Here is a 288,358-nt window from a genome sequence, read left to right as displayed (position 1 = left end):
ACTAAGACCCAGTGCAACCAAATAAATAAATATTATTAAAAATAATAATAATAAATAAATAAACAGAGGAACAAAGGTAAGAATTACAGCAGGCGTCTCATCAGAGACCATGCCAGCCAGAAGAGAAAAGAGTGACATGTTTTAAATGCTGAAAGGAAAAACAAACAAAAGAAATCTGTCATCCCAGAAACCTATACACAGTGAAATAGTTTTCAAAAAGGAAGAAGAGGGCTTCCCAGGTGGCGCAGTGGTTGAGAGTCTGCCTGCAGATGCAGGGGACACGGGTTTGTGCCCCGGTCCAGGAAGATCCCACATGCCGCGGAGCGGCTGGGCCCGTGAGCCATGGCCTCTGAGCCTGCGCGTCCGGAGCCTGTGCTCCGCAACGGGAGAGGCCACAACAGTGAGAGGCCCGCGTACCGCAAAAAAACAAAAACAAAAACAAAAGCAGGCAGAAAAAGAGGAAAAATTGAACAAATAACAGATAAATAGAAAACAACTAGCAAGATGTTAGATCTTGATTCATGTGAATGGTCTAAACAACCAGATTTAAAGACAGAGATTGTCATATAGGATAAAATAGCAAGGTCTAATTATATGCTGTCTACAAGAAATCCATTTTCAACAAAAAGATATAAATAGGTTAAAGGAAAAAGGATGGTAAAAGATACACCGTGCAAACACTAATCAAAAAATATATAGTGGCTGCATTAATACCAGGCAAAGTAAATTTCAATACAATAAATATTACCAAGTATAACGAAGGATGTTACTTAAAGATAAAAGGATCAATTCACCAAGAAGACATAATAATCCTAAATTTTTAAGCCTCTAACAAATATTAATACATAAGAGCTTCTAAATGCATGACTAAAAACTGATAGAACTGAAAGGAGAAATAGGTAAATCCACAATTATAGTTGGAGGCTATAATTAAGTTATAAAAAAGGTAGAAAATTATTAAGAATATAAAAGACCTAAGCATCACCATCAATGAACTTGACCTAGTGGAATGTATAGAACATTCCACCCAGCAACGGCAGAATTCACTTTTTTTTCAAGTGTTTGTGAAACATTCACCAAGTCAGACCATTTGTGGGGAACAGAAAGCAAATCTCAACAAATTTTAAAGACTTGAAATCACACAAAGGATGCTCTCTGACCAAAATGGAGTTAAACTGGAAACTAATAACAAAAAGACACCTGGAAAATCCCCAAATATTTGAAAATTTAATGTCTGATACAAGTATTACTAGGTTGTTGCTGTTTGGTGTGAGATACAACTCTCTTCTCAACTGCCGCACAAAAATCCTTGGTAAAAACAGTGTGGCTTACTAATGCTTTAGCCCCGGGGTGGGGCAAACTAGGGTCCACAGGACAAACCTGGCCTTTGGCCAGTTTCTCTCTGGCCTGAAAGCTAAGAATGGCTTTTACAATTTTAAAGATTGTGAAGATGAAGGAGGAGGATTGGGGGGAGGAGGAACAGCAGTAGCCACCCAGAACAGCCTAAAACACTTGCAAAGCCCTCCTTTAATAAAATGAGTTGGGGGACTTCCCTGGTGGTCAAGAATCCGCCTTCCAGTGCAGGGGACACGGGTTCGATCCTTTGTTGGTCAACTAAGCCCACGCGCCACAACTACTGAGCCTGCGCACTCTGGAGCCTGCGCACCACAACTAGAGAGAAGTCTACACGCCGCAAGGAAGAGCCCTCACACCACAATGAAAGATCCCGCGTGCCGCAACAAAGATGCAATGCAGCCAAATAATAAAAAAATAATAAAATAAAAATGAGTTGGAACGTGTTTCTTCCTCCATTTTCTGAAAAAGTTTGTGACATTGTTTTTGTTTGTTTGTTTTCGTAAATGTTCACCAGGGAAGCTGGTGTTTTGGAATTTCCTTTGGGGAAGGGTTTCTAATTGTATATGCAATTTCTTTAATAGCTATAGAGCTATTCAGATTTTTTTTTTCTTCTTTTGTCAGCTTTGGTAATTCACCCCTTTGTGTTAATCAGCATTTCCTTCTGGTATCATTTTCCTTCAATTTGAAGGATTTCCTTTAACATTTCATGTAGTGCATTTTGCCAGTGTTAAGTTTCTTCAGCTTCTGTTTTTTTGAAAATGCCTTTATTTCACTTTCATTTTGGAGGATATCTTTGGCTGGGTATAGAATTCTATGTTGACATTCTTTTCTTATAGACTTTTAAAAATATCATTCTCCTGTCTTCTGGGTTTTGTTGTTTCTGAGGGGAATTCACTGTTTATTCTTACCTTTGTTCTCTGTACTGTGTCCTTTTCTTCCGGCTGCTTTTATGATTTTTCTCTTTATTATTAGAGTCTAACAATTTGATATGCAGTGCCTTGGTGTGGTTTTCTTTGTACTTATCCAGTTTGGGGTTTGTTGAGATTCTTGGATATTTGAATTTATAACTTTATGAAATTTGGAAAGTTTTTAGACATTTTTTTTTTTCCAGTTCTGCCGTATTCCATCTTTTCTCTCTTTCTGGAACTCTGATTACATGCTTATTGGACAGCTGATGCTGTCACACGTGTCACTGAGTCTCTAAGGAGCTCCAGTTTGCATAGTTGCTATGTTTGCACATTCATAGATATTTTCTTCCACCATGTCTAATCAATGTGCTATTGTTTACGGTTCTGGTTTTTATGATTGATTTTCTCCTGGTTATGGGTCATCTTTTCCTACATCTTAGTATGCCTAATAATTTTGGATTGGATGCTGCTGGACATTGTAAATGTTACGTTGTTGGGTGTCTGAATTTTGTTGTCTTTCTTTGAAGAATGTTGAGATGGGGCCGGGGAGGTCAGATAGTTGAGTTACTTACAGATATGCTAAATGCTTTCTAGTCTTGTATTTGTGTTTATTAGGGTGGGTCTAAAGCAGTGGTTCTAAATCAGATACAACTTTTGCCCAACCCCCAACCCAGGATATCAGCAGTGTCTGAAAACATTTTTGGTTGCTACAACCCGGAAGGTCATCTAATGATTAGAGATCAGGAATGCTCTTCAGTATCCTGCAATGCACAGGAAAGCCCCCCAAAACAAAGAATTATCCTCCCCCCAAAATATCAACAGTACCAAAGATGAAAAAACCCTTCTAGAGTACTTATAACCTGGGACCAGTGTTACCCTACTGTTGGGATAGCTACTCGATGCCCACGTATTCAAGAATGTTTCTCTGCTCTCCAGTCTGGCTAGTTGCAACTCTAACATCTCCCGACCTGATGTTAGCTCTGGAAAACTGTTCAGCTTACAGCTTCCTGGTAATTATAGGAAGAGCCTGGTGGGAGTCTTACCCTACACATGCACGGTTTAATATTTAGCCAAAACTCAACGGAACCCATGGAAATTGCTGGAGCGCTTTCTCTGCATAGCTTCCTCCTTTCCAGTATTCTGTGCCACAAATTCCAGTGGCCTGAGGCTTCCTGACCTCTAATAGCTGACATTTCAACTAAATGAGACCTCCAGGCTCTGTTGCGGTTGCCCCTTCTCTGTGCTTGGTCTGTAAAGAGCCTCTGGGCAGAAAGCCTGGGTGATCAAAGGGTTTTCCGTGTGTCTCTCCCATTTCTGCAGGTCTTGCAAGAGAAGGCACTAGCTCCCTTTGCTTCTGACTCTCTTTTCAAAGATGCTGGCATAGTAAAGAACCTTGAAAGATAGACAGTGTTTCCCCCTGGAGCAAAGAGCAGGTGTACCGTCCAGTGTTACGAAGGTGAAGTAGGTATACTCCCCACTGAAAATGATCCTGGTTCCCTAAGCTCAGGGTTCCTCTTCTGCAATGCAACCCACTACATGTGCATGTGTCACCTGGACCTCTTCACATCGCCCCACGGGAATTGGGACTCGAGGAAGCAGTGCAAATGCTGATACTCTAGCCACTGCTATTGCTTTGAGTAATAACATCCTTTGTCCCTGTCCTGGGAGTCTGTGTCTTCTGCCAGCATCCATGAAACAGTATGAAGCTAACTTGTTAACTTGTAAGGAGGGTAAATTCTCAGATTCCTTCACAGTTCTTGACACACCTGTCATATACTAGGCACTGCGCTAGGCTCCGAATACAGGAAGTGAACCACACCAGAAAGGCCATAAACTGCCCTTCTGCAATCTTCAGTCTAGCGGGAGAGACAAAGACAAACAAATATATAGTTTTTAAATGGCAGCAATTATTAAGAGAGAAATAAGGAAATTACAACAAGAGAATGACAAGGGGGAGAGTAGACTGGATTAGAGAAGGTCAGTAGCGGGAGCAAGGAGATAAACTGGGAAGTTATTGAAAGTGTCTAAGCAAGAAATGATGGAGGCTTGGGCTAGGGTGTGACCATGAAAAGAATATTGGGAATACTGGGAATCAAGGCTGGATGATAAAGCAGGGCCAGATCATGAATGCTCTCCCACAGGACCCTTGTAGATGCTGCTACTTCCGCTTGGAAAACTTTCCCTTGTTTGTCCTATGTCTGCTTTTTCTTGTCCTTCAGGCTCAGTTTTTAAAATACTGGGTTAAGGGGGAAAAAAAAAAAAAAAAACTAGGTTAAGGAAGTTAGAGAAAGGGAGATATTCATGAATCTTGAGTTAGGATTATGTCCTAACAAAAAAACATGACTTGCAGTGGCTTAAACAAACAGAGGTTTATTTCTCTCATATAAACAAGGAATCTAGAAGCAGTAGCATTTGTTTAGCTGCTCGGTGAGGTCAGGAACGACACCTTGGCCTTTCCTTCATGGTTGCAAAGTGGCTGCTGCTGCTCCTTTGTAACCACATTCAAGGCAGTATGGAAGGAGAACAGGTGGCACCAGCCGAGACTGTCCTTTTTAACAGGCCATGACAAACTTTCCCAGAAAGAAACCGCTTCTATTTATTTTTCACTGGTTATAACTGTGAGTCCTTTCCCTTTAGAAAATAAAGTATTTAGCTTTTTCCAGACTTTATCATGCAAGAACTTCTGGAATTCTTGAGCTAAGGAATAATATCATCAAAGAGGTGCTTTAGGAAGGTACAGGCTGAGGGCAATGGAAAAGTAGAAAGGGAAAAACTAGGAACAGAGATGAGTTAAGAGGCTATTGCTGTCAGTCAGTGGGAAGAAGGTCTGGATCAGAATAAAAACAGAAATAAGAAAGTGCTTAACTTAAGAGATGTGTCTCCTCACAGCTTTAGTCATAGATATGCGCGTTTCTATGCTTTCATGTAAATGTGTATCATTTTTGCAAGAAGAGAGAAATGTATGTAGATAGATGTGCATTTCTGTGCATTATCTTTGTTTTTCTCTGTGTCTGTGACTGTATCATTTATTCATTCATTCAGCAAATACTTACTGAGCCCCAACTTTGTGCAAGGCAATGTGCCAGGTACTATGGGGGAACACGGACATGAATCAAACACAAACCCTACCCTTGAGGAGCTTACAGACTAGAAAGGGAGAAAACACATATCCTCAAATAGCTAAAATGCAAATTAGTAAAATGATAAATATCATAAAGTTATGAAAGTTCAGAAGAGGAAGTCATTATCTTAGCTGGAGAGATAAGGGAGAAGATGGCATTTGAATTTGGTTTTAATGAATTAATAGGATGATAGAGTTACCATATGATCTAGCAATCCCACCCCCGGGCATATAGCCGGAGAAATATATATACACACACAATGGAATATTACTCAGCCGTAAAAAGGAATGAAAGAATGCCATTTGCAGCAACATGGATGGGCCTAGAGATTATCATACTAAGTGAAGTAAATCAGAAAGAAAAAGGCAAATATCGTATGATATCACTTATATGTGGAATCTAAAAAAATGATACAAATGAACTTATTTACAAAACAGAACTAGACTCACAGAAATAGAAAACAAACTTAAGGTTACCAAAGTGGAAAGGGGGAGAGGGATAAATTTGCAGTTTGGGGTTAATAGATACAGACTATCATACATAAAATAAATAAACAACAAGGACCTGCTGTATAGCACAGGGAACTATATTCAATATCTTGTAATAATCTATAATGGAAAAGAATCTGAAAAGGAATAGATATATATGTATAACCAAATCATTTCGCTGTACACCTGAAACATTATAAATCAACTATACTTCAATAAAAAATATTTTAAAAAAGAAAGAATAGGATGGAGGGAAGGAATGTGGGCAGGGAGCAAGTGACCGTGGAGCGTTCTTACCTTACTGGTTAGAAAAGGTGGTGAAAAATAAGCCTGAAAGAAAACTGATCTAAAGAATTTGGTGGGGTTTTTTTACACACTAGCAAATATTTATTGGACTCCTACCAGAGATACGGTACTATGCTAGATCTTGAATTCCTGTAAGTGATTATATGTCTGTGTTTCCATGTATGTGTGCCTGTTTGCGAACATGCGTATGTTTCACAGTGTGTACATACTTTTGTGTGTCTCCCTTTGTTTTAATAGTCAATTTCTTTGTGCGTACACTTTTACACGTAACTGTGTCCATGTGTTTACATACGGCCAGCAGGTGGCGCCACAAAATCATAACTAGCAAGGACAATTCTGCCTGTTCCAGCCAAGTAGCCATCTCAGACCCTATGAGGCCATGGAGAGATCCTCAGGCCTTTGTAGGGGCTGGGGATTCGTTTAGCTGTTTCCATCATTAGCATTATTCACCACTGTATTCTCATGCCTGGCACAAAACCTGACAAAGTGAAATCCTCCTTAAATGTGTATTCATGAAAGGCTAACATGCCCCATGGGAGAAGTGGGAGATGGGGGGGGGAGCCAGGGAAAGAAGTACAGAGAAGGTGGACCCCCAGTAAAGACCCCACAGGAAGTGGGATTTCAGTCACACTCATAGAAGTCATAGAAGATCTGGAGGGGGATGTGTGACAAAACAGCAAACTCAGCCATTGCTCTCACCCATGGGGCTTCCCCTCCTTATAATGTGGCATCTGATCCCGATCCTTTACCTTCGGCTTTTATTTAGTGCCTATTAAGTACTAAGGCCTGTGGGAAACAGCACCTCTGCTCTCTAGGACCTTCCAATCCAGGAAGAGAAATAACGTTTATTTTTCACAAATTTATTATACGCACGATCTGGATTTGGATCCTGGCCTAGAAAGGAAAAGGAGACATTGGACAGTGGGCAAAATTTGAATGGGATCTGGAAATCTGAATGAGTTGCACACAGGTTACAGAACAGTGTACTTGCTTTTGAAGAAATATACTCAGTGAAATATTTAGGGGTGGAATGGCATCATGTCTGCAGCTTGCTCTCAGATTGAACAGAAAAGAAATAACGATAATGGCCGGGAAGGAAGGAAATGGTAAATGTTAATGATTATAGAATCTGATTTAAGGAGCTAAGAGAGTTGTTTATACTCTTCTTGCAACTTTTCTTGAAATTATTTCAAAATAAATTTCGTTTTTAAATTTTTAAATAATAATAATAATTACACCCCATAAACCCTCTCTGCCTATTGCTGAGAAAGTTCCTTCCTGCCCCACGTGAGAAGTGCTCTGTGAGGGACAGAGGCACAGAGCTGGAAGAGGGTCCAGCTGGGTCTATTCAGAGACCTTCTGGATCCTGGAACTTCCTCCCCAACCCCTTCCCACCCTGGCTGCCTCAGGAGACTGGCTCTCTCTCTCCCCTATCTGGGCTACCCCAAGGTCTCACCCTTTTCAGAGCCCACATCTGTGATTTCTCCCACTCACGCTCTCCATGCCGGCGCAGGTACCCCACTCCCCCATCAGCCTGTTTAGGAGAGGAAGGTCTCTGATTGCCCACAGGGACTACCACTCTGGTCATTCCACACAAGAACACAGGTACCACCTTCACTTTGCTCCCATAGGAGAACTGAGGCTCAGAGTTTTGCAGCAAAAACCTTGAACAAACAAAGATCTGCTCAGTGGGACCAATTTCAGGTCAGCTGCACATAGCAGGGGCCTGGACTATAAAACACTTTAATGGTCTGGCTGAGTTATCACAGATGGGTCTGGCTGCTTCCCCATCTCTCCGCCGTCCTCCCCATTGCCTCACTCCTTTCTCTGAGCTGCCAGCAGCACGTGGTGCTGCATTTGTCAGGCCATTGCCAGTCAAGGCTGCCTCATGGCCCTCTGAGGAATCCCACATACCTCAGCCTGGCACTCAGGACCGTCTGCAAAGTGGACCAGTTCCTGCTCCAGCTGTTTCTCCCATTATTCCTTTGCACCCGCTTTTGCCCTACATTCTTAGTGTCCTGGATGTGCTCACACTTTCCCTCCCCCGCACCTATGCTGATGCACTTCCTCTGCCCTGGAAGGGCCTCCTTCCCCATCTCCACCTGGCAAATGCCCAGCTACCTCTCAAGGCCCACTTCAAATGTGACCTCTTCCTAAGGCCTTTCATATTCCACCCCAACCTGATCTGGCCTCTTTCTCCTCTCTTGGCAATTATTTTCAGCTCCATTACCTTCATGCTTTATTTTTGGAATGCCAATTCCTTCTATTCAACTCTAAGCTCTGCAAGGGAGAAATCTGTCTCTTATCCACTCAGTACCTAGCAACCTGTGGACATGCAGTAGGTGTTCAATAAATGCATAGGAGGTAATATGGCTAAGTGTGTTTGCCGTACTTCACTATGAGGCACAGGTCCACAGAACCGTGAACTCTGAGGGACACAGAATACGGGCGCTCTTTCCAGGAGGAGATGGAAATAACAGCTACACTGAGCTCCCGTTAAGTGCCCTCTGGCCCCGACCCCATCCCCATCTGGCTCCCGGCCTCCTCAATCCTCAAGGACACAGTTTAAAAATATCTCCCCTCCTTGCCTCCCTCCTCTCTGCTATGCCTTTCTCCTTTCCCTTCCTTTCTCTCCCCTAAAACCCTCGGGCTCCTACCCACAGAACACTGGGGAGAAAACAGAAGAGCTGAGGGATTCCCCACCAGCTTCTGAGCCCTGAGATGAGGAAGTGATTATCAGAGGCCACTGTCTTGGTCAGTTCCTGTTTCTGGAGCAAAGATGCCAAAATCTGTTCCTTTTTCTGTGAAAAATGTACGAGTTTTCATTTCCAAAATTCCCAGAAGCAAGACTGTCACTGTGAGCCGTCTGTGTTTCTGTCTGCCTGCATCTGTATGGAAGGTCCGCCAAGGCCTCCTGGGCCTGCTCCTCGTGGGCCAGCGTCCAGGGGCAGTCTTGACAATGACACCTCACTCCCTGCCCCTCCCCATCGCCCCCCCCCCCCACCTTGACCTGGCCGAGGAGAGACAAGTGCATTAGGACAGGCCTGCCTCTGGCCTCCTAATGCTTCCTGGGGCCTTGCAGGAGAAGTCCCTCCCCAGGGTTGGTCTGCTGCTCAGAAGCCCCTAGAGAGGGTAGAAATTTAAACTGATAACCTGGTCTCAGATGTGGATTAATTTGGGAAACCCTGTCCCTGCCCTGCTCCCAGGCTTGAAACCATCGGGATGGCAGCTGGGGGGGGCGGGTGCAGACATAGCCACGCCATCCCCGCCCCCAGCCTTGGCCTGGGGCCCCACCTTCTGCGCCCCAGTCCCATCTGGAATGGGAGGAGAGCCCCACTTCATGTGGAATCAGACCCTCCTGAGCCCTCTGTGAAGAAAGGAAGAGGGCCAGCCAGGGAAGTATTGGAGGTGGAGCCGGGGAAGGGTGGGATATGCAAAAAGACACCAGAGCCTAAAGCCGGGGTAAGAGAGTTGAGTGTGGGCCTTGAGATTAAGATTAGGCTCAAGGTGTGAAGGTCAAAGTCGTCTTGGTGCCAGGCCCTCTGGGCTGTGCTTGCCTTGGGTTGGCAGGTGAGAGAGAGCAGGACAGGCCTAGGTAGCAGGTTCTTTGCCGAAGCAGGAAGCGAAGATGAACGCTTTCTAGCAGGATCTACATTTGGCCTGCTTTTCCTTTGGTCTCTGCTTCCGTTTGTACCGTGCCTACCCAATTCTCATGCATTCATTTAACAAACATTTAAATAGCCTAGAACATTTGCAGATATCAGTGGCCAGGGCTTTCCAAAAGCGTAGGCTGGGACTTGCAGAGTCCTCACTGCCCGGAGCTTCAGCGTCGCGCTCAGCTAGGCCCCTCGCACGCTGTGCGCTTTGTGCACCATCCCGGTTGCTGGGGCCTGAGGCCTGATCAGCAGGGGATTGAGTAGGGGTGCAGGACCCGCTCCCCAGATGGCCGGCCCAGACAATCTGAGCCCGAGACAGGTTAAGGGGGCAGGAGACTGGGCAGGGCCGGGGAGTCTCTGCGGGGGCCGACCTTGTGCCCTTTCGCAGTGAGTGGTGGCGGCCCTCCCAGGGAAGGGGTCCCCTTCCGTGCCCGGAGCTGGGAGCCGGGGCAGCCCTCGCCAGCGCCGCGCCCTCCCCGAGGCCCGAGGGAGGCGCCGCGGGAGGAATTCCAGCCATTTCCTCTGCGCCGCGCGGTATGTGGCCTGCTCGCTGCCCGACCGCAGCGCGGCCCGGAGGTGGGGGCCACCTGGGCTAAGGGATTCAGACACAAAAATTATTCCCAGGAAACTCGGACATCTGATGGCTCCAGGAGAGGGTGGCAAAGAGCAAGGCAGGTTTGGAGATAATGAGTGAAACAGATCTGAACCACCAGTTTCCAAATGTGTCTGTAAAAATAAGCTTTAACTAAATGCTAAATAAAGCCCTGGTTTAAAAAATGAAGTCACACTCCTCTTCCAATGTGGGCGCTTACTCTCGAGTTGCTGTGCTAAGGAAGCACTTGGTCAGCTCATCCTGCTTAGAATGTACTATTAATTCCCCATTTTACAGATGAGAAAACTGAGGTCAGAGAGGCTGATTAACTAGCAGAGAAGAGTTTCGAACTCAGGGATCTGACTCCAGTGGTCACCTGTAGAACCTCTGCTGTAGGCTAATCAGCTCTGATGGTCTCTCAGACCAGAGATTGGCATGACTCCACTTCAGCCTTCAGCTGTCTTTAACAGTGAGGAAGACATTGCTGTAACACCTGCCTGCCTCTAGTAGACCCAAGTGATTGCAGCCTCATTGAACTTGATGGCATTCCTGAGGGGGCCAGGCAACCTACCCTAAGACCCCAGTGTATAGAGGAACAAACTCTCCGTAAGAGGAGGACTCTGAATGGACTGGATGCAGTCACCAAGGTCAGCCCTTCCTGTGTGATTTCAGGACCACAGGGAGCCCCAAGTGGCCTCCTTACTAAAAATCAACCATAAAAGAACCATTGTGCTTAACACAGAACCAGATGTGTGCTTAAATTTACACAGGTCACTGCTATCTCACCTTGGGCCATGGGCCAAGGCGACCCAAAGATATATTTTGTCTGGCTTTCCTAGCATTTTTTAAAAGTTGAGTTAATTACCAAACGTTTAAAATTGGAAGATTGTGCAGAAATATCTGGATTTTTTTTAGCTTCTCCCCCCCAATCTTTAAGAGCTGGCCACACTGACATGTACTCTGTGGTCCACCCCAGTCCCAGCCATCCCATCCCGTTTTTTATTCCCACCCTCCTGCTTGGCGCATTGACATTTGAATTTGCTGACCCCCATCTTCCTCACTAAAATGCAATTATTCACTAAAGAGGTAACTGTTGAGTCTAACTGGTCACATTCCAGTTTGGCTATCTTTTCTGGAGAGCTGGTTAAGGTAGAATAGTTGAGGTAAGTTAAAGTGAGGGTAGGAGAGAAAGTGGGGTTCCCCCAAACAAAGCATCAGGCCATACCAGAACAGAGCAGATTTCTGAGTTCCCAGAAGACCACAAGATGAGAAATTGGTGTTCGAACAGCTGACATGGATGTCAGAACCTCACCTGTTTCCCAGGAGCTCATCCTTTCATTTAACTTAGCAAACACCACTCTTTTATTAGCATCCTGGGCTGCCTTTCCCAAACCTGCTTCTGGAAGTGCCTTGGGGAGTGTCCAGAAGCAAACCCTGGAGGTGATTAGAGGGCTGCCGACTCAGGCTATGAGCGAGCCCAAAGGAATGGGGCTGAGCTTTCAACCAGGACAGAGCTGAGCCCGGAGGAGGAGCTGAATGAAGACGAGGGGTTTGAGCAGCCAGGAACTGAAGCACGACCTCATTCACCAAGAGGGTGAGCAGCTGTGTTCTCTGAAACGTGGACCACATGAGGGAAAACCATCTTCCCCGAACTTGGAAGCTTTTCTGCCAAAGCAGTTTATCGTGCACGCAGAGAGGTGAAAAGGTTTTGTATGGAGACGTAAGAAGGGATGAGATGGGCTTTGACGGACTGTATGATAGTCCTCGGGGCAACCTCAGCCTTCCCCAAATGCTCATCTGGGAGAGTTTCAGACCTGTGAATATTTGAACTCAGACCTTTTTGGCAGTAGTCCATGGGACAAGTGTGTCAACAGAGCCCCAGATGTGTACTCTGGGGTGTGGAGGGCGTGAATGTGATAAAGTACTTTTAGGGCTTTTAGAGAAACAGGAAATACAGTTATCAGAGACAGGAAAATCTATTCAACTTCTTTCAAAACCAGTGAGTGGATAACATGGCCATCAGAATTGTCACAACTGCTAGGTGAAGCCTTTGGAAAAGAAGAAATTAGCAGCAAAGGGGTAGGAGAGGCCCCTTCGGGGAGTTGCCAGGCTGGGGCAGGGACACACTCTATTCAGAGAGCCTCCTCTCCCCTGCTGCGTCATCAGGAGCCCCTGAAATCCCAGCACTCAGTCTTGCCGCCATCATCTGTGCGTTGTGTCCTCGTTCCTGTTCATGTCAGTCCTAAAATCTCCCTGGCTCCCAGAGGCCCTGTCTTTCCCCTATTTTGTGGCCTCTCCCACCCTCCCCAAGTCCTGAAACTCTTCCTCCGTGACCTCTGGAGTTCATAATCCGTGATTAGCAAACTCTCCTTTATCCTCAACCTGTTGTCTGAGCATCCTCTTCACTTCTGTCCCTACGGGACACCCAGCTCTCCCCTGAGTTCACTGCTGCCCTCACAGCCTTCTCCAGCAGGGCCTGATTTTGTTCTCTCACAGCCCCCTTCCCTAGACCTGGAGGTGAGATAGGTGTCCTCCTTACTGGTCATCGCCACCTTTAGAAGTATTCCCTTGCACACCACGTTGAATTTCGTGTTATCAAATTATATCAATCACTGCTGTCTTCTCCTGACCCCCAGGCGTTATTTTGCAAATATTCTAGGTCTTGGTTCACTGTCACTCTCACCAACACTGTCTTAACTCTTGGCGATTCAGTACAGAGTAGATGACCCTTCCAATACCCCAGCCTCTCAGTCTCTTGAATTTCTCTCCTCCAGTGATTTTCCCTCCCCTCAACCCATAGTTGTGATTATACACAACTGCAGTCCCTCCATGATCTCAATTTCGGGCCTCCTCCTATCTTTCCAGCTCACCTCCTTGCTTGATCCCAGCTATCCTCTGACCCCACCAGAGCCTCCAATATGTTGATCCCACTATACCCTTCACTGTTACCCACCCCTTTGATGTTCTTAATCCCCTCCTGACCCAGTGTAAATTTCATGGCCATACCTAGCCAGAGAAATACACACAGCCCCGCTGCTTGACCTCATTTGAAGTTCATGCTGATGAAACTTAAGTGGGCCCTTAATGCTGCCCAACAGTCATACTATGTTTCCCTGATCCGTTCACTCACCTATGCTCCTGGGTGACAGTTTTGTACCTTCTTTTCTCTTCTCAAACCCTTAATATTCCCTTCCCATTCTCACTCTCAGCTGAATTCTAAAAGAAGCTAATTGGATTCTTTTTTCACTGGGAAAGTAGAAGCAACAAGAGGAGAAATCTGCAGATTCCCACCATCACATTTATCCCCTGTCCAGCAGTTGCGTCTTCACACTCTGCCTTTCCACCTACTATCAGAGGTGACCCATCCATCAAAAGCAAATTCCTCCACTTGCGCAGGCAGCCCAGTTCCTCTCACCTACTCGCGGATATTACTCAGCAATTCTTCCTACACCAAATTATTACTCTCTGCTGGATTCTTTCCATGAGCACACAAACATGCTATTATTTCCCACATCTTAAAAAAAAAAAAAAAGCCTTTTAATGACTGTACTTCCCTTGGCAGCCTCTCTCCCATTTGTTTGCTCCCCTTTAGAGCAAATTCCTCAGAAGAATCATCTGTACTTGCTATGTCCGGTTCCTCTCCTCCAGTCCTTTTTAAACCAACCCCAAATCAGGCCTCTATCCCTCAGTGCTCCACAGAAATTATTCTGGTCCAAGTTACCATGGCTTAATAAATCCAGTGGTCAGTTCTCGTCTTACTGATTAATAACATCTGATATAATCAACCACATCCTCCTCCTTGATACACATTCTTCCCTGGACTTCCAGAACACCTCACTCTCTTGGTTTTCCTCCTCTCTCACTGCTCCCACCTTCTTGGTCTCTTTTCCTGGCTCCGCCTCTTTTCCCTGACCTCTAAGTGTTGACGTGCGCAGGGCTCAGACCTCAGTCCTCTACTCTTCCTTATCTACCTCTTTTGATGATCTCATCTAGATATGTGGTTTTAAATACAATCTATGCACCCATGACCCACATTTATACCTCGTCCAGACCTCTGCCCTGAACTCTAGACTCATATATCCGACAGTCCGCCCCACATCTCCAAACTCAAGATGTCCAAAACTAGACTCTTGAGATGCTCCCCAAACTTGATCTACCTGCAGCCTTTCCTATCACAGTTGATGGCAACTCTATTCTTCCAGTGGTTCAGGCCCAAACATTGAGTTATCCTTGACTCTTGTCTTCCTCTTACATGCACGTCAGATCTGACAGGAATTAACTCTACCAACAGAATGCATCTGGAATCCACCCACTTCTCACCTCCTTTATGGCTGCTGTCCTAGTCAAAGCCACCGTCATCTCTCACCTGGATTACTGCTGTGTCCTCCTATCAAAAGTCTCCCTGCTTCTACCCTGGCCTTCAACACAGAAGCCAGAGTGATCTTTTTTTTTTTTTTTTGGGCGCACCTTGGGGCTTGTAGGATCTTAGTACCCCGACCAGGGATCAAACCCACACCCCCTGCAATGGAAGTGCGGAGTCCTAACCTCTGGACCTCCAGGGAATCCCCAAGAGTGATCCTTTTAAAACATACTTTAGACCACATCACTCTCTAATCAAAACTTCAAAAGCCCCCTCTGCCCCGTTTCTTTTAGGGTTACGCTTTAATAACTCCCCATTTCTCTCAGTGTAAAAATGGAAGTCTTTACAATGGCCAAAGAGTTCCTCCATTATCTGCCCACTCTTCCCACCACTCACCTCCCTGGGTCCCTCTTTGGATTATTTTCTTTTATTTATTTATTTATTTTTTAAATTTTGGCCGCGCCACGTGACTTGCGGGATCTTAGTTCCCTGACCAGGGATCGAACTCGGGCCCCCAGCAGTGGAAGCACAGAGTCCTAATCACTGCACCGCCAGGGAATTCCCTGTCTTCCTCTTTGGATACTCCCTTCCTCACTCATTCTGGGAGTCCAGCCTCCTTGATGTTATTCAAACACACTAGGCGTGTTCCCACAGTGAGGTCTCTGCTCTAGCTCTACCCTCTACCTGAACGCTCTTGCCCCAGAAATCTACTTGCCAACCTTCTCACTCCTTCAGTCTTTAGATTCTCACCTTTTCAATGAGACCCATTTGACCACCCTGTTTAATACTGAAACTTGCCCTTTCCCTACACCCTGACACTCTTGATCACCCTTAACCTGCACAACCTTGTCCGTTTTTGTCCCCATAGCATTTACTATCTCCTAACATACTATGTAATTTATATATTTATGTTTATTGCTTATTATCTATCTTCCCCTGACCCCACCCCCACAGGGATCTTTCTCTATGTTGTTCACAAATGTATCCTAAATGCCTAGAACAGTGCCTGACACATGGTAGGGAAACAATATGTATTTTTTGGGAATGAATGAAAATAATCCAGGCAGAGAGGGACTTACTCCCTCGCCCATCGGAAATGTCTGGGCCAAGAGCAAAAGGGAAAATGGAACCAGAAAGAACAGTTGGAGCTGACCATAAACACATGGTTTACGGGCAAAGTCAGGTCAAGTTGGAATGAACAAACTGTGTGCTCATAGTCACTAGATAGATAGATAGATAGATAGATAGATAGATAGATAGATAGATAGATGATAGAATCTCCCACGTGGTAGGTAATAAAGCGACTTTATTTACCACATATAGAATAAATAAAAGCCTGGGCCAATGACACCGACTTATCCGATTCTCGTCATTGTCAGTTGCTTTTTAGCTGTTCTCCCAGCCCTAAGTGATCCAGTTACAGTTGACCCTTGAACAGCGTGGAGTTTAAACTGCCTGGGTCCAATTATACACGGATTCTTTTCAACAAATGTACAGTCGGCGCTCCCTTTTCACGGGCTTTGCATTAGGGGATTCAACCAACCATGGACAGCAGATTAAATTTTGATCTGGGGTTTGTTGAATCCGAGAACGCGGAGGGTCAACTGTATTCAGTGGACTATGCCATGTTATACAAAGGACTTGAGCATCCACGGATTTTGGTATTTGCAGGGACCCCTGGAATCAGTGCCCCGTGGATACCGAGGGACAACGGTACAGTTTGTCAGAGGCACCACAGAGAGTAAAGGCAAAAGGACAGGGTCCTACAAGTAAGGACTTTGAAAAAGAAACTCCTCTCTCTTCACCTCTTCCCCTAAGTGCCTTCTCAGTAGAGGATAGTGCAGTACCAGATGTTTGGGGCAGTACCCAAGCCATTTCCTCAGAATTCTGCAATCATTGGATGCAGATGGTTAATAGTTCTGCTTGCCTGGCCCCCACATGTCCACTGCTAACAGAGGCCTTCTGGAGTCCATGCCTTCCTTTCCCATAGGGATTGCAGCTTCCAGGCTGACTGCCAATGTATTCCTTCTCGAAAGATGCCAGTGTTATGCGAGGAGCCTCTGCACTAAGGATAAACAAGTTAAATGAGGCTCCTGAGGCCCTCCAGACATTTTAGTTAGAGACCCTGGGGTATCAGCCTTGTGGCTGCACCAGGGGCTTGAGGCCACAGTAGGCTCTGGGGCAGGAGGCTTTACCTGTCCTGAGGAGGAATAGAATCTCAGAGCCTTTACAGAGTTGAGACTTCAGCTCACAACACGCCTAAATAACTGCAGGCCAAGCTTCCAGAGGGGTCTGGGCAGAAGATCCCCCTTGGCCAGACATGAAGACAAGACCCCAATTCCCAGGACAGACTCGAACCAAATTGCCTTCCTGCAAAACAGGGGCATCCTCAGCTATGCCTTTCATCATAAGGAACGTGTGTGCGTTGATGGAGCTCACCTAGTGCCAAGAGAGCGGCAAAAGGCATTGAAATAAGGTAAGCCTACGTCATTTCTCCACAGAAAACATTCATTCGTAAGGAAGGCATTCATCTTTGACACGAATAGGGATGCCCTATGAGGTTCAGAGTGAGCACAAAACACAGCAGAAGAAGCCGCACTCCTGTATAAAAATATAATTTAGGGAATTCCCTGGCGGTCCAGTGGTTAAGACTCGGCAGTGTCACTGCAGTGGGCCCGGGTTTGACCCCTGGTCAGGGAATTAAGATCCCACAAGCCACGTGACGCAGCCAAAAGAAAAAAAACAAAAAATATATATATATATGTGTGTGTGTATATATATATATGTATTATATATAATACATATGTATATATATAATCATGTATTATATATATGCATTATATATATATTTTAAATCAGTTAAAATATTTACCCAGTCCCATGAGAAAAAGGTCAAAGGGCTTAAGTATATTCTCAACACTCAATCTAACTTCTCTTTCTTCCGCTCAGTTGCCCCTTTTTTGTTCCTCTTCACTCTTCCAAAACTCAGCTCACAATCCTCCCCCACCCTGTGTACCTCCATCACACACACACACACACACACACACACACACACACAGAGGCCCTTGATGCCCTTCCTCTCGCCCTGCCTCCCTGGACCTTTCCTTTTCTGTATTTCCGATGTAACAATTCCTGGAGGCTCAGGCTCCTTCCAAGCCTTAGTCCTTCCTGGTTCTTACTCTGATCAGCACAGTAGCAGACCAGCTGAGCTAGAATCTTTCTTAGGCAGTTGTCAGGTAAAGCTATACATATTCATGGGGAGATATTGTGTAATCCTATGCCTTTCCTCCACATCTCTTTAAAGGATGTCATTTTAATACCCACATCCATCATCATTTTCTTCTTAGGAGAAAAGAGAGCAAGAGAGGAAAGACAGAGTAAGAGAAGTCAGAACATGTCTGGGGAAGGAAAGACATCTTTTGATCTGCTCCTTATACATAGCTCAGATGCCTACACTGGACAGTGCCCAGATTATCAGTGGATTCTGAGACATTCCTATGTTAGCCTGATTAAAAAAGAAAGCTGAACACAACCAACAAGAGGTTAAGGCACAAAGTCAAAATGGAGAGGATTCTGTAGGCCTCTGAACTTGAAGCATTCAGTGTGCAGGCAGGAGCTGGGAGAAGAGAGAAAACAGAGAATTGTGTTTTTGATTATTTTTTTTCTGATTACAAAAGTAACATATGTTCAATGTAGAAAACCAGGAAAATACAGAAAAGTACAAGAAAGGATTGAAAAAAAAAAAGAAGCAACACTTGTGATCCCACCACCCAGATATAATCAATGTTAACATGTTTGTTTACCTTTCCAATGTTGTTTCCACGCATATTCTTTTTTTAATCAAATTATAAACATAGTATATATGCTCTTTTAGAAATTTTTTCTCACTTAACCGTGTATCCTAATTTTTTCCCAAGTCATTAAATACTCTTCTACAATATGATTTGTTAAAGCTATTTATGATTTTGTGCTATAGGTATGCTATCATAGATTTATCAACCAATTTTATGTGGCAGAGTATTTAGGCTTTTTCCAAGCATGAGATCTTAACTGTGGCAGGGTTGTCTGCACCACCCTTGTTTTCAACTAACAAGCTAACTTTGTTAGGTAAGCAAGGTAACCTTCTTCCCTTACAAGCAGATAAGGATCCCTTCAAAGGCCTATACCCAAGAGAACCCTGCCTTGACAGAAGTAACTCCTCACAAGCATTCAGCTGTCCTTGTGTTCTTCAGGGAAAGCCTGGCATTAGGCCTTGAGCAACCTTAGGTCTACTGGCCAGGCCATTCTTGAGCAGACAGAGAGAAAATATTTGTCATTCTAAGTCATGGAGTTGGCCCAATTTATTCAATACATCATTCTCAAAAATATTTTTTTGTGCTAGACCTGAGCTGGATATTATAGAAGAAAAGATATGGTTTCTGTGTTTCATAAACTTTTACTCTTCATGGGTTGACAAACATATAGGTGTGAAAGAGTTAGGTAGAAACAGATTATGTGTGAATGACTAAATGCTAATCTGTGGTTCAAATCGCAAGGGCTTTAGGAGGTGAGAAAAGTATAAGCACAAGGTAGAATTGAGTGGTTTGAGAAGACTTCATGGAACAGGTGGAGCTTGGAGGCAGGGTAGGCAAGGAATATTCCATGTGGAGGGGACACAGAGGCCAGGAAGCACAGGAAGCAAGAAGGAGGTTCCTGTGGCTGCAGCTTTGGGAGAGATGGTCAGTCAGACCAGATAAGTCATATATGGGGTAGAGGGCCAAAAAGAAGTTTGACCCTAATTCTGTAGATGTTTCCCCTTGTCCTGGAGGTGTCACACCAAGAAAGGAAGTGTCAAGTCAAGTTCAGGATGAGTTGTTTTTGTTTTTTGGTGTGTGTAGGGCCAGGGGCGGTGGAGGATGGTTTATAAACAGAACTTCTCAAATCCTTTAATATTGCTCATTTATGTGGCAAGGTCAAGAGAGGGGGAAATTGGACTTCCTAAGAGTCTTTGACCACAGAACTCTTTTTATCATGGACCATTTCCTTTGGTGTTCCATGAGACACAATTAGGAGCTAGTGAGCCACCGAAGATGTTAGAGCTGGAAAGTAATGCTTGAGGGAAAACAAAGTTTTGGAAGATTAATCTCATGGTAGAATGTAAGGTGAGCAAGAGGGAAGAGAGCCTGGATTCAGGCCATACAGTTAGATGATTGAATAAAGCCTCCAGATAAGTGGGCAGGGTTGAAGCACACTGAAGCAGAGAATGGAGAACAAAGCATTGATTGAACACAGAGTCTGCTGTTGGGCTCTGGGGAAGGTACAAAAGTGTCAGAGTTCCTGGGTCTTGCAGGAGCTCGAATAAGCATTAATTAGGATTTTGATTGCAAGGGACAGAAATCAACTTGAAGCAGCTTAAGCAAAAAGAGTGTTTTTTGTTTTTTGTTTTTTTAATGGACCGAATTATTTAATTAGGTTCTTTGTAAGAAGTTTAGAACACGACTTTGTGAGGATAAATTCCGTTTGTAAGAGCGAACACAGAGCGGAGGTAGCCCTGGAGTTGAGGAACGGCTTTGATTCTTCGCAGAATTTGTGAGTCCACAGCTTTCTGATCAACCTTCCGCTGCTCTGTAACCTCGTATTTCTCTCTCTCTGTGTCGAAGATCTCACCTTCCTGGGCTTACGCAGTTTCTTCTTCTTGAAGTAAGCATCAGTGAGATGTTCTGGGATTTTCACACCACTGATATCAATTTTGGTGGAAGCAGCAAAGACAAATTTCTGGTGTGTTCTCCGCAGAGGAACTCGATTGAGGGACAGAGACCCAGTCACAAGTAGCACGCCACTGCTCAGCTGCTTCAGGAAAATGACCCTCTTGCCTCTGTGGCGCCCAGTGAGGATAAGCAGAATGGTCGCAGGAGTGATGCTAGCGCGCAGTTTTCTCACATGCTCACTGAGGGGTTTTTTGCCGTGACTCAACTGCTTTCGAGGCACGTCTTCAGTAGGATGATACCTAGGCATTTTGCGAAGTTTAACCACCCGGGTACCGCCATTCTTGTCACCACCAACTGGTTTTGTGACAGGAGCAAGAACCTTCACCTTCTTTTTCTTTTCAACCTTGGATTTAGCAGCTGAATACTTCCTCTTGTACAAGGCCTTTCTGGAATACATAGCCGATCGGGAATATCTGCCTGTTCCTCTGACCAGGACAGGGTTTCGGCGGCGGTGGGGCTTCCCCTTCTTAACTTGCTTCACCTGTTGTTTTTTTTTCAGTTCATGTCTTTTATTAACCAATATACAATCACTTGTCTTCTGGTTTGTTGAAACAATAGGTCAGACAACATTTGCCACCATAATGTCTGTCAAAGTGGCTGGCCATAAAAACTCCAGCACCACGTTCATCTGAAGGGCACTCCCGACGAAGGCGACTGATTTTGCCATTCTCCTCCACCTTATAGTATTTCAGGACAGCCAGCTTAACCTTCTTTCTCTTACGCTTGTTCTTCTTGGGAGTGGTGTAAGACTTCTTCCTTTTCTTAGCGCCACCACAAAGTCTCAACACAAGATGAAGGATGGACTCCTTTTCAGTGTTGTGTTCAGACAAAGTACGTCCATCTTCCAGTTGCTTGCCAGCAAAACTCAGTCTTTGCTGGGCAGGAGGAATTCCTTCCTCATCCTGGATCTTGGCCTTTACGTTTTCTATCGTATCCGAGGGTTCGACCTCGAGAGTGACGGTCTTCCCCGTCAGGGTCTTCACGAAAATCTGCATATTGGCGGCTCGTGCCACCGCAGATGGAGGATCCGAAAAGAAGTGCTTCACCTTTTTAACCTTGCCACCAGCATCAGCCTTCTTGGCTTCAGGTTTTTTCTCCTTAGTATCTGGCTTCTCAGCCTTTTCACCCGCCATCTTGCGAGATGGGAAAAAGCAAAAAAAAAAAAAGAGTGTTTTTAAGGAAATAGGGATACTTCATGAAGAACTGAAGCCATGTACTGGGAAGTTGGCAAAAAGTCCTGTGTCTATCTGGTCTCAGCTACTGTGTGTGTTTGCCTCATCTTCTTCATAGTCTCTCTCTCTCCTCTCCTGTCCTCTAACATCCCCTCACCTTCCTTTCCCCGCTCCCCTCTCCCTGTTCTCCTTTGTGGAGGAAAATGGCTTCCCTACAGTTCCTGAGTTTGCATGTTGCACTAAGTTTGCATGACACAGTTCCGGCTATATCAGAAGCTACCTCTCCATGTCTTCTTCCCAGTTTCAGATTTCCAGTAGAAAGAGTCTTCTTGACCCAGCATAGGACTCATTCTGTTCTGACTAGGGGGACAGGTTTTAAAATAGAAACATGGTTGCAGAAGACTTACCCTGTGAATTAGTGTGAGGACCACTGCCAGGAAAAAGTGTCTGCTATAGAGTGATGTGATGACCTTTAACTGAAAGCATGCTTCTGGAAGAGTTGAGCGGGAGAACACTATTGGTTTTTATTGTTTTAATTTTTTTTGAATTTTATTTTATTTTATTTTATATAGAGCAGGTTCTTATTAGTTACCTACTTTATACTTATCAGTGTATACATGTCAATCCCAATCTCCCACTTCATCCCACCACCGCCACCCCACCCTGCCACTTTCTCCCCTTGGTGTCCGTACGTTTGTTCTCTCCATCTGAGGAGCACACTATTGTTGAATGAGTAGATGACTATGAAGCTTTAAGGCAGCTTCATTAGAATCCATATTCTTGTCCCTTTCCCAAACTGCTTTAGTTCCCAAGTTCTGTAAAAATCTACAGATGAAGGAAGCAGGATACACTGTGGTTAAGAGCATATGTCTGGGGTTTAAGTTGTCTGTGTTTTGGATCCTGGCCTTGAGGACTTCAGCAAGTTATGGAACCTGCCTGAGCCTCAGGTTTCTCATCTATAAAATGGGTATCACCAGGATTAACTAAGATAATATGTGTAAAGTGCTTAGCACAATGCACCTAATAATGTTAGCAACTTAATTTTTAAACAAAAATTAACTGATGGGGCTGAAGTTGACATTAGCAGATCCAAATATCTTTCATAAACTGGACAAAAGAAAGATGCACTGGGAGGCGGGCAAGTGGTCAGCTTGGTTCTCCAGACATCCCCACGAACGTGGCCTCTAGAATAGGGGGTTTGGGTAGAAAAATAAGCCACAAAGATCTTGAGGCGCCAACGGTGACTTTAGAGATCACAGGTCATATGGGCCAGTCACACTCCCTTTTGTTCCTAGAGATTTAATATCTACCAGCCTATTAAATGGTCATGATTTGGAGAAGACAAGAAGAGGAATTACTTTCAGCTGGCCCTGGTCTTTAAATAACCCGGGGTACAACATCTTTCAAAACACAAAGGAGACCATGTGTAAAACATTAGTTAAATTCAGATATAAATCTAGTCTTTGACCAGTCCAAAACTAATCAATATGCTTTTTTTCTCTCTTTGAACTTTGAGTTTTCTGGCAACAACAAAAACCCCAAACCCCATCCAAAACCATCGTCCAGACAGCCCAGCTCCTATGCTCCCCTCCCTAGTGTCACATATTGTTGACAGACCTACTCTTGTTACCACATTCATTCCAGTGGTGATTCAAATTCTTCTGCAGAAATTGACTTGAAAGACAGAAAATTGCTCTTGTAATCACTTAATAAGGAATCCTGGACAAGGAATACAGCGCTACGAATATAGATTTACTCTTAGCTTTTATGGATGCATTTTTCTCAGTTATTTTCATTGAAAATCATGACGAACTAATTTAAATAGCAAAGTAAACTGAGATGGAAAATTACCCATAATAAGAAATTTGATGAAAATATAGACTGGCCTGGTTTTAAGCATATCAAGGACTCTTGGTTTAAATTGCAAATTCGGAGAGATTTGAAATGTGTTTGTTTGAATGTGTCAGCTTTAGGCAAAACTAAACTACTATGTTCGTTTCCAAAAATCAAGAATCTGCTCTGGAAAAAAATCATGCAGTGTGATGTACAAAGCAGAGGGGAAGGAAAGTAAGTAATGGGTGAGAAAGACCCACCCAAGGACTGCAGCCAGCTTCCCCAGGAAGATTCATGACCATGCCTCAATACTGTCCTGCAATTCTTTCCAAGCGATTTTACTATAACTCTAAATCATTTGAAGCAACTGCTGCTGTTACCAAAGCTATCTTTGCCTCAAAAAGAAGAAAATTCAGGACATGCAATATAATCCTCTCACTATCTAAGAGAGAAACCAGCCCATTTGTCATAAGAACTGAAAACATCAGCTACGTAGTAAATTAAACATTAGAGTTTCATACTTCAATATTATGTATCTTTTGTAAAAAGAAGAAAAGCGGGGCACACACAGGACATGGTTGGATGCAACAGTGATAAAGTGACTTAAATTTGGTTGACTAACTATAACCTACAAAAACCATTCTATTACAAATCCTTTTCAGTAAAAGGTAAGAAAATTCCATCAACATTTTTTTAAACATTCTGAGCTATTCACAACAAATGAATCCTTACCCTTACCAGATGTATAAGCATTTGTGTAATGCAGGGGGTTCATAACTTGGAAAGCGTCATGGAAGGCAGTGCTAACACAATGTTCCTCCCTTTGACTTGAATGCCCTCTTCTTCCCTATTAGGGTGATTATTGTTTCACAGTGTCCCAGGCATGAAAGGACTTTGAAGGGTCACTTTGCAACCCAGCTAGCAGCATTGGCATTACCAAAGAGCAGCTGGTTAGAAATGCAGAATCTTGGGGTCCACCCCAGCCTTACTGACTCAGATCCTGCATTTTGACAGGATCCCCAGGTGATTCATATGCACATTGAAGATGAAACTATGCCACTCTAAGTCATCCCCCTGCCTTTGAGCAAAACTGTGCACAACGCATACACTGGTCTCATTCATCTAGTTTCAGGTCCTTTATAGTTTGTCCCGTTTGAGTCATTGAGAGGAAAGGGGAAATATACTCATTTAAGGAAGTCTTGCATAGCCTAACAGAGTTAGCAACTTCTTCAATATGTTCAAGTACCTATTCTTAGAAGCACTGCAGATTAGGTCAAAGGAAAGAGAAGCAGAAAATGGAGTGGGTTCAAATACCAAACTCTAATAAAGTAAGGGTAGTACAGAAGCTGAGTCTATGAGGGATGGGAAGAGCAATTTCACCAAATTACCAGTTCCAAAATTGTCTCTGCACTGTGGCTGATTTATAGTCCTGGAAGCTTAAAGCCTTGAAACTTCTTGCTCTGTTTCATTTCAGATTAGTAATTTTTATCTAGTACTTCCCTGCAGCTTAAAATGAAGGCCCTGGAACTATGAAAATGAATTTATGTGGTGGACTGCATGCTCATTCTGTAGCTATCCTATAGGTTTTAGATTTGTAACAAGTTTGGAATCTGGACAATAGAAAACTCTCTGTGGGTTAATGGCAGCCAACTTCTAAGCCAAAACTGAAGGACATAAGATAGCTTTGTATGTGTTTCAGGGTCCTCAAACTTAGCTGCGCATTAGAGTCGCCTAGATAACATTTTTTTACACAGCTTTCTTGAGATATAATTGACATATAATAAGCTGCACATATTTAAAGTGTATAGTAAGAAAGGGACTTCCCTGGTGGTCCAGTGGTTAAGACTCCGTGTGCTTCCACTGCAGGGGGCGCAGGTTGAATCCCTGGGCGGGGAACTAGGATCCCACATGGTGCCGTCAAAAAATTAATAATAAAAAAAAATAAAGTATATGGTAGGATGAATTTTGATATATGTTATATGGCTGTGAAACTATCACCATGATCAAGCTAATTACCGCTAAAGTTTCCTCGTGCCCCTTGGTAATCCCTGCCCCCATTCTGCAATAGCTTATCTGCTTTCTGCCACTATAGATTAGTTTTCATTTTCTAGAGTTTTACATAAATGGAACCATACTCTTTTTTTTTTTTTTTTTTTGGTCTGACATCTTTCGCTCAGCATAATTTTTCTGAGGCTCATCCAGGTTGTTGCCTGTATTAATAGTTTGCCCTTTTTATTGCTGAGTAATATTCCATTGTATGAATATACCACAGTTTATCTAACTGTTCCCCAGTGAAGGACATTTGGGTTGTTTCCAGTTTTAAGCAATTATGAATAACACTGCTAAAAATCTTCATGAACAAGTATGAGCATATAAGTTTTCATTTCTCTAGGTGAACACCTAGAAGTGGGTATGGTAAGTATACATTTAACTTTAAAAGAAACTGCCAAACTGGTTCCCAAAGTGGTTCTACCATTTTGCTTGCTCACCAGAAATGTATAAGAGTTCCAGTTGCTCCACCTCCTCTCCAGGAATAGGTGTTATCAGTATTTTTTATTTTAGCTATTTTGATAGATGTATAATAATATCTCCATTGTAGTATTAATTTACATCCTAATGACTGCTGATGTTGAGAATCTTTTCATGTGTATATTTGCCATCCTTATATCTTCTTTGGTGAGAGTCTTTCAAATCTTTTGCTTATTTTTTAAATTGGGTTTTGTTTTCTTAATTGTTGAGTTTTGAGTTCATTATATATTCTGTATACAAGTCCTTTGTCAGATATATGATTGACAAATACTTCTTCCCAATCTTTTTATTCTCTTAACAATGTTTTTCAAAGGGCAGAAGTTCTTAATTTTGATAAAGTCTCATTTATTAATTTTTTTATGGTTCCTACTTTCTGTGGTATAACTGACCCAAGGTCACAAAGATTTTCTTCTATGTTTTCTTCCAGAAATTATATAATTTTAAGTTTTATATTTAGGTCTATAATCCATTTTGAGTTAATTTTTATGTATGAGGCAAGGTTTGGAACGATGTTTACTTTTTTGCATGTGGATATGCAATAGTTCCAGCACCATTTATTGAAATGACTGGCCTTTCTCTACTGAATTGCCCTTGCACCTTTGTGCAAAAGCCAGTTGGCCATATATTTGTGGGTATATTCTAAATTCTCCATCTGTTCCATTGATCTATCTTTATACTAATGTCACATTGTCTTGATTACTATAGCTTTATTGTTAGCCTTGAAATCCAACTCTATTCTTTTTCTAAGAAAGATAAGAACTTTAGAATGAACTTAAGTTTTACAGTGTTTATCAATTTCTGGGTTTTAAAAGTCTAGTAGTGTGCTTTTGATTGGGATTGCATTGATTTTATAGATCTATTTGGGGAGAACTGACATCTTAACAATTTTGAGTCTCCTGATCCATGAACACAGTATATCTCTCCATATATGTAGGTCTCTCTCAGCAATGTTTTTTCAGCATACACGTCTTAGACTCCTTTTGTGAGGTTTAATTTTAAGTAGTTGATATTCTTATGCACTTGTAAATGCTGATGTTTATATAAGTTCAGTTTCCAGTTGTTTGTTGAAATTATTTAGAAATACAGTTGATTATTAATATTGATCTTGTATCCTGCAGCCTCGCTAAAGTCCGTTATTAGTTTTGCAGCTTTTTGGTAGATTCCATAGAATTTTCTATATGGATAATTATGTTGTCTGAGAATAAAGACAGCTTTACTTCTTGTCCAGTCTGACTTCCTCTTATATTTTTTTCTTGCCTTATTGTGCTGGCTAGAAGCAATACGTAGCTGAATAAAAATAGTGAAAATGGACAACCTTGCTTTGTACTTGGTCTTAGAGGAAAGACAGTCAGTCTTTCCCATTAAGTATGATGTTAGCTTTAAGTTTTTCATAGATGCCTTTTCTCAAGTTGAGAAGTTCCCTACTTTGCTGAGAGTTGCTTTTTTAAAAATCAGAAATGGATTTTGAATTCTGTCAAATTATTTTTCTACATCTACTGAGATATTCATATGGTTTTTCTTTTAAGTCTGTTAATATGGTGAATTACATTGATTGATTTTCAAATATCAAACTAACCTTGCATTCTTGGGGTAAACCGACTTGCTCATTATTTATTATCTTTTATAAATATTGTTAAATATTATCTTTTATAAATATTGTTAAATAAATATTGTTAGATTCTATTTGCTAAAATTTGCTTAAGAATTTTTGCATCTATACTCATGAGAGATATTGATCTCTAGTTTTCTTTTCTTGTAATATTTTTGTCTAGTTCTGGTATCAGAGTAATGCTGGTCTCATGGAATGAGTTGGGATATAGTCCATCCTTTTCAATTTACTTGAAGTGTTCGTGTGTAGAATTGGTATTATTTCTTCCTTAAATATTTGATAGAATTCACCATCTTGGATTGAAATTTTCTTTGTGGGAAGATTTTTAACCACTAATTCAATTTATTTAATAGATGTAGAGTTATACAGGTTATCTATTTTTTTTATTAAATGGTAAATTGCATCAAAGAATCTTTCCATTTCCTCTAACTTGGTCATATTTATTGGCACAAAGTTGTTCTTGATATTCCCTTATAATACTTTTATTCCATAATATCTATGGAATCTGTAGTGATATCACCTCTCTCAATCCTGATATTAGTAATGTGTGTCTTCTTTCTCTTCTTTTCCTGATCAGTCTGGCTAGAGGTTTATCAATTTTATTGAACTTCTCAAAGAACCAGCTTTTAATTTCATTGATATTTCTCCATTGTTTTTCTGTTTTCTATTTCACTAATTTCTTCTCTAATCTTTATAATTTACACTTTTCTGCTTAGTTTAGGTTTAATTTGCTGTTTTTTCTAGTTGCTTAAGGTGGTATCTAAAGCCATTGGTTTGAGACCTTTCTTCTTCTATACTCTAAGTGTTTAGTGGTATAAATTTCCCTATAAATATATTTTGGCTGAATTTCACAAATTTTGATATGTTGTGTTTTCATTTAGTTCCAAATATTTCCTAATTGCCCTAATTCTCCTTAGACCTGTAGGTTATTTGGAAGTATGCAAATTTGTTCCCAAATAATTGGCTATTTCCCAGATATCTTTGTTACTAACATCTAGCTTAATTCCACTGTGATCAAATTACACCCTCTTCTGATTTGGATATTTTTTAATTTCTTAAGGCTTATCTTATAGCTAGAATATGGTCTATTTTGGAAAATTTTCTGTGTGCTCTTGAAAAGAATATATACTCTGACATTGTTAAGTGGAATGTCAATTAAGTCTAATCGGCTGATAGCATTGCTCAAGTCTTCTATATCCTCACTGATTTTTCTATCTTACTTGTTCCGTCAATTATTGAGAGAAGGGTTTTGAAATCTCCAACTATAATTATAGGTTTGTTTCTTTCTCTTCTACAATTCTAAATATCCCACTGCCAAGGCTACACCTGATACCAATTAATTCAGAATCTCTGGGGGCGTGACCCAGGCATCAGTATTTTTTTTAACTTCCCGAGTGATTCCAATGTGTAGTCAAGTTTGAGAACCACTGCCTTATGCAGTCCACATTGCGGATTCAACAGATTCTCAAGTGCATTATCTTATTTAATCTTCATGCCTGCCTTTGAGGTAGACGTTATTCGTTCCTATTTTACAGGAAATGAAATTGAGTCATAGACAGTTGTCCAACATCACACAGTTGATCAGAGGGCCTAGCTGGGACTTAAACCCAGGTTACCTAACTCAAAGTTTTTTACTTTGAGGTACTTATATTTTGTTCTGTGAGATGCGTTTATTGACTCGAATTCTGTCTGTATTTCCATCCTGCTCCCCTAACACACTCTTTTGGGTTGTGGGCAGAGTCGTGTCTAACCCTAAACTTATAATTTTCACTGGACCTGCCACAGTGTCTGTACCCTGGAGATGATTTTAAGGCTTTTTGTTTTCTCTTGAAAGATCTAAGTATCTGGGTTCATCTGACCACATAGTAGTCATCAATCTGCCTTTTTCATGGTCCATCCACAATCTAAGGTTTAAATCAACTGTAATTAACACTGGCACTTAACACAGACTCTTCTCCTAAAACTTTCTCAGGTTGCAGACTGTCAGCCTGCTTCACTCCATCAATATACGACATTGGCAGCCTGGGACCAGAATTTGTCCTGAGCTGCCCATGCAAGTTTGGGGCAAGATTATAAGGGAAGAGCAGCTTGGGGTGGATGCATCTCCTGTGGGTAAAGGGTGTTTTGTTTGAGTGCTTCCAAGTGCTGGTACGCTATGATTAGTTAAGTTGGCCAAGGGTTAATATTTAAAAATCAGGAATGATTTGAACCATTCCTCCAGGTGAGTTGCTCAGCTGCCTTCAGGGAAGGCACCCAAAATGGACCATTAATGTTAGAGAAAGGCTAATATAGGATGCCTCTTTGGCTCTCTCTTTTTGTTCACAGGTATCATCAGACTCAATATAGACTAATGAATGGATGTGAGTTTGTTCCTTTTTGTAAATATTCAACTATGCAAATCCTTTCCCCCACTGCCTCTTGGACCTATTTCCTGTATCTGTTATCTTTAGATTCTCTCATCTGACTCCTACTATTGTCAATTAGTCACATTCTGAGCTCAAAATTTGATAGTTGCTGATGTGACTTCCTTTAGTTTTTGAATATTTTTTTCACTTACTGCCCAAAGTTTAAACAACCACAACAAGTTAAGGAGCTTGAGTATTTTTTTTTTTAAAGAATTATTTATGGGCTTCCCCAGTGGCGCAGTGGCTGAGAGTCTGCCTGCCGATGCAGGGGACACAGGTTCGTGCCCCGGTCCGGGAAGATGCCACATGACGTGGAGCGGCTGGGTCCGTGAGCCATGGCCGCTGACCCTGCGCGTCCGGAGCCTGTGCTCTGCAACGGGAGAGGCCACAACAGTGAGAGGCCCGCGTACTGCAAAAAAAAAAGAAAAAAAAAAAGAATTACTTATTCCTAAAATAAGTCTACAACAACACTAAAGGTATTTAAAAAGAAAAACATCACTCATTTTTTCCACCATTTAACACAACCACTTTCCCTTCTCCCAAATTTCCTTTCAGTCTTCAGTCAGATATAGAAATTACATTATTATAATATAATTACATAATTTTAATGTTCATATAATTTTTGTGTTCCACTTTTTTAGCATCACTTAATAAACACTTTCCTTGTATAGTCTTCCTAATCATCATTTTTTGTGGCTACATGGTTTTCCACAGATATATCATAATTTTTTTAACCATTCCTCTGCTATGTTTCCAGTTTTCACTATTACAAGTGATTCTCCCATAAATATCTATATACGTATAAAGATTTCCTCCCCCCTTCTTCTTTTGAATTATTTCCTTTGTAGAAATTTCCAGGAGTGCTATTACCATACTGAAGGATTTGAATGATTTTCAGGGATTATGAGCTCTTAAAAAGGCAGCACCAAAGAGTTCATAGCCCACGTCATCTCTTGATTTGTTGAATTGATTATGATATGGAAGAGCCAAGTTACTTCCTAAAGCACCATTCATTGTCCAATCTTATCCCACAGAGCAGCTTGAGCAATACAAATAAAGGCATCTCCATCACCTTATTCTTTAGTCCACTGAAACCCACTTAAAAAAAAAAAATTCCTCACACATTTTAAGTGATGAGATGAGCTTTTGGAATAAGTTTTAAGAAACTCCAGAACAAAATCATAGGCAAATCAAGGATGCACCTCCTGAGATAAATCCTGTCTTAGCAACGAAATGAGGACACACTATGTGCATGGCAGGGGTACAGTAGGAAGAAGTTGCAGGTCAGTTATGACTGGAACGTCTGTGTCACAGTTGTCCGCTGCAAACTGGTTTCTGGGAGCTGGGTCAAAGCAGCCTGAATTGAAAGCCAAACACAGACAGCAGCTGTTGAGGATGTAAAGTCTCTGGTTGGGGTGGATAGGGAGCTGGGTGTGGTCACCCATAGGCCAATTTCCACCCCACCCTGCAAGCCCAGGGACGGGGGTTGAGAAGAGGGAACTTCCTGTGTTGCATTCCGGTGCTCCTTTCTGGGCTTAGTGGGAATCTGCGAGAATGCTGGAGACTGGCTGCCAGGCCTGACTGCCCTACACACACTCCCTCAACCGTGTTCCGCTGCAAGACACCGAGGCTTCTGAGAATGCCACATCCAGGGAGCCAGGATGCACGACTGACCTGGACGGCTGCACTGTCCTGGCCATAGCCCTGGATATAAAGTACAAGTAAATCCCACTACCATTCTCGAGGGACTGAGGGAAACTGCAGGGAGCACGTGGATCTTTCCTGCCCTGCACAAGTAAGCGCTAAGCCGCCAGGTCGATGCCAGCCCCTTCCGCGATTTCCCAGAACGTCTGACAAGAGCCCGCAGGCTGCATCACTGAGCAAGGAATCTTCATTATTCATTTCAACATCACTCTTCTTGGAAACCCTGACTGTTCCACTCTCCAGAAATAATCCATCAAACTTTTCCCTTTGTTGAAGTCACACTGCAAAAACTCCCATAATCAAATTCCCCACGTTCGGATCCCTGCTGACGTTATGTAATAACAGAGTCCAGAGAGAAAAGAGTGGGTCAGACTATTTTTTTCTTTCTTTCTCTCTCTGTCTTTTAACTTTGTATCATGAAACGTTTCAAACACACACAAAGTGAGACAAAATGGAATAGTGAACCCCCATGTTCCTACCACCCAGTTTGAACAATCTCTACAGGTGCCAATCTTGTTGCAACTAGCACCCTACTTCTATCTCCTTCCCCCACAAATATGCACATTTTTTTAACTGGAATTTTTAAAAGCAAGCTCCAGACACAATGTCATTTTACTCATAAATACTTCAGTATGCATCTCTATCTAAAAAGGACTTTCTTTTTCAACATAACCTCTATAGGCACTAGTATTTAGCAACTACTGGTATTTGTATGGTATTGATATTTAGTGCAAGGTGTGACAATAAGCCCTTTTACACAATTTAGTTAATGAAATCTCAGCTTAGCAGAGAAGCACCTTGGAAATTCACAACCTCCCTGGGAGAAAGAAATGCTCTGGCCTTGAGAACATTGCTATTTGCATTTTACTCATGAAGAAATCTGCTCAGCCAACTCAGGGTAAGCTGTGGAGAGGCTGCAGTCCAAGAGACGGCAGAGCTTGGAACAAGAGGCGTGTCAGAGCCTGACTGGCTCCATCCACCCTGGATATTCAAGGTATTAAAAGGACAAAGCTTCCTCATCGGAAAACTTCCTTTAAAAAAAAGACAAAAACAAAAATCCTTCCTCACACCCATAAATTACATTTTCAAGATAGAAGCACGCAGGCTTCTTAAAAAAGTAGTGCCTTAAAAAAACAAACAAACAAACCCCACCATTCATAAAAAGAGTTTTGAAAATCCAAATTATGTTTCTACTTATCAAGTGCGTGTGCATAGGGAGCATTAGAGGAATGTTGCTTCAAGCCTAAGCAATCTCAGTGTAAGTATTTCTGTTTGCTGTGTGCTCTTCCTTTGCAATCTCTGCACCTAATCTATGTACCTGCACTCAGGAGATACCTGCAGAGGAGCAGGACTCACCCTAGGAAAGGTTCGACTGCACAGCATAGCCTTGGGGTGTGTCTCTGCCTCAAGAACATGTTGATAAACCCACTCTCAGTCACACAGGCTTTGGCCTTCTAACTCCAGCCTCCTAGACTCAAAACCCCAGGTGAGCCTCGAGAGACAGTCGCCGCGTACTGCTGATTTTCCCTGATGATTGATTGCCCTTACTTTATGCAAGATTGCTCAGTTTGGATGGATGCCCTCCCTCCTCAGGTCCAGTTCACCGTGGCTGGAGATTGGGATGTGTGACACAAAGGAGCTGCCACCCACCATTGTGGGTGAGGACTCTGCATGAGGAGGGAGACAGATATTGTAACCCTGTCAGCACTGTACATAGTGCCCACTGAAAACTGAGCTACTTTCATAGGCTTCAATAGATGTTCCCTCCACGTGGCCCACTCTTGCGATGTCTGTGTGACTTGCCCCTTTGCCACCTTCACGTCTTTCAAGTCTCTGCACAACTACCCCATTATCAGAGGGGCCTTCCTCCCACTCCCCACATCAAATGCTGCTCTTCAACCCTTTCTTCTGCCTTGTCTGTCTCTAGACCACTTATCACAACCAGATACATGGTTATCATTTGTTGTCTGTTTTGGTCGTTGTAATATCCCTTGAACCTAGATCAGTGCCTAGAACGTCCAGCAAGGGTTCACCACATTTGTACAGAATGAATGACCTCCTTAAGAGCAAGACTGAGACAGCAGAAGCAAGAAGAACTACAGTCCTGCAGCCTGTGGAACAAAAACCACATTCACAGAAAGATAGACAAGATGAAAAGGCAGAGGGCTATGTACCAGATGAAGGAACAAGATAAAATGCCAGAAAAACAACTAAATGAAATGGAGATAGGCAACGTTCCAGAAAAAGAATTCAGAATAATGATAGTGAAGATGATCCAGGACCTTGGAAAAAGAATGGAGGCAAAGATCAAGAAGATGCAAGAAATGTTTAACAAAGACCTAGAAGAATTAAAGAACAAACAAACAGAGATGAACAACACAATAACTGAAATGAAAAATACACTAAAAGGAATCAATAGCAGAATAACTGAGGCAGAAGAATGGATAAGTGACCTGGAAGACAGAATGGTGGAATTCACTGCTGCGGAAGAGAATAAAGAAAAAAGAATGAAAAGAAATGAAGACAGCCTAAGAGACCTCTGGGACAACATTAAATGCACCAACATTCGCATTATAGGGGTCCCAGAAGGAGACGAGAGAGAGAAAGGACCAGACAAAATATTTGAAGAGATTATAGTCAAAAACTTCCCTAACATGGGAAAGGAAATAGCCACCCAAGTGCAGGAAGTGCAGAGAGTCCCATACAGGATAAACCCAAGGAGAAACATGCTGAGATGCATAGTAATCAAATTGGCAAAAATTAAAGACAAAGAAAAATTATCGAAAGCAGCAAGGGAAAAATGACAACATACAAGGGAACTCCCATAAGGTTAACAGCTGATTTCTCAGCAGAAACTCTACAAGCTAGAAGGAAGTGACATGATATACTTAAAAGTGATGAAAGGGAAGAACCTACAACCAAGATTATTCTACCTGGCAAGGATCTCATTCAGATTCAATGGAGAAATCAAAACCTTTACAGACAAGCAAAAGCTAAGAGAATTCAGCACCACCAAACCAGCTCTACAACAAATGCTAAAGGAACTTCTCTAAGTGGGAAACACAAGAGAAGAAAAGGACCTACAAAAACAAACCCCCCAAAATTAAGAAAACGGTAATAGGAATATACATAATGAATATTAACTTAAAGGTGAATGGATTAAATACTCCAACCAAAAGACACAGGCTTGCTGAATGGATACAAAAACAAGACCCATATATATGCTGTCTTCAAGAGACCCACTTCAGACCTAGGGATACATACACACTGAAAGTGAGGGAATGGAAAAGATATTCCATGCAAATGGAAATCAAAAGAAAGCTGGAGTAACAATACTCATATCAGATAAAATAGACTTTAAAATAAAGAATGTTACAAGAGACAGGGAAGGACACTACGTAATGATCAAGGGCTCAATCCAATAAGAAGATATAATAATTATAAATATATATGCACCCAACTTAGGAGCACCTCAATACATAAGGCAACTGCTAACAGTTCTAAAAGAGGAAATCGACAGTAACACAATAATAGTGGGGGACTTTAACACCTCACTTACACCAATGGACAGATCATCATCCCAACAGAAAATTAATAAGGAAACACAAGCTTTAAATGACACAATAGACCAGATAGATTTAATTGATATTGATAGGACATTCCATCCAAAAACAGCAGATTACACTTTCTTCTCAAGTGCACACGGAACATTCTCCAGGATAGATCACATCTTGGGTCACAAATCAAGCCTCAGTAAACTTAAGAAAATTGAAATCATATCAAGCATCCTTTTTGACCACAATGCTATGAGATTAGAAATCAATTACAGGGGAAAAAATGTAAAAAACACAAACACATGGAGGCTAAACAATACATTACTAAATAACCAAGAGATCACTGAAGAAATCAAAGAGGAAGTCAGAAAATACCTAGAGACAAATAACAATGAAAACATGACGATCCAAAACCTATGGGATGCAGCAAAAGCAGTTCTAAGTTGGAAGTTTATAGCTATACAAGCCTACCTCAAGAAATAAGAAACATCTCAAATAAACAATCTAACGTTACACCTAAAGGAACTAGAGAAAGAAGAACAAGCAAAACCCAAAGTTAGCAGAAGGAAAGAAATCATAAAGATTAGAGCAGAAATAAATGAAATAGAAACAAAGAAAACAATAACAAAGATCAAAACTAAAAGCTGGTTCTTTGAGAAGATTAACAAAATTGATAAACCATTAACCAGACTCATCAAGAAAAAGAAGGAGAGGACTAAAATCAATAAAATTAGAAATGAAAAAGGAGAAGTTACAACAGACACTGCAGAAATACAAAGCCTCCTAAGACATTACTACAAGCAACTCTATGCCAATAAAATGGACAACCTGGAAGAATTGGACAAATTCTTAGAAAGGTATAACCTTCAAAGACTAAACCAGGAAGAAATAGAAAATATGAACAGACCAATCACAAGTAATGAAATTAAAACTGTGATTCAAACTCTTCCAACAGGGCTTCCCTGGTGGTGCAGTGGTTGAGAGTTTGCCTGCCGATGCAGGGGACACGGGTTTGTGCCCCGGTCCGGGAAGATCCCACATGCCGTGGAGCGGCTGGGCCTGTGAGCCATGGCCGCTGAGCCTGCGCGTCTGGAGCCTGTGCTCCGCAACGGGAGAGGCCACAACAGTGAGAGGCCCGCGTACCGGAAAAAAAAAAAAAACTTCCAACAAACAGAAGTCCAGGACCAGATGGCTTCACAGGTGAATTTTATGAAACATTTAGAGAAGAGCTAACACCCATCCTTCTCAAACTCTTCCAAAAAATTGCAGAGGAAGGAGAACTCCCAAACTCATTCTATGAGGCCACCATCACCCTGATACCAAAACCACACAAAGATACTACAAAAAAAGAAAATTACAGACAAATATCACTGATGAATACAGATGCAAAAATCCTAAACAAAATACTAGCAAACAGAATCTAACAACACATTAAAAGGATCATACACCATGATCAAGTGGGATTTATCCCAGAGATGCAAGGATTCTTCAATATATGCAAATCAATCAGTGTGATACACCATATTAACAAAATGAAGAAGAAAAACCATATGATCATCTCAATAGAGGCAGAAAAAGCTTTTGACAAAATTCAACACCAATTTATGATAAAAACTCTCCAGAAAGTGGGCATAGAGGGAACCTACCTCAACATAATAAAGGCCATGTACAACAAAGCCACAGCAAACATCATTCTCAATGGTGAAAAACTGAAAGCATTTCCTCTAAGATCAGGAACAAGACAAGGATGTCCACTCTCACCACTGTTATTCAACATAGTTTTGGAAGTCCTAGCCACGGCAATCAGAGAAGAAAAAGAAATAAAAGGAATACAAATTGGAAAAGAAGAAGTAAAACTGTCACTGTTTGCAGATGACATGATACTATACATAGAGAATCCTAAAGATGCCACCAGAAGACTACTAGAGCTAATCAATGAGTTTGGTAAAGTTGCAAGATACAACATTAATGCACAGAAATCTCTTGCATTCCTATACACTAATGATGAAAAATCTGAAAGAGAAATTAAGGAAACACTCCCATTTACCATTGCAACAAAAAGAATAAAATACCTAGGAATAAACTTACCTAGGGAGACAAAAGACCTGTAATGCAGAAAACTATAAGACACTGATGAAAGAAATTAAAGATGATACCAATAGATGGAGAGATATACCATGTTCTTGGATTGGAAGAATCAATATTGTGAAAATGACTATACTACCAAAAGCAATCTACAGATTCAATGCAATCCCTATCAAATTACCAATGGCATTTTTTATGGAACTAGAACAAAAAAATCTTAAAATTTGTATGGAAACATAAAAGACCCCGAATAGCCAAAGCAGTCTTGAGGGTAAAAAACAGAGCTGGAGGAATCAGACTCCCTGACTTCAGACTATACTACAAAGCTACAGTAATCAAGACAATATGGTACTGGCACAAAAACAGAAATATAGATCAATGGAACAGGATAGAAAGCCCAGAGATAAACCCACGCACCTATGGTCAACTAATCTATGACAAAGGAGGTGAGGATATACAATGGAGGAAAGATAGTCTCTTCAATAAGTGGTGCTGGGAAAACTGGACAGCTACATGTAAAAGAATGAAATTAGAACACTCCCTAACACCATACATAAAAATAAACTCAAAATGGATTAGAGACCTAAATGTAAGACTGGGCACTATAAAACTCTTAGAGGAAATCATAGAAAGAACACCCTTTGACATAAACCACAGCAAGATATTTTTTGATCCACCTCCTAGAGTAATGGAAATAAAAACAAAAATAAACAAATGGGACCTAATGAAACTTAAAAGCTTTTGCACAGCAAAGGAAACCATAAACAAGACAAAAAGACAACCCTCAGAATGAGAGAAAATATTTGCAAATGAATCATTGGACAAAGGATTAATCTCCAAAATATAACAAACAGCTCATGCAGCTCAATATTAAAAAAACAAACAACCCAATCCAAGAATGGGCAGAAGACCTAAATAAACATTTCTCCAAAGAAGATATACAGATTGCTGGGGGTGGGGGGTTGTGTTGGGATGAATTGGGAGATTGGGATTGACGTGTGTACACTGATGTGTGTAAAATGGATGACTAATAAGAAAATCAATAAATAAACATTAAAAAAATTTTTTTTTAATTTTTAAGTGGAAAAAAAAAAAAGAGCAAAACCTTGTCCTCTTCTCCTACCACATCCGACTGATAAGAGCAGGCCAACTGAAAACAGATGCTCCTTGCTGATCAGGGGCTCTGTAAGAAATCCATGGGGAGATACAGATGAGCTTTCCAGAGCCAACACTCACCGCAAAAACCTAGCTGTTCTAGTAGGAATTTCAATTTCTTAAATCTGTATCTACTGTGACTACCTTTGAGCTTGGGACCACCAGCTCATCCTTTGTTCTTACCCTTCAGGGTCTACGTGAAGCTTCCCAGTGGCCTGAGTAATAAACTTTCAGGCACGTATGCTTTAATAATAATACATCCCTCTCAGAGCTACACAACTGAAAGGTGTTCCTTCAACAACAGAAAAATTTATTGCTTTCTTCCCCCACAGAAAAACCACAAAAATATTTTCTTCTTGCCTTCAGCAGTGAGTTCCAAGTTTCATTAGAGAACCGGCCAGATGCTTCCTCCTAGCTTGTATGGGAAGAAATTAAGATAAAGGGCATTTGAAACTCTACCTCTGCACACCTGCCTCATACCTTATTCCCTCATGACAGGTCTTCTTCCTGTTTTCCCGGGGTTGGGGATGTAGAGCTGTGTATGACCTGCTTCCTCCGGCAGCTGGGGCTCTGGAGCCCCCCTGCCCCCTTTCCTTCTGGTTTTAATAATAGATGGCTCTTATTGAATTGTGCACCTGCCATAAACCAGACACTGCACTGTACAAATTGTTTCAAATTCTTAACCCCCAAACTGGAAAAGGGCTGTAACCTGAGTGTCTGCTGCCTAGACAGCCCCTCTATCCATAAAAGCAGACTCTATCTTTCTGTCTCTGTCACTAAGAATCACTTTGCTCCAGTATATTTGCAGAAAGGGATGGGTCTCTCATCTCCAAAGCCAGTCCAGGCTGCTGCCTATGCCTCTGCTTTCACCTGCCCTTAAACTCCACACTCAGCCAGGGTCTCTGCTCGCTAGAGTGTGGGTCTTGGCCTGTGTTCCGGGGCTGCCATCTTCCCTGGACATGACACCAATGGTGCCTCGGGGATGTGGTAGGCAGGACAATGGCCCCCAAGAATGTCCACATTCTGGAATCTGTGAATATGTTACCTTACGTGGCAAAAGGACTTTGCAGATGTGATTAAGTTAAGGACCTTGAGTTGGGGAGATTGTCCTGGAATATCTGGGTGAACACGATGTAACCACAAGGGTCCTTATAAGAGAAAGAGAGTAAGAGTCAGAGAGGGAGATGTGACAGTGTAAGCAGAGGTCAGAGGGATGTGAGGAAAAGGCCAAGGAATGCGGACTGTGCTTAGAAGCTGAAAAGGGCAAGAAAACAGATTCTTGCCTGGTGCCTTCAGAAGGAATGCAGCCCTGCAGAAGCCTTGATTTTAGGTCTTCTAACCTGCAGACCAGTAAGATAATACATTTGTGGCATTGGTGACAGTGTGTTATACCAGCCATGGGAAACTAATACAAGGGACAATGCAGGGAAGCCACATTTGCCTTTGTTGTGTTGTCACCTAATTCTACACCTCTAACGTGTATGTGTAAGCCACTTCATTGAAAATTTGGGGATATGTAGAAGGGGAAAAAATCTGAATATTAAATATGATTGTTCCCAGAGGCCAAGGGAAGAAGGAAAAAACCTTAGCAGGGTGTCTTCATAGGCATGGCCCATTTCCTATCTTAATGACCAGCCCCAAGGCCCAACCTCTGTTTCTTCTTTTCCTCTGTGAGCCTACTTTTCTCCATGGCAAAATTCATTCATTCAATAAATGTTTACTAAATACCAACGATGTCCCAGGCACTGTTCTAGGTGCTGGGATTAAAGCACACAAAAGACAAAGAATACAAGCTATCACTATGTTTACATTTTAATGCAACCCCCCAACCCGGCCCATGAAATCCCCACTCAATAAGATCCAACCCAACCTCACCTCTTACCACAAATAGGATCATCTGTAAGGTAAAGATACTCCACAGCCATACATTTCTCAAAGTCTGAGTTACTCAGTTAGAAGTAATGCCATGTAGTTAGATGAGGCCCAGAACAGTCCAAGGGAGGCTTCATTTCTCCAGTTCTTGTTCTCTTCAGGGTCCCTCTGCCAGCGTGTAGTCAGGATACCCCTCCTCATTCTTCCTGTGGTCTTCTGATTGCTTGTAACTCTCAGATATCTCTCTCTCTCTCACACACACACACACACACCCCAAAGACAAACCATTAGTCTCAGTCCAAATCCATATTAAGGAAGGGAGGGGAGAATCTTCCAACACGTATTCCAATCTTCCAACATATTCTCCCCAACTAAATCTAAATGGGGGCATGCCTTATTTTTGTTATGCAAAGCATCTCCAATTCCCCTTTTCTCAGCTCCCACCTGTAGACTATGCCCAGGGCCTACCCGTGCACTAGAAATGCTGCCCATCACGGTACCTTTCTAAACAGAAAGACCTCTACTCCTTACATCATCCCCTGCTACGCAGAAACTCGGTAGATGTGCCTTTCTGATACATTGAGCCACATCACATTCCTACCTATGATTTCCTCCACTCACAGATTCCATTAGGATGTGAATCTGCACCCTCTGTCCCCCATCCATAGCAAGCCCTCAAGAGTTGAGACTTTCCTTCTAGTTATAGAAAGGAACCCCCAAGGGAAAATACCTTCTTTTCATAACTGATACACAATCCTCTCTTCCTTCTCCTCTCCTATGGTCTTTTCCTAACGAAGGATGCACAGGCACCATCAAGCAAATACTTTTGATTAAAGCAAATGTCAGCTCTCTGGGCGCTGAGGAATTTCAGAAGGAAGAAATGTTATTGGTAAAATCCAATTAAGCTTACCACCATTAGCTGTGTAATGCTGGTTGCAGAGTAATTACTGTAATAGAAATAATAATGCATTGATTATGTGTTTACTGGGTGCCAGGGACTTTACTGAATGTTTTTCTTGCCTTAGCTCATTTAGTCCTCATCAATGAGTTTAGGGTGATTTTTTTTTTTTCTTTTGCGGTACGTGGGCCTCTCACTGCTGTGGCCTCTCCCGTTGTGGAGCCCAGGCTCTGGACGCACAGCCTCAGCGGCCATGGCTCACAGGCCCAGCCACTCCGCGGCATGTGGGATCTTCCCGGACCGGGGCACGAACCCGTGTCCCCTGCATTGGCAGGTGGACTCTCAACCACTGCGCCACCAGGGAAGCCCCAGTTCAGGGTGATTTTTATCCACATTTTACAGCTGAGGAATTTGAGACTGTGAGGGGTTAAGAAAATTGCTCCAAGGTCACATTGGGAATTGGTGGCCGAGCTGGAGTTCACAGAGGTTCACCTAACAGTCACTGCTGTGCTGTGCTTTAGTGACTGGAATCCTACCCAGGGTAGTACCTTCTATCTCCATTTGCATTTTTAAGTGAAAATAATAAAGGAGGAAAGGAAGGAAAGGACAGGTTTCATGAGCAAATTTGAGCACCCTGAGAATTATAGATAGGTGAAAAGAAACCTGAAGCCAGGAATCAGAAATACTTTTTAAATTACAGCTAATTGAGCAATGGTAAGTTTGGAAATTTGTGGTTTAGAGTCAAGAGTGGTGTAAGGACCAGTGGCAACATTTATTTTGAAAGTGTCAAGAACTGCCACCTCCATTTAGAAGCTTTTAATAAATGAGAGTCTAAAATACTCTAAAGAGAATCCCAGCAGACACTACAAGCCAAGAATCCTTGGCTCACAAAATAATGGGGGCTGCTTCTTCCCAAGTTACCATGCACAGAAGCAAAACTTGGCAGAATTGGAGACAAAGGATTTTGATCTCGTTCCTACCATTGCAAAACAAACCACTGGGTTACCTCTACTGCCACTCCTTAGTACCAAGACTCTGCTAGGCACTATTTGGAAGAGAATCCCATTTAGCTCTCTGCCCAGGGAAATCAGCCCCTCTGGCGGCAGCCCCCCAAAGACCTAAGTGCAGAATATCTTCTACCCCTATTCATTTTCTGCAGACTTCTGTTTCTTGAGGAAATCTTCCACGTGTAATTGAGCCGCTACTCTGACACCATTTTCATTGAGTAACTCGTGGTGATGTCACACCAGCTAGGCACTAGGGGAAGCCCTGCTTTTATGGATTGGCTCTTAATTTAGGAATTTTTATTTTCTGACCTCCCTCCCTTTTTTGCTGGACTCCACTGCATTAGAGCAGGATGCCTGAGTGATGAAGTGTTGCCTGCTTTTGAGAAAAGGAATTCCTGCTCGTTGAGAGGCAAATGGTTGAGTGAAGGCAAGATGTGAGTCCTGTAATAGTACATCTTAATTGGAGAGTTGGCAAGAGAGGAAGGATGTGTAGGCCTGGTGTGGGCTCCGTTGCTCCTAATGGGGTTCGTGGAGCTGAGCTGAGAAGATGGGTGGGGGACGGTGGGACTCACAACCACCCCCTGCTGCCACTGTCCTGTGTAGCTGGGGAGCCAACCGCCTCCCCCCCGGCACCTGGGCAACCACCTCTAACCCGCAACCCACCTTCCTCCCTCGCCTCTCTGCTGCTCTGTGCAGCGAGCCGGCAGAGGCAAGCTTGGCAAGCCTCGCCTGTAAAAGCCTAATCCAAACAGCATGTCCGCTGAGCTCAGCGGGGTGACTCATGTGCAGTGATGTGTGAGGCCAACAAGTGGAGATTAGGATCTGGCCCGCCCGCCAGCCTACCCTGCACTTCCTTTGATCAACTCTGATGGTTTTTAATTCTGCAGAAGCAGCTTCCTGCCAACGGCAAGTACCTCTTGGTGGAGGTTGGAGCCATGTCGATGCTGCCCTACTTGTCGAGGCCGGCGTGTGCTGACGGCACAGGGACTGACACTCTGGGCTCACAGCCCACATGGAGCCAAGGGGGGAGGCTCTTTCGCTGAGGTGCCCATGGTGACATCAGAAGCTTGCTCCTCAGCTAACACCAGGAAGGCCACGCGTGTGAGCAGCCCGGCTTCTGAACCTGATCCTGGCGTTGGTTAGACTCACCGGATAATAAAGAAAAATGGGACTCTCTCTAGGGGACTCTTTTTTTTTTTTTGGTAAGCTGGGGCATCTCTAAGGACAGTGTTTGGCACAAAATGAAACACTCTCTGGGCTTTTCAGAAGTGCTTTTTCACATCTGTTTTGCTCTAAATGGAACGCATTCGAAGTATATTACTTTCTTGAACATTTTTTCCCCCTGCTCGAGTGGAATGTGTCTGCCTCTTGATTCTTCCAAATCCCCTCGATGACCAGTGCCAGGCAGAGCCCCTGAAATCAGGTCTCATTCTCTCTCTTCCCCTCTCGACCTTTATCTTGCTCTCTCCTTTCTCTCGCTTTTCTCAGGAAGTGGAGGAGTGATTCTCAACCTCGGCTGTAAATTAGGGAGACCCTGGGTAGGGGTGGGGGAGGTTAGGGCTTTAAAAAATCCCCAATGCCAGGCTCCGTCCCAGAATAATTCACTCAGAGTCTCTGAGGGTAGGACTAGACACCAACAGTGTTTAAAGCTCCCCATTGTGCAGGCAAAATTGAGACTCATTGGAATTTAGGGTCACATAGCATAAGCTGTTAGCCCCAGGAATGCTTCCTGTTTCCGTCTGTCCTCCCCACCACCGTTCAATCTGAGAGACTTCCGGAGACTGGTGTATACTTTAACCAGGTTAATGGAAGGTGCTACCTAGATGGGGTAAGTAGCCTACCTATTAGGAAGAATCTGTTCATCTGATTAAAAGTATTTACCATCGCACTGAGACTTATCCCACAGTGATGGAACACCAGGAACTGAAATACAGAACAGACAGATCTTACAGGGAAGAAGTAGGGGATGGCTCAGCACACACCACAGTGACCAGCCCAAGGGAATTTCTGGGAGACGGGTTTGTAGGTGGTGGTGATGGGCTGTGGGTAGGGCTTCCGGATAAAATAAAGGCCACTAGTTAAATTTGCATTTTTTGATAAACAACGAGTAGTGCAATATTGGGGACATACTTAACACTAAAAAATTATGCATTGTTTATTTAAAATTCAAATTTAATTGGGTGTTCTATATTTTTTTTTTTGCTAAATCTGGAAATCCTAGTTGTGGATGGCAGACCAGAGAGGAGAATCTTGGGTATTTGAGGGAGTGGTAGGTCTCACCTGGGTGGTTACTGCCCTCCCGGGGGCGTTGGGGAAAATGTGTAGGAATTTGGGGCTGTCCCAATGACTGGGGATTGCTATGAGCATCTAGTGGGTGTGAACCAGGATGCTAAATATACTGCAGTATGTAGAATAGTTCCAATGAAGAATTATCCCATCTAAAATGCCAATATAGTGGCTAGACCAGTCCCACCCTTTACTGAGGACTCACCTGATGGCCTTCACATAGTTTCTCCTAGAAAGCAATGCACTGGCCTCTCAGAGAAGTTCAGAAACTGTCCCCAGGAAAGAGCCAATTAGACAAATTCCCAGGTACTTGCCCCAATGCTTCCTGTAATTCAACCAAACCATACAGCTGGTCCAATGAAATGAACCCCTGAAACTAACTCCCAAGCCTTCAAAGCTTCCAATAAGTAGTGCCTCCTTCGGGAAGCCTTCCTTGACTGTCCCAGTCTTCACTGATCTGTCTCCTCAGTCCCGAAAACCCTTATTCTTCTCATTTAATACTTGAACATATTCTTCTAATGGTTGCATGTGTCTAGCCTGTGAGTCTCTCCAAGGGGACATCAGGGAAGTGAGATCAAGTTCTAGGTGACCTTGGTCACATTACTGATTTGGTGGTTAGTTTTGCCATTTGTTACACTTTGCCTGTTCTTTAAAAACTGTGGGGCTTCCCTGGTGGTGCAGCGGTTGAGAGTCCGCCTGCCGATGCCGGAGGCATGGGTTTGTGCCCCGGTCCGGGAAGATCCCACATGCCGCAGAGCGGCTGGGCCCGTGAGCCATGGCCACTGAGCCTGTGCGTCCAGAGCCTGTGCTCCGCCAACGGGAGAGGCCACAATAGTGAGAGGCCTGCGTACCACAAAAAAAATTAAAAAAAAAACTGTGATGTAGCTGAAATTAAATGTACAAATAGGTGAGGCAGTTCAAGTAAAGATGAAAGGGGAGATGAGAGACCACACAGAAGGGAAAGACCGGGAGCTGGAGATAGATAATTTTGTAAATGGGTATTAAATTTAAGTCCAGGTTCCCTGACAGTCAAAGCAAAAAGGGAAACACAATTGGTTATGTCACTCCTATTGTCTGAAGAAAAGGAAGCAATATTAGCTCATGAGGAAACAATCTTTTTCCTCATGATAAATTCTAAATGAAATTTATCACATAGATCCTAAAAGGCAGGACACTGAGAAACGTAATGGAAAATGTCTTTAACTGAGTTTTCAGAAGATACCAAAAATGTGGGTGGTTTGTGTTTTTTTTCTATTTCTTATGTTTACTTTGTAAGAAATTTGGGACTCTAGTGTTGGACTTTGGCTCAGTGAAGGCATTTTTATAAAGAGTTAAGCCAATATATCCTATTTTTTTCCTAATGATCTGATTAATAAGGGGGAACTCAGACGTTTTCAGCGGCCCAGAGCTTTCATAAAGGCTTCATGCACGGCTCCCCCAGGAGCTCTAACAGCCTTAAGGAGAAGGTGGGGATGCTGTAAGAATCTAAGTTTGTGGTGAGAGGTAGAGGAAGCATGGCTGGGAAAAGCTACATTCCACTGCCTACCCAACCTTCCTCTCCCCAGGCTAGAAGCAGATGGTTGGAAGTACCCACCCTACCCAGGAGGCACCTCCCAGCCACATCCCCAGGAAAGCGATAAAGGAAAACAGTGTGTCACCAAGGGCCCACCCCAGGGGCCTGAGAATGGCTTGAGGGACTGCCTGACCCCGTATATCATCCTTCAATAAGTGCTACACTTTGGGGTTAGTTTGCCTCTCTTCTAAAGGCAGGGAACAAATAATCAGATGACTCAAAAAAGAGTTTCCTTTTTTGGTTTTATTTGGGGCTTTTTTGTTTTTAAACCAACTTGCTAAATGCGTGGTGGGTTAAAACAAACAAATGGAAAATAAGCCACAGATTAACCCCCCCACCCTGGGCTGGGCAACATCAGTAAGAGGAAACTGTGGCCTGGGGCTTTGAGGGGTTGCTGATGAGCACACGTGTCCCCTCTCCCTAGCCACCCACCCCCATCTCGGATGCCAGCCCTTGTGCTTGGCGACTAACAGTGACAAAACCAAGATGAATCACCACATGTCAGGATCCATAAATTCTCAAAAGTCTAAGCAGCAGGTCTGAGATGAGAGATCAAGGCCAAAAGTAAATATCTTTGACACATGCTTTTGTTTTCAGATGGCGGCAGCTTGGATTTCCTTCCTGCTGCTGAGAAAAGCATGGCTGGAGTAGGCGGAGCCGATCCAGGTGCACGTGGAGAGGCTGCTAGAGCGGGAGGGACTGTTCTTCTCACTCCCAGGGAGCCTCTCCACCGCTCCCTCTCCCCTTCTCACTGAGGCTGGGGGGAGGGGGCAGCCAGGGAGAAGTGTTTCCCTTCTTCTCTTAGGGAAATTCAGTCTGGTTGTGCTGGCCTTGCTTGCCTAGGGTGCTTGCTTCTAGGTCGGTGGGTACTGGCCTTAGTGCTGGAATGTGTATACTGAACGCATTTCTAACCCTCTGGCAGGCCGGTGTTGACTCAGGCTCTCCCCTTCACATAGGATTATAGGAAGGGAGGGAGCTTAGGATCATTTTTGGCTACTCAGCATCTGAACGCCCTTCCCATGTTTGGGACATTTATCACTTCATGAATCTCAGTGCCCTAAGAAAGAGCTTTCTATTCTTCTAGAAGTCTCTACAAGAGACTAGTCTCCTTTGCAGCTAGGACACGGACACACAACCAAGACTTGGTCAATCAGCTGCACTTGCTCCAGATAGTATCAGAAGTTACTGGCACCAAAAAACAGGGACGTTGTAGAATCCTTTCTGGGGGAGGCTGCAGGGCAAAAAAATATCCAGGCTCCCTGTGCCCATGGTGGTATCTAGTGTCCAGGGCTGAAGATGGTGGCAGTGCAAGCGGAGGTGCAGCCCCAGGCAGTGGCTGCAGGGGTACCCTCATCTCACCTTTTCTAGGCTGTGACTGTACCTGTGGCCTTGGATAGGATCTTGAGTTCCCAGCTCTTGTGTGTTCTGAGCCTGTTTTCCAAGCTTCTCAGTGATTATGAGTTACTCCATAGCTTTTCAACAAATTCCTTTTCTGCTTAAATCAGTTTCTGTTGCTTGCAACTGAGAACCCTGACTCTGTCCAGCTACAACTGGTTTCAGTCAATCATCTGCAGATGCTCTTTTTTTTTTTTTCTTCACTGCCTGCATTCTTCAAGCCTCTGTCCTCCTGGCAATTCCACAAGTAATCCAGAAAAGGAGGAATGAGCATGCAGAGAATTTGACCACAGCTGGGAAGTGAGCCAAGAGAACTCTGAAGTACTTGAATATTAGATCCTTTACTTTGTTAGGTGGGGTAGATGCGGGATTAATGAGACAGAAGAAGGCTGTGGGTTGTTCATCTTATTTTGTTTTTTTCATCTCTAACTTGGTTATACAGTGATTCCCTGTGGCACTTACAGATCTCATGAGGGCATGGATCAAGTCACCTTGTTTTCCCTAGCATGAAGGTCATACAGGATACTCAGTAAATAGTAGTAAAAAGTGACAATGGAAGTTTGAGAAAGAGATTTCAGGAAAAAGAAGCTACATATATCCTTCATGTCTCTTTAAAAAAAGAACTGTCTCAACTACGTGGGAGCTGAAGATTAAGGCTGGTGAGTAGAGCTAACACTGCAGACATTTGGTGGTGCTGATTGAAGAGCAAGAACCTGTAGCTTTAGCCATCAGACTGTCAGAGAGGGAGACAACACACTCCTAGGCAGGCGGAGCCTAACTTGGATCTAGCCCAGGCAGAATGCTGGTCCATTCCTTCTTGGAAGGGGACCCCAAGAGTTCCTGCAAGTTCAACTGAGATGGCTCTCCAAAAAGCATTTTGAATCAATTTCAAATGTGTTGACAGTACTTGGTTGAAACCCCAGAAGAAGGTTGAGGGTGGGTGGAGCTAGTTTGAATCTAGAAAACCTAGGGCAGGTTCCCCATCAGCTACCTTAACCATAAAAGAACCTCAGTATATCTATGGTAGCCTGGTTTTGAGTAACACTCACATTCAGATTTGAGTCCACAAGGATGCATTTGTTACAAACTGACTCTCGTTCTAAATCTTGTTTGTGGGATTAACCAAAGAAACCTTTACCTTAAGCAGGTCTCTTAACTAACTTGTCTAAGTTTTCACTTCCCAATTTTAAATTCTCTAGTTATAGAGCGTTTGGGCTATCTTGCTCACTAATTTCCTAGCTAAATTTTGATGTTTCTGTTAATTTTCTTAAGGACAAGAATCGTGTGCTCTTTTTCAAATGCCCTTCCATCCAAGTACAAAGCTGGACACCACAGGCACAGACAGCCCACGGTGTAGCCACATTCCAGAAGAGCCTAGGCCAGCCTCCTCTAAGAACTTTCTCGAGCCAGGACCTAGGGGAAAGTTAGAAGGGGGAGAATGCTGTAACTGGGATCTGTAATCAGTTACAGAACCTTCTAAACTGCTGGTAGTGCTTAGGGTTGCTGCCAGAGCTGTATTTCCAAGGCATCTACTTCTAGCCTATGATTATCTTTAAATTCACATCGAACAGTAGAAAATGGTTAAAGCTCACACTTCCAGTACTATCTGGGGCTAGTGCAGGAGAGAACTGTGAAACATCATACACATGCATATATATTTTAAACCTGTGCTGTGCAACTTGTTTTTTTTTTTAACATCTTTATTGGAGTATAATTGCTTTACAGTGGTGTGTTAGTTTCTGCTTTATAACAAAGTGAATCAGTTATACATATACATATGTTCCCATATCTCTTCCCTCTTGCGTCTCCCTCCCTCCCACCCTCCCTATCCCACCCCTCTAGGTGGTCACAAAGCACCGAGCTGATCTCCCTGTGCTATGTGGCTGTTTCCCACTAGCTATCTATTTTACGTTTGGTAGTGTATATATGTCCATGCCACTCTCTCGCTTTGTCACAGCTTACCCTTCCCCCTCCCCATATCCTCAAGTCCATTCTCTAGTAGGTCTGTATCTTTATTCCCCTATTACCCCTAGGTTCTTCCTGACATTTTTTTTTCTCTTAGATTCCATATATAGGTGTTAGCATACAGTATTTGTCTTTCTCTTTCTGACTTACTTCACTCTGTATGACAGACTCTAGGTCCATCCAGAGAAGATATACAGATTGCCAACAAACACATGAAAGAATGCTCAATATCATTAATCATTACAGAAATGCAAATCAAAACTACAATGAGATATCATCTCACACCGGTCAGAATGGCCATCATCAAAAAATCTACAAACAATAAATGCTGGAGAGGGTGTGGAGAAAAGGAAACACTCTTGCACTGTTGGTGGGAATGTGAATTGATACAGCCACTATGGAGAACAGTATGGAGGTTCCTTAAAAAACTACAAATAGAACTACCATAGGACCCAGCAATCCCACTACTGGGCGTATACCCTGAGAAAACCATAAGGCAACTTGGTTTTAACATATGGCATCTGTAGTGACTGTTTTTGCTCCACGAAGGTGCTGCCTCTTTCCGCCCTGGGCTTAGAATAATAAGCAGATTTGAAGGTCATGAGTGACAGCCGACAGGATGGTCCTCTTATTTCCTCTGCTTCCTCTCGGGGGAGAGGTGGGAGGACTCCAGAGAAAAAAGAGGTGGGAAGCAAAACAAGTCAATCCCAGCATGGGGAGCAGAAAGGAGAGAGAATGGTGACAGACAGTGGGAGCTGCCAGCAAACATCTGATGCCCTGCATTGCTCGGGAGGAGAGGAGACAAGTCTTCCCAAATCCAGGCGCCCCAACATGATTGCAAAAGCCACACCCGTCGGCACACAGACAGCCAACACTGCTGCAGAACCAGTGAGACACCTTGGGAAGCTGCCCGAGTTTCTGGGCACATCCCTGTAAAAGCTGCCTTTAGCCCTGGTGGATCCCGGAACCCCCCAAGCACGGTGTGACCCAGAGCTGCCTTTTGTTCAAGGCAAAGTTAATTTCAGAAATGTTCTCGATGTTGTTCTCGGGCTAATAGCCAATTCTTTCTCCCACCGGCGGCCGCAGGGCTGACTGAGCACGCGCGCAGATGTGCTTTGCGAGCTTTGATGTCAACAGAGGTAGGCAGGGCAGGCCCTGGTGGAAAACTGTGAAGTCAGCAGAGTTATCGCCGGCACGCCTCCCTTCCCCCTTGCTTCCCCTTTCTCCACCCATTTCCCCCCTGTCAGCTTCCAGCTTCTCATTTCCCATGGGACCCTGCAATAGAAGAAAAGCTGCCGCACTGAGATATGAGGGGGCCCGCTCAGGGCTCCCGCTATCAAAGTATGCTTCCCCCACCCCCCACCCCGCCCCACGTCTAAAACAAACAAAGGAACGCGTTCCATACACTTGCGAAGACAAGCGTGCACGCAGAAACCTTGTCCTTTGTGCTCTCCCTTAAGCCCCAAGGGTTTGGGGCCTGGAGTTTGAATCTGTCTTCTGGCCTCCTGGGGTTTTAGAAAGATTCAAAAGTGCCTGAAACCAATACAGCTGCTTGGTTTATGGCTCACATTGAAACCACAAATTATAAAATGATAAATCGCTGCTCAAAGCTCTTCCAGGAAAGGCTATGTTGTCAAGATTAAGTTACAACCTCACGGACCCGAGCTGCTGACTAACTCTCACACTTCTTTTCCTGCCGAAGATGTTTTTCCTTCGTGAATTTTCACTGTTTCTGAATACTTTAAACAAAGAAAATGACTGAAGGCAGGGAAAGCATCGGGGACTTCTTAACCCAAGGAGCTTTTTACAGGCTTTATTACGTAACGGCTGCTTTCGTTTTGTGAGACCCAAAGGAAGTTTAAGAAATCTCTTTCTTCTTGAGCACTTAATTGCCAGAGATCAGTGAGAAATGGCTTCACGTGGGCAGCTCCACTCCAAACTCTAGTTGGAAAGTGTAGCGTGTGGTAAATCAATGCTGATTTTAAGGAATTTGGGTCTTAAAGTATCTGTTCAGTGATTTGGGCAGGATTGCAACACAAATTACAGTATTTTGTACCCGTGAAATGAATTTTTTGGAATTCTCTTACAGGGTCTGGTCTAGTGACAGAGTATGACAAATAATTAGGCCACATGCATGCTTTCCTGTAATAATGCTCTTCTCTGCCAGGGTTTTGGCAGGCAGAAGGAAGCGGGATGAAATGCTTGTTTGAGGCCCCTATCTTGCCTCACTGCAGGGTCTGGCACACTGACCTCATTTTGATCACCTGGGGCTGCAGGAAGAAACTCAATCATCCATCCATCATGTTTCTCCAGCACAGCGCCTTGGTTACACAACTCTGATCCAGTTTCCCCAAAGTCACTCAAGTCTTGAGGACCATCAGACCATGAGTCATAATCACTTTAGCATTTACTCCTAAATTCCCTCTCGTTGATTTCACACCTCAGGCCCTTCAGTTTCTCTCTTTCTTGGGTTTCTTGGGTCCTGCGTGGCAGTTCTTGTTTTCTGATGTCATTTCTTGTTATTGCCCACACCAGCCACTGCAGGACCTGCCACGGCGACTCTTGTCTCTGCTTTTCTTGAAGTCAGGCCTGCTGTCATTACTGCTGCTTTTTCTGGGATACCTCAAGTTGCGGAGAAAGTCCTTTTCCTGTGATTATAGCTCTTTCTTCCAATTTTGGCTAGCCTGGCGTCTCTATGATTATAGTCATTAGGACTCCTAAGGCTAGGAGGCACTTTTTATTTTTTTATGCTGCCTTGTTTTTATTTTTTTAAATAACATGTATCATAATTTATTTTTGCAGGGAAGAATAAAGATGAAAACAATAACGATCATTAATCCCACAGTCCTGATAACCCTAACAGCATTTTAAACAATGAAAGTAATATACACACGGGAAGAAAATTAAAGCAATAAAAAGGGTATAAAAGAAAAATAAGGGCTTCCCTGGTGGCGCAGTGGTTAATAATCCACCTGCCATTGCAGGGGACAAGGGTTCGAGCCCTGGTCCGGGAAGATCCCACATGCCGCGGAGCAACCAAGCCCGTGCACCACAACTACTGAGCCTGTGCTCTAGAGCCCGCGAACCAGAACTACTGAGCCCACGCACACCTAGAGCCCGTACTCCGCGACGAGAAGCCGCCGCCAAGGAGAAACCTGCGCACCGCAACGAGGAGTAGCCCCCGCTCGCCGCAACTAGAGAAAGCCCGCGTGCAGCAACGAAAACCCAACGCAGCCAAAAATAAATAAATAAATTAATTAATTAAAAACACACAACAATCTTCCTATACTTACCATTCAACATTTTGCTTTTTTCACCTAAAATGCTATCTCAGAGATCTTTCCACCTGTGCGCTACAGGTATACTCCCTACTTTTTTAAAAATTAATTTATTTTTGGCAATTTATTAGATGTGCCCCCATTGGGGTTGTTTCTAGCATTCAGCCCTTTCTCATCTGAGGATACAGAGTTCTGGAGTCAATCAGCATAAGCTTCACCTGCCATAGGTATATTTCACTTTATCTATTTAACAAACATATATATCGTTTACTACCTGTCACACACATGTCCTAATCACCTTTAAAATGTTAACTCATTAATACTCATAATGATGCTTTTGAAGTAGGAGCTATTTAATCCCCATATTACAGATTGGGAAACTGAGGCACAGAGAGGTTAAGTAACTTACCTGAGATCACATGCCTGGGAAAAGGAGTGCTGGGATTCGAACCCAGGCAGTCTGGCTCCCAAGTCCATTTTCTTGACCTCCCTGTCCACATTGTGTACCTCTCTTTGATCTAAAATCTGTGGCATCACTTCAATAAGACCCTGAGTCTCATCTTGTCACATTTCACACCCCTACTGTGGATGGGAATTCAGCCTTTTTGGAATATACTTAGGAATATACAGGTAATTTAAAAGAGAACGTAACTGCTGAATCAACCCGACTCCTTAAACTACCAAGAGCCAGCTTTTCTAAGGACTGTTCTGCCAATAGCCAGCCAAAGTCAAGAAAGCCCTTCAAGTGATGATACCAGCATTGTCTTCAGAGGCCCCAGGTCTGGGCTCTCAACTCTGCCTCTCTGTGCCATGCTGGCCCGCTGAGCAAACTCACAATGCAGGTCAGCAGACAGCCTTAAAATAAACAAACATGTTTGTGTTGTACCCGGTTATGGAACAGTGTGTATCCAATTAGGTAGTGCAAAACTCATGCAAATAATCTTTCCTTTTTCCGATTCTTGTGGTGTATGAGTCTTTAACTGACTCGGCCAACTCAAATTCCTAAAATACTAATGTTCAGAAAGTCTGGTCAAAGTTTGCTAGTTAAATATGAAACCCTGCCTTCATCACTGCCCCCATTCCTACCCTCAAGCTACTTTAGCTTTTAGACATGTGTACACTAAATGCCTTTTTCTTTAAAGATATGGGTGAGATATTTCTTTTGGAGTATGTCCAGACAATCTGGCAAATCCACACTTGACATTAGCCACAGGGAAGAATATTTATTTTAAAAAAACCCAGAGGAACAAAAAATAAAATTAGGGCAGACTATGGACTTACCCTCTTTAGAAATCAGGATATCTTTCCACATGGAAGACCTTATCAAACTGAAGGGTTTTAATTTTTTTTGCTTTGTTAATGGAAAAAATATGTATACATACATAATTTAATATTCTGTAAAGTTCTTATTAATGATTAGAGTTTAATTTTTCATTTCAAAAGTTATTGCTTATTCTAACATACTAAAACCTGTGTTTTTTCCTTTTATAAATAAACTTCTATCTCTGGGTTCTGTCTTTTAGAAAGAAAGTACTTAAGGCCAGTTTTCTACCCCATCCTGAAGCTTAAATTTTGGCTCAAGGAGCTTCCTGTCCTGTTCCAGCTGTGACATGTTGAAAATAAACCTGGCAACAAGAGACAACTTGCTATACTTTCTGAGCCTTTGCTATGGCTCTAGTGCTTTATGTCTTAGGAAATAGGGTGGGAGATAGGGAGAGAATGAGGTGGGGGATCTCTGATGGGAACAGGAAATAGGGTCTTCCAGTCTTCCTAGGGCCTTCTTTCTACTCCTTTCGTCTCTGCATCATCCAAAGGGATGAATTGCCTCTATACATACAGACACACCTCACTTTACTGTGCTTCACTTTTTTGTGCTTTGCAGATACTGTGCTTTATATAAATTGAAGGTTTATGGCAACCCTGCATCAAGGAAGTCTATCAGCGCCATTTTTCCAACAGCATTTCTCATTTCATATCTCTATGTCACATTTTGGTAATTCTAGCAATATTTCACACTTTTTCATTATTATTGTACTTGTTATGGTGACATGATCAATGATATTTCATGTTACTACTACTACTCACTGAAGGCTCAGATGATGGTTAGCGTTTTTTTTAGCAATAAAGTATATTTAAATTAAGGTATGTACTTTGTTTTTTTAGATGTAATGTTATTGCACACTTAATGGGCTACAGTATAATATAAACATAACTTTTATATGCACTGGGAAACCAAAAAATTCATGTGACTTGCTTTACTGCAATCTTCACTTTATTGCTGTGGTCTGGAACCAAACCCACAATATTTCTGAGGTATGCCTGTATGTCTAATCCAACTCTTCTCACAAGGAGGTAGTTGAGCAAGAAGGCATTGCGTTTGGATGGGACTGTGAGCTTGTCTTACTTAATTACAGTGCATAATGCTGGAGATTGAACACAGGAAACTAGATCCTGGCAGAATGGCTAAGCCAAAGACAGAAACTGATTGAAAAAGAAGTGATCCATTTTTCATTAAAAATATCAACCACACACACACAAAATTAATCACCATACCCTCCCGCTCCAGTTTCATCTAATGGAAACTGCTGTAAACCCTGGTCCCTGCTGAAGAAGTAGGTCCAACAGCCATATTTTGTACCATGTAATCCAGCTGTCTGTTCTCATGGCTGATTGGACAAGAGGTGGATACCTGATTCAAGGGCAGTCAATCCATAAATCCACTAGATTCCCATGACCTGTAGCCAGCTATGAAAAGAGATGCTGGGCCAATCAGAGTCTCTCTCTTTCTCTCTCAGAGAGGTGACATGAAAGCAAAGAGATAAAGTACCAGTTATTAGCAGGGCAGATAGGTGGAAGGCTGAACTATATTTATAATGATGAAATCCCACAAACACCTATGAATTTCTATTAGTGAAATCTTTCCAGCCACCTCAAATTGAGAACTAGCTTTTAGCACTAGTTTCTCTGAGGCCAGCCCATTGTGGTTTCTGTTCTTGGGTTTCTGAAAGCTTCCATTATCTTATCATGTATTTTTCTTAAAATTCTTATACTTGAGCTAGCTGGAATGAGTGCCTGATACTTGTAGCCAAAAAAGCCAAAGTAAAGCATTATCAAACAGGCAGGCAAAAATAGAGCCAAAATAAAGGGGACTGAGAAATCAGGAAAGTCTAAGCCAAAAGCAGTGGGAGTAGGTGACTTTGTTAAGGCTCTTGAGGTTGCAAATACTGTTGCTGAAACTAACTCATACTGATTAAAGAAGAAAAAGGAAAAGGAATTCACATGTTTATGTGAAGGATGCTAAAGTAGCGGGAGGGCAGCCAGGACTCATAAAAACTAGTGTCAGTTCCTCAAAATGTTAATCATAGTGATGTTGCCATATGACCCAGTGATTCTACTCCTATGCAAACATATGTGCACACAAAAGTTGTGCACCAATATTCATAGCAGCATTATTCATAATAGGCAGAGTGGAAACAACTCCAATGTCCATCAACTGATGAATGGATAAAAAAAATTAATATACTCCTACAATGGAATATCATTTTGTTATAAAAGAAATGAAGTGCTGATACATACTACAACATGAATGAACCTTGAATAAGTAAAAGAAACTAGACACAAAAGGTCACTTATAGTATGATCCCAGTTTGTTGCTAGGGCCTGGGCAGAGTTGGGAATGGAGAGTGACAGCTAATGGGCCCAGAGTTTCTTCTGAGGGAGATTAAAATGGTCTGGAATTAGATAGTGATGGTTGTTGCACTATTCTGATTATACTGAAAACAACTCAATTGTATGCTTTAAAAGGTTGAATTTTATCGCATGTAAATTATATCTCAAGCTGTTATTACAAAAATTATATATATACGAAAGCAGAACAAAGCAAAACAAGAAAAAAATTGTGTCCCAAAGTGGAAAGCCAGGAAGAGAAAACCATACAATTCTCTTCTGCCCCCCTCCAAGCTCCCCCTCTCCCACTGCCAGGCTCTCATCTCTGCTCCCCTGTGGACATCTGTTTCATTCTTGTCTCTGCATTGCAATTTTAAAGAGTTTTTTCTTGAATGTTCTAAAGGTGGAAGGTGGACTATGTCTTTAGTGGCAACTCTTTTTATGTTCTTAAGGATCCAAAGAAATGACAATCAGTTGTTATTGGGGATGCCCTGGACTGGTGGAGTAATCCAAATGCAGACGTTTTAGATGGAGATACTGAGGTTTTTGTTTAATAACACAAAGAGCCATTCTTACTGGGGGCAGGTGTACCTCTGTCCAGATTATTGTAATGTCTCATTTCCTCTGTTGATGGTCTGAATTAAGCAGTTGGGGTCTCAGGACTTGGATCAAGAGGACTACAGGAGACTCTCATCCAGGAGGTGCCGCAAGCTCCCACACCACAGTGGTGGCTGAGAGCTAAGGAAGGGGACCACCAGGAGGGAGCCCCTAGAAAGAGCCTTACAGGGGAACTTTAGGAGCAGTGATATCCAATATCCACTTTTACGTTTTCTTTTTCTGCACTGTAATTCCCTTCCGTGATCCTTCAGACTTCATGAAGTTTGTTAAAATTGCAGCCTTACGTTAATGGCGTCATGGGAAATAGAAAGAAGGTTTTCATATTTCATGGTAAGGTAGATATTAGAGAGTGACAGCCAGCTGGAAAAGCTGTTATAAGATGGCCAGAGGTGACTGGGGAAGAATTCTAGAGCAGAGCTACTGAGTATAAGGTGACCAGTGGAAACCAGCATGGATTGCGGAATATGTAAATACCTGGAAAGAGGAAAGGAAGGTAATCCAATAAAGCTGGAAAATCTGGATAATCTCTTTCTCTCTCTCCATATGTATATAAATGTGTGTTGTGTGCGTGCGTGCATACGTGTATCACGTATTTATATCAACATTGGATTTATGTCATATACTTTTTCCCGTTATATCACGAGTTTTCTTAGTATCTTTAAATATTATTCAAGTATATAACAAGTATATAATGAATAATGACCTCTTGGTACCCTATGGTATGATTATGCTCTGATTTACTTAGCTAATTCCAATTGTTGGACTTTTTTTTCATTTTTTCACTTTTGTAAATAACACTGCAGTGACATATTCTCCTTGGTGTATTAAAAAAATTATTTCTCAAGATAAGTTCTCAGAAGTCCATTTTCTGTGCCAAATGGTATGAACGGTTTTAGCCTTTTGATATAGATTGACAAATTGCCCGTTGGAAAGATCATACCCAGAAGGACTCCATAACCATTACGCCCCCATCTTCACAGGGTAACTTGCACATTTGGGGGATGAGCTGTGCTCATTTAAAGAGGCTAAATGTGACAGACACAGGAAGGCATTTGCTTGTTACCAAGAGATTTCACAGAGAAATATGTCTCAATTTCCTTGTCAAAAGAATTGCCTTTCTTTACTTCCACAATGGTCTTTCTTTAGCAGATTTGGCTGTGAGGAAACACTGATATTCCTTACAGAGAGAACTCTCTAGCTTCCCTTAAAGGAAGCTTATTCTTAATTCTCCTCTCTCTACTTTGAAAGCAAGGTAAAATAATCTATCTTCTGGTGGCATGACTGAGGGAAAACCTTGTCTCCGACTCTCTCAAGTTTATCCCCACGAGTAGGTATCTTGCCTCTAGGTAAATGCCTGCTAGGTCTTACATAACATTCTTGGAGTGATCGTGACTTTACATATCATTATGGGGAATATTGATGGCAAAGTGTAATGCGGGCGTGGAGACCACTTACAGGACCAGACTGACGTATGTAACGTTGTCCACTAGAACATGATGAGTTTCAGGGCTGAATTGATGACGTAGCCATGAGAGGAACATTACAAGTGATGTGCTCACACTAGCTGTCCTGGCTCTCCCTTAAGGGCGTCCCTCAGTCCAAGGATAACCATGGGCAGCTCTGAGGCCCCAGCACCCCAAGTGTGCAGGAACATGTAGGGCACAGTCCACTCAGAAACATCTACCATGTTGTTGAGCCTGCTTCCAAACAGGAGCAAACTGTTCTCTGTAAACCGTTCAATTTCTCTGACTTCATTAATTCATGGGAAGTAGTCCTCTAGAATTCACTAGAGCTCCATTCTGCACTTTCAACACTTGACGTCACAAATCCTCCACTGAGAAGATGTGAAAACTAAGCAAGAGGTTTAGTTGCATCTCCTGAATCGTAACTAAATCATGAAAGAACCTGGACTGGTGTTTTACATTTCCTTTTATTTGTTTTATTTGTTCTCAACAATACTGTTGCTGACTACCAAAGTAATGCATGTGCATGGGAGAGATAGACAGAAGTACAAAGAATAAAATAAAAATCACCCATACTTCCAGAACCCAGAGATTGCCACTATTAACATTTTGGTAGATGTTTTTTCCCACTCTTTTATCCATAGATCTATAGACATACAGTCATCTCTTTTGTAATCCTGAGATCATACAGTATTAGCCTGCAATCTCCTTTTTCTCTGTCGTAGGTTGTTTTTGTGTTTACACCATTAAAAGTAATATTATGAGGAGACTTGGTAGATAAAGCTTTGTATGTAGCTCTGATTATTTCCTTTGGGCTTATTCCTCAAAGTGAAGTTGCCGAGTTAAAGGTAGTCACATTTTAGGGCTTTTGATAAATAGTACTAACATACCCTCCAGAAATATGGACCATTTTCCACACCTATTAGCAATATGTGAGACTACCTGTTTACCTGCCTCCTCATCTACACTAAACAGAATTCTTTTAAAGAGAACATTTCCAAACTGATTTCTGGCAAATGGTATCTCACCTTAATTTTATTGCTTTTTCGATTCTTCTTCTTAAACAGAATTATTGGTGATCTGTATTGCTTCCTTAGTGAAATGCTTGTTCGTGCCCTTTGCCATTCCTACATTTCTTGACCTGCCAACGGGCCACTTGGTGAGCCTGGTTTTGTGCAGAATCCTGGATGACTGAGACTGGCACTGATGAGAAGATGCCTTTCTCTCACCTTGTCCCTGGGAGGCCCCTGAGGCTCTTCCACAGAAATGGCTTCTCACTCTTGGATGAGAATGGTCCATCTCACACCATGGTACCTGGGTCATATCTCACTGCACAGGCTGGTGCCAAAATGCCACCATTTTGGAAAGAAGGTTTCAGGTCTGAGGTAATCTCATACCCATTTTAGTTTGTAGACTAACAGATTAATAGATCTTCCCAAAACTTCAGCTGTCACGGTTTCAATGGAAGGAAAGTGGCCAGGGAGGCCTTATCTGGAAATGACCATTCAGCTGAGTGCAAATTCCCAAGACCCAAGAATGAAACACCCCTATTGTGACTGGAAGGACTTTGATGATGAGCACCACTGGCCTGTGCAACTGGAAATGTTCTGCGTTAGACCATTTCCACCTCAATCAAGCACTCAGTGTGGGCAAAACCAAGTTTTAGATTAGGATGAGGGTGAGGAATGATATAAAAATTTCTTGACCACCTATCTGGAGACACACATACTCATGTGCCCACAAATGCATTCTGTTTGCATGTATTGTTTACATAAAATTACTAACAAAAGAAACTAAACGGAATGACATGATCAAAAGCAAATTATTCATTTTATATTTCTTTCTATCTTTTTCCAAAAATAATTTCTAAAGGCAAATTAATACAGTAACACCCATACAGCTTACTGCTCTGACGAATCTATGATAGGCACTCAGACTACCTCCCTTAAGTTTGCAGACAAAAAGGAAATTGCTTCTTAAACTCATTGGAAAAGCTTTACGTGCTTTAATTACATCCATGAAGAATCATAAACCAGGGATGGGAAATCTCCAGGTCTTTAGTCTTATTATTATAGTGCAAGTGTTTCATTGAGCTTAAGAACCACTCATGACTTCTTACTTTTCTAGTTACAATTTATCTTTTAAATGCCGGTTCTTTACTCATAGACTTCTGACATTTGGAGAAAGATTGATAATAAAATAAATCTTACATTTTATGGTTTTTGTTATTTAAATCAGAGGCCATTTTAACTTTATGCTTTTATAAGATTTCTTTACAAGGTTTTGATCATGTATTTGGTCATTTAGCTATTGGATTTAAAATGTGGTGTTTCAGGGCTTCCCTGGTGGTGCAGTGGTTAAGAATCTGCCTGCCAATGCAGGGGACGTGGGTTCAAGCCCTGGTCCGGGAAGATCCCACATGCTGCAGAGCAACTAAGCCCATGCGCCACAACTACTGAGTCTGCTCTCTAGAGGCTGCAAGCCACAACTACTGAGCCTGCGTGCCACAACTACTGAAGCCTACAAGCCTAGAACCTGAGCTCCATAGCAAGAGAAGCCACTCCAATGAGAAGCCTGTGCACTGCAACGAAGAGTAGCTCCCACTCGCCACAACTAGAGAAACCCAAAGCAGCCAAAAATAAATAAATAAAATAAGTAAATTTATTTTTAAAAATTGGGGGCTTCCCTGGTGGCGCAGTGGTTGAGAATCCGCCTGCCAATGCAGGGGACATGGGTTCAAGCCCTGGTCCAGGAAGATCCCACATGCCGCGGAGCAATTAAGCCCGTGCGCCACAACTACTGAGCCTGCGCTCTAGAGCCCGCGAGCCACAACTACTGAAGCCCACGCGCCTAGAGCCCGTGCTCTGCAACAAGAGAAGCCACTACGACGAGAAGCCCGCACACCACAACGAAGAGTAGTCCCCGCTCACCACAACTAGAGAAAAGCCCACACGCAGCAATGAAGACCCAACGCAGCCGAAAATAAATTAATTTTTTTAAAAAAATTGGTGTTTCAAAGCACCACAGAGTAGTGAACTTCTAGAAATGTGCAATCAAGATATCACCTAATGGTATAGCTGAAATTAAGTTTCTAGTTAATCAAACTTGGTTTTTATCAGATTATCCACAATATGGGACAAAATAAACATGGATAAGGAATATTTGACTTAGCTCTGTATGGGATATAAATTAGTAGAGGAAAGAATTTTCTGAGGAAATTAAGAAATTAATAAGGATAAGAAATTGTAATTTAGGGAATGGCTGTTATATTAGCTTATAGTACAAACAAACTGAAAAGTGGAGTAAGGAGGAGAGTAGTATGGGGCGGGGAAAAAGCATCTACTAGGTAACTAGTGAGAGTCTAGGAAATCAGGTTCTCCAGCCCAAGGAGGAAGCGGGAGAGAGGATTGGTAACCCTGGCTTGCAAGCATACTCAGGTACCCCAATTCTAAAAATTTGTGTCTTTATCATGCTTCAGCTCCAGTTAATTCTCTGCTTCTGCACTTCTTCATTCATTAAGCAAACATTTATTGAGCACTTGCCATATGCCAGGTGCTTGTCTAGTGAACAAAACAAAGTCTTGCCAAAATTCTTTAAACTCTAGCCTACATTTTCTTCTTTGACTTTCACACCAGCCTCTCAGTCTCCACCCCGCCCCCCAACCTGATTTCTTTCCCACTATCATGATAAAACAGCTCTCTAAAGACCAGTGACCTCCTAATCACTACATGGAGTGCCCCTTTCTCAGTTCCCATCTTCCTTGGATTCTGTAGCATTTAATAGCATCTGATTTCCATCAGTTTTTAAAACTCTTGTCTCTTTTGGGTTCTGTAATATGACACTAGCGTGATTTGCCTTCTATGACTGTTACTGCTTTTTCCCTGACTCGTTCTCTTGCCTCTTAAATTTTAGTGGTCCTTCCATTTCTACACATTGTTCACTTCCATTTTCTCTCTCTCAAATCTTTTCCCTTGGTAATTTCTCATGGCTTAAATCATTGGCTCTATTTAGAAGTATCCTAAATCTATATTCCCAGACCTAGCCCTTTCCCAAACTTGAATCTCACGTTTCGAACTGTGTGCTGGAGGCTTCCATCTGGGCATCTGCTCATGGTGCCAGTGCAATCTGTTTAAAACTAAAGGTAGTATTTTGTACCACACAAGGTTTTCAACTGCAAACAACAGAAATCCACTCTGGCTAACTCAAGCAGAAAACGAATTCACTGGGAAGATATCAGGTGGCTCACTGGGTCTACAGGGAAGCCAGAGGACCAAGCATGGAAAATGGGCAGGGACCCAGGCAGTCTAGGGCACAGAGAGCACGGCCAAGTTCACTCCATAGGAGGAATCTGTTGAGGACGCTGCCCTCGAGCTGGCTTTCTCCGCACACCATCAAAGCTGGTCTTCAATATCTCAGCCACCTTCCAGCGTGGTCCCTAACTGCTAGTTTTTGTGTTATTCCCCCCAGACTCAAAGACCTGGGCTGGGGCTTCCAATTGGTCCAGGTCATGTGCCTGGGCCCCAGCTGCCAAAGATGATTACTGATTCCCTTCAGTTTCCCACAGAGGGAAAGGGGATCCGACACAGGCCAACCAAAAAATGGCCATCGGGGCTTCCCTGGTGCTGCGGCGGTTGAGAGTCCGCCTGCCGATGCAGCGGACACGGGTTCGTGCCCCGGTCCGGGAAGATCCCACACGTCGCAGAGCGGCTGGGCCCGTGAGCCATGGCCGCTGAGCCTGCGCGTCCGGAGCCTGTGCTCCGCAACGGGAGAGGCCACAACAGTGAGAGGCCCGCGTACCAAAAAAAAAAAAAAAAAAAAGGCCATCAACCACTATATTTTCTTTTCCCTAATCACTTCATTTCCTTAAGTCCCCATTTGCATTTAATGCCACCACCATTCTTTCCATTACTGGGAGCTGAATCTAGATGATTTCTTTTACTCCTTTCTCTCCCTCAGCTTTTGAGGCAATCAGTCATCCAGGTTTGCAAAGATTTGTTTGTTGTTCTCATTTGTTCTTTTCCTTTACACTATTTTCTTCTTGGACCTTTCTGCAGCTCCTCCTCCCTCGTTACAGGCTTCAGATTGCATTCTCCACTTTCAGTGCCTCCTCCAATTTATCCCCCTGCAGGTTAATTTTTTCTATAGCAACACTTTGATCTTATCACTTGCTGCTGAAACTACATTGTAGACCTCTCAGCCTGGCATTCAACGATCTCCACAATAGAATTCTAATGAGACAGAGAGGCAGACTGGTGCAGTGGAAAGTTCTTGACCTTCAGATGCGGATTGATATGGGTTCAAACCCCCATTTTCCCACTTTCTAGTTGTATATTTTTGAGGCTCATTTTCCTGGTCCAAAAAACGGGAAAAATAAAACCTACCTCCTAGGGCATTTATAAGTCAGTTCTTTGAAGGTTGGAATGGTGTTATGAGCTGTATTTAGGTTAAAACATCAACTCACAGATGCTTATAATGAACAATATTCAACTACAGACCTGTCTATTTCAAAACTTTAAGTAAGGTTGTCATCAATGTGGTTTTAAGGAAGGCACGTTAGGATCAGTATGCTACATGTTTTGGGAGTTAAGTGGAAATCTAACCAACATTTATAGCATTGTTCCTAATTTCAAACAGCTGACTTGCAAGTGACCTTTTGGAAATATTTTATTTGCAAGTGGAGAACATCCTGTGTTATTAATTTTGGGAGTTGAATTTCCCTGACTGGCTGCTTTCCACTATAACATTGCTATTTTGAAGTATTTCCCTGCAGAATTTCAATTTTGTGAGAGGCTGCTATGAATTCCTTAAGGGGAAAAAGTATATAGTTAGGGTGGACAGATGAAAATTATTAGCTATTATTTCTAAGGCTCACCCAGCATTCTGTAAATGTGGTGAAGCTCTAGCACATAAAAAGAAACTTTAAAATTTGTTCCACAAACTCAACCAGCCCCACTTCATAGCATAAATTCTGGGTCAGCACTGGGAAAATCCAGCTCTGCAGCCCAGGCTGGGTCTTCTCTCTGCTAGTCATGAATGGCACCATCAGAGTGACCAAATTAACCTCAGTCAGCATTCGTTCACTCACTCATGTATCCACGCAGCAAATCCCCCTCAGTCAGGTGTGTTTGCTGAACCCCAGAGCGTAGATTTCAGTCTCATAAACTCTTGCCAAGAATTTACAGCACTGCTAATTGCTTGATTTTTTTCCCCTGAGGTCAGTAAGACTTTAGGTTGAAGATAACAATTGTACCAAGATTGGTAAAAGTTATTTAATAAGCATGATATTTTAAACCAGTCTCTGCAGATACAGTTTGTGGGTATGTGAGTTAATATGCATTGCAATGCATTTTTTGGTCTCTCTAATGTTTTTAAAAATGAACACATGTTAATTATATGATTAAAATAATACTTATGATTATTAAGTATTATTTTATGATTAATAGTATGATATGATATACTTAAAAGTGAAATCCCCTGTAACTCTCCCTACATTTTCCTTCCCCCACTCAATTTCACTTCCAGCGGCAACTACTTATTAACACTTTGGGGTATATCCTACCACACTTTTTTTCTTTTGAAATAAGTTTAAAGTTATCCCTAAGCATTCCTTATGGTTAGAAGCTAGAACAACATTGCCATTTAGCCTCTGACAGACCTTGGAACTCTTCCATACACTGCTTATGTTAAACATATTATAAAAACAAAGAACTAAAAGAACCCTTTTCCCCCCACTTAGATATTGTTAATTTCTGATTCTGAAGGCCAAAGAAAAACATTTAAGTTTTTTTCTCTACCATATTTATGCTTATGTGGACTATAGATTTATATAATCTACACAATTCCATGACCATAGGGTTTAGTTTTAAAAATAACATTAAGACAATGAAATAAAAGTGGAAAGCCCAGCATACTTAAAAAAAAAAAACAAACCCAAACTTAATTGCTCTTGATGTCACTTTAAAAATGTCTTAGGGAGAGAATGTCAAGAAACCAAAAAGAGTTTCTAGTTACCTTTCAAGGTCATCTAGCTAAGGAGAGCAAAACAAAGAAACAGTTATAGGAATTTTTATTTTTCTTCAAATCTTAGGTCAAGGCTTTGACAACAGGTGTTGTGTGTCTTCACAAGTATTCTGAAACCCCTCCCACAATAATCCTATTTTGACGTAGAGGGGAAGGTAGCTAAACACGGAGTCAAGATTCTGTGTATGAAGAAACTTTTTAATTTTTATTATTTGAGAGCTATATTTAGCCCTTTGCAATAACTGAGCTCCTAAAAACTGGTGCATATTTTTACACTTGAATTAAATTGTACTTAAAGGGTTCAAAGTAAGGGGTAAGGAGAGCTCTGTATTGAAAATAATCTAAAGATAAATCTTTTGTTAGAGTGAAAGCTCCAAATAACCACCCAGTAATTGGTAACTGTTTAGTACATTTGGATTTTTAGGTGTGTTTCATGATAATGTGAAACTATATTTTCATTTTGAGGGATTTATGTTAAATCTTTCACTTTATTATAGTAGTATTAGTTTACAAGATCTAATTTGATAAATATAATACAAAAAAATTAATACTGGCTGCTTTAAAGCAATTGGGCATTGGTTGTTGAAATAATGTTTTCAGATTGACTAGTTTTCAGAGTTCTACGTTTGTTTGATATTCACTAAATATCAAACAGCTACTCTGTAATAGGCACTCAGTATATAATGGTGAGTAAAAACAGACCCAATGCAAGCCTACTTTTAATAATATCAGCAGCTAATACTTACTGAGTACTTACAACATATGGGACCCTATTCTAAGGGCTTTTCATGTATTATCTCATTGCAGCCCCCCAACATTCTAGAAGTAGAAATAGTATTATCCTCATTTTACGGATGAAAAAACTGAGGCACAGAGAGATTTGGTAATTTGTCCAATGTTACATAGCTAGTAAGTGGTGGAGCTGGGATTTCAATCTAGGCAGTGTGACTCCGGAGTCTGCACTCTTAAGCACTGGGATGTACTACCTCTCCCATTTTCTAAAAGCTCTTCTTGTAGTGTACAACCTAATGGGTATGATACTAATTGAATAATCATTTAAGTAAATGAAAGATTATAACTCAGATAAATGCTATGAAAAGGAATATGGGAGAAACTATTTGGGTCATTGTTACCAAAATGTTTCTCTTTTCCTTCTGGTTACACAGACTATATTTCCTAGCCTCCCTTGCAGTTCAGTGTGGTGATGCAACTACTTCCAGATCATGGAATGTGGATGAAAGTGAGGTTCATACTTCCCTGTCTGAACCATAAACTTCCTGACTGACTCTCCCTGTTCTTCTACCACCACCCCTATCTGCTGGCTGAAAAGTGTGGACTAACACAGAAGAAGCCTTGAACAACTCCATGGAGCAGAGTCCCTGATGATATGCACTGGATAGTGATAAGAGTAAAAAACAAATTTATTGTATTAAGCCAACTGAAATTTTGGGATTTTTTAAATAGCAGTCAGCCTATCTTGAATGCAGAATATGAAAACTTGAAGTTGAATGCTGCTGTAAAGAAAAAAACCTAAAACATATTGCTTTGAATTTGAGGTTGGGTCAGGGATGGTATGGAAACAGATATTAGAGGTTGGAATACTCGAAAGTCTGTTATGTCGTGGCAAAAGATTTGCTACAACTGTTGCTTGTGACAATTAGAAGATGGCACACTACTTGCCTAGCAGGCCTAAAGCTCTAGAGGAAGTTTTTGGAAAGAGAGAGGTAGTGTGTGTTAGCTACTATTTCCTAACTTTAGTAAGGCATTACAACAAAGAGAAAAGCTCAAGCAAGAATTGGCTGGTTTGTAAGCTGGAGTAAAAGAGTTAGAGGAAGTCCAGAAATTTGGGGAATAAAAGATTAGAAAGCTGACTACTTCTAGACACCGAGATAAGAAACAAAATATTAAAAACCTTTGAGTAGCAAAGGTCCAGTTAGACCCAGACTCACTGCAAAGACCTGATTAAGATTGTGGTCTTCTCATCCAAGTTTAATGGCGTGAAGATAGCCCCCATTAAATTGAGAGAGAGAGAGAGAAACTGGGGAAGAAAAGCAAAGACATAAATCATGCTTGAGAGTTACGTATAGTAGAGAACTTTGGGTGTGGCACACGTTGCTGACTGGAAGCAAACAGATAAAAAGTCTACCAAGTTTTTGAGTGAATCATGTTCTCAAAGAAATCGTTTGATTATTTGAGTTGAAAGTAATCTTTGGATTTCATATTTGCACCAATAGGAAGTGAGCTGAGCAGCCTATGAGGAAGGTATATTCCCCAACACCCTCTTTTTGTAGAATAGCAAAGCTAGGGGCCCTGGAGTACAGTGGATAAGGGAGCTCCTTGGAAAGAAGAGTAAGATTTAAGCAAAGAACTTTCCTTACACTTCATAATATCTATCCCAGCAGAATTCTGTAATTGCTGTGGATGAGTGACTGCCGTATTTCTCCTCCCATTTGTCCTTTTTCTGAGTGAGGATTTATTTCATTTTTCCTGTCCTTTCCTGTATGTTTGTTTGTTTGTTTTAAATAAACTTTTGGTTGACTTTATTAGTTAGGATGAGCATGGATTATTTTTGTAAAAATAAAAGTAACTAAAACAGAGGCATACTTATCATGAAATTAATGAAATTTAAGCTCTAAGGGATTTCTTTCAAGGCTCCAGGAAAGTGTCTTTCCACTACAACCTCCACTTTATCACATTTCCCTTGATGTCAGGTGTTGTTGGAGTGACCCTGGATATTTTGGGTATCTGGCTAAGGGAAAGTTGAGTTGGGGATACATTTAATTTCAGCCTTAATGAAACATAATTACATGGGTTACAGTCACATTTAATTAAGTTATTGCTGGCCGTCTTTATTTAGCAACAGATTCCAGGAATATTCCGATGGCCCCCTGCACTGATTCACCTGGCATCCTGTCATGGAGGTTACAGGGCTAGAGGTTATAATGTGATATGAACACATGGCTGGCACTGGAAGTATGTGGGTAGTGTGGGAGAAACAAGGTTTGAAACATAAAGAGCCAGAAGCTAAGTCTAGGGAAAATCCTTCTAAATCCTTTTTAAATTCACCATACACTTTCTTTCTTTTCTTTTTTTAAAACGGGAATCACATGAAATGATATTAACCAGAATTCCTGCGGCAATATTACGAACAGCCTATATGATATGTGTGAAGTGGTTTTTTAGGCATCCCAACTGTCAAAAATAAAGACAAATTTGATCAACCATCAACTAGAGGAAAAACTAAAGTTCTTTTGTCCTCTCTATTAAAAACTCACTATCATATTCATAACACTGATCTCATAGGCTTGCTGTGACATTGAAATGGGGTTAGACATACAAAGTACCTGGATACAAAACCTTTCATATAGCTGGATCCCAGTACATAACATCTATTAAAAAAAGTTTTGCATGCAGACACAGAAGAGCAGCTGTCAGAACTGAGGTTGTCTCAAATATTAAAAAAGTAAAAAAGTATTGGAGATATGTTGGGCATTTAATTAAATGTCACATTTCTCAATTTTGTAATGTTTATAGTAGTTACAGTCTTCTTAAAATGTGTAATGTATTGTGATTTCTTTTCTTAGTCTAAAGAAATACTCCATTTAACCTAATTTTGTATCTGTACATTTTGTATTAGTTTTTCTTAAAAGGGCCCCGCAAATAGTAAATGCTTCAGGCGCCACAAAACATGGATCTTTCTCCGAATTAAAAATATACATACATGTGCTGTATGTCAATTATATCTCAATAAAACTGGAAGAAAAAATAAAACTGGATCCTATTCTTCTTTAAAAAATTTGGCAGTTTCTTAAAAAACTGAATGTACAGCTACCATACAACCAAATAACCCAATTCCAGGGTATTTATCCCAGAGAAATGAAAAGTATGTTCACAAAAAATACTTGTACATGAACATTTATAGCAAACCTATACATAATAGCCCTGAATTAGAAACATCCCAAATGTCCTTCAGCAGGTGAACGGTCAAACAGTGATAATCCACACCATGGAATTCTCAACAATAAAAGAACAAACTCTTAGTGCTCACAGTGACCTGGATGAATCTCCAGAGAATTACGCTGAGTCAAAAAAGCCAATCCCAAACTGGTACATATTATATGATTCCATTGAAATGACATATTTATAGAAATGGATTACAGGTTAGTGGTTGCCAGGAGTGAAGGAGGGGGTGGTATCAGGAGAAAAAAAGGCGTGTTTATAAAGGAAAACTTGAGAGATCCTTGTGCTCATGGAAATGATGGAAATGTTTTGTATCTTGATTGTATTAGTATCAATATCCTGGTTGTGATATTGACTGTAGTTTTGTAAGCTATTACCATTGGGAGGAACCTGGGTAAAGGGTATTCTAACACATACATGTGAATCAACAATTATTTCAAAATAAAAAGTTTAACTAAAAAATGTGTATATATGTATGTATACCAATATAACAATGCAAGTTCTTATTCTTTTAATTGATGTAAGGCACAAAGTTTTGCATGCAGACACAGAAGAGCAGCTGTCAGAACTGAGGATGTCTCAAATATTAAGCGATTAGACTTGGTAGCATCATACAGATATGAAAATGTCCATAGCAAAGGAAACACTGGGTAAATAATTTTGAAGAAACAGAAAACTTTAGACACCATTTTGTCTGTAATCTGAATTTATCTTGGCTGCCTTATGGCCATTCTCCACATAGTATGGTATTCAGAAGACACACAGGTCTGATATCCAAAAAAGAAATTTAAAGTAATTTAGATTTTTGGGGGAAGATTTTTAAAGAGGCACCAAAGGGAAGAAGTATACTGCAAGACAACAAAAAAATGTTTAACAATCCTTTCAACCATCTAATTCCTCTAAGTCCCTCTCATGACAGTTGCTACTTCATTGTTCTCATCTCCTTTTAGTACCTCCCTCTCTCCTGGAACTCTGTCTACAATGACTCTTATTCTCTTCTAACTCAGCTCTTTATTATTGTATAGATCAATTTAGTTCCTGGGCACCTTACATTTCTTCTCAGTAACTAGTACTCTGATCCACAAAACCTAGTCCCAAGAGGGACTTGGGAAATCACTAGAAGGTCTTTAGAAGGATGGAGAATGTGGGTTGGGGAGGGAGGAGGAAGAAGAACGCTGTGTATACTTAAAAGGTTTTGGTTACAAGTCCAGTCCTCCCTTTTGCAAATGAATAAAGTGAGGTCCAAATAAGTTTAGTGACTTGACAGTCACCTACTGAGTCACATGGAGTTGGGCCTGGAATTCAGGCTTACTTCATTTCAACCCTTTGTTATAGTTCCCTAGTAGGCAATCCTATGATATCCCCGATAAGGGGTGGCTTTGCATCCCTGGTGGAAAAAACACCAGGGGGATTAGGAAGCCTAGGTTCTAACTTTGCTTCTACCAGGCTCCATGAGCTTGCGCAGTTCATGTCTTTTCCAAGGCTCAGTGTCCTCCCTGAAGGGGAGGCAAGATGAACTCTTGGGTCCTGTCCAGTACTAACATTCCTTGCTTCTGGTATGTCTTAGGCTCTGCTGTGTGCCTTGGGTTGTGGCATGGTGGCCTTGAGCTAGTCAAGAAGACTCGCCCTCATTTGTCCCTCATCCTACTGGGGCAAAGGGAGAACCCGGGAAATTTGGACCCCTCCCCGCACTTGGTTGCCTCTTTAGTGTTCTTGGACACACGGGGTGACCATCTCCTGTTAGAGGGGCTCCAAACGTAAGCTCCAATGGGTCTCCGCGGACTCCCCAGGGGCTGCGAGGAAAAGGAATCCCTAGAAGCTCCTGAGGATCCCATGCCGGAGGTCTCCCCTTATCCCCACCCATTCGGAAGCAGTTTCAAGCTCCAAGTCCCAGGCCCTCAGCAGGCCCATCGCGCAAGCGTAGCCACCCCTCCCGCGCGCGGGGGGCGGAACCCGAGGCCGAGGCAAGGTGAGAGGGAAGGGTCGGCAAGACCCCGCCTCCGGGTCGTCACGTGGGAGGCGGAGTCGGAAGCGTGACGGCGTACGCGGGGGTGGAGCTACCGCTGCGCGCGGGCGCGGGGGCGGGGCGCGGCGGGGCGCTCGCGGCTGCTGTCTGGGAGGGAGGCCGGGCAGGCGGCGGAGCGGCGCGGCGCGGCTCTCAACCTGACGGGGAAGTGGTCCGGGCGTCTGCGGCTGACTGCCCCGTGGTGGACGAACGGACGACGGAGGCGGGAGGTGGGAGCCGAGCCGGGCGCCCGAGAAAGCTAGCGGGTCAGGCTCAGCGTCGGCGACCCTAGTCGGTCCGCTGAATGAAGTGCCCGCCCCGCTGAGCCTGGAGCCCGGCGCTTTCCCCGCAAGATGGACGGTTTCGCCGGCAGCCTCGGTGAGTACGGCCGGGAGTCTTCCCTCTCCTGCGCAGGGTGGGAACCTTGTTCCCTCCACACGCAGCCCGGGCCTGCTCTCCACCCTGCCCCTCGGGATGGCGGCACTGCCACTGCACATGTTACCTCGAGCCTGCTGCCCCTCTCCGGGCTCCGGTGGACTCAGAACCCCTCCCCCCATGCCAGCCCTCCTCAGCAAGACCCTCCTTTCCTCCCAGCGTCCTCTTCAGTGCGGGGCCCTTCTTCACCGTAGTGGGAACCCCTTCCCTCAGCGCGGCCCCCCAAAGCTGGTACAGCCCTCCCCATACACTCACGGCTCCCCCCACCTTCAGGGTTAGGACACCTTTCTCAAACCCTGACCCCTTTTCTGGGTACAACATTCCTCCCCCTTCCCACATACCGAGCTCTCTTTCAGGTTGGGGACACCCCTTACCCAGGCAGAGGCTCCCTTTTAGGGAAGGGACCCCCATTCCCTCTTCAGGAGGGGGGGCACTCCCCCCCGCCCCACCAAGTATTCACTTTAAATTTGGAGTCTTCTTTTAGGTATTTCTCAGAGTAACTGACAACTTCCCTTCACTCCCTCCACTTCTCTGAACATTTTGCAGTGGTGGAGAGAACCAGAAGCACTGAAGCATCATTTGCCTAATACAGGAAAGGAAGAGGTGCATCTGTGTTGGGGGACCCTCTTTATTTTTATTTATTTTAACATAAGTGGGGTTTTTAAAATTTATTTATTTTATTTATTTATTTTTGGCTGTGTTGGGTCTTCGTTGCTGCGTGCGGGCTTTCTCTAGTTGCAGCGAGCGGGGGCTACTCTTCGTTGCGGTTCATGGGCTTCTCATTGCGGTGACTTCTCTTGTTGCAGAGCACGGGCGCTAGGCACGCGGGCTTCAGTAGTTGTGGCTTGCGGGCTCAGCAGTTGTGGCTCGCGGGCTCTAGAGCACAGGCTCAGTAGTTGTGGTTCACGGGCTTAGTTGCTCCGCAGCATGTGGGATCTTCCTGGACCAGGGCTCGAACCCGTGTCCCCTGCATTGGCAGGCGGATTCTTAACCACTGTGCCACCAGGGAAGCCTGGGGACCCTCTTTAAAAGAGGAGTGAAAGCAGAACTATGCTTGCTGGCTCTGCACGCATGCTGGGGAGAAGTAATCCTGCCCAGTTAATCCATAGGAAAGGGGGCCTCTGACAGGGAAAGAAAGGATTCTCCATTTTTGGAATATGTTGTCTTTGTGGATTGGAGAAAGGGAAGTAGGCTGAAGTATCCTTTCAGTGTTCCCTTTCACCCAGATAAAGGTAATAAATTTTGTAATTGGCCAAGGGAATCAGAACTGAAGGCTGGTACTCAGTCCCCTATAATCTCTGTCTGGAATTACTATTCTTTGAGGCCATTGGAATCTGGTTACTGTAAAGATTGAGCTCAGCTGTCATGATGGTGAGAGAAAGTTTCTGCTTTGGTTGATACTGCAGTTAATGTGATACCTGCTGCTGGATTTGTATATTGAGTATTTTATGTGGAGGTAGATTGTATTCAGATGCCTTTCTTTGTATTTCTTGATAGTAAATTCCTAGTTGGTTAATGTTCATGGATCAGTGCATAATCTGGCCATAGGCCATACTTTATTCAGACACACTGAGATTAAATGGGTTTTTAAAAATCTAGACTTCCCTGGTGGCGTAAAATCTAAAATTAAAAAGTAGGTTAAAGAGCAATGGACCCATTATAGGTATTAAATAGTAAAAACCATAATTTTGGCCTTGACTTTCTTTGGGGAAAAACACACACACTTTCTTTGGGAAACACACACACAAGTACTTTGAGAGTGGAAATCCTAAAATAGGAGGCAACTGAGTGTTACTCTTTCCTCCCCAAAGGCACCTGTTGTCCATTATCTAACCTTTGATGTCTTATAATTCCTTACATTGTGAAGTTGTTTCATTCTTGGGCTCCTTTTAAAGAGGGATCAACTTTTCACTGCTTTTTTTTTCTTTAAGCCTTATGCCTGGGTTTATTCTCTAATCATATTGGACTGAAAGACTTGTCCTTTATGTTCACGAAGAGGTGATCATATACTTGGCCAAAAAACTGAGTGTCTTGGGGGATGTGGTGGGACTGAGATATCTCTGAACTGTGGGCTCCTCAGCCTGTAGGAATGGTGGGATCACTGCTCAAATTAGAATCAGCTTTTACTTCTTTCCTGTTGGTTCTGAGGACGTCGAAGGCTTGCGGAAGCTTCATCTTCTGTGTTTTGTGGGAGTCTTTCTCACTAATTTAAATTTATTTTGAAACAGTGGATATCCTTGTTAAACAGCTATCCCTTCTTATCCAGTTCATGAGGCAACTGATAGGAGAGACTGAGAGATGAAGATGAATTTTAGTTGAGGCTCCCACTTTTCATCAAGAACATTATAGCTGACCCTGGTGTTGAATTTTTTTATTCATTTGATAATTTTTTTATTTATTTGATGCCATCCTTGGATGGTACCTTGATGAGACTTCCTTTCTTTAAGTATGGTGTTGGTCAGGAGCAGGGGATATACCTGTATTTAAAGAGAGGAACCTATGTCAGCTGGGGGGCAAGAAATGGTTCCTGGCAGTATTTTTGGAGCTGCTTCTCATGAAGATACTTCTCAGCAGGAGCTCTGTGCTTTCTCTTTCTGTCCCCCTTGAAAGAGTAAAACTAGGCCCCATCTTAATTGAAACCTTAAAGAGTTGGGAGTGAGGGAAGGGTAATGCTGGTATATTTTATTGGTAGTCTTTAAACATAGCTTTACCCAGCTCTTGCCAAATTGCTTGTTTCTATTCCCTGCAGTTCATTAGTCTAGAGCTTAGAGTTACATTGATCTTTATTTTATCATCACGAGAGCCATGAATGTAAAGGCAAGTTCTTGTATTCTAGTAGATGTTTAAAAACTTTTTTTAACCAAACAAGAATTCAAAACATGTGAAGTTCTTCTGGGGTCACAAGTACTGAAAACATTTATTCTCAAGGAAGTGTATGTGTGTGTCTCCTTTTATGTACTAGATGAGTTCTTGAAAAAAAGTGTAAGAAAACTACATTTTTATAAGCAGGAAAGCTCAGTGCTTTGTAAACAATGGTTATAGAGAAGCTGATTATTTAAGGGAATGTTATGGTGCATCATTTCATAAAGTGAAAAACTTTTAAAATTCAAACTGTACCCTTGATTGTTGTGTGTTTAGATAAGGAAAACACTATTATGTGCATTTTATAAGATGTCTAATGGCAATTAAAACTGTGTGTAGTGGTTTTGAAATCACTGAGAGGAACATTAGGTGATTGTCTGTGGGTGATTGTGTTATATGTTCCACATAGAAATTATATACCTTTTGTATTACTTTTGTTTTACATAAAAACAACTAAAGGATGCTTTTAATCTCTACAGCTGATGAATTTCAGGCAGTTTGGCTGGCAGGTGGTGGTACCGTTTACTTCAGGCAAAGTGTCTTTTAGTTCACGAATAGGGTAATATAAAAAAGCAATACTTTAGAAACAATTTTTTTTTTAACTTAGTGAGGGGAAAACAATCTATCTTGATGTCCTGCCTCCACATCAGTTTAGAATACACACATACATGTACAAAACATATATACAGTAAATATTTTAAATCTCAGGTCTATGTGCAAAAGTGGGAAACTTGATACAGCTTTTTTTGTTGATTTTCTTAAGGCAGGGGTTAGGTGCATTTCATGCTTAGTTTTTTTAGCATCTCTTTTTCATAATAAAGATTTTAATTTTAAGACTTGTCTAGGGATTAGCCTACAGGTTTAGTCTGTGTTTATGCTTTAAAGAAAGCATATTGTTAACCACATCAATTTTAACTTTTTCTGCTCCAAAGGTTAAAAGCAAAACTCCAAAACTTCTTTTTAAAGGAAAATTGTAGTGGATGAAATTGTAGTGTTAGTATAAGAAATGTAACAGTCTCAGTGCAGTAGTAGTATGCTTCAGTTTATGAGATATTTTAAAACAATCTCTTTAACATCACAATATTAGCACTTATTTCTCATCTCACGTATACTCTTGCTTTCTTAAAGGAACAGTGTAGTATATGATTTTTAAATATTAATCTAGTCTAAAGCATTCTGTATATATTTATTCATATAAAAATGTTTCCCATGTAATAATATTACTTGGGGAATGTTTTCTTAACTTTTAATTTCTTAATGGTTGTCTCTTGAAGGGCTCAAGATAGGCTTACGTTGTAATATGGCATGAGTAGTAACTCGTACATCTGTAACATGAGTTAGCTAGAGTATTTCTTAACGTGTACCTATTTTTGTGACATTCTTATTGCCCTTTAGGAGCTTACTGTCTGGTTTTAAATACATATCTAGAGATATAAGTAAAGTACCAGAAATGGGAGTTGAAGGGGGAAGCACCATTTAGAATGCAGTGCTATGTATCAGGCGTGTAACTTCTGAGAGACAACGTTTGGAGATTCTGAATTTATCTCTATAGACTGGCCTTTTAAAACCATGAAATAATTTATTTAGAAGTCCAAATACTAGGGAATGATATTACTAGGTCTTTTTCTGCTTTGTATTTAAGTTTGAATAGCATGTAGGACAAGTACCATATTAATTTTATGTATATGAGTCCATTTCTATTACATGTAAAACTTCAATATTTGTTCATAAGAAATATGACAGGGCTTCCCTGGTGGCGCAGTGGTTAAGAATCCGCCTCCCAATGCAGGGGACAAGGGTTCAAGCCCTGGTCCGGGAAGATCCCACATGCCGTGGAGCAGTGAAGCCCGTGCGCCACAACTACTGAGCCTGCGCTCTAGAGGCCGCGAGCCACAACTACTGACGCCTGCGTGCCTAGAGCCCGTGCTCCGCAACAAGAGAAGCCACTGCAATGAGAAGCCCACGCATCGCAACGAAGAGTAGCCCCCGCTCACCGCAACTAGAGAAAGCACGCACGCAGCAAGGAAGAGCCAACGCAGCCAAAAATAAATTAAATAAATTAATTAATTAAAAAAAAAAGACAACATTTTGATTTTATTTTAAAATTTATTTATTTATTTATGGCCGCGTTGGGTCTTCATTGCTGTGCGGGGACTTTCTCTAGTTGTGGTGAATGGGGGCTACTCTTCATCGTGGTACTTGGGCTTCTCATTGCACTGGCTTCTCGTTGCGGAGCACAGACCCTAGAGCACACAGGCTTCAGTAGTTGTGGCACACGGGCTCAGTAGTTGTGGTGCACGGGCTTAGTTGCTGTGCGACATGTGGGATCTTCCCGTACCAGGGCTCGAACCCGTGTCACCTGCATTGGCAGGCGGATTCTTAACCACTGTGCCACCAGGGAAGTCCCAACATTTTGACTTTAAAATAGATGGATTCTAAAACTTCAAAATAGTCTAAGGAAATAATGTGCTTCCCATATCTGTAGTATATTTCTATGTCTCTGTGTGATCTCTTGTCCTGTAGTTTTAACTGTTGCTGTTATAATGCTTTAACTTTGCATATTGCTTTATAGTTTACAAAACTTTATCTCATTTAATCTGCACACTAACCTTGGGAGAGAAGAAGTTATTTCCTCTTTCATAGATGAGGAAACTAAGGTTCAAGGAGTTTGCAGTTTTTAAAAAGACTATTCAAATCCAGATTTTTCTTTTCCTTTTCTTTTTTTTTTTGGTGGGGAGCCTAATTTGTAAGGTTTGTATCCAATGAGAACACAGTACAAAAGAAGAAAGAAAAAGAAATTATCTTTTGTTCCAGTTTATCTGTATTCAGCTGACGTTGTCATGTTGATGTACTTGTTTTTACTCTTTTCCTATGCCTCCTTTTTTACACAGTGAAAATTATACTGTAGATATAATTTTGCATTCTGGTGGTTTTTTCATTAGATCCTAACCATTTTTTTCTTTCTTTCTTTTTTTTTTTTGGCTGCATCGGGTCTTTGTTGCCTGTGCGTGGGCTTTTCTCTAGTTGTGGCAAGCAGGGGCTGCTCTTCCTTGCAGTGCGTGGGCTTCTCATTGCCGTGGCTTCTCTTGTTGCAGAGCATGGGCTCTAGGTGCGCGGTCTTCAGTAGTTACAGCACGCGGGTTCAGTAGTTGTGGCATATGGGCCCTAGAGCGCAGGCTCAGTAGTTGTGACTCACGGACTTAGTTGCTCTGCAGCATGTGGGATCCTCCTGGACCAGGGACCGAACCCGTGTCCCCTGCATTGGTAGGCAGATTCTTAACCACTGTGCCATCCGGGAAGTCCCCATTTTTTCCCACTTGAACTCAGATTTTTCTGATGGGGTCCAATGTTCTTTTCCTTACACTATTACTGACACTTTATAACCCACTTGTACATTGACTCTAACATACCTGAATCTGAGCTCCTCATCCTCTAAATCAGCTTCTTTTTCTTATTTTCCACTGTCTGTAAGTATCACCCAGCCTTGAAATCTTAGAACCATGTTTGACTCCTGGCCATTTTTGCCTACCACATTAAAATCTCTTCTAAGACATATCAATCCTTGTCACCTTTTCCCATTCCTTACTTTCCTTTTCCACCACCACAGTTGAAGTCCTTATTTTTCTGTGTTTGGATTATTGCATAGCCTCAAGAATCTCCACTTGTTTATAATTTGTTGTGTGTGTGTGTGGGACCTTCAGACTAATCTTCCTTAAACAGTGCTTTGACTCTCCCATTCACTCTTTCAGATTGCTTCATTGCCTTAATGACTAAATTCAAGCACCTTAACCTTGTTGTCAAGGGTCCTCCATTATCTGTTTCTACTGTCTTAACATGTTCTGGCCTAATTGACCTATTTCTTTTTCCCCATATTTGATTGGCTTTTTTCCATCCCTGTGACTGTTCTCTTTTGAAGTACCCTTCAAGGCCCAACTCAAATATTGTTTCCTTTCTGAACACCTTTCGTTATTTGTTCTCTTTCATTCCCAGCTTAAAATATTCACCCTTGAACTTTTAACATAAGAACATTTTTAGGGCACTTATCACAGAATATTTCTTCTCAAAAGGTAGAAGTAATTATTACAAGTCCTAAAATTATTGTAAGTCTTATTTCCCCAGCCAAATTGTAAACCCATTGAAGGCTGACACTCTCATGTGTTTTTGAAATCTCATAGCAGAGCAGTGGAGATTTCATGACCCTATAAAATTGGGGGAAAAAATATTAGGGGACCAGTATATAATTGGCAGCTTACAACCTTCGCTCTTACCATGGTTGCATAAAAAAATAATAACTTGAAGACCAAAAAAATTATCATACACAATCTCAGAATCCTTTAAAATATTAAATAACTCTTTATGTTCTTGTTTTCTTCTTATTTCACCTGAAATAAATGAAAACTTTCTTCCGGACTTTTTTGGGAATATGATAAAGAACTCTGTGCCAGGTTCTAGGGTAGTGTTTTTCAAGTGCAGGTCTGTGCATCACCTATTAAGGATTTAGAAATCAATTTATTTGCAGTCAAGACAAATACTAAAAAGAATGAGGAGGAAGAAAGAAAGATTATAAAATATTGGTGCTTTGCATGATATTGCTTCAAGAAACTTAATTTCAGTTTTATATGTTTGCTTTAGATGGCAGTATAAAATGTCTTTCTTTCTAGGGGTCACAATCAGATGAAAGGTACACTTTTAGTGTCTGTTCCCTATCTTTGAGAGACTAGGTCGGAGGGCTCACATATATATATATATATATATATATATATATAAATGTGGATGAACAATGAGAAGTAGTTACAATGAATTGTGCTGTTTTTGAAAAGTTTTTAGAATCTGAATATAATGATTAGAATATAGTTAATATCAGGAGCAGCGAAAGTATATCTATAGTTCTAGAATCAGTGTAATTCAGGCAAACTCCATATGTGGAAATGTGGCTTTATGAAACTGGTAGGCTAAGGTATGTTATTTACTTTGCAAAGCATTCACTATATTGTTTTTTCAGCTTTCCTGATGGAGTTGTATGTGTCTTGACTGGTTCTCCACCTCATTAGCTTTACAAAATCTATCCAGTCTCTAAGGCATGGCTCAGGTATGCTTGTTTTTTCTGGAAGCCGCACCTAATTATTCTAGTGTTGCACTCAAACTACTGCACTGTAGTGCTCCTAAAGTAGAGGAGACCGAGTGCTTACACCTAAGGGATCTGGGAGTGTAGCCAGAAATTGAGTCTACTTAACTTAAAAATTCATATGATTATTTTGCAACCATTATAATAAAGATTAGTCCAGACAGGAATCATTGATAGATGCTAAATCTCTGGGGATATTTTTGATGAGGAGCAGAATGTTTGCATGGTCTTAAATATCTCCCCATATATTGCTTAGTAGTTAAAAGGGGAAAAAAATAGTAACTCTATACAGTGATGAAATCAGACAGCACCTTGAGTGCATGATCAAAATAAATAGCACCAGTGGACATTGTGTGCCTCTGAATGTGATGCCTGCGAAGAACACATCACTTATGTAGTTCGCCAGCCGGGAATGCATAACCTGAATGTAATCCTGAGGAACATTGAACTCCAAATGGGGAACATCCTGTTTTTTAAAAGGGTAGGGGGCGAGACTGTACTTTTTTAAATGTTAATATTATAAAGACAAAGAAAGGCTGTGGAAATGTTCCAGATTAAAGGAGACTAAAGAGACATGACAACTACTTGTAGTACCTGATTCTAGAATGGATCTTGTATTAGAGGGGGAAATGATATTAAGGATATTATTGGATCATTTGGCAAAAATGGAATATGGATGGTAGATTAGATAAAGGTATGGCATCAATGTTAAATTTACTAAAGTTGGTAACTATCCTAAGATTCTGTAACATAATGTTTTTATTCTTAGGAAATACACACTGAAATTTTTAGGAATAAAATGCCATGATATATAACCTACTCTCAAATGGTTCAGAAAAAATAATGTAACATGTATTTATGTTTTATATATATATACACATATATGTATATATAGAGCTATGTATTTACGTGTGTATATATTTGTATGTTTGCGTAGAGAGGAAGAGGGAGGGTGGAAGGATGCTCTTATGCAAGTAATGCAAATGAGTAAAATGTTAACAATAGATGAATTTGGTTAAAACTGTACAGGTGTTTTTTTGTACTATTCTTGTTCTTACAGCTTTTCTGTAAGCTTGAAATTATTTTTAAATGAGAAGTTTTTAAAAATCATATGAACTTTGCATTCAACTCCAAAATATTGCATTTTAAAAATAAAGAAATTGTTCCTCTCCCAGAAAATTCCAGGCAAACTCTTGGGATAAAACTGCAGCTCCAAGAATATGTTCCACGTATATCATGTGGTTTCCTTTTATCCCTAGGCTTCAGTTTGAGAAACATGCCTCTGGGCCAGAGACAGCTGTGGTTCAAATTTAGTCGACAGACATGTTTTGTTTGGCCCTTTTGAGTGTGTTAAAAATTGGGAAATTTCACATAAAAATCTGCGTCTTTGGTTTCTCTTGAAAAATGGAATGATATTGCCACTGTGGACTTGCATTCCAGATGATATATACTCACTGAGTGATGCGTCAGGTAAACAGCCTCAGTCCTTGCTTTATACCTAGCTTGTTTCAAGTATTTACCTTATTGCCTGGCCTCTATAGGCATATGTTTGCAGCCTTTATCTTGCCCAAGAGGTGTTGGGAGTGTCTTCTTTGTGGTCATGGCAATTTGAGAATTAAGTTGTTGAAATGATGCCCTAACACCTGCTAACATTTAAGTGTATATATCCTATAAACAAGGACATTCTCCTACATAACCATATTACAGTGAAGAGAATGAGGAAATTAATATTGATACATTACTACTATTTCACCCTCAGACCCATTCAAGTTCTGCTAATTGTTTTAATAATGTCTTTTATAGCAGAAGGATCCAGTTCAAAATCAAATGTTGTATTTAGTTGTCATGTTTCTTTAGTCTCTTTCAATCTGGAACAGTTCCTTAGTCTTTCCTTGGGTTTCATGACCTTAATGCTTTGCAAGATTGCAGGCCAGTTGTTTTATAGAAAGTCCCTAAATTTGAGGTTTCCTCCTGATTAGATTCAAGTTATGTATCTTTGGCACAAAAGCCACACAGGTGAAGCTATGTTTTGTCTCACTGCATCCTGTCAGGTGGCACACAGTTTTGATTTGTCCCATTCTGGTAATGGCCATTTTGAGCATTTGATTAAGGTGGTGTCTGCCAGGCCTTTCCACTGTAAAAATTACTTAAAAAAAAATCTTTGTAAGAGCTTCCCTAGTGGCACAGTGGTTGAGAATCTGCCTGTCAATGCAGGGGACACGGGTTTGAGCCCTGGTCTGGGAAGATCCCACATGCCGCGGAGCCACTAGGCCCGTGAGCCACAACTACTGAGCCTGCGCATCTGGAGCCTGTGCTCTGCGACAAGAGAGGCCGCGATAGTGAGAGGCCCGCGCACGGTGGTGAAGAGTGGCCCCCGCTTGCCGCAACTGGAGAAAGCCCTTGCACAGAAACGAAGACGCAACACAGCCAAAAATAAATAAATAAATAAATATATATATACATTTTTAAAAAATCTTTGTAATTAGTGTTTTGTAGGAGGTACTTTGAAACTGCAAATACTCTGTTCCTCATCAGACCTTCAAATTATTGGTTTATTTATATCTGTATGAATCAGGTATCCTATTTTTTTCCAATGGGTTATAATCCATTACTATTTATTTTGATACTCAAATTGGTCCTGTTTTGGCTATCGGCTACCCATTCATGCTGGCTTCTGTATTCTTTTGACATGTTCCCATCATTCTTTGAGGACTTTCTTGCTTTTTGACACAATGAAGTGATTCAGGTGCACAATTCAGCCCATGATAACTTGCATATATATTTTAAGTAGGGTTCAGGTGAGATTTTTGAATTAAGTCATTTTAAGTTAGCGAACATTCTTTATGGTTCTTGTAATTTTTTTTTTTTTTTTTTTTGCGGTACGCGGGCCTCTCACCGCTGTGGCCTCTCCCGTTGCGGAGCACAGGCTCCGGACGCGCAGGCTCAGCGGCCGTGGCTCACGGGCCCAGCCGCTTCGCAGCATGTGGGATCTTCCCGGACCGGGGCACGAACCCGTGTCCCCTGCATTGGCAGGCGGACTTGCAACCACTGCGCCACCAGGGAAGCCCCGGTTCTTGTAATTTTGTAACTGCATAATAGTTTATCTTACACTTAAAAATTGTGTTAAACACATGGACTAGACCATTAATGTAAATTAGTTTGAAGGTGTTTGCTCTTAAGTGGGAAGCCATTCAGGATGTTTGTTCTTATGTTTCTACATTTAAACAATCAGCAGTTATCTTAGAGCAAGGTACTGTTAGGTGGTGTGTGTTGTTGGGGGGCTTGGGTAAAAGAAAACAGATTTAAGCAGCAAAATCAACCTTTTTTTCCCCCTTTAAATGTTGTGATCATCTTTCCTTCTCAGTGAGTATAAATATAAACTTTAATGCATCGTATTCCATTATTTGGACATCTGATCTGCCTAAGCTGTGTATATAGAACATAATTTACCTTATTCTTGACGACTGATGGTGGTTACTATGAGCATTAGACATGGTTCTGTGCTGTAATACAGTGATGCCTCTGAGAGCTATTTGTGTAGAACTGTTTGCTCCATACATTCAGTGACCCTAGACAGTTATAACTGTCTTCCTTGCTGTTTGTCACCTAGTGTCAGTGTACTTTATCCTTTCCTTTCTTTTTATTTAATTATTTAAGAAATCTCACCCATAATATTTGAGCTTATATATCTGGAAAGATGACTCTTCTCTTATTAGACCTAAAATTTGACAATAATTTCTTAATGTCAGATATCCAGCCAAATATCCCTGATTGTCTCAAAAGTGTCATTTTACAGTGGTTTGTTTAAATCAAGGTTTAAACAAGATCGTACGTTGCATTTGGTTGTTATGTCTCAAGTATTTTAATCTATATATTTCCCTTCCCTTTTCTTTTTCCCTTTGCAATTTGTTAAAGAAGCTAGACCTTTTCTCCTGTAAAGTTTAACATAAGTACTGACTGTATCTTTTGGTGTTTTTTTTTTTTCAAACATATTTCTTTGTCTTCTGTTTATCCTTTAAATTGAATCTTACAGATTTTTATATATTTGATGTATTTTGATCTGCTACCATTACTCTTCTAAAATTTGATGCTTAGATTTTCCCATCTTTGACTTCTGAGAGTATCTTCACACTGCTTCCTGAGTCCTGGTCCTAGTGCTCTTTCTTAGCTTCCTTGCTTTCTGATGTGACAAGATGTTCAAACTTTTCTTTTACACTTCCTGTTCCAATTCTGCGGTCAGCTGTTTCTTTAAGAAGTTGTGGTTCCTGTTGGTAGGAAGTGGTACTCTAGGCTCTAGAGGTGCTCATTGTTAACTGAATTGGTTATTGTTTCTAATCTAGCCATTCTTTTGATTTCCAATTTTAAATCTGCTGTAGGCTAGGAAACCAAATAACAAAGCTGGTTTGACGTACATAAGGATTGTTTTGGACCTCAAAAAACCCAGAGATCAAGGTCTATGCCTTTTTAAATTGTATGGTGTAGCACCTACGGGGACAGAATCATACCTAATAAATATTGCTAATGTTAGTAATATGTGAATAACATAATACCAGATGTTCCTCAGAGTAAAATAATAGACTTCTGAATGAGGCCTTTAATAATAATAAAATACCTGAGCTTTTAGTTCACAAACTTGATGATATGTGCATGTTTTAAATTATAGACAATTTATGCTCCCTGTATTTACTTTTGTTGAGATTATCTTTCTTTTGTTTCTTTTGTTTCTTGTTTTTCTTTTAGGATAAATCTCTGGCTCAGTGAGGTGTTAGTATCTTAGAGAGTCAAATTATGCTATATTATATTTGTCATATTCCATAATAAGAATACACTTCTTTTCATTTAAAAACTTTTTTCCAGAGAATGTACTTCTTCAGACTTTCCAAAATTGATGAGTTCCTAAAGTTGAGATGACTTGCTGTTTTAAAACAAAGCTATTTAGTTTTGATATCTGACATTTTTCCTTAAATCATTTTTTACTCTTGTATGTTGGTCTCGAGCAACTGCTTATGCTGATCTTTAAGTGACACGTTAGAGCAAATGACAAAATTTGCATTTTTCTTTGAGCCATTTGTTCCAGAAAAGTGTCAAAACTGACTTCTGTTGATGAGTGAGTGGGAATTTTATTTTATTTTATTTTTTAATTTGAAGGATATCCTGTTTTCAGTTTAGTTGGGGCATAGCCTTTGCTTTTCTTTGACTGCTTTGAGTACCTCTTGGCATTCATCTTATTTCTTTAATCCTCTCCAGTTTTATTTAGTGAAGATATGTTTTTTGGCACAAACAACATTTTCTTAATTTTTAGGATCTATTATTATGGGTCATTTGAGATAAGGTATTGGGGAACAAAGTTTAGAATAAAGAGAATGGCTGGGAAAGTAATCAATATTTGACTAATTTTCTTGAAACTTTTGTGAGTGCTTGTGGGTGAGATTTAATGATTATATGCACACTGAAACTTGCACACTGTGAAATTCCTTATCTTGCTTCATTAGTGCATACTATAATGGAGCTAAGGTTATGGGTTCGAGTCTCATATAGGTCACTTTTTTGTGTGTGTTTCCTGGTCATAAACACATTCATTAAGTAAATAGCTTTCGATTAGCTTCTTTGGATCATACTCTGTGCTAAGTGCAGTGGAAAATTGGTGTATGAGACACTCGAAATCCCTGCTCTCATGAAGCTTATAATTCTGTGGGAGATTCAGGCAGTATTTATTCGGGAAATATTTATTGAACGCTTGGTATGTGCTCAGCACTCTTCCAGCTATAAACATAGTCCTGATGGAGCTTATGATGTTGGCTTTTAAAATACAGAGTAATAAGGATGGCGATGGTGAAGTATAGGAAGCTTTGGAAACAAAGGAGGGCTGTCTTAAACCTCCACCATCCAGCCTTTTATGGTTTTTTCAAATGCATGTCTTTGTTCAGGGTGTAAGCAGAAAAATAGAAGTCAGGTCACAGTAGCCCTCCCAGCTCTTGAAAATGGCTTAAAGGAATGACATTTAGTTTTTTTTCCCTATTCCCATACACCTGAGAAAATGATAAACTACCAACAGTGCTCACTTTTGTTGCAGTTTTCAACCTGTGCGGAGACCATTGTCAGCTGTGCTCTCCTGGTGTCGTCCTAATTTAAGTCAATGAATTCAATAACTTCTATCCTCTCTCTGTTATCTATACAAGTGGTACTTTTCTAAGGTATTTTTCTATGTGTTTGTTGCAGTATGAGTCCTGTGATTAAATCTATGGTCTTCAAAATACTTGCTTTAGGAAATAATCATTGATGCGGCAGGTTATGGACATGGGTAACTTTTTGAAAGGGAGTAGCAAAGCAAAGGCGCTAACCTTTATTCCGCTGTGATTTCAGGAACTATGTCAGACACTTTTCATAAATTAATAACTAAACGGCAAAAAAATTGTTAATATCAGTTTAAAAAAATACCCTCAAGGGTAACTTTTAAGTAGATTGAATAAAACTGAACTTGTTATTACAACCCTTCATATGAGGATGATGATTATAGTGACGGACTTCTTGTGACTGAAATGAACTATTGATGCCAGTATGAAAATCTAATAATTCAGCAAGTGCTACATGCCAGGAATTGTTTTCATACTGGGAATATATCAGTGAAGAAAAGAAACAAAAATTCCTACTAAAGTATATATTATAATGAAGGGAGATAGACAGTAAGCAATTTTCATGAAATTATTCACTCTTCAGACATTATTGACTCCTGTATAAACATTGATGTCTGCATTGTTGATTATAAATATACCATCCTTTTTTCATAGAATAGATGGTGATATAGCCTGTGTGGACTTTGGTTGTGTCATATAAGCTTAGAGAAAAGTAATTTTCGGGATGCAAAAACAGGTTGGTAAAACACTGACAACTGTGCTAAGCCTACTTTATCATCATACATCTTAGTCACTGTATCTGATCATATGACAGGGTTTTGGAATAGTATATATACTTCTTAGATGTCCATTCTCAGATTCTTAATTTGTCCTTTTTCATATTTAAGGCTTTATTGTTTACTAAAATACTTTTATGTGTTTGGATATGTATTTCCTTGAGTTTTAGTATTTTTTTTTCTTGTGGAAAAAATTAATTATATTTCTATAAAAACTTTTTTTCTTCCAGGTTAATTAGTATAGATCACTGTTTATCAACCTGGATTCAGGATCCCTATTCAGTTACTAAGGAGAATTCCCAGGATGCTTTGGAGCTCTCCAGACAGCTGTTCGTGGGTGGTAGTGAGGGTAGAGGCAAACAGTGGGTTGTGTGACCAGGGTGAGGTCACCTCTTTTACCTTCTGGCCCTCTTTCTTTCCGGACTTTAACACCTACTTTGGTACTTAAAGCAGTTTGGGCTCTTGCTGTGCTCTGAACAGTTGTTTAGTAGTAGCACCTATAAGGTAATGTTAGATGTTTTTTTGATGGGACTCACGGGGGTGTGACTGTGTCACAGCAACAACAAAAAAGTTGTTTCAGGAGTTTGAAAACCATTGATGTAGTTTTAGGCAGATAGTTTTAGGCAATGTTTTAATGTCTAGAAATTAATGTCTTCGCATTTGATCTTTCCTGCTCTCATTTAACCTGCATATGGCCACTGGATTATTCTTTCAATACAGCATTTTTATTGTCACTCTCCAGCTTAAAAGGTTTTTATCATTTTCAGTTTCTGTGAGATAAACTCTTAGCTTGGGCCACCTGGCTCCAACTTTACTTTACCAGTCTCACCCCTTTTTGGGGAATGTTATGTGGATTCTCTCAGTATCCCTTTTCTTGCCTCATTTATTGCTACCTTGTTTCTTCTTATGCCATTATTTATTATATATTACATATATAATATATTGACAGAGTTGCCATAATACCCTAGGGGAAATTAGGGACTTTGAAAACCAACAGGTAAGATTATGACACGTTCCTAAGAGTTGTATGAGAAAGTATCTTTAGAGCAAGGTTTTGTGAATTGTTTTCTTTTCCTGCTTATTAACCTGTTCCTTCCTCTCATCACTGGTATTTTGTATAACCCTGCATAAGCCAATCTGCTTTTTTGCCAAACCTCATTGGACTTCCTTAAAACTGAGTATATTCTGTTCCTTTGGGAATTTGGTAGTTTTGTTATCAAATACAATGCATTCTTGATAGCAGATTCTCACAGTCATTTGTTTTAAAACATCACCGAACACCTCATTATCATATCTTGATTTTAGTGAAAAAGAGTAGAACTACAGAGTAGTTTTGAGAATTCAAATTTTTAAAATCAGCTTTATTGAGCTATGGTTTACCTGCGATAAACTATGCCAATTTCAATTGTATAATGGGTCTTGAAAATTTTGTATAGTTGTGTATCCACTACCACAGTCAAGATATAGACCATCTCTTTTGCCCCAAGATGTTCCCTTGTACCTCTTTGCAGTCAGTCCCTTCCCTCTACCCCCACTGATCTGCTTTCTATCCCTATGTTTTGTCTTTTCTATAATATCGTATAACTGGAATCTTATAATCTGTGGTCTTTTGTGCTTTTAACTTAGTATACTTTTTAAAAATAAATTTATTTATTATTATTTATTAATTATTTTTGGCTGTGTTAGGTCTTTGTTGCTGCGCGCGGGCTTTCTCTAGTTGCGCGAGCGGGGGCTGCTCTTCGTTGTGGTGTGCGGGCTTCTCATTGTGGTGGCTGCTCTCGTTGTGGAGCACATGCTCTAGGTGCGCGGGCTCAGTACTTGTGGCTCACGGGCTCTAGAGCACAGGCTCAGTAGTTGTGGCGCACGGGCTTAGTTGCTCCGCGGCATGTGGGATCTTCCTGGACCAGGGCTCAAACCCGTGTCCCCTACATTGGCAGGCGGATTCTTAACCACTGCACCACCAGGGAAGTCCTAACTTAGTATACTTTTGAGATTCATCTGTGTTGCATGTTTCAGTAATTTGTTCCTTTTTATTGCTGAATAACATTTTATTGTATAAATATACCACTATTAGTTTATCAGTTCACCAGATGATGGGCATTTCAGTTGTTACCAGTTTTTGGCTATTAAGAATACAGCTGCTGTGAACATTGGAATACATGTCTCCCTGTAGCCCTGCAGCCACTAGTCTACTTTCTGACTCTATGCATTTGCCTATCCGGTGCTCATTTTTTAAAAAGTGGGTTGTTTGGCTTATTATTAGGTTTTGAGAGTTCTCTGTATACTATGGATGCAAGTCCTTTATCAGTTATGTGTTTTGCAGATATTTTCTTCCAATTTGCAGCTTAACTTTTCACTTACTTAACAGTGTCTTTGAAGAGTGAAAGTTTGGGGTTTTTTAAAAGTTAATTTTTATTTATTTATTTATTTATTATGCTGTGGGGCATGTGGGATCTTAGTTCCACGACCAGGGATCGAACCGAAGCCCCCTGCATTGGAAGCGTGGAGTCTTAACCACTGGACTGCCAGGGAAGTTCCTGAAAGTTTTTTATTTTGATGAAATCCAGTTTATCGATTTATTAAGATGAAGTTCAATGTATTATTTTTTTCTCTTATGGTATATTTTGTGTCCCATTTAAGAAATCTACCTAACCCAAGGTCACAAAGATTCTGAAAGAAAACTCTTTCTCTGCTCACAACACTTCTGACACCAAATGTGTGGGTTTTCCACACCAGGTAATTCTAATACTACCTGGAATTAGTGCAGATCCTGCAGGTTAAGGGTTCAGTCCCTCAAGACTGCCTCCCTGCTCCAGATGCCAATTACAAGTTCAGACTTCAGGTACTTCTGACTGACCACTTATAAATGCGAGATTTTCATGCCCCCTCCTTGGGTTTAATAATATGCTATAACAGTTCACAGAACTCAGGAAAACACTTTACTTACTATTACTGGTTTATTATAAAGGATATAATGCAGAAATACCCAAATGGAAGAGATGCATTGGACAAGGTACTTAGGAAGGGGTGTGGAGCTTCCATGCCCTCTCTGGGCGTGTCACCCTCCCAGCACCTTGATATGTTCATCAATCTGGAAGCTCTCTAAAGCCCATCATTTAGGGTTCTCTTGGAGGCTCCAATACATAGGCATGATTGATTGAATCATTGGCCAGTGTGGTTGAGCTCAGTCTCCAGTCCCTCTCCCCTCCCTAGAGGTTGAGGGGTAGGACTGAAAGTTCCAACCCTCTAATCACAGGGTTGGTTCCTCTGGTAACCAGCCCCCACCCTCCAAAAGTCACCTCTTTAGCATAAACTCAGGTATGGTTGAAAGGGGCTCCTCTCACCCCTATTACTCAGAAAATTCCAAGGGTTTTAGAAGTTCTATGCCAGGAAATGGGGACAGAAATCGAATATATATATATATTTCTTATTATGTCACAATTTCTCTCCTGTTATTTTCTTCTAGAAGTTTATAGTTTTTGCTTTTGTTTTTAGGTCTGTGATCCTTTTAGAGTTAATTTTTACATATAGTATAAGGTAAGAATCAAGGTTCATTTATTTGCACATTGATATCCCTTTGTTCCAGCAACATTTGTTGAAAAGATTAGCCCTTTTCCTTTAAATTGCCTTGGCACCTTTGCCGAAAATCAATAGACTACATATGTGTCAGTCTATTTTGGACTCTGTATTCTGTCCCATAGATTGTTATGTTTATCATTAAGTAAATACCACACTGTCTTGATTACTATAGCTGTAAAGACTTCAGTTAAGTTTTTTTATATTTGAAAAATAATTTAGAGGAAATAAATCTTTTTTATTAATTAATTAATTTATTTATTTTTGGCTATGTTGGGTCTTCGTTTCTGTGTGAGGGCTTTCTCTAGTCGTGGCGAGCGGGGGCCACTCTTCATCGCGGTGCGCAGGCCTCTCTTGTTGCGGAGCACAGGCTCCAGACGCGCAGGCTCAGTAGTTGTGGCGAGCGGGCCTAGTTGCTCCGTGGCATGTGGGATCTTCCTAGACCAGAGCTCGAACCCGTATCCCCTGCATTGACAGGCAGATTCTCAACCACTGCGCCACCAGGTAAGCCCTAGAGGAAATAAATATAACTTTAAAACTTTGTAGACTGACAGAAAATCACATTAATTCAGTGATTGTTGTTAACATTTTATATTCATACTTTAGCGTTTACCTTTTAAAATTACTTTCAGGAATATGATCTCTTGATTCACTAACAATTTTAGGAGTTAGAGCAGACATTAATATCCATATTTCATAAATGAGGAAGCTATAATATTTAAATTTTTAAAATTAATTTTTATTGGAGTATAGTTGCTTTACAGTGTTGTGTTAGTTTGAGATCATACAATTAATAGTTTAAGATCATACAAGTAGTGTAATGAAGGAAGAACTAAAGCCCAAATGTTATGCCTTCAAAAATCCAGTATGCTTTCCACTATACCACACTACTTTCATTTGCTACTCTTCTCTTATGTTGAATGTTGGAGAATGAGTGTTTTATGAAAAATTCAATCAGTAAATTTAATTCAGTTAAAGTGTAGAGCTATAGAAGAACCAACATCACAAGACACATTAAGAAGTTAAAACTGGGCTTCATTTTTTTTCTCCGGTGGTGTGTTTTACAACCAGAATAGGTATTTATAGTTTCGTTTCATTAAATGAAAGCTGAAAAATTCCTTCTAAAAGAACTGTTTTAAGAAATGAGGGTATTCTTGCCAAAGTGAGAACAAGAACAATAAAACTTAAATTTTAGACTATTTGAGTGTGTGTGTGTTATCTGTAGTATTCTCTTATATTGCCACTCTCTTAAGTTCTTTCCCCCAAAATCCCCACAACCTCAGATCATAGTTAAGAGGTTTTTGCAGGAGTACTGGTAAAAGATGATGCCAGCTGGGGTTTGTGTGGAGGTGAAAGAAGTGGTAGCATTTGGAATGTATTTTGGAGAGCCTGTTGATGTGCTGATGGATGGATGTAAGGGATGAAGAAAAGGAATGAATCATGATCCCATGATTATCCACTCGTAGTGTTTTAGCCTGATCAACTTGGTGGGGCTATTTACTTGGTGTGGGGAAGACTTAGATGCATTGGAAGAGTTACACAGTAGAGGAATGGAAATCAGATAGAAGCTGTTAAAGCCCTCTTAAAAAATTTTTTTAACTTAAAAATTTTTTTAACTTAATTTTTTAAATTAATTTTTATTGGAGTGTAGTTGCTTTACAATGTTGTGTTAGTTTCTGCTGTACAGCAAAGTGAATCAGTTATATGTATACATATAGCCTCTCTTTTTTAGGTTTCCTTCCCAGTTAGGTCACCACAGAGCACTGAGTAGAGTTCCCTGTGCTATACAGTAGGTTCTCATTAGTTACCTATTTTACACATTGTAGTGTATATATGTCAATCCCAATCTCCCAGTTCATCCCACCCCCCCTTCCCCCCTTGGTTTCCGTAAGTTAGTTCCCTACATTTGTGTCTCTATTTCTGCTTTGCAAGTAAGTTCATCTGTACCATTTTTCTAGATTCCACATACAAGTGATATTATACGACATTTTTCTCTTTCTGACTTACTTCACTCTGGATGACAGTCTCTAGGTCTATCCACATCTCTGCAAATAGCACTAGTTCGTTCCTTTTTATGGCTGAGTAATAGTCCATTGTGTATATATACCACATCTTCTTTATCCATTCCTCTGTTCATGGACATTTTGGTTGCTTCCATGTCCTGGCTATTGTAAATAGTGTATCTTCTTGAATTATGGTTTTCTCCAGGTATATGCCTAGGAATGGGATTGCTGGGTCATATGGTAGTTCTATTTTTAAAATTTGGTTTTTATAGAAAGTAATATCACATCTCAGACTGAGAAGATAGAGACGAGATGAAATTATTTATGCTCTTACCTTTCTAACAGTCATTTAAAGTGTTTTGGTGTGTGTGTATTTACAGTCTTGTATAGAAGCTGGCAAACTTTCTATAAAGGCAGCTACTCAACTCTGTTGTAGCATGAAAGCAACCACAGACAATATATAATAATTGGGTGTGCTTTGTGTTCCAATAAAACTTTATTGATGGACACTGAAACATGAATTTCAATTAATTTTCACATATAGCAAAATATCCTGGTATTGAGTTTTCTTGCAAACATTTAAACATGTAAAAATTATTCTTAGCTCACAGGCCATACAAAACCCACTGGCAGACCAGATTTGTCTTATGCATTTGTTTTGTGATTACAGTAATATAAGCCTTGATAAACCTAGAGTTTATGAAGTACTTTTATATTATTTCTTTTAATTCTTGCAATAACTGTAGGAAATATTTACCATGCTTAACATAAAATGCACATTATGTACATAATTGAGGGCAAGGATGTGCATTATAATTGGAATTCTTTGTCTCTTACCTCCACTTCTCTGTGTGTATTGATTTTGTTCTTTGAAGTAACCTTTATTCAGCAGCAGGGGTCATCCCAGTAGCTCTGCAACTGCATCCTCAAAGTTTCCTTCCCTTAACACTAATTTGAAAAATCCAAGGACAGGACTTTGGTCCTGCTTACATCAAATTTTTATCCCACTGCTAATCATTATGTTTTTCGGAAGGGCAATGTCATCATGTAGGACAGTAACAGTTCTCTTTTGGGACCAATGTTTAGAATAATAGGAGGGGGATTTAGTAGTTTCTCAAATGAAGGTCTAAAGGGTAGCACACACATGGCCACCTGGGGGAATTATGATTTGGACAGCCATACCAAAATCATGTGTATTTACAATCATTGTTTAATTTTCGGATTTAACTTTGTGTTCTTTTCATTTACTTGTTTGTATCACACTCAATTCTCTTTCCTACATTCTAGTTTTCATTGCTACTTACTTGTTTATGTATTATTAACACCATCTCAAACTGAATTTTAAAAATCCCTAGTTTTGAATGTCTCTTTCTCAAGATTCTAGGTCTTATACCTCAGTGAAAGTTACTCTTTTCTTTTAAAAAGTTTGTACTCTTTCCATTGTTTCCTGACCACTCCAGTCCCTTAAATACTAATACACTTTTATGGCAAAGATCTTGGTCCAATCTCTTGTCACTTCCATAACAACAAGGATAGATGAGAAATAAGTGAGGATCATTTGGAAACTTCAGGCACTAAAATATGAGTATATTTAGGTAGAATAATTGGCTTACCCTAGAATTCAAAAGCCCCCAAAGCAGTTGCTGCTGTCTTAGAGTTTTCAGAGTAATTGATTCCACTCTCACTTTCAGTTTTCTCCAGTCGTTATCTAGAGAACCCGAGATTCTTGATACATCTGTACAAAGCGTTCAGGGTTTTGCTACTGTAGAGGAGTGATAGGTGAAGCCCAACAGTAGTAAAATTGTTTTGCAGGATCTGAGATTGTAGAGAGTTATGGCTGGGAGGCTGTGGAAATTGACATGTTTCGGCTGGTTGGATCCATTAGCTAAACATTGGTCTTTAGCTGCATCACAGCATGCTTCATAGTAAATACTGCATAGTGTGCGGACAGTTTATTCTACTGAAGGAAAAATTAATAAAAGGTGGTTTGAGGATGAAGAATTAAAAGAGGAAAATCATTTAGAGTTATGTCTGTTGTATAATTGTTTAGACGGACAGTGGAAAAATTTCTTAGGAAAGAAATTACTGTCGAGGTTTTATTTCTTAGGGCCAAACCCAATCTAATGCTGTAATGAGGACTAAAACGATTTAACTTCATTTAAGTTTTGGCTGTTTTCATCTCAGATTTCTTAAAGGGACATTTTTATATACTTTGTTTTAATTTTTTCATTTCTGTTAATTTTTAAGAGTTATATACATTCTTATTTTTAAATGTGCTGATATTACTTTATTGTCAGATGGTTGTAAGATTTCTCTTTTATCATTTTTAGGGCAATTCATGTTTTGCTTATTTTAAATCATATTTGTAATATATTATTTTTTATAGCCTGTACATAAAATACATATAAAGAGATGGTTACCATAAACTTTTCACTTCTAATGTTAAGGGTTTATTTATTTATTTGTTTTGGGGTGAAGTAGAAAAGAACAGCTTTATTGCTTTGCCAGGCAAATGGGGACATGTGGGCTAGTACCCTCAAAACTGTGTGTCCCAAGCCAGGGCGGGGGGGGGGGGAAGGGGGGGCAGGGGCGGGGCGGATTTGGTGAGGAGTTTTATAGCAATGGTTCAAGGGCAGGGTTGCTGATAAGGATCAGGGTGTGTTCAGGGCCTGCATTCCTTTAATCTGGCCTCAGGTGGTCTCTGGATGAGCTTCTGTGGTTCTCCAGGTTTTGAAATGGTGACCTTCTCTCTGGAATGAAGAATGTTTCATCAAGTCTTCCATTTGTTGGAGGGTTTTACTTCTGGTTTCAGGATTTAATGAAGCTCAGGTTCTTGATGTCTCATCGCAGAAAGAATTCAGTGAGAGACAAAGTGATAGGTAAGAAGTGGGTTTATTTAGAGAGAAACACACTCCACAGAGTTTGGGCCGTCTCAGAAGGTGAGAAAGGCCAAGGGTTTATTTAAAAATTAGAATATCCTACAGTATTTGTTGAAGAAAATCAAGTCTTTTAAAATAAGATTGACAAAATTGTATATATTTCAGTTATTTTATTTTTCACTTCATATGCTTTCTGTTTGATTATTTATACTTTTATTGTGGATTTGTTGTACTTATGTACTCTGAATACAAGTCCCTCCACACTGTGGCTTGTGTAGTTATTTTCTTAATGGTGTCTGTTTTTTTTTTAAGATGTTGGGGGTAGGAGTTAATTATTTTTGCTGTGTTGGGTCTTCGTTTCTGTGCGAGGGCTTTCTCTAGTTGTGGCAAGTGGGGACCACTCTTCATCACGGTGCGCGGGCCTCTCACTATCGTGGCCTCTCTTGTTGCGGAGCACAGGCTCCAGACGCGCAGGCTCAGCATTTGTGGCTCACGGGCCCAGTCGCTGCGCGGCATGTGGGATCCTCCCAGACCAGGGCTCGAACCCGTGTCCCCCGCACTAGCAGGCAGACTCTCAACCACTGCGCCACCAAGGAAGCCCTTAATGGTGTCTTTTGATGAGTAGGAATTTTAGAACTTTTGTTGAAGTCTAATTTGTCATTTGTTCCCTATGACTAGTGCTTTTACTTTTAGATAAGTGACAAATTAATTATACTTCAAATTAATTATAATTCAAATTAATTTCTGTATGTGGTATGAGATAAGGGATAAAGATAATTTTTTCCTTATGCTCAATAACAAACAACACTGTTTGTTAAAGACCTTGCTTTACTTTCCTATTAGGCTTGAATATTACATTATAAAATAATTCTTGAAGCAGTTACATAGTTAGCTAGCTCATTGGTTATAGCAACTGTGCTTCCGAGTTTAGTATTACAGGTTCATTCCTTCAGGATCCAGTTAACTTGGCCTTGTTTTGTGGCCATAGATATATTTCTAATCTGCTTTAGCCATTTGGTAGACTTGTATTGTTCTGAAGTAAGAGGATATAGCCTAACTCCATTGTGCTACCAAATAAAACATTAGAGCATATCCCCTAATGATAATTCACTAATTTGATTTTGTGTGAAAGACAGTACATTATTACATTTTTAAAGCATGTAGTATGCATATTAATATAGTGCCTAATGTGGCATGCTCAGTTTTTGTGTCTTACTAAATAAGCAGAAATACATTAATTCTAGTGAACATTAGGTAATAATTTTCCAGAGTTTTGTATAGAGTAGAAAATAGAGATGTGACATTATGAAGTCCATTTGTTGTTAGGTTTTGTGGGTAAATGATAATTATTATAAAAAATTTAAGACACAGGAAAATTTTAAATGTAGTTCTACATGTACTTGTGTCAATATATAGACACATTACATAGACCCAATCATTGGTTTACAGTTTTGAGATACCAGCATTAAACATGAGTTATCTTTTAAGAGGCTGAATTTGAATTATATTACTCTGGTAGGATTTGTGCCAGCCTTTGGTTAATCATTATCTTGTTGATTATGTTTGGTTGAAGATGACTCATTTTTCAAGGAGCTTTATTGCAACATTACATATTTACTACAGGAAGCCTGGACGGAAATGGAGAATCAGGTCATCGGAGATTTTTCTCTCTAATCTTTATTGTACCAGGTGTTACTAAAGTTAATTATTTGTCAATAACTGAATTCTCTGTAGAGCCTAGTATTTCATTAACCAAATGGTATAGGATTAGTTATTCCTTTTTCATGGCAAACAGGTATATGTTTGATGATTGTTTAAATATTGATCATACTTCACATCATACTTTTGACTACATTTAGATAAAATATTTTATTTTCGTTGAGTATTATAATTGAGAGTTTTGAAATCATAGAGATTAGAGTTGATGAAGATGTGACTATATTTATATGCTGAGGGCAAATGACCAGTAGATTGGTCAGATGTGAGGGAAGGGGGCCATGTATGATGGACATAAGCTTTCCACAGATAATAGTAGGGGATGTACTACGGAGCACTAGGGGAAGGATTAGTTTTTAACCAAAGAGACAGCTGTTTCACTGAGTTGAGAGAAAAGGAGGTAAGGATACTAATTTGGGGAGGGGTATTTCTACCTGCGGTCTGCTCTTCTCTCTTTAAAAGAAGAGGTGAGGACACTTTCAGAGAGTACGTATGAGGTAGAAATGGCGGAGTTGAAAGCTGGAAGAGAGTTGTAAGAATTTGAGGTAGTTACTGAGGCTAATGGGAGTGGAGTTTACTTGAGAAATGTAGAGAGACTCAGATGAGTTTTGATGGCCATGGATTTTGTGGTGTCCTCTGTGTTGTGTATCTTCCTCCCCCGCCCCACGCAGTACTCTGGTAAACGTGGGGGACAAAATTTGAGAAGAAGGAGAATGGTGTGAGAAGAAGCAGGGACCAAAAAATTAAAGGTATTGTAGTGAGAGTGATTGAAAGGCTATATCTTGGATGTCTAGGCGGGATAGGGAAAGAAGTGAAGCCAAAACAAGGCTGATAGGGAGAAAATGGAGGCGCGTAACACCAGAAGTTTCCATGAAGCTAGAGTAAAGTGTGATGGGGGTGAAAAGTGTGAAAGAGCTGCAGGATAAGGATAAGAACTGGTGGTTATAGGTCAAAGCCATGAATTTTAAGATTTCAGGTGAATAATTGTTCTGGGTGATAAGGTCTAGAGTGGTCATAGAGGTAGATTGTTCAGTTGAGTATTGGAGGTAAAGACCAGTGTAGTTGGATATCTCCTCACTCCTTAAGGAGGAGAGCAGCTAGGATGTTCACATGGATTTGGAAGTCAACAGGTTGATGATATCTGAAAAGACAAGTGAGGTAGTGAGACAGGCATTAAAACTTCTCTGTTAAGTTGGGGAGTGACTGGGAAGTTGGTTGATGATAATGATGAAGTTTAAGTAGAGCCTAATTACAAATTCGGGAGAAAGTAGACTTTTGGAGTAATCATCTATGTGCCACAATAGGAAGAAGATAAGAAAATGCTGATATCTCCTGGTCTATTGTATGAGGTACAGAGAAAGATAGGTGGAATGAGGTTCTGTAAAGGGTCTAGGAAAGTTTATTCATGAAAGAAGGAGCATTGCAAATGACATAATGAAAAGCTTTGGAAAGGAAGGCGACCTATCAGGAGAGAGGATGGGTAGGAAAGAGAAGGAACCAAGCTTTACAGAAATTTGAGGTCTGTCATTTACTAGTCAGATGGTGAATGTGTTAGGGAAACAAAAGTGATTTATGTGTTAATGTGGAAGCATGGAAGGAGACCATTTGCCATGAGATGGTGATATGATACATGGCACATCATTTATGCCAGTATCCAAAAACAATTTTGTATGGTATCATTCCTTAATGAGATGAACAATGGTTGCTTAAATAAGGTTGCTAAGATTTAGAATAGAAATACCAGTGCTCTGTACATATGAGTAAGGAAGTAAGAATTTCAGTGGTAATTACTTAATGACCTTTGCTATATATACATATGGCTACAGACAGCAATCTTTTGTGAATTCAGTGTAAATGCTTATGTGGATAAATATTAATTTGTGGTTGTCAAGCAAATTAGTTCATTTAACAAATATATATATTGAGTTCTTATTTGCTGGTCATTGGGATCAAAAGCTGTCTTTTGCTTGAACCCTCTCTAGTTGAAAAGATAGTTTCAGGGGGACTTCCCTGGTGGCCCAGGGGTTAAGAATCCGCCTGCCAATGCAGGGGACACGGGTTCGAGCCCTAGTCCGGGAAGATCCCACATGCCGCAGAGCAACTAAGCCCATGCGCCACAACTACTGACCCTGTGCTTTAGAGCCCGTGAGCCACAACTGCTGAGCTTGTGTGCCACAACTACTGAAGCCCACGCGCCTAGAGCCCGTGCTCCGCAGCAAGAGAAGCCACTGCAATGAGAAGCCCGTGCACCACAACGAAGACCCAAAACAGCCAAAAATAAATTTTAAAAAATAAATTTAAAAAAGAGAGTTTCAGAAATTATGGCACTAACTCAGACTGAAAAACTTTCTTTGTAGAGACAATAATCCTCAAGTTCAGCAGTTTGGCTCCAAACATTACAACAATTCTGAATACCTAAAGGAATATCTAACTTTTGGGTAGGACTGTGATAAAACTACTTAAATGGGTGAGACTGTGATAAAACTTTACTTATAGTCACTGAATGTCATGTAATTTTCTTGGGTCCTTTAATACTGTTCTTTGAATTCATTTTTCAGGTGTTTAAAAATATGAAAAATCATTCTTGGTTAGCTGGTCCTACGAAAGCAGGTTGTGGGATCAGATTTGGCTTGTGGGCAGTAGTTTGTTGACCCCTGCAGAATGGCTTGATGTAATTGTTCTTTACCCTACCAAGGATAACAGAAACGGAGAATTCTTAACAGTTATTTAGAATAAACTAGTATTGTTAGGTACAGTTACAAGTTAGAAGTGAATCTAGGTAAATGTTCTTTTGAGCAGATATTCATGAAATGCTAAGATTATGAAACTCTTTAGTATTTTATTTCTTATTACCATACCATATGCTTTTAGAAATCATAAATATTCAACTCTTAGTCACTCCTATTAAATTGCCAGTTTGTTCTATAACCATCAAAATATTTTGATTCTGGGCCTTTTCTTTTTGTAATTTGATTCTTCTGTTAAGGGAAAAGGGGTGTTGGAAATATAATGAAGCGTTCTCAAAAAAGATGATTCGTGCAGAGTTTACAAAATTGGCATCTTAGATTACAATTTGTTATTAACCTTGTAGAATGAATTTAGTGTAAGATTGGTTTATGTGCAACAAAAAATACTTCCAGATGTGATCACTGGTATATGATTCTGAATTAAAATGCTTAATGAAACTTTTAGTGTTGACACTGATAAAAATCTGTCCCTACACATAGTGAAGTTTATCAGCAAAAGTTTACCTTTTTATATTTGGCAAGGAAAAGAGATATACAAAAATTAAATTAGTTTCAGTTTCACCGATAACAATTATAGGTATCGATGGTGATAAATGGCCATTTATAATGACTGTATGGTTGGTGCTGAGCCAGCTTCCCTGGCCTGCCTAACCCACAATAAGGATTCAATATACGTGTCATACTAAATTCTGTGTCAGCAGGCACTCAAGTGGAGGAATCAAAAGATCTGTTAGTACAAAAGGAAAGGTTCTTTTAGGAATTGTTAAGTTGATTGAATCAGTCAGATTCTAGACAGAAATGGGGAAATTACTTGTATTAATAATACTATGTCAGAATCATTTAGTGGTTGGCTATTACATATAGTATGATATCCAATTTTCTTTGGGGTAGGATTCAAAGCACTCCATAATTTGGCCCTAGCCTTTCTTTCCAGCCTTGATTTTCATTCTCTGGTGTTAACAAACTGTGTAGTCAATCTCTGTTACTCATTTGTCCACAAATATTCTCTCTGGAATTTTCTTCTTTTTTCTGCCTAGCCAGGTTTTGCTTAAACTTCAAGACCTGAATCCAGTCTCTTTTCTTTCAGTAGGACAACTTTATCCATCGTGATCTTTTTTTCCTCTAAATTTCTAGCACTTACTGCTTCTCTCACACATTTGACAGTTACTGCTTTGTGACACTTCTTATAAAAATATTATGTATTTGCTTTGTCATCCCAGCCAGATGGAAAACTCCTTGAGAACAGAGACCATATCTTGTACTTGTTTTGATGTATTTCAGACCTTGGGAGGAAAGTAAAAACTTCATGAATTCCATGTTTGTGGGTATGAAATTTTTTTTCTAAAGTGTATTATTTCTCCTTTCTTTTTCTTCTTCAACTTTTATTTTGAAATAGTTTCAAATATATGGAAAAGTTACAAGAATAGTTCAAACAAATGAAAGTTCTTCACTCCGATCCAAAATTACTAGCATTTTGCTGTGTATGCTTTATTGTTCTTTCTCTACATACATTTTTTTCCTACTGAGCCATTTGAGAATAAGTTGCAAATATTATGCCCCTTTATCCCTAAATATCACAGTGTACATTTCCTAAGAGTAAGGGCATTATACAACCATAGTACAGTGATCAAAATCAGGAGATAAACATTTGTACAATACTAGTTTTAAATCTGTAGACATTATTTATATTTCACTGATTTGTTCCATGTAGCATTTTTTTTCCTCTGTTCTAGTCCAGGATCATGCATTGCATTTAGTTTTTGTTTCTTTAGTCTTCTTGCTTTCTTTAATCTGGGATTGAACCATTCCTCAGTCTTTTTTTTTTTTAATGAGATAAACATTTTTGAAGATTACCAGCCATTTATTTTGTAGGATGTCTCTCAGTTTGGGTTTGTCTTATGTTTCATCATGATTAGATTTAGAATATGCGTTTTTGGCATATGTATACTCTATAAGTGATGTTGTGTCCTTAGAGTGTATCATATAAGGGGCACGTGATGTTTTTTCTGTTATTTGTGATGTTTTCTTTGAGCACTTGGTTAAAGTGGTTCTTTTTTTGCTTAACAGGACCTAAGTGCTCTCCTACAGTGGAGCTAGTTAATATAAGAAATAGTTGAGGGCATTACCTACATTAACTTGAGGGATATCAACTTCTGTTTAATTTGGTAAATAATAAAATTTGAATCATCACAGTGAATTTTAATAGTCACTAGTGAATTTGAATAGCACAGCGATCAAGAGAGGCCTGGACATTTATCCAAACACATTCTAAAGATTACTGTAAAGCTGTAGTAATCAAAAAAGTGTGGTGTTGGTAGTCGAATAAATAGGAAAAATATTTTGAAAACAGACTCAAACATATAAAGTATTTGGCATATGATGAAGGTTACATTTCAGATTAGTGGGGAAGAGGATGGATTCATTAATGAATTATATTTGGGAAAAATAATTAGAACCATTATGTATCTGTCACATTCAGTTGCAAAAACCCAGAGTCTTCTCTAGCTAGTTTGAGCAGAAAGGAATTTATTAAGTGGTACTAAATGGCTTCCAGAGTCATTAAGAGGACTGAAAAAAAACAGACTATAAGCTAAATCTCCAGGAATTTAAAAAAAAAAAAAAAAAAAAAGACAAGCTTGAGTTCAAATTCTGGACCTCCAGTGATTGGTTATGTAACCTTTAGCTTAACCTCTCTTTGCTTAATTTCTACATCTGTAATATGCAGATAATTTAAATACTTTTTGTAGGTCAGAAAAACAGTTGCATATTGACAGTTTCATATGGCTCTGTCTAATATTTCTGGATTTGTGAAGATTAAATGAGACAGTGCATGGAGGACTGAATAAATCGTCAATACACATGAGTTATGTAACTTGTTATTTTCAATATATTTCTATAAAAATACTTTTAAAAGATGTCAACATGATTATTGATTACATTCTAAAACGAAGTCATTTTTGTATTGGGTATACAGCACCTCTATCTGGTATTATCATTTAGTTTTACATATGTGATTTTCAAACATAACCAAAATTTTAATAAATATGTGTATAACTAAATATATGTGTATATATATACAGTCTCCAAATATATGGTAATATAATAATATTAGGTATAACTAATTTTCACATAAATAATTTTAAAAATACAACTAATACCTCAAGAGTGATTGAAAATGTCTTAAGGTGGTTTGCCTCCGCACTGAATGATCTTGGACTGTAGGCCTTTGATTTCTTGTGTCTTTTTAAAAATAGTTGTGTTCTTATTGGTGAGCTGTTCTTGCTTACCTTAGCAGCTTCACCTGAAACACTTTTTAATTTACTGCTTTTCATTTGCTGTGAGTTGGAAAACCAGATTACTTTGGTTTGTACACAGTTTTAATGAACTTAGTTAAGATGTAAATTATGAGGGCCAGAGGAACCTTCCTGAAAATAAATGAAGTGGTTTTCAAACTTAGTATTTTAACTTCATGGTTTCAGTTTTAACTGTTTTAGGCTCTTTTTTTTGGTTACTTCCTGGTTCTTGGCTCAGTTCTGGTTGGTTGGAGCTGAAAAATAAATGACTTCTCTGTGAATTTGGCATAAAATAAAATGTTAATTCACCTTTCCTTTCCTGATGAGTCATTAATTTCCTGATTGTTCTATATTTTAGACAGTCATATTTGATCTGCAGTTATATTGGTAGGACTTCTTCCCCTAACTTAAATGTTGCAATACAGGTTTGTAATGGAGAGTCCTCTGAAAATGGTAGTATTTGGAGATGAGCATGCTTATAGTATTGACACCTCCTGGAATCAGACGTGAATGAGTATTTGAGATCCTGCTTTGTGATGGCCACTCAGATTTTTGTCTCATCTCTTCTTCTTCACTGGACAGATACAAATTACATTGTCTACCACGCTGGTTTTCAACCCCATTTGTGTATTTATTCCACTTGTTCTTCCCACTTACCCTGGAAGAGAAGTCTTATTTTTATCTTTTGAGTAGAGAGGTTAGTGATTTGTTTAAGAATATTTGTTACGCTCATAAGTATTCAGATTTTGAGGTGAACTTCCATTCTCATACCTGCTTTGAAGCTGAAGCAGTTTTGCCTCACATCATTTAGAACTAGAATTTTTTAAGGTACCAATTCTGTATATATGTTTATAATCAAATAACTAAGATAGACTTATATTTAAGATTTTGTGTTCGCAATGGTTAAATGTTGTTTTACAATATATATTTTTGGAAGCCTATTTCCTTTCTCTTTTTTACCTTTTATTGTAAAACTAAAACAGGTACAGAAAGCCACACAAATGTATAGCTTAGTAAACTACAATACTGTGAAGTGAACACCCTTGTAACCACAGTTCAGAAGAAGAAATAGACCTTTGTCAGCCACTCCAGAAGCTCTTACATATGCCCCTTCCAATCACAGTGTCTTCTGTCCAAAATTATCTACCAGTCCTGACTTTTGTAGTAATCACTTCATTTTTTCCATATGGTTTTTATCCCCTGTAAGTATCCATCACTGGGCACTAGAGTTTAGTCACACTTTTTTTTTTTTTAAAGTACTTACAAATGCATGTATTTTTATCGGATTATAAAAAGAATGAGAAATTATAATAATAAAAAATATAATCACTAATATTATCATAGTACTAAAAGCAGTTATTTGGAAACTCAAGGCTCCACATAACCAAAAATGCGATTTCAAAACATGAAGTAATTTTTTTAGACACATATTTTACCTTCTGTGTGTGTGTGTGTGTGTGTGTGTGTGTGTGTTTTATACACAAGTACCACAAAGAATAGTATTTTAACTTTACTTCACTCAACATGCATCTTTTTTTCCGGGAGAATGTGTTATATTCCTTCGTACATTGAATAACATATCTACAGGGCTTTAACAGCTTATAAAGCACATATTCATGATCTGATTTAATCCTCACAAGAGTCTTATGATGTCTGCATATTCTTCTTTCCATTTTATGGGTAAGGAAGTGGTATAACTAGTAGGTGGTAGAGCCTTGATTGGACCTTGTGATTGAAAAGGCTTTCTTTCCTTCTAAGTGTTTTCTGAACTTCAGTCATCTGAGTACTACCTTCATAGTTTTTCCCAGTCTCTTATAACTGGTACTGTTTTACTTAATCATTTTATGTGGCATGACCTTTTTTTTTTAATAGACTATTTAGAACAGTTTTAAATTTACAGAAAAATTGAGTAGATAGCACAGAGTTTACACATTAACCCCTGCGTGCAGACACATGCGCGCACGCACACACACACACACACACACACATACACATACATGCATGCACACACAAAGCTTCCTCTGTTATTAACATCTTATGTTAGTATGATACATTTGTTACAACTAACAAACCAATATTGATACATTATCATTAACCAAAGTCCATAGTTTATTCAGATTTCTTTAGTTTTTACCTGGTGTTCTTTTTCTGTTACAAGTTCCCACCAGTTGTCATTTCTGTTTAGCTCTTCTTGGCTGTGACAGTTTCTTAAATTTTCCTTGTTTCTAATGACCTTGACAATTTTGAGGAGTATTGGTTGAGTACAGCGTAGGATATCCCTCTACTAGAATTTGTCTGATATTCTTCATGATTAGACTGGGGTTATGGGTTTTGGGGGATGAAGACCACAGAGATAAAGTACCATTCTCATCACATCATATCAAGGTACATAGTAGCAACATAATTTATGACTCTTTTTATTTAAATTTATTTTTGGCTGTGTTGAGTCTTCCTTGCTGCGCATGGTCTTTCTCTAGTTGCGGCTAAGCGGGGTCTACTCTTCGTTGCTGTGCACAGGCTTCTCATTGCTTTGGCTTCTCTTTTTGCGGAGCATGGGCTCTAGGCGCCTGGGCTCAGTAGTTGTGGCTCGCGGGCTCTAGAGCACAGGCTCAGTAGTTGTGGTGCATGGGTTTAGTTGCTCCGCAGCACATGGGATCTTCCCGGACAAGGGCTCGAACTTGTGTCCCCTGCATTGGCAAAGTGGATTCTTTTTTTTTTTTTTTTTTTTTTTTTGCGGTACGCGGGCCTCTCACTGCTGTGGCCTCTCCCGTGCGGAGCACAGGCTCCGGATGCACAGACCCAGCGGCCATGACTCACAGGCCCAGCCACTCCACGGCATGTGGGATCTTCCCGGACCGGGGCACGAACCCGTGTCCCCTGCATCGGCAGGCGGACTCTCAACCGCTGCACCACCAGGGAAGCCCAGAATGTCTTATAAATGTTTGAGACTATTTTGGGGGGTCATTTTTAGAAGCTTCCCTTCCCCAACAAGTCACTACTAAAATTCTATCTTAGTTTTCTTCTCATTAGAACTTTTTTCTATCCAATTAACAGATATATTGACATGACACTGACAGATACATTTACTGTATGTATGTTATTTGGTACCATAGTAAGGCAGATTATTATCCCTTTCTTGCATTTCTGTATCTTCATAACATTTTCCAGTGTTCCTTCTGGGGCAGCATTGTACCACAATATATTGATCAGGACTTGGGAATTAGGAAAGCATATCTGCAGATATTGTAAAAGCAGCTACTAGAGAAAGAGGATTTGACACTATTGTATAGTAGTAAAGCACTGGAATAGGAGTTTGGAGGCCTGTGTTCTAGTCCTGGTTCTGCTCTGTGTTATATAAACTTGGAAGTCAATTTCTGCATTCTCATTTGGCTTATGTGATCTCCAAGCCACCTTCAATAATTATATCGTTTTACACCATGGTTCTGCAGATAAATTAGCGTACAGTGTAAAGTATCAAGGGTAAAATGTTGGAATGAGGTATCGCCTCACACCAGTCCGAATGGCCATCATCAAAAACTCTACAAACAATAAATGCTGGAGATGGTGTGGAGAAAAGGGAACTCTCTTGCACTGTTGGTGGGAATGTAAACTGATACAGCCACTATGGAGAACAATATGGAGGTTCCTTAAAAAACTAAAAATAGAACTGCCATAGGACCCAGCAATCCCACTACTGGGCATATACCCTGAGAAAACCATAATTCAAAAAGAGTCATGCACCACAATGTTCATTGCAGCTCTGTTTACAATAGCCAGCACATGGAAGCAGCGTAAGTGTCCATCGAAAGATGAATGGATAAAGATGTGGCACATATATGCAATGGAATATTACTCAGTCATAAAAAGAAACGAAATTGAGTTATTTGTAGCGAGATGGATGGACCTAGAGTCTGTCATACAGAGTGAAGTAAGTCAGAAAGAGAAAAACAAATACCGTATGCTAACACACATACATGGAATCTTTAAAAAAAAAAAAGGTTATGAAGAACCTAGGGGCAGGATAGGAATAAAGACACAGATGTAGAGAATGGACTTGAGGACACGGGGAGGGGGAAGGGTAAGCTGGGGCGAAGTGAGAGAGTGGCATGGACTTATATATACTACCAAATGTAAAATAGATAGCTAGTGGGAAGCAGCCACATAACACAGGGAGATCAGCTCGGTGCTTTGTGACCACCTAGAGGGGTGGGATAGGGAGGGTGCGAGGGAGACGCAAGAGGGAGGAGATATGGGGATATATGTATGTGTATAGCTGATTCACTTTGTTATACAGCAGAAACTAACACACCATTGTAAAGCAATTATACTCCAATAAAGATGTTTAAAAAAAAAAAGAGGATTAAAATGTTGGGAACTTCCCTGGTGGCAGTGGTTAAGAGTCCACCTGCCAGTGCAGGGGACATGGATACATGAGCCCTAGTCCAGGAAGATCCCACATGCCGCGGAGCAGCTAAGCCCCTGTGCCACAACTGCTGAAGCCCGTGCACCTAGAGCCCGTGCTCTGCAACCAGAAAAGGCACTGCAATGAGAAGCCCACACACCGCCACAAAGAGTAGCCCCCGCTTGCCACAACTAGAGAAAGCCCGCGCACAGCAACGAAGACCCAATGCAGCCATAAATAAATAAATAAATAAATAAATAAGAAAAAAGAATAAAGTGTTGGAAATAAATAAGAAAAAAGAATAAAGTGTTGGAGGGACTTCCCTGGTGGTCCAGTGGGTAAGACTCCGTGCTCCTAATGCAGGGGGCCCGGGTTTGACCCCTAGTTGGGGAACTAGATCCTGCAACTAAGAGTCCACATGCTGTAGCTAAGAAGCCCGCATGCCACAACTAAAGATCCTGCACGCCACAACGAAGATCCCGTGTGCCACCACTAAGACCTGGTGCAGCCTAAATAAATAAATAAAATAGAATAAAGTGTTGGAATACCTCTGCTTCAGGTGTAAAAAGATTAAAATCTTGTAGCTTTGCCCACCCTCCACCCAAGTAAGCTTTTAATTAAAGTATAGCATACATACAAAAAAAGTACACAGATCATAATAACACAGAACATGGATCACAAAACATTACCAGAGTCTCAGAAGCCCCTTGGTAATTCCTAGTCACTCCTTTTCCTCCCCTGTCAAAGGATAACTGCTGTCTTGACTTCTAACATCATAGATTAATTTTGGCTGTGTTTTGAAATCATTCAGTATGGCTTCTTGTGTCTGGTTTCTTTCCCTCAGCATTATATTTGTAAGATAAGTAGAGTTGTCATTCGTTCACTTTCTTTTTTTAAATTTATGTTTAAAATTGAGGTATAGTTGATTAACAGTACTGTATAACTTTTAGGTGTATAACAGTACCTTGTTCATTTTCATTGCTATGTAGAGTTCTTAGTATAAATATATTGATTTATCCAGTCCTCTGTTGGACTAATCATAAAGGAAAAAAATAAATTGAACTACCTTAAAGTTAAGAACTTCTGATAGTTTTTTAATCTTCAGGGATTGAATCTTTCCAATTTATACTTTTGTATACTGTTTAAATGAGACTTCAAGTCGCGAATGGGTTCTTCAACTTAAAGTAGCCTAATGTCTCCCTTTTTTTGCTTTTTCCTAGCAGCCACTTGAATCTTGCTCTGCTGCCTTTACCTGAAGAAAGGAATAGTTTGATTATTATTTTAATAGCATGAAAAAACTCTAGAAGCATACATATTAAAGAAATAAAAGATTAATAGGGCAGTAATTTAATATCTTCTGAATTTTCACTTCTAGGACAGATATAAGAATTATAGTTTTAATTCATATTTTATAACTATTTAGAAGGTACTTTTGTGTTTTCTTAAAACAAGTATAAAATTAAGGGTATTAATGACTATGTTATTTAGATGCATCAACTTATGATTCTCTCACACAATTATAATTTATAAGCTGAATGTGTAGACTTTTTATATTCATTCCATCAACATTTGTCAAGCACCTATTACATGTATAGTCATAAACTTTGTTTTATTGCCTGCATCAAGTATTGTGTTAATTGGTGGATAACATATATGAGTTTGTGATCCCTAAATTTTTCTCAACAAGTCACTGAAAACCAAATTTCACTGGTAGAGGCTTAAGACATTTTATCATTACAGATGCAGTCAATTCTCTATTAACTTTTTTTTTTTTTTTACTTTTTATTTATTTTTGGTTGAGTTGGGTCTTCGTTGCTGCGCAGACTTTCTTCTAGCTATGGTGAGTGGGGGCTATTCTTCATTGCAGTGCACGGGCTTCTCATTGCAGTGGCTTCTCTTGTTGTGGAGCACGGGCTCTCTATGCACATGGGCTTCAGTAGTTGTGGCTCGTGGGCTCTGGAGCGCAGGCTCAGTAGTTGTGGTGCATGGGCTTAGTTGCTCTGCGACATGTGCGATCTTCCCGGACCAGGGATCAAACCCGTGTCCCCTGCATTGGCAGGCGGATTCTTAACTACTGAGCCACCAGGGAAGTCCCATCTATTTTTTTTTTTATAAGCAGGTTCTTATTAGTAATCTATTTTATACATATTGGTGTATATATCTCAGTCCCAATCTCCCAATTCCTCCCACCACCACCCACCCCCAGCCCCTGCCCCCCGCTTCCCCCTTGTTTGTTCTCTACAGTGTCCCATCTATTAACTCTTTATTAAGGTAGCAACTTGTATGGGAGTCTCAGATCACTGACAGTGTCAGTTGGTGGATTCAGTATGAACTTAAATAGCAAAAGTTACATCTACCACATTTGCTCTTCTGTACATATCACCCAATATGTAAAAATTTAATGGTTTAAGAAATAGCCTGCTATTTGTTGCTTAGCTGAGTTTTTATTAGACAGTGAGTGGGGTGTTTATATTTGAATAGGCTAGGCAGTGATATTTCTAACTAACTAGCCCTTTTCCTTATTTTTTTATTCTCACTTGCTTGGCCTAGAGATTACAGGGTTCTTTTTTATTTTTCAGTACGTTGAGAATGGATCATTTTATAAAAATGAAGGATTTGGACTAAATATTTACTGTGTAAGGTACCTTATTTATGTATTCTGGTTTTTAAAAAGCACCCCAAAACTTGGCAGCTTAGGGGCTTCCCTGGTGGCACAGTGGTTAAGAGTCTGCCTGCCAATGCAGGGGACACAGGTTCCAGCCCTGGTCTGTGAGGATCCCACATGCTGCTGTGCAGCTGAGCCCGTGCGCCACAGCTAGTGGCGCCACAACTGCTGAGCCCACGTGCCATAACTACTGAAACCCGTGTGCCTAGAGCCCATGCTCTGCAACAAGAGAAGCCGCCGCCATGAGAAGCCCGCGCACTGCAACAAGGAGTAGACCCCGCTCACCTCAACTAGAGAAAGCCCATGCGCAGCAACAAAGACCCAACACAGCCAAAAATAAATAAATAAAATTAAAAAAAAAACAACTTAGCTTAAAACAACAATTACGTTATTATATATCATATTATTGTGGGTCAGAAATTTGGGCAGAGCTTAACTAGACAGTTCTACATTAAGGTCACTTGGTGATATTTGACTAGAAGGTCAGACAGTTTCATGTCTGGTACACATCTGAATGGCTGGCATGCTGGGCTTAGATGAAACTGTCAAACTGAGTACGTATATGTGGCCTCTCTGGCATGGTGTCTCAGACTAGTTAGACTTCTTAAATGGCAGCTCAGTACTCCTGAAGAAAGAAACCAGTCTTAGAATATGCAAGGCTTATTAATATCTAGTCTTGAAAGTTATGCAACTTCTATTAGTTAAAAAGTAAGTCACAGGGCCATCCCAGATTCCAAGAGGACTATGGAAGGGCATGAATACTGGAAGGCATGGTTTATTGGGGCTGTCACCTTTGGAGACTAGCTATACTACAGGATCTAAGGATCTATAACTCTGCATAGTATATATAAAAAACTTACTTTTTTTTTAACAGGATGGTATTCAAATCCCGTAGCCCAACTACCTTAATATTTTTATTTACCTATAAAATCTTCCAGAGTACTCTGCAATTTATATTTTCCCCTAGAAATGTATGTACCTCACATATAATTTTTTTGTTTTATTATGAAAACTGTTTAATGTACAAAAAGATGAAGTAATTTACAGTGAACATCCATATAACCACCATTTAGATTCTGTAATTAACATTTTGCTATACTTGTTTTATCACGTGTCTATCATCAGCCTGTCTTATTTTCTGATGACTTCAAGAGATGCAGGTACTCAGATGTAGATATAAGGTACTTTTTCCTTCGATCCTTTTACCTTGGAGGATAGTCAGAATATATAAAGAATCTCTAGTGGTATATCTTCTCTCTTTGAGAACTTACCTGTTAGGAACTTTTCAGCCTGCCTTATTCATCGCTTATCCAGCCTAACTATGGTTTAGTTTTTGACAGCTCTTAAGCCTGAGAGTCTCACTAAGATCTTTGAGGGAAAAGAAGAAATCATTTTTTAAGTTATAAAAACAATTACCCACAATCCCAGCATAAGCACAACTACTCTTATTAATGTGTTCCTGTTCTTTTTCCATTTCTAGTATTTTTATAGTTATTTCTGGTGTGTTGCACAGTAGACCCTTGAAAAACGTGGGGATCAGGGACACCAACCCTCCATGGAATCGAAAATCTGTTGATAACTTTACAGTCGGCCCTCTGTATCTTTGGTTCCTCTGTATCTGGGTTCCGCATACACAGATTACACCAACATTGGACTGTGTATTACTGTAGTAGGTATCTGTTGAAAAAATCCGGGTGTAAGTGGATCCATGCTGTTCAAGGGTGAGCAATATGTAGTTTTTAAATCTTTTTTTAAAAATATGGGAAGTTTTTAGATTATTGTATTATAGCCTGATAATTAATGAGTGTTTGATATTTCATTGGCTAGATCATCGTTATTAACCCTGCCACTTTTGGACAATTAAGTTGCTTTCCAAATGAGAAAAGCTGTTGAACCCAATGAACTATTACTACTTATTGTGTGAAATCGGTTATATACAAAGTTTATCCCACCCTTCTGACTTGCACAACCTTAAGGGTTGAAAATGATGAAATGGCAGAGAAACAGAAGTTAGAAGGAACAAAGATGAACTTCAGTTCTGATTGACTTTGTAACTGCATCAGGAGGAAATAAGGAAGTTAGAAAAAAATTATACTTTCAACTTTGATGGACCATTTTTGTCAATTAAGAAATTTTCATTTTTACCAGTATTCTCAGTTAGGCTGAGTAAATTTCCTACTTAAAGTCTACCTTCAAGTTTAAGCATATTAGAAATCTTTGGTGTCAGAGTATAAGGACTAGATATGTATATTATATTTTCAGTGAATTTTATTCCTGTTGCGGAACTCCTCTGTGAACCCTGAGAAGCAGTAACCAGTTAACTACCACTTGCTAATGTACACTTTCATAAGTGGTGGTTTCAAAATTTTCTCCCAGCTTGAGCATAATTAGCTAATTAGAGATATTCAAACAAATTGAATTCTGTAATCTTAGGGATAACAGAGTCTTGTAGAAGATAATTTATGAGTTCTCCTACAATGATATAGGATTATACTTACTCCATCAAAGCATTTAAATCTTGTTTTATTAAAAGATTTTTCAGAGAAAGCAGTTCTTATTTGTCAAGAGTTATTCTTCCTAGAATTAACCTTTACCAGTAAAAAAAAAAAAAAAAAATCTTTTGTATCTAAGTCCTATGTTGTTGTTTTTTTTAAATTTATTTTTTAAAATTATTTGTGTTGGGTGTTTGTTGCTGTGCACGGGCTTTCTCTAGTTGTGGAGAACAGGGGCTACTCTTCGTTGCAGTGCGCGGGCTTCTCATTGCAGTGGCTTCTCGTTGTGGAGCACGGGCTGTAGGCACGTGGGCTTCCGTAGTTGCGGCACATGGGCTCAGTAGTTGTGGCTCACGGGCTCTAGAGCGCAGGCTCAGTAGTTGTGGTGCACGGGCTTAGTTGCTCCGTGGCATGTGGGATCTTCCCAGAGCAGGGCTCGAACCTGTGACCCCTGCATTGGCAGGCAGATTCTCAACCACTGCGCCGCCAGGGAAGCCCCAGTCCTATGTTTTTCATGTTATGTACTGAGTATACTTCATCCTGTTTGACCCTCTCTGGAAACAGATGATTGCTGTTTTTCATATAGTAACTTTAGATACTTTAAACCTAACATTTGTCTTTTAGGTTTCAGTGTGCTTGAATTAAGTTATTTACATAATACAGGCCTAAACAGAGCTTTCTGCCCGTGAAAAAGATGCATCTCTTAAAATATGCTTCTGGACTATGTTTCGTCATGTTTGTGTCTTCATTCATTGTCTTAATGAGTAGTTATGTAATTTGAACTACACTGCTTGATTGCTGGGGCTTTTAGAACATATGCCCAAGTATCAGATCTATCAACAAACATTATAGCAGATTGCCTCACTAGAGAAAATGGTCTGGATTTGATCTGAATTTTGGATGTGTAGATTTACTTTGGGGAAGACATGGGGAATTTGATCTGGGTTCTGATCATCTCACTTTTGGAAAATTCCTAGAATGTAGGATTGATCCTGGGGTTAATTTATGGGTCTGAGTCAGATCTGGGGTAATCCCATAAGGTTGCACCATCCTCTACAAAGTGGGCTCTAGGACATCCCATGTGTTCTACACTTGAGAATTACTACTTGGATCTGTTGTTTATTTGTATCCTCCAGAGCCCATCTGAAGAGAATAGAGGGTAGAGGAAAGAAGAATTAAATTTGTCCCATCATATTTACTTTGATATCAGCCTTTCATACTTGGTTCCTACCTGGGCCACACAATAAAATTCCGTACTAGGAATATGGGTACTCCTTTCAATTTTGAGGGTGCTTTACTTTGACAATAAGAATATTTGGGCTTTGGGGATTTCAGCCAATAGTATGGTAGTGGCTTCTCCTTTGTTTTCTTCAAAATCAGTGAAAACTTTTAGTATAGGTATAATGCAGTTGAGTAGTTCATTATGCATTTTCCTAAAAATTTAACTGAGACACATTTGCCTTGTTCATCAGACACATTTGCCAGTTCATCATTTAAATAATTATGACTCTTGGCAATGAGGAACTCACAGTGAATATAGAAACAAGTGAATTCTGAAGCCAGGAATAAGTTTAATTGTAGACCTTGAATTGATTAATTATCGCAGAAACAGCATCAATTGAAGAAGAGCCCCGTTTCATAAGGAGATATCAGATGTCTTTGAAAAGGACTACCTTATAAATTTCCAAGTTCTGCACATCTTTAGATTGCTTTAGTTTTTACATTGATTTTTCTTTTTCTTTTCACAAATTAAAAAATGACAGATTGTGTTTAACTTAAGCTTTAAAAAGTTAAGTTTGTTAATTATGTTTGGTGGTTTGTTTTGGTGCAGGAGCATTTGAAACCCTTTTGCAGCCATGAGTAGCTTCTTTGAAATTTCTATGTTAAGAAGGGGCTAGGAGTGTCAATTTGTGAGTGTGTGTGATTTGTTTTTAAGCTACTTTGTTTTTGTTTTTTTTTTGCGGTACGCGGGCCTCTCACCGCTGTGGCCTCTCCCGCTGCGGAGCACAGGCTCCGGAAGCGCAGGCTCAGCGGCCATGGCTCACGGGCCCAGCCGCTCCGCGGCACGTGGGATCTCCCCAGACCGGAGCACGAACCCGTGTCCCCTGCATCGGCAGGTGGACTCTCAACCACTGCGCCACCAGGGAAGCCCTTAAGCTACTTTTTAATAATAAGTGCATTATTTTCACTCATACTGTACGTTATAGATCATTCAAAGCAGCAAAGTTCTCCAAAAATGATCTTATTTATATATAATGCATACATAACATCTGTGATTTTAAAAATACCAATTGTCCATATCAAATACATACTTTGTCAGTTGAAGAAAGTTACTCTTTGGGTAACTTTGATAGAGAGGCTAGTAATAGAGGTAAAGGGAAGGGGGAGGGTAAAGCCACCCATTAACTCCACCGCTGACAGTAATCTGCCCCTTTATTTAGGTTGCCACTGCCTTATTTAGATGACTGTTACCTCTAACCTGCATGGTTCTAGCAGCCTCTTATCTGTTGCCTAGTCTCATCTCTCTCAAACCTATCCTTTGCCTTTCATCCTCCATTTAGCTGCCAGGGGGATGAGCTACTTAAATTGTGATTTTGATCTGGCCACTCTCCTGCTGTCCTCCAAGACAGTGGTTTTAAGAGTGAGGTGTAAGATGGTTTCTTGGTGGTACAGGAAAAAATATTAGAATTTTTAAATTTACCTTTTAAACCTAAAATAAAGAAATTATGCCTTACCAATATTGCATAGAACAATTAACATGCTTCCTCATTCAGTCTGTCAGATAATCCTCTATCACAAGCAGGAGTGGAAGTACCGCATTGCACAGGGATTGACAGTGGAGCCGTCTTTCATATACTGTCCATGTATTGCAGTATATTGCTATTTACCTGTACTTTATTAAGTGCATTTACTTGTCATATTATCTAAATCTCACAAAATAGATAAGTGACTTTAAAAGATTTCTTCGAAGAAACCATAGGTTTAAGATAATGTAAGTCAAGCACAGGAGAATAATAAGAAAATGGCACAGCTGATCCTTCTAGTCTTAGTTCAAGCTCTTTGTCAGCCATGTTACAGTTTTAACACCAGTGATCTAATCAGGTCTGATAAATCTTGCCAAAGTCAGTATTATTGAGAAGACTTGTTTGAACCCTAAGTATATGTATTGTGCCTTAAAATATTAACTAATGATTGAAAAACCAAAAAGTAGTTTGTCATGTCTTAATATTATTCACTGCTCCAGGTCTGCATAAAATTTAAATATTATATGCATCTTGTGGATTAAGTCCTATTGGGAGAATAAAGCAATGTATTGAAGTGTGTGAAAGTAATAAAAAAAAAATTGCAACCACAAGATTAAAATATTTGCTTCATTTGGAAGAAGTAAGTATGCTGTTTTCCAGCAAACACACAGAAACAATCTAATGAAAGTATGAAACTATTAATACTAGCAAGACATTTAAGATATCATTTATTTTATCTTTATTCCATAATTTTCACGTTTTTATTTTTTATATATGTTTTGTAGAGTTCATAACATATTACCACGGTAGTACATGTATAAAAATATACGTATATTGGGGGTGTGAGCTCAATATTTAAAAACTTTTTTATTGCTGTATAACATATGTAATCATAATCCAGGTCACTAAAGAGAATATATCCAAAACCCCAAAAGACCCACCCCCCTTCTTATGCTTCTACCAATTACTACCCCCTCTCACATCTCTAATAATAACTTCTGTCTTGATTTCTGACAATATGGTATAGTTTTGCACTTTAATATAAGTGGAATCATAAAGCATATATATATACTTTTTAATTTTATTTATTTTTGGCTGCGTTGGGTCTTTGTTGCTGTGCGCAGGCTTTCTCCAGTTGCAGCGAGCGGGGGCTACTCTTTCGTTGTGTGGCACAGGCTTCTCATTGCGGTGGCTTCTCTTGTTGCGGAGCACGGGTTCTAGGCTCACGGGCTTCAGTAGTTGTGGCACATGGACTCCAGTAGTTGTGGCTCGCAGGCTCAGTAGCTGTGGCGCACGGGCTTAGTTCCTCCGCCGCATGTGGGATCTTCCCCAACCAGGGCTCGAACCCGTGTCCCCTGCATTGGCAGGCAGATTCTCAGCCACTGCGCCACCAGCAAAGCCCCAAAGCGTATATTCTTTTATGTCTGGTTTCCTTTGCTCAATATTATGTTTGTGAGATTCATTTGTGGTGTTCTGTGTAGCTGTAGTTCATTCAGTATCACGGTTATATGGATATGCCACAGTTTATTTGTCGACTCTAATATTGATGGATATTTAGTTTGTTTCCAGTGTCTGTTATGAATAATGCTGCTCTGATTCCTGTATATATTTCTTGGTACACATGTGTACACATTTCTGTCTGGTATAATCATAGAACTGGAATTGTTGGGTCGTGGGAAATGTTTTTGTTCCACTTTAGTTGATCATGCCAAATAGTTTTCCATAGTGGTTGTACCAGTACATAGTCCTACCAGCAGTTCCAAGAGTTCCTGTTGTCCCACATCTTCACCAGCACTAGATATTGTTAGCACAGGCTCCGGATGCGCAGGCCCAGCAGCCATGGTCCACAGGCCCAGCCGCTTCACGGCATGTGGGATCCTCCTGGACCGGGGCATGAACCTGCGCACCCTGCATCAGCAGGCGGACTCCCAACCACTGCACCACCAGGGAAGCCCTGGAAAATAACTTTTTTTTTGTCTCTCAGTCAGTTCCTTATTCACAATATCAAATCCTTTGAATACTACATGTTGGTGATTTTTTAAAAATATGCTCTATTGTGGGAAGCCTAGGAAGGTTTTTCTGAAAATGTGAGCATATTTATCCTCTCATAGAACTCTGGTTGAATAGTCTCATATTTTTCCTCAGATGCTATGTTTCTGTTCTTTGTTGTAGAACTTTATCATTTCTACCAGCTTGAGAACCCTCACTATAAATAAGCAAAGAATTTATTCTCTGAAGCAAGAAGTACCATGAAATGCCAAATTCTCTAATTTGGGGCTAAAAAAAAATTTAAAGTTACCTTCTTTATTTTCTCCTTATTCTTCTCTCTCTGTAGCCATGGAGTAATAGTCATAAAATTAATATGCCACCTACTTTGATTATGGAGAAGACATTTCTTAGTCTTATTAATAAAAATTACTTTGTCAATAAAACTGATTACTGTCATTTGAGAAGAGAGATACTTTTAAAATTGTTTTATATATTTTTAAATTATAAATATACACTTGCTCATTTTAACAAGTCAGACTTTGCACAAGATAACTCTTGCTAACAGTTTAGTTTGTATTCTTCTGCATCGGGGATTGACAAACTATGGCTCTTGCACCAAATCTGTTATTTTTGTATGTACATCATTGTGAGCCAGGAATATTTTTCGTATTTTTAAATGGTTGAAAAAATCAAAAGAATGATATTTCATGACACATGAAAGTTACATGAAATTCTAATTTCAATGTTCATAAATACAGTTTTATTGGAACATATTTCTTGTAGAGATACTGTCTATGGCTGCTTTTGTTCTGCAACAGCAGAGTGCAGTGATTGGAATAGAGATCTTTGACCTTCAAAGCCTAAAGTATTTACCTTCTGGTCCTTTACAGAAAAAGTTAGCTGACCCCTGTAATACATAAACAGGTTTTGTCATTTGTTTTTTTCAAAAGCAGGGCATAAAATACAGTGTGTGCAATGGATATGCATTATATTATACTTATTGGTAACTAACTTTTTCCGCTTATCCACTGCTGATCGATAGCTGTCCATACTACACTGATATATGGTGCACAGTATTCCATATTTAGATACCATATTTCATTCACCTGATCTCATTTAGGTAGACCTTTAGGTCTGTTTATACATACTATATACATTGTTGCATCAGAGTATGTATGTGTAATTCTGATTATTTAATTTAAGTAGCTATTACTAGATTACTTTTCAAAAAATTCATAGCAGTTCACAAGTGCACCAGTACAACTGCCTGTGTCCTAACACTCTGGCTACTACTTGTTGTCATTTAAAAAAAAAATTGCCCCTAAGATCAGTAAAAATTATTTTAGTTTTCAATCTCCTGCTGACTAAAGAAGCTAAGCCATTTACACTTATAAAGACATGCTTTAAAGGAGCTGAAGTTTCATCATCTCAACATTTCATTTTTCTTTCTGTTTTTGAAGAGATCTTAAATGTCAGCAGCCACAAATTACAATTTTTACTCTAGCCAGTCATCTTTCCTCTCCTTGCTTACAAGAAGTCTGTCCCTATTACAAGAGTACCATTTGAGAGGTTTTGACCTACTTAGCCCAGATTTCTCTCAGTATATGAAAAACATCCTCACTAAAACACATCTAGATACAGTGAGTAACATCTTTGTTTACAGAGGCCATTAAATTTTTGTTAATCTTTGGACAATTTAGTAAATAGAGATAATAGTCTTCTAAGCAATGCTGGCTGTAAGCTACATTATGAAAAAATTGAAGTGCTTACAACTCCAGCTTCTCTTTTTCCCCTCATTTGTACCCTTATTTAGGTGATTCCTGTACCCTTTTTGCATGCTCAGTAATGCCCCAGTGTCCTCTTCTGCCAGTCATTTATACTTTTGGGAAAATGTCAACTCTACTTATACCTTCAAAGGGAATTTACAATTTAAATTATGAAATGAAAGTTTTTGTTGCTTATTGAATGAAGGGTTTGTTGGTTTGGTAATAGCTTTTTTGCACTGTAATTCATATACCACACATTTCAACTATACAACACTGTGGTTTTTAGAATATTCCCAGGGTTGTACAACCTTCACTACCATCAATTTTAGACCATTTCCATCACCACAGGAAGAAATTCTTTGTTTTTCAGCCATCACTCCCCATTTCCCCCATCTCCTATAATCTATAGGCAACCACGAGTCTACTTTCTGTTACACATTTGCCTGTTCTGGACATTTTATATAAATGGAATCATACAATATGTGACTGTCTTCTTTAACTTAGCATGTTTTCAGGATTCATCTGTATTACAGCATATATCAGTATTTCATTCCTTTTCATGGCTGAAAATAAATAATACTCCATTGTATGGTTATACCACATGAGTGAATATCCATTCATCATTCAGTGGACATTTGGGTTATTTTTACTTTTTGGCTCTTACGAGTAATGCTGCTATGAACATTCATGTGCAAGTTTTCGTGTGGACATATCTTTTTGTTTTTCTTGGGTATATATCTAGGAGGGAATTGCTGGGTCATATGGTAACTCTATGTTTAACTTTCTGAGGAGCTGCCAGACTGTTTTCCAAAGTGGTTGCACCATTTACATTCCGCACAGCAGTGTGCGAGGGTTCAGCTTCTCCACAGCCTCACCAACACTAATTGTCATTTTGACTGCACCCGTCCTGGTGGGTGTGAAGTGATACCACACTGTGATTGTTTTGTGTGTGGTGTAGTATTTTTGTGTGGTGTGATTTTTTTTATTATTGTGATAAAATATACATAACAAAATTTACTATTTTAGCCATTTTTAGGTATATAATTCACAGTGTTGTGTAACCATCACCGCTGTCCATTTTCATAACATTTTTTGTCATTCTAAACAGAAACTTCATACTCATTGAATAATATTTCAACATTCCCCTCTTTTCCCAGCCCTGGTAACCTCTGTTCTACTTTCTGTCTCTATGAATTTGTCTCTTGTAGATACCTCACTTAAATGTAATCATACAGTATTTGTCCTTTTGTGTCCGACTTATTTTATTTAGCATAATAATTATAAGCCATGTTGTAGCTCGTGTCAATTTTATTCCTTTTTAAGGTCAAATAATATTCCATTGTATGTATATACCACATTTTGTTTATTCATCTGTGGGTAGTCATTTGGGTGGTTTCACCTTTTGGTTATTGTGAATAATCTGGTATGAACATTGGTGCACACATATCTGTTTGAGTCCCTGCTTTCAATTCTTTTGGGTATATATCCCTAGAAGTGGAATTGCTGGATCTATGTTTAACTTTTTGAGGAACTGCTGGGGTGTTTTGAACAGCAGTTACATGATTTTACATTCCCACCAGAAGTGCACAGAGTTTTAATTTCTCCACATTCTTTCATGTACTTATTGGCAATTTATATATCTTCTTTGGAGAAATGTTTATTCAAGGCCATGGCCTATTTTTGAGCGTGGGGTTGTTGGCTTGTAGAGTAAGTGTACCTTCAAATTCAGTAAATCTTGCTCCCAAATAGTTTATTAATGTACACTTTCCTTCAAAATGTATAAAAGTTCTGATGCCAACATTTGATGTGGCCAGAATTTACAGTTTTTGTTTATTTAATGGATATGAAATAGTAGCTTGTGATTTTAATTTGTATGTCCCTAATTAGCAGTGAGGTTGATCCATCTTCCCTACAAACAGAAGTTTGCCTATTCATATCTTTGTCACATTTTTTCTCTTAGGTTGTCTTTTCTTATTGATCTATAGGCAATATTTACATATTTCTTATATGCATTATAATGTCTGTTTTAAATTTTTGCCTTTAAATTTTTTACTTTTTGAAGTGGGAAGAACTGAATTTGAATTTGTGTCCTTGGGTTTAATATGGTGCCTGACAAATTAGTCACTCAGTAAAATGTAGAATGAATAAATATTTTGTGGAAATATAAAAATTTGTTTTATTTTATTATTTTAATTCTTTTTAATTTATTTATTTTTGGCTGTGTTGGGTCCTTGTTGCTGTGCGCAGGCTTTCTCTAGTTGCGGCGAGCGGGGGCTACTCTTCGTTGTGGTTCGCGGGCTTCTCATTGCGGCGGCTTCTCTTGTTGCGGAGCACGGGCTCTAAGCAGGCAGGCTTCAGTAGTTGTGGCACGAGGGCTCAGTAGTTGTGGCTCACGGACTCGAGAGCACAGGCTCAGTAGTTGTGACGCACAGGCTTAGTTGCTCTGCAGCATGTGGGATCTTCCCGGACGAGGGCTCGAACCCGTGTCCCCTGCATTGGCAGGCGGCTTCCCAACCACTGTACCACCAGGGAAGCCCCTGTTTTATTTTTAAAGAAATAATGCTACCTAAATTAAGTGACAAATGAGTGCTAATGATTTGCACCGCCATGTGTAAACTGTACCTTTATGGTTATCTAATAGTGTATTGGGTCTCCCATTGTTTGAGTGCCCTAGGTACATTTATTTGCAAGTGGATTAGAAGGAGAGTTCTTGTCAGTTTGGGCTTGGTCTGAAAGTCATTTAAAGAAGAGTTAATCTGTTAGATCTTCCAGATACACTTAAATTCTGAATAAAGATGCACATACTGCAGATAATTCTCAGGCCTGTGATGGATGGCAGTTGTATAAAAATACAGTTTTGATTGCAGTAGCAGGATCCCACACAATTTCTCTGAGGTTCAGCAAAGGGAATCCCCTCAGAAAGCAGGATTTTCTTGGGCCTTGTACTGTACTTGTTTAATCCTGTCTTTTTCCACTTTTAGTTTTATATACTATGTAAAATAGTGTCCCTTCTCCTTTAAAGTTTTAAAGAATTACGTCCTACCTGCTTTCAAAATTGATATGGGCCTGTTAAGGCTATTCCTTTGACTACCTCTCCCCAACAAAGAAAAACCCTAAACGTGCTCATGGTCAAAGAATTCAATTTTGTGTGACAAACTGCAATACATATGCCCTTCAATTACATAGTTTTAGGAATGAAATTGATGAGTTTTGTAGATACAACTGGTGGTTGTTAATTGATGTGTTTCCTCTGGGTCTCTTCCTCTCCCTTCCTCCTCCTCCTCCTCTTTTTTAATTTTTATTTTTTTTAAGTAGGTAAAAGTATCATGTACTCAGAGTTTATCATTTAATATTTGAGATTCAGTACTAATAATCATATCATTTGGGTTATGTCTGTAATCTTATTATTTAGAAGTTACATTTTTGCCTTATGTTTAATAGGCTTACATAGTAAGCTCTCCAGTTGCATTGCTTTTTTAAAAATTCTCATTGGTATTTTTCTTTTAACAGAAAAATAACTTGTTCCAGAGACCAGACCTCTCCACCATTAAAAATTTTGGCTAACTTCCTTTTTCGGGTCCCACTATTTTCTGTATATATTTATCAGGACAACTGTTGTATAATACTCTATTGTATTTATTTGTTTACAGTTTCTCTCTCCCCCACTCATCCATGCTTCTTAGGTTTGGAGACCATCTTATTCAAACTCTTAACAATGAATGGCATATAATTACAAATTCACTGAATGTTAAAAGTGATTATCAAATAAATAACACATATTTTTGTGTTGTATTTAATCTTTTCTGCTAATTCCAATTTAGTCTTTTTAACTTCCTGATGATGAAATGGAATTTAGTGAATAAATAATTAGTAAAATAATGTAGCATCTCTTTCTGCTGATGTTTGAGACTGTTTCAGGAAATCTTTGACCTATTTGGGTGCCTGGCCACACAAATCTTACTAATCATTAAGAATTAAGGCAATCTAGGTGTGGGTTTTCCAGGCCTTTATTTTAGAATCTTAATAATTATTTTAGTTCTTACTTTCATTTTTTTTAAATGCCCTTTGGTGATTTATCTATTAAATTTTCTATAATTTTATATGTTAGGTGCTCTTAGCCTCATTTTAAAGATGAAGAAACTGGGGCATGGAGAAGTTTAAAAATTTGCCCAGGGTTATACATTTATTTTTTTAATTATTATTATTTTTTTATTTATTTATTTTTGGCTGTGTTGGGTCTTCATTGCTGCACACAGGCTTTCTCTAGTTGTGGCGAACGGGGGCTACTCTTCGTTGTGGTGCATGGGCTTCTCATTGCGGTGGCTCCTCGTTGCGGAGCATGGGCTCTAGGCATGCAGGCTTCAGTAGTTGTGGCACGTGGGCTCCAGTAGTTGTGGCTCGGAGGCTCTAGAGCTCAGGCTCAGTAGTTGTGGCGCACAGGCCTAGTTGCTTCGCAGCATGTGGGATCTTCCCGGATCAGGGCTCGAACCCATGTCCCCTGCATTGGCAGGTGGATTCTTAACCACTGCGCCACCTGGGAAGCCCCCAGGGTTATACATTTAGTAAATGGCAAGGCCAGTTTTTGAATTCATAGAGTCTAAATCCAGCATTATATTCTTAAGCAGTGTATGCAAATTAGTTTTCAGTTACACATGAACTTTGTGTTCCAGGAACAGTTTTTTTTAACAAAAACTAATATGGTAGAATAGTTTTCTTAAAAGCAAGACATGCTATATTTTCTACCAAGGCCAGTGATTTACCAGGAGTGTGTGTGTGTGTGCGTGCGTGCGCGTGCGCTTGAGAGAGAGAAAATGTGAGTAAATTTAGGACTAAATACCTGGAGAAAGCTATGAGTTTGTGAGAGGAGTTAAGGAGGGGAATAAAGTGGATTTTTTTAAAGAGAAATATAAGCATTTGAGCTCATTTACTTATGAAAATAAGAAAAAGAAACATCTAGTGGTGAAATAAATAAGTCTGGGTTGAGGCACAGTAGTGCAAAAATATCCAACCTTTTGATTAGGCTAAATCTCTAAAACTGTGACAGCAGTAACAAAAATGTACTTCATTTTAGGCATGTTGTGGCAGAGAGAGGAGGAGGAGGGGGAGGAAAGGCAGCGAGATAGGTAGGTAGGTAGGTAGGTAGATGGTCTCAAAGTCCAGTTACAAAAGAGGGAAGGGGGATATTCAAAAAAAGAAGCTGAAAAAGGAAGAAATATTTAAGGTAGTGAAGAAAATAGGAGAGAGATACCTATCTTTTCTATCATGTAGTCATTGGCTGAAATTGTTTCTTCTAGATCCTCCTCCCAGTTCAATGAAACTTCTCATGTGGGGGGTTTTGTTCTTCTAAAGCATCCTCCGTCTTCTGCATGTCACTAAGGTAATAGGGGTTTCTATCTCGTCCTTTGTTTTATCCTGTCTTTGCCGCTGGTTCTAAAGTACAGCCACGATAAATCAACCACTATTTGGAGAGTTACGGCTACATGTGGTACTTCCAGGTGTAGAGGAAAACAAAAAAGAAATAACTTCTTCTCTAGAGGACTTTACAATCTAATTAGGGATTTAAAATGTAACTTTGTTAAAAGATGATTATAATATCCTGCATTGTGATGAGTCAGATGGTATAAACAATTCCACACTTAGCCACTCAGCTTAAGCTTTAACCAGCTCGGCTTAGCAGGTGACCTTGTCTCCTGCTTCACAAGATAAAAATTTAGGTATAAAAGCAAATATGTGCGGCTTCCCTGGTGGCGCAGTGGTTGAAAGTCTGCCTGCCGATGCAGGGAACACGGGTTCGTGCTCCGGTCCGGGAAGATCCCACATGCCGCGGAGCGGCTAGGCCCGTGAGCCATGGCCGCTGAGCCTGCGCGTCCGGAGCCTGTGCTCCGCAACGGGAGAGGCCACAACAGTGAGAGGCCCGCGTACCGCAAAAAAAAAAAAAAAACAAACAAAAACAAATATGTGGGCCTGCTCTCATCTTCTCCCCTTCATTCTTAAATAAAACAGTGTCCCTTCTTTTTTGCATTTTTTTAACATCTTTATTGGGGTATAATTGTTTTACAATGGTGTGTTAGTTTCTGCTTTATAACAAAGTGAATCAGTTATACTTATGTCCCCATATCTCTTCCTCCTTGCGTCTCCCTCCCTCCCACCTTCCCTATCCCACCCCTCTACGTGGTCACAAAGCACCGAGCTGATCTCCCTGTGCTATGTGGCTGCTTCCCACTAGCTATCTATTTTACATTTTGTAGTGTATATTTGTCCATGCCACTCTCTCACTTTGTCCCAGCTTACCCTTGCCCCTCCACGTATCCTCAAGTCCATTCTCTGTGTCTTTATTCCCGTCTTGGCCCTAGGTCCTTCTGAATTTTTAAAAATTTTTATTCCATATATGTGTGTTAGCATACGGTATTTGTTTTTCTCTTTCTGACTTACTTCACTCTGTATGACAGACCTTAGGTCCATCCACCTCACTACAAATAACTCAATTTCATTTCTTTTTATGGCTGAGTAATATTCCATTGTATATATGTGCCACATCTTCTTTATCCATTCATCTGTTGATGGACACTTAGGATGCTTCCATGTCCTGGCTATTGTAAATAGAGCTGCAGTGAACATTTTGGTACATGTCTCTTTTTGAATTATGGTTTTCTCAGGGTATATGCCCAGTAGTGGGATTGCTGGGTCCTATGGTAGTTCTATTTTTAGTTTTTTAAGGAACCTCCATACTGTTCTCCATAGTGGCTGTATCAATTTACATTCACACCAACAGTGCAAGAGGGTTCCCTTTTCTCCACACTCTCTCCAGCATTTATTGTTTGTAGATTTTTTGATGATGGCCATTCTGACCGGTGTGAGGTGATACCTCATTGTAGTTCTGATGTGCATTTCTCTAATGATTAATGATGTTGAGCATCCTTTCATGTGTTTGTTGGTGATCTGTATATCTTCTTTGGAGAAATATCTATTTAGTTCTTCTACCCATTTTTGGATTGGGTTTTTGTTGTTTTGTTATTGATCTGCATGAGCTGCTTATAAATTTTGGAGATTAATCCTTTGTCAGTTGCTTCATTTGCAAATATTTTCTCCCATTCTGAGGGTTGTCTTTTCATCTTGTTTATGGTTTCCTTTGCTGTGCAAAAGCTTTGAAGTTTCATTAGGTCCCATTTGTTTATTTTTGTTTTTATTTCCATTTCTTTAGGAGGTGGGTCAAAAAAAGGATCTTGCTGTGATTTATGTCATAGAGTGTTCTGCCTATGTTTTCCTCTAAGAGTTTGATAGTGTCTGGCCTTACATTTAGGTTTTAATCCATTTTGAGTTTATTTTTGAGTATTGTGTAGGGAGTGTTCTAATTTCATTCTTTTACATGTAGCTGTCCAGTTTTCCCAGCACCAATTATTGAAGAAGCTGTCTTTTCTCCACAGTATATTCTTGCCTCCTTTATCAAAGATAAGGTGACCATATATGCGTGGGTTTATCTCTGGGCTTTCTATCCTGTTCCAGTGATCTATATTTCTGTTTTTGTGCCATTACCATACTGTCTTGATTACTGTAGCTTTGTAGTATAGTCTGAAGTCAGGGAGCCTAATTCCTCCAGCTCCGTTTTTCTTTCTCAAGATTGCTTTGGCTATTCTTTTGTGTTTCCATACAAATTGTGAAATTTTTTGTTCTAGTTCTGTGAAAAATGCCAGTGATAGTTTGATAGGGATTTCATTGAATCTGTAGATTGCTTTGGGTAGCATAGTCATTTTCACAATGTTGATTCTTCCCATCCAAGAACATGGTATATCTCTCCATCTATTTGGTCATCTTTAATTTCTTTCATCAGTGTCTTCTAATTTTCTGCATACAGGTCTTTTGTCTCCTTACGTAGGTTTATTCCTAGATATTTTATTCTTTTTGTTGCAGTGGTAAATGGGAGTGTTTTCTTAATTTCTCTTTCAGATTTTTCATCATTGGTGTATAGGAATGCAAGAGATTTCTGTGCATTAATCTTGTATCCTGCTACTTTACTAAATTCATTGATTAGCTCTAGTAGTTTTCTGGTAGCATCTTTAGGATTCTCTGTGTACAGTATCATGTCATCTGCAGTGACAGCTTTACTTCTTTTCCGATTTGGATTCCTTTTATTTCTTTTTCTTCTCTGATTGCTGTGGCTAAAACTTCCAAAACTATGTTGAATAATAGTGGTGAGAGTGGGCAACCTTGTCTTGTTCCTGATCTTAGTGGAAATGGTTTCAGTTTTTCACCATTGAGGACAATGTTGGCTGTCCCTTCTTAAGGCTCGTCCTTTGGTCTGTGTTTTTTACTCTAGTCCTTCACATCGTCTCTAACACAAGAGCTTTGCTGCGTGCCCTCTTGTGTTAGTACAGCTCACTTTCTAATCGGTTCCTTCCCCAAACCCTGTAAATGTTGAACAAAAACCCCTTCAACAACCTTGCACAACTCATTCCCCACCTCATTCCATTTTCCCCCTTTCCATCTTCAACCAGATTCCTTAAAAAGACTTCTTCACCTCCAAGTCACAATTCAGTACGTTGCAGTCATGCTTCTTTCTCCATCACTCCACTGAAACTTCTCTGGTAAAGGTCTCCTAATAATTGCCAAATCCAGTGGACCATTTTCAGTCCTTGTCTTTTGATGTCCTTTCAGTCTTTGAAATTATTATTCTTTTCCTGAATCTATTATTACCTTTCTGACAGTTTTTATTCTGTGTTATTTGCACGTTCCTTTCCTTCTGGCTGCCCTAAAAATAACCTTGGCCCTATTCTCTTCTCACTCCCAGTCAATTCTAGTGACTCTAGCTATCAATTATATCCCAGTACAGTTTTCAAAAGTACGTCTCTAGTTTAGGCCTTTGTCTTAAGCCCAAGACCTAGTTATACTTTTGTTGCAGTGACCTCAAACTCAGCAGGTCCAAAAGTGCTCATCATTCTACTTCCTCATTCCCCCCAACCTTGTTTCTTTTCCTTTATTCCTAGCTCAGTGAATGTTATCTAACCATTTGCTCACTATTCCAAATAGAACAAGGAGACCCTCCCCTACTTTTCATCCCCTCATCCAGTCAGTGACCATATTCCATCAATCCTGCATCTTGAGTAGCATCTTTTAAGTGCGTCCTTTAATTTCTAATTTCTAGTAGGTAAAATTCCTTTTAGTTCACCTCAGCATCTCGAAGAGATTCTGTACATCATAGTACTCAAATACTTGAATGTATGAGTAAGTGTTTTGGAAAGATTGACTGTAATAGTAAAGAGAGAAGATGATTCTTGAGCAAAGAAAAACTAAGCTGAGATTAGGAACCACATACTTTCTGGCCTGACATCAAATTTTGATTTGAGAAGAAAGGAATGCCCAAGATATATAATCTACAAATTAGTAGCAGTTTACAAATGGGAGGTGGTAAAAAGAAGCCCATGTACTGTAGTGTATGTATAAGGGGAGCCTTTTCGTTACGTACTAATTACAAAGCACTAGGTTGCAGAACTTCTTGACAGTCCTTCTCTAACCTTAGGAGTCTGTGAGCAGTCATTTAATTGGGCTGCATTTGTTGTAAAGAAGAGTAGTTGAGACCTAAATTATAAAACTATAGTCTTACATTTGTCTGTTGACTGAAGAGAAACAATAAAGTACAATCTGCTTTAGAGCTTCTCACCAATCAATAGCAAGAATTTGAACTCCGTCCTAGTCTGTGCCTAGCATTACATTTCCTTTGTATCATTATATTTCCCATTCTGTCTGCTTTTATTCATCCTACTTGGTATCCCCTATTTGTTTCAGACACATTACACACACCCCAGCCCATTTAATTCCTATTAATCTTCCAAGTAGCTCCTGTATTTTGATGAATCTGTACCAGGTATTAATCTATAGAGAAGAACTTTCCCGAGTCTCACTTTAGGAAACACTCTTGATGGTTCCCACTTTCTTCTGTAAATATTAATCTAGGTCATTTTGCTTCATTCCTCTGTCTTTTATCAGCTTTGCTTTTAGTTTATCCTCATCTCAATCTTTGTAGCATAGCTCTTAATGTTCAGTTTGGTTTAGGTTTTATCCATTTTGCAGTATTGTGTGTGTGGGTGTGTGTGTTTATAGTAGTCCAGTTGTTTCTGTTTTACTTTGGTTTGGTTTAAATTTGCTTTTCTTAATTATAAATATAAAGCTTAAAAGCAACAAACTGAAGAGATGATCTGTCAGTAGCTTTGTTTTGACACTTATCTCCATGTATTTGTTCTTTAATTAGCTTTAGAAGTAGTTATCAAAAGAATAAATACACGTTTCATTCATTAACTTTCACCTGCTTTTACATGGTTTTATAAGAGAGACTAAAGATATTTATAATTTCAGTTCCCTTATACTTTTACATTATTGTAAGCATATGTGGTTTGATATCAGAATATCTGTCCAGATGTAAACCATTATAGGTTACTACTAATACAGTTGTATTATTTTAAAATAATTTGGAAAATTAGTGAATTAAGAAAAGGGACTATTCTCATTGTTAATTGTATTCATTATCTTACTCTAGTGAAATGGTTGTAATAAATCAGACATGTTACACTTAGGTTTTAAAAATTAATGAAAAGTGATCATTCTTTTAGTTTCTTTACAGTTCATGTGGATTTCATTTTATTTTAAACAAAAGCAAAAGGAAAAAGGAAATGTGACTTGCCACTTTGCACACACATTGTTTATTTAATTTCCTAGTAGAGAAAAATACTCATTTGGGGGGCTTTAACTCTGTTATTTATAGAAACTATTTAATATGTTTTAGTTTCAGAAAGCAAAAACTGGGTTTTGCATTTGAAGCAGTTGTACCTTACTCTTAACCAATTGAAAGAAGATCAGAAAAGTAGTGCCTGAGGACAACCAAATAATTGTAGTGAATATTCATGTGGTGCATTAAAAATGTGTTTCTGCCTGTGCCTGGAATTTAGCCACTCCCCAAAGCAGCCCAAGTTTTTTTTTCTGTATCTTTACCCTCCTTTTGCCTGCGTGCTCTGTTTCCTCTCTCTCCTTCAGTTTCTTTGTCTCTCTTTATAAATAAGTAGAAAACTTTTCTTTAGATCAGAGAGCAAAGGGGCAGGAGAACTATCTTAAGAAGTTTTTATTTGTGCCAACATAGAAGTGCTTGGTGGTAGGCCATCTGGGTCGGGAGGATTTCCTCAGAATGTAAAGTATGTCGTGAGATTTAGAGAGCTGGGATTTGCTCTGGAACTATCTGGAAGGGCAGCAGGAAACGTAGACAGAACTGGTTTATACTGCTTGTAACGTAGGTGGCAAGAATGGAAGACCGCTTGCCTGGTCTCGCTTCAGTGTGTGCTTCCTCTACATTTAGGAGCTTCTGCACTGGTAACGTATCTTTCCTTTCCTGGGGATTCAGACTTGTGTCACAAACTTTACTACTCGTGACAAAAGAAATCTGAGGATGTGGGAATGCATCTAGGTCTCTTCTGTCCCTCCCCTTCTCCTTCCTTTAAATGTATGTGTCAATAATGGCATAAATATTTGCCTACCTACTTTTATAAAGTACTTAAGACTGTACCCCCTTTATAAGCAAATATATCCTGTTGTAAGGGCAGAATGGGCTTTGTTCAACTTGTTCTTTCCCTGCGCCCCGCCCCCCAAAAGACAGTCATTATATTATTTGTGAGGAAAAAAATTAAAACAGTTTTTAGTGGAAAATAGTAAAAAAATAAAAGCGCCTCTCAAATAATAAGAAATCAGAATTGTGTAATTAAGCTTGACTTCTGCTTCTGTGAAGTCTAACCAAAAAACATCAAAAGCAGAATTATCCGATTATCTGTTTTTAATTTTGTTTTAAGTGAGACTTTGAAAAAAGTCTTAATTGTGAATGAATCCTAGCGATAGAACAAAGTAAAGTCCTTCCCTGGGACTAGCCTTCATGTCCGGAGTGCTGTAGCAAAAGTGGTTTTATATTTTATTTAACTCAATTTCTTATATAATTTATGCCAGCAGGGGAATTTTTAGTAAGAATATCTTACAAGGAAAAACAAACTTAAGTTTTTAAAAGTAGAAAATATAAGTTAACATTGTTTGTGTTATTCAGTTGAAGACAAATTAGATAGTCTTATTTTCATATAATATTGCTAGGTGGAGGTAATTAATATTGTCATTTATTAGAGAAATAAAATATCCAAGCTTTAACAGTTAAAATGCCTTATTTAATTAAAACTTCTTTGAGAGAAAAATTTGACTTTTAGAAGTAGAATATTAAGATAAATAGGAAACATTAATTCCTGCATAAATATATCTTTCTATGAGCTGTTTTTATGAATATATTTTCTTATGGTTTATTTCCAAAAGTAGATTTTAGCTGTTCTAGAATACATAATTCATAACTTTTTGATATAATACTTAAATATTTGTCTTGATGAGACAATATTTGAAGATAACTAATTCCATTTTAAAACAAAGAAAAAACCATTTAAGTTGCTAAATGCTTTCTGATTGGAATTTACTAATGTGACAAATCAGTTGTGATTTTGTTTTGTTCTTTTGAAGAAATGATGTTTAAAGACCCGATTTTCCTTAGGGTGTATTGTTTTGATTTTTGTGACTCTTATTAGCTTGAGAATATTTCTTTCAAACATTATGAGATGTATACTTTTACAGAAATGTTTTCATTCACTATGCATAAAAATCTACATGTTAACCAAACTTGTATTGAAAATTTGGGTGCGTTACTAAGTAGGATTACATCACAGCCTGAATTAGCTTTGCTTTTCTTTACTGAGAAAATAGTTTAAGGTGGTTTTTTTTGGTTATTTATTTATTTATTTATATTTTTGGCTGCCTTGGGTCTTTGTTGCTGCGTGCGGGCTTTTCTCTGTTTGCGGCAAGCGGAGGCTACTCTTCCTTGCGGTGTGTGGGCTTCTCATTAGGTGGCTTCTCTTGTTGCAGAGCATGGGCTCTAGGCGTGCAGACTCAGTAGTTGTGGCTCATGGGCTCTAGAGCGCAGGCTCCGTAGTTGTGGTGCATGGGCTTAGTTGCTCCGCGGCATGTAGGATCTTCCTGGACCAGGGCTCGAACCCGTGTCCCCTGTATTGACAGGCAGATTCTTAACCACTGCACCACCAGGGAAGCCCCAATAGTTTAAGTTTTATTTACAAAGAATTTTGCTTTTTTTGCAGAAAATTCATCTAAAGTAAAAGTATAAGTAAGCAAAATCCTCTGAAATCCCACTTGCCAGAGACATACCTCCAGTCTCTCTGTACATCTGTAGGTGTATGTATGCCTGTGGATATACAGTTCTACACAGATACAACTACACTATAAATGTTGCCTGCAATTTTTTTCTTTATAGTATGTTGTTACTCCTAGTTAACTTTCTTATTTACGATTTTAAATATATACCATCCTTTTTAAGAGCTCCGTAGTGTACCGTAATACAACTGTTTATTTAATCAGTTCCCCATTGATAGTCCTTTAGGTTAGTGCCCTCACTTTTTTTAACTGTAAACAATGCATGGTGTTGTTACTAGTTTCTCATGGTTCTTTACCCATATTAGCTCTTCTAATCCTCGCCACTACCATTCTACCCATTAAGGCCTGCCCAGTGTCTTAACATAAGTGCTTTAGGAAGGGGAGATCAGAGACTGTTTTTAATTTTTTTTTTTAATATTTGTTCTTTGGATGGTATTATGTCTCATATCATATACCTTTTTGAGATGGACTTTTTTTTCCCCAAAGGTTCATAGGTAACAGCTAATCTTACGGTCATTCCATTAGCCCTCAAAGCAGTCATAAAAACCACCTGGTTTAGTTGTTTTCATGACACAGAACCTCAGGGTTCTTTGGAAGTACAACTCTATCTGTTTTATCTGTTTTGGGATTTAATTTGCAAAAATGGTTTCATTGTTCTTAAAAAAAAAAAGTGAGTAATTATATAGTCTAGTCATCCACGTTCCCCATCCTCTCTCAGAAGAGAAAAATCACTAACTTCCACCTCAAAAAAGTATAATACAGTATACGTTTTAATTGTCTTTATGACATAGATGTTCCATTACCTGTGGAGGCCTCCCTGTACTATCCCCTGCCCTATACCATTAGAAGTAACTATTGTCATAAATTTTGTATATGTCATTCCCTTGCTCTGTGGTTTTGTTCTAAGCAATATATTATTTACTTTTGTGCTTTTTGAACTTTATGTAAAGTCCGACTTGCTTTTTACACTCATTATTATATTCCTGAGATTTATACATGATGTTTCATGTAGCCATAGTTTATTTTTACCACTTTGTAGTATTCTGTTGAATGTTTATATCACAATTTATTTACACATTTTATAGTTAATGGTTTGTTTCTATTGTGAACTTTTATAGTTCCAGTTTGTTTCTATTGTGAACTTTGCTGTTGTGAACATTATTGAACATTTCTGTTGGTGTATATATGCAAGAGCAGAGGTTGGGAAACTATGCCTGGCAGGCCACCTGTTTTTGTTTGTTTGTTTGTTTGTTTGTTTTTGTGGTACGCGGGCCTCTCACTGTTGTGGCCTCTCCCATTGCGGAGCACAGGCTCCGGACGCACAGGCTCAGCGGCCACGGCTCACGGGCCTAGCTGCTCAGTGGCATGTGGGATCTTCCCGGACCGGGGCACGAACCCGCGTCCCCTGCATCGGCAGGAGGACTCTCAACCACCGCGCCACCAGGAAAGCCCCTCCAGGCCACCTGTTTTATAAAAAATGTTTTATTGGAACATAACCACACAATCATTTACGTACTTATAGCTGTTTTTGTGTTACAAAGGCAGATTTGAGTAGTTGCTACAGAGATGATGTGGTCTGCAGAGCCTAAAATATTTACTGTCTGGCCCTCACAGAAAAAGATTGCCAACCCTGCTGTAGGTCAGGGTCTATACACCCAGGAGGGGAATTGCTGGGTCATAGAATGTGTGCATCTTCAGTTTTACCAGATGATGCCAAAGTTGGTGTTACTTTTGTTTTTGTTTTTTAATCTCAAAGTCTTGAAACAGTTTACCGCCTACCAGTAATATATGAGAATTCACATTACTCTGTATCCTAGGGAATACTTGATATTGTCATGCTTAAAATTTTTTGCCTGTTTGGTGAGCATAAAATAGTGTTTCATATGGTTTTAATTTAATTTTCCTTTTCAGGATTATTAATGAGGTGCTTGAGCCTCATTTCATATGTTCATTGGCCATTTATGTTTTCTTTTCCATGAGGTGTTTAGTCAAGACTTTTGCCAGTTTTTCTGTAGGATTGTCTTTCTGATTGATTTGTAGGAATTCTGTATTCAGGATCCTAATCCTTTATCACTTGTAAGTGTAAGAACTATTCCTCGTTTGTGAATTGCTTTTTCTCTTTACTGTGTCTTTTAGTGGACATGTATTCTGAATTCTAATGTAGTTTCAATATTTACTTTTATGGATAGTGCTTTTTGTATCTTGTTTAGGAACCTCCTCTCTACTTGCAGGATATGAAAATATTCTCTATTATTTTTCTAAAGGTTTTATAATTTTGCCCTTAATTCTTTAATCTGTTTGGATTTGATTTTCATGTGTGGTGGAGATAGGGACTTCAATATACTGAATTTTAATGAATTTGTGAATTTTAGTTTAACTTGGGAAGTTCTGCCATTATTTCTTCACATATTTTTTTCATCTAGAATCTTTTTCTCCTCTTCCTCTGGGACTCCAGTGACACAAATACTAGGCCTGAGGCTGTGTCCATTTTTTTCTCTGTGTTTAAATTGTATACATCATATATATAATCTATTTGCATATAATATACGTACATAATATAAATTTTTTAATAGAAGAGGTCCTAATTTCAGAGATTATTTTTTCTTCTTATAAACAGTTCAAAAGGATTGGTTATCCAATATCCCATAATGTAGGAAATTAGATTAGAAAGGAGTATTGCTATAGACTGTCATAGTTAATACTAACTGCAAAGAAAGAAGCAGAAAAGGTATGAAGAAAGATTATAAGTTTGAAAATGTACTTTAAATTATTTAATTAGAAATATAATAGCCTCCAGGGTGTCATTTTATCACAGTGCTTGCAGCACAAAGTAATATTTTCAGTGAAGACTGAGTCATCTAGAAGTTGCTGTGTTATAATTATATGCCCTTGTTAAGAAGACAGGAAAATAAGTGATCCATTTTAGAAAGATTTACATAAAACCATTGATATTCAAAAGATGCTAGAATGTATAGGCATGCCTCGTTCTGATGTGAGGCTGGGTAGCCAACTTTTAGATATTTGTAATAGAATATCTCTGCAAAGGTAACATGTATTTCTTGACAGTTTAGAAGACAAATTAACTATGATTCACTGTAGTAAAAGCATGAGTGACTACTGTTGTAGTTTTAAAACTGTCATATTGGATATGAAAGTTTACTAGTTACTTTTTTTTTTTTTTGCTTGCGTCTCTAATAAAAGAGACCTTACTTATGCCAATAAATAGATTAGACTGATGGAAAAGAAGTTTATGGACTTCTTTCTCTTTTCTCTCTTTCTTTCTTTCTTTTTTATTTCCCCCCCTTAATGAGTTTAATAACCCTTGGCAATTTATTTGTAGTTCATATTTTAACCCTCAAGGCTAGAAACTATTTTGAGAAGGAGCAAGGAAATAAGAGACTACCACAGTATAAGGAAAAGGAATCAATGTACTTGCATCAAGAAGGGGGAGTGGAATTAAGCCCCCAGAAAATAGATACATTTACTGAACATATGTATTCTTAAAAAGTTTATTGTGAATGCCCATGTGGTACATTAGAGATTGGGAGAGAAAAACATAACAAAGTTTTGAAAATGGAAGGAGCAAGAGCGATGGGTTCTATTGAGTCATCTGAGGAAGGAGCGCTAACTCCAGTTTGCTGCGTGCCCAGGAGTAACTCACCTAATTTCACAGTCTTAGTTTACTTATCTATAAAATGGCAGTAGGGGCTGTTGATCTTTAAGATAGTCTCTGTTCTAGCTTTTATAATCAATGAATGCAAATTTAAGTTAATTGCCTTATGCTCTGATATGTTCCTTTATGAAATTGGAGTACTGTGTCTGAAGGAAACTTGCTTTAAGAAATTAAGCTTCAGAAGCACTGTATATTAGCTTAAATATAAGTTTAAATAACATATGAAAAGTAACATATGATACATTTTTGTGAAATTCAAATAATATAGAAATACACTAAAAAGCAAAAATTTCCCTTTACCCTTATCCTTCTAATCTCACTTTCCGAGTCAAAAGTAACCCAATTACCAGTTTGATGTGTATGCTTCTAGACTTTTTTCTATGTGTACATTATATACATATATAAATACGAAGTTTTTTGTTTATTTTTTGGAAGTATGTTTCGGTGTGTGTGTGTTTCAATAAATTATTTAGTACATGTTGTTCCCCAATTTGCTTATTTACTCCACTTGAGTCGTCTTATAGATCTTTCAAACTTCTGGTTTATATACTTATTGTTTTTAATTGCATGGCTTTCTGTGGTGTGAACATATAGCTTATTAACTCCATCCAGGGACTTTAGGTCATTTCCAATTTTGTAGCAATAATAAACAGTGTAGTAAAGAACACCACTATACAAAATAGTAACTTACTGAACCCTCACTGTATGACAGTGCTGTGCATTATTTCACCTAATAATCTCAAACCTGAGATAAGTACTAATTAGCATGAAAAAATTACATGAGGAAACCAGTCACAGAGCTGGTAAGTAGCAAACAGATTTATTCAGGCAGTGTAACACCAGAATTTATGCACAATTCTACTTGCCTCTGAAAAGGTGAAGGGCCAAGATATTAGGATATTACAGGGTTTCAGGGCTATAATCAACTACTATGCCACTTTGCATCTCTGTTGTTGCTGTTGCCTTAGCTTGAGTGACCCTGTAATTGATCATTCAAACTGGGAAAATTTAGAGAGAAAGAAGGAACGTTATAATATTTTTACTGAGATAGCAGACATGTTTGTCCTGGACAAATCGAGACACATGAACACCTTACTCCTAGCCTAGGCCACCTTCACCTTTCACACGGGTTACTGCATTACCCTCCTGCCTGTTCTCCTTACATTTACTCTTATTCTGTTCCAATCCATTCTCTCACAGAAACCAAAATAACCTTTTTAAAACAGAAATCTGATTATATCACTTCATAGTTTAAACCGTGTCTGGCTTTGTGAAAGAATATATTTATTCGGTCCTCCTGTGATTATTGTTAAGATGCAGCATGAAATAGAGTAAAGGGCACTTAAACTGAGTCAGGAGTCCTCTGTTTGAGTTTCAGATATCAAGACTAGTTTGGTGACCTTGGGCAAGCTATTTAACTTCTCAAGCTGTTTCCTCAAATACAAAATACAGATAGACTGAGGAGAGGGATGAGGTCATAAACAGGAAAGGTACTATATAAATGCAGGACATTGTTAATAGTTAACTTTTTGCTTGTTATGGCCTTTGAAAAATTGTCCTTGTATCTTATCACAGTATCTAGCAGGTTGTGGTAGGATTTTTACAAGCTGAACCACCTTTCATGTGACTGTCCAAGTTTTACAAAATAAAAACTTTAGTCATTTTTTAAAAAATCAAAGTCTGTAAAAGTTAAGTGACTTACCAAAAGTAAAAGCTAGTTACCATGCTGGTACTAAAACCCAGGACTATACCCTTGGCATTATAGTCTGATAATCTTTCCACTAGCCTTTGCTGCCTTCTCAAAAGAATTAAGGAGATCATGTGTTTATAAAAATCACATAAATATTTTACCTGTGATTATAATTTAGATATATAACCCACCTTTCATAAATTAAGAACAATTTAGAAAGGCATATCTGTATAATTTACTGACTTAATCAGGACCTTTGGCTTACAAGTGATGGCTTGTAAAAAGAGAGTTTATTAGGTTACATAATTAGCTAAAAGAAATATTAGAGTAGCTCTCAGAATTGAAGGTCCAGGGCTTCAGAGACTAGAACTGGAACTCAGGGCAGACAAGACTCTTTATCACTGACAGCCCTAGGTCTGTGTGTCCTTATAGTTGATAAACCAAGAAGGATGGGCTACACCTCTCTCTCTCTCTCTCTGAAATTTGGGAGGACTCCATTTGGCCTAACCCATATCTCACAACCATTTTATGCTAGTATTAGGTTGAAGCATATGAAATTACCAATAGTCCTATTTTTACCAACTAAAAAGGTCACTTCCTTTGCTTCAACCTATTAATAGTGCAGGGTGGTAGAGAGGAGAATGAGGCATCCTAGATTGACAGCCCTAATGGAACCTCAAAAACTGGTGGAGTTCCACAAAACAGCTGGTGTTCTCCTACCAGAAGAAGGAAAATAGGAAAGTATTCTGGGCAGACAAATATAATAGTAACCATAGTGTAACACACATACAGAGTATGGATTAGCTAGAATTCAGCTAGAACACTCTGGAAATGAAAAAGACCTCAAATATAAAAACTTCTAAAAGAAGAAGCTGAATTGTTCTTATTAGTCCTTTTCTTAAGCATCTCAAAGTTTGACATATCTGCCTTTTATGTAATACATGGGCCCAAAGCTCTCAAATGATACTTTTTGTACTTTGAAGTTGTGTGTTAAACATTTATTGAATGTCGGACATGTCCTGGGTACCTTCCTCATAACAATATTTAAAGACAAAGAAACTGAGGTTCAAAGAGGTAAAATAACTTTCCTAAGATTACACAACTGATTAACTATGGTACTAGAATTTGAAGTCTGAATTGAAGATAAAACCCAACTTTTCCTTCCATTCCAGTACTTCTCCAAATATTGTCATTGAAATACCTCTAAAGACAGAAGAGAGTACATATGTATGCCTGAGCTGTCTGTAGGCATATAAGGTCTTAAATATGAATATGTTTAGGCATATAAGGTCTTAAATATGAATATGTTTACTGCTCCATAATAAAGGGTGATAACTTTGGTTTTAAAATGCTGAGGGTTTTGTTGTTGTTATTTTATTTATTTATTTTTTTTGCGGTACGCAGGCCTCTCACTGTTGTGGCCTCTCCCGATGTGGAGCACAGGCTCCGGACGCGCAGGCTCAGCGGCCATGGCTCACAGGCCCAGCCGCTCCACGGCATGTGGGATCCTCCCAGACCGGGGCACGAACCCGTGTCCCCTGCATCGGCAGGCGGACTCTCAACCACTGCGCCACCAGAGAAGCCCTGTTGTTGTTATTTTTAACTCAAACTTTGAGTTAAATTGTCTGCTTAAGATGTCTGACACATTATCTCAATATGAGAAAAATGGCACACTATGTGTGTGAATGACTGACCCAGTATATCTCACTTAGGTCAAACCATTCTTCTGTGAGAACCTAATTTCCCCCCTGAATTTTCCTGCTTATAGTGAATTAGCCAATAGCAATTGATCTTTTATAAACATTTGGATTCAGATTGATCTAACAAAGTAGTGTACTCTCAAGTTACATAGCTTTGGAAGTAGTTTGTAATTGCTGTGTTACAGCCGAACTTTATTTTGTCGTTGTTCTTGTTACATACCTAAGGCAGATATTAGCTATGTGCTGTATAGAAACCACCTTTTTTTTTAAAGAGAGGTTGAGGCATTGGGGAGAGAGAAGGAGCAGCAACAAGTCTTTTACTAATTATGTAGCCATATTTGGGGGGGGGAGATTCGGAGTATAATAATAAAGATAGAAGTAAAGAATGCTTTCTGATCATTGATGCTGAATCTGATACATAAAGCAAAATTGAAGTGATTTGTACTCCTTATTTTCATAAATAATTATGATAATGATATAATAAGTAAGAAGGATGCTTTTGGGCTTCCCTGGTGGCACAGTGGTTGAGAGTCCGCCTGCCGATGCAGGGGACACGGGTTCGTGCCCCGGTCCGGGAAGATCCCACATGCTGCGGAGCGGCTGGGCCCGTGAGCCATGGCCGCTGAGCCTGCGGGTCCGGAGCCTGTGCTCCGCGGCGGGAGAGGCCACAACAGTGAGAGGCCCGCGTACCGCAAAAAAAAAAAAAAAGAAAGAAAAGAAGAAGGATGCTTTGAATAGTTTACAGTCTTGCAAGTTTCCAAATGTCTACAGAGTGATATATTTAGGGAACATTTTGGTGAAAAAACTATTAAGGTGATGGTATAATATATGGAAAATTTGACTATGGGAAAATTTTCATAATTTTAATTACATGTCAGCTGTATTAACTTTTACTGTTTTAAATTAGTTCAAGTAGCTATGAAAATCTTTACAGAAATTAATCTGTGCAAAAACAATTTTTTTTTCAATTTTTCTCATCTTTAAAAGACTTATCTGGTATAGTTTTTCTTATATGTCATTAGATTCTTTCTTAAGAAGTTTACTTTAAAAATATTCCATATTTTCTTTTCTTTATAGATGATAGTATTTCTGCTGCAAGTACTTCTGATGTTCAAGATCGCCTCTCAGCCCTTGAGTTACGAGTTCAACAACAAGAAGATGAAATCACTGTGCTAAAGGCAGCTTTGGCTGATGTTTTGAGGCGTCTTACAATCTCTGAAGATCATGTAGCCTCAGTGAAAAAATCAGTCCCAAGTAAAGGTAATTAAGTGTGTTGTAAGTAGGAAGAGTTTTGCTTTTTGCAACATTTTCTTTGAAATAATATATTAAACGTGTATTTTTTCAGTGACATTAAGATTGGGAATATAAAACTATAGTTTCTCTTTTGGATTACTTATGACTATAGTTTATTTTCCATTTCCTTTTTCTTCATCCGTAAGAAATTCTGAAAGTTTATTATTTTAAATTGGGAATTTTGGGGTAATGCCACTGATTGTACTTACTGGCTTTTATGTCATAGTGTTTGTGTGAATTTAGTATCTTTCAACTACATAACAAACTTACTGAGTGCAGAGGGGGTGGGATGAACTGGGAGATTTGGATTGACATATATACACTAATATGTATAAAATTGATAACTAATAAGAACCTGGTGGCGCAGTGGTTAAGAATCCGCCTGCAAATACAGGGGACACGGGTTAGAGCCCTGGTTTGGGAAGATCCCACATGCTGCAGAGCACCTAAGCCCATGCGCCACAGCTACTGAGCCTGCGCTCTAGAGCCCGTGAGCCACAGCTATTGAGCCCTCGTGCCACAACTACTGAAGCCCACGCACCTAGAGCCCGTGCTCCACAAGAGAAGCCACCACAATGAGAAGCCCGTGCACTGCAACAAAGACCCAACACAGCCAAAAAATAAATTAATTAAAAAGAAAAAGAGAACCTGCTGTATAAAATAAAATTAAATTCAAAATTAAATTTACTGAGGGCAGGAACTGGATCATCTTTTTGTGTCTCCCATAGACTTCACATTGTATGTTGAACATAGCAGGTAGGCACTCATACTTTTTAAATGAACTCTCTTATCATTACAGAAAGGATTTAAAGCATTATAGTTCATATAGCTTCATTCTAAGCCTGTGGTCATTAGTCAGCAGAATCATGAAGAATTTAATTTAAACTCTGAAACTTACTGCCAACCCCAGTTCAATGGAAATTTTAACTTCTAGACATTGGGGATTTTCACAGACTGGAATAAACTGTTATCAGGACCTTGTTACTCTGAGTTTGGAGCAGAAGTCATGTAGCTTTTCTCTTCTTCCAGCCACCCAGAAGGAATCTTAAATTCTTTAACATTAATCAAACAGTCAAACATATCATTTCATATATCTCACTGATTTCTTGGTAGAGAAGAGTAGATGGACATAGGCATGATTATCCCCATTTGGCAATGGGAAAAGGAAAAGATTCATCAGCTTACCTCTCTACTGTAATATGTCAACGCAGATGATTAACCTAGGGAGGAGTCTTACATAACTTCTAGGTTTTAGCTGGAGATTAGATAGTTAACCAGAATATGAGGAGCAGATGTGGAAGAAAGATTATGAATTCAGTTTCCAAATGTTGAGTTTGAGGTATGTGTGGTGTATAGATAGATACCTGTTGATAGCTGAATTATAGGTCTAGTGCTCAGGCTAGTCTTGGTTAGGAATAAAAATTTGGGAATGTTCAGCTTATGGATGATAGTTGAAGCCATAGAAGGAGGATGTAAAACAAGAAAGTGGCTCAGGGTAGTTCTTTCAGGAGCTCCAATATTTCAGCATAGCAAAGAAAGAGTGATTCATGTTGCCAGCTGCTACAAAAAGGTCAAGTAAAACAAAGACTGAGAGGTGACCATTGGATTTGACATTTATGAGAATATTAGAAACCTCTCCAAAAGGAATTTTAGTGGAGTGATAGGATTACAAATCTAATTGCAGTATTTTGAGAAGCAGGAATTGAGGAGAACTCTGGAATTAAGAGCAGCAACTGTAGCCAGCCACTTTTTTCAGAAAATTAACCTGAGCGGGGAAGAGGGTAGTAGAAGAGGATGCTAAATCGAAGGCCAGTTTTAATTATTTTTATTTTTAAGACATTATAGACTGTAGCAGAAAAATACATTGAGGACAAAAAGGCAGCAGAGAGGAAGATGATGTTGGTGAGGGAGGGGTGGTGGTAATTGAGGCAAGTTTCTTGAGAGTTTGAGAAGGGATGTTAGAGCAAGTTAAAAACTATTAGTCTTAGATGGAAAAAAGACTACTTCTGAATATTGAGATATCCATTCCAATAGAATGGAAAGAGATAAAACTAAGTGGAGATTGATATATATTCACAGTTGTCAGGGCTAGAAGTTTCATTCCTTATCACTTTCTCCTCAGGAGATAGTGATGCCATTTAGGAAAGTAAGGCAGTTCCTTGCTGGTGAAAAAAAAAGGCAGTCGACATTTGGAATGGTAAGAGAGTAGAAAATGGAAGGCCACAGACATGAAAGAAATGCTCAGGGACCCTGAGGGTACTGGCTACCGAGTTGTGAAACTTTGAGGGAGGGGCATTCATTCTGCCTGGTTTTCTGATTCCCATTCTCATACCTCCCACCCTCCAGCACTCCAGGCCTTTGTGTTAATAGTGGAGAGTTAGATAGCAGGATGGTTCTTTTCCATTACTGGTTAGTAGGATAAATGTGTCAGTGGCATGGGATAAGTAAGGGACCTGAGAGTTTGGCAAAAGACTTGATTGAAACCACTTTGGTTAATAATGTTATAAGTGAGTTTTTAATTTTTTGAGAACCAACTTTGAGGATTGCCAAGATCAAGCCAGGAAAAAAAAACTTATTTGGTTATAAATTGATTTTTCTAAGAGAATTCTAGAGTTGTTAGAGTATTAATGTATACGGGCTTTACAGGGAAGGTAAACTGTACATAAAGAGAGAAGAACAGGTTTCTATAATTAATATGTGTACTCTCAGGTTCTGGCTCTATATTAAAGTATTTTTAAATCCTATAAGACAAAATGATATAGTATTTGGTTATTATCTCATTTTAAAAGCTTATTTTAAATAATTTGTATTAACCTACAATTTAAAAAAATTTTATTATGCTAAAACAGTAGTACATTATAATCTTGTGTTGAGAAAAAAACGTTTTCTCTCATTGTTTATTTACTAAGGTATTTCAGTAAAGAAATATTTATAGAGAAATTTAAAGACTGCTCTTTTTTTAATTTGGCATGCAGACGATATTTTGTATGACACATCAGTTCCTTAGCACCTACCTGTTTCAGTTTCATGAAGTACAAATACAGTTTAAATAGCTGGAGTTCCTATCCCCTAGGAACATACTTTCTGTAAGTTGTCTTTTTCTAGTTGTCATTCATAAATCCTTTGTCTGTAAAGTGAATTTAGAAACAGTTTTGTTACAGGCTCTTTAGTGGAGATTTATCCAGTTCTGGAGCCACCTGCAGCTTCTACATTGGAACATTTTCTTTCCACATAGTACCGGCTCTTACTTCTTATTAATAACTTTATTAATTAGAGAGATACTAAGTTCCTTTCCATTAATTCTATGTCATAAGTTTACTTTGACTGCCATTCTTATAATATGCTGATGTGGTTCACATTTTGAAATGGAGTCCACTAGTGAATATTCTTTAAGTTACTTTGTTACCTTAGACACAGACTTTGAATTGCTGGATATAAAATGGATTGCTGGGGAGAAGATTGATTATATAATAATTTGGGGAAATATTATTTAAGAAATGAGCATAATTCATTAAGGATTAACCACTGGATTTCCCATTAGTGAAAAAACTTGCCTGACCAGTTATGTTCTGTAATATTGATATTAACACATCAAGAGAAATACATATTTAAAGTTTTGTTAATTTTATTATTTGCAATTCTAAACAGCTTTATCTTGAAATTTATATATAGTATACTATAGAAAGTAATTGGAAAAGAAATATTAAGTGATTCTTCACTATTGTCATTTGTATGTAACCTTAAAAAGATCAACCATCAGTTTTGACAAAACAGGATTAATATATTAATGGTATAAATATTTGGAATAAACACTTTAAGCAAAGTATTTTCTAACAAATGAAAAAAATATTTTTGAAAAAATTTTTTTTAAAAACAATGAAATTATTTTGCAGGGATTTTGTATTTTCTCCTTCAATTAAAAAGTAAATTAAGGCTTCCCTGTGGTTGAGAGTGGTTGTGGACTCAACCACGCAGTGGTTGAGAGTCCGCCTGCCGATGCAGGGGACACGGGTTCGTGCCCCGGTCCGGGAAGGTCCCACATGCCGCAGAGCGGCTGGGCCTGTGAGCCATGGCCGCTGAGCCTGCGCGTCCGGAGCCTGTGCTCTGCAACGGGAGAGGCCACAACAGTGAGAGGCCCGCGTACTGCAAAAAAAAAAAAAAAAAAAAAAAAAAAGTAAATTAATATAATGTTATATGTCAATTATACCTCAATTTTTTTTTTAAAAAAAAAGTAAAAACCATTTCTCATACTGTAGAAAAATTTTATATGGAAATGTTTTAGTCCCTTGTGAAATTAGAATTTGTAGTATTCACTTTCACACAAATTACTGACAGGACAGTAATCACTACCATCTTCTTAAGATATTTAGAATTTCTAGAGGATTTTTCTTTAGAGGGGAGACTAAACTACCATAGGTAAATAGGTGGAAACCTTTTATGAAGCTGTGCTTAAAAGTATAGGTCAGCTTCCTTATTGATGAAGACAGGTATTACAGTTTTGCTAGGTGGTGGTGATATGGAAACATGACTTGGCTTCAGGTATGGCTAAAACTAAATGTGTATGCTAATGGGTTAACGACATTCTCTGTCATTTCATAGTAGTATTGCCATTCAGTAAATCCCAAAATCAGAAACACACCTAACTAGTCATTTCAGTATTTTTAGTTCTGTTCTTTTAGTTTGTCCTCTCCAGTGTGCCAGCAGTATTAAAAGCTAAACCCCATTTTTTCTTGAATATATTATATCAGACACTTAGGTAGAAAGTTTTCCCAATAGTTTTTAAGGTGGCCAGTCATTTAAATTTCTCATGTACCTTCTCTTCTCTTGGAGAATTCTTTCCTTTTGACGGCATATGTTCATAATATATGCACCAGTTGCAGCTGAATCCTTGCCAAAAGAAAAAAAATTACCTGTACTTTGGAGCAAAAGGGAAGGCCCAGGGAACACTCTGGCAGTTTTAACTGCCAGGAAGACAAATTATGTCACAGCTGGTGCCTGGGAAACCCATTAAGACCTCTTGGGGTGACCAAATGAATGTAATTTGAGAATACAACGCAGTGGCAATATGTGAAGACAAGCTGTTAGTACATAGAGGTATAAAAGCACAGGAGTCAAATTATCTGAAGGTGGGAAACTGTCATTTTAAACCAGGAAGCTGCTGGTAAACCAGAAATACCAAGCACTGTGACTGCTACTTGAGAAATGAGAGAGCCCAGAGGAAAAATTTAAATTTGGAGGATGTCGGTTCTCCCCCAAAAAATATTCCTAATTATATAGACTGTGGGATAGTGTACAGGCACAGATCCGTATCATTTGGCTCTTGCTCCAAATAACATTTGGGAGAAGACAGGGATTGTCATGAGTTTGCTGTAAGTGTTGTTAATAAGTAAATTACATTAATCAGGTTAGAAGGTGTGAATTTCCTTGGTGGGGCCCTTAGGATAAAATGATTCATACTTACGGTAGGGGGTGGGAGAGTATCTTATTATTTTGACAACAGATCAAAGACTTCTAAGCTGCTCTTTGTATATGACAGTAAATGGGTGGATATTGCCTCAGACCAGGCAGCAATTACCATTTACAGAGCTCCATTTCTCTATGAGAGTCAAATGCTCTTTGGTCATTTCTTCTCAAAATATACTTTAAAAAAATGAGGCAAGAGAACTAAAGTACACCTTCCTGTGAAACAAGAGGAAAGGAGAAAAGTACACGTAAAACTCTAAATGGAAAAGATAAAATTTGATGAAGTACATGTAGTCCTCAATATTTCCAAAGAATGAAGCAAAGTAATTGACAGATTGAAAAAGGTGGCACAGAGCTTGAAAATGTGAAGAGAGTGGAAGAGGTATGCAGTTGGAGCTCTGGGGCATATGATAGGGAATCTGAGAAAAAAGATTTTGAGTGTTAATTAAAGTTCTTCCTTCATAGACCATCTTTACCCTTCTCCTAATAAAAAATTTTCCCATTCTTTAGGGCCTCAAATTAATTCCTGAAAATGATCTATTTTTTGTCTCTTGTTAGAATTGTTTTAAAATTTTATTATATGTTTCTTTTGGTATATATGTTTCTTTTGGTTGCTCCCGCTGGATTATAAACTATTTGGAGGCAGGGACAGTTTCTTACATAACTAGCCTTAGAATGACTCAATAAATGTTTGTTGAATTAAATGTGGGAAACAGAAAGTTATAGAAGTAGGAAGTTATTTTAAAAATTGCTCTTTGGATGGAGGGATTGGGATAGATGCAAGAATAAGAGGATATTACAGATGAGGGTAGCAAGATGGATTTCAGATTTGCAACATATGCAACAGTCCCTAGTGGTAACTTTACTGTGTGATGGAGATTAAAGAAATAAAAGATACTGACTTTTGCCTCCACAGGGCCTTAGGTAAAGTGAGAAGACAGCTAAGTCAGTAATTATAAAACTATATAATAATTGGCATTAAAAAGGTAAATTTAGGGTGTTGTGGGAGCTCCTAACCGAAACTGGAGTTGAAGGTTCCTTGCAGGAGATGAAATCAGCCATTCATCTTCCTTCATGGTCTTAACATCCACTTATTGGTGCCAGTTCCCAAATTGTTAATCTATATTCTAGACTTGAGCACTTAAGAATTATCTTTCTACTTATTAGATTGTACTGCTTGTATGTCCCTCAGAATTCATAAATGTAAAATTTCCCCAAACTGAAATCATCTTTTAAGCCCTAAATATTTCTTAAAACTGCCTCCTCCTTTCCATTTATGCTACCTAGCTCTTGTTTCAGGTCCCCATCGTGCTATGCTTAGACCACTGCCCTGAAATCTGCTCTTCACATAGCCACTAGGATTTCTCTAAATGTATATTGAAGTCTTTTTTTCAGCTTAAAACCCTTTGGTGGTCTCTATTTCCTATAGATAAAATCTCCATGATCTAACTCCTGCTTACCTCTACCATCTGGACTTTCCTCTACCATCTGGACTCTGCCCTTTCTTGTTCTGCATTCTCACCACATAAAGAGCTTTTTGTCTACCCTGCCCCCATGCCATACACACTTACATACCCCACTTTACTGTTACCTTCTTTCTGTTCCTTTACACACACTGGAATAAGATCCCAGTATTTCATCACCTCCCTTTTACCTGGATATCTCTTACTTATTCCTTAAGACTTTGTTCTGCATTTTTTTCTAGGAAGCCTTTCTTGAGCTCTGTGTCTCTAATCATCCTTACAGAATTATGTGTCTTTTCTTTGTGATGATTTCTTTTATGATCACTTTGTTCTTGTACTTACCACATGTTTTCATTGCTAGTGTGATTCTCTTGCAAGATTTTAATTCCTTGATGCCCTGGCTCCCTTATATTCTCTTGAAAACAAAAGACTAGGATAATAATAGGCCCTGAGTAAATATTTGATGGGTAGATGGATGATGAATATATGTTAATTTAGGCAAGCAGGGATGACTAGCATATGCCAGAGAGAAGGACCATCCAGGTGCAGAGCGCAGGGGAGTAAAAGTACTTAGTTTAGGAGTTCAGAATAAACTGAAGCATGAGGTGTGAGGTTGGGAGTGTCAAAAAGTGAGCCTCAACTGGTGGAGAGGGCCCATAGTGAAAGGTTTTCTTATGCCTTGCTAAGGAATTTAGTTTTTATCCTGAGGAGACTGGAGCTCCATTAAAGGATTTTAAATTGAAGAATGACAGGTAGAGTTACACTAATCCATTAATTCTAAGATGGCTATATTTCTTGCATTTTAACATCTCTGGAATTACAATGCATCTTACTATTGATTATGTCTTACAGTTCTCATAAGTGACACTTCTTTCTAATGCTGTTTGTGATAATGGTACATATAACAATTGATGTCATATTATTTCAAAGATATACAGCTTGTTTTAGATAGATATTCTGGCATGGTGTACAGAATGCATTAAGAGCAAGGTAATAGTACTGCTAGAAGGGAGAATAGAGAAACTGAACATAACCCGGAAGAGAAATTTGAGGCAGTAGTGGTGAAGATGCATTCATTTAGTCATTTAGATATTGATTAAGTGCTTTCTAGGATTCAAGCACAGTGCTAAGCATGGGGATATATGCAAGGATCACAAAACAGGTAAGGTTTCCAGATAGATTACAGATAATTATAAATGGTTAAGTCAAAATGGATTGTAGACCTCAGTGTGAGGACTAAAACCATTAAAAATTGCACTTCCCTGGTGGTGCAGTGGTTAAGAATCCATCTGCCAATGCAGGGGACATGGGTTTGATCCCTGGTCTGGGAGGATCCCACATGACGTGGAGCAGCTAAGCCCATGCGCCACAACTACTGAAGCCACCGCAATGAGAAGCCTGTGTGCTGCAGTAAAGTGTAGCCCCCTGTTGCTGCGACTAGAGAAAGCCTGCACGCAGCCACCAAGACCCAACGCAGCCATAAATAAATAAAGGCAAATCTATCTATCTATATATATACTGTATTATTCCATTTATATAAAATTTTAGAAAATGCAAACTATAGTGATAGGAAGTAGATCAGTGGTTGCCTGGGGACAAGAGTGAGGGAGGGAGAGATGGATTACAGAGGGGCTCAAGGAAACTTTCGAGACTTATGGCCATGTTCACTATCCTGATTGTGGTGATTGTTTCACAGGCATATATGTATGTATGTATGTATGTCAAAACCTACATATATGTATGTCAAAACCATACACTTTATATATGTGCAACTTATTGTATGTCGGTTTTATCTCAACAGAACTGGGGGGAATGTTTTTTTAAAGAGTTACAGATGCAACAGAGGACTTAGTCACCCACTGAATGTTGGCAGTAAGGAAATGGAGGAATCAAACCTGATTTCTTGTTTTCTGGTTCGTACAGTGAATGGGTGGTAATGTCTTTCACCAAGAATAAAGTATATCACAGAGTACCAGTTTTTGTTTTGTTTGGTGGGAGGAAGGACACAGACATTCATGGGGAGATGTTCAATAGCAGTTAGATATAAAAAATAATGAGAAGGGTATGATGGTAACAAGATAACTGAAGAGTCAAGATACAAAGTCTGAGCAAGAAAAGAGTATCCAGCAAATGAGAGAAGAAATGGTCAGAGCTAAGAAGAAATTCAGGCAAGGGCAATGTCCTAGAAACTAAGGACATTGTCCTTACCTAAATACTGTCCTTGCCTGAATAGTCAGCAATATTAGATGCTGAAGAAAAGCTGAACAAGATAAGGACTGAAAAATACCCATTGAATTTAGTGGGAAAAAAGTCATTGGTGATCTTGGGAAGAAAACTTTCTGTGAAGTGGTTAGACGATAACCAGATTGCAGAAGGTTGAGGTACAGATAGGAAAGTGTAGACCACTGACTCTTTTCCAAATACTTTATTAGACTTGGAATGGGGGTGGGTGGGTGCATATGTCAGGGGTGGGGTGATTAGGGGGAATACAGAATCGAGGAGTTATTTTGAGTGTACAGTCACTATTAGTATCCACAGGGGATTGGTTCCAGGACCCCTGAGGGCGGATGCTCAAAATCCTAGGATGCTCAAGTCCCTGATATTAAAATGGCATAGTATAGTTGGCCCACGACTTGAGCATCTGTGGATTTTGGTATCCATGTGGGAGGGGGGTGTCCTGGAACCAATCCCCCATGGATGCCGAGGGACAACTAGGTATTTATAAATTATACATATATACAGAATTATGTATATATATGTTGAACAATGCCAGTAACTTGCTGGTGTTTAGCAAATAGAATACCTACAGGTTATTAAATTCTAAATGAGTTACAGAGGACTTATTACTCCTCATGCAAATTGTGACCATAAACAGAATATTTAGAAACTAAAGAGAGTATCCCATTTATACTAACTGGGAGAATGTGTTTGTTTTTCTGTTGGAGACAATTGCTAGCTTGGTGTGCATGAAATACAAGCTCTTCTTTCTCCTTGAAGTAAAAGAACATGAAGTAACTTTTCTCTGTTTACATATTTGTTTATAAGAGAGGATCTAAAATAATTTAAAACAGAAAATTCAGAAGTAACTGTTGATCCACAGCCTATCTCACTGCTACACTCCAGTTCTTCAGAAAGAGAACATTAAAGCATAATTAATTCCTGAAAGGCTTACATCATGTGCGTATGTTCGGGGGGGTCTGATAAAGAAAATAAAATATAATAAAATTATTTGTACTTCTGTCTGTGGTGTAGCTCCAGAATTTCTGCAGTGTTGTTTTTAATTTTGTTTTCTTTCACAAGTGCCTATACAGTCAACCAAATTCAATGAGAATTCAGTTTAGGCTAAAGGTTTGTCGTTTTCAACATATAGTACTTGATAATTTTCAATCATATATTATGTTTTGAGACCTACCTTTTTATTCACATCAGCATCTTCATTTTTCTATTTTTCCATTTGTTTTACATAATAAAGATAATAAAATGACTAAATAATTGCACAAACATTTCAATTGTTACTACTCTACAGAGTAAACTTTGTAACTGGCTCAGTAGTTGGAAACCTTTATATTGAATAATAAAAAGGAAGCCATTATATATAGGCCTGAAACGGCCAAGACATCAAAAGATACCTCGTCTTTTTTGAGTAAGTATTTAGGATGAGCCTAGAATAGAGAATAGAGAGCCTCCTGAGACTGATCAAAACTGTGAGGCATAGCACTGCCATCTGATCCTGTGAAGATGAATGGTAGTTTCACAGGATACCTTGAAAGCATTTGAAGACTTCAACAGTAAACTGTAGGACTTAGAAACAGTGGTGATATGTTGATTTTTTTTTAACATTTTTTATTGTGGTAAAATATACAGAACATAAAATTTACCCCTTTAACCATTTTTAGGTGTACAGTTCAATGGCATTAAACACATTCTCATTGTTGTGCAACCATTGCCACCATCCATCTCTAGAACCCTTTCATGTTTCCAAACTGAAAGTGTGTATCCATCCACTCCTCTCCCTTGCCCCACCCCCCTGACCCCTGCCCCTAGCAACTGCCATTCTGTTTTGTGTTTGTATGAATTTGGCTACTCCAGGTACCTTATATAATTGAAATCATACAATATTTGCCCTTTTCTTCTCATCTGGCTTATTTCACTTAGAATAATGTCTTCAAGGTTCATCCGTGTTGTAGCATGTTTCACAATTTCATTCCTTTTTTAAGCTGAACAATATTCCATTGTATATATGTACCATTCGTTTGTCAATGGACATTTGGGTGGTTTTCACCTTTTGGCTATCGTGAATAATGCTGCTATGAATATGGGTATACAGATATCTGCTTGACTCCCTGCTTTCAATTTTTTGGGTTGTATATACCTAGAATTGGAATTGCCAGATCAAATGGTACTTCCATGTTTAATTTTTTGAGAAACAGCGAATACTGTTTTCTACACCACGTGTACCATTTTATATTCCTACCAGGAATACACAAGGATTCCAATTTCTTCACATCCTTGCTAACACTTGTTTGTTTTTTTATTGGAGTATAGTTGCTTTACAATGTTGTGTTAGTTTCTGCTGTACAACGAAGTGAATCAGCTATATATATATACATATATTGCCTCTCTGTTGGACCTCCCTCCCACCCCCTCCACCCATCCCACCCATGTAGGTCCTCACAGAGTACCGAGCTGAGCTCCCTGTGCTATATGTTTGTTTTTATAATAGCCATCCTAATGGGTATAATTGGTCTCTTTTTTTGAGATGAAGTTTGGAACATTGGAAGAGAGCATGGGAAGTGGATTTTAGATTATATATGTTTTTAATATAGTGGCTGATGGGTTTTTTGTGTAACAAAAAGTTTTAAAAATTGTATTTGAAAAATCAGCTGTTGATATAGCAAAAGCAGTGCTCAGAGGAAAATATATAACTGTAAATGCCTGCATTAAAAAAGAAGAAAGATCTCAAATCAATAACCTAACTTTAATCTTAAGGAAATAGGAAAAAAGAAAGCCAAAGCTAGCAATAAAGACCTGGGTGGTGGTGGTGGTTGCCTAATGTTGTGAATATACTAAATGCCACAGAGTTGCACAGTTTTAAATGGTTAAAATGGTAAATTTTATGAGTACTTTACCAGAGTAAAAAGAAAGAGTCAATATAACAAGAAGTCACCTATTTGGCAGACTAGCACTAGATCTAATGACCAGTGATATTAGCCTAATTTAGGGGTTATTGTACCTTATTATATGTGAAAAATTTCCTAGGAAGTTTGAAAAATAAATACAGTAGGTCTCTTTCTTCCTCTCTTCTGATTCATTCTGTCTGAGGAAGGGTCTAGGAATCTCAATATTAAGGAAGCACTTTAGATGATTATGATATAAGTGGCTCCCAACAGCATATTATTGTCAGAAATGCAGTGCTATACTATCATACATGTAACATTCTAGGGTACGAAATATTTTAGGCTCTATACATAAATGTTTTTGCTTTCTGTGCTTTTATGAAGTGAAGCAAACAAAGAAACATGAAAGCCAGATATAAAAGTTAGGTTTTCTTGTGTGCATGTGAGAAAACTGAGTCTAAAAATTCAAAATTATTCTTTATTCCCAAATTTTTAGATAAACTTGCGCCTTAGTAGATGTGGCTGTTTTATCTTGTGACTGTGAGTCTTCCTGACCATAGCAGCATATCCATCACATGGGTTATTGGAATACTGGAATAAATGTTCCAAACCTTCTACTGTATAAATTAAGATAACAGGTTATTTTACATAATTATGCTTTATTTATATGGAACAATATTCTAAGATTCAACATTTATGATTTCTAGGATTTCTAATTAAATTTCAACAGAACCTGAGCTATTTCTGAAAATTGTTGATATGTGGGGAGTTGTGGTTTACTTGAGGCATAGCTTTGAATCATGCAGTTTAAAGCTGCTATGTGTGAACAGCAAACCGTTTAGCTAGAGAATGACCCTAGTTGCAATTTAGCAATTTAATTTAGCATGGCTTTTCTATAGATCTATTTTGATGAGATTAAATCTTCAGACAGTAATATTGTATGCTGCATGATGGATTCCTCTGAGACCTCCAGATCTTATTCATTTCCTTTTGAACTGTAGACCACACTGGAGATGTAGCTAATTAAAGTTGGGTGTACAAGTCAACAAAGTTCATTGTTCTATAGAGGAAATAAGTATTTCATTGTCTTTTTATTTACTTTTTCCAAATATGTTATAACTTTATATATACCACATAGAATTGTCTCAGTTTACAAATGTTTATCTTTATGCGCTCATTCCTTTCTTATCTATATACTCAATAAACACTTATTGAAAAATAATAATATTGTATGCTGCATATGGGGGGACAGTCTGCTTACTAGCAGACTTAATAGACTTAAACACTAATGGACTTAAACACTATTGGACTTAATTTTTTAAGCTCCTATCTTTGAGGAATATTTTGAAGTTTGATTTTTAAAGTTTTCTCTTAACCATATCTAGGCCAGCCAGGCATCCGAGAAGCTATTTCCATGTCCTGTATAACCAATGGGAGTGGTGCAAACAGAAAACCAAGTCACACCAGCTCTGTTTCAATTGCAAGAAAAGAAACTCTTTCATCTGCTGCTAAAAGGTATGCATTTGTAAAAAAAAGCTAACATTGCAAAATTGAATGTGATAACTCAGTCTGCTTTTGAAAAGAATGTGAAATAGAGCTGTATGGAATTCAGGTGAGCATGTCCTTTAAATTCTTTGTCTCTGAATGCAGAGATATCCAGCCTGTACTTGCTGAGTTTACATTCATCACACCTATGGAGTAGTGTGAGGACGCTTTTGGTTCTTACTAAAGACAGCAAGCAGTTTCATTTCCTGGTTTGGTTTTGTTTCTTTTTGTTTCTTTTTAATAGGCGTTTGTTGATGCGATAAACATCACTATATTTAATGTAATTATATAAGTGAATTTTCCATGGCAAGTGATACACTTGATATAGCATTTTTAAAGGAGTAGAATCTTCAGCATATATGTATATTAGTGGGAGGTTAAATGCTACAACTTTTATTTTTTAATCATGACTATAAAATTGAGGCTTAATTCAAAATGTTATATTACTGTGTTGTGTGTTCGTGTGAGTATGTTAGGGGTGGTGGGCAGGAGGGCAGTGGAAATATTGTAATATAAAATTTCAGTGGACTACGTTCTCTATGTTCTTTTCATCAATTAATTAATTCAGTGTATTCCAATAAAATTGCTTACTGGATTTTTCTGCTTTTGTGTAATACCCAGCAAATTATTCCATATAGGGTTTGGAGAGACCATAAGAGATCAGCCACGTAATCTTATAGCTGTTTTCTTCAAAGAATGATTGAAGAAAAACTTTCAGTAATAGAATAATATTTAAAATGTGCTGATGGAAAATGGTTGCCTCAATAAACTAATGCCAGTGACTGAATTATTTAACAGTGTGTATTTACAGATGTTAACCAGACATTTGACTCCAGGAGTGGTGAAGAAATGACAAGATATTTAGGCCTTTTAAAAATCCCCTGCCAAAATTTATTACCTTTGCTGCAGTTTCAGGAGAAAAGGACAAATTATGGAAATTTTTAATACAATTTTTAATAATAAACTTCCTTGTGTCCAGTAATTGTTTGGATTCAGCCCATTTTTCTTACATAGCTGTAGTTATGTGCAGTGGTATTATGTACAGTAGTGACTCAACAATCTAAAACCAGATAAGTCTGTTAATTTATGATGCAGGGGCTTTGTGTTTTTCTTCTAAATAACCCAGAAGAAAAATCTACTGGGCCCACATAAGACTACTAGCCTAATACTATGCATTTAGGATAGTTTGAAGACCAACAAGAAAGAAGTAATTTCTAACTCAGTTTTAAGTTGCAAAGTTAATCTGATATTTTTGAGGTAGAATTGTATTTCTCAGCACATAATTAAAAAACTGAATATGAGCAAGACAGTCAAAAGTCAGTCTGAGGTCAGAAGTTATCAGAATGAATCAGATTAAGAAATGTTACTGTCAAAATTATATTTTAACATTATTCACTATTATCATGTGATTAAATTGTATGTACTACTTATATTTGTTTAGAATGTTCTTAAACAAACTTCTTTGTAGCTTATGTACCTTATGGTCAAATCTAAAAATGTCCTTTGGTTAAGAAGTGTAGGGACTTCCCTAGTGGTGCAGTGGTTAAGACTCTGCCTTCCCAGTTCAGTTCCCTGGTCAGGGAACTAGATCCCACACGCATGGCGCAACTAAGGGTTCGCATGCCAAAACTAAGGGTTTGCATTCCACAACTAAGGGTTTGCATGCAACAACTAAGGAGCCCGCGAGCCTCAACTAAGGAGCCTGTCAGCCGCAACTAAGACCCGGCGCAACCAAATTAAAAAAAAAAAAAAAGAAGAAATGTAGATAGTTGATGGTTTTATACCTATTCAACCCTGGAATCGTTGATTCCATCTGCTTTGTAATACTGTCATAAGTGTTTGTGCAATATAAGGATTCTTATCCAGTGTGATCAGGAATAGGAGATGCTTCATTAATCAAGAGTCAAAGTGTGGAATCATAAGAATTTATACATATATATCTTAAATATTTTAACCTAAAATATGTTCACATATGTTCATTTGTCAATTTTTTAATGAAAGGCTGAGTCTCCCCCTTCTTTCTAAGTATGCATCTCTGATTAGATTGCTTGTTGACTATCTTGCATAAAATACACCCATAAATCATTTTCTATAATTTTTAGTTTCATCCTTTCAGACAGAGTAAGAAATTTGAAACTTGCAAAACAATATGAATTAGAACCCATCTGTTTCTATGACTTTTTTACATAATCTTTTATAATTGCGTCACCTACACAATTTAACAGCAGTTTTTTTAGTAACTCATTTTTATGGAGTCTTTCCAAAGCATTCAGCTTAGTTTACATAGAAATTATCATTCTCTTTCCTATGTACATTTTGTCAGTTTTCTTTGTATTTTATTAACTTAATCATTAAAATAACAAGTACAGCTGGTATAAACAGGTTCGGGGGAGAAAACACAGTTGACTCTTGGTAAGTGTGAAACTCAACTGGTGGAAGCAGAAGTATACAGAAGAAACAGGAGTTAGAGAATAACCTACAAAACATGAACATTTAGTGTTCCTTGGGCATCAGTATGCTTTACAGAGGTAAAGTGTCACTAATGCTCTGATTTGGGTAAATTGAAGTCAGTTAAGAGAGCTTCTACTGTCCTTCCAGATTTGCCAAGATGGCAAAATGCATTAGAGGCCAATTTGGTCCAAAGGGGCAATCTTCCTAGGATATGTTGCCTTAGAATTATAATAAATTCTTTGCTGAAGATTTTAATCTTTACTGAAGATTTTTTTTAAAGAAATATTTTCATTATTGAATGAAAGCAGTATAAATTGTATTAGCTGTATGATTTAGGATTTTGAATTATATAATAGTAACTTTTTCCATCATTTGATATATCTTTTTTATTTGTTTAAATATGTGTTGTTCCATGTTATACTTTATTTTACAGTGGTACAGAAAAAAAGAAAGAAAAACCACAAGGACAGAGAGAAAAAAAAGAGGAATCTCACTCTAATGATCAAAGTCCACAAATTCGAGCATCACCTTCTCCCCAGCCCTCTTCACAGCCTCTCCAAATACACAGACAAACTCAAGAAAGCAAGAATTCTACTCCCACCAAAAGGTTTTAACTGACCCCAAGTACAGAGCTAGGGAATGGTTGTAACGATACCTAAATTCTGTGACTTGAGAAAAAAATTGGCTATCCATGGTTTCCAAGAGAAAAGCCTGATGGCTTTTTTTCCCCTACATCTTTGTTGCTATAATCTGTATTTTAACACATTGGAGAATGAAAATTTGAGGTTATATTTATCAGTTAAAACTGGAGGAAAAAAATTAAGTTATAAACAATTTGATGAAAGGAAGGCAAAAGTAACCTACTCTAAAACCAAAACAACATTTTTATAGTAAAATTATAGAATATTTTAAAATTTATATATAACTGTGCATAAATTTATAGCCATGGATAGAAAATTGCCGTATGTTGTTATACTCACCATATTTTGGCATCATTACAACCTTCAGCTTGCAAGGGCCCTTCTCAACAAATGGCTCTTCATTGTGACTGCATCTCAGTTTCAGTTTTGGGTTTTGGGAGGATAAGTTCTTGCTTGAGTAGAGAATTGAATTCATTTCACCTAATCTTTTCTATGCTAAAGGCTTGCTTGAGGGCTTCTCTCTGTGTCTATAATAATTAATATTTTAAAGTTATGAGAAGGGGAGAAGGGAGAAACATTCTAACAATGTGTGTGAGCCTAAATTGGGGATCTAAACCTGCATGCTGGGAGTTCAACACTACAGCTGCCTTGTAATCAAATATTTAAACCAACTTAATGAAATTTGCCTGCTTTAGGGATGTTGATTCAAGCTTTATGATTAGGTATAGATGTATTTTATCATCATACTTCCTCTTGGAAATCTTAGGAAAATATAAACCATTCCCAGAACTGGCTAGGATTTTAATAAAAATAAATGACATCCATTCCTAAAAGATTTATAATATATTTTTATTTGATTAGCTTAGTATTTTGCCTCAAATCTCTAATGGAAATTTGGGAAAACACAACACCCTTCACTTGATTGATGCATGTTTTTAACATTTTAAAAATGCTTTGTGTGTCTCGTGCAGATTCTTATGCTATCTAAATGGTTTGTAATTCTTTTGCCTGGTCTGATGTGGAGTTTTTCTTGGATATAGCTTATTAATGTTTTGCAACTTTGGATTGTATGTGGTGATTTTATAATCAATCTCTTTAAGGTTCTGATTTGACTTGGCATCTTCTTTGTCCCAGATCTTTTTTTCAGCTTTTTAAGGTCTCTTGGAAATGTGCTTGCCATTCTGAATTGCTCTTTGGATATACTACTACAAGAAGTATTGAAGGCTGGATGAGTTGTAGGACAGTTAGCAGTGCAGCCAAAAAATCATTTATAAGTTAAAAAATTTCAGTTATGAATATGTGGAAGCAGTTTTGATAATACAACATTCTTGTGTTAAATTGTTTTTACTTCATGGATAAAATTGACTCTAAAAGATATAAACAAGAGTTTTACTTTTAGTCCCACAATTATTTAGAAATTGTCATTTGTACCATGTATAATTTAATTCCATGAGGACATAAAAAATGAAAATAGCAGCCTTGTAATGATTTTGAATAGGTTTTTTCACAAATTCACGCAATTTCATAAATTCTGAGAGATAGTAATTATTTATATTTAAGCAAATGGGTTTTTTTTTTTTAGATCAAGTAATATTTGTTCTAGTGAATCTTCTGAATAATAGTGAAAATTAAAAAACAGACTTGGTAATTGCCTTGTTTAACTCCTTGACTCATCCAGGCACAGAAACTTTCAACTAATCCTTCCTTCTCTTTTCTGGATTAGCTTTAAGAAAATGTTAATTACTGCTTTTATGTTCTAGTCAAACTGTCAATTGCTACTCTTAGAATTTTTTTCTAAGAAACTAATATGTTTCTTCCAGCATAAAACGACCACCAACAGCTGAAAAGTCACATAATTCATGGGAAAATTCAGACGATAGCCGTAATAAATTGCTGAGGGCAGTTTCAACATCAAAATTAATATCAAAAGTTATAAAAAATGCAGACAAGTAAGTATTATACTTTAAGTTATATCTGAAAATTATTAATTCTTTGACTATCACATTTGCATGTACAATTATATACCACGTTTAAATCATTTCTAAAAATCTGTATTGATATCTTTTTTTCTTTGAAGTGCATTTTTCCTTTTGTGTCTTTAGAAAAGGCTGTCTTCCTGTTAATACTTCTGAACTCATAATAAATTTCAATAATCTCATAAAATTTGAGTATTTTTCATAAATTCTTTCTATGCTTTTGTTGTTTAAGTGATCCTAATGGAATATTCCTTCTTTTATGAAACAGTATATTAGTAGTTTAGACCAGTGAGAAACTTTAACAAATACTGGTGCCTGAATTTCATGTCTGGAGATTTATCTGGGGTGTGGCCTAGACATTGAATCTTTTGCAATTTCTTCAGGTGATTATAATAGCCAAATAAAATTATAAAATAAATGTCTTTGAATTCCTTTTGTAGGCATAAAGATGTCATCATCAACCAAGGTAAGTTAAAAATCCTTTTTTAAAAATGTTTATCTTTTCTACATCAGTTAAATTTTTTCTTTTGATAAGAATATTGACTTACTTTCATTCAGTGTACTTTATTTATTAGCTCACAGTGATAAAAAAGAAGTGTGTTGTTATAGTCATTTAAGAAACTATCTAATTTTTATTGTAAGATATGTCATTTTTGTCTCAACCAGCAAAAATGTCAACCCGTGAAAAAAACAGCCAAGGTAAGAATAAGCTACACAGTTGGTCGCCTTCTTAGTTAATTTCTTCCTGGATCTCTTATTTGGCTTTTCATTTTTTACACTACCTGACTTTCCTCTTAATAAAGGAAATATAGTAATTTGAACTAGTGAATCCAACCACTTTTCTATTTCTCTGAGCTCTGAAGTTTTAAGGTCAACAGTAGGAATAAAGATATCATTACAAAGAGGTATAATACCAAGGGGAATTTCCCCCTTTTTAAAAAAAATAAAAGCTGTACTTAGAAAAGCCATTTAAAAGATTGATAAATTTTAACTCGATTTCCTGTCTTGCCAACTTCATTGCAAATAATCACTCATTTCTTGAAGCTAAGACTTAAAATATAATAAGTCTAGCAAATCCATTTCCTCTTAAATTTTTCTTTTATATTAATTGTAATTTCTGGCTACTTGCTGTTGTTGGCTTGTTCTGACCCAAAAAAGGAAAGAAGACTTTCTGTAAATGTGTACTTAATTTAATTGCAAAGTAGGTAAGATTTATACATCAGTTTTACATTCTCCTTCAATTGCCTGCAAATTTAATTGAAGCATGCTGTTCTAAATAAAAGCATGTCCTTCCCGTGCATGCTTTTTACAGCTCATTTCTATGTGTCATAGTTATCTTTATTTTCTGGGTTATTTATTATATTAACCATATACAATGTGGTTAAAATTTTTGTTAGAGATTTAACTTGATTTCTGTAGATTTTCACTTTTGATTCTGATAAGAAGAGTATTTGCAATCTTCTTTGGATCATTTGTTTTTACGTAGAAATTCTAAATGAAGCTGATTATTGCTGCTGTTCTCCTTCAGTTAGGTCTTACTCCCTCTTTTATAATTTATAGTTAAGTATAGATTAAGTAATAGTTGAAATACCTTAAGGACAAATGAAATTTTATTTACAAAGACAATTCTTATTATGTGTCAAAACATTTTAAAAAGAGAGAGATAGTGATATATAGTGGCAAGAGCAGTGAATGGAGAGTCTCTGTTTAGTGTTTGGCTCTACCGTATAACAACCTTGTGACCCAGGCAAAATGGCAACGTCTCTGGGTAGTTTTCTAACCTGAGAATATAACTATAAAGCTTACTTCACAGGACTGCTGAAGGATGAAATAATATGTATGAAAGTACTTTAAAAACAGAAAACACTGTACCTATAAAAAGGTGCTCCTATTATTACATGTTTTGCCAAAGAGCTTACATTTTATAAAAATCCTTAGAGGGTAAATGAGAAAGGGCTATCTTTCTCTTTGTCGTGCTGTGGTATGTCCTTTGGAAGGAAAAGGGATCTAACATGATTAGTATGTAAGTGAGTGCTCTGTGTTGGTGACAATTTTCAAAACCATTCAAATAGGCAGGTAAGTAAATGTATTTAAAAGGGAAGGGTTTTGCTAGAGAAGCATCACTAAAGTGGGGAAGAAGGATGAAATGAAAAACTGGAAAAGCCAGTTCAATTCTGGTACAAGAATTGTTAGCTGAAGAAGATTGTTCCAGATGTTGGAATTTTAAAATTGTTGCTTGCAAATGTTGCTTGCATTAAGCCATATTTTTGGAATTTGAGCCTGTTCCTTTGCCATTTTAATCAGCTATATTTATCATTAGAGTGTATCTTGAAGGAAAACTCTTGTGCCTCAGCCTGTTATATAATTCAGGCCTGCCTGTGAGGCAGAGCCTATGGAAAGAAGTAGATGGATTCTAGATGGTTTAGGAGATTACAGGTAGGGTATGAGAGATAAGGAACGGAGGGAATCTATGAAGGCTAACTTGAAAGTAGATAAGAGGCATCTACTAAAATAAGGAACATTTGAGGAGGAGTAGATGTGTAGAAAAGAATAGTTTGGTTTTGGACAGTTACACTTGAGTTGTTTATAAATCTTAATTTACTCGTAGAGGTGTGTAACAAACAACATAGTGTAGATGTTTAAACATGTGTAATTGAAGTCAAGACTGGTTTCACCATTTACTTAGCTTGTGACCATAAGCAGGTTAATTCACCTTCTTAAGTCTTTGTTTTCTCATCTGTAATTGAGACAATAATAAACCCTCAAAGGGTTATTATAAAAATTAAAGATAATAAAGTGTTTAAACATAGTACCTGGCACATAGCACCAAATAAATTTTAGTTATTAATATAAGTGTGACAGTACTCAACCTTGTACTCAAATATATGGAGTTAAGATGAAAAGATGACCGTTAAATAGATGATCTTCACTTGATGTAAATTGTGTATAAATTTAAGTTTGGTATTCATTTTGCATAACATATTTCACAGCACATTTTCTTATACTTTAGATATTAATCTAAAATATGTCATTTAAAAAAATATCTGTCATTTTTGGACAGTCTTTTTAGAATGTGATTTATTCTTTAGCTCTTTTTTTTTGACAGTGACAAGTGTGACTTGCTGTAAGTCATCTGCTTTGTTTTGGGAACAAGGCGATTTATATTTGGTACATATAAGTGAGTGGTAGCAGAGAAAACTTCACTTGAAATGACTGTGTCCTTCAGACACAGCAGAGTAGAAGAGCATAAATCTGCATATTCTGATCAGCACTTAGAAGGAAGTAAACCATGGTTGAAAGCAGTGGGAGGTGAAATGAGATGTACACAGGGCAATCTCCGAGGCTAGATGTGGGGGGAAGGACATGTTACACCATGTCCTATAAAAAGAGGCTCTTACTGAATTAGATCCTTATCTACACTCAGATCCTTGAAACTTAAGCCCCTTTTCATTACTCTTCTCCCTAATTCTGTTGGATCCTCTCCCATCACAAGAGAAATAATATACTAGGTAAATTTTGTAATGAAATGAGTACAGCTCATAAGCTCATCTTATAATCACTATCTAGTATATTACATTTTTAAAATATGGAAAATAAGTGTCACATGTCCTCATTTCCAGAGCAGAACCTGAATGTCTTCAAATTATTGCATGTTAACTGTCCTTTTCAGGCTTGAGTAATCCTAAATCAATTTTCTCTTGTCACATCTTAAACTCTTTTAATTGTCTGGTCATGTTGAGAACCTGAATGATTCAGGTTCCTACTGGAGAGAAATCTGCTTAATTGAGGAAAAGAACTCCTCAGTCACCAAATCACACTTTTACTTCCTCTTATAGAGCTGCCTCACTGTTCTATGATTAAATTCATTCTTGCTTAACTACCAAACCAGTGCAGTAGTAGCTTAACTACAGGTGTATTTAGATTGAACTATTACTGTAACATCTTAGAAAATTGAGAGGTGACTAATTCTTACTAGCTGCCTAGCTATCTGTCCAAAATGGCTTCAGATGAAAAATACTTTAAAAGTCATTTTGAAATACATACTGTCTAAAATCCTTCAGTAGTTTGTTTTAGCCAGTCATTCAAATAATCTAAAAATATACAATATAAACTCATTTACAAAAGTGGAGAAAGAAAAAAAACTGAATAATCTTGTCATTTTAACGACTATTACAGTTCTGATGTGTTTCTTTATTGTTTCTTTATCAGATACACATTTTTAAAATTTTAAAGATTCATTCAACAAGTATTTATTGAGTGTATTTTGTCAGGACCTGTCCCAGAAACTTGGGAATATAGCAGTTACATTGTCTGATCTCTGTGGAACTTATATTCTACCTATAAGAAACAGACAGTAAATACTTAATATGTCAGTAGGTAATACATATTGGGAAAGAATAAGGAGAGTAGACAATTGCTATTTTACATAGAGTGGTTAGGGGAGACATCTCTGATAAAGTGATAAAGTGACATTTGAGCCACCTGAATGACGTGAGTGAACAATTTGTGTATCTGGAGAAAAGAATTTCATGAACAGAGAAAACTGGAAGTACAAAAGCCCTGAGGCAAGAGCTTTCTTGCTGTGTTAGGAGCAGCAAGAAGGTCCTTGATCGTAGTGTGCACACAATTTTGTATTTGTTAACCATTACATTTATAAAATATGGATTCATTCTAAGCAACAGAAGAGTCATTAGACACCTCACTTAGGAAAGAGAAGCAAAGTTGTTTAGTGGAAAGAGCATAATAATAATAATAAGCATGAGACCTAGTTAGGGGTGAATCACAGAAGTTTAAAGAATCAGAATCCTACAATGACTAAAATTATGAGTGTTGGTTGGGGAGAAACTAAAAATTTCATTTGCCAAAGGAAGTTATGAAAAAAAAATAGAACATCCTTCATCTGATAATAAATTTTTCCCTATGACTCTTGAGACCTTGGACCTCAGTTTTCTTACATATAGTTAGGCTTAGATTAGACGTTGCCGAGAGTCTCTTTAATAACTTTTTAAAAGCTCTTTCCTGCAGCAAATAGAAAATGGAAGGCAGCCCCCATACCTTCACTAACTCATGTTTAATCTACCTTTAACGAATTTGAATACAGGGGCTTTTGTTCAGTGCCTTGTATTATTTTCTGACCTGTTGGCTCCAGGCATGTTCTGTCCTAAAACCTGATCACATCTGTGTAAACTGAGCATTGTATCTGAAAGAATAACTAAAATTTACCTGTAAGAATATAGGATAGCAGTCCTACTGACACTGTCTGTATATTGTGTTACCTACTGAGAGGAAGTATATTGTCCCCTGCTGAGGGGGTGTACAGTTTGAAACAAACCAAAGAAGTCAAAAGCCCTTAATTGTGCTACAGATAGAATCTTTCCTTGCTGTTTCTGAGATGATATCCAAAACTTTGCAGTTCCAGAATTTAGAAAGAAGGGTGCTAGCTTTAAGTCTATTTTAAATGTGAATAAGCAGGAAGGGCAGGAAACCAAATATTGCACCTCCAAAAAAATACACTCACTTCTAAAATTTACCTATTGGCATATGTTAAATAGGATATATAATCATTACTTGGATCCCTAGGTCTGGGCTTTGTCCAAGTATTGCCTGTATTTAAAAGGAGACCAAAAAGGGGGAACCTCTTCTCTGTTGGAGATTTTTTTAAGCAGAGATCTTGTATCTGTTGGTGACAGTCTTATAGATTAAAATGTATTTAAAGGCTGTCCAATTTTTTTAGTATAAGTTATCCCAACTTCTAAGAATATGTGTTCTTGACATCCTCTTTCCTTATTTTCAGCTGAGAAAAAAGTCCCAAGTGCCCCCTTTGAACATGGAGAATATGACTTTTCATGAGAGTATCCTAGTCTTGTGCATATTTATTTTATTCCAGTTGAAGACTTTTCACCCATACTGAACTTTTCACAACTGTAGGCATACTTTTTTTTAAAAAAAGTCTAAACTAGAAAATGTAATTAACTAGAAAATCTCCATTCCTTAAGCATGCCAGTTAACGGAGCTAGTATAGTTAGAAATCCGTTCTGTCCAGAAACCGCAATTAGACTCCACAATGTGTTGCTCACTGTATCAACTGTTTACTGTTTTCCTGAAGCACTTTGAAAAGAATTCTGAAACTTGTGATTAGTGTAGCAGAAAAGAGGTACAAATGATCAGTGACGTATACAAAACTGCAAGAAAAGGCATAGTAGATCACATGTCACATTCCTGAGCTATACTCATAGTTGATTCTCCAAGGAACAATTTCACCAAAAATATTCTATTGATTATTTCCTTAAATAATGCTTTTTAAACTTTTTAAAGATTAAATATTTTCATCTTTCTAAAAATACATGCAAATAATATTTCAAGCACCCATATACTGACCACCCAGATTTATTAGATCTTTACATTTTGCTTTATTTGACTCAGGCTTTTGGGGTTTTGGGGTTTTTTTAATTAACTTTTTTTTTTTTTTTTGGCCACGCCATGCGGCATGTGAGATCTTAGCTCCCCGACCAGGGATCGAACCCATGCTCCCTGCATTGGGAGCATGGAGTCTTAACCACTGGACTGCCAGGGAAGTCCCTATTTTTTTTTTTTAAAGAAATAAAACATTAAAGATGAAATCTCTCAATACTCTTTAATACTCTTTAGAATTTCATATATAAGTTTTTATTGTTCCCCTTGGGCCTCTTGATTTTCTTTCTGCTATAGTTAATTGAGAAAGAGAGGGATAAATATTTTGATATCTGAAGTTTCTTTTTTTAATTTCTTATTTTTAAAAAATTAAATCCAACTTGGTGTATTCAGATAAAATGAATGATTTTTTTCATTTAGTGTTTAAGATAACTTTTCCTGGGGATATAAATGAGTGATTTGAGGGACTTTGTAAAGTACAACCATGTTTTGCTTAGTTCAGAAATGTTTTCAGCAGTATAGCAAATCTTTCAGAAGTTTTATGTGCCTTATATTGTTGGAATAGACGTATTTCCCATCTTTTACCAAAGAAAGCCTTTTTCACGCAGTAAAAATAATTAAAATTCTTACGCAAGGTCCCATGTCTGATACTTTCAAGTAATTTTATAACAATCACAGTTGTAAAAAAAAAAGCCCAAAAAGCAAAACAGCAAAGAAAAATCTGATTAAAGGAGGTTTAGATTCAAGAAAGTTACTTAACTGCAAAATTACTTAACTGCAAATTGGCTTGTTACTGTAATTAGATAAGTGTTGACCAGCAGATACATAAGACTTGGTTATGTCTGTCTTCTAAGCTCCTAAGAGGCTAGGTTAACACATTTTACATCTTCATTGTATACCCTCACCCAACCCCCATGTAATTAAGAATTCAATAAAATTTACCAGCTAGTAGAACTCTACCTATAGAACAATGAAAATTAAGGTAGCATTTTAGTATTTGGTCAGATTTTTCAGAACTGTGTTCTTGTCCCAGCCAGTAAAACTAACTACATAATATTTGGCAAGCACAATTAGGAATTTTTTAAATGAGCACAATAAGATTAGATTATATATCCTTCTAAATTCATGACTCCCCTTTTTATTTTGGAGTCTACATTTATGATCTATTTTTACAGCTAGACATTTGAAAGGGGTGAAATTGAGACTTTATTATAGCACAAATCAATTTCCTTGTTCAAAATTCAAAGATCCTTACAGATTACATTGTTTCATTGGAATTTTTAAAATTATTACTCGAGTGTAACTGGATCATTAACTGGAACTTGAAATACTTTGTTTAAAAATAAATGAGTTTCAAGAAAAGATTTTAGCTTTCCTTAAATGGTCTTTGTCACTTTCTACCGTAAAATTGTGGACAGTATTTCTAGCATCTTGTTTACCAGCCTGTTCTGTAGCTCTGTGGTTTTGGGGAATGGAACTGGTAGTATCAGAGAAAAAGCTCAAATTAAGTAAAGATTCTTAAATTTTCTGTTTGTTTGCTGGAATTAGGTAGCATCTCACAGCTAGCTACATTTTAGTTAAATATAAAATTCAAATTCAGTTGTGGGGGGAGCTCTTTAGTTCTAAAGATCGTAAAATATAAAAATGAATTCCTAAAGTGAAAACTTTAGGAGAAAGATGCTTTAAATTGTAAGCATTCTAGAAGTTCAGAAGGCTTTCTACAAAGCAATACCCAGTACATAAACAAGTACAAGTCATAGTCCAGACCCTTGAAGCTCTGCTGTTGCCTTTGAAAGGCTTTTTTTTTTTAAAATCTCTAGGTGCAGAAATCGAGCAAGCTATTTAAAAGGAAAAAAAAGCACAGGAGGAACCAATCTTGGAGCAGAGTATGCCCAGTACTAATTTTCTTCTACACTCTCCTTGAATTTTTCCTTTTGCTTTGTTATAATCTGTGAAAGATTAATAAATTTTGATAAGCATCTTTTAAACATATAATGTTAATAACCAGTTATTTATATCAGTATGAATTATTTCAGCAATACTGCTTTTCTCAGAACACCTGAAAATAACTATGCCAAAAAGTTTGGATTAGGGAATATAATGATCATTTTGCAATTTGAAGCACTTTGGAGGATAGGACAGCCCAGGGGAGGTGCTAAAGTAGAAGCACATGAGGAGGCTGAAGGGGAAGGACTAAGAGGTGTGCAAGAAGGACATGGAAATACAGTATTTCAAATTTTTGCCTAGAATTCACTCTTCCAAAAGATAATAGAGCAGAAACATCTTCCTCTTCTGTTGTACTCTCTGATTTCCTGTTGTTGGGATCCAGAGCTCAAGCTAATACTATTTGGATTATAAGGAAGCTGTACTGTCAGGTAATTGGACTTATGTGGACGAGCCTAAAGATATCACCACTGTCTGAACAGTACTGTCCAATAGAAATATAATGTATAACACATATAATTTTAAATATTCTAGTAGCAACATTTTAAAAATAGAAAGACACAGGTAAGATTAAGTTTAGTATATTTAATGCAGTATATCCAGAATATCATTTCAGTGTGTGATCAATATAAACAAACATTAATGAGATGTTTTACTTTTTTTTTCATACTAAATCTTCAAAATCTGTTGTGTATTTTACACTTACAGCATGTCTCAGTTCACACTAGCTGCCTTCTAAGTGTTCTACCAGTGGCTATCATTTTGGATAGTGCAGATCTAGAACATAGTTTAGAATGAAAATATTTCCCAACAGAACACAGTCTAGGAACTCATTTGACCTCTCTGAGCCTTGGTTTCCCCTTCTGTAAAAGTAGCCGTTTGAACTAGGTAAGCTCTAAGATTTCTTCCAGTTCCAGCATTATATATGTCTAGAGAAATGAACTAATAAAATTTATGGTATTTATGGTATCAACAATATCCCCCAGAATTCTCCTTCCTTCCTTCCTTCCTTCCTTCCTTCCTTCCTTCCTTCCTTCCTTCCTTCCTTCCTTCCTTCCTTCCTTCCTCCCTCCCTCCCTCCCTCCCTCCCTCCCTCCCTCCCTCCCTCCCTCCCTCACTCCCTCTCTCCCTCTCTCCCTCTCTCCCTCTCTCCCTCTCTCCCTCTCGCTCTCTCTCTCGCTTTCTCCACCATGCAGCTTGCGGGATCTTAGCTCCCCGACCAGGGATTGAACCTGGGCCCCAGCAATGAAAGCACCAAGTCCTAACCACTGGACCGCCAGGGAATTCCCTGAATTTCTTCTTTTATAATTAAGCATTGATCAGATTCAATTAAGAATATTTTATTTGAGCATAAGCTAGTAAGTGGTAGAGCTAAGATTCAAACAAGGTCTGCGTTTATCACAAAGCTTGTGTTCTCTCCACTATACTGTATAGCCTCCCTCTCAGTCCCAGGAATTTTCACAATGTCAAAATAGGAGATAAAATGTTGAGATTCATTACATTTCAAGAAGCAGCAGCTTCACTATTGAATACAGATAGCCCTATAGTGTGTTTACTAATTATTATGAGATAATTTAATCATTTCTTTCTCATTACTTTTCTGGACCACCAGACTTTTTTAATGTATTAATTAGTGTTACTGATCTCATACTCTTCTTTGACCAGTCCCATGGCCCATCTCTTCCCCTTGACTTTCATGCTGGTATACAGTGAAGACAGCCAGAAAGTAGCATTTGGGTAAAACAAATTGTTAAGTCGTTCGACTATAAGATCAATAAGCCTGACAGCCTCAAAAAACGGTTTGCAGTGAGAATTTGACTCAACAGTGATTGAGGAGGAAAGAGGTTCTTCTTCATCTATATATTTTACCTAATTCCCAAGGTAAAGACTCTTCTTAGGTTGCAAACTAGTGAGCTACATGCAGGCCAAAGGTGTGTTTTCACATGGTATTCTCCCTTTTTTGGCAAGGGAGTAAACGTTTAAAAATTGGGAGATTTCACAATAAAGTATAGATTTTCTGTTTCTCTTGAAAAATGAGAAGATCTAGCAGCACTGGGCTCACATCTTTCCTGAGAATGATTAACTGCTGCCTTCCTGAGATGGGGCCTGGTGTATGCCAGTGCCCGAACCCCAACCAGTCATCCTGTATTCTCCCACTGCTCTCATTTTGCATTTCCTGCCTGGGCCTGTAGATATTTGAACTTGTGACCCATGTATTATAGTGTACCTGATAGAACCCTCAGAATTCTAACTTATTTGCTGCACTTGCTGTTCTGTGGACAGTCACTCTAAAGCTTATGAAGAGAGATTACCGTGTGTTAAATCATGTATTACAAGCAATTCCTAGACAGTGTTTAGAATGGTCATAAATCGTTCACAAAGGGAAGGGAATAAATATTTGTCAAAGACCTTACACTTTACAGTGTGATATTTACTCAGTCATAATTCTGAATGGTAAGTAGTATTATCATTTTATTTATTAGGAAAATGAGGCCAAAGTCACATGGCTAGGAAGGGGTAAAGCTGGGATTCAGATCCCAATCAGTCTTTTTCTCCAAAGCTCCTGCTCTTGCCACTGTAATGTGTTGCCTCCCTCTCAGTCTCAGGAATTGTTCCCAGTGTCTAGATTATATTCTCTGCGTCCAGCATGCATACTGCCACTTTATCGGCAGGAAAAGCATTTTCATCCTAACATGCATTGCCATTTTTATATTAGAAAAGTTCACAGGCGCTAGATGCATAGTTCCTTTGCTTATAGTTAGTTGCTTGTGCTGCTTGACAGTTGCTAAAGGGGTCAGTGCAGTATTCTGAGCTGTCTCTATTAGCAAAGGAGAGGGCTTTTTTTTTTCTTTGATGCTATCCCTAACCCAGTCCCTTTGCTGGACATATAATCTCTTCTAACTGGCAATAGAAGCATCTATTAAATATTTTATTTTTTTCCATTCAGAAAGCATTTATGCTGTACACCTCTGATCAGTGATCTTGGAAGAAATTCCAAAGGACAGGATATTTCCCTTTAAGAATTCATATTCTGGGGCTTCCCTGGTGGCGCAGTGGTTGAGAGTCCACCTGCCAATGCAGGGGACACGGGTTCGGGACACGGGGTCGGGCCCCGGTCCGGGAGGATCCCACATGCCGTGGAGCGGCTAGGCCCGTGAGCCATGGCCGCTGAGCCTGCGCGTCCAGAGCCTGTGCTCCGCAACGGGAGAGGCCACAACAGTGAGAGGCCCGCATACCGCAAAAAAAAAAAGAATTCATATTCTTTAAAAAAAAAACAACAACTAGAGGGAAAAGTAGGTAACAAATTGACACCTATAAGAAAGTGAACTATACAAAAAATGACAAGGAGATACAGATAAAGATGATTGCTGAAGGGAAATAGTTACAGCTGATAACTAAATCATTTAGTTATCATCAAAGTCCAGCTATGCTACAACTCATCAGGAAGCAGAGCCCACTCTTAGATTCAGAAGTAATAGAGACATACATCATGTGGTATTAAAACTATGGCGTGGGAGGTCTTAGCCTGTTCTTAGATCAAACCCTGAGGCCGAACACACTATGAGTAATAATAATAAAAATAATGCGAACTTCTAACCCATAACAAGCAGAGTTTTAAAATCTGACTCTGAAGAAATATTTACAGACATTCAGCAAATAATTTCTTTCCTTCTTCCATGGTTTGCATTACATAAGCTATTGGATTATCTACTCTTCTCCTTAGTAGCTTAGGTCATTATTAGAGGTTCTAAGGTTGTATCAGCCTCTGGTTGATGATCACATTTTCAGTCTGTTTTTAACATGATTTTCACATAACAGACAAGTTAGCAAGTTCTAGACATTGCCTATGCCTTTGTACTCGGTCTCTTATTTTCTCCCTCCTGCTTAGGTTCTTTTGTAAACATTTCACGACCACCATCAACATTTATTAAACCTGTCTGTATGTAGGTTGGGATGCTGCGACCAGGGATCTCAACACAGTCTCATACACAGTCTCATTTTTTCACTTAAGTATTGTTTTGTTTTTAAGACATAAAACAGTCTCATCTGTTCACTTAAGTGTTGTTTTCATTTGTAAAAGGTGTACAATAAATATTGATTTGATTCTGGAGTTGTCTTTTTAACATTTTTAGTTTTAGACTGTTGCACATCTTAAAAACAGCTATTGGTTTATATAAATAAAAGATGTTTTTGCTGCTAACTCGAAAACTGTTTCCTAGCACTGTCTTTAAAATGTTAGTGTATTATAGTTTAATTGCTTAGACTCAAGGCTGATTGTAGGCATGATTGTGAAGTAGGGGACCGTGGTCCTCTTTCCATCCAGCTCTGGTCACTGCCCTATGTAGCAGAGCGCTTAGTCTCTCTCCCCTTCCTGACTTATGAGGGTGTCTGACTTCACTCCTCATGGTGTATTCTGAGGCCATGTTTTGTATGCCGTTAAATGTCAGTAGGTTGATCAGGTAGTGTGGTGGACATGGTTGTTTTCTACTCTGACAATCTTTTTTCAATTGTCAGAGAAACTGCCATCACAAAATTATTTTCTTTTCATTTCTGTACCTCAACTTTCCTGGCCGTCTTGTTGAAATGTGTCAACTCATAGATAAATTATATTTTAATTATGAAAATAGTTATTCTTACTTAAGGAAATGACCAATGGTTTTTTTCCTACAGTGTTTTGGACTAGGTCTTTATACAAAAGCAATCATGTATAATGAGACTAGAACTCTGAAGTAGCTATTTTTTATCTGTTTTTGTTGTATCACATTAATAATACGCTTTTCTATGAATATTCAGCAAATACATCTGTCTTAATTTTTTTCTTGTGTCTTAACAGAAGGAGAATATATTAAAATGTTTATGCGAGGTCGACCAATTACAATGTTCATTCCTTCTGATGTTGACAACTATGATGACATCAGAACAGAGCTGCCTCCTGAGAAGCTCAAACTGGAGTGGGTGTATCCTTTTCTATTGTGACAGCAAATTTGTTTGCTTTGTCTTTAGTTTAAGAAAATTTAGTTTACTTGACCTCTATCAAAATTGTCTTTATGCCAAAAAAAGTAAATGTAATAAACATAGCAACCACTTGAGAAAGTAAAGAGATGTCATCTCTAATCCTTTCACATATTACATGTATTTTGCTATTAGCAATTTAAAACTACCAAAATTAATATTTTCAGATAAGGTAAGCAATATCCTACGAACATCGAGGCAGGTGCTTGTGGTGTGGTAGAAGAGGCATCAGATTAGAATTGGAAGGCTAGTGTTTGAGCCTTGGCTCTGCCACTTATCCCTAATGAATCTTACTTCCTTCACTTACAAAAAGATGTTAATAATCCCTATCTCACAGGTCCATTGTAAGAATTAAGTAAGAAAACATCAGTTAAGCATTTTGTAAGCTGTGAAATAATGTGAATTATTTTATTAAGAGCTCAAATTAGCAAGGTGGATTCTAATTTGAGAATTAACTTCTTCACCGCCAGGCTTTTTAAAACAATGAGTATATAAAACAAAGTGCTCCTTATTTCACTTAGAAAGTCTCATTTCTCTTAGACCCTCTAAGAAACTCTCAGTGAAGCAGAAGGAGCTAATAGTTTGAACTCTGCTTTCTGCCTTCATTCTCCTACATCCTCCTGCCCGACCCCTTGAATCAGTCCCTCCTTTTGGCAGAAATTAGCTTGAGAAAACTCACCAATCCTGTTATTCTGTACAGCTTCTTAGTGGACACTCTGCCTATATCAGACTGTGCCTGGCTATCTCTTATTCATCATTTAGGTCAAGCGTAAGTGTCACTTTTTCAGATAGCCCTTCTTGTGATCTCTGTCTTTTTCTCTCTCCATTTAAATTAGATACTCCTTTTATGGTTTCTCCTAGCATCCTGTTATTTTTCTTTCCACAATTTCTAATGATATATTTGGTGTTAATTTTTGTCACCTTGTAAAGCATAAACTCTAGAGACATAGGCCTACATTTGTTTTGTTCAGATGTGTGTGTTCAGCTCTGTGCCTGACACATACTAGGAGCATAATATGTATTTGTTTTTTGAATGAGGAAACTAAGATTTAAGCATGTTAAAAGTTCTTGGGGTTCCACAAGGGCTAATGGCAGGACATGAGCTTTCTAGTTCCATTCCAGTCCTCTTTTCTTATACCTTCCTGATTCCCTTAAGTATCCATGAAAAAATTGTTTATTTAAACTTTGAAAATTATGTTTATTAAAAACCTTGACTCTTTTAAGATATGGTTATCGAGGAAAGGACTGTCGAGCTAATGTTTACCTTCTTCCTACCGGGGAAATCGTTTATTTCATAGCATCAGTAGTAGTACTATTTAATTATGAGGAGAGAACTCAACGACACTACCTGGGTCATACAGACTGTGTGAAATGGTTGGTATCGTTTAACATTTGTTCATTTTTTAATTTCATGCTCTTATTTTTTAAATCTGGATTTTTATTGGAAATGATTTCCTATGGAAAACTCAGAACTTAAGGATATTATGGGCATTCTGTAGATAATTTCAGAAAGAAAAAAAAGACTTACAGACCTCCAGAATGGTTGGTGTGATATCCACTGCAATAAAACATATCATCTATAAATCTCAATTGGGACCTCTTCTTCTTTCCCACATCTTTTATGGTCTTTTTCTTCTGGCCTAAAACATCAGATATATGTGGGGCATTCTAGACTTTTGCATACTTCTAAGAGTGATTATTGGTTACTAAATATTTCTTGAGGATTTATTTTATGTAGGTAAATTTTGAACTTGATGCTTTTGGGGGGAGAGGGAAATCATGGCTGAATAAGGATTAAAGTATCCCATAGGGTGTCAAACTGTAAAAAAGTGAGAACTCCTTTTATATACTTGGCATGTTTTTAAAGTACTCAATTAATTTTACTACTTCTTAGTTAACTTTAATTATCTATTGCTTAGATTCATTATTTTCCAACATTTAAAATCTTCTCTTCTATGTCTGTACTATTCTGGCAACTATATCTTTATCAAGAAAAAAATTACTCTAGGGCTTCCCTGGTGGCGCAGTGGTTGAGAGTCCACCTGCCGATGCAGGGGACACGGGTTCGTGCCCTGGTCCGGGAAGATCCCACATGCCGCGAAGCGGCTGGGCCCGTGAGCCATGGCCGCTGAGCCTGCGCATCTGGAGCCTGTGCTCCACAATGGGAGAGGCCACAACAGTGAGAGGCCCGCGTACCGCAAAAAAAAAAAATTACTGTAATATATATTAGACTTAAAATATTATATAGATATTGTTAAACTTTTAGAGATGATTAAAATATTGCCTTTTTCACTAGAAGAATAATATGTGTACAGAATTACTTATTACAACATCATTTGTGATAGAAAAGATTGGAAACAGCCTAAATATCTTTTAGCTGGGGACTAGTAACATTGTGGTGTATCTATAGGTTACCATGCAGCTATAAAGAAAGAATAAGGTTGGATGGACTTAGAGATTATCTTACTGAGTGAAGTAAGTCAGAAAGAGAAAGACAAATACCATATGATATCACTTATATGTGGAATGTAAAATACAACACAAATGAACATATGTACGAAACAGAAACAGACTCACAGACATAGAGAACAGACTTGGGGTTGCCAAGGGGAAGATGGGGTTGGGGAGGAAAGGATTGGGAGTTTGGGATTAGCAGACGCAAGCTATTATATAGAGGATGGTTAAACAACAAGGTCCTATTGTATAGCACAGGGAATTATTCAATATCCTGTGATAAACTGTAATGGAAACGAATATGAAAAAGTATATATGTATAACTGAATCACTTTGCTCTGCAGCAGAAATTAATACAACATTGCAAATCAACTATACTTCAATAAATTTTTTTAAAAAAGAAAGAATGAGGAAGGTCTTTGTGTATTAATATGGAAAGATCCCTAAGACATACTCCTAAGTATAAAGTTTGAACGAGAAAATGTGTGTGTAGTGTTCTACCATTTGTGTAAAAAGGAGGTGGAAGATAAATATTTATGTTGGCTTCCACATATGTAAAATTCTTCCAGAATTATTAATAAAAAGAAACTGATTACAGTGATTACCTGGGGTTGCAGGGAGTAGGGATAATAGCAAGGTAGATGAGATTTTAGCAGAATTTCAATATGTGTTTTTATAGCTTTTGATATTTGAACCATGCATATATATTACCTAGTCCAGCAATTTCACTTTTTAAAATGTGTTTTAAAAGATTGGGTTTTTTTGTATTTAAATTCTTTCCACAACTTTTATTTATTTATTATTATTTTTTTATTGGAGTATAGTCGCTTTCCAATGTGTTAGTTTCTACTGTACAGCAAAGTGAATCAGCTATACGTATACATATATCCCCTCTTTTTTGGATTTTAATATGGCAAAATGTTAGTGTTAGGGTTTTAATTACTTTTAATATAATTGACCACAATAAAGGATGTGAACTATTTAAGTAAGAGGAAATAGAATTAAAGAAACATTGATAAACTCTAGCCTCCTTAGTAATAAAAGAAAATAAAGTGATACCATTGGATTTCTCTGGTGGTGCAGTGGTTAAGAATTCGCCTGCCAATGCAGGGGACACGGGTTCGATCCCTGGTCCAGGAAGATCCCACATGCTGCAGAGCAACTAAGCCTGTGCGCCACAACTACTGAGCCTGAGCTCTAGAGCCCACGAGACACAACTGCTGAGCCCGCGTGCCACAGCTACTGAAGCCCACACGCTCTAGGACCCACGTTCCACAACTACTGAGCCCGTGTGCTGCAACTACTGAAACCTGTGCTCCGCAACAAGAGAAGCCACCGCAATGAGAAGCCTGCATACTGCAACAAAGAGTAGCCCCCGCTCACCACAACTAGAGAAAGCCCACGTGTAGCAAGAAAGACCCAGAGTGGCCCCCCCCCAAAAAATTGATACCATTTATACCAATCAAATTATCAAGGCATTTTAAAAGGTATAATTCTTAATATGGGGAAGTTTTCATGACACTTTTTTTTTTTTTTTGCGGTACGCGGGCCTCTCACTGCTGCGGCCTCTCCCGTTGTGGAGCGCAGGCTCCAGACATGCAGGCTCCGGACGCGCAGGCTCAGTGGCCATGGCCCACGGGCCCAACCGCTCCGCGGCATGTGGGATCCTCCCGGACCGGGGCACGAACCCGTGTCCCCTGCATCGGCAGGCGGACTCTCAACCACTGCGCCACCAGGGAAGCCCTGGTGACACTTTTAAAACATTTTTATTTATGACAGTTTAAATTGATACTACTCTTCCGGAGATTAATGAACAATACATACCAAGAACAAAATTACATTCTCAGTTGCGCTTACCCCTTGGTTGCAAGATGTAGAAGAATTCTAGATACGGATGTGAAGACATCCTTTTAAAAATCTTGCTCATCACTCATATGTTTAGCATGAGAAATGTGGGCATATATTTTGCAGTATTTTCAATTTGTACTTAAAAGTTTCTTGCCCAAAGTTGGCAGGCTGATTCTTAACCACTGCGCCACCAGGGAAGCCAATGCTTATGTTTTTGGGTTTTTTTGTTTTTTTGGTTTTTTTTTTTGCGGTACGCGGGCCTCTCACTGTTGTGGCCTCTCCCATTGCGGCGCACAGGCTCCGGATGCGCAGGCTCAGCGGCCATGGCTCATGGGCCCAGCAGCTCCGTGGCATGTGGGATCTTCCCGGACCGGGGCACGAACCCGTGTCCCCTGCATCAGCAGGCGGACTCCCAACCACTGTGCCACCAGGGAAGCCCAATGCTTATGTTTTAATAAAGTAAAATTACACAATGCAATATTGCATCTTCACTGTAATAAAACCATGTGAATATTTATTCCTAGGTGCAGGACTACAAAGGAACTTGAACAAATGAGAACAGTTTAATTTATCATGCCACAATTATGAGTAAATATTTTCTTCAGATTTAGTGTTCTAATAATAATTTGTTCAGTTTAACAAGGAAGTAGTACAGCTGAAAACTTAGGAAAGAAATCCTTTAGGTAATTGTTGTTTATTTGATTTGCTAAAGTAAATCAAATGGATCACGTTGAGGTATTTTTAATGATTAAAAACTGTTTGAAAAATGTTGATACTTAGGCATATTTCTGCTGTTTTATGTCTTTCCTGTATTTAAAATTGTTGTTAATACTGCTTTCTAGCCTTGCTATACATCCTGACAAAATTAGGATTGCAACTGGACAGATAGCTGGAGTGGATAAGGATGGAAGGGTGAGTGGCACAGTTTTATGCATTCTGTACCTAGTGATATTGATATTAGAATGGAATTGATTGTAATTTTAACCATAACTCATTTATTTTATTCTCTTAAAATTTAATTATTAAGGAATTTCTAGTATAAGCAGGGAAAAAAAATATTAGGATGTAATAACATTCCAAAAAAACAAAAGAGAGTCAAAGTAAAAATTTTGTTTCAAAAAAAAATAAGTGTTCTCCCTAAGGAAACTATTTACTTGTAAAAATGGGAGAACTGATAAGCTTGTTAAAAAAATTTTTTTAAACAGAGAATAATTTATCAATGTTGCCCTAAATTGATGAATCCCTTGATTTTATATATGACTAGAAATGATAACACTTAAAATTTTTCAGTTATTATTCAGTACTGTTAAATTGGCTTACATAACAAATCCCTTATTTGTAAGGATCGACAGTGAATATTAATGATGACTGATAAGCATGTGTATGACTACTCATGACATTTTCCGACTTAAAGTTTCTTTAAAGAAAAAGGCGTTAGAGGGGTTATATTGGATGACTTTTAAGACCCTTCCAGTTGTAAATTCTATTTAAGGACTGTTTGCTTAGCAATTTATTGGACACTGATTCTTTTAAAAAGTATTATTTTCTCAGGAATGAAAGTAATGCTAAAAGCAGGATTTCCAGAGCAAATTTGCTGATGTTAGAATCCTGACTCCACCTTTTAATAGCTGGATAACTATAGACAAGTTATTACCTCCATTTCAGTTTCCTCATCTGTTAAATGGTGGTTATAATAAATAGCACCTAACCCATAGGTCTGTGAGAATTAAATGAATTAATACATGTAATATACTCAGAATAGTATATAACACATAGTAAATACTTCAAATCATTTGCTGCTACTGTTATCACTTTTGTTATTTCCTTACTTTCATGGTATGAGAAGAAAATACCTGCTCAAGATTCTTTGGGGGCATATGTAAACAGTTCTTGTGGGAGTGGTATTTATTTTCATCTACCTAAATACTAGTTGTCTTGCTGTCTTGTGTTTTTCCCCTTGTTTCTGCAGCCCCTGCAACCCCATGTCAGAGTGTGGGATTCAGTTAGTCTATCTACACTGCAAATTATTGGACTTGGAACTTTTGAGCGTGGAGTAGGATGCCTGGATTTTTCAAAAGCAGTAAGTATTTAAGGGAGTTAGCCAGCTGCACAAAGACACAGAAAAGAAGTTAAGCTCAGTTTTGTTTGTGTCTGTGTTCGTGGAAAGTGATAATTGAATTGAAAAATTAGATGTTAGCTATTGCTTAACAGTGGCCAGCATTTTAACCTAAGTGCTAAAGTACTTTGGTTTAGATAGGATCCAGGATATTTCGCTTAATTATACTTAACTTTGTTCTGTCCTGAAATAGGATTCTAACGTAATAGCAGGAAATGGTTAAAGGAATGCATACGTAGCATAGTAAAATTGAAACAAGCAGTAAGATGTGCTTTTGCTTCAGCTTGAATCATGGAGATCTATTTTACTTAGAAAATGTACAGACATGAAACTTGGCCAGTTCTCCCACAAGTATTGTCTTTTCTTAATGTCATATTGGAGTAAAGGAAACAGTCAGACCTTTGCGTTCACTAAAATCATGAATTGTTTTGGTTCTGAACTGATGACAGCATGATTTTTTTAATTAATTAATTTATTTATGTATTTAATTTTGGCTGCATTGGGTCTTCGTTGCTGTGTGCGGGCTTTCTTTAGTGGCAACGAGCGGGGGCTACTCTTCCTTGCGGTGTGGAGGCTTCACATTGCGGTGGCTTCTCTTGTTGCGGGGCACAGGCTCTAGGTGCTCAGCCTTCAGTAGTTGTGGCTCATGGGCTGTAGAGCACAGGCTCAGTAGTTGTGGCGCATGGGCTCAGTTGCTTTGCGGCATGTGGTATCCTCCCGGACCAGGACTCGAACCCGTGTCTCCTGCACTGGCAGGCAGATTGTTAACCACTGCGCCACCAGGGAAGCCCCGACAGCATGATTTTAAATTTAAGTTTAAAATTCAGTGTCTAGCAATCTTACCTAAGCCTTGAGACTTTATTTTGTGAAAATAAAACAAGATGTTGCTCATGTAAACATTCTATTTATTGTTGAATTATATGTAATTATTATAGAGTATACAGGAAAACTTCTTTATTTTAGGATCATAATTTTTAATTTCAATTACAAATATACCTCCAGATTTTATTGGGCCTCATTCATGCTTTAGGATATATTTATGTATTCATATTGTCTCTTCAGTTCCTAACTATCAGCAGCTATATTCTGGATTATGAGTGTTTTGTGGGACATGGAGGAGCAAGGGACATTTTTAGAGCAGAAAGATCAGTTTGGGTGGATATAGGAACTTTACTAGCTTGCAGGCACTGAATGTCAAGGGGTATAATGAGTCAGGAATTGGGAGAAAGGCATTTAGAAAAGGAGATCAGAGGACAGAAGGGAAATACTTTTAAACCTTTTTTACCCCCCAAAATTTCTGTAGCAGGAACTGTTGTCATCTTGTTGATACCATTGTTACAGTGTTAAGAGTATCTTGGATTGCCTCACACTCTGACTTTTCCTCATTTAGGTAATCATTCCAATACAGGATAAAAGAAAGATAAAGAGGAAAGTAAGCTCTGCCCTTCCTCGGTACCTCTCACTTATCACCACAATATTTCTTTGTTCCATAGACATCATAAGGCATATACTACAAATGCTACTAGAAAAAAATAATCTTTTAGTATCATCCACAGTTCTTTTTCTTAAACTGGGAGGCATTAGTTATGTTTTTATCTTGTTTATTCATGTTAATGTAAATCAGGTATATCATGGAAAACAAATTGGCAAACTTTAAAGTAGCCATTAATTTTAGCTTGTTCTATCAAACTACCAAAATTTAGGAGCAAAGTTATAGAATTATATACATTTCACATCTACCTCAAAGGAAAATACTTTAAATGCAGTCAGACTACTTTAAAGCAGAAAATACTTTAAGCTGCAGAAGGGACTAGGGTGTCCTCCAAATTAATTATTTGCTATCTCTGAATAATAAAAGTGGCTAGAGAGCAAGTGGAGATCAACCTAGGGGAAAAAATTAGAAATGGAAAAACAATTTTTAAAGACTTTTTATTATATTTCTGAAGAAAATACAGTCTTAGTAAATAGTGTATTCATTATATTTCAAGGAACCATGAGCTTAAAGGATTTTAGATTATCTTAAACTTGGCAGTTTTAATAATATGGTATTTCTTTTTAGAAAGTCAGCCTTATCTGAAAATTTTTAAATGCCTATTTAAATTGACTTTTCTTTAGGATTCAGGTGTTCATTTATGTGTTATTGATGACTCCAATGAGCATATGCTTACTGTATGGGATTGGCAGAAGAAATCAAAAGGAGCAGAAATAAAGGTAAAAACATTTTAATTGGGTATTATCTTTTAGAATACATTATTTGTTTTGTAAATCCTTGGAAGTATATTGCATATCCTTAGGTTTCAAGAAAGCACCAGCTGGCCAAATTCATCAAATTTATTGATTTGTCATTATTCTTATGGTAGTCAGTTTTAAGATACAGTAGTCAAGCAGCTTCAACCACTTTCAGTGATATTTCAGACACATTGTACTACTGAAATGCCAAAGTAGTTCTGTGTGTAATCTCAAAGTTAAGACTGTATACTCTACTTGGCTTCTTTTTCTTTAACAAAATATGTTATTTTTTTCAATCTTTAAAGATTAACAAATCTAAAGGAAAAATTCAACCTTTGGAATATGGCTGACATAACTGAAAAGCATATGTAATGATAAGTTTTTTGGTTTTAATTATGTGTATGGAATTATTAAATAAAATACTACAGCCTTTATAGTTGCTATAGAATAGTGTTAATCCTTTCGTTTAGAGCAGGCTATAACTTGTAAGAGAGGAATGAGGTTAGCATTGCAACTGCCTTCATATGGCTCAGAAACGGCCTCCCTCTGACAGGTTCAAAGGGATTCAAAGCAACAGGATGGGTTTAAAAAAATTTTTTTTAATTTATTTAATTTATTTTTGGCTGCGTTAGGTCTTCGTTGCTGCGCGTGGGCTTTCTCTAGTTGCGGCGAGCGGGGGCTCTCTTCAGTGCACGGGCTTCTCATTGTCGTGGCTTCTCTTGTTGCGGAGCAAGGGCTCTAGGCATGCAGACTTCAGTAGCTGTGGCTCGCGGGCTCTAGAGCACAGGTTCAGTAGTTGTGGCACTCGGGCTTATCTGCTTCACGGCATGTGGGAAATCCCTGGACCAGGGATCGAACCCATGTTCCCTGCATTGGCAGGTGGATTCTTAACCACTGCACCACGAGGGAAGTCCTGACAGCATGGCTTTTAAAAGCCTGTGACATATTTGCTATACTCTTAAATAACGTCACATTCCTCTTCAATTGTGCGCTCTCCTAGTTTTGTGTAAGCTTCAAGCCTTCAGCTTGTTGGATGAAAAGAGGTTATTTCTTTTAAATAGTATAAGTTAATCTTTTGAAAGTAGCAGAGTAGATTTGATTGTACTTGAAAGGAATATAAGGTATCAGGAAACCTCAGACTTTAAAAAACATAAATGAAGATAGATTGTCTGTCAGCCATCATTCAGAGTAATTTAACATTGAAACATAGGAAAGTTACACTGAAGTGAAATATGTGAATTTTGGTCCTTTGTAGGAAAGGCTACCGGATGAAGTCTTATGGTTTTCCTCCTAGTGGCCACTCCTGGACCTCCTTTCCAGAACCTTTGGTGTTGGTGTTCCTGAGAGTTATACCCCATGTCTTCTGTTGATATCATATGCTGCTCCTGTTGCTTCCATGGCCTTGGTTACTACCTGCCATGTCCCACATCAGCTCACTCCAGCCCAGAGTAACAAGAGCAATTCTTGTTGCCTGCTGGACATCTTTATTTGAATCCCGCAAGTCACAAGCAAAGTGTCCAAATCTGTACTAATCATATTTGTTAGCCCCCAACCAGTTTGTCTGTCCGTGACTAACATCACATTGCACTTAGTTGCTCAAGCTGGAAACTTGGGCATCGTTCATGATTCCTTTTCCCTCACTTTCACACCCAGTCAGTCAGCAAGTTCACTCAACTCTGTATCCCAAATATCTATATTAGAACTCTTTCATTGCAAACAACTTCAAAACAACTAAAGCAAATTTAACGAGAGTTTATTGATTCATGTTTAGGGAGTTAAAGAAAACCTCTAGTAAAGGTCAGAGGGAGATTTTGCCTCAGGAATGATTTGATTCAGGGACTACATCACTGATTCTCTGTCTCCCCTCTTAGCTTCTCCCTGTGTGTTAACTTTATTCTTCTGTAGTTAAGCTCTGTCCTGGCTTATGTCACAAGGATTGGGGATTTAATACATTACTTGTTAATTTATGTATATTTAAAATTCAGTAAGGCAACTTCAAAACCTTATTGACAGATAGATATTAAAGAAGACCTAAATAATTGGAGGATTATACAGTAGTAATGGATAGAAGCCGGTATTGTGAAGATGTTAGTTCTCTGCATATTGGTCTATACATTCAACATAGTCAAAATCCCAGCATGATTTTTATAGACATTGACAAGCTGAATATATGTGGAAATATGAATCAGTAAGAACAGACAAAATCACCAAGATTGGTGAGGGTGTAAAGTAACTGGAACTCTCGTATACTGCTGCTAGTCATGTAAATTGGTATAGCCCTTTTGGAAAACTGTTTGGTATTACCTAGTAAAGTTGAACACATGCATATGCATACCTTCTGACCCATCTTGTTCCACTTCTAGGTATAAACCCAAAAGAAGTATATACAAGTAATCAAAAATAAAAGAAAAAATTACTCAAATGCCCATCAGTAAGAGAATGGATATATCAATAATGTGGTCTTTCCATACAAAGGAATACTATACAGCAATTAGAATGAACAAATTACAATATATGCACCAACACTTGTGGATCTCACAAATGTAATATTGATAAAATGAGCTAGACACAGAGGAATACCTTCTGTATTATTCCATTTAAATAAAACAGACAAAGCTAATCTTCGCTACTGCAAATGAGGATCATGGTTACTTCAGCAGTGAGGGGATAGTGAGTAGAAAAGGGATCTGGGATGTTTCTGGGATGTTAGTAATGTTCTGTTTCTTGCTTTAGATGCTGTACAGAGGTGTGTTCAATTTGTGAAAACTTATCAAGCTATGTACTTAGGATTTGTGAGCTTTTCTGATTATATAGTACACATCAATAAAAAGTTAAAATACCCTGTAAGGCCACACTCATACCCAAAGTGATTTATTTTCATAGATTATTCAGTTTATATCTTGAATATCTTACCACTGGAACCATGGGTTTGTATACTTGCGAATATTTATAGTTAGCTTTATAATCCTTGATTAATCGGTTTGGCATAAGATCCAACTGTTGAGTAGTTTTGATTTTTTCCAAGTGAAAACTAAGGACTGCTGAATCAGTTTTTAAAAGATTCCAATTCTGGAAGAGAGGTGACTAATTTTGCTTTGTTATCAACACATTATCTTTTCCTTTTTCTTCTTTTTTCCTTCCAGTTTTATTGAAATATAATTGACAGCCCTGTATAACTTTAAGGTATACAGCTTAATGATTTGGCTTACATTTGTCATGAAATGATTATCACAATAAGTTTTGTGAACATCCATCATCTCATATAGATAGAAAATGAAAGAAATAGAAAAAAATCTTTTTCCTTGTGATAAGAATTCTTGGGATTTACTCTTTACAAGTGTTATATATAACATTCAGCAGTGTTAATAATATTTATTATGTTGTACATTACATCCCTAGTGTACTTTTTTATATATTTTTTTATTGAGGTATAGTTGATTTACAATGATGTGTTAGTTTCAGGTGTACAGCAAAGTGATTCAGTTATACATATGTATACACACACATACACATATATATACACACAATATATATTCTTTTTCAGATTCTTTTCTTATATAGTTATCACAAAATATTGAGTTTATAGTCTCCTGTGCTATACAGTAGGTCCTTATTGTTTATTTTATATGTAGTAGTGTGTATATGTTACTCTCAAATTCCTAATTTGCCCCTCCCCCAGCCTTTCCGCTTTGATAACCATAAGTTTGTTTTCTAGGTCTGTGAGTCTGTTTATGTTTTGTAAATAAGTTCATTTGTATCATTTTTTTAGATTCCACATATAAGTGATAGCATATGTTATTTGTCTTTTTCTGTCTGACTTCACTTAGTATGATAATCTCTAGGTCCATCCATGTTGCTACAAATGGCATTATTTCATTTTTTTATGGCTAAGCAATATTCCATTGTATTTATGTACCACATCTTCTTTATCCACTCATCTGTTGATGGACATTAGGTTGTTTCCATGTCTTGGCTGTTGTAAATAGTGCTGCGGTGAACATTGGGGTGCGTGTATCTTTTCAAATTATGGTTTTCTCTGGATATATGCCCAGGAGTGGGATTGCAGGATCGTATGGTCGTTCTATTTTTAATTTTTTAAGGAACCTCCATACTGTTCTCCGTAGTGGTTGTACCCATTTACATTCCCACCAACAGTGTAGGAGGGTTCCTTTTTCTCTACATCCTCTCCAGCATTAATTATTTGTAGACTTTTTGATGATGACCATTCCGATTGGTGTGAGGTGATACCTCATTGTGGTTTTGATATGCATTTCTCTAATAATTAGCGATGTTAAACGTCTTTTCACGTGGCTTTTGGCCATCTGTGTATCTTCTTTGGAGAAATGTCTGTTTCTCTTCTGCCCATTTTTTGATTTGCTTGTTTGTTTTTTTGATACTGAGCTACATGGGCTATTTGTATATTTTGGAGACTAATCCCTTGTCAGTTGCATTGTTTACTAATATTTTCTCCCATTCTTCGAGTTGTCTTCTCATTCTGTTTATGGTTTCCTTTCTGTGCAAAAGCTTTTAAGTTTAATGAGGTCCCTTTCCTAGGTTTTTTTGAGGAAAGAGCATAAAAGCTCTTTGTTTTTTGTTTTTTCATTCTGTAGGAATCAGTAGTGACCATTCTGTATCTACTTTTTACATCTTCAGCATGGGGTTGAATCTCTAAATCAGTAATATTTTCCTGAATGAATGGTCAGTAGTATGGTACAAATAAAGATAAGACTGGTTTGTTTTTTCTAAGACCAAAATGGCAATGTCTTTAAGACAGCATGTACATTGTTCTTTCATTTGGTAGTTTTAGCGTACTTTTCCTTGAATATGCAAGAAATTAAAACAACCTAAAACTAATTCATGGAAATGTCTTCCTAGTGCAGAGTTATTATATATAGATAGCATAAAAGATGATATAATAGGATAAGGACATCAAGTTTAAATCATTATTCTAAAAATCTATTATTAAAATTTTTCAGGAAAATAGAACTTTGAAGAAAAGGCATTTCCTTAAAACTTTTCCTATATTTGATTATCAGTACCTGTAATTGGTACTTAATGGAGATAAGTATATACATTCATCTAAAACTTTATTTCTCTTTCCACAGACAACAAATGAAGTTGTTTTGGCTGTGGAATTCCATCCAACAGATGCAAATACTATAATAACCTGTGGTAAATCTCACATTTTTTTCTGGACCTGGAGTGGCAATTCACTAACAAGAAAACAGGGAGTTTTTGGGGTAAGGACCAGAATGTTATAACTTCATTATAAAACTTGAATTTTTTAATTGTTGAGTAAGCATAAAGTCATCATGCCAAAGGGAAAACTGAAAATTCTCATTGTTTCATTGTAGAAATATGAAAAACCAAAATTTGTGCAGTGTTTGACATTCTTGGGGAATGGAGATGTTCTTACTGGAGACTCAGGTGGAGTCATACTTATATGGAGCAAAACTACTGTAGAACCCACACCTGGGAAAGGGCCTAAAGGTACAGTATTCTCATATTGAAGTCATTCCTTTCAGTTTGCGCATATTGCTATTGCAGTGCCATCTCTTATCCAGACCAGGAGAGAGAAAGCTGCAGGGAGACAGTATGAGAGTCACCAACATACATTTTGTTTTTAAGGTTCTTCACGATAGTCTTTCTTTAAATCAAATTATTTACTCATTTATTAAGCATATGTAACCTACATTTTACTACACTGTACCTTTCCTTCCAGGAGGTTAATACAGAATTATTAGAGATGATACAGATACATGTTAATTTAAACACCGTAAAGATTAAGAGAGAAGTCATCCCAATCTTCAGTATTTTGTGAAGCCTTCACAGAAGAAATGATATTTCTGTTAAGCCATAATGAATGTGCAACACTACAAAAGATATGGAACTTTGATCCCACTTAGGGATCAGTATAAGTTCAGGGACAAAGATGGTTATGAACGTGAAACATCCAGGATAGTGTGAATAAACTTGTCATGTGTTAACAAAAACAAGAGATAGCCAGCATGAAGGAAATACAATTTTAAAAAATAGTAGTGAATTGCAGTTTCTTTTATCAATTTAAACTAATATATACTAAGCCAATGAAAATTCAAATAAGGATTAAAGATACAGATTTTCCGAGTTATCCACAAGAATCCTAAAAACTGGTTGAGTTCACCATGGAAGAGAGAAGAGCTGTGAGGCCAAGGATCCTTAGTCCCACAGTTAGATGACCAGAAAAGAGCCTACAGGGGTTACAGAAGTGAGATTTAAAAAAAAAAAAGTTAGCAAGATAGAACTTTTTATTTAGTGCCTGAACAAGGAAGCAGAGAATTCCCAGGAGTTTCAGTGCTCTAGGGAGATCAAGAAGAATAAGAACCAAGGAAAGACCAAAGGAGCTTGCAATTTCAATAGAACATTAAGGCCGTAGAACAGCTAAGTATAGAATAGCCAGTTTTAAATTGGAGAATTTTGGGCTTCCCTGGTGGCGCAGTGGTTAAGAATCGGCCTGCTAGTGCAGGGGACACGGGTTCGAGCCCTGGTCCGGGAATATCCCACATGCTGTGGAGCAGCTAAGCCCGTGCGCCACAACTACTGAAGCCTGCACACCTAGAGCCTGTGCTCCGCAACAAGAGAAGCCACCACAATGAGAAGCCCGCACACCACAACGAAGAGTAGCCCCCGCTCACCACAGCTAGAGAAAGACCATGCGCAGCAACAAAGACCCAACACAGCCAAAAATAAATAAATAAATGTATTAAAAATAATAATAATAAAATGGAGAATTTTGAGAATCCTAGTTGAAAATGGAATGGAAGGCAAAGTTGCTACAATCAATCAGTAGTCTTTTTAAGGTTGCCTAAAACCTGAGAGTAAACTGGGTATTGTGGTGGAAAAAAGACTAAAAATCTTAGAGAGAGAGATGAGAATAACTGGTTTGAGTGTAAGAAGAAAGATTTTATCCTTGAAAAAGAGTAATAGCCTACATTCTATCCCGAGATCTTATGTGGCTAAATGGTGGAGGTCATGCAGGATGACATTGCTCTCAGTAAAAGTGGCTCCCTGTTAAAAAGTTGAAGTTTTTATTGTTAATGGATAATATAAGAATAGTAATATAGTAAAATATCACATAATCAGACTCCATTACTTCAGAATTCTACTTGTTGGAATTGGAATCCAGCTGAAACCTTCGACTTGCCTGTGGAAATTGGATTTATTATAATAAATGAATACTAAAACCAAAGACCTACAAATTTAGAGGTGTCATTTTCTAAATAGTTAGTGATTAAAATTATCCATATCAACTCACAAAAGGATGGTTCCAAGGACCTTTTCTTAACAGCTGTTGGTTAACATAGTTATCTGTGATATAGAAAGATAGTCCCAATTACTACATTTGTGTTACGTTTCCTCCCTTTCTCTTCTCCTTTTCCCAACATAGCAACCGACTGTAGGTTTTACTGTCTCCTGGGCTGGGTCTGGAGATACAATATGTGTAAGAACAGTGTGTATGGCCATATGGTAAAATGGGACAGGAGAGACAAAAAGAATAACTCATAGTTAGTCCCCTTCTTCTTTTTCTTTTTCTCACTACAGCTCCTCTTCCCAGCCCCAGTAGTGGGCCTTGGAATTCATTCAGCTTTACCTCAAATTGGTTTTCCTCAAAAACACAGATATATTTTATCCTCAAGTCCCATTTGCACCCAAATATACAGGTCCACTTTGCCGTTTTCTATGGTACATGAAAAAATGAGAGGAAAAACATTGAAAATAGTCTTTTTTCATATACACACTACTATATATAAAATAGATAATCAACAAGGACCTACTGTATAGCACATGGAACTCTACTCAATATTCTGTAATAACCTGTGTGGGAAAAGAATCTGAAAAAGAATGTCACTGAATCACTTTGCTGTACACCTGAAAGTAACACAACATTGTAAATCAACTATACTCCAATATAAAATAAAAATTAAATTAAAAAAAAATAGCTTTTTTTCAATCTCATTTTTCCTTTCTGTTTAAGGACAATAAAAGTGAAAAAATATCCAGAGAACCATATACTTCCTTCAAAGTAGAAGGTTATGAGAGGAAAATTACAGACCTTGTTCTAAAATCAGTAGGCTGGGAGCAGAGAGAGATTCTTTATTAGTGTAGCACGTAGTAGCAGTAGAAAGAAAACTAGCTAGGCCTGTCAGTCTCTGAGTTCCACAAAAAAAAAAAGGAGGGGGAGAAAGAAAAAGGAGGTGACAGGGAACCAACCTGAGGTTCCTGAGACATTCCCCTGGGGATTTTTTTATATCTGTGACATCACTTTATTCCACTTCACACCCCTTTTCCATGCATAAAAACTAAGAATTGAAGACATTTATTAATTAGCCCAGAGTCTGCAGAGCTAGCAGTTGAAATGGGTTCTCTGATTTCAGTTTGATGATCTTCCAAGTATTTCACTGTCATCCTTAGTGTGAGCAAGTGGCCATATGTGCAGTTGGAGGCATCACGGTGGATGGACACCAAATTCCCTCCAGTACTGACACCTGGCCTGAGCGCTGTAGCCAGTGTAAAGTAGATCACCAGTTTATGATAAAAGAAGATAACTCAGGAACAGCCAGATGGAAAAAATGCACAGGGCAAGGCCAGGGAAAAGGGCCCGCCAAGAGCCTACATGCCCTCCCCAGGCGCACCACTCTCCCCGAATCCCCATGTGTTCACCAACCCAGAAGCTCCTGGTTAAGGATTCTTAAGAAAAAAGAAAGAACAGTATTATCAGTTGCCCTCCCCACTTACCTCTCTTTTCTTTTTCCTGGGCACATTTTTTTCAGTATCAGAAATGCCAGGAACAGTATTATATTATCAAAACAGTGACTTAAATTGTTGACATATTATCCTACCACTCTGAGCAGAGTTTGGGTATAAATGCACCCTTCATTAGCCTTAATGTGCAAGGTGGGAGGCAGGGAGAGGTTCAGAAGTTGTTTTTATTTTGGTTTTCATCTGAAAAACTTGTGGCTTAGCCTTTGTGCAGAGAAAATCTGCATATGCACGAACAGAAAACAGAAAATCTAATCTTGTAAACTGCTGGGCACATGAAATTTGCTACATGATTGACCCTATTATGGGCAAACTTGATGAGAATTTTGTTTCTCCCTTTATATTTGGGGTTTTGAGGTATGTAAATATGGCTGGAAAGGATTTGGTGAGTTTAGTGAAATAAATGTGTAAGCCCAGATCAGAACAGATGTTCATAGTTTCCATTTTTAAATTCTTGCCCAAAATTTCAGTAGATTAATCCAGTTTGCATATTCCCTAATATGATATTTCTGTACCCATGGCAGTCTTTATCAACCAAAATTTGACTATACTGTGATACTGCATCTGAAAAAGGGACTTTGAGGGATTGCAGAAGTATAATTTCACAGCTAATCCTTTTATTCTAGTAAATAGGAGACAAACCAAAACTGTGTTTTATGCCTCATAAGGAGCTCTCTAGCTTCCAAACCATTTTTTCCTTACCTTAAGTGTAATTTAACAGGAATCTTCAAAGTAATTAGTATTTTCTGTTCTCTTTTTTTTTCCAGTTTTATAACATTTTTAATGTATAACCTTGTCTAGCTTAAGGTGTACAACATAATGACTTGATATTCGTATATATTGTAAAATGATTACCAAAATAAGTTTAGTTAACATCCATCACCTCACAGTTTTTTTTTCTTGTGATGAGAACGTTTAAGATCTGCTCCCTTAGCAACTTTCAAATATACATTACAGTATTATAAACAGTAGTCACCATCTTTGCGTTAAATTTCTAAGTTTGTACCTTTTGACTACCTTCACCCATTTCTTCTACCCACCTCCCCCGCCTCTGACAACCACCAGTCTATTCTGTTTCTGTGAGTTTATTTTTTTTAGATGCTACATATAACTTAGATCATATGTTGATAGCATTTGTCTTTCTCTCTCTGACTTTTTGCACTTAGCATAGTGTCTTCACAGTCTATTCATGTTGCATATGGCAGGATTTCCTTCTTTTTTATTCCATTGTATATATATACCACATTTCCTTTATCCATTCATCCATCTATGGACACTTAGGTTGTTTCAGTATTTTCTATTTCTTATGTGGGTATAAGGTATTTGTTATTTCCTACATATAGGAAATGGTTCAGAATTTTTCTTATATGAAATAATTCATAATTCTTTAAGTGGGGGAGAGGAAGTTGAGAGTATCAACACCACCATTAAAATGTTCATTATTCTGAAATCTTTGCCAGGTTTCTTTAAGAAATACTACCATTTTACCTGATCTCCAAATAATCAACATGGACCCATTTGCGCATTGCTAAGAATATAACATAAATTTCAAAGTCTCCCTGATATTTGATTCTGTAGTTAAACAGGCACAGAAAGCCCTCCAAAGGATCTTTATTTGGCAGTCAAGGTAAACTTGGTTTTTACAGAAGCTTGTTTCTGCTAGAGTTGAGAAGAAAGGGGGGATTTGCAAGTAAGCTTGGATGGACTTGGCCATGATTGTGCCAGGAAGTACAATAGGTTTGTAATACAAGGATAATTATTTTTCTTGGCAGGTATTTCAGACATTATTTGGCTTAAATTAAAGTGTCAGAAATATAGACCCATGAGAAGGAAATCTTGGATTATAAATTATTTTGTGGGTAAATACTATGTAAAGCAAGCTTTGGTAACTTGTTTAAATTTAAAGCACAGACATATTTTTAGCTAAATTAATATAGGTCCTCCTCAGGAAATAACTATCCTGGGGTGGTAGGAGGCAGAAAGTGGGTATCTCACCATGTTGATTACTTATATAGGGTATTTTTATTCTTGATGAAGCATTTGTTCTTCAGTTTTTCATTTTCTAAGACTCCATTTTTCTAGGAAGATCTTAAGTGTTTAACAAAGTATTTGTCATGTTTAGAAGTAGGGAAAACTGAATTAAAAATAGAGAAACTGTATTTAACTTTCCTGCATTCTGATAGAGAGCTATGAAATGCCACACCTCTGCGTTTTGTAATTTCTTACATGGTACCGTGGTACTTTCAGATTACTCTTGTTAATTTGACCATGCATGAGAAAAATAAGCCCTTTGCCCCCACTTTTCCCCCCACTTTTAAATGCCCAAGCAAAGCCAGCAATACTCTCAGAAAATTCACATCTCTCAGATGTTCTTTCTCTCTTGGTCACATCAGAGCTATGCTAGATAATTGGCTGGCTATCCTGCTGGGCACAGTTGTGTTGTTCAATGTTTAAAGTATTTTTACGTGATGAATGTTGATGTGAGCCGAGGCAGTTGACCTGAATAGCAAGTTTGTTGGAGTTCTGCTCCTAGCGTTGCTGAATCAGGCAAGCCCTACTCCAAAGTAGGCAAGCCCGTTCCTTTCTCCCTGCCAAATATACCCATCTATTAAATATTTGTACCACTAGCAGCCTCACACTGAGTAATTTTGAGAGTCAGCTGTAGCATAATTTTTTTTTAGGAAACCAAAACTCTACAAATTTTAATTTTAACAATGTAATGGCAGCTCAGATAGATGAGTAAAAATGAACAACCTCAATAACAGCTTTACTGAGATATACTTCACATACCATAAAATTCACCCTTCTAAAATGTACAATTCAGTGATTTTTAATATATTCACAGAGTTGTGCAATCATCACCACTAACTTCAGAATATTTTCATCATCCCAAAAAGAAACACTGTGCCCATTTGGAGTCACTTCCCATTCCTCTCTCTCCTCAGTCCCTAGCAACTGTTTGTCGCTTTTGGTCTTTGTGGATTTGCCTGTGTGGGACAGTTCATATAAATGGAATCATGGAATATGTGGTCTTTTGTGACCAACTTCTTTCAGTCGAACCTTAATGTTTTCAAGGTTCATCCATGTTATAGCATGTATTAGTACCTCATTGCTTTTTGGGGCTGAATAATACCACATTTTGTTTATCCATTTAAAGTTGATGAAAAATTTTATTAGAAAATGAACAATTTTTTTTGCAGGTTTTTGAGGTATAATTGACATATAACATTGTGTAAGTTTAAGGTATACAACAAAATGATTTGATATATATATTTTTTAATTTTTTTTTTTACAGTTCACATTTTTTTTAATACATTTATTTTTTTTAATTTAGTTTTGGCTGTGTTGTGTCTTTGTTGCGGTATGTGGGCTTCTCGTTGCAGTGGCTTCTCTTGTTGCGGAGCATGGGCTCTAGGCACAAGGGCTTCAGTAGTTGTGGCACGTGGGCTCAGTAGTTTTGACTCACAGGCTCTAGAGCGCGGGCTCAGTAGTTGTGGCACTCGGGCTTAGTTGCTCTGCAGCATGTGGGATCTTCCCAGACTGGGGATCAAACCCATGTCCCCTGCACTGGCAGACGGATTCTTAACCACTGCACCACCAGGGAAGTCCCCGATATATGTATATATTTTAAAATGATTGCCACAATAAGTTTAGTTAACAACCATCACCTCATACAGTAGAGGTTTTTCTCTTGTTCTGAGAACTTTTACGATGCACTACCTTAGCAACGTTTTTCAAATGTACAATACAGTATTGTTAACTATAGTCACCATGCTGTGCATTAAATTCCCAAAACTTATTTATCTTATAACTGGAAATTTGTACCTTTAACCACCTTCACCCATTTCCCCACTGAACTTTTTTATTATTATTATTAATTTTTATTTATTTATTTTTGGCTGCATTGAGTCTTCGTTGCTGCGCACGGGCTTTCTCTAGTTGCGGCGAGTGGAGGCTACTATTCGTTGTGATGAGCGGGCTTCTCACTGCAGTGGCTTCTCTTGTTGTGGAGCATGGGCTCTAGAGCACAGGCTCAGTAGTTGTGGCACACGGGCTTAGTTGCTCTGCGTCATGTGGGATCTTCCTGGGCCAGGGATCGAACCTTTGTCCCCTGCATTGGCAGGCAGATTCTTATCCACTGCGCCACTGGGGAAGCCCCCCACTGAACAATTTTTTTTTTTTTTTTTTTTTTTTTTTTGCGGTACGTGGGCCTCTCACTGTTGTGGCCTCTCCCGTTGTTCAGTGTGGGGGAAGCCCCCACTGAACAATTTTTAAACTTGTAATTTTTTTCATTTCCAAGGGATCTAAGGTGTATTTATTAACTGACTTTGGTCATACTTAAACCAGGTTCTACCTTGCCATTTCGAACCTGGTAACTAATTCTGCAAGCTCTCATCTTCTAAAAAGTTTTTCTCTTACTCTAGCAGCTTCACTAGCTGAATGAAGAGCTTCTCTGAGTAAGGCATCATGAAATCTTATGTTCACCTTTAAGAAAGAGGCTCTGATTATATTTTCGTACCTGCCTTGTCCCTTCCTGGGTACTTGTGAAGTGCTGAGAGCATACAAGAAAACTGGGCTGTCATTCAGCTATCACATTGGTGTGACTGGATCAGTTTTTAAAATACTTTTCTGGTTGGTCAAAAGCCACTGCTGCAAGCTGCCAGTGCCTCTTCTGCCTCACACCTTCCCCAGTATCTCAGCAAATAAAAGGGGTTACTATCCCTGACAGAGCAGAAGTCCTCCAGTTCAGCAGTGGTTAAATGTTAAATATTATGACTGTTGCCTCGAGAGGAAATGAAGGCTTTTTTTGCAAACGTAAAAGAACATTGAGTAAAGAGACTTGAGTCCTAGTCACAGCTTTGTCACTAGCTAACTGTGTGGTATTGGCTAAGCCAATTCTATACCTATGTCCTTAGTTCTAAAATCAGAAGAGTAATAATACCTACCCTAACTACCATGTAAGATGATTATAAAAGGTAGTAAAGTTCTGAGGTTAATATACCCTCTGTTGTCTGTGGAATTATCACTGCTTTAGTTTACCTTTTTGTAAGAATGTATTTTGAAATATTTTCAAAGTAACTGATTATTGACATAAATGCAAAAGGTTGTATTAAAGCTTTACTACCTGCCTTGCAGAAGACTTGCTGAAAATAGGTTTTTGATTGTTGAGTCATTCAGCAATCACTCTACAGTTCTGCTAAAGTTTTCTTCCAAAAAGACTCTAAAATCTGATGGAAAATGTTATCACTCACGTTCTTATTTTACTCCTCATCATATTAGGTGTTTATCAGATCAGCAAACAAATCAAAGCTCATGATGGCAGTGTGTTCACACTTTGTCAGATGAGAAATGGTATGTTATTAACTGGAGGCGGGAAAGACAGAAAAATAATTCTGTGGGATCACGATCTGAATCCTGAAAGAGAAATAGAGGTAAGGATGAAAACGGAACATAAAAATTTTTAAATATTAAACCCTCTAAACTTATGTCTTTTGTCCCACATTGAGATAACTTACACTTTTCTGAGAAATTTGGTGCACATTCTTGTCATTTCATTCCCTCAAAATAAAAAAAAAAAAAAAGGACTATTCACTAAACAAAATAGTTTGAAAGAATAAGAAAAATCAGCAGAATAATTAATTTGCTTATTTATTTCTGAGATTATATTTTTAGTGACCCAAAAATATAACCATGTAAACTTAAAATTTAACAGACATTCATTGAAAACTATATCCTACTCCAAGGTATACAAAATGACCAGCTTAATTTTAAAACTTGAAAATAATAACAGTGGGCTTAATGATAATTGCTATTTATCTACATATGTGTCTGCTTCATTGCATGAACCAAGTGTATCCATAAAACCTGACAGGTATTATGTGCTCAGTGAAAGTTTGTTAACTGAACTGAGATCTCAGGAAGTGAAATGGGTTAAGAATAGTATTTTAGTCAATGATTGCCAGAGCAAAGGCAATTCACTCAGTTTAATATTGCTTCTGTTTGTTGGTGACTTAAATTTTGAATTTATGCTCAGTCTTTTCTACTCATAACGTGCTTTGTAGACAAAATCTTTTCTAAAAAAGAGGATTCTGATAGTACTGCTCTTGGGTTTCATTTCCAAGAAGATATATCCCCATATTATAGATAAAGAAATTTGTCTCAGGCTAAATGACTTACCCAGAATAATATAACCAGTAAGTAACAAAACCAGATCACAGTCTTCATGTGGTCTATCAGAACTTATTCCTTTATCCGCTACTCCTAATCATTAACTCTTGAAATCATATAAAAATATGAATTTAAAATTGAACCAAAGAATGTTGTTAATGCATTATAACTTCTGTGTAATAAAATGTAATTGTCTGAACAAATAATTTATTAGTATAAGATTACTTTCAAATTTGGAATTCTGTCATTTATTACCACATAATTGCATACAGCTATAACTACGGTCTTCAGGTGGTAATTATTGCATGTTAGTATGTGTATGGTGACTTTACAAAATTTTTTTTAGGTTCCTGATCAGTATGGAACAATCAGAGCTGTAGCAGAAGGAAAGGCAGATCAATTTTTGGTAGGCACATCACGAAACTTTATTTTACGGGGAACGTTTAATGATGGCTTCCAAATAGAAGTACAGGTAAGCTGTATGATTTTAACCATTAACTGAGTATTTTTGATGATACTCTTTGTTTCTTATAACAATGGGTGTATTTCATTTTCAGGGTCATACTGATGAGCTTTGGGGTCTTGCCACACATCCCTTCAAAGATTTGCTCTTGACATGTGCTCAGGACAGACAGGTGTGCATGTGGAACTCGGTGGAACACAGGCTGGAATGGACCAGGCTCGTAGATGTGAGTAAAACAGAATGTGATTATAATCTTCCCACAGAATCTCCCTAAAATGGCAGATGGTAGCAGCAAAGCAAATAGGACTCAGCATTGGTTAAAACCAAGTGTATTTCTATAGTTCAGTAAAGGGGAAGGGGTGGAGGGAGAGTGTTTAGTCACAAAGTACATGAACCCACTCCAAAGTAGCAAATTAACAGGACAGAAGCTCAGTTTTTCTGTCAGGTTCAGTAGTAAAAATAAAAAATATTTCACATCTTTATGAAGTATTAATTGTTATGGATATGTTTAGGTCTCTGGTGGTGGTGCAGTTGGGTTCAGTAAGTACTGCCCACTAACAGATTCTGCTCTCTTCTTTTTGAGTTGGTCTCTTACTGTGTTTTCTCCCTACCCCACCCAGATATCCACCTTTTCTAGCCTAAAAGGTGTATACACGTTCTTTGCAGACTCTAAAGAACTGTACAAATGTTTGTTGTTATCCTTACCATTGTTCCACTGCCTAGCCACAAGCTGGTGGTCCTTCCCCCTCACCACTCTGCCAGCATGTCCCCTTCCTTCTCTGAAATCCTTTTTCCTCTTAAGTCCATGTGGTATTACCATTGGCTACAGTAAGGTTGATTGAGATTTCATGTTTATGTGAAACAAGTTATTTTCAAATATGTTTTGCCACTATTCCCATAGATCTAGGGAGACTTTCTCATGTACTCCCCAACAGTTGTCTGTCTCTCTTCTAGGAACCAGGACACTGTGCAGATTTTCATCCAAGTGGCACAGTGGTGGCCATAGGAACGCACTCAGGCAGGTAGGGTCTTTAAGGGAAATGTGAGCTGAGTAATCTAAGTGGTGGGATGTTTAACCATTATTCAGGAATGTTCTCTATCTGATCTGGAAAATTAATCTTTTAAGTGGCACAGTTTTATGCTTTTTGTTCTTTTCTTTTATGTATACTCATTTAATCATTCAGTAATTATTTGAGCACCTACCGTTTGTTAGACACTATTGTGGGTGTTCAGGCTACATCAGAGTGCAAAGCAAAAATCCCTGCCCTTGTGGAGCCCACATTTTAGTGTGTGTCAGGGGTGGAGGCAGAATGAAAAATAAGCATTATAACTAATTAAGTTAGCAAATGAAGAGCTATGCTGGGGGAGGGTTGAGCATAGGAAGAGGGAACTGGAGGGTGCAGTTGCAAAACGATAAATAGGAAGGTCAGAATAGTCTTCATTAAGGAAGGTGACAGTTCAGCAGACTTGACCTCCTTTGTGAAATTTTCTGTGGTATCGAAAATTTCTCTTGTTATCTTTTAGGGAAGGAAAATGAACCTGAAATAACCCAGTTGAGCTTTTGTTTGTGCTATAGCTTTTTTCTTTTTTAAATGCTACACAGGTAGATAAGTAAAGGTATGTTTCCTGAAATTGTTATTAATTACTTATCTTTGCAGACATTGTATAGTACCTTTCCAAGGTTATTAGGTAATATATATTATTATCTGTATTTTTTAATTGAGTCCTTTTTATTGCCTCTGCTGGTAAGTAGCCCTCATCACAAATAACTTAATTTCTTTTTTAAAGAGGCAGAGGAAAAAGATAAAGTAAATTTTCAAAAGTTAAACCCATAGAAAATATGGAATGCTGATTTCTAATGAAGTGAAAATATTGTGAACACACTTCTATAAATATTTTTATTTATGTAACAAATATTTCAAATCAGCCAGTTTATTTAATTCTAACTAAATTTAACAATGTGAAGTTTTTTTGTAGCAAGTTTTCCCCTTTGGCTCTTGGATACAAATTAATACCTCTAGAAAGTCAAAACATATTCAAAATCCTCCTCATATATAGTGCTCAGAATCATGGAAAAATAGATCTTTAAGGTAAAGATAAACTTTGAAATGTGGACATGTAACTGGAGGTGCTATTTGAGTGGTTCTGAAATAGTGGAATTTTAGAATTAGGCTGCTTGGGAGAGTAATTGGTGATGACTTGCAAATACAGATGGCTTTACTATCTCAGATTTCCCCAAAATACATGTCAGTAATAGATTATTACTTAAAGTTGGACTAAACAGGCATATGGCAGGTCAGATCTGTTTTGGGGGCAGCTGAACAAATATCACAAATGCTAAAATCAATGAAGTAGTAAGAATAAGAGCCACCCTGTATTCAGTATCTGATGACAGACCTTGTACTAAATTCTTTTCATATAGTACTTTAAGTCTTCACAAGAATGCAACAAAATGTTCGTTAATATCTCCTTTGCACAAACAGGAAACCAAGATCCATAGAGGTTCAATCACTTGTGATTGAGCTGGGATTTAACTCAGGTTCTATATAGTTCCAAAGCTTGTCTCTTTCCACTACTCCACCAGTACTCTTTGAGATGTACTTATGGTGTTTGTAGCATTACTTAGAAATATTATAAGGAAATTTTATCTTTGAAGGTTAAATCACTGGCTGACATAGTATTTTAAAAGCATTTACTGTGTATAAGAAGGAGTTAAACACCAAGTGGAGTAGTAAGGGTTAGAAGGACTTGAATCATTAAGACTCACCACTTCATTGGATGAATGTGCAATATATACATACACATAAATACAGTTTGCCCCAATTTGTAATTAAATTGCACTGAAGTTACTTTCTAACATTTAGTGTTACTGTGAAGTCATCATTAGCAAGCTTAACAGGAAAAGTCACTTACTTTAAGTGACTTAAGCTAAAGCTAAGCCAATTGTTTCCTCTTGGAGTTGCGAGTAGAAAGCACCTTATGAATGAAAGTGATATGACAACTAAATAAAAAGTGGAAAAAGAAATCCTTTCTGGTGTGGAGTTGGGGATTATTTAAAATCTAGGGGAGATGTAGTTATCAGTGTTCATTTTATACTTAATTCCTGTCTTTGGTTTCACATCTGGTTAGTCTGTTGTTTCTTAGAGAACTTTCTCCTTTATTATTTTTTACATGGATCTGTGAATATGTGGCTGTACTGTCTAAAACAGAAAATTCCTCAACGTAGCCATTCAGATTATTATCACTGACCCTAAGCCTAAAAAAAGTCACACTTAGGGCAAGGATTTTTGTTGTTGTTAGTTTAATACAACACGTGTCCAAATTGTTCATGATCCAGAAAAGCTGACTAGCAAAATGTTTAAAGATGTCTTCATGTCCATATGTAGAAATCTTCTACTTCTTGTAGTCAAGAAGTAAGGGCTTCCCTGGTGGCGCAGTGGTTAAGAATCTGCCTGCCAATGCAGGGGACACGGGTTTGAGCCCTGGTCCAAGAAAATCCCACATGCCGCGGAGCAGCTAAGCCCATGCGTCACAACTACTGAGCCTGTGCTCTAGAGCCCACGAGCCAGAACTACTGAGCCCACGTGCCACAGCTACTGAAGCCCATGTGCGTAGAGCTCGTGCTCCGCAACAAGAGAAGCCACCACAGTGAGAAGCCTGCACACCGCAACGAAGAGTAGCCCCTGCTCGCTGCAACTAGAGAAAGCCCGCATGCAGCAATGAAGACCCAATGCAGCCAAAAATAAATGAATAAATAAATTAGTTTTAAAAAAAAGAATTAAAAAGAAGTAAGCACAAGTATGAATAAATTATCACAGTGATTTAAAAAAATATCATTTTAAAAGAATATGTTACTAATATTTCTAAGAGAAGAAAATTCAATGCATGGCCCTAAGTGGACATAGTACTTCCTTAACATTGCTAATCCTCATATAGTAAGGAGTCTTTTTAACAGCTTTATTGAGATATCATTCATATATCATAAAATTCACCCATTTACAGTATACAATTCAGTCGTTTTTAAGACGTTCACAGAGTTGTGCAGCCTTCATCACAAGCTCAATTTCAGAACACTGTCATTAACCCAAAGAGAATTCCTGTACCCGTTAGCAGTCACTCGTCATTGCTCCCACCCACTTCCAGCCCTGAGTAACTGATCTACTTTCTGTTTCTATAGGTTTGCCTATTCTGCACCTTTCATATAAATAGAATTATATAATATGTGGTCATTTGTGACTAGTTTCTTTCACTTAACCTAATGTTTTGAAGGTTCATCCATGTTGTATAGCATGTGTCAGCATTTCATTCCCTTTGTCACCAAATATTCCATTGTGTGGATATACTTCAAATAACCACTTGAGTTATAGTCATACATAAGTTTTTGTATGGACATATGTCTTCAGTTCTCTTGGGTATATACCAAGGAGTAGAGTTAACTATGTTTAACATGTTGAGGAGCTTCCAAATTGTTTTCCACAACAGCTACACAATTTTACAATTCTACCAGTAAAGTATGAGGGTTCCAATTTCTCCACATCGTCGCCAACCCTTGTTATTGCCTGTGTTTTGATTATAGCCATCCTAGTGGCTGTGAAGCACTTTTTCATTGTGGTTTTGATTTGCATTTCTCTGATGGCTAATGCTGTTGAGTATCTTTTTTATGTGTTTATTGGCCACTTGTGTAGCCCCTTTAGAGAAATGTCTATTCATATCCTGTGCTCATGTTTGAATTGATTTGTTTTTTTATTGTTGAGTTGTAAGAGCTCTTTATATATTCTGGATACAGTACCTCATCAGGTAACATGATTTGCAAATATTTTCTCTCATTCCAAGGGTTGTCTTTTCACTTTCTTGATGGTAATATTTGTTGCACTGAAGTTTTAAATAAAAATTACATAATTTATATAAATTTACTATATAAAAATATAGTCCCATTTATCTATTCTTCCTCTGTCTTTTGGTCTTCAGGATTTATTCCTATGGTTTTTTTCTAAGAATTTTATAGTTTTAACTCTTACCTTTAAGTCTGTGATTCATTTTGAGTTCATCTTTGTATATGATGTGAGCTAATCTTTGTATAGATATCCAGCGTCATTCTTTTGCACGTGGATATCCAGTTGTTACAACACTATTTGTTGAAAAGACTTTTCTTTCTGCACTGAAGCATATTGACACCCTTGTCAAAAATCAATTGACCATAAACATATAGGTTTCTATCTGGACTCTCAGTTATATTCCATTGATCTCTCTGTCCATCCTATGCCAGTACCACAGTCTTGATTATTATAGCCTTGCAGTACGTTTTGAAATCGGGAAATGTGAGTCCTCCAACTTTGTTCTTTTTCAAAGCAGTTTTAGCTATTCAGGATCCCTTGAATTCTACATGAATTTTAAGATCAACGTGTCAATTTCTACAACGAAGCCAGCTGGCATTTTGATAAGGATTGTTTTTTCTCTTTATAGATCAATTTGGGAATGTCACTATTTTAACAGTTTAATAAGCCTTCCAATTTATGAACAGGAGATGTTTTACATTTATTTAGGTCTCCAGTTTTTTTCAAAGATGTTTTTAGGGTACAAATTTGCACATTTGTTAAATTACACCTAAGTATTTCATTTTTTTTGGTGCCATTTTAAATGAAATTGCATTTCCATTTCCAGAATATTCATTGCTGGTATATGTAAATACAACTACCTTTTATATATTGATCTTTTATCTTGCACCTTTGCTGACCTATTTTCTTAGTAATAGTTTTTTTAGTGGATTCCTCAGGGTTTTCTGCATACAAGATCATGTAATCTGCAAATATAGTTTTCTTCCTTTCCAGTCTGAATTGTTTTTTCTTTTTCTTGCCTAATTGTCCTGACTAGAACCTCCAGTATAATATTGAATAGAAATGGCAAGAGTGGTCATCCTGATCTTGTTCTCTATTTTAGAGGGAAAGCATTCAGCCTTTCACCATTAAGTATAATGTTAGTTGTGGGTTTTTCATAGATGCCCTTTATCCTATTGACAAATTTTCTTTCTGTTGTTGAGAATTTCTAATCATGAAAGAGTGTTGGGTTTTTCAGCTGCCTTTTCCAGTCTATTGAAATAACATGGTTTTTGTCCTTTATTAATATGGAGTATTACATTAATTGATTTTCAAATGTCTAATCAACCTTGTGTTCCAGACATAAATCCTACCTGGTCATGGCATAGAATTCTTTTTATATATTACTGGATTCAGTATGTTAGTATTTTGTTGAAGATTTTTTTCATCTATATTGTTGAGGTACATTGGTCTGTAGTTTTCTTGTGATGTCTTTGGTTTTGCCAGGGTAATACTGGCACTTCAATAAGGCTTTAAATAAGACCTGATATCTCCTAAACCGAAATGAAGCCTTAAAGCATACAAATGGATAAAAATTAGTATATACTGGTAATTGTTAATCATTAGTTATCGAAATTTTAGATTTGTTGAACCATTGACTATATAAGCCATTTAATTAATAAATTGCACTTAGGCATACCACACATTTTCAAATATAACATTCTCCCATTTTTTTAAATTTATGTTTCTTGATGGAATTTAAAGTTCTTCATGAAGCTCACAATACATGTGAACCTGAGCCGTTATGAATTTGAAAGTTTATAATCTCTGAATTATTGGTAAAATACATTCTGCTTGATTTTTCCAAGACCCCAATTAATCATCCTTTCCCTTTTTTAAATAAATATTTATATATGTATATATTAATTTATTTATTTTTTGGCTGCATTGGGTCTTCGTTGCTGCACATGGGCTTTCTCTAGTTGCGGCGAGCGGGGGCTACTCTTTGTTGCGGTGCGCGGGCTTCTCATTGCTTTGGCTTCTCTTATTGTGGAGCACGGGCTTCAGTAGCTGTGGCATGCGGGCTCTAGAGCACAGGCTCAGTAGTTGTGGTGCACGGGCTTAGTTGCCCCCTGGCATGTGGGATCTTCCCGGACCAGGGATCGAACCCGTGTCCCCTGCATTGGCAGGCAGATTCTCAACCACTGCGCCACCAGGGAAGTCCCTCCCTTCCTTTTTTTTGAAACTAGTTTCTCAAAAGAGAAACTTTAATCTTTATACCACTTGCAGGCCTTAGAGAAACCACAAATATATTTGCCATCCCATCAGGATGTCAGGTGTCAGCTCAGACAAAATTCCCCAAGCAGTTTGCACAGAACTTTACTCTTTTCCTCGTTGGACCCATTTCTATTTCTAAACCACTATTCTAATACACTATTTAAGAAAGGAGTTTTTGCCATAGTCATTTTATAGGCTGGTAAATGGAGGTGAGACACCCAGAGGTAGGGAAATCAATAGACTTGAAATGATGGTAGGGAGAATAAAAAGCAAAGATTAAAGTTCAAATTGTTTCAAAGAAAGAAATCCGTGGACTTGAGTCAGTATATAAAACATACTATATATAACCATACTGGAATGGAAAGGGGAGAGGGCAGACTGAGAGAGGTGACTTCAGAGGAGACCCCAAAGTTTCTGATCTATAGTGACAGCTTTGACAAGGAAGAGCAAGCTGGGAAAATGCACCTGGTGAGCAGAAAGGTAAAAAATTAGATTTAGTTTTCGATGTGGAATTACAGAACGTTAGACCTGGAGAGACTTAAGTGATCCAGCTCTACTCATCATTTTTTTTTGAATTTTTTATACAATTTTTAAAGGTTAGTTTTGATGATGACTGTAACCTTGGCAAACCAGCAATGTAGCTGACGTACTGTTACCAAATTCTACTGTTGACTAGAAAGGTTCTGAGTGTAAGAAATGCTCCTTTAGCTCAGAAGGGAGATGTTAAAGACATATTAGCACTAGCTGAGACTTTATTCTTAGACATAATTAAAAGAGAAAACTTCTAATTAGAAAAGAATAGCTTGTTTCCCTCTGTAATTTGATGTTGCTGAACTTGGCCCATCGGTACTCCAGAGCTCATTTCCCAGGGTGTACAGTGTCTTTGAACTCTATCAGCATGAATCTCCTTGAGTTCTGCCTTGTTATAATTCCAGTTCGGAGTCACTCTGTGCTCCTACAAGTTGTAAAGCACTAGATGCAGTGAGTGGCACAAAGAAATATTATATAAGACATGGTCTCTACCCCAAATAGCTTATAACCTAATTAGATACTACATAAAAAGATATAGAGCATGTCATATCAGTAGTTTACTTGCATAAACAGGCAGTAATGCTTGAAGATCAACAGAGAAATTACTGTGAGCCTGAGTGGTCAGAGAACACTTCACAGAGGAGGTGGAATTGGTCCTGCCTTGACAGAGTTCTGAGATTTTGAAGAAGCAGTGAAGAGTTAGGAGCTTATATCAAGCAGGAGGAATGGATTGAGCAAACACAAGAAACTATGAGGTAACTGGACTAGAACATTCCTAAAGGCCTCTTGATTGCTGAACAGTGGAATCCAAACTTGTTTAGCCTGGCCCTTAAAGCCCATTAAAAATCTTTCCCCTCACCATTCCAGCGAGAATGGTTAAGTCGTTGTCCTTCAGGTACACCTCAGCCCTTTTTGTAGTTTCTTACCTATCCCTCTCCACCTATTTATATCCCACCTCTCCTTGCCACATTTGATGTGATGAAATCCAAGACCACCCACATCCTCAGTGATTGCTCCCTGCTCTGAAACCTCATAATCCTTAACTTGTGTCATTCATTTTACTTTAAACTATTTACCACTTTATGAACTCACTCCGTCTCCCCGGTTGGGTTATAAACGCCAATTCTGCCTCCTTTGCTGACTTCTTTCTTCTCTAGATCCTGAATGTTAGTGTAGCTCAGGCAGAGAGAGCACTTTCCATGGGATCACACCCTTCCCTGGTGTGATGTAGTGAAAAGCCCAAGGGCTAGAAGCTCTATCCTGGCTCTGCCACTAACTAGTTGGTTGATGACTGGCCAAGTGTTTTGACATCATGGGATTTCAGTGTTCTTATTTGTAAAATAAGAGGGTTGAATTGGGCTTGAATTGGGCTTTTCTTTCCCCTGACTTTGACTTTATGTTTTTCCGATTATAAAAGCCACATTCCTATTCTTATAAGGAGAAGCTTCATAAAAGCAGTTGGGAAAAAGTTATAAACCTGCCACCCAGAGGATACACTTTATATTATGATGAATATTTTTTAACTCCTATTATGAACACATATATATTCATTTAGGGACTGTAAAGTATGATACTTTCCAGCTCTGAAATCTTATGATTCTCTTTTGCCACTAAAGAAATCAGTAAGTGTCTTTTTTAAAAAGTCATCTAGTTAATGGTGGTACTGTGTATGGGTACTTGACTCACAAGTCAGATTAGTTTAAATATATGGCCAAAGATTTCCCATCTCTGATGCTGAGCAATGACATTTAGAAAGATTCTTTAAGTCCTTTAGGCCCTATAGAGCCCCGTAATGATTGCAAATTACCTTAAAGCAGAAGCTTGGTTTCAATGTGTATAATCTAGACTAGAATGAGAATGCAGGTGAGCACAGTGAAAACTTAATATTTATTTCTAGAAAATTCCCTTTGCTAAAGGATTTGTAATCCTCTCCATACTTCTGTTAAGGATAGAGGTCCTGAGCCAGAAAGTCTTTTCTGAAGGTAGAACGTAATTCATGCAGTGAAAAGGGTGGGAGCTTTAAAATTATTGCTGGGGATCCATATGGAAGTTGTATACTTTTAACAGCAAAGTTATTATTACTAAAAATTCCTTGCCAAAAGTGGAAGAATTAATCTCTGATATGTAATTAAAGAAATAGAAAAAGTAGGTAGGGTTTTGTTGTTGGTTTTTTTTTTTCTTTTTTGAGAGCTGCCATCTCTAACCAGTAAATGACTCAGAGTTTTAGGTTTCTACATGTTATACCAACAGACATTCTGGGTTTTTTCATTACTTTTTTTTGGCTGACTGTGCGGTGTGCAGGATCTTAGTTCCCCAACCAAGGATTGAACCCGTGCCCCCTGCAGTGGACGCACAGAGTCCTAACCACTGGACCTCCAGGGAATTCCTTTTTTTATTACTTTTAAAGGGAGTTTTCAAAGAGATAAAATTGTTTGCAGTTTCCATAGGAAGATTAAACTGAACTGGAAATAGTATCAGTTGAGGCTTCTCCAAAATAAAAATTGGTGATTTTAAATGCCTAAGAAAGTATAGTAAAGTTTCTATAAACTCATTAAAAACTTGAAACCTCATACCTACAGAGCGGTGCTGTGTCTCATTGTTCTTTAGGTATGTCTGTTCAGTCCAAGTTGGAATATTTTGTTTCCTTACTCTGAAAAGGTGGTTCACTTGGCATCAGCTTTGGCATTTCTTGGCTCTAGGAGTTCCATGGTGGCAGCCATAAAAATTGATTAATGAATTACATTCTCAGAAGAAACCTATAATCTGTGGATGCTGTCCAGTTGCAATAAGATATGTTCTTCATGCACCTTTTGAAGTGGAAATGATCAAACATTCAGCGCAGGGTTTCAAAGTGCCAATTTCCTGCTAATAATTGGCTTTTAATAAACTCAGGTATTCACAGATAGAAGCTATTTCTCTTACCTGAGTAGAAGACAGAATTTATGAATTAGGTTAGCTACGTAGAAGTTTCAACCCATAACTCACAAATTACTAATTCATTCATGAACATGTTTAATTAGAAAGGGATTTCAGTGATAGGTGAAGAGTCAGGATCCTTTAGTTTTTTATCTTCTACCTTGAATATACGAAGGCATGTTAAGCAACATCACTATTCTTTTTTTTTAATTCTTTTAAGCCCTTTACTGTCTCCTAAAATTTCTCTTTTATTTATTTATTTATTTATTTTTGGCTGTGTTGGGTCTTCGTTGCGGCGAGCGGGGGCTACTCTGCATTGCGGTGCGCAGGCTTCTCATTGTGGTGGCTTCTCTTGTTGTGGAGCACGGGCTCTAGGTGCACAGGCTTCAGTAGTTGTATCGCGTGGGCCAATAGTTGTGGCTCATGGACTTAGTTGCTCCGCGGCATGTGGGATCTTCCCGGACCAGGGCTCGAACCCGTGTCCCCTGCATTGGCAGGTGAATTCTTAACCACTGCGCCACCAGGGAAGCCCTAATACTTCTTTTTATCTGAAGGCATAGTGGTCTCTGTCCAGATATTATTTATAATGCTTCCAAATTAAAAGGAACTGTCGTTATGATTGCTGTTACTGAATTTAGTGGTGGAATTTTTCCATCTGAATAATTAGAAACAAAACTTGCTGCTCTTTTGTCCCATCCAGTTCCATGAGATTAAGACAGTGATTTTAATTTTCTGCTCCTGTTCCATTGTTGCCACCCCAACCACTTCTTCCTACACACTGCACTGCTGCCACATAATTCTTGCTAAACCTTTGCATTTGTCAGGTTCGAGACTTATCTTCTATTTGTTCATTTGTACATTCTATAAATATTTATTTTAGTGCCTGCTCTGAGCCAGGCAGTGCTCACCTCCAAACTCCTCCAACTAACTGTGTGTGCTGTCCATAACCTGCCCTCCTCTCCCTTATCTATCCTTTAGTTGTCCTTCCTAATTCCCAGTCTTTGCTTTGTACCCAGTATCTCACCATGCTCTTCTGAAGTACCATCTCTTCCTTCAGGTGCTCTTAGAACAGGGTTTGATAAGAGTCACTTATTCTGTAGTTGGATTTAAGTCATTGTTTTACCTGTCCAGAGGCTTTTTACATTTTGACTTTTCCTGTAAATGTGAATGAAGACGTGTTTTTCAAAGAACTTAGAGCTTGCATGTGCAGGGGGTACTGGAGAGGAGGAGTGCCCCCTGCTGGTCCCTTTGAACTCTCACCAAATGAATGGCCCTCTGCCTTTCCCTCCCACCATCATACTGTCCATGCTCCTTCCCACCTCCATGGCAGTGCAGCTGTCACTCCTCCTGCCTCAACTGCCTCTACTTCTTTCCCTCAACATTCAGCTCAACTCATATTCTACATCCTCCCCGAAGGTTTTTCTCTGTCTGCTATTCATTTCCCTTCTGTGAGTTCTTCTGCTGTATGTAGTCACCATCGGTGAGATTGGCGCTTAATCGTTGTTTTAATTGGCTCATTTCCTTTTTCCTGGCTCTAGTGTAATCTTCAAGGACACTGATAATCCTGTCATTTTCTATTTGGACAGTGCCTCGAAAAGAGACATCATTGGCATTCAGTGAATACCTAAATAGAAATGAGAACATGCCTAGGCCCGTATAAGTATATTTATATTGTATCTCGCAACATTTTGCACTCATCCTTTGTTAGAAAAGGGAAACATGTCCAGCTTAAGGGCATTATTAGAATTTCTTTTTCTTTTAAAAGGAAGAAAAAGTCAGCAACCTTTTTTTTTTCTATAAATGCTATAATATCTGAGAAAATTTTTGATTTTTTACTTCTTAACAGGTGGTTTGTTCTGGATGCAGAAACCAGAGATCTAGTTTCTATCCACACAGACGGGAATGAACAGCTCTCTGTGATGCGCTACTCATTAGGTAGGCAGATTTACTCCCACTCCTGGCATTTACAGCATTTCTCTGTAATTGCATATTTTCACTTCCAGTAAAGCTGACTACTTTTTTCTCTACTCTCTAGAGTTGTTAAGTATTGAATATGTTTCCCCCAACATTAGATTAAATTCTGCTGCAGGAAACTGCAAAAGATCTGCTAAAGTTAAACAACATTCTAAATCATCAAGCAAACATAAATTTAGAACAAACTGTTACAACTGCATTTGCAATTGAAAACAGAATACAGTGCAATCAAATCCCATTTTTTTGGAACTACAAATACTTAGAATTTTGAATAGGTACTGTATTAGGCTGAATGTTAATCTATTTAGCAACCTTTTCTTTGTATATAAGATAATAGAAAATAAATTATAATAATATTCAAAATATACAAATTTTATAGGCCCTTCAAGTTCTTTAAAATCTAGTTTGATTTTTACTGGTTACATAGTAATGATTGGTCTGTTAATTAGATAAAGTACTCAGCAACTCATGAATTTGATCAATTCGTTTAGCTACTTTGAATACTTCTTTTCATACTTCATTCAAAATGTTAATTAAGTTTCCATGATAGTCGGTTCCTTTTTCCCGCTATTAATATGGTTTTGATCCACATAATTCTTCCCTGGAGTTAGTTCGAGTGACATTTTCTTATATTCAAAAATATATTCCAGTAGTTGTTGGGTCAGTGTGGAGTCCAAATGATCTTTTTGATTTCTTCTGAGTCATTTCAGAGGAAGCTCAGAATGCTATTCTCTGTGTTGAACAAGGAAGGAAAAGTATTTGCTTCAAGCTCTAAGCTTGGCAAGAGTTGTCTTGAAGCAGAAAAGGTTTTCTGTCTTGGTTTGGCTTTTTTCAATGCTGTAATAGCAAATAACTACTGCAGATGTAGCATTTAAAACCCAAAGATCAAATGGACTTTATTGACCATCTGTTACGTGGTGAGTACAATGGTCCTTTGTGAGAGAATATGGTCCTTTCCCAAGAGAATGGACCCTGTAGTTGGAGAGATCACATGTCCTCAGCTGAAATGAGCAATTGTACACTCAGCTTGCCATATGAATACTGTATACTTAGACCCATAAAAGTAGGTTAACCTCCCTGGGGCCAGTCTGTCGCTAACTAGAAGGAGATGAGACTAAGGGAAGAGTCCAAGGCCCGTGAGCATTTCCAAGAAGGGATTGTGTACTCAACCAGATGACCATTTGGTTTTCAAGTATGTTTAGTGATGGAAGGAGTCATTCATTAAACACCAAAGAATAGTTAAGTTGATGAGATTTAACAACATTTGTAAAATACCATTTGGTGTAGGTCCAGTAAAGTGACAGTAAATAAACCTATCAGTGTATTTCTATATTCAACATTTTTTCCTGTTTCATTCCAGATGGCACCTTCCTGGCTGTGGGGTCTCATGACAACTTTATTTACCTCTATGTAGTCTCAGAAAATGGAAGAAAGTATAGCAGACATGGAAAGTGCACTGTAAGTAGTGAAGTCAATCTATAAAATTGTTGGAAAATTTTATTTCTGTAAAAAGAGAGTTAAATGTTTACATTGATGTATCACCTTTAAACTTAGCAGATTTAAAATTTAATCTCTATCTTTGAAACTGAAATTACCTGACAGTAGAATCTTGCAGTTCCCTGTATGCTCTAGAAAGGTTTCTCCTTTGATGAGAGTTTAATATTGTTACCTCTCTCTCTCTGACTACTAGTTTTAATGCAGTTTCTTAAATCAAAGCTATTTTCTTAGGAAATCCTTAGAAAACAATGCTTTTTTAAAATGGAGTGAGTCAGAAATGGAAGGGTATCTCTAACATTTTAATCTCAATGTCCCATGATCCTGCCCATCCTTGACACTCTGCAATTTCCTAGGTGACCTCTCTAGCACTAAACATAATTTATATGGAGGTTTGTCTGTATTAAGAGAATTAATAGAAGCATATTTCCTTTAATTTACTGCATTTCTGATTGATTAGTTTATCATTTTAAGATGAAGATTAGATTCAATTCTAGACATAGTACTTATCTTATGGCAGGCAGTCTGCTAACTAGGGGAATGTTCTAGGCCCTGGGGATTTGCATAAGATTTGCTCATGGTCCTCAAAAAGTACGCATTCAAGCTGAGAACAGGATGAGAGAGGCAGGAAGTATAGCATAGTGGCTAAAGGGCATGAACTTGGGATCAGACTACCTGGATTTTAACTCTTGTTTCACCACCCACAAATGTGACCTTGGGCAAGTTATTTAAACCTTCTACTTCAGTCTTCTAATCTGTAAAGTGAAGATAGTAGTACTTTCTACTTCACTGGATTAAAACAAGTTAAGGCATATAAAATACTTACAATAGTGCTTGGCAAATAAAAAGTACTCAGTATATGTTAACTATGAATTTATAGAAAATGAGGTAGTTGGTATCTATGTTACCAGTCAATTTAGGATTAGCAAATTACTTGATGAATTAGTGGCACAGATCCTTTAACAGTCTTTTTTTTTTAATATTTATTTTATTTTTTATGGCTGCGTCAGGTCTTGGTTGCAGTGCGCGGGCTTCTCTCTAGTTGCGGTACGCGGGCTTCTCTCTAGTTGTGGCACGTGGGCTCTGTAGTTACGGCACATGGGCTCTGTAGTTGTGGTACATGAGCTTAGTTGCCCCGCAGCCTGTGAGATCTTAGTTCCCCTACCAGGGATTGAACCAGCATCCCCTGCATTGGAAGATGGATTCTTAACCACTGGACTACCAGGGAAATCCCCCTTTAACAGTCTTTATCACAAAAGAGTTTTAGGGGAATGAATAAAAGAATGAATTTTTAAAAGTATATACAAAAGTAAAACCCAGGCCATTTTCTATTCAGAGAAGAGACTTACTGCTTTTTTTTTGTTTATTTGCTTTTTGCTTTTTTGGGGGGGGGATGGGGCATATTTTGTACCATGTGCTAAAACCAGCCTATAAACTGATCTACAAGCAACTTTATAGTTTTATAATTTATCCAAAATATTTTCATTTACTTCGACAAAAATTATGAATCAATATCCATTAATTTATTTAAATACATCTTTTAATCGATTTATTATCTTAATACTTGGGAATAGTAGTATAATAGTGCCTCATTGTACAGCATGATCAAATGAAATATTCCACTGAAAGGAATTTTCAGATTACTTAAGTTTACCCTACCAGGCACCAAATTTTTCTTAATTATTTTTTACCCCAACCTTTTAAAAAAGTCCATGTCTTAATAAACAGAGTATTATCAAATATAATTTAATCTTGTGGAATCATAAAATTTTACAGGTCGCACTATAGCACTTAACTTAGATCTCATTTTACGGATGAAGAAACTGAGTTTCGGAGAAGATAAATGGCTTGTCCTTGGTCACATCTTGACATAGTGGCAGATCTGGGTCCTGAACCCTGTTCTCCTCTTAGTAGAGCAGACTTTCCAAGGTACAAAAAGGCCTCAGATTTTTCAGTGTGTATATCAGTGTACTGTGCTTTCAGAGTACAGCAACTGATGCAGAAAGGAAAGAGCAGTGTTGGACACGGGATAATGAGACGACCTTGGAAGTGTTGAGAACTGCCAAGTTTATCAATTGCATGACACTTTGCCCTCTCCAGTTAGGCAGCTTTTATCTTTAGAGCATATGAAGTATTATTTTGAAATATCTTCAGGAACTGTTAAAGCTTATAGTACTCTTTGAGGCTATAATGAAAGGCTCAGCCACTCTGCTTTTCTAATTATCTTCTGTTCTGTGCTTTGCTTCCAGCTCTCACTTCTTGCTGTCTGCTTCCACCAGCTGGTCTTATAGTCTCATATTAACTCCTTTTATCTGTTGTCTGCTATGATACAGGACAGAAAAAACTGGGTTAATGCTGGCTCTGCTGCTTACTAGTTTGCAACTTTAGGCAAGTTAACTTCTCTGAGTCTTAATTTTATTATCTTAAAACTGGAGATTTTAATAGTTCCTACTTCCATAGGATTGTTGTAAAGATTAAAATGTGGCAACTAGACCTACTCTCAGAGTTCCAAATACAAATGCTGTTTTCTCTTTTGTTTCCAATATTTCCTGTTACTAGTTAACATTAAAGTGACCCTATAGCTTCAGAAACATACTGGGCTTAGAACTTTAGGAAGTGTCCCTCTAATAAATTGTAACCAAGCAGTTGAAACTGTCCCTGAGTGCCAACATAATAGCTCTGTGTTTGACTCCAGTTCCTGTATACCTTTAACACTGCTACTCAAAGATCTTAGCCCAGGAGATGGAGTGTAATGAAGTTGTAGTGATATACTAAAAAAGCATTACAGAGTCTGTTAGAATACGCAAGAAGTGCTGGTAAAATAAGTGTTTTTTGGTCAGGATTTTGGTGAATGAAAATATATATAAGAAAGAGAAGAGTAAAAGACTTTTAAAACTGTCTACCTAGAAATCTCCAAGAAAATTACCCATAAAACTAATGCAGTACGTATTTCAATATTACCGTAACAGTTAGGAATTATATTGCAATACTTGGTGGCTTCAACAAATGAGGGATGTGTTCCTATTTAAAAGAAGTCATCAGGGACTCAGGGTCCTTCTTTCTTTCTACTCCATCATCCTCAATAAGGTGCTGCTGGAATTCCAGTCATCCCATCTTAGTTCTAGGGGGACAGAGCAAGGGGGAAAAAGACACTCTTCCTCCTAAGTCGATTTTTAAAGTTTTCCTGGAAGCCCCACTCAGTGACTTCTGCCACCCATAGCTGCAAAAGAGATTAGGAAATAACAGTGTTTTAGCTGGGCACTTAAGAGCATGTGGAATGGATAAACTATGCTCTACAAATCTACAGTCTAAAGATTGGATTGGACAGGCTACACTCTACAGCCCGCACTCTAAAGGTCAGCTTTCTCTCACACCAGCAAAGCACGTCAAAAATGTGATGGGAAAAAAATCCTAATTGCAGTAGTAACAAAAACTGTGATGCTTTGAGAATAGACCTAGCAAGAAAAGCACAGGAAGCTATGTGAAACATGGCTGAAACACAAACTAAGAAATGAAAAAATAGACATATTTCTAGAAGAAAAGACTTCATAAACATGTCTGTTCTCTACAAACTATTCTCTAAATTTGATGCACAATATTTATGAGCTTGATAAAATGGTTCTAAAGTTCATCTGAAATTTTCCTCATACCACGAAACTATCACAGTTGGCTGGGAATAGGCAGATAGACTAATGGAACAGAAAAGAGAGTCCAAAAGCAAATCTCTGTTTATGTGGAAGTTTAGGTATTTCAAATCAGTAGAGAGACAGTGGACTCTTCTCAGCCTGCATCACAGCTACTAACCACAACTTTGTTTACGAAATTAAATACAATTCAGTTTCCTGGGAGCACTGGCCACATTTTGAGTACTCAGAAGCCACAGGTGGCTAGTTACTTCTGCATTGGACTGTGCAGATACACAGTTTCATCACTGCAGAAAGGTCCATTGGATGTCACTACCCTAGAGGGTGAGGGGACACCTGGATACCTACTTAGGAAAAAAGTTAGTCCCCTAACTGAAGGCCTCTGGTACTTGTTTGAAAACTCCTCAGGTAATATTAATATACAGCCACGGTTGCAAACCACTGATGCAGATGACAACCTTCCATGTGATTAACAAAGATTCAGCTGAGATATTTCTTATTTTTCCAGAGTTATTCTTAGGCACCATCACTTGTGATTGTTATTGTGGTTACACCATTCAGCTGCTTAAAGGCAGTGATGAAAGTATCAGCTTAAGAGTACTCTGTTTCTGTTCAGCGAGGTGTACTTTTTGCTCCCAACTGTGTCTGTGCCTGTGGGGTGACGTTTGAGGGTGTTTTCCCCCAAGTCTTGTATGTGCCTTGCGTGGCCTAAGAGTTGGGTGAGACAAGGGTCCTCTGAGGTGGTCTGGGAAGGCAGCACCATAGACTCCCGACAGACAGTTGCATCTACTCTTTTCTTTGCTTCTTTATTGGACTCCACATCAGCGAAAAAATACTCACTTCGTTTTCCAATATAAATTGATAACTTTCCCGAAGGTCTTTTCTAAATTTGGGGGCTTTTCCTGCTCGAGTTCTCTTTGAGAATCCTTTATATTGACTTACCATCTAAATATGCTGTGTCCAACACAGATGTGAATTACACGCATGTTATGTATCCACACGTTGCCTTTGATGCTTTTCTAAATAATACTATTAAAGTATTTTCACAAAGGTTCAAACACTTTGACATGATTAATCTGGTTAAATCCTTCATTCATGTAGCACCAGTTTTCTTATCTTAGAAGCCTGGCTTCTCTGGATTCCAGAGCCAGGCATCAGATCCATGAACACTATGGAAAAGATCTGTGTGAACCCCACCCTCCTGCCATATTCAGAAAATACCCAAGAACCACATGTGTCTTTCTGGCATTGAAATTGATTTCTTGTTAAGTTGGGAGGTCTCCCACATGCCTCGCAAGTGACTCCCAACCTGTTTGCTGACATACCAGCTAATCTCCAGGGACTTCAGGAAGCTTCACAGGTCTCAAGTTCACATAATTTAAATTCATTTAAATGTATAAATGTGGGTATTTGCCATGCAGCACTTTTGTGGAGATATAGCTCCAGAGAGGTTTTAGGTTATGTCATTTGGCTTCAGAAGGCTACTGGAATAATTAAAATACTTTGTGAAAATCATTGAAAACTACACCTAAGGTATTTTGAATTTATGAACTTTAAAAATAAAAACCATGGGCTTCCTTGGTGACGCAGTGGTTGAGAGTCCACCTGCCGATGCAGGGGACACGGGTTCGTGCCCCGGTCTGGGAAGATCCCACATGCCGCGGAGCGGCTGGGCCCGTGAGCCATGGCCGCTGAGCCTGCGCGTCCGGAGCCTGTGCTCCGCAACGGGAGAGGCCACAGCGGTGAGAGGCCCGCGTACCGCAAAAAAAATAAAATAAAAACCATGTGAGCAGAAAGCTAGTAATTCAAAATGTACAATTGAAATTAAATGTTTTAATACAGAGTGTAGGAGATAAAAGTGATTTTTGAGGCTCTGTCAGCTTTGGTGTAAACTGTAAGACCTGTGTGATTTATCTGCAGTTTATTGGAAATAATCAAATGCTTACATGTGAAGCCAACAAAATATGGCATTTGGTAATTTTTTTGTTTGAATTCCTGGTGTTAGTAAAAACCTAGGCAGAAAAAGATCACTGTCTTCTTGTTTAAGGAGTCAGATGATTATTGGATCCAGCTGTTTGGAGGGAGTGTGATGTTGGATAACTTTTCCCAAAAAATATTCTTTGGAGATAGGAGTTTTTTTAGACCTCCATGTGCCATGGGTACTGAAGCAGCAGCCCAGGAAAACTGTACTCTTTTTGTACACAACATGGAACCAATACTTCATTATCAAAAAGGAAGTCACTCTAATTAGGGACATTAGTGACTTGAAATAAGGCCTGAGGTTGTGGTATCTGTTTCAGTGTCTTTTAAGAGACTGTCTTTCTTGGAAGTGTAGCACAGGTAGTACTTGGTGCTGGTATCAAAATGGAGAGACCAGCAGGATACTCCCAGGTTCCAAGTGCCTACCATTTCCACTGTGGTCAGATCTCTTCAGTTCCACAGTTCTAGCTCCCAAGAGGATAGTGTGAAAAAGAACCAAAGACCTGTTCTGAGCCCTGTTCAGTTCCAGAGGCCGTGGTACTGCTCTACTTCAGGAATTCCCAGTGAATGGCTACTCAGAAGACAGTACTGGCTACTATGAGACTATTTATCATTCAGAACTCTAAACGCTTTCTAATAGTTGATGTGTTACTTCCTAGGGACATTCCAGCTATATCACACACCTTGACTGGTCTCCAGACAACAAGTACATAATGTCTAACTCGGGAGACTATGAGATTCTGTACTGTAAGTATGAATGATTACATACGGCTGAGATGTGTCTGTCAGGGGCAGTAAAGAGCAGGCTGCATGGACTCTGAATTGTGCAGCCACTGCACACTGGCCCCTCTAACCTGAAGAAGCATGTGCTACTTGGAGCTGGCTAAGGAATGAGAATCTCAAAGTAATGAGTTCACTTGAATGTCATGAGAAATTATTCAGGGGGACTGATCCTGCTCTGAATGGTTCTGTATTTAACAACTTTTCCTGGAGGCAGGAAGGAGTACAATGGATGGGCATTTATGCATTTTAAAGACAAAACAACTTCAGTGGGAAACAGTTTATAGTTCTATAAACCGTGTTAAACACTTTCTTTTCAAGTGTGTCTTAACATTTTCAGTGTATGGATTATAAATACAAGTAAACGTGGCTAGTTTGAGTCAAGATGGATTTTCAAATACATTTGTACACTAGCACTGTGATTATACTTCCTGTTTCTAAATTTAAAGGGGACATTCCAAATGGCTGCAAACTAATCAGGAATCGATCAGATTGTAAGGACATCGATTGGACAACATACACCTGTGTGCTAGGCTTTCAAGTCTTTGGTAAGGACATTGCACTTGATGGGAAAAGGCGATTTGTGGTGTTTTTATGTATAATACTTAAATTTCTAAATGAAAAATAGTCTACATGTGTTTTTTTAATTTATTTTTGAAGTATAGTTGAATTACAATGTTGTGTTAATTTCTGCTGTACAGCAAAGTGATTCAGTTATACATACATATACATACTTTTTCATATTCTTTTCCATTACGGTTTATCACAGGACATTGAATATAGTTCCCTGTGCTATAGGACCTTGTAGTTTATCCATTCTGTATATACCAGTTTGCATCTGCTAACCCTAAACTCCCAATCCAACCCTCCCCCACCCTCCTCCCCCTTGGCAACCACCAGTCTGTTCTCTATGTCCCTCATTCTGTTTCTTTTTTTTTTTTTAATAGAGATGCAGAGTGTATTTTTTTAAAATATCTTTATTGGAGTATAACTGCTTTACAATGGTGTGTTAGTTTCTGCTGTATAACAAAGTGAATCAGTTATACATATACATATATCCCCATATCTCCTCCCTCTTGCATCTGCCTCCCACCCTCCCTATCCCACCCCTCCAGGCGGTCACAAAGCACGGAGCTGATCTCCCTGTGCTATGCGGCTGCTTCCCACTAGCTATCTACCTTATGTTTGGTAGTGTATATATGTCCATGCCACTCTCTCACTTCTGTTTCATAGATAAGTTCATTTGTGTCATATTTTAGATTCCACATATAAGTGATATTATATAGTATGTCTTTCTGACTCACTTCACTTAGTACTCTTTAGTGTTATCACTATTAATGCACAGTTCAGAGAAACTGAATGTATTTACGATTGAACCAATATGAGGTTTATTCTCTGCAGAATTCAGCAGACTTTTGGTCCCCAATAAATATGAAAGACAATTAAAAAGGAAAGGCATTTACATAATAGTATAGATTGCCTTTCACAATTTTTTCCTGCAAGTGAAAATTGAAGCTTTCAAATTTGTAAAGGCATTTTCAAAATAACAGCTTTATTGAGATACCATTCACATACCATATAATTCACCTGTTTAAAGTGCACAATTTGGTGGGTTTAGCATATTCATAGGATTGTGCACCCATCTTCACTATCTGATTTTAGAACATTTTCATTACTCCAAAAAGAAACTCTGCCCATTAGCAGTCACTCTCTCCCTCCTCCTTCCACAACCTCCCAGCAACCACTGATCTTCTTTCTTTTTCTAATGATTTGCATATTCAGGACAGTTCATATAAATGGAATCATGTACTATGTGATCCATCGAAACTGACGTCTTTCCTTTAGCACAGGTGTTGAAGGTTCATCATGTTATAGCATGTATCAGTACTTCATTTTACGGCTGAATAACATCCCTTTGTATGGCTATACCACATTCGGTTCATCATCAGTTGATGGACACTTAAGTTGTTTCCACTTTTTATTATAAATAATGCTGCTGTGAACGGTTTTCATGTAGACATGTTTTCATTCTCTTGGGTTATACCTAGGAGTGGAATTGCAGGGTCAAATGGTAACTGTGTTTAACCTTTTGAGGAACTGCCAGACTGTTTTCCTAAGTGACTGCACCATTTACACTGCCACCAGCAGTGTACGAGGGTTCTGTTTCTCCACATCATTGTCAACAGTTGTTATTCTTTTGCATGTGGGTGTCCAATTATCCCAGTACCATACTGACATATAAAGGCATTTTCAGTAGACATTATTTAAAGATAAAATGTGGAGATCATTCCTAACCTCATGTTTTGGACATTTCTAGAAATCTGTCCTTTGACAGTTTTCTCAGTCTTTGCCAATCTGTAGGAATCCTTCTGAGAAAGTTAGGATTAAAAAGAGATGTTATACTCTAATTAGAATATTGGATATGGATGTGGCACCAGTACCTAAAGCAATTCCCAAAATATTAGATATTTTTCCATTAACAGTGTATCTCTGCCTTCTGAAAAGTTGGACTCTCTCCTGCACTCTGATGGTAGATCTGAACATTTCTTTATGCTGTGTGCATTAGAAAAATAATCCATTATGGGTACTTGTTCTAAATACAACTGCTACTGAGATGAAGAAGCCTACCAGGCTTGGAAGAAATTAAAACAAAATAACCCTGACTAGTCCGTAAACAAATTCATTATTCTGGGTGAAGCTGAAGCAGTGGCCAATAGCTAGTAACTTACCTTGTTATTTTAGTGAAACAATATTTAATTTACTTATTAAGAGATGTCAGTCAAGAAGTGTTTCATCTTTAGTGAATTTACAAAAAAAAAAATTGTTCTCTAGAGCAGTACTGAACTACAGGAGGCCAGCATCTCAACTGTTATATATTGTATGTTTTTAGTCTAGTAGAGGTTTGTGCTGATTATGTTGAACATGATTACCAGTGCCTCATAATGATTCAGAATAATTAAATTTGCTGTGTCAAACTTTGGACATAAGTAATGGTTTATGGAGACTTCTATGGATAACATGATAGACTAGTGGATGGCCTATACATTTCCATTAAGAATCTCTATGAGGTGTTTTTTTTAAGTGCCTGCCTGAAAGGGAGCAGAGTCCACTTTGAAGAATTAGTGCTATGGCATTGTTTCTGCACTGTGCTACAGAAATAACTGAGAATTTCCCCTCCAACTGGAAACTTTAAACAGGAGGAGCTTATGGTCAAGGTGAGACGACCTAAAACTAAATTTATTAGCACCACCTGCTGGTTACTAGTGAGTATTTTGAGTCTTAAAGTTTAAAGTCTTAAATTTTCCATCTTGAGGTTATTTCAGTTTATTATTAGATTTTGGATAAAATTTCATCATTTGAATGAAGTATTGAGCCACTAAGAAATCTTTAAGGGAAATTTAGCAGCTAAGAGTTTGAACACGGATGAAAATTAAGATTCTAAAATAAACACACGTAGCATGGCAGTTGTATTTTTCAGGCTAATTTTTCTACCCCCCCCCGCCCCCACCATGTTTCCATATCAAAGGTGTCTGGCCAGAAGGATCTGATGGGACAGATATCAATGCACTGGTGCGATCCCACAATAGAAAGGTGATAGCTGTTGCTGATGACTTTTGCAAAGTCCACCTGTTTCAGTATCCCTGCTCCAAAGCAAAGGTAAAATCAACTTAATGAAAACTAGTGTTATAGGGCCTTTTGTTTGGGGATAATTTTTGTTTGGGAATATATTGTGTCAATGGTGGGAAAATATTCATAGGGTTACTAATTACTGTCTGTGATACTACAGTGCTTGTGGGGAGGGAATAGGGTCATCTGTAAGCATCCAAGCAGGCAGTGCTTGTCTTTTCCTTCCTCATTAAGGTAAAGGAGAAGACAGAGAAGCCACTTGATGATGTTTTATTCATTTTTTTTATTGTCCTTTTTTTTTCATTTTGATACCTTGGTAGTTTTTTTGTTGTTTTTTTTTTTTTGCGGTACGCGGGCCTTCCTTACTGTTGTGGCCTCTCCTGTTGCGGAGCACAGGCTCCGGACGCGCAGGCTCAGTGGCCATGGCTCATGGGCCCAGCCGCTCCGCGGCATGTGGGATCCCCCCAGACCGGGGCACGAACCCGTGTCCCCTGCATCAGCAGGCGGACTCTCAACCACTGCGCCACCAGGGAAGCCCGATACCTTGGTAGTTTTAAATTTCTTCTAAACATATTAAAATATTTTATTTTTGGTACATGATCAACATTATGACTCCCAAATCGTCTCTAATCTTTCCAACCTAGTAAATTCTCCCCTAGCCGTCTCAGTAGAATAGTCACTAAACTCTTAACAAGTATGCAGAAGAGACATTTATTTTTTTTACAGTCTGAAAGTACAGCTGTCCAGTTACTTTGTTTCTCCCACATAAATAGGTATTAAAAAGAAAATTACTGCTAGCTTTATTCCTCAGAGTCAATGACTTGTGGTTTTGATCTGAATTACCTGTTTCACAAACTGAATGACCTCCCTAACCTAGTCACCTCCATTGCTGTAAGTAGGCATGTGAAGAATGAGTTTAATTTTCCTATCTGATTTATTTCATGTAGGCTCCCAGTCACAAGTACAGTGCCCACAGCAGCCATGTCACCAATGTCAGTTTTACTCATAATGACAGTCACCTGATTTCAACTGGTGGAAAAGACACGAGCATCATTCAGTGGAAACTTGTGGAAAAGTTATCTTTGCCTCAAAATGAGGTTGTAGCAGATACTGCGCTCACCAAAGCCCCCATCTCTTCCATTGAAAGTGTCATGCAGTCTGATGCTCCCACACCACCTCCTTCCCAGCCCTTAAATGAGACAGCTGAAGAAGAAAGCAGGATAAGCAGTTCTCCCACACTTCTGGAGAACAGCCTGGAACAGACTGTGGGGCCCAGCGAAGACCACAGTGAGGAGCAGAGTGAGGGGGGCAGCGAAGACCTCGGTGAGCCTGTTTATGAAGAGCCAGCCCATGAGATGAGTGATGAGCAGAGCGAAGGCGCTCTTCCCGGGGACCAGCAAGACCCTTCACCCCTGTCCTAACACCAGGACTTCCGCGTGACTCACTCTTTTCCTCCAGCTGCATGATGTGGTCTTGTGATAAAGTTTCAGATAACAGGCCAGGAAGTGATGGAGAATCACTATTGACGGAGATTTTGGTTTCCACGTAATCTGTTTTCAATAGTCTTATCTTCCGTCTCTTAAATGCAGTCGACCTAAAGGTTCGGTTTGATGTGTGTTGAAAATTAACCAAACTTAATAGTAGGAAAAGACTGAAACATTAATTGTGTCTCGGAAATTACTGTGTACGTGAGTGGTATGATGTTAATACTGGAAACAAAAATAGCGGTTGTATAGATTTTAAATAAACCCCTCATTATCTGAGCAGGTTTTCTTCAGGAACAAGCAGAGGCATCACAAACACTGTTACTCATCTGCTGGCTCAGACTGTGCTACTTTTTTTTCCTGATGCTGAAAATCAGAAAAACAAAACAAAAACCAAAAAAAACCTCTTACTGAGATTCCCTCCCACCCCAAATGTCTAGTGGAAATTTTTTAGTTAAAAACTTCATTAGTGCCATGAGCAGTGGTGTTGCCTTCTTAAATAATAACACCCTTTTCTTACGTAGCCAGCAGATGTCCAGATGTGCTTGTTAGTCTACCATGTAGGTGCTGCCTTTTCTAAGCCCCTTAATTTCCTGTGTGCAAATCTATTTTATCTTAGAACTAAGAAAGCAGTGGTTTGTTATAGAGCTTTTAATGTATATTAAACCATTGATACTCCGAAATAATGGATTCCTCCAAGGATTCCTTTGCTGGCCTAAACATTTTCAAATGTTTGGCATTCAAGTGAATGAACAGAAGAAACCGCACGCCTATAAAATTACACTTGGCTAATCTTAGCTTAGCCTTCATCATAATTTGCTCCTTCAATAACAGAAATATTAATAAAGTTTAAATGATTGAATTGGTGCTTGAAATTCACTGGTTTAGGTGTAATTTTTATACAGATTATTGAGGGATAAAATTATTGAGGGATAAAATACTCAACAAATGGCAAATTCTTTTTTATATAAGTGTGAATAATAGTCACAGGCATTTTTTATAAATTGCATACTAACAGACCTGCTATACACAGTGATCTTTCTCTGGTGGAGTTGCTGTAAGCCTTGCAGTTCTGATGTGGCTATCCTCTGCTGTTTGGGGGCAGTGCATGTGTTATTATGCATTGGATAGTTGTTTTTTTAAGTTTTGTCAGATGATTGTTTTTCTTAAGTATGTGTTTCCTATTTTCAAAATAATTACTGACAAATATGCATTTCCTATATATTTGTTTATACTTTGATTATAAAAAAAGACTTTTATTTTTTAACTTGCAATGTTTTGATATCTTTTTTTTTTTGGTTAGATCATGTTTAGAAACTTTGGATGAGTTCAAAAGTCTTAAGTATGCAAGTGTTTACGTGACTGTGCCATTCCAAAGTGCATCAGAACTGTCATTCCCTTCTACTGTCTTCTCAGGAGTAATACAAATCAGGTATTTCATCATCATTTGGTAATACACAAACTTCAGTGAACTCCCAAGGACACTCACGACATTTGTATTCACATGCTGTGTGTAAGGGTGTGGGTATGTGTGAAGGGGTGAGTGTAGACACTCACTCTGTGTATCTCTATATAAGAAGATATGCACCACACTGAAAATACTCAGTGTGTTATCTCTGTGTATAGATATATGTCCATGTATTTCTCTTTCCTTTTGTTTACAACTGTTCAAAAAAAAAAAAACCTCAAAGTAGTTCTCTTCAGAAGAAGGGAGGTAGACTCCAAGCAACCCATCATTTTTCAGTATGTTTGTACATAATTATCAGAGAGCAGCAGTAGTATCAGGCATATATATTTGCCTATTAGCTATGGTGACTGAATCATCAGGTCAGCATGTGCTATATACCCTGCAAGAAAAATACTATGAGATGAACAAGTAATTCTAGGAGAAGAAAAAGCATTTCGTTAAGTACCCGGGGGATACCACTCTCCATGATAAGCAGGGAGTTTATTTGGGGACATCAGTCACCTTTGGGGTTGCTGTGTACCATGAAATTTATATTCGTGATATCTTGGGTGGTAGTTTCCAAAGACACTACTAATACGCAGAAAGCGTTCCAGCTCTACTGCTGGCGACTACTGTTTAACAGTCAACTAAATCTGTGATAATGGTTGGAAGTGGGTGGGATTATGAAATTGTAGATGTTTTTAGAAAAACTTGTGAATGAAAATGAATCCAAGTGTTTCATGTGAAGATGTTGAGCCATTTCTATCATGCATTCCTGTCTTATGGCAGAAGATTTTGAAGATTAAAAAATAAAATGTTTCATTTGTCTCTCCAAATGTGTCTTGAGTCTTTTTTCATTTATGCTGCTAGTTTCCGTGACTGTCCAATCATCAGAAGACATGACAGTTCAGAAGGACACATTTATCAGTTGACCACTGCCACTGCTATGGATACAGCTATTCTGGAGTGACAGACTCCATCTCATAATGTTAGAGGAAATTACTTCTCATTTATGCTTCCATTTAATAGGGAATAGCTTTGTTTTAATTTATTTCATGTCTACACTCTCTCCAGTGTTTGTTAGGTAATCCTGGTGATCCTGGTTACCTGCCTGACCCGCCTCCACTGCCTGCCTCCCCGGTGTAGCCTGCCAGAAGCCCTTGAACTCAGCGTCCCGCTTTCGCCATCTCTCCCGTGTTGCTTAGTGACACATCCTCTGTACACCGCAACCATAAATTAGCTGCTACAAATTTTTCTTTATGAAGCATTAGACTAAGAGTGTCCCATACATTCCCAGTTTTACAGTCATGGAAATGATGGGGTTTTCATCATCATCTTATTCATCCTTGTTAACTATGAATATATGTCCACAGCCACTCGCATATACTAACCTGTGAGATGCTGTCTTGGGGCAGGAATTCCTCTTTCAAGAATTCAGAGACAAAACAGCTGACAGACACCAGAACCAACCCACTAAACAATATGATTTTTCTTCTTAATAAAAAAGGAGATCCAAAAAAGGAACCTCTATGGGGAAATAATGATGAATTAGATCTTGGACATATTGAGGTGTTTGTTAGTGTAACTTCTATAAGGAACTAGGTTTCTAGCTTAAAGGTGGAACTACAATGAGAGTTTAGGACAAGGACATGTTTTTAGGACAAAGGAGACGGGGCTGAAGAGCATGTGTTCAGGACTTGGGTGGAGCGGAGCAGAGCTGTTGCTGGAGGAGTCCCCGTGTGGCCAGTGCACCCCCAGACACCCCAGCTCGCAATGACAAGGGGTGTGTTGCCCTGTGGGCAAGGGGCGGGCTGGAGAGGTTCAGGAACAGGCCTGCGTTCACTTACCCAGATAACTGCCATGCCAGGACTTCGTGTGTTGTAACTTGGAAAGCTGGAGCCTCTTCCACTTACACGAGGAGAACGACATTCTCTATAAATGGAGGAAGAAGGAAAAGATGTGGGTGAAGATTCAGAGATTTTTGGAAAGGAGACGGGGAAACAGCAGAGGACTATGTCATCTCAGTCCTCAGTTCAGGAGAGGGTGAGGGCACTGCCCACAGCAACGCTGCACGTCTGTCCCCATCACAGAAATAGGCCCTGCTGAAGAGCCGCCTTTGTCCAGGATGCCCAGGACTGGCATCTTCAAGGACCATAGTAAACGTCTCCTTTGTAAAGGGGCAACTCCTGCTCTCCTCAGGGACTCTGATAATATTACACCTTTTGTGCTAATCAGTTCATCTTTTCCAAAGGAAACCTGAATTTCGACTCCACCCTCATTAATAGACCCCTACAGTAACCTCTGATACAAAGTGGACAAAGAAACTAAAAGAGAAAGAATCCCAAAAGGAGAAAACAAAGTTTCATTGTCTCTAGAAACGTCAGTGTGTTTCATTTCTATATCCATGGGTGACATCCTCAGGAGACCATAGCTTACAGAACTGAACACGTTTGTGTTTTTTGTTTTAATTTTACCAATCCAAAAGTCTAGCAGAAAAACTTAAGGGTGCCACTTCTGTATCTCAAAGGACAAAAACATCAAGAAATGTAGAAAATAAGAAACTGAGTGCTCAATGATTACAATATGGCACACATCCACAGAACGAAATGCTACTCAGCCATAACAGCTAACACATAACGTAACACTGAAGTGCTTTCCACGTACTAACTCATTCAATTCTTCCAACAATCCTGAATTCGATTATCTCCATTTTACAGACGAGTAAACTTACAGATGAGAAGCCAGGTTACCCTAGTAGCAAGTGGCTGAGCCAAGATTTGAAGGCAGGTCCTCCTGCCCCCAGAATTCCTGGGGCCAGCCCCGTGCTCTGCTGTGCAGCACTGCAGGAGATGCTCACTGCAGAACAGTTAATTTAGTGATTATTAGTAACAAAAAGAGAATGAAATGGGTTGAGCTTCTGGTAGGAAGGATTTGAGACCAGTATATGCAGAAACCACAGAAAGTGATTAGGCTTTGGAAAAAGCGTCTTTGGGCTCTGAACAGTCACAAAGTTGGAGCGACCCTTCCCTTGCACAAGTCCCCTCCTGTCATCCCTACAACTGGAGTGCGGGGCAGAGCTTCCAGGCATGCTGCGGCACCTGCTGCCAGTGACTCCCTGCCCTTCCTGCCTTTCTTGGCTCCTGTGTCCTCAGTCCCTGATGTTCAATTTAAACCTATTTGTGTGGAGAAGCTGCTCCCTTATTTTCCAACCTTTGAGCAATTTCCATTTCACCAAAAAAGCAGCATAGTAGCTTCTTCCTTCACCAGTCAAGTGCTTCTTCCCCTTAATCCTCCAGCCCAGGCTCAGCCAGAGGGCTTTGATCCTGCCTCTCCTCTCCCTCAGCAGTGTAAACACGCAGTCCTGAAAATAGATCTTCCTAGGGAGCCACCCAGGGACAGGCGTGAATATGCATAATTGCCAGTGTTGACTCAGTATCTCTGCGGGATTACGCAGATTTCAACCCCTGGCAGAGTTCATTTTTGCCGGATCTCACACTAAAGGAGCTGGAGACAAAGTGCTAAAAGGGCCTCAGGGAAGAAAAATAACTTTTTAATAAAAAGCAAAGCCCTCATACCTGGTCATCCCGTTTCATTCCTGATGTTCCACCAAGCCATAGTGCATCCTGGGAAGGGTCAAAGCGTACTCTGGAGCCCATCTCAGCACAGTGATGCCCATTCAGCCAACACTGGGTCGGGCTGACTTGGAGACCTGGTTGGAAGCAGGGAAACCAGAAGCTGGCATTCTCTTACCGCATCAGCCGCAGAACTCTCTCTCGGTTAACGCAACTGTGTAAGTCGGATGACCAGGAAGGGCAGGGCCTCTTCCTTCTACAGACTTCACTCACTCTACAGTAAAAACGTATTGTGCTGCCGACACCTTCAGAGTGGTAGCCAGTCTGAACCCGGCGAATTTGTATGAGACTAGGAGTCATTGTTTCATCGGGTACATGTGCAAACTGTACTGGGCTCGGCGTGGAATCCAGCAATGAAAAGATGCAGGCCCTACCCTCACGGAGCATGGATCCTGGAAAGCCAATCTGGAAAGTTTACCAACTACATTTCTATTTATAACATTCTTGAAACAGCAACATTAGAGAACAGACTAGTGGTTGCCAGGGGACAGGGACGGAGGGGAGGGGATGTCACTACAGAGGGGCAGCACGGGGGTTCCGATGATGAACAGGCTGCATCTTGGTTGTGGTGGTGATTACACGAATCTATAAGCAGGACTAAATCGCACAGAACTGCACACGCGCACACAGGAATGCAGGCAGAACTGGTGGATACTGATTAAGGTCTGTGGTCTGCATGGCTCTGTTGTACCAATGAACATTTCCTGGACATAAAACTACACATTATATAAGATGTCACCACTGAGGGAAGCTGAGGGAAGGGTTCACCAGTCTCTCTTTTTTTAAACTTCCTCTAAGTCTATAATTATTTCAAAATAAGTTTTTTTTAAATAATGATATAGAAACTCCCTTCTCTTTTATGCTTTTGAAAGGAATATGGAAACAAATATGGGCCTTAATACAACAAAAATTTTTAAATAAAATTTGTCCTTGTGCACTTGAGGTACTCCATCTATGATCAAATAAAACACTGCTGATGTGAAACGGCGCTCCCTGCAGCTTTCCCTGCCACTTCTCTGCCCCCACGGGGTCTGTGCGAGACTTCCTAGCTGAGTGTGGGCCTGGAGGAGCCCCAGGCAAGGGAGGGGCGCTGGTCAGAGGTGTGTCTGGGAACACAGAGGCTTTACCTGCTTGCCCCCCAGAAGCAGCCAGTGCATTACCCCTGCAGCCAGAGGAGTCCTCCCCTTCGCTGGGCATTCTGCACCCCTTCTCGAGGCCTCCTCCTGGGTCCTCACTGGCTTCCCCTTCTGACTGCTTTGAGTGTCACTGATGCTCACTCCCTTCCTTGGAAATGCTCTCCTGAAGCCGCCCCACGGCCGCCTTGCCTCAGGTGCTTGGGCTAAATCACCTTCCCTTACTCAGAAGTAATAAAATGACAAGAAAAAGAAGAATTCCACTATATAGCAGGCCCTGGTGAAACTGCGGCAGAATTGAGATTAGGTGATCAGGCTTTCTCCTTTGAGAGCGATAGTCCCCTCTGGTTTCAATGGCAAAATCCATTTTCATGTGGCCTACTGTTTGCTGCCCATGAATATCTCAGCACCAGAATCATGAGCAGGATTGCTTGCCAGGCTTTGACATTTCCATTTAAAAGATGAATTAATTCTGAGCTGAGCCAAGAGTCCCTTTTCTCTCGAAAGAATGTGTTAGCTTCAAGCCCTTAGGCCCCTGGAGCATTGGTGAGGTCTCTCTCATACCAGTCCCACTTGAAGGTGAGTCAGCCCTTCCGTGAGGGCAAGTCAGGTATCTGACATAAAAAACCTAAGGCTGCAATGAAAAGGGCATGTTTCACTGTGAGTTTAGGTAAGTTTAGGCCCCGTCTCCCTGGTCTCCGTCTGAAAGAGAGTAAGGGTTTGCCCACCGGGAGCATCTGATTCTCAGGGGAGAGACCTCCTGATGAGCTCGAGGGCTCTGCCCGCCCCTGCTCTGCGAGGGCCCTGCGTCCAAGGGGCTCGAGGGAAGCAGATGAGCTGTTCTTGCCTCGGGGCGCAGGGAAGGCTGTCCCCCTCCAGGTGACGGGTGACAGGCTGAGGCCTACATCACAATAAACAATGTTTGCACTGGAAGCCATGAGCAGGGCGACAGATTGTTAGGAAAGCCTGCAGATGGCTCTGTTAATAAAGCCGCCATTCACAGCCGCCCAGGCTGAAGTGGTTTCTATGGGAAACCCTCACACTGAAACAGAAGGAAGTTCTTTTAAATTATAGTAGATAATAACATTTTTTATTAAACGTTATCAAATTTCAACACCGGGATTTGCCTGGGAGGACACTCAGGAAACCAGAGGGGCCATCTGCACTGCTGGGAACTATGACCCAAGCACGGGAGATTTCTCAGGTATGCCCTCCCTGTCCTGATTCAATGTTAGGGTCTGTTCTATGCCACTCATTCCGCAGCGCTGGGGACACACTCTAGTGACCATGGGAGGACTGGGAGGGCAGCCTCCAGGTCACTCTATGGAGCTAGCCCAGGGCTTGATCTCTAGGCGTGTGAGCGACACTGGTCACATCCTCTTTCTTGAAAACCCTATCCTCTCCTGCCAGGCACCACCGGCTTCAGGTTTCTTTCTTTCTTCCCTCCATCCACCCTTCCTCCTTCCTTATTTCCCCTTCTTTCCTTCCTTCCATCTTCCTTCTGAAGAGCAGCAGAATATGCCAGCCCCAAATATGCCACTTTGGTATGCTGATTATTCTGAGCTGTAGGCACCTGAAAAACAGCCAATCCAGTGAGAGGCTTTCTCTGAGCTCCCCATCTGCCTAAAGACAGATGCTCCAAAAGGAACTCAATTGTCAAAGATCCCCTCCCTGGAGCTTCCCTGGTGGCACAGTGGTTGGGAGTCCGCCTGCCGATGCAGGGGACACGGGTTCGTGCCCAGGTCCGGGAAGATCCCACATGCTGCGGAGCGGCTGGGCCCGTGAGCCATGGCCGCTGAGCCTGCGCGTCCGGAGCCTGTGCTCTGCAACGGGAGGGGCCACAACAGTGAGAGGCCCGTGTACCGCAAAAAAAAAAAAAAATCCCCTCCCAGGAGCTTCATCAACCAAGGGAGATTGACTCTCATCCCAGGAGAGGAGACTGGTGTCCACACCACACCCAGACACACTTGTCACAAACCATCACACCTCCCATCCACCATTCTAAGGGTCCTTCATCTTCCCTAAAAATCATGCACTCTCCCCTAGGAGGCCTCCCTCCCTCCCTTTTCCCTACTAAGATGGTATTTAAGCCTGAATTTTAAGCCCGCTTGGGGAGTTGCTCATTTTTCCCTGAGTACCTCCCATGTACACATGAGGTATATGTGTTCGTAAACTTCTGTTTGTCTCTTGTTTATCTGTCTTTTACTACAGGGGTCTCAGCCAAGAACTCACAGGGTGGAAGGAAAATTACTTTTCCTCCCCTACACTTCCATCTTCCTTCCCTTCTTTCTTAAACTTTTAAAGATTTTTTTTTTTTTTAGGTATAAATTACAGTAAAGTGCAGACATCTCAGGGTATCTGCCTATCTGCCTACACGTGTACACACCCACCCAGATGAAGAGCTGGCACGTTCCCCGCACAGAAGCCTGCCCTGTGATACCCTCCTGTCAGTACTCCCTCTCTGTTCTGACCTCTATCACCATAGATTGGCTCTGCCCAGCTTTGACTTCTATCTAAATGCAATCACAGGGTATGCTCTCTTTTGTGTCCAGCTTCTTTCACTCAACATGATGTCTGTGTTCCTTATGTTCTTAGACCCTAGGAGCCATCACAAGCTCTTGTCCTCTCCACCTGCTCCTGAAATACTGGTATTTCCCCCATTCTATTTCCTCACATTCATACACTTCCTAACAATGTAGCAGACCCCAGGCTTCCACTGCCCCTGCGTCCTGCCACCTCTCAAGTTCCTACCTCCAGTCCAGACCCCTGGGCTTATCTCCAGACACAACTGCTGACTGGAATTCCTTGCCTAGAGGGCTCACAGGCAATCCACTGTTTTCCATACGTGCCCTGCCCTGTTGACCCCCCCAGTCCTGCACCTCCACTCACCCAGGAGCCAGGCTGAGTCATCCCGGGAGCACCCAGAAGCCTGCCTCACCCTGACCTCCGATGTCCAACTAAGCGTCAGGCTGTGTTCACTCTGCCTTCTTAAATCCCTGGGCTTCACGCCTCTCTCTCCATGCCCGCTGCCACTGGTCCCCAGGCTCTCATCATCTCTCAAATGAACTGTTATAACTCTTAACTAGCCCAAGGCTGCGAGTCTTTTTCCCCTCCAATCTGTCCTCCATATTGGCACCATGGATTCAAAAGAACCAAAAGAACACTGGATTCTGTGGCCATCCCAACACATACCCTTCTTGTTTACCGACTAGAGTCCAAGCCCGCTCTGGCCCGGCCCCTGGCCTGAGCCTGCCTCTCCCCCACCTCCTCTCACACATCAGCAAGTACCTTTCCCTCAGGCCAAATGCCCTTCCCCACTGTATTTAGCAAGGAACGCCTGACGCATCACTATGCAATTTCCACAGTGTCCCCTCTGAGGGTGTCCCTGCCACTCCTTGGCCTTCCTGGACCCTGGCCCTGCCTCTGGACAGTTCTGTTGCACTTTGGTTGTGCCCATCATTCTCTGACCTCGGGGACCAAGGACGGCATCACCTCTCTCTGGTCTCTACTGCCCAACACAGAATCTGGCACGCAGCAATTACGGAATGAATGGTACATGCTGTTAAAGCTTCCTGACGGTGAAGACGGGGCAAGTCCCCAGTCTGCTAGGGAGATGGGGTGCCAATCCTCAGGTAACCCCAGATCTGCTCACAGAAAAGCCCTGTGAGAAAAGACAACAGGGCACCTGATGGCCCATGAGGGAAGGCCAGAAAACTCATCAGGAGTCAGAGAGAGCCCAGGGAGCTGGGGCACCAGGAAAGAGAAGAGCCAACTTGACTTCAAGCCCCAGCTCAGACATGGCCAGGTCGCCTGGCACCACTAGGAAACCGCAGACCCGAGGCGCTCCTGGGTCTGAAGCCTGAGGCATGACCATCTTCCCAAGTGGAGTCAGGCTGCCCCTTCTGTTTTTAGCAGCATCTGGTCCAGATCCCAGACCACTATGAGCTTCTTCTAGGCCCAGAGCACAGCACAAGCTCAGCAAAGACCGGCAAGCAACCCCCGCACATTCCCATTCCCAAGACACACAAATAAGGGTACAGTCAGCACCTCTGACCTCTGTCCGGACCTGAAGCTGAAGAAAGCAGATCTCCTCTCCCTGCCTCCTGAGTTCTGGGGGCCTGGAGTGAGTGATCCATCTTGAGAAATCCTGGGTTGGCTTAGAGACTCTTGTTCATAACACCTCACATCCACAATCATGCAGGAAAATATGCTGCATGACAAGGTACAGGTAAGTCCTAGAGCAGAGACACAGACCTTCTATCTCACCGTCTCCCTCCCCGCTGCTGCAGTCACGAGCCCAGAGCCCGAGTGTGCTGACTCCTTCAGGACACTGAGGCTGCAGACAGGCCCAGATGAACTGACCCATCACTCAGCAGGAACAAAGCCACCCATACCCAAAGCACAGAGGCCCAGGGGGAGTTAGGTCACAGTATGGCAGGACACCCTCTCCCAACCCACAAGGCCCTCCTGGGAAGACCTTCCCTGGGGCCTGCCCCTGCCCAAGTTGGCCTGAACTGGGCAGGCGACCTTAACTAGTCCTTCATTTTATCTCCCGTGGCCGCAGGACATGTTTTTGCAAATTACACACCTCAGTCCAAGCACCCGCAGTGATTACTTACCCCAGCCGTCCTCTGCAGCTGCAGCCTACTTCCCCTGGTGCAATTCCTTCTGATGCTCAGTGAACAGGACCCCGACTAAGGGAGGGATGCGCAGACACATAAAGTTATGAACCGATTTTCCAAATGACCGTTTCTTCAAGGACATAATTCCAGAGAAGAAAAGGGAACAGACACCAAGTATAAACAAAGGCTCTTCTGTGTGACTCTACTTTAATTAGAATGACAACTAACTGAAAGCAATTTAATGTTGGTTCACAAAAGGTTAATGGAATTCATGTTTTGTAGATGCCGAATGCAATAGAGACTTAGCCAGAAACACAAATCTAACCTTTATTCTCTTTTAATTATTCGGTCAGAATAATTTCCTGGGAGCAGGTTTAGTCTCTGGATGGCTTTAATTAAACACAACTGAACTCTGAAGTTGACATCAACTCATCCAGCTGCAGCTCAATTTTCAAATTAATCTGCTATCTCACAAGGTTTTGTGGCCTAAGCAGGGGAGGTGTCGGGGAGTGGAAGATGGGCTTGGAGCCTGACAGGTATTAACCAATTCTAGAGCATCTTACAGCCTTCTTCCCCCACCCTCTCCAGTGGCAAGGCACTTCTGTAACTCCTGCTAGGACTTCCCTGAGGGGAGGGGCCCAGGCTGAGCTGAGCAACCAGGCTGCCTCCTTCCTTGGACGTCTCCCAAAGTCCTGGGCTCAGGCTCTAATCTCTCAACACCTTCAGCATAAGCCCGGTACAGCCACAGCCTGAAGCGGACCCTGGGGCCAGCAGGCCCGGTGCAGGCACCTCCTCTCTACCCTTGCCTACCTGCCCCCCACCGCCTGTCTGTCCCTCTGGCTCAGAGTGCGCAAACGTGTGAAAAGCCAGGGCGTGGCCTTCCTGCCTGGCGAGGTGCCCTCAGGAAACACCCTTATTTCCGAGACGACTTCCCTTACAGCACTCCTCCCCACCACCGCCCCCACCACCACCACCCGGCCCCAGTACCAGCCTCTCCTTTTCTGCCTTTGAAAACCCAGGTCCCTAATTTTGTCAGTTACAGTTTATAGCCATATCGAGGCCCTTTCGCAGTGAGCTGCTTCTGCTTCTTTCTAAAACTTTCCCTGCCAACTGGGAGGCAACCCCACCACTTCTTACAGCCTAGGGCACTTCAGCCGACTCCCATCATAATGCTATTTGGAGTAGGCAAGGATTCCAATCTGGCTAGTACACGCTGGACAGTCTGAAAGACCTATGCTTGGGCCCTGAGGTACAACCATGTGACCATGACAAAGCTCAGTGTCAATGGACAAGGTCCGGCCATGATGTCCTAGGAGGGCTGTGACAGAACTCAAGAAAAAAAAAGAAGTATCTAAAGAATGATATTCCAGCCACCCCGCTTGCCCTGTTTCCATTAGTTTGCAGCAGCTTCCTTAGAAAAGAGCTCTAACAGACTCTGGACCCTAAGCAAACAGCATCTCATCTCAATCTGGCCATCCCAACCCATCCTGCAGCAGCACAGCACCCCCACGCCACACAAAGGTCAGGATTCTTGATTCGAGCTTATGCAAGTGCAAATGACCCATCCCCTCTAATCTTCCGCCAGGAGGTGGCTGGGCCACCCCAGTTGCTCTGTTCATGTAATGAGAGCCAGGGTCAGCTGATGCTCCCAACTATGGGGCCGACCCACGAAGCCAAGGTGCAACATGGGTCCCGGAACAGAAGCCACAGCCAGGCTTCCTCTACCTGCACCCAGCCAGGGGGGCAACCTGTCCTCAAGCAACCAAACCCCACCAGTCTTATGGAGCTCCCAAATCAGGACAGGTGAAGGATAACAGAATTCCTTCATAACAGAGTTTCTTGACCATGTGGTTTACCAACCCTAAGCGATTGAGAGACAACCTGAAAAGGACCTAAAAATAATTTTTATAACAGTTTCCTTAAATATAATCACAGTGTTTGCTTACAAAGGCAAAGTGTCTGATTCATCTTGGGGTCCCAGGCTTTGGCACGCTAATTAAATATCTGGAAGAAGCAGATAAGTGGAACTCCTTAATGACTGACTGTGGGTCAGAGGCAGCCCTGGATGACCAAGGTTGACAGCCACTGAATCTGACAAGAGGAGCACTAAGGACAGGGTCCCACTTCTCAACCCCGACGCGGGCAGTGTTTGGTGCTAGATTAAAGAGTGCTCCAATCCAGGATACGTGCAGTCAAAATGTCAAATAAATGTATTAAATCACTGGAACCAGACAGTATCAGAATTTCTAAGCAGTCAATCATTATTGTCCCTGGTATAACCTCTAGCTACTGAGTATCAACAGGCCAGAAAGTGAAAGGTTTGCACAGCTTCCAGCCATAAGAAAAGCCCGATAGAAGACTTGGGCATTAGGAACCTCAACGTCAGACAAGCCTGAGAAGCCAGCCCAGGGCCACACACATAACGGAGAGGAAAAGTATATAAACCAAAGAAAGCCAGCCAGTGCTGTAACAGTCAATCCCACCCTCACCAGGCCACTGACAGCTTCACACTGGAGTCACAGGATATGAGAGGCCAGGAAGGAGAGGGAAAGCTTGTTGGACCCAGAAAGGGACTCTGGCTGAGAGAGAAAACAGAGAAGGGGTAAACGGGCACTTCTTTGAAAGGAAAAGTATAAAGCTGCCATTTCAACCTTTCTTGCTCTTGTTTACCCTAAAAGGATTTTGAAAATCTATGTATTCCCCTTTGTATTATGTAAGCTTAACATCTAAAGTTTTTCATTATAATTTTAAATAGTTGCAAAGACAGTTTCTGGTGTATTGTAAATAATGGCGTAAACTATTAAGTCAGTCTTATAAATGTATCCAGTGGACTGTAAATACCATCACAATTAGACACCTACCTTCATCTAGTTAAAAATACAAATGTCTATTTAAGTCAGAAATTTCTTCTTGAACTGGTAGCTCCATTACTCTCCTCCATCTAGAATTTTACCCCCCACATTTTACCCTAATGTAACACATTTTTAGGCTTGAAAGTCTCTTATTGACCATACTTATAATTCCCTGTAACATATCAAATATTCTGTGACCTCATAAGCTCTAAGTGTTCAAAAATATTTTACTCTGGATTGCATGATTATGACTGCTATTAGCACATATTTTGAAACAACAGAATATAAATACTGATCATTATTAAATGAGCAAAATTTCACTAGAAATGCATCCTGATAGAGTAAGAAGGTTCATGTTTCCAGGGATGAATCTTGCTTACTGTTAAGACAGTTTCAGCACCAATTCCATTCCTGTTTTTCATTTTTATAGATATTAAGCCCTGAGACACCTTGTTCTCATAAATAAATAGATGGCAATGGAAGTTCTGTAATAGCAACATCTCTGAATTCCTTGAACTCCCGAGTTATACACCAAAGTCATGCAGTGATCTGTTATCAAAATTATTTTTAATGATCAACTGACAACTCAATTGGTTCCTCCAATTTTGTTAAAAGTAGACTCAGAAAACTTGTAACTTATAAAAGGATTATTCCCTAGTCTTTAGACTCATATTCTCAACATTTATATTTAGAATTATCCCCATGGCACCCCAGAGAGCAGGGCAACACACTATGGTCCTGACTAGAATGGGTGAGGGTTTGCTTTCCTTTTGCAGAATGGAAAAGGTGATAAGAGACCCCTTATGCTAGGCGTGTTCTCAGACAGCTCAACTTTAGAAATATAACAGAAGTTGAGGACCTAAAAATTGATTCCCTTAAAATTATCCTTGCCTGGGTACTCCATGGAGTTTTCCTACCCCCAGAGCTACATGAGTTCAGACCACTGTTGTGAAGACTAACCACATGGTCTGGAAGAGGTGAAGAGAGTAACTGTCCCTCTGTTGACAGCATCTCATCGAGACAGCACTGACAAGGAGGATGGCCCCCCTCTAAGTAAACAATCCAACCTGGCAAGGGTTCAAAGTACCATGCTTAGAAGGAATAATCCTAACTGAGAACACGGTGAAAGGCTCGGAGCCTTCAGTTAAGACCCAAGAAGAGGACACCCTGAGCTCCTTCACTGCATCTCCCCATAGGCTGGCACCAAACAGTTGACTGGCCCAGTGGGAGACACCGGACCCACAAGGGGCCAATGATATTCTCTCTCCTGGAATTTGGAGCTAGACAACCATTTCCTACCATGTGCAACAAGAAATAGAGATAAAGCTGGTCCACAGAAACAAGAGTTAAACAGCTGCACAGCCAAGAGAATAACAGAAAGGACAACCACCTTGGTCCCAAAGGTAGGCCTTGTGGCCCAGCTCCACTCAGATTCTAGAAAATCCCCCTTTCTGCATTGGCTGGTTTTAATGAATTTCTGAGACTTGCAATCAGAAGACGTTTGGCTCAGACGAGTCAGTAGAGTGCTTCTGAGGAATTCGGCCTGATGGACCAATAACATTTACAGCATTATCAAAAAGTACCTGGAAACAAGGAGGCCAAGTACATGATTAGATAGTTCACAAAAAAGGAAATATATTTTACCTTTAAAAATAAAAAGATTTTTAAATTTTTAAATATAAATTTTAAATTAAAGAAAGATATTCAACATCACTAATTACAGTGGAAAGACAATTTAAACCAAAGACATTTTATCATTACCAGATTGGCAAAGATGAAAAAGTTTGACGATGCATTTGGCTGACAAAGGTGAGGAGGAACAGGCACCCTCATCATGGCTAAATAGGATTGTACATCCACACCATCTCTCACAGTGAGGAATAGCTATCAAAGTTAGAGATACACATTCTCTCTGCCTTAAAAGCCTCACTTCTAGGGCTTCCCTGGTGGCGCAGTGGCTGAGAGTCCACCTGCCAATGCAGGGGACACGGGTTCGTGCCCCGGCCCGGGAGGATCCCACATGCCGCAGAGCGGCTGGGCCTGTGAGCCATGGCCGCTGGGCCTGCGCGTCCGGAGCCTGTGCTCCACGATGGGAGAGGTCACATCAGTGAGAGGCCCGTGTACCGCAAAAAAAAAAAAAGGTCTCACTTCTAGAAATTATTCTACAAATACATTCAGCAATATGTAAAATGACATGTAAAGAAGATACGTTTAAGGCAGTGTTTGTAAAAGCAAAAAATTTAAGACTAAATAACCATCAAAAGGAGACTAGTTAGGGGCTTCCCTGGTGGTGCAGTGGTTAAGAATCCGCCTGCCAATGCAGGGGGCACGGGTTCGAGCCCTGGTCCGGGAAGATCCCACATGCCGTGGAGCAACTAAGGCTGTGGGCTACAACTACTGAGCCTGCGCTCTAGAGCCCGCAAGCCACAACTACTGAGCCCACGTGCCACAACCACTGAAGCCCGCTCACCTAGAGCCCATGCTCCACAACAAGAGAAGCCACAGCAATGAGAAGCCGGTGTACCACAACAAAGAGTAGCCCTTGCTCGCCGCAACTAGAGAAAGCCTGCGCACAGCAACGAAGACCCAACGCAGCCAAAAATTAAAATAAATAAATAAATTAATTAAAAAAAAATTTTTTAAAAGGAGACTAGTTAAACTATGGGGTATTCATAAAATGGAATACAATGCAGAAAAATGAGATAGAGAACAATCTCCAAACTATGAGTAGTAGGAATGTACAGTATCAGTTAGGCAAAAATAAAAGACAGAGAAGGAAAATGCATCTATATATATGACAGAACATACCTGAAAGTGAACAGAAGAAACTGGGGTAGAGAAAATACAAGGTAAACGTGGACAGCATTCTGTGTGTCAGAAAGTAAGAAACTGCTCAAAGACTGTCAGTGGGACACAGAAGCCAAATTTGGGCCAAATTTGAGAATCAGCATGAACAATGGCATGGGTGGTTATTACCCTGAATGAGAAAATTACACTAAAACCTCTTAAAACGGGAGTACTCCTCTTCACTGAGATACATCAACAATAATAATTAGAAAATCACTTTTTTACAACCACCTTAGTAATAAATGATTCCATCAGGAATCACCAAGGAACACTAACACTGGGTACAAAACCACTGAGGACATGATATTCCCAGTCTCAAATATCACCCTACAGACTACTTATTAATTACAAAGGGGAAAGGGTATCTTTACAAGGCAGACAACATCTTAATTAAGTTAACCAACTTCAACTCTCCAATAATGGGACGAACTGGTACCAAGTGCCACCTGATACAATAAGAACACCACACCACATACAGAGAATTCCTGACTAAACTGCTCAACCTGAATCCAATCATGAGACAGTAAGACAAATCCAAATCGAAGGATGTTCTACAAAACACTACCCTGAATTTTTCAAATAGGTCAATATCATGGAGGACAGTGGGGACTCTTCTTGATAAAAGGAGACTAAAGGGACATGATAACTAAACGACCTTATTTTTAGGAGATACTGGCTAAAGTATTTATGGCTGAATTACAATTCCATAGCTTAATCTTAAATGATTCAGCAAAAACCAAATGTATGTGTGTGTGTGTATTATGTACATATATTATGTGTGCCTGTGTTTGAGAGAGCAAGAAAAAGCAAAGTGGACAATATATTGATAACTGGTGATCTAAGTGAAGAACATACAGGGATATATTGTTCTATTCTTACAATCTTTCTGTATTCTGAAGTTTCTCAAAATAAAAACTTGGGGGAAATACCAAGGAAGTTTAGACTTGTACAGACAAATAAGGGTTTCCTAGCCTGTGAGAATGATACTGACTTTTCACACGCCGTATTTTATCTTCAGTAAGAGGTTACTGTTCTTTGCTATGGCAAAATACAGACCACCACTTTATATAATAAAATTCCACCTTTTTCCAGCATTAATACAGGGTATGTGAAGTCTACCAATTGTGACAACACAGGAAATTACTGTCTAAATGAACTGTGTGCTACACGCACATTTCACTAAGGGGTAAGGCAGTTTCTTATAAGGAACCATACGGTAATCACGAATATGCCATTCGCCTCCTATTACTTGACTTTGAGGAACCGTTTTGTAAAGATTATCTAGTGTCTAATTAAAAAGAAAGAAATTAGACTCGGGTTTAAGATGCTTCTGGTACGTTCTGAAATTATTTTGAAAGCTTATTTAAAAGGACTTCAAACTTGAGATTTTTTCATTCATGTATTTATTCCACAATTAAAATAAATCATAATTTAAAGCCATAACATTTTTAAAAGGTAAAGGAGAATTTGTGTCACAGCTGTATTAATAAAACAGACATTGGTCTAAAGTGCAACACTAAACAGGTGTTCTCTGTTCCCATGGTGGAATAAATACATAGCAATTACACATAAAATTTCACTAAAGATCTGAGATGACGCAAATAACCCTTTGAAACAAACTGCCCAATGAACAGAGGCAGACTGCAAATAATCTCTATTAACATTTTACTGCAGGATGGAAAAATCCCCAACGTGACTACTAACTCAAAATCTCTCATCTCATGTGCCTGGCCTTAGCTTGTTTTCCTTCCTCAGTCACATCCAAATCCAAAAAGGCTTCTCCATCCCAAGCTCAAAACTCCACCAAAAGTCCCCAAGGACCTCAGCACAGACTGCCATAATGAGACTGTGTGTAACCTTCATTCAGAACCTCCAGGGAAATCAGAAGCCCAAATGCAGAGAGCAGCAGCATTTCTTTAAACAATAGTTTTAACTGTCGAATGAGCTCTGCCAGGCCATGTGCATTTCATAACAAACCAAAATACTGTCTTAATTTGTTTTTCTTGAAGAATGTTAAGTAGGCCATTCAAGTTAAAAAAAAATTTTTTTTACAGAAATAATGAAAAATGAAAATTCAAAGGATTTATGCTAAAAAGCAAACCAGTCCTCTGCAGCCTAACTCATTTGTTTCTGGGCTGTGATGCCATGTAGAGGGCGATCAGGCAGTAGATGGTCCCTCCCACAGTCAGCGCCATGGTTGTCCGGTAAAGCATTTGGTCAGGCAAGCCTCGTTTCAGGTGGATGGGCACACCGTCGGATTTCTTGAAAGAAAGAATTATCAAGGATATGGCTGATAAGAAAAAGATTCTACAATTTAGGCTAATATAGAACAAATGCCTCTACTTTATAACTAATCCATCAACCCACTGCAGTGGAAAAAGCCCAAATCTACTAGAATGCTAACTGAAACACTGGTGTATTTCTTACTAATGTAGCTAAAGTTTGTAAGTCCAAAGTCATTCTCCAAAATGCAGCCTCAGGAACATGTGCGCAACAAATCCACATTTCTAAGGAATTTATCATATATTGCTTAATTACAAAAGGAGCACTGGTGAATTTTTTTTAAAGGCAAAGGTAATCAGCAGCTAATCAAAGACCTGTAGGCATAAGAAATGCTCTACATTTAGTCTGACTTCTGATCATTAGTGGACTAAGTCTAAGCACACCAGGTCAGTTAACAGGTTCATGTCCATTTTGTACTCAACTACCTTCTTTCTATTAAGCTGCTAAACCCCTATTTAATAATGAGACTCCATAAAATGTTTAATCCATTATTTTGCACAGTCTCCAAAATCCCTCCCCACGGCAACTCAAGACCCCAAATGCCCACTCAAGTCTGAGTTATCAGATTAAAAGAGATTAAACTGGGCTTCCCTGGTGGCACAGTGGTTGAGAGTCCGCCTGCCGATGCAGGGGACACGGGTTCGTGCCCCGGTCCGGGAAGATCCCACATGCTGTGGAGCGGCTAGGCCCGTGAGCCATGGCCGCTGAGCCTGTGCTCCGCAACAGGAGAGGCCACAACAGTGAAAGGCCCGCGTACCGCAAAAAAAAAAAGAGATTAAACTGATCAAAAGTCCCCAAGGTGGTCCTAAATCTGGACATATTTTTGAGGAGGGGGAAGCTACCTTCCAGCAACAGCAGTAACAGCTATTGCCACTCCCACGATACCTGAGATACAGTTGAGTCACTGACCTCTCAATTATCTGTAGGTAGATTAACATTAATCATATTTTTAAGTCCAATCCTAGCTTCTCTGCTAATCAGCAAACCCAAGAGAGCCTCCCCCACTTCTAGGAACAGTTCAGTGAATTTTAATATCAAGCAAGCAAAAATCAACTAGAAGAAAACTTATTGCCAAAAGTCACTGCATGTGTCACAAAGCCTAATATATACTGGATTATTCACAGTATTATTATATATATGCTATTGCTTCCTCCATCCAATGGATGATCAACAGCTACATATGCAATTTAAAAATCTGCATAACCTTAAATACTGATGAGGAAATTAATCACCCTCTCCTCTTTTATCAGTTTCTACCTACATGAAGTTCTACCAGTTTATGGCTTAAACTAAAATCAAGAAACTTCTATTTAAGAAAAAACAGGGAAGTGAGTAGCAAACTAGATTAAGACTCCATTTTGTAGGGTTTTTTAGGTCTATTTACTTCACAGCCTTCACTGTTCTAGTGTCTTCTCTCACCTGGAAAAACTTCTGCAGCTCTGGAACTTTATTTTTCCCAGCATAATCATATGCAGTAGAATTGGAACTCAGTTTAGTTGGTGTGGCAAATATGATAGGCGGTGCTTCTGTGGAAACCACAGGCCTTAATCCCTGCAGGAAAAAAGGAAAAGGTCAAGTTGAAAGTATGCCTGGGCATGTGAACAAGCCTTTCCAGGAGAAGGCTGTCCAGAAGAGTGGAGTCAGTGATTCCACCACACAAGAGAGAAGGAAAGTCCCCAACTCTGCATTACAAAGCATTTAGGTTTAAAGTCCCTAAAACACCCTAGCGCCCATTTCCAGAGCAAACACAGTCAAGAACTCTCTTGCTGGTTAAGGTGGGGGAGGCAGACGGGGGAGAAGCAAACCACAACAGAGGCCCAATCTAAGCTTCCAGATAAACCCACTGTGTCTATCTTCTCATCAAACCAATAAAACATTTATCATCTATATGAACTTTGGGTTAAATTTCAAAAGAAACCTGGCTGTCCCTTTTCTCCTCTGGGTGAGTAGGTGTACCAACATGGAATCTCAAAGTGGACTTCAGAAACTTTCCAGACACACAGTAAAGAAATATCTCAATCTGGAAGAGCCTGTAATGGGAAGAGAGCTGTCTTTCAGGACCAGAAAACAAAACAAAACAATTACAGCAGAGCAACTGAACTTTCTGGCATTAATAAATCTGTAAGTTAAAAAATATATACTGTAAAAATAAAAAAGGAAAACTCAGTGTTCTCATTGTGACGTGTGTACGACAATACACATGTACTACATACACAGAGTGTCTACCACTGAAAGGACTGCGTGAAGTAGCATGTGCCTAAAGCAGTGTCTGGGACACAGCAGGCATTCAATAAACATAAGCTGAATGAGATTCGGGGGCTCAGCAGCTGCCTCAGCCACATGTGACAGAGAAAGGAAGGACAAACACACAGTCTTAAAAAGAATCTAAGGGGGGAGAAAAATGAAGTGCTGATACATGCTACAATATGGATAAACCTTAAAAACAGTACGCTGGGCTTCCCTGGTGGCACAGTGGCTGAGAGTCCGCCTGCCGATGCAGGGGACACGGGTTTGTGCCCCGGTCTGGGAAGATCCCACATGCCGCGGAGCGGCTGGGCCCGTGAGCCATGGCTGCTGAGCCCGTGAGCTATGGCCGCTAAGCCTGCGCGTCCGGAGCCTGTGCTCCGCAACGGGAGAGGCCACAACAGTGAGAGGCCCGCGCACCACAAAAAAAAAAAAAAAAAACAGTACGCTGAGTAGAAGCAGTCAGTCACAAAAGACCACAAATATATGAAAGTCCAGAATAGGGATATTTACAGAGACAGAAAGTAAATTAGTGGCTGCTAAGGGACAGGGGAGGAGGGGCGGGGGGTGTTAAGGAAGAGGAAGGTGATAGCTGAAAGGTACAGCTTTCTTTCTGAGGTGATAAAAATGCTCTAAAATTAATATGGTAATGGTTGCACATTGTCTGTGAATACACTAAAAACCATTTAATCATATATTTTAAATGAGTAAATGTATGGTATGTGAATTACATCTCAACAAAGCTGTTTAAAAAAAAAAAAAAAGAACCTAAAGGGAACTCTGGGTTTCTATCTGATGGAGTAAACCTACAGTGGCAGATAGATAAATGATTCTCCAAAATAACCTACAGATCACACTAAGGAACTCAGAGTTACAAATCAATAAAATCCATCCTTTTATATTAAATTCTAACTCAGAAAAATAAAATCTTAAAGTTAGCAAACAAAGCTCAGCCTCTTCTATTTTTACAGATGAAAAAGGAAATCCTTTGCTCAAATTAATAAGAGTTGTCAGATTGTACTTGATCTCTTCAAAAAAATCTAACTTTACCTATAATTGACAAGAGACCTATTCTAAAGATCACATATTGAAAACCTCAATGTTACTCCCACCAGGCAGGCACTGGGATCAACAGAGCAACAAAAAGGCATTGAAGTAATTTTGGCTTCTATTTCTTCTAACACAGTCCCATAAATGGGAAAGAATCACGGCCTTTTTTTCTGTTCTTTCACTCATTCAACATATTTTACTGAGTAATTACTCTATACTGAAAATATATAGGACACATTCAATCTCTGCCATTATGGATATCAGTGTTATGGAATAATAGCAGCTAATATCTACCAAGCTCTTGTTATGTGCCCAGCATCATGTTAAGCATTTCATACGCATCATTACAGCAATCCTAGGGAGATGTTACCTTTCCCTTTTTACAGAGGAGAAAACTGGATCAGAGAGGGTGACTTGCCTGAGACTCCATAACAAAAAGAGGCAAGTGTGGGAACTCAAGCCTCTCTCAAGTCCAGAACCCTGGCATTTAAGTACCTACCTGCCCCTGCTACCTCTCGTCAACTACTGCTCAAAAACAACAATCCATTTGAAGAGAAAGTCTGCTTAGTAAGCTGTTAGTCTACATTTGGAATATAACAGACTTAGGAGTCAGAGACAGAACCGGGGCTCCAACTACTGAGATAACAAGGCTATAAGAAAGTTCTCTCTTTAAACTGGAGAATTTTAGACACTCCCTCATCATTCTGTGAGCTCTCTGTATTTTCTCCTTATGATCATTTTCCCTTGAATGCAAAAATTTTAAAACCCTTCCTACCAAGCAACTCCAAAACTGGTTTGAAATTAAATTCATGTTTTGACAGGACTAATGTGAGAGCATTTTTAGATGGGATTATACCTAGCTGCCTTGTATTCGTTTACCTGTTAAGTGATTCAAAACTATAGCAAAGTTTTCGAACAAGATCATCTCAAAACAGGAGTTATCAACCATCTTAACAGCTTAAAATAATTCCATATTTCCATTTATAATACTGTAAAAGTTCAGAATATCAAATTTTAAAGTTACCTATAATCCCATTATCTTATCCCATCAGTTATTATGAATTGTATATTCTCCTCCAATCTTTTCATAGGCATATATATATATTTTTTTTTTTTTTTTTTTTTTTTTTGCGGTACGCAGGCCTCTCACTGTTGTGGCCTCTCCCGTTGCGGAGCACAGGCTCCGGACGCGCAGGCTCAGCGGCCATGGCTCACGGACCCAGTCGCTCCGCGGCATGTGGGATCTTCCCGGACCGGGGCACGAACCGGCGTCCCCTGCATCGGCAGGTGGACTCTCAACCACTGCACCACCAGGGAAGCCCCATAGGCATATTTTAATCTTTATAGTCACAGTGCAAAACCCCACATTCTACTTTTTTCACTTATAATAAACATTTTTTTTCAGGTTCCTAAACAATCTTCATAACGAAATCTACTCTTCACATCAACCCCATAAATTATTACCAGCCCATGTTACAGATGATTAAAACAAAGCTCAGAAATGTCCTAAGTGTGCTCGCTTCGGCAGCACATATACTAAAACTGGAACGATACAGAGAAGATTAGCATGGCCCCTGAGCAAGGATGACACACAAATTCGTGAAGCGTTCCATATTTTTAAACAACTACGCATGCTAACACATATATATGGAATCTAAAAAAAAAAAAATGGTTCTGATGAACCTAGGGGCAGGACAGGAATAAAGATGCAGACACAGAGAATGGACTTGAGGACACCGGGAGGGGGAAGGATAAGCTGGGACGAAGTAAGAGAGTAGCACTGATATATGTACACTACCAAATGTAAAACAGATAGCTAGTGGGAAGCAGCTGCATCACACAGGGAGATCAGCTCAGTGCTGTGTGACCACCTAGAGGGGTGGAATAGGGAGGGTGGGAGACGCAAGAGGGAGGGGATATGGGGATATATGTATACATATAGCTGATTCACTTTGTTATAAAGCAGAAACTAACCCATCATTGTAAAGCAACTATACTTACTACAGTAAAGATGTTTAAAAAAATAGTAAAGCAGGGGCTTCCCTGGTGGCGCAGTGGTTGAGAGTCCGCCTGCCGATGCAGGGGACACGGTTTCGTGCCCTGGTCCGGGAGGATCCCACGTGCCGCGGAGCGGCTGGGCCCGTGAGCCGTGGCCGCTGACCCTGCGCGTCTGGAGCCTGTGCTCCGCAACGGGAGAGGCCGGAACAGTGAGAGGACCGCGTACCGAAAAAAAAAAAAAAAAAAAAAAAAGTGGACTGTAGACCAAGTGGAAATCACAGGTTTCGCTGAGTATCAAATCTCTTAGCTGTTTACACAATCACTACCTCTACAACTGATTAAGAGCCATTCAACTGTTTTACCACGTTTAGTAGCTGAGTTCTTCCTAGTCTACTTTAGCTGCTCCAAATTTTAAGAGAGAAAAGTAAACATGATTTTTTTCACCTCAAAATTGACTGGCCCAAAGTTTCCCCTTTCCTTCTACCTTTTAACTTTGGGGAGGAGGAGGAAGAAGGGTGGAGAAATAAGAGAATTATCCCAAAAATGTTTTAATTTTTAAATGATAGAAACTTACGAGCTCTTTCATTCTGATTCAGGACTACAAACAAGTTTCAATCTGCAGTGATCAAGTCCTTTCATTTCCAATTGCCAGCTAGGTACCACCACCTCCATGTTTCCCTGACATTTCACACTCAGTGAATCCAAAATTCACCCAGTTTCTCACAAGCCTACTCAGGAGCTCCCTGTTTCTGGGGGAAACACCACCATCCTCCCATTACCCAGTCATCTTGGAGTCCTCCTTCCTCATTTCCAAAATCTCCTTCACCGGGCGCTAAGTACTCATCTCCAGCCTCTGACTCTTTCTCCATTCTTACTGAGAAGACCCTGAACTCTTTTATGGGTATAACAGGCATCCCCCGGCACTGGTCTCTCCCAGTCAGATTATCTTTTCAAAGCATAGCTCTGGTTATGATACGTACTCCTCCATCATAAACCTTTCATGAAACTAAAGGGAAGAGGCCATGCCCTTGTTTCAACCTCTGGACAAGACTCTACCACAACTTTCAGCATCAAGTTGCTTTGTAAATTCTTATTCATTTGTCACAAAATTAAGTCCTACCATCCTAGGCCCTTCATGATCTACCTCCATCCACCACAGCTAAACTTACCTACTCAATGATTCCCCCTGCAGCCCCCCTCTCCTCCTCCACTCTCGCAGTTCTCTTAATCTAGAATATCCTGCCATCTTAACTAGGAGAGGAACTGCTGGATCATACGGTAAAATTATGTTTCACTTTTTTACAAAATGCCAAACTGTTTTCCAAAGAGGCTGTACCATTTTAAATTCCCCCCACAATGTAGTACGGTTCCAGTTTCTCCACATTCTCACCAACACCTGTTGTCTTTTTTGTTTTAGCAGGTGTGAAGTGGTATCTCCTTGTGGTTTTGATTAGTATTACCCTAATGACTTATGATGTCAAACATCTTTTCATATGCTTATTGGCCTCAATTTATTTTTAACAAAGGACACAGAAAGGTAAGCAAAATGTTCTTCACTCAACCACTGGAAAATACCCTCCCGACAATTACTTGCCATCAGATTGATTTATAAATCTCTACCTGTACTATTGTTAGAGAACTAGCTTTTCCATAAGTTTACTCAATGCATGTTAGATTATTCACTTTACATAATACTGAAAGTTACAAACACCTACATTTTACAGTATGCTAACATTTTAAAAGTTTCCAAGAAAGGAAAAATTGAAGTACTCCTGATTACCAAAGTCAGAACCCTTGGTTTGGGGATACCTGTCACAATCACTCTGAAATCTGCAATTCATATAAAGCCTACAATATTCATATAAAGCCTACATAATATCACTTCTTTCAACATAACTTAAGAAATCCTTAAGTAATTAAGAAGTCCAAATTCTCAAGAGAAACACAATTCAAGTGGAGCTAGAAATCTTTAATCCCTCTCTGTACCAAATGCATCTTGGGGTAATATCTGCTCTAAGTGCCAATTAATTTCAAGATGTGTCAGTTTTAGTTCAAAATTTCACTTTTTCTTACTAGATAACAAAATCTAGATTATGCTAAAACTCTACTGAAAGAAATTCTACAATCACCAATGGAATAGATCAATTGTGATATATTCATACAGTGAAATCCTATACTGCAATAAAAGAAACCAACTACTAATAAACATAACATGAATGAACCTCAAAAATATTGAGAAATAGAAGGCTTATACAAAACAGTACTGTGTGGTTCCATTTATACAAAATTCAAAAACAGGCAAAACTATTTATAGTGATAAAAATATGAATAGGAAGATGAACATGGATTGACAGGGCAATAGTAAAAAGGAACTTCCTAGGAGTGATGTAATATTGTATATGTTAATAAGGGTGTGGGTTACACAGTGTGTTTGTCAAAAATGTGCTGAAAAACACACACCTTTATGTTTTAAGACTACCTGCTTCTTTATAGAAGCAAATATAATAGAAATAGCTATTTCTTATAATCTGTAAGATAAGTCACTGTTGTCAATTCCTTCTTTAGACCTCACTATCAATTTGGTTTCAACGACACCACGCTGCTTTCCCTTCTAATCCTGGATTGTTCTTATGATAAATTTTCCTCCTCCACTCTCCCTTCCTGTTTCTGTAATCTAATCGTAACTCCATCTTTCTTTCCCATGTGCTTGCTCCCTGGATGATCTCCCCCACCACAGCTTCTACTACCACCTACGGGCTGAAGACACCTAGATCTATTAAACTCCTTATTCATAAATCCAGCTGCAATCAGACATGACATCTCATCACGAACTCAATATTTATAAACCTGGACCCTTCCTCCCCAACCCCACACCCCCCAAAAAACGTGCTTTTTCTTGCCCTCCCTATCCTAGTTAACAGCACATCTAATCTTACATTGAAATCATCCTTAAACATCCTTCCCCTTGAGCAAGTTACGGTGTTTCACAGAAGAAAGAAAAGGTAACAACAATGGAGCATTCTTTACACCCCACCTGGGGCCCTTATTGTTCCAGTCCAGTTTTCCAACTGCATATCTCATCAACCCTTCCCTACCTACCCTGAGAATTGAGAATGAAAATGATGGTATCTCAGACTTAGCTTCTCGAGAATAGCTACCACTTATCCAGTAATAGCCACCTGCCAACGATTGCTAGTCACATGACACACACCTCTTTTAATCTGTACTCCAGCTGCCCTAAAAGAAACTGAGCTCACAATGAATTAACTTGATCAAGGTCATAAAATTAAAGCAGCGAAACCAGGATGTGAGCCCAAATTAAGAGTCTGGGACTCTAAAGTTTTTCATCTCTACACTACAAGCTAGAGACTGATAATCCCATTGGCAAAATCTGAGTGAAGTCGCAATACTTTTCAGACCACTAAAGAGCAACCATCAACCATTTTACAGCTGGAAAAATGTCAGCTCTTTGCACGTTAACTGCGAAGACTCACCCAAACATTTGAATTAACTCTTTAAGTCTTCTAATTCTGATCACACAGCCTCTTCTGCCCCTATGGCTTCCGCTGGTACCATCACCCCAGCTCCCAAATCTGGTGCTTGGATGAGGCTGTCTTTGGGGCTGAGGCAGGAGGATGACAATGGGGCATTGAGGAGAATGAAAGCTGGACTTCCTTAAAAAAAAAAAAGGACAGGGCCAAACTTCGGACTCGGTCGGGTCACATTCTGGGCCCCGCCGACCTCACGAGCCACCAGCAACGACCTCGGGGGTCACCTTGACCGCTGCTGAGTGCCAGGCCCAACTTCCACACCAGGCCAGCCTCGCCGGGGAGCAGCTACAGAATTAAGGAGCCTCCATGGCCACGGCAAGTGCGTGACAAGAGGTGAGGGACCAACTAAACCGAAGCGCGGGCAGAAGCCTCGCCTGGCTCCGGCGCTGAAACTGCCAGGCGCAGACTCGGGCCGCCACTTCTCCCGTCCGAACCGGCGCGGCGCTACCCGTACCTGAGGGTTATAAGCGTCGGAAGCCCACGCTCCCGTCAGTTTCTGCGTGAAGCTACTAAACTTATAATACATGTTGCCCGGTGTCGACTTCAGGGAGCCACTGCCCGCGCGACCGCCCCAGAGAAGGACCCCGCTTTCCCGGGTGTCTGCCGAAGACTCAGCCCAAGGACCCTGCGCCAAAAGGCGGGCTGCCCGAGGATCGCCTAATTTAAAACATGCCCTCTTAAGCCACATAATGGAACGAGAAGCCAGGTTCTCAGGGCCAAAAAGGCAAAACAAGTTCTAGGGCAGCGCGGAAAGCCTCTGTAGCGCGGTGTGTGGGGAATACGAGCCTGCCTCTTTCCGTCACGTTTAGATTCGGGCAGTACCAAGACGCCCTAAGAATTGCGCAAGCGCCCTGCCGATCATGCGGGAGGCTGAGGGACTTGTCGGGGTTGAGGGGGCGGGCTCGGGGCGGGGCCTAGGACGGGAGGGGAGGGGCTGGGCGGGGTGAGGCCGCTCTTTCCCTCCCAGAGAGCCGGTGCTGTGGGGCAGCCACCCGGTAGTTGTCTTGAAGGCGTCTCTCCCTTTCCCAAACTTAACTCCTCCCAAACCTAGGTCACCTCGTGAAGCGTCCCACTCTCGCTCAGTGGGCTCAGGAGTATGGATCTGTCGGCCAGGCTTCTCTGGCAGTCTAGGAGTCGGGGGAGCAAATAAGAAAAATTGGAAACACCTGCTGCAAGCTGTTTGTTACTGAGGGCTGTTAGGATTTTCGCCCCAATAATATATAAAGATAGCCTCCTGGGATTTTTGTAGAGGAAATACATCGTGCCCTTTGAACTTCAGGCACAAGGACATATATTTTGCACAGTTCTCAGAACTGATTTTTACTCTTACTTGAGCTTTGTGGGAACTGATTGCCCATCCTTTTCCTGGTCTCTGCCCTTCGAGATAGATGAGGTGGGGAGTGGAGGGGAGGTGGATTAGAAATACTTGAAAAATCTGGACGTTGAGCCTGAAAGATCAGGACTACCACTTTCAGTTATGGTACTATCCACTTCAGTTCAATTTAAAAATGTTTTTTGAATCCCCACTATGTGCCAGGTACTGTGTAAAAGGAGTATACTAATTTCCTACCTCCTGGAATGGAGCAAAGCTTTTCTTGGCTTTATCATCTAACCAGAGGTTTCCATAAGCATATTACAGGTGCATTTATAGTTCTTTTTTTTTTAATTTTTTTTTTTTTAGAAAGAAAGCACTGGCTCTTTTTTTTTAAAGATTTACTTATTATTTATTCATTTATTTTAGGCTGTGTCGGGTCTTAGTTGCGGCACGCAGGATCTTTTCTCGTTGCAGTGCTCAGGCTCTTCGTCGTGGTGCGTGGGCCTCTCTCTAGTTGTGGCGTGTGGGTTTTCTCTTCTCTAGTTGTGGCGTGCGGGCTTTAGTTGCCCGTCGGCCTGTGGAATCTTAGTTCCCTGATCAGGGATTGAACCTGCGTCCCCTGCACTGTAAGGCGGATTCTTTACCACTGGACCACCAGGGAAGACCCTATAGTGCACTTATGAAAGCATGTGGCAAACAGATGGGTGATACTAACCTGTACATAGCATTTTACATAAACTCATTTAATCTTTACAACAATCCTATGAGATAGGCGCTGTTATCATCTCCATCTTACTGTACAGGAAAATGAGGCCCAGAAAAGTTAAGTAGCTTGGCCAGGTCAGTTATTAGTGAGTGGCAGAGCCAGTCACCTGGCTCAAGAGTCTATACTCTGAAGCACTACATAATGGATAAGTAGATATAACTCCACTCTGAGAAGAGGATGGAGGCTGAGTACTCCAGAGTTAGGGTGTACACCAGCATCCTAGCTTTGACAGGTGTAAGCCGGAGAGCGCCAAGTGTTCAGCACTGCCAAGACTCAAGAGCAAAGGTTTTAGCATATTCATGTGATTGACCAATTCAAAGTCGCTACTTTTACAAAGCAGCACGGTGATATAATGGAAAGAACCTGTGATTTGGGTTTGAGTCGCAATTTCTTCAAGGCTGAGTGATTTGCAGCTAGTTATTTACATTTTCTGGGCCTCACTTTCTCTTCTGTAAAGTAGGAATCGTCATCATCAGACTATCTTCCCTCCCTAGTGTTCTGAGAATCAGCAGTTCAGTAGGTTATGAAGCTTACACAAACGTTACATTGCTGATCTTACTTTTGAGTCATCTTACTTTTCCATGGTTCTTGGCTACATATAAGAACCTCAGTTAATTTTTCTTTGTTGCTCTAATTTAATTAATTAATTAAATGCTGGAGTCACTCATACCACGAAAGGAGAATGAGCTTGTTAGCAGATATTGGGTGGAAAGAAAGGTCTTTCACAGAGTTTAGATTGAAAAGAGAAATCAAATGATTTACGACAGCTCCCTATCTCCATCCCACTGTCTTCTAGACATATTTTGGAAGAAAAAAGTAGAGAACATTCCCTAGCTTTTAGCAGCACTAAGGTGTACCAGCTTCTTGAAGTATAAAGGTGCCTGTCAACACTGGTTATTTTCTTAAAGTTCCTGCCAACTGATTTTAGATTCTGCAAGACATAAATTAAGAATCCTGAAAATGTTACAACAGCCGGGCTGTTCAGTGGGAGATAAAATGTCAGTAGCAGAGTGTGGGTTGGGATGTCACATGGAGTGGCTGATCATAGGAAGATTTTGTCTCATTTCCCAAATAAAACACAGCACACTCTGACAGCACTGAAGCACCCTATTCTCATTCTTATTTGCATAATCCCACCCAACATCAAAGCATGATCTTTCTTTAGATCATGATCCCTTCAGGTTGTTTCCTAGATCCTGTTCTGAGGGGAGTGACCACGATTCCTAGTGCAGAGAAGCTTGTTAATCACCAAGTGATTTGAGTGAGTGCAAATGCCAGTCTGGCTCCGAGTGAGTCAGAATGCTGCTGCCTTTCCATTTGTGAGGGCTGTGCACTAATGGCTTCTGGCAGGTCGCTCTGTGAAAGCACTCGGGAATGGATGGAAGACCAATATAAATTTTAAATGGCCGTACTGGATGTAGATAGGAATGACTCCTTGTGAAATAGTTCTTAATTTTTTAATTCTCCAATTTTCTCAGAATTGACTTCTACAAATTTGACGCTAGTGAGTCTGGCAGAGTTAAAGTGTGTAAGCCCTGTAGTTGTTGAGGTCATTGTGGGCCCTTCTTACTGATTCCTTCAGTCCCTCCTTGTCTTCAGCCATCTATCGCCTGGCTTTGGTGTCACCAGTTGGTGACAAATGTTCCAGGCTGATTTACCATGGGGAGGGCATCTCCTGGATATGGATGTCCAGAAGATGCTGCTTTCCCACACTTTACTGTTTCTTTGCTGCCACATCTGCAAACTGTAGAAACTTTCTAACCTGGAGAAGCACGTTTGTGCACGCAGATTTTGCCCATTCTAAGGTAGTTTCCCTGGTGGAAAACAGACTATAATAGTGTCATGTTATAGTGTAGTGTTACCTTTTTTATTGTGGCTTGTGTCTGCCCTCTCTTTGGCAAAAAATGAAGGTAGAGGGAAAACACTTTCCTAGCATTTAAAACTGCTAGTGATATCCCAAGGAAAACATCCCCAGTAAAATACTGGAAAACAAAATGGAAAGCTACATGCACTTTATGATTCTCAGAACGATGACACCGTTTGTGCAATTATTCGGTAATTTTCATGTGGCAGAATTAGAAATCTTAGCTGTCATCTCTCAGTCTTTTTGTCAAGTAAAGCCCTATCTGGTGTGGAAATTTTAAGTTTGTCTTTGAAACCTGAAATCTAGATTATATCGATATGATTGAAAAACAATTAAACCTTTGTTAAAGCATGGTATTTTCATAGCAAAGGAGTTGAGGGTCTGAATGGTGCCTTTCTCACCCAAAGGAGGGGAATGGGCAGCTGAGATTACAGTTGCCGGGACAGCTTTATTGCAGTTTGGGATGAACATATTGACATCAACTCCCTGCTCTGACCTTCTCATTGTTGGATATCAATATGGTGTGTGAGCTGCCTCACTTTTGCCTGCCTGATTTTCGTTATGTGCAAGTCAAAAGCACATCCACCAAGATTATGGATTTAACTCAATTTTGACACATCACATTTCATTTCACTGGTTAAGAAAGGCTGAGGGATGACTCATAATTTATTTTAAATCATCTTAAATACACTTAATTATGCATAGAAAAAAGTTGAGATCCAGGACAAGATTCATGCAATCTTACATGAACATCATCTATAAAAATATAGTAGATGTAATGTTGTCCCATACATAGAATGAAAGGATTAGCAGTGGCCTTGTCCAGTTTGGGGTCGGAGTGTTGTTCCTAATGACTGGAGATTCTCACTCTGTGCATCACAAGTGTCTTCAGTGTTGGCATATTTTACAGTGGGCATGTATGACTCTTGTAAGTCCATATACGCACTGATAAATAATACAAAACCCCCAAAAGGCATAAAAATTAGAATTTTTAAATGTTTCCATGTACTTCTACCCTAAACTACCAATTCATTTAGAATATTCTTTAATCATCCCTTGTGTAGATGTGAGGAGCCTATTGAGTGACAGTCTCCAAGTATTAAGCCACAGGAAGGGTCACTCGAGGGCCATTCTGACCATTACAGTTAATACTCTGGTGGTTCTTCTCCACAAAGCTTTTGGAGAAAAGAATGAATGAGTGAATAAAAAATGAGAGTTAACACTGTAGTGGTTCTTCATAGGGCTGCTGGAGAAAAGAAGGGAAGGGAGGAAGGAAAGAAGGAGGGAAAGAAGGAAGGAAGGAAGGACGTCATCTCCACACATTGCCATGAAAAACGAGCAACCATACCAGGCTGTTATTAACATGAGTGCCCTGATTACATGAAAATTGGTGATCAAGTAGAAAAGGAGATTAAGAACCATACACCCTGGTCTCAAGAAGGTGAATGTTGATGGATTATTTTCTTTTGAAATAGTAGAACTTTTTGTCTTCAGGAAAATGTGACTCTATCCAATATCAAAACAAACATGGGGTGCAGAGTTTTGATGATGGCCATTCTGACCGGTGTGAGGTGATACTTCATTGTAGTTTTGATTTGCGTTTCTCTAATGATTAGTGACGTTAAGCATCTTTTCATGCATCTGTTGGCAATCTGTATGTCTTCTTTGGAGAAATGTCTATTTAGGTCTTCCACCCATTTTTGGATTGGGTTGTTTGTTTTTGTGATATTGAGCTGCATGAGCTGCTTGTACATTTTGGAGATTAATCCTTTGTCAGTTGCTTCATTTGCAAATATTTTCTCCCATTCTGAGGGTTGTCTTTTCGTCTTGCTTATGGTTTCCTTTGCCATGCAAAATCTACAAACAATAAATGCTGGAGAGGGTGTGGAGAAAAGGGAACCCTCTTGCACTGTTGGTGGGAATGTAAATTGATACAGCCACTATGGAGAACAGTATGGGGGATCCTTAAAAAACTAAAAATAGAACTACCATGTGACCCAGCAATCCCACTACTGGGCATATACCCGAGAAAACCATAATTCAAAAAGATACATGCACCACAATGTTCATTGCAGCACTATTTACAATAGCCAGGACATGGAAGCAACCTAAATGTCCATCAACAGATGATTGGATAAAGAAGATGTAGCACATATATACAATGGACTATTACTCAGCCATAAAAAGGAACGAAATTGAGTTATTTGTAGTGAGATGGATGGACCTAGAATCTGTCATACAGAGTGAAGTAAGTCAGAAAGAGAAGAACAAATACCGTACGCTAACGCAAATACATGGAATTGAAAAAAGCGGTACTGATGAACCTAGTGGCAGGGCAGGAATAAAGACGCAGACATAGAGAACGGACTTGAGGGCATGGGAGGGGGAAGGGGAAGCTGGGATGAAGTGAGAGAGTAGCACTGACGTATATACACTACCAAGTTTAAAATAGATAGCTAGTGGGAAGCAGACGCCTAGCACAGGGAGATCAGCTCGGTGCTTTGTGACCACCTAGAGGGGTGGGATAGGGAGGGTGGGAGGGAGGCTCAAGAAGGACGGGATATGGGGATATATGTATACATACAGCTGATTCAATTTATTGTACAGCAGAAACTAACACAACATTGTAAAATATTTATACTCCAATAAAGGTGTGGGAAAAAAAACAAAAAACATGGGGTGCTCCATAGACACTGAAACCTATATATCCAGATCCCAGCCCTGCACTAGATTTGCAACCTTAGGCTAGTTCCTTAACCTCTCTTGGCCACAGAGCAAAAATTTCAAATTAACAAGGTGTATGCAAGGATTACATTAGATGATATGTGCTGAAAAAGTTTAAAAAAATATGTAAATATATGAAAGTCTATATGGGAAATAATATTGAGTAAAAATAATACAACTGGATCTGTAGTCACCAATACATGACAAAAATAAATTTTGCATGATATAAAGCATTAGAATTTTAAGTCTACTGGGTTTTGTGTTTGGTAAAGTTACAGTACTTGGTTTTTTTTTGTTTTTTTTTTTGCGGTACGCAGGCCTCTCCCGTTGCGGAGCACAGGCTCCGGACGTACAGGCTCAGCGGCCATGGCTCACGGGCCCAGCCACTCCGCGGCACGTGGGATCTTCCCGGACCGGGGCACGAACCCACATCCCCTGCATCGGCAGGTGGACCCCCAACCACTGCGCCACCAGCAAAGCCCCAGTACTTGGTTATAATAAAAACTGTAAGCTAAAAATCTTTCCATGTCCTCAGCCCCCATCCCCTTCTCTCTTTTGTTTTTCCCTCTTCCTTTCTGATTTCCCCAAGAATAGCAAAGGCCATGGGACAACCAGACTAGAGCCGTCAGGTGGAACCCAGTATGAAAACAGCCCCCAAAGACATGGAATCTATCTTTAAAGTCTGAAGGCCAAAGAGAGGAGTCAGGTGTCCCACTAAAATATAACCAACCTTTCAGCATCGGCATTAAAATAAAAGATCACATCATTTTCAAATGCCAAATCCATAATTTTACTCACCTCCCCTTCCACCACAGATTCTGAAATAGTGGAGATTTGGCATGAAACCCAAAGTCATAGCCCTAACTTAAGATCACCTTCTAAGGTGGCTGACGGGTACATGAGCTATAACACCAGACCAGCCTAGGTTTGAATCCCAGCTCTTCCTACTGACAAGTTCTGTTACCTCGGGAAAGTTACTTCCCCACTCTGAGTCTCAGAGGTGAAATGAAGGTTCTAAATCACAGGATTATCAGTGCATTATGAGGCAGCAAAAGTACCAGCCTGTGTTCACTGCTTCCTGGGTGCAGCTTGCCAGGTGATTCCAGAATAACTTGGGGAAGAGGGCCAGGGAGGTCAGCCTGGGTCTTCTCCTAAGAAATGGACAGGCGTCTTACTATCACCTTGATAGTCTGGGAAGCTTAGGCCACGAAAAAGAGTAGAAGAAAGTTATAAATCTGAGGAAAGTGTCTAATGGAAAGCAAATCTTCCCCTTAAAAGAAAGGGGGCTGGAGAGAATATGACATTCCCAAAACCCCAGCTGAGAAACTCAGAAAGCCCAAGTCAAGAGGCCCCGGCCCTGGGCCTGGAACTCCCAGCCACACCCCTGCCCTCTGAACCAGTAGAGGAATTTGCTAAAGCACCAATCTAAACAAACCAAAGATTTCCACCTGAAGTCCGACTTTCTAACAGCAGGGCGAGCCAGAAGAAGACGTGATTGTTGGCGTGTAAATGTGTGATCTTCACGTCTCATTCAACCCCCAAACTTCAAGGCTATACTGTCCTCTTTCCTGACACCCATTCTTAGATCCCAACAGCCCACGGATGCAAACATAATAAAAGTAAAAATTGAATCAAGGTGTTTGTGTTTTCTCCCCCAAGCAGAAGCAAGCGCTCTGCAAACACAGACAGCCTTGTTTCGGCGCAGATGTCAGGAATGTCGAGCCTGTAAATCTGCCCAGGCGGTTCTGTTCTTGAATCATTAAGAACAACCAAGTGGGTGGAATGAGAACATGAAATTGCTGTGTGCACTCATGTTTTGTTTATGGAGCAATCGTCTCTAGACGTGTTTTCTTTTTTTATGGAGAATCTTTTCTATGTTAGCCTTTGAATACGCCACGTTCCTTCCTCTCCCCAGCTCTCCCACACCCACTAAAAAGAAACACTGAGAGCATTACAAAAATCTCCGCAAATTTAAAGAATAGGTTAAATAAAGCGTCTCTCTAAACCGATTTCATTTACTCAGTCAAAATAAATGATTTATGAATAACACATGTAACAACTGAATTTGAACATTGCGTATTATTTACCAAGCTCATAACTGCTCCCAAATCATAAAAATCACTTTCCCTTCTCCGTCATTGTACAAGGAGGATCTTGTTAGCCCAGTGAATTGCCAGTCCTGTGATGCTAATTATTAGCAGGGTTTAATTGGTGATTTATGCACCTACCACAGGATTCTTCACTTAACTTCACTGTGCCTCAGTTTATCTATAAAATGGGCATTATATCTAATTTGTGGAGCTTGCATGCCTAGAACATAGTAAGTACTCGTTATTAAACTATAGCAGTTACTGTTGTTACTGTGCAGACAGGATGGAGTAGGCTTTCGCCACATCCTAGGAATCTTTTTCTCTGAGGCACCCCTCCACCAACGTTGGCACAGAGCAGACACACAACAAAGGGTGCCTCTCAGACTTAGCATGGTGATAACAACCCCAGTCAGTGCCCCAGTCTTCCTGGACCCCCAGCAGTTTCTGTCCCTCTCTACACTGTCCTGCCCGGCGGCTCCCCCCTACTCCCCCACCCTCGAAGGGGTGTGTGCGTTTGTTGAACTCTGGTGCTGTGTTTACCGTCAGGATGGGTCTCGCTTTATTGTTTCTTCTCTTGTTGTTTTTGGCTTCTCAGCATTGTCCTCCCTGGTACCCGCCCCCAGCCACGTTCTCAGTGGCACATCGCTGTGATGTTCCCTTGTTTGGGGCAGCAGGCTTGCTGCTAGAGGCAGAGAATGATGGCATCAGGTGCTTTAAAGGAGGGAGAGGGGTCTTCCCTGGTGGCGCAGTGGTTAAGAATCCGCCTGCCAATGCAGGGGACACGGGTTCGAGCCCTGGTCCGGGAAGATCCCACATGCTGCGGAGCAACTAAGCCCGTGTGGCACAACTACTGAGCCTGTGCTCTAGAGCCTGAGCGCCACAACTACTGAGCCCACGTGCCACAACTATTGAAGCCTGTGCGCCTAGAGCCCGTGCTCCACAACAAGAGAAGCCACCACAATGAGAAGCCCGCGCACCGCAACCAAGAGTAGCCCCCGCTCGCTGCAACTAGAGACAGCCTGCGCGCAGCAACAAAGACCCAACGCAGCCAAAAATAAAAAATAAATTAAATAAAATAAATTTTAAAAATAAATAAATAAATAAAGGAGGGAGAGATTGCATTACATTTTCCCTCAGGAAAACGATCTTGGGTTTTAAAAAATGTTCCAGGGAACGGATCTAATAACTTAGTTCGGTAATAATTTCTCCTCTGCTGGCTCTAAGTGCAAGGATTCTTTCAGAAACAACAGAGCATTACTGCTTTTCAATAGGCTAATGGGACTGAATTTTCAGAGGGCTTTCATCTGGAGGAGGGCTTTTCAGACTATCCACAACACAAACAGGTACAGGGAAGCCTCACCAGCCTGGAAACGGATAAAGGCAGGGCAGCAAGGCCAGGGCCAGTCCTGGAGAGAACCCAAGGAGCCCTCTGGGGTGCCATGGGCTCTCCAAATCCCTCTCTCCCTGAGGTTCCACAGAGGTACTTTGCCCTATGAGCTGAAAGCCTGTCCAGCCAACGTTCAGTCCCAGGACAACGTCTTAGCCACAGGAATGCTAACCAGGCCAGCAGGCCTACTTCCTTCAAGCTCTGGAAATGCTGGAGGCTGTCCCTCCCCAGCCAAACCCACTCCAGAAGCTGATCAAATTAGAGAACTGAGAGCAGCGACCACAGACTTTTCCAAGAGAGCTGTCATGCTGTCAGTCAACCAGCCCCTAATTTCTGGTGGGTTGTAAAAGTGTCATTTATCTTGCTAGCTTCAAGGTGAACAGCCCAGTAGGATTCTAAGTCAAATGATGCAAAAACAGCTACTCTCGGTGATGATTCTGTGCTTCAGAATTAAAAACAAAGCAGAAAACTACGAATGTACTTTTATAGTGATTGCAAATATTGTAGTGAAGAAATCACTTTCTGTTAAATTCCCTTGGTGAAGCCACGTGTAACCTGCATTGACAGGCACTGGAGGCCCACAGCCATGTAGCAGCACCTCATGGGCGCAAGTGGAGTTCTGCCCTTATGGCCTCAGGCCAAGTTTTCACCACTATGACATTGTCCAAACAATTAGGGGATGGGCCCCAGGGAAAATGGGTGGAGCCAGGCTGATTAGGATCTTAGGGGGCTCCGGGGGCAGCTGGAGGCGGGACAGCAACAGTGGCCCTGACACAGTGAAGCGGTTGGCTGAGGGATGTCCGGATGCTGGTCTGAGGCCACTGGACATTTATGTCCTTTCCTGGGCTTGCAGACCTAGGATTTAGAAAATCATGGAGAAGTTTTCATTTCTGAGAAGGGCCAAGTGAAAAAGAATTTCGTGTAGCCATGAAGCCAGAGCATTGGGGTGGTGGGGTCTGCATTTGTGGTGGGGTTTGGGGAGGAGGAGATTTAGGGGACAAAAAGACAAAGTGTTTCATTGACTCGTTATTTAAATTACTTATAGGATACAAAAATGCTATTCAATAAATATTACCCCGGGCTTCCCTGGTGGCACAGTGGTTGAGAGTCTGCCTGCCGATGCAGGGAACATGGGTTCCTGCCCCGATCCCGGAAGATCCCACATGCCGCAGAGCGGCTGGGCCCGTGAGCCATGGCCGCTGAGCCTGCGCGTCTGGAGCCTGTGCTCCGCAACGGGAGAGGCCACAACAGTGAGAGGCCCGTGTACCGCAAGAAAAACCCAAAAAACCAAAAACAACCTCCCCGTTTGTTCAAGTCCTGAAAGAAGGAAATCCAACTCATTTGCTAATAAATTCAGGCCACAGGAGTAAAAAATAATTTCAACTTGTACTGAAAGTGTGCTTTAATGCCTGTCTAAATGTTGAACCATAATAGCTTCTCTTTTTCACAGTTTCGGTGGGAAAAGTACCATTATATGCTTCTGGAAAATAGAAGTGTCATTCTCAGCATGTGCCCACCATTAATATCTCCGTCTTCCAGCCCCGTAGAGCTTTGTCTCTGCAGGCTTCTAACGTCATGTTATGATTTTTACAGTCAGAAGCACAAACAAGTTCTGTTGCTAATGAGAGGTCAGGTTTCCCACCCTGATTTAGACAACCGCTCCATCCAAGAATTCATTGCCTTTCAACATTTCTGCTTGTGAAGTGACAACTTATTCCTCTCAGAAACATTTCACACGTACTGATTGTTGCTCAGCAGCCAGCTCCCATCAGCGGCTCTGAGCGCTACCCCTGGGCCTGGGCAAATCCCGAAAGAGGAAGTGGCCTCTTCCCACAGACAGCGGGCACCAGGGAAGGGGCAGGACACCTGCTGCCTACCCACAGCTCAAGCCCTCACTGGTCCTTACGGTGCCAGCCCTGAGCCCAGGCCTCCCCCTTTTCAAGGGACAAAGGTCAAGCATGAGTGAGGTGGAAAAAAACTGGCATCTCAAGCAAGGCACAGGCTGGGAAGCTTGTGGGGGCTGGGAAGGTATTGGTTTGAGGCTCTTTGGGTTAAAAACAAACAACTGAAAGAACCAGTCAGACAGCAGCTTGGAGCCACGTGTCTGAGCCAGACAATAAGCTTTTAAAATTCCATAGAGTGCAAGCACCGCACAAGAACACCCTGATGTCAGAGCTCTGCCCTGGTCTTGTGAAAAGCGCCAGGGCCCCTAAGTGGCAGGGGGGCCCCTCAGTGGCGGGGAAGAGTGGGGGATGTCCCAGCCAGCTCTCGGGTGGGAAGAGCACAGACACGCCAGCCCAGGAGATGCAGGCCTGGAGAGGCAGCTCGGCCAGGCCTGCTTAATTGATACAGGCTCCTAATGAGCAGGAAAAACACCATTTGGGGCCATTTGCTGTGAAATGGACTGGGATGTATGAGAAATCGGACTTGTAAGGGCAGAAAACACACACGTCGGCAGAAAATAATGTGTCGGAAAAGTTTTAAATTGAAGACGTGCCGTTCTGAGTGTGCAGAGGTGTTAATGCTTATGTAATCAATCATTTCATATTTGAAGATTGAGATTTTTTTCCCCTTTTAATTAATTAGCCAGGAGACTCATTGTAGTACATTTTTCATGTCAAATAAGCAGTGGGTTCTAAGAGAAGGGGAGGGGGGCACCGCAGGGGAAAAATAGTGGCAGCAGTAGTGATACAGTGTACTGTGAAAAGTTCAGGGAACCACCGTCATCTCTGCCCGAAAATTCTGGGAACCCAGGACGGCTCCAAATGCATGGGATTTATCCAAGTCCCATGAATGCAAGACGCCACTGGTGCTCACTTTTTCATAACCTGCATTTAGCCCCTTACCAAGAGCTATGGCCTATTTGGATGATGGGTTTGTCTTTTATGGGAAAGAGGGTGTATCATGAAGGCTAACGATCGGGCTCTGCAGCCAACCACCCAGGGTTCCAGTTCTGACTGTACCTTCTTAGCTGGAGACTTTGCACAAGTCACTTAGACTTCGTGCCTCAGTTTCCTGCTCTGTACAATGAAGATGATAGTCATACCTATCTCAGGGTTGTTGACAGGAGAAAACAAAAGAATACATATAAACTGCTGACTTAGGTACCTGGCACATACTGACGACTGAAAAGTGGTAGGTTTTATTACTAGAACAGTTGCGCTTCTTTGTGGAACAGACCACCCTTGACTTCCTCTTTACAAAGCTTTGCGTGTGGCAGGGGGGTGGGAGGAGGGGGAGGATAAACTATACACAACATAAATGTTAACGTTTTAACCATTTTTAAGTGTACAGTTATGTAGCATTAAGTACATTCACATTTTTGGACAACCATCACCACCAGCCATCTCTGGACCTTTTTCATCTTCCCCAGTTGAAACTCTGTACTCATTAAACGAAAATTTCCCATTCCTCTTGGCAACCACCTTTCTACTTTCTGCGACCACGAATTTGACTACTCTGGGTACCTCATAGGAGAGGAATTGTACACTATTTGTCCTTTGTGACAGGCTTATTTCACTTAGAACAATGTCTTCAAGGCTCATCCATGTTGTAGCATGTGTCAAAATGTCCTTCCTTTTTAAGGCTGAATAATATTCCATTGTACATACATATCACATTTAGTTTATCCATTCACCCATCAATGGATACTCCTGTCTTTTGCTTATTGTGCATAATGTTGCTGTGGACAAGGCGTACAACTATTTCTTCAAAACCCAGCTTCCTGGGGCTTCCCTGGTGGCGCAGTGGTTAAGAATCCGCAAGCCAATGCAGGGGACATGGGTTCGAGCCCTGGTCCGGGAATATCCCACATGCCGCGGAGCAACTAAGCCCATGTGCCACAACTACTGAGCCTGTGCTCTAGAGCCCGCATGTCACAACTACTGAGGCCGGCGGGCCTAGAGCCCGTGCTCCACAACAAGAGAAGCCACCGCAATGAGAAGCCTGCGCACCACAAGGAAGAGTAGCCCCTGCTCGCCGCAACTAGAGAAAAGCCTGCACACAGCAATGAAGACCCAATACAGCCAAAAATAAATAAATAAAATAAATAGAAATTTAAAAACAAAAACAAAAAAACCCGGCTTCCAGTTCTTCTGAGTATATACCCAGAGGTGGAATTGCTGGGTCATATGGTAATTCCATTTAATTTCTTGAGGCATTGTCATATTGTTTTCCACAGTGACTGCACCATTTCACAATCCCACCAGCAATGTACAGGGTTTCAATTACTCCACGTACTCACCAACACCTGTTTTCTAGGATCTTTTTGTTTTTTTTTAATAGCCATCCTAATGAAGTGGTATCCCATTGTGGTTTTGATATGCATTTCCTAATGACTCGTGATATTGAGCACCTTTTCATGTTCCACAGAGCTTTCTGACAGCAAATATAAAGGGGAGAGCATAGCAGAAACTCCTTGGGTTCTGGGCATAAGAACTGCTAAGAGTGAGGGAATACAAGCTTCCTGTCTATCAGGATGTTAGGTAGATAGTTAGATACATAGATGAATATGGAGAGAGATTACATTTAGTATAAACATAGAAACAAAAGTCTTGCCTGGTTTGTGTCAAAATCTAACTCACAGGGTTTAGCTCTGGGACAGTGGGAGGATCTTTTCTATTTCTATTTTACTTTATATGTTCCATGAGAAGGGAGGATGGAGGGGGTGTGAAATCACAAGTGTTCTACTTTTGTGTTTTTCTGTATTTTTCAATATTTCTATAATGTGTTGCTTTTGTAACAAGAAAAAATTTTTTTTCACATTTTTTTCCTTTGTTTGGCTCTGCCACGCGGAATTCAGGAACCTAGTTCCCCGATCAGGGATCAAACTCCTGCCTCCTGCAGTGGAAGCACAGAGTCCTAACCACTGGACCACCAGGGAAGTCCCCAGATATTCTTTATTAACCTGATGTATTAGTTTCCTATTGCTGCTGTAGAAAATTACCACAACTTTAGTGGCTTAAAACAATACAAATCGGGCTTCCCTGGTGGCGCAGTGGTTGAGAGTCCACCTGCCGATGCAGGGGACACGGGTTCATGCCCCGGTCCGGGAAGATCCCACGTGCCGCGGAGTGGCTGGGCCTGTGAGCCATGGCCGCTGAGCCTGCGCGTCCAGAGCCTGTGCTCCGCAGCAGGAGAGGCCACAGCAGTGAGAGGCCCGCACACCGCAAAAAAAAAAAACCAAACAAACAAACAAAAAAAACCCAACAAATTTACTCTCTTATAATTCTGGAGGCCAGAAGTCCAAAATCAGTTTTACTGGACTAAAGACAGTGTGTTGGCAGGACTGGTTCCTTTTCCAGATTCTCGAGGATGCCTTCATTCCTGGGTTCATGGCCCCTTCCTTTGTCTTCAAAGCTAGCAGTGAGGCATCTTTAAATCCCTCTCTGACTCTGACATTTCTGTCTCCCTCTTACAAGGACCCTTGTGATCATATGGGACCCACTTGGACAATCCAGGATAAATCTCCCCATCTCAAGAGCTATAATTTAATCGCATCTGCAATCTCTTTTACCATATGAAGTAACACATTCACAGGTTCTGGGCATTAGGATGTGGACATCTTTGGGGAACCCTTATTCAACCTACTACACCTGCCTGACACCCATCACACATTACATTGTTTCTATTGCAAAAGACATTCTGAGTTCCTAACTCCAACACTTCTTTCTTCACCCATCTGTATGAGAGCACTTGGCATTCGATATCGTGGCTCTTTCACAAAGGTCTGTCTCCCTACTCGCCTGCTTTGAGGATAGAGACAAGAACTATTCATCTCAAGTCTGCCCTGTGCTTGACACAGTGATGATTAACACCTGTGCTTGAGCAAATGCTGACTGAATACATATTGAATTGTAAATTAAGGTGTCCCTCTAATGATGTATTTATATTATGGAAATAAACAAGAAAAGGTGGATTAGGTGAGAATGTGACTTGGTGGGAAGAGAAATGGCCTCTGGACCAGAATTCTGAGCAGCAAAAGGAGCAGAGCGGAGAGGCTTGGGTAGGAGAGAAAAGAGTGAGGTGGAAGGGCAGGAGTGCCCCCAACCATGGCCCCTCCCTGAGTCCTGGGTGCAGACAGTATTAAGTCTAGGAGGTAGTTGTGAATGCGGCAGGGTTCCCCAAGCACACCCTAAGGCAAGGATTTGGGTGCAAGAACATTATTTGGGAGACGATCCCAGGAAGCACAGAGAGGGAGTGGAGTAATGAGATTGGATGGCATAAAGCCAAGTAAGAGTGCATTGATGGGCACTGCGGGCACCTGGGTCCCAACCTCCTGGGGACCCCTCAGAATTGTCCCACAGAGATGCGTCTACAGGGACATTCACTGCCCTTGCTTGGACTGTACATATGAGAGATGTGTACAGGTGACCTGAAGGGGGCCCTAAAGGGATATGGCAGGACCAATGCTGTCTGTTCAACATGGTTATTACTATGAGGTGAGATTACATGGGTGTACACCTTTGACTTTATTTACTTTTGTAATTTTTTTATTGTTTTTTAAAATATTTTATCTATTTATGTATGTTGCATCGGCTCTTAGTTGCAGGCGCACGGGATCATCGTCGAGGCATGAGGGATCTCTTCAGTGTGGCTTGTGGACTCTTCGTTGCAGCACTCGGGCTTCTCTCTAGTTGTGGCGTGCCAGCTCCAAGGTGCATGGTCTCTGTTAGTTGTGGCACACAGCCTCCGGAGCGTGTGGGCTCTGTAGTTTGCAGTATGCAGGCTCTCTAGTTGCACACGAGCTCAGCAGTTGTGGAGCATGGGCTGAGTTGCCCCACGGCATGTGGGATCTTAGTTCCCCGGGCAGGGATAGAACCTGCATCTCCTGCATTAGAAGGATTCTTTACCCCTGAACCACCAGGGAAGTCCCTGTAATATTTTTAAATTTTACAAAATTTTATTAAAAAGAGGAATATTGGGACTTCCCTGGTGGCGCAATGGTTGCAGTCCGCCTGCCAATGCAGGGGACACAGGTCTGAGCCCTGGTCCGGGAAGATCCCACATGCCGCGGAGCAACTAAGCCCGTGCACCACAACTACTGAGCCTGTGTGCCTAGAGCCCGTGCTATGAAACAAGACAAGCCACCGCAATGAGAAGCCCGCGCACCGCAACGTAGAGTAGCCCCTGCTCGCCGCAACTAGAGAAAGCCCACGTGCAGCAATGAAGACCCAACACAGCCAAAAATAAATTAATTAATTATTTTTTTTAAAAAAAGAGGAATATTTCCACACCAGTCAAAATGGCCATCATTAAAAAGTCTACAAATATCAAATGCTGAAGAGGATGTGGAGAAAAGGGAGCCTCCTACACTGTTGGTGGGAATATAAGTTGGTGCAGCCACTGTGGAAAACAGTATGGAGGTTCCTCAGAAAACTAAAAATAGAATTACCATATGATTCAGCAATCCCACTCCCGGGCATATATCCAGACAAAACTATAATTCAAAAAGATACATGTACCCCAAAATAATGCAACATGGATGCAACAGAGATTATCATAGTAAGTGAAGTAAGTCAGAAAGAGAAAGACAAATACTGTATGATATCGTTTATATGTGGAATCTAAAATATGACACAAATGAACTTATCTACAAAACAGAAACAGAATCACGGACATAGAGAACAGAGTGGTGGTTGCCAAGGGGGAGGGGTTGGGGCAGGGTTTGAGTGGGAAGTTGGGGTTAGCAGATGTAAGCTTTCATGTATAGAATGGATAAACAACAAGGTCCTACTGTATAGCACAGAGAACTATATTCAATATCCTATAATAGGGACTTCCCTGGTGGCGCAGTGGTTAAGAATCCGCTTGCCAATGCAGGAGACACAGGTTCGAGCCCTGGTACAGGAAGATCCCACATGCCGTGGAACAACTAAGCCCGTGTGCCACAACTACTGAGCCTGTGCTCTACAGCCCGTGAGCCACAGCTACTGAGGCCCGCGGGCCTAGAGCCCATGCTCCACAACAAGAGAAGCCACCGCAGTGAGAAGCCCATGCACCACAACGAAGAGTAGCTCCCACTCGCCACCAACTAGAGAAAGCCTGCGTACAGCAATGAAGACCCAATGCAGCCAAATATAAACAAATACATTTTAAAAAAATGTATATATGTATAACTGAATCACTTTGCTGTACAGCAGTAATTAACACATTGTAGATCAACTGTACTTCAAAAAAAATTAATAATTTTTTTAACAAATTAAATTTAAAAAGAGGAACATTTCCATTTTGTAAAAAATATAGATAATTAAAGGAAATATGTATTCTCCACCCCTCAAGATCCTACTCTACAGTTGGGTCCTTCGAGAAGGATCAGTTTTCAGCTTCTAAGAAAGCTGCCACCTTGATTTTCCTAGTCTGATATATATGTAGAGAAAACATCCCTCTGGTATTTCTGACTTTAACTAAAATTCTCTCTCACCCCCCTTGTTTGCCACGATCTTTATACAGTTATCATTTTCCCATCACAGTTCCTCAGAGTCCATCTCTCATCATTAATAGGCTCTTCTCAACATAAAATAAATATGGGACTTCCCTGGTGACGCAGTGGTTAAGAATCCGCCTGCCAATGCAGGGGACATGGGTTCGAGCCCTGGTCCGGGAAGATCCCACATGCCGCCTAGCAACTAAGCCCGTGCACAACTACTGAGCCTGTGCTCTAGAGCCTGCAGCCACAACTACTGAGGCCTGCATGCCTAGAGCCCGTGCTCCACAACAAAGAGTAGCTCCCACTCGCTGCAACTAGAAAAAGCCCGCCCCCCACCCCCGGCCGTGTAGCAACAAAGACCCAAAGCAGCCAAAAATAAATAAAAAAAAAAAAAAAGAAAAGAAATATCAGGAATTACAAAGTCATCTAGTTCATTCTGTTAGGATAAGCTTTTTTCTTTTATTTTCTTGCTAAAATGAATTTTGTTTTTATCTGACTGTTTTCAGACAATACCCCACCCTGGGACCTGTCTACATGAATACCTACATTCAACTCCTTGATTCTGGAGTGTTGGGCTATGAAGAAGAAGACCATATAACTAGCTGTTATAAGTGACAGGACCTTCTGAGTATGAAGAACTCGAGTGAACTGCCAGGCTCTGTGGGTGCCCTTGGGGTTCACGGTGACAACATAGCAGGTCCCTACCAGCAGTCCCTGTGGTCACTCCCAGGTGCAGATCATAATAACAGCTCCCCCAGGGGACACCTGGGTTTGGGTGGATAAGGGTCAAACCAGAAGCATCACAGCCTAAAGGCACTGGAGTCACTTCTCCCGTCTAGTTTCTTTCTTTCTTTCTTTTTTCTTTTTTTTTTTTTTTTTCCGGCGGCGCTGCATAGCTTGCAGGATCTTAATTCCCCGACCAGGGATCGAACCCGTGCCCTCTGCAGTGGAAGCGTGGAGTCTTAACCACTGGACTGCCAGGGAAGTCCTCCTGTCTAGTGTCTTGAAGAGAAAGAGAAAGAATACGAAAAACTTTTTTTCACTTATTCATCCCACAAATTCTTTTCTTTTTTTTTTTTTTTTGCGGTACACGGGCCTCTCACTGTTGTGGCCTCTCCCGTTGCGAAGCACAGGCTCCGGACGCGCAGGCTCAGCGGCCATGGTTCACGGGCCCAGCAGCTCCGCAGCATGTGGGATCCTCCCGGACCGGGGCACGAACCCGTGTCCCCTGCATCGGCAGGCGGGCTCTCAACCACTGCGCCACCAGGGAAGCCCCACCCCACAAATTCTTGTAGGGTATCTCCTATGGTCCAGGCACTGCGCTAAGTACTCAATCAAAGGTTAAATGGGAATTACTTTTCCCAAGAGGAATAAAATGTGTGATGCCTGGGATACTATCTGGTCAGCTCTGAAATGGAACAGATAAGGGTGGGGAGAAAATAGAAAGGGGAGAGGGAGCAAATAATCCCTACCCAAGAGAAGTACTGGAGTCATAGCAAATTGCCCACTGCTGGCAGCTGGTGACTGACCAAGTTTACAAAGACAGGGTATCACATCCTATCTAAAACCTTAAAGAACATAGTGCTTCCATAAATAAGCATCACGCACACACACATTCCAGAATGCTCTACTGGCATGTCACATACAGTGGAGAAGGAGGGCTGCATTTTTGTTTACTTTGGCAAATCTAAATTTGGATCTACAGTCTCATCACAAAGCCTGCCTCACAGACCCTGGTCCCTGTCAGGCCTGTGTCCCTCATACAGCAGGCCCTGGCAGCCAGGGGACCGGGCCAACCCACTAACACAGGCTAGACCCCGGGCCTGGGGTCGCCTGCCTGCGGTCCCCTGATTGCCCACTGTTCTGCCCATCCACGGTGCAATCTGTCTTGCAAAACAACTGGCATTCAGTTTTCAGGGGATGAGCACCAAGTGCAAAATAGTTAGCAACCAGAAGTTAAGCTTCATCACAAAATTGGTTGCCTCCTTAGTGAATTAAATTCAATTAGCTGCCTCCTTATCTTAACTGTGCCCCCCTCTTCCCACATCCATGTAAGGGAGTTCAAGGGAGGGGGTTAGGTGGGCACTTGGTAGGAAACGCCGTAGGCAGGATATTGGTGCAAAGGAATAGTTGGCTTTTCCTCCAAATTTACTTCCACTAAGGGACTGACTCCCCCCGCCCTCCTGGCATATACACTCAGCACTCTGAGAGCCGCAGGAGACCACCCTGCTCTGACAACTTTCTCTGCCACTGGCATTATCTCCTGATTATCTTCTCAGCAGTGATGGTTGGGTACCAGTCCTCAACTTGTGCAAGATGATTATAATACCCGATCTGATTGGGAGGAAAGGAAATTCTGCTGTTCTTTGAGTTTCTTGGGGCTGTTATTATTTTTCCAAAGGAGCCTAAGTAATATTCACAATAATCAGATGGGAAAAAACACACACATTAACTTCAAACGACCCTTACTCAGAAAACAATAACACACATTTTTTAGCCAGATGAATATGTTTATGTAACAGGGTGACTTGTCCAGAGCAGAGATTCCAAGAACCAGAGCCATTAAGTTAATGGCCTGAAACAAAGCCCAAGAGACCCGTGTTTGTTCCATGACACACGCCCTGGGTGGTGGGATGCACTGCAGTCTTCAAAAAAGGATTTTTTTTTTTTTAAGAACAAATGACTTTTTCCAATAGCCTTGAGCTATGCAGCTGCAGTCTGTGGTAAGCTTTGCAAGGGGAAGAGGCCAGTGTGGCCTGGATATCAAGAGATGGCATTTAAAGGTCAACTTCAATGGGTCTGTCATTGCCCTGTATCTGTCCTTAGAGAAGGAAGGCTGGGAATCATACCCCACATCCTTTCCCCAGCCTCTAGCCCTGTCTCTGGTCTCTGCTCACCTCTTGGTGACCTAAGACAGTTTCTGTGACCTAAGCTCATTTCTTTTCTCCAGCGTAGAGCCAATTGTTCAGATAAACAAACAGGGCCTGCCACCTGAGCCTGAGCTAACTCCCTGGGTTGCAGAAGCCGGTTAAGCTTGTGGTACAAGGGAAACCAGTAAAGGGCCGGGAATGGACTGTGCTTCCACAGCAATGGAAACACCAGCCAAAGTGTTCACAGGCCTGACACCTTGGGGTGAGGCCCGTACACGGAGTTCCACTGCAGGTCAATAAGCCACCCTCCTAGACTTTTCCTCCTCGGGGACTCTCTGGAGAAGAGCGAAGGCCTGAGAATTTGGTACAAGGCACACCACAGTACTTCTTAGTTCTTAAACATATGGACAACAGCTCTGAGACTTCCAGACCAGAGCAGCCATGTGGGTTTACTGAAACTGGGAGTTGGGGTTGGATCTCCAGTTCTGGTTTGACTCCGAACCTACTGTGCAGTTATCTGAACACCACCTAGTTCGTTGGGGCCATTTTCTTTCATTTTGCCTAAATGAAGGCAAAATGTTAGAGCAACATTTGGGAGGTTAGAGCAACCTCCCAAGCCATCAGCTTACTGGTCATTAAACCCTAGAATTGCTCAGGTGAAAGGGACTGTCTAAATTAAAAACCAGCATTAATGATTCTATTACTGGCTTTATGAGAGGAAATGTTGGAAGAGTATGTCACGGTGCTCAAGCTTCCCTTCCCCTCTCCTGCCCATCTGTCTCCCCCAAGCTCTGCAGGGCACCAGCCTTGCGGGTTTCTTGAGTGCGGTCATTAGCAAGGCTGCCGCTGCCGCTCCAGGAAGCTGGGACACGTGGACCATAAGCAGGGCTGCCAGTGTCATTTATAACTTCAGGCCTAGGCTATTTCTTGTAAATAACTGGGGAAACAAATGCCTCTCTCGCGCTTGTCTTTCCTCAGTCCCTCCTCAAATCAATTCAACAAAGATTTGCTGGCCAGTTCCTAAGCTTCAAATGGAGGAGGAGAGAAAACTGCAATCCCGCTGAAGAAATATTTATCATTACCGAGGATACGCAAGGCGCTGAGGTCGGCCCTGAGAATGTCGAAACGAATGCCACAAGTGCCTCCCACCTTTGAGATGCTGACAGAAGACGCAGTCCTTACCCTTAAGGAACGTATGGCCCCAGAGACAAATGGTTAGGTGCCTGCCACTCAACCAGCTGGGACACAAGGCTGAACACCGGGCCGTGGCCAAGTGCTTCGAGGTGGCAGAGGGGCCCTTACCAAGGCAGGGACGCGGGTAAGCTTCCCGGAGGCTGAGGCATCTGAGCAGGACTGAGAAAGAGGCACAGGATTTCAGCGGGGGAAAGAAGGTGACCCGGGAACAGGATGCAGAAAGTCCCGGTGGCAGCAAAGCGCCGAAGGGCTTCAAGGAAAGCCACTGGAGCGTGCAGAGGAGCAGGGAGAGATGTGCTGCCGCTGTGGCCGCAGGCCACCGGGGGTAGCGCTGGCGGTGGGGGGGATCTTGGAGGCCGTGCTGGAGATTCTGAACCTGACTTGAACATGTTGGGAGCCATGGGGAGTTTCTGAGGGGAGGGCCTCCGTCCCATATTCTTGCTTCCTCTGACTCGAGTCCCCTCACCACCACCACCCCACTCCATTCCCGTTTAGGGCCCTCTCACCTTCCAGGCATGGGCATAGAGTAGGGAAGGGGCCAGGGCTCAGCCTCCCCCTCTCTCCTCACCTGTGGGACCGTGTAGAGAGGCAGGGGCTGGGATTCAAACACAGGGGTCCGTCCCAACTCTGATCACACTGTGTGACATCAGGCCGGTCCCCCTCTGGTATGAATTTCCTCTTCTGGAGTAGAGAGTGTTGAGCAAGATAACTCTGAGGTTTGTCCCACTCTGAGCGCTCCAACCTGATGGCCCATTTGGGAACACGGATGGGTCTGGGCTCCAGCTTAGCCTCTTCTGGTCCCCCAGTGGGAAGGAAGGTCAAGGGGAAAAGACCAGAACTGATCCTCTCATAACCCCTAACACACCTGTGGGCCAAGACACACCAGTCTGCACATCTATGGTCAGCTTTACCAGCCAGTAGCTGGTAGTGGTAGCAGCAGGAACCAATAAACCCAAAACCACAAGCAGTAACAACCACTGTTTACTGGGCTTCTGCAACGTGTGCTGGGCACTTCACATACATTATGTCTGTTTAATTAAACCTGACAGCAATTTTCGTGCTAGGTATATTGCAGACGAGAAAACTCAGGCCAAGAGAGGTGAAGTAAGGCTGCTGAGAGTCACAGACCCCAGACGTGGTGGGCAGACTTCTCCACCGCGTCCCATACACTGGGCCCAGACTTAATCTTCCTAAGCGCGGTTTTGCTTTTGTTCCTGTCTCATTCATGGACTTCTTTCCAGAGCCTACTCACTCCTCAGAAAATAAAATCCAGATTTCTTGGCATGGTACTGCATGACGTAGTATATGTTTCCAGTCTTATTTCTACTCCCCAAACCCTGAACTGTCATTCTGAGACTATGCCCTGTGCGTTCTTGGCCTTTGCTCACCTTGCTCCTCCAAATAAAATATCCCTGTGCCTATCTGTGCCTGTCAGAACCCCACCTGTCTGTAGGTATCACCTCAGTGTCCTCCCCCCAGAAGCTTCAGCCTCTCCACCTAGCCCTGTGCTTGTCCTTTTTCCAGATCCTCACTCAAAGCACCCTGAGCCTTTTGAGCCAGACAACTCTTTGTTACATGGAATTCTTCCCAAGATTGCAGGACGTTCAGCATCTCTGGACCTGCCTCCATCATGACCTCTAGTGATTATAATAATTAAAGTAATTACTCTCAGCTGAAACCATAAAACTCCAGAAGAAACATAGGCAATAAGCACCTTGACATCAGTCTTGGTGATGATTTTTTGGATTTGACAAAAAAAAGCAAAAGTAAATGAGACTACATCAAGCTAAAAAGTTTGTACACAGCAAAGGAAACCATCAACAAATGAAGAGGCAACCTACCTAATGGGAAAAAAATATTTGCAAATCATATAGCTGGTAAGGGGTTAATATCCAAAATACATAAAGAACTCATGCAATTCAATAGCAAAACAAACAATCCAATTTAAAAATGGGGCAGAAGATCTGAATAGACATATATACAGAGAAGACATGCAGATGGCCAACAGATACATGAAAAGGTGCTCAACATCACTAATCAATGGGGAAATGCAAATCAAAACCACAATGAGATATCACCTCACACCTGTTTGAATGGCTATTATCAAAAAGACAGGAAATAACAAGTGTTCACGAGGATGAGGAGAAAAGGGAACCCTCATGCACTGCTGGTGGGAATATAAATTAGTGCAGACACTGTGGAACACAGTATGAAAAAATTAAAAATACAACTACCATATGATCCAACAATCCCACTTCTGGGTATTTATCAGAAGAAAATGAAAACACTAACTCGAAAAGATATATATACACCCATGTTCACAGTAGCATTATTTATAATAGCCAAAATATGGAAACAACCTAAGTGTCCATCAATGGATAAATGGATAAAGAAACTGTAAGATATACACAATGGAATAGTATTCAGCCATAAAAAAGAATGAAATCTTGCCATTTGCAACAACATGGATGAACCTTGAGGATATTATGCTAAGTGAAATGTCACAGAAAGACAAATACCATATGATCCCACTTCTATGTGGAATCTAAAAACAAACAAACAAAAAACTCCACAAGCTCATAGATACAGAGATTGGTGGCTGTCAGAGATGGGGGTAGGGGAGGCACGGTGAGTAAGGGGATTGGCAAAATGGATGAAGGGGATCAAAAGGTACAAACTGCACAGCATGGTGACTATAGTTAATAACACGGTACTGCATACTTGAAAGTTGCTATGAGAGTAAAATCTTAAAAGTTCTCATCGCAAAAAAAAATTTTTGTGACTACATAATGTGACTGATATTAACTATTAACTAGATTTATTATGGTAATCACTTTACAATATATACAAATATCGAATCATTATGTTGTACACCTGAAACAAATATATGTCAATTATACCTCAATTTTTAAAAATCTCATTAAGAAAACAATAGGGCTTCCCTGGTGGCACAGTGGTTGAGAGTCCGCCTGCCGATGCAGGGGACACGGGTTCGTGCCCCGGTCCGGGAAGATCCCACATGCCGCGGAGCGGCTGGGCCCGTGAGCCATGGCCGCTGAGTCTGCGCGTCTGGAGCCTGTGCTCTGCAACGGAAGAGGCCACAGCAGTGAGAGGCCTGCGTACCACAAAAAAAAAAAAAAAAAAAAAATTAAGTTAAAAAAAATTAAAAAATAAAATGATCCCTCTCACATTTCCAACCACCTTCTGGGATTGAAAACACCACTGCCTTGGATAACAATGATGTGTGTAGATGTCTATCTCCCCAGTGGGCTGCATGTACCTTGAGAGCAGGTATTATTTTTGAGTGCAGCTTTTTTCCTATAAGCTTAGCACAATGCCTTGCACATTTCAAGCACTGATATGTCTGCTGAACGCACATATAGTACGATGCTCTTTTTATTTTCCTACTTAATAAGTAAACTCACTTTTTAAGTTCCATAGTCAAGGAGAGCAATAGCAATCCCCATGCCAAAATAATCTCTTCCTGGTTCTTCCATTTAGTCATCAAATTTTTTACTTAACTTTAAGAAATCTAGCAAAGAGTGCCAATGTCTGCAACTGCTCTCACTCACTAATGCAAAAACTGCAAAATCCCTAAGAGGATTTAAAGATGGTTACCCAAGCTCATACTTGCCAGTGCAGAACAAATACATAAATAGATAGATATTGAGCTAGATCCCAACACTGACAGATCCTGGCTTTTCCTTCTCTAGCAGAGCCATTTTCAGTAAGTGCCGCCTTCCTTCTGGGGCCCAGGGTCCAGGCTTCACCTTGCAGCCAGGTGGATGCACAGGGTAAATCAAGGCTGGCTGTTCGAGACTCTATCAAAGCCAGCACAGCCTTTAAGGTTCTGGAAAACACACGACCCAGAAATAGCTCATGGTTGGCATGGAAGTGGGAGAACCTAACATCTTTCTATTTCCAATATGAAATGTATGAGGACCAGAATTTGCCTAGGGATTTGGGGGTTGGGGGGGACTCTGGAGGACTGAGCCAGCTCTCTGAATCCTACTCATGAGATGGCCCAGGGCTGCTGCGAAAGAAAGAGCTAGACAGGCAGTAACTGATAGCAGAGACAGGCAATGGTCTTGGATTCAAGAGGCCCTGTTCCTGGTCCTAGTTCCATTATCACTAGGCAGGTGACCTTGGGCAAGTCATGCAACCTTCCCAAACCTCACTCATGAGGAGCGATATTACCGGCCTTGTTTACTGCTTACTGCTATGGCAGTCAACTAAGTTAATATCTATTGACGTGCATTTTTTTAAATATTTATTTATTTATTTTTGGCTGCGTTGTGTCTTCATTGCTGTGTGCGGGCTTTCTCTAGTTGCGGCGAACGGGGGCTACTCTTCATTGTGGTGCGTGGGCTTCTCATTGCGGTGGCTTCTCTTGTGGAGCACGGGCTTTAGGCATGTGGGCTTCAGTACTTGTGGCACATGGGCTCAGTAGTCGTGGCTCGTAGGCTGTAGAGCACAGGCTTAGTAGTTGTGGCGCACGGGCTTAGCTGCTCCATGGCATGTGGGATCTTCCCAGACCAGGGCTCGAACCCGTGTCCCCTGCATTGGCAGATGGATTCTTAACCACTGTGCCACCAGGGAAGTCCTATTGATGGGCATTTTAAACTGTATGTCACTGTACAGACTGAACTATGAATTACTGGCTGTGGCAGGGATGAAGGGCTCCATCCCCTCCCTGAGGACCTGGGGCATAAGGAGCCTGACAACAGGTTGACTCCATGAAGGAAACGATCTCTGTGTGATTTTACTATCCCCTCTCAAGAACTATTCCTGAAGGAGACCTAGGGAGTTGTGCTTCTTTCTGTCAATAGTAAAGTGAAACCCTAAGCATAAAATTTTCACATTTATTGTTCTTCAAGTAATAAAGCAATTTATATTCACTACAGAAAAGCAAGAGAGCAAAAATAACAAAATTTAGAATACCCACCATCTTAGCTCAGGCTGCCGTAACAAAATACCATAGACTGGGTGGCTTAAACAACAGACATTTATTTTCTCACAGGTCTGGAGGCTGGAAGTCTGAGGTCAGGGTGCCAGCATGGTTGGTTCTGGTGAGAACCCTCTTCTAGGTGTGAGCTCACATGGCCTTTCCTCGATGCATGTGCACGGGGAGAGAGAGATTTCCCTCTTCTTGTAAGACCACCAATCTTACAAAATTAGTACCTCACGCTTATGACTTCATTTAACCTTAATTACCTCCTAAAAGCCCATCCCCGAGTACATTCGCTTTAGGAGTTAGGGCTTCAACATATGAATTGAGGGGGACACAATTCAGCCAATAGCACCCACAATCTCACTCACCCAGAAAAAACCACTCTTTATACTTTGGTATATCTTTTCCCATTCTTCGAAGCACATAGATTTTTTAAAATGAGAACATACCACGCAGATTACTTTTTCCACTCAACAATATATGGTGACAGTCTTTCCACATCATCAAGTTTACTTCTCCAAAATTACTTTTAGTAATTGCATAAATTCTTCAGTGTGGCTACATCATTGTTCATAGGGTCCCTCATTTTGGCCTTGGAGTTTGTAGCCAACTTTCCCAATTACAGCGAGTACTGGGGTGAACATCCTTGACTATTTTCTTAGGACAAATGCCTGGGAGTGAAACTATAGGTCAGTGGGCATGGACACCTCTAAAACATTTGATGAGTAATGTCAGAACATTTGTACCCATTTATACTCCCACTAGTAGCACATGAAAATGTGGCTTCACTTTTTTCTAAACTTTTTATTTTGGAATAAAGTTGTACCTACAGAAAACTTGCAAGGACAGTCCAGAGTACAGACAGTGGTCTGTATGCTCTTCACCCAGGTTCTCCTAATGTTCACATATTACTCACCCGTGGTGCATTTGTCAAAACTAGGAAATTAACACTGGTACATCACTATTAACTAAACTGTAGACTTTATTCGCATTTCACTAGTTTTTCAACTAAAGTCCTCTTATGATGCCAAGATTCAATCCAGGGCACCACACTCTGTTTTGTGTGGCATCATTATTTTTTTAAATTGTTTCCACATTTAAAAAAAAATTATTTATTATTATTATTATTTTTGGCTGCATTGGGTCTTCATTGCTGCACACGGGCTTTCTCTAGTGGTGGCGAGCGGGGGCTACTCTTCGTTTCGGTGCACAGGCTTCTCATGGCAGTGGCTTCTCTTGTTGCAGAGCATGGGCTCTAGGCACGCAGGCTTCAGTAGTTGCAGCATGTGGGCTCAGTAGTTGCGGTACACAGGCCCTAGAGCACGTGGGCTTCAGTAGTTGCGGCACACATGCTCAGTAGTTGTGGCTTGCGGGCTCTAGAGCGCAGGCTCAGTTTGTGGCGCATGGGCTTAGTTGCTCTGTGGCATGTGGGATCTTCCCAGACCAGGGATCAAACCAGTGTCCCCTGCATTGGCAGGTGGATTCTTAACCACTGCGCCACCAGGTAAGTCCTGGCATCGCTTTTTAAATCTTACTCTTTATCAGCCGCAGAAAAGTCCCGTGGTGTTTTGGGGGCATGCTGTCTCTAATGTTAACTAGTGGTTATTGTTCATTGCTTCGGGGTATGACTTGTTCCAGCTTATGCTTGTTCCATCAGCTAAGTTACTATGGTACAAGGCAGTGAGGGTGGATTTCTTCCCCAAACTTTGTAAACAGCCAAAGGGGAGGCTCCTTATGTGGGCGAGGACATGTGTGCCTTCCCGAGGGGTCTCTCGTGTCAGTGCTATGCAGGAAACATAAACAACTGCACCACAATTGGATTTTACTCTATATTTGGAAAATTTGTCCCTTCATTACAAATTTGATGCTAGCTTATTTAGTTCATTCTTTTGTTCATCTCCTGTAATCATTAAATTACAGAGCCGTATTTCCAAAGCTCTGGGGTGGGGGATGGGGGAATGGATTAGGAATAAAATCTTTCAAGCTCCTGTAGAAAAGCTCTGGATTCGATTAGGAATGGTGGGTGCAGAGCCCGGGGAATGATCTATCCTGAGCCGTCCTAGGTGAATGATTGGCTTCATTTTCCATGGCTCTACGATGTTCTGTCTTTAATGCAAAACAAGGATGGTACCCTTAACATCCTGTCCTTGGATGTATCCCTGATTTCTCCACAACCCTGTCCCCAGGGATTAAAGTGAATGAAGGAAGAAGAAGTCATGAAATACATGAATGATCACGAGGGAGAAAAGAAAAGGCTGCTGCGCTGTTTATCAGACTCCTCTGAATAAGGCCATTTTGATCTGTGAAGCAGCTCTGTGCCTTTCTCAGAACTGTCTATTTGAGAGTCTTTGTTCTCTCCTTAGAAAGGCCTGTTTCTCTGAGGTGACTCGGACACTTAACAAATATTTAGTGAGCTATTACAGCAATCCTCGGCCCAGCATTCATAGCCTGAATTTTCTTCCCAGCTCCAAATATGTCTGAAGCCATGATTGATTCGCTCATATTTTCATTTTCTCTCATTTTCTCTGAGAGTCCAATTTGGACTCTTCAGCAAGATTCCTTGGGGACACCCATTTGTTTCTCCAGGCAGGCCAGCTTTGGCTTCTGATTTCCTCCAGGCCATCGCCATCCCCCTCCCTCAGAGGGAAAGTGCTGTGGCCTGAGATCGGGGTTCTCCTGGGGAATCTTCTAGAAGGACTCTTCTGGTGAGAGCTTCTATGACTAGTTTCCTCCCAGGGCAGCTCTGCCGGAATGTGGCTCTGCAGGTCAGATTTGCTTTCCAAATGCAGGGCCCATTTGCCTCGTATTTCGTGTCTTTATTAAGAATGAGGGGGAAAATCAGAGCAGAAGAGCATGTGTAAGATCCTTCAGCCTCCTTATGGAGCCCCCCAAGGAGCCTGCCCTCCTCTACTCTCCTCACTTCTGTGACCAGGAGACAAGCCCCTGAGAGCTGCCTGACAACCCAGGGCAAACCGGCACCTGGCTTAGCCCCCTTGCAACTAATTAGCATGAACTCAAACTCTGCCCCAAGCACCTGCTAGCTTGCAAAGGGTGTCCTTGAAGTTGGCCTATTTACAATCAGCTTTGACTGGAACTTACGCACCTGGGTATCGGAAGTATGAGAGAGAGAAAGCAGCACAGGAACAGCCTAAATTTCTCACTACAGCTTCCTGAGAAAGCTGCACGTTCATCCAAGGAGTGATGTCTACCAAACACTGATCTCTCTCTTTAATGCTTTACATCTCTTGTTTTTGATGAATTCAATCAATAAAGACGGTTTATGGTGTCAAGCTCTTATTAGTATCTTAAAATTTGGCCCCTAATTTTACCTACCAGGGATATAGCAGAATCTGTGGTGATCACTATATTTATAACGAATAGAACATCTGAAATTGGCTAAAGAATTCTTCCATCAATTCGATTCAAATAAAGTCAAGATGTACCAAAGCCCATGCCTGGGAAGCAGTCCTGAGGAAATGAAGCTAAATGTGGGAAATGCTTTTTAGGCGTGAATACAAGCATCCTTCTCAGCCACCTTCCTCTAATATATTTGGGGAAATCTGTTCTCGGTCCCCCTGCAGCCCACATCCCCCTGCCCTTCCAGGTCACCTGGTTCCTTCCTACAGTCTCTGCTTCTCCTTGGGCCTTTGCTTGCACCACTACTGGTCACAAACTAAAACTTCGGGATCTCTTTTCTTCACATTAGTGTCAGGGGACAGGTGACTTGGGGGTACTGGGGGTGGGTGGGCCTTGCGTCTTGTAAATCACTCACCAGGAATACTGAAAATTCACTGAGAATATATGACTGTGGTGGGTGGCAGATTCTGGGTGGCATTGCACAATTGTATCAATGAGGATTGGGTTTGGCCACAGTTATGCAGTATAACATAGTGCTTACAAGCCCAGACTGCCTGGTGTACTAGTCTTTACTAGCTGTGACTATAGGCAAGTCAATCTCTCTGTTCCTCATTGCTCATCTGTAAAACAGAGATAATTATAGTACGTACCTCATAGGGTTGGCAGTGTAAAGATTAGATTAGCATGTAAGACAAGCATTTAGAACACTACTTGTCATGTGATAAGTGGTTATTACAATAAAACAGGGGGGAAAAACCCAAAGAACTGTATTTCTCTTTTACATTAAAAAAAAAAAGTCCAGAGGTAAGCAGTCCAGAGCTGGTACTGCTGGCAGCTTCATGGTACTATTAGGCCTATACTCCTGTCTTTCTGTTCCCTCCTCAATGTTACCCCGTGACACAAGATAACTGCTGGAGCTCCAGCCATTGCATCCAAATCGCAGTCTGGAAGAAAGACAAAGGGCAGATGGGCAAAAAGAGATTTATCCAGCTGAATGAGCTCTCCTTTAATCATCCCTCTTGGGATTCCAACCTAACAGTTCAGTTTACATTTATTGGCCTGAACTTAGTCACACTTTATTTATTTTTGGCTGCATTGGGTCTGTGTTGCTGTGCACGGGCTTCCTCTAATTGCGGCAAGCAGGGGCTACTCTTCGTTGTGGTGTGTGGGCTTCTCATTGAAGTGGTTTCTCTTGTTGTGGAGCACAGGCTCTAGGTGCATGGGCTTCAGTAGTTGTGGCTCACAGGCTCTAGAGCGCAGGCTCAGTAGTTGTGGCACACAGGCTTCGTTGCTCCGCAGCATGTGGGATCTTCCCGGACCAGGGCTCAAACCTGTGACCCCTGCATTTGCAGGTGGATTCTTAACCACTGTGCCACCAGGGAAGCCCTCACACTTCTGATTATATCTTATTAGCCAGAATGTGGCTCTGCAGGTCACATGACCTGAGTTGCTGTAAGGGAAACTTGGAAATGTGCTCTTTATTCCAGGTGATAACATGCCCAGCTAAGAACCATGAAAAAGATAGGGAAGAATAAACGTAGAGAGAGAAAACAGTCTCTGCCACAACATCACAGCATAGCACACAACCTAAAATTGGATATTAGGCATGTCGTTCAAAGCTCCTCAGCGAGCCCCTCCCGCAGGAAAGTTTTCATCAGCTACCTTTCTTTCCTTGTGCGCTGGCTTACCTGCATCATTTTAGCTCCTGTCTGTCTCCCTAGACCTCTGTCACATCTGCACCCTTCTCACACCTTCCACTTTCTCCCTAGTCTCAGACACTTCCTTCCCTCCAGAAATTCAAAATTCTCCTCAGTGTGATGCTGGGCAATTTGGCTTCCCCATGGCACTGCCCTCATCTATATCTGAATACCTGGATGCATGTCTTTCTCAACCAACATGTTCATCAGACCAATCGAAGCGTTTTTCTAAATGAAAGAGGGGATAAAGCTGGTGGGTAAATACATGTATTTCTCCTGCTCCCTCCTCACACTCCTCTAAAGCATCAGTAAAGGAATTTGTAAAGGATACACCAGGGAAGCCTGAGAATCTATTTTTAAGAAGACATGTCCGACTGTGCTTTATATTAGAAAACCTTGCATTTCTATGGCCCTTTTAGAGTCTACAGTTCACTCATGCATTTCCCGTCATTTAATTCTCACAACTCTAACAGGCAGACACTGTCTTTAAAATCAAGGCGAGAAGGTTTCCCTGGTGGTGCAGTGGTTAAGAATCCACCTGCCAACGCAGGAGACACGGGTTCGAGCCCTGGTCCGGGAAGAAGCTACATGCCACGCAGCAACTAAGCCCGTGCGCCACAACTACTGAGCCTGCGCTCTACAGCCTGCGAGCCACAGCTACTGAAGCCCATGCACCTAGAGCCCGTGCTCCACAACAAGAGAAGCCACCGCAATGAGAAGCCCGTGCACCTCAACGAAGTGTAGCCCCCACTCGCCACAACTAGAGAAAGCCCGGCAGCAGCAACGAAGACCCAATGCAGCCAAAAATAAATAAATGAATAAATAAATTAAAAAAAAATCAAGGCAAGTTAATAACACTTTGGAGTTGGACCCTGAGATCAGTGGTCTTTGCCTTGCTGCCTCCAGCATTCACGTGGTCTTTGTTGCGCTCAGCCCGAGCCTTCTCCTCTGGCTAGAGATGAGAAAACAGCCCCCCAGGAAATGCCTGGAGAACAGAGATTTGGCTCCACCACCTGTGACTAACCTAAGTTCTACAATGGGTTTTTGAGACACACATTATGGAAGACTCAGAATGGCTTTGATAACTATCATAACCTTCCAAATTAAATGAAAAATCTTCCAACATAAGCCAATCCTTTAGAGACAAAGAACACAGAAAAGGAATCCGCAAAATGTAGCAGCTGCTTCCAAAGGAAACCCCATTACAATGTAAAGCAGCGGGTATTTTTGACACATGTAATCTAATTATTAATTCTGAAATGGCCATGAAACAATACAGTTTGCGACAGTAGGTATATCCCTTCTGCTCTGTAAATGAGGGGAATCACAAGATGATACCAAGCTGTGGACACGTGCACAAAGGTGAGAGATGGAGTGGGGAAAGGTTTCCATGTGCCCTGGGGACAGGAGAGGGGACTTGTTCTAGGGACTCAGGGCCAACAGGACAGACCCCCTGGAGTCCTGCTTACACTAGGACCTGGACTAGATCCACAGCTCCGAGGACAATGCTCCCAAATAATGTATAATCTTGCTAATAAGTGTCTCCCTCTCTCTTATTTTTTCACACGTGTTCTAATTGGTTATTTTTCATGCAAAGAAATGTTATTGCTTTCTTTATGTTGACCTTGAATTCAGCCACCTCGCAAATACCCTTATTAGTTCTGCTACTGGTTTCTTGGTTCTCTGGTAATATTGTGTGACTAGGACCACCAGCACAGTGCTGTATACTAGTAATAAGCACAGGTGTCCTTGTCATGTTCCTGACTTTAGTGGAACTGCTTCTACAGTTTAACCACTGAGAATGACATTTGCTGTGGGCTTTTGGTTTATCAAGCTAAGGAGGCCCTTATGATGCCTTGTTTGCCAAGAAATGTAATGAATGGGTGTTGAATCTTGCTAAATGCCTTTTCTGAATCTACTTAAATCATATGGTGTTTCTCTGTAAGGAAGACATTGAGCATATGGTCCAGGAAGCTTAAAAGTACAAAGCTAAAGATAAGCAATGGGACAAGGTATCTTCCAAGAATTTGCTTGAATCCTGTGCATTCAACGTGAAAGCAACTATCATTGGGACTTCCCTGGCAGTCCAGTGGTTAAGACTCCACGCTTCCACTGCAGGGGGCATGGGTTCAATCCCTGGTCGGAGAACTAAGATCCTGCAATACCACGCAGTGCAACCAAGAAATAAAGAAAATAAATAAACAAAACAAAACAGCAACAACTAAACACATGAAAGCAACTGCTGAAGATGAAAAACTTCAAGGCAAGATCAATGATGAGGATAAACAGAAGTGCCTTGACAAGTGTAATGAAATCATCAACTGGCTTGATAAGAACCAGGCTGCTGAGAAGGAAGAATTTGAACATCAGCAGAAAGAGCTGGAGAGAGTCTGCAAACCCCATGATTACTAAGCTGTACGGAGTGCAGGAGGCGTGCCAGGAGGATCGCCTGGGGGCTTCCCTGGTGGTGGAGTTGCTCCATCTGGTGGTGTCTTCCCTGGGTCCATCATAGAAGAGGTTGATTAAGGCAACCTGAGCATAGATTGAGCATTGTTCCACACAAAGCATCGAAGGACCTAAATTTGTAGCAAATTCCTCGGTAGCTTCAAAGTTGAGCTGCTATAGTGAATAACTGGGCATTCTTCATTTGCGACAACACGGATGGACCCTGAGGGCATTATACTAAGTGAAATAAGTCAGACAAAGACAAGTACTGGATGATCCAATACTTATGCGTGGCATCTTTTTTTAAAAAAAAAAAACAACTCATAGAAAAAGAGATTAGATTTGTGGTTATCAGACCAGAGGCAGGGGATAGGGGGAGGAGGCATTGGACAAAAGTGGTCAAAAGGTACAAACTTCCAGTTAGATAAATAAGTACTAGGGGTGCAATGTACAGCATGGTGATTATAGTTACCACTGCCATAAGCTTTCCTATACAGGAAAGCAATGAAGAGAGTAAATCCCAAGGGCTCTCATTACAAGGAGAAAAATTGTTTTCTTTCTTTTCCTCATTTCTTTTCATTGTGTGTATATGAGATAGATATTAACTAAACTTATTGTGATACTCATTACACAATTATATAAATCGAACCTTAATGCTGTACACCTGAAACACATACAGTGGTGCACGGCAATTGTATCTCAGTAAAACTAGAAAAAAAAGAATAGGACATTCTTGATATGTGAATATTGAATATGAGCACAGGGAAAGGAAGTAGCATTGCACTTTATGAGCACTGTATTGTAAGTGGAAAATGCAATGTCTTAAATACAACTGTATTTAAAATTGGCACCAAGAAAAAGATCTGTTAATGTAATATAATGAATTAATTTATTTTCTAATAACCTGAAATAAACCCTGTATGGTCACGATGAATTTTTTAATACAATACTGGATTTAATGTGCTCATTTAATTAGAATTTTTGCATTTATGTTCTTGAGATTGGACTTTAATTTCCTTTTCTTGTCCTTTCCTTATCCAGTGTTGGTACTAAGGTTATATACAATATTCACAAAGTGAATTGAGTAACTTTCCCTATTTTTCTTGTCACCAAAACAATTTGCATGATATATAAGGGTTATCTTTTCTTGGAAAACCGGCCCATAAAAATGTTGAGGCCTAGGAGCCTTTGTATGAGTTGTGAGGGGAGCCGGCAGTTTTGATTACCTATTCAGTTTTATTGTTATCGTCTAAACAGGTTTTCATATTTGTGGGTTCATTTTAGTAATCTGTATTTTCTGGGAAGTTATCCATTCACCTAAGTTTTCACATTTCTTGGCACAGAATCGGTGATAGTATTCTTTCCATCGGTCGTGTCTGAGTGCAGGGAAGGGGAAACACGGGTTCAACACAACAAACCAGCTGCTTACGAAATTGTTGAAAGGGCTGGAGGAGTGAGCTCTGGGTGGGGCCCCCAGAAATGACTCCCAGGAGAGTCTAGAACTGACCCTCCAGAGGAACTGCCAACTATGCCGACATCAGGAAGATGGGGAGCCAGAGGCTGCCATGGCAACAGGTGAAATCAGGTACACACAGCAATGGCTGCAACCCAGAATCAGGAAACCATGACTGACTCCAGCGTCTGCCAGGGTGGCTACACCTACTGACACCTTCAAAGCTGGATCCCGGACTCCGAGTCTCCACACCCTTGTCTGGCAGCCAAAGAAGTGAGTCAAAGGGATCATGGCCACTGCTTCTCTTCTGCCAACCAAATCTCACACAAGGGCAGCTACTGGCCAAATCTAATTCTCACCTAGAAAGCTCGTTGAAATATTGTTTTCAGCTTTGCAGCCTCTGTAGTCAGGAAGACACACTCGAAGCAGGTGGAAATAACTGCTAACTGCCAATCAACTCTATCTAATCCATCTCGTGATTTTTAAAAAATCTCTATGTGCAGTTATGGGCACTCTGTTAGCCGAAGGTCGTTTATCCCTGCCTCCTCTCTCTCTCTTTTCTCAGTTGGTTTGCTAGATATCTGCCTATTTAGTCTTTTTAAAAAAATCCTGCTTTTGGTTTTATTGATCCTCTTTTGTTTGTTTTGTTCCATCAATTCGTGCTTTCATCTTTATCCTTCTGTCCCTTCTGCATTCATTGGGTTTAGTCTCTAGCCTTTTTGTTCTCTAGCCTTAAGTTGAACCCTAAACAATATGTTTTCAATCTTCCTTTTTTCCTACTAAATGCACTGTTTTATCTGCATCCCTCAGTGTTTGAGATTTTGTGTATTGTACAGGGTTTGTTGTCAGTGTTTTCCCTGAATTTCTCATTTGTCTTTTGACTGATTTGCTTACTATGGGGGCTTCTTTCTTTTCTTCCCCCCCCTCCTTTTTTTTCCTACTCAGAACTTTGTGGTCAAAGCTGGAAAGACTTTCTTCATTTCAGTTATGAAGGAATTCTCCTATGTTTCCTTCTACTTTTATGGTTTTATGTTGTACATTTATCTTTAATCGTTAACTATTTAGAGTTTTTCTGGTGTACGCTTTGTGGTAGGGATTCAACTTTTTTTTCTATATGGTAATCTTTTTTCCCGTTGATTTGGGATAGTCCTTTAACATATATAAACATTTTCTTACGTATTTTAATCCTCTAAAACTTTTTATTCAGTTTCATTGCTTTGTCTTTATTCATTCATCAATACTCTGTTTTCATTTTTGAGAGTTTGTGTGTTTTCAGATCTGGAAGGGCTATTTCCCATTCACTGACCTACTTTTTCAGTTTTCCACACTGTTCTTATTTCCATATGAATCACAGCATCACCATTTCCAGTCGTAAATAAGAGCATTTGTATTGCTCCTGCATCACTTTTATAAATTAAGTGCAATGTTGAGCCTTCTGATCCAAGAACATGGAATGTTTTCCATTCAGTCAGGTCTCCTATGGTGTCCCTCAGCGGTATTTTAAAGTTTCTTCATAAGGATCTTAGACATTTCTTATTAGGTGGATTCTTAGGTATTTGTGCTTGATACAGTTAATTGGCACTTGACCTTCATTCCCACCTAACTCTCTGTTCCCCTCTCAACTGCTGGGACTGAAAGGCAAAAATAAAAAGAACAACAACAACAACAAAAGACATTTCCCAGACTGTGACAGCTGGAGTTCTGGATATAACTAGCTTTGACAAATCACAGGTGTACATACAAGAGCAGGAAGGTGGAGACC

The 288,358-nt window shown here is 39.9% G+C and overlaps 3 protein-coding genes, 2 long non-coding RNA genes, 1 other non-coding gene and 1 pseudogene across 23 annotated transcripts; 4 read left to right on the top strand and 3 right to left on the bottom strand.

Moving 5' to 3' along the window:
* The first annotated feature begins 16,465 nt into the window (after positions 1 to 16,465).
* Positions 16,466 to 18,599, top strand: LOC137205676 (uncharacterized). Its single transcript, XR_010934250.1, has 3 exons — positions 16,466 to 16,557; positions 17,170 to 17,264; positions 18,144 to 18,599. It is a non-coding gene; the product is annotated as an uncharacterized lncRNA (long non-coding RNA).
* Positions 18,600 to 20,195: 1,596 nt separating this feature from the next.
* On the bottom strand, positions 20,196 to 21,678 carry LOC137205246 (large ribosomal subunit protein eL6-like; annotated as a pseudogene).
* Positions 21,020 to 21,569, bottom strand: LOC137205247 (ubiquitin-ribosomal protein eS31 fusion protein-like). Its single transcript, XM_067703159.1, has one exon. The coding sequence runs from the start codon at positions 21,528 to 21,530 to the stop codon at positions 21,063 to 21,065; it is 468 nt and encodes a 155-aa protein (XP_067559260.1). The 5' UTR covers positions 21,531 to 21,569; the 3' UTR covers positions 21,020 to 21,062.
* A 21,016-nt stretch (positions 21,679 to 42,694) lies between the features above and the next one.
* Positions 42,695 to 43,534, top strand: LOC137205677 (uncharacterized). Its single transcript, XR_010934251.1, has 2 exons — positions 42,695 to 42,792; positions 43,246 to 43,534. It is a non-coding gene; the product is annotated as an uncharacterized lncRNA (long non-coding RNA).
* A 28,149-nt stretch (positions 43,535 to 71,683) lies between these two features.
* Positions 71,684 to 224,679, top strand: EML4 (EMAP like 4). 3 transcript variants are annotated; one of them, XM_067703140.1, is made up of 24 exons: positions 71,684 to 71,965; positions 140,559 to 140,741; positions 154,203 to 154,332; positions 157,247 to 157,420; positions 159,275 to 159,403; positions 159,871 to 159,896; positions 160,097 to 160,129; positions 172,620 to 172,743; positions 174,023 to 174,172; positions 177,943 to 178,012; positions 179,070 to 179,180; positions 181,332 to 181,427; positions 186,551 to 186,685; positions 186,800 to 186,935; positions 195,525 to 195,676; positions 196,759 to 196,884; positions 196,970 to 197,101; positions 197,830 to 197,897; positions 209,260 to 209,348; positions 210,748 to 210,845; positions 217,165 to 217,252; positions 217,735 to 217,833; positions 220,812 to 220,942; positions 221,860 to 224,679. In XM_067703140.1, exons 1-24 carry the CDS (start codon positions 71,941 to 71,943, stop codon positions 222,331 to 222,333), a joined length of 2,979 nt encoding a protein of 992 aa, XP_067559241.1. In that variant the 5' UTR covers positions 71,684 to 71,940; the 3' UTR covers positions 222,334 to 224,679. The 3 variants fall into 3 exon arrangements, with proteins under 3 accessions (XP_067559241.1, XP_067559239.1, XP_067559240.1); XM_067703138.1 differs by lacking the exon at positions 71,684 to 71,965 and adding an exon at positions 130,170 to 130,543; XM_067703139.1 differs by lacking the exons at positions 71,684 to 71,965; positions 160,097 to 160,129 and adding an exon at positions 130,170 to 130,543.
* COX7A2L (cytochrome c oxidase subunit 7A2 like) lies at positions 218,378 to 250,670 on the bottom strand. 16 transcript variants are annotated; one of them, XM_067703144.1, is made up of 9 exons: positions 250,510 to 250,670; positions 242,632 to 242,763; positions 237,473 to 241,190; positions 233,228 to 233,360; positions 232,663 to 232,818; positions 227,419 to 227,552; positions 225,691 to 225,775; positions 225,235 to 225,370; positions 222,476 to 222,506 (listed from the first exon to the last, which is right to left on the bottom strand). In XM_067703144.1, exons 1-3 carry the CDS (start codon positions 250,579 to 250,581, stop codon positions 241,050 to 241,052), a joined length of 345 nt encoding a protein of 114 aa, XP_067559245.1. In that variant the 5' UTR covers positions 250,582 to 250,670; the 3' UTR covers positions 222,476 to 222,506; positions 225,235 to 225,370; positions 225,691 to 225,775; positions 227,419 to 227,552; positions 232,663 to 232,818; positions 233,228 to 233,360; positions 237,473 to 241,049. The 16 variants fall into 16 exon arrangements, with proteins under 16 accessions (XP_067559258.1, XP_067559245.1, XP_067559253.1 ...); XM_067703152.1 differs by having other exon boundaries at positions 232,663 to 232,843; positions 233,228 to 233,302; XM_067703149.1 differs by having other exon boundaries at positions 233,228 to 233,302.
* LOC137206255 (U6 spliceosomal RNA) lies at positions 246,019 to 246,125 on the top strand. The gene has a single exon (XR_010934571.1). It is a non-coding gene; the product is annotated as a U6 spliceosomal RNA (small nuclear RNA).
* Positions 250,671 to 288,358: the final 37,688 nt, after the last annotated feature.

Source organism: Pseudorca crassidens, chromosome 14 (assembly GCF_039906515.1).
Source record: "Pseudorca crassidens isolate mPseCra1 chromosome 14, mPseCra1.hap1, whole genome shotgun sequence".
Taxonomy (NCBI): Eukaryota; Metazoa; Chordata; class Mammalia; order Artiodactyla; family Delphinidae; genus Pseudorca; species Pseudorca crassidens.
This window is presented reverse-complemented; position numbering and strand designations above follow the sequence as displayed.

Excerpts from the sequence above, each read along its gene's own strand:
- COX7A2L (XM_067703146.1), bottom strand. The coding sequence starts at position 250,581 with ATGTATTATAAGTTTAGTAGCTTCACGCAGAAACTGACGGGAGCGTGG. Across the intron at positions 242,764-250,509 it reads CCGACGCTTATAACCCTCAG|GGATTAAGGCCTGTGGTTTC; the intron begins GTACGGGTAGCG and ends TTTTTCCTGCAG. Across the intron at positions 241,191-242,631 it reads AGCTGCAGAAGTTTTTCCAG|AAATCCGACGGTGTGCCCAT; the intron begins GTGAGAGAAGAC and ends CTTTCTTTCAAG.
- EML4 (XM_067703138.1), top strand. The coding sequence starts at position 130,477 with ATGGAAGACCGCTTGCCTGGTCTCGCTTCAGTGTGTGCTTCCTCTACA. Across the intron at positions 159,897-160,096 it reads AGATGTCATCATCAACCAAG|CAAAAATGTCAACCCGTGAA; the intron begins GTAAGTTAAAAA and ends TGTCTCAACCAG. Across the intron at positions 174,173-177,942 it reads CATACAGACTGTGTGAAATG|CCTTGCTATACATCCTGACA; the intron begins GTTGGTATCGTT and ends ACTGCTTTCTAG.
- LOC137205247 (XM_067703159.1), bottom strand. The coding sequence starts at position 21,530 with ATGCAGATTTTCGTGAAGACCCTGACGGGGAAGACCGTCACTCTCGAG.